Raw genomic sequence first — 243,793 nt, forward strand, 5'->3', positions numbered from 1 at the left:
CTGAGGGCATACTTTGAGCTATTCTCGTAATAACCTTATTATTATACATCTTTTCATTCTAAGGATACATCATGGGAATGCCGAAATCCAAAATGTTTAGAACAGAATCAACGAACTGGTGGCTGCTATGTTTGTTTTCATTATTAGAGGACGCGTACGCGCGTAATCATTCCATATTTGGAATTCGCATTTCCTCATATGGTAGGATGAAAATACCCCGTAAAATACCGCAAAATCACGGCACGCTGTAACTTGTGACGTTACGGTGACAGATATATGATAAGGTCAGTGCAGATCTGATCAGTGCAGATCAAATATGCTAATAACCTTAATGAGGTTACGACGTAGCATATTTCATGATTATTATTTGAACGCTCAAATATTATTCGAAAGCAATGACTATAAAACACCGCAACCACATATTTTCCGTCTCGATTTGCAGTCTGTCTACTGTGGTAGTTAGACTTACACGCCTCCTATCACACTGAAATTTAACAAATCATTTTCCTTTTTATACTACATGTAGTAGATATCTGTGTGAGCCGCCGACATGTTTGAAATTGTACAGCGCCACCAACGGTGACGGTAACTTGCTCTACGTGCCCATTACTAAGTATCCTGCTCTATATACTGGGGAGGGGCGAGGGGGCAAGGGGGAATAGCTGGCACGGGTTACAGGAAATAAAAACGGTATTTTACGTTTTTACAGGAAATAAAATGAAAGTTCTATTTACAATAAAAAATAAGTTTTTACACTATACAGATAAAGCAAATTCCTAATTCATTTTACGTTTTTATAATATTTTTGATAATTTGAGTTTAAGAATCAAAATGATTCACGCTTCTAAAAACTAATATCTTTGTACAAATTGCGGACGAATAAACTAGCTGATTACATTTTACACCTTGCCCATGTCTACGAACTTACGTTTTTATTTATTTAAATTACATTATTACGAAAATAAAAATAATTGATTACAGCTTACGAAAATACCCCTTGCCAAACCTCTTTCTAAATATCAGAGTATAGGCTTCTTTTATGTGTCGAGTATCGACCCGTACTGTATATTAGACATGGTGTAAATATTTTGTTCACCTTCTTTACTAAAACTAGTGGTTTACATCTAAAATACAATAATTACAGGAAGTAATCATTAATCGTTTGATAACGAATTGGTTGTTGTGTCTGACGGTGATCAAGAGTTCGTATTCCCCCTGCTATATGTATATGTGCCGCCAAAGGGGTCCCAAATTCACCACTTCTATCTGAAAAGGGGTATGTTTTTTTACCCTGTCTGTCTGAAAAAAGGTATCCTTTTACATTATTTCTGTCTAAATAGGGGTCCACATTTTCCAAAGACTGTCTCTAGAGCTTGAGTGATCCAACAATCAGGAGAATGAAGCTGATTTTTTCTTTCTGTAACTTCATCAAAGTCTACCGTGACCTGCCTTTCCCTTGGTACCATTTATGCCCGGCATTTATGCTTACTCTCTGGAAAGGGGTGCCATGTATACATAGTTTGTCTGAAAAAGGGGTAGGCAATTTGTCTGATAAGGGTTAGGGGGTAGGGGTTTCAAACAACCAGCTACACACCCCTTCCAGTATTTTTTGCAAGTACCCCCCGGTTCATATCCGGTTCATATCCTGGTTGATAGATAGTTTTATTAAAAAGGGTTTAACAGAAATAATTTAAAAAACTATAATCTAAAAAGGAAAAAAAAATTGTCTAAAAATATAAAACAAATAAACAGTAAAGACAATTTGCAGCCAATGGTGAATACAGAATATAGAATGAACACAAAATGTAACCTAATACACTGATAGTTGTTGCTGTTTTGTTCCATAGCTGTTTTTTAAGAAGACAGCAAAGGCTGGTGCTAGAGTTTCCCATAATCTAAATGAATTTATTCTGACTATTTTCTTTATCAAAATTTGGAACTTTATTTTGTGCAGTCAGGAATAATGTGTCCCTATGGTGACTGTAAGCTGGACATTTCATTACAAAATGTTGCTCATCCTCAACTATATTTTGGCTGCACATATCACATGTTCTTTTATCCAGTGGCACATTATTATGTCTGCCTTTCTCAATTTTAAGGTCGTGGTTGCTTGTCCTGAATTTTGCAATTAACCTTCTAAGACCATAGTTCTGCATATTAATTAGGTAATTTTACATTTTTAAATCTTGTTTAAAAAGTCTGTATGTTCTTAGTTTGTTTTAGCCAAGGTTTGTTTTCTATTATCATTATTCATGTCTAAAATCCATTGATTTAGTTCTCAAATGATTTGTTTATTTTTTTATGAATAAAGTCTAAATTTTTCTTATTTATTATTTCACTTGAGTTTACAATGGTGGCAACATCAATATCTTGCATGAGGGTTTCTACACTTGTAAAACATTTACTTTTTACATTCTTATTTACTAAGTAGGCTTCTCTTAATAATGTGTTATCAGAGTTTGTTACCCGGTTGAAATACTAAAGCTGTTGTTTCTTGGTAAAACAGTCAATGGGGTACCTTCCTAGCTCACCATAAACAGCCATTTTTGGTGTGAATTTGGAGAGACCAAGAATGAACCGACAAAATGAAAGATTTACATCCTCAATTGCAGACTTAGTTGTGCTTTCATCACCCCAAACATCACTACCATATACAATAATGGGTCTTATCAGTTTGTCAAATAAAGATAGTTGGAGGGGTAAGTTTAGCGTGTTGTCATAACCGAGTTGTGCCGCCGACTGAATGGAGAGGGTGAATGTGCTTTGGGTGAATGTACCACCGACTTAAAAGGGGGTCCAAATTCAGTGACCGAGGTTCATTTAATGACGGATTCTCTAAGTTCCCGTACTGTTGAAAGATGATCGAATGTTGGTATACCTATCTTTCACTGTGAATACTGCCACCACCGTGTAATAATGTGTCTCCATTACACTGTTTGAGGGCGTACTTTGAAAGTAAATCCTTATATATCGAATAATGTTCTGATTATGACAGCCTGCTCTCAAATAGTTCGAGAATACAATTTGTCCAGACCTCATATATCAGTATAATATTGCGTGGTGGAATGTGATATATCGTGATAGATAGTTTTGTTGTGATTTTTGGGGGGTTTTGTTCCCCGAATTGCAATTTTTGCAAAATATTTTATTTTTACAAAATACAGTTTGGTCCTCGCAACAAAATAGTAATTACTGTCCAAAAATAAACAGTTATAAGAACATTCAGTATTATCAAGCCATTTTACAAATTTTCTCAATTATTTTAAATCGGTTTCTACTAAAATTGTCTAGTTTTCACGTATAGAACATGTATTTCTAGTAACAGTTGTACATCTCATCATACACCTGATGTGAAATCAAATTATCTTTTATATTCGTAGTCATTTTTTTTATCGATCGTGAACTACGCCATTCAATAACAGACTACTATTTGATTGCTCAGAAATTATAATTGCATTGCCCCCCCCCACCCAATCATCTACGTTCCATCGCCAGTGACAGAGTTTTAGCCTGACATGTAGGCGCGAGTAGTCCTCACTAACACCGCGGAGGGCGCAACGCACGCTACCTCGTCAGGCTAACAGAGTTTGGGAATGGCGAGAAGCTGAAGTAGCTTTAAACTCGTTGGGTGAAAATACATTTTTCACCAAAAACTACAATCATTTGATATATATTATATCTACAAGTCCTAGTATCTTTCATCAATTTCTGAAGTTCGTTAGGGGGTCGACACACTATTTGAATGCTGCTAAGGGGTCTGCGTGACATTTCAGCTTTCGACCAATGGCAGCAATTGTTTCAGATGTCAGCTTCTGGCCCTGACAATATATTGTACAGGGTAGGCGGATTTGGTAATTGGGTGGTGGGGCGTGGTACGCATGTGCACGTGGAGTAACGCACGCGCGCATTACCTCTGTGATAGAAAGATCACGTGACTACATATAGTTTCAAATCATATGGTTATAAGCTGTGATTGTGACACGGCAGTCAGTCAATCAAAAATTGGTTAAGATAGAGTCGATTGTTTCCCTTCCTGTACGCATTGTTCAACATATACTAGCAACACTTATTGTGCTACATAATGTATATTTAATAATTTCAAACTACAGTATGGAAATCGATTTTGTATAATCGACCAGTCAACCTGTCGTACTAAGGCTTTTTAAATTCAAATTTGGGTATCTTCAATAAAATTACAATTGTTGCGCCTTCAAACGACACTATCACGAGTATACTTCGGAATTCTCAGTCTTGTTTTCACAATTCCGATATCGTATCTGCGTTTTATTATCAACTGAGAATCGCACTTCTAGTTGGCTGGATGTGAAACTTGTACAACACTAATAATGACAATGCATGGAACTTAACGGTATTGATGCCCTCTTTTCAACACTTTCACAAAACACGTTCACGGATGAAAAGATACTCAGCGCTACACTGAATCTAAACAGACCTGTGTGGCATTGGAATTGAACCAATTCTGCATTTTTGTTCCTTGGTAACCGCCCGACGTTAGCGCTGTATAAAAAATCCAATTACAAATTTGAGCAAGACAAATCAGTTGATCGATTTTGGATTCAGTGGAAGCATGCTTATTTGACTTTCAATTTTTATTGTTGATTACGCCTAAGTACAATACTTATTGGGCAGATAAACAGGTGAATGGATGTTTGTTTTTCCCACAGACTTGCATTAACAAACAAACAAGCTTCACGAATAGCGGGAGACACCATCCTTGTTCAAGATTCATTTGTCCTATTATTAGTCATGCACATTAAACCTGGAACGCTTTAAACATATTAGTTTCTCACTGTCATAGCGCGTTGGTTTGTGAAATGCGATTATGTGTGTAGTCTATCGCTGTCTGAATGTTGCCATAACGACTTGTTCAATTTTGGATTGCGGTTTTTTAAGTAGCTTAGGGGTCGCGTGCAGCGTCAGTTACTTTATCGGAACTTGGCGTTTTGTGTGCAGTGCCAGGCGCGGGTAATAATTATTCCACAACGTAAGTATTTTACTTCACAACTCCTACTTACAGATTGCCGAATTTGTTGACTAGAAGAACTTTGTAGAATTATCATTCCCCGGATATATTAGTGACATATTTTGGCCATTTTCATATATATTCAACTTTTAGTTAATTTCAAACAAAATAAACAATTTCACATTTTATATAAAATATACACAGCTTTGTTTTGTGATATGTAACACAACTTGATTTTTGACTGTGACGCTCAAAAAAGTGTAATCGCTGCGAGATTGGCAGAAATTATATTCCGTATGTTGTATAAGCGCACGCCGTGTTTTTCGTTGTATATGGAGTTTCATCGTTACAGAAAGATGTCGCCATGGTATGATACTAGTATTTTGTACTGCGGCCTTGCTCTTTAGAAAATAAAGTGTAAGAAATTTGTTATGACTTTCAAATATTTGAGGTGAAACTTTAACTTTACACGCAAAAGGGGTTTTGGCAAGTTTGTGCAGCACTTAATGTGATTTCGGTTGTTTTCAACTATTTTTATTACTCAAATAACATAAGTGTCAGATCAACTCATCCCACGGCCTGTTTTCAACGACGTCACCATCTCTTCCCCAACTAACAGCAGTGTGTCGTAAATGAAATTTATCATTAAATTTACATGGATTTTAACATTTCTGCGTTTATTTCCTCTCTTCCCACATTTAAATTCTATGTTTAATGTAATTGTTTGTTGATGGTACTCAGTTTTTGTCTGATTCGTGTAATTGGTGATTGCGATAAATTTGTCATGCTGAAATGATTGCATTATCTATTAAATATGTATCGATTTTTCACACATTTAATAGTTTCATGCATTATGATTGTAGCCCCCATATAATTATACAGTATTGATACCACTTAACCTTTTGCCACCAGTTTCCTCTTTTCATCACAAATTCACAAAATAGTATTGTTTATATTCTGCACCTCCTTCAGAGGATCGGGTCAAAAATATAATTTTTGTTGGAGTAAAAACTAAAAACTGACTCAATTTTTTTCTGTTGGCTTCAAAAAGTTAGGGAAAGAATAAAAGAAAAATGTGCAGACAAATTTGACCGGGAAAATTTGGTTGCCCTGCATAGTGTATGAAAATAGATTTCTCAGTCTTATTTTACAAATGAAAATACTTTTGATACTTTAAAATTTCTATATCGAATAATATACATGTTCGGTGCAAAAGTAAAGCTCGTAGCATGCCTGCCGAAAACTACATATATTTCATGATTGCAAGTATAGTATTTGTTCCAAATCGTTTTAAAATCGACAAATCGGATACATGGTAACCTACTGACAACAGAACTCGTAACCCGATTCGAGTCACCTACGTCGAATAATGTCACAGTCACGTTCACTCAACTTCGCGGTCAACAAGATGTACTTGAAGTTCATTGAAGTGAAATGTATATTACTATTCCCCCGGGTAACATCTGTCCATGTAACTGGGAAATGGTTTTTAAATATTAAATTTAATAACTTAGTTAGTTTTTTTCATTCCTTGGTAGAGTACTCAACGTCGATCGGAAATTAAACAATCACTCCCCACAGATCTCACAGCAAATCATGGTTACTAGTATCACCGTGACAATGTCAAAATGCGGAATACGTTTGTGTTGTTTTACTTCTATGTTCTATTGATACAAAAATTCGACTTGAAAAATTCTGAATGTGACCTTATTATGCAAATGCGACGCCGTCCCATGTTCACCGTTTAACACAAAAACGAGTTTTGATGATGTTGTTTAAGGTTTTTATCGGAAGAGTATCCATTTAATATATCAGTGGTTTAAGAACGTGAGTTTTTCTTTTGATATCGTGAAATCTGGGAATGTTGAGAATCCCGTTGCAAAACTTCCCCTTATCACAGTCCGCCCATCACTTGATAGAGGGACTGTGCCCTTAATTCAGTGCACAGAGATACACATGCCAGCTGACTGTGTACGAAAGGGCTCATCGAGGAAGTCATATATGCGAACGTAATCCGGGGAAAGTAGTATCGCGTGATTGCATTGATTCCGTTGCCATGCAAGCAAAAATCGCGTGAAGTATATCAATGTATTTAAAAAAACTGTTAAATTTCATGTCTGATAAATTTCAACTAACGATTTCGTCATTTTCCTCATAGAAAGTTTCCCGGCAGTGCGACCCACTCAAGGCGGTGATGCAAACGCACTCCAGATTACGTACTTGCTAAATCACGGTCACGTGGTCGTTATGGCATATCATAGAGAAGGTTATGTGTTTTAACAATCAAGCGTGTTTTGAGACATGTTTTTGATCAGAGCACAAAGTGTTGAAAGTAACCACAAATTTATTGATATTTCATTCTAGTATTATCGCTCAAATTTGCGTAAAATGTTTTCAATAACTTACCAGTGAGAAGGTACCTAATTAGTACGCATTTCGAAAAATCACCGTGTGTGTCACGGTGCAGACGCAGTTTGAAATGGAACAATTTTCAGGCGATAAAATCACTTACTTATAGCGCCTATCTGGTTGAATAATTTTGCAATAGAAACAATTGTAGGGCCTTTATATTTCTATGTAAGTTTTGTGAAGGATTATTGTGTAAGATATCGCTGAATCGGTTTTGTCTATTCGCGAAAGGAAGGTTGTTACTTCAACGACGGCTTACGACTGACTTCCAACTGAAACGTTCTATCCAGATCAGATGGCGCTTTCTCGTGCCACCATTCCCTCTGTTGCCAAGGAATTGTAGAACGCCTAGTGGCCATTTCAAGACAGTCGTTTGTACAATACACACATGATTGGTCAACTCATCGAGCAGCAAATAGAATATTTTTAGATTTCTCTTGTATTCTGTATGATTACGTCAGTACCATTCAGGCTCGTTCAACCACAACGGCATACCGCACATTTGCCCCCACAATGCACCGTATTCAATATCGCCATTTTGAAAATATAGTGAGTTCAGTTGTCTTTGTTTCTTTTTGTTCTAAGTATCATTTTAAATGCATCTTCATAATTGAAGTAAGCGTAATAAAATTAGTAAAACCACTAAACAAATTCTAAAGATTGTCCTACAATTTTTTCACGCAGCAGACCAGAATATGAATATGTTAATGGGAGTCAATGAATTACAATCTTCCGTAACATATTCATCCGTAACGTGGCGTGACCTAATTACATGGTTGCCTCAACATGGACTTTAGCAAAAGATTTGTCAAGGTCTATGCCTTAATCGAACAATTATGTTACTGTGGTTTTTACTTGTATCTGTGTCAATTTTTATCACATCTAACATCTCTTCATGTCCCATGGTACCGTCAAATGGCAATCAAACGTCATGTTCATTGTGTCTTCTTTGTCTCTAAGCCAAATAGCGCCACTATAAAAAAACAAAAACAAAACAGTGTTATCTGTGTGTTCACTGATGACTTTTATTCGGTATCTCCTGATTACCCATAATACTTTTCATGATAGAAGCGTCGGCAAAACCATTAACGCGTGAATTTTGTATCTTTTCTTTTTCGTTTTCTACAGACTCCCAACGAGCGGACAATCATCAATTTGAGTTGTAATTAAAACGAAGGCGGTTGTCGTCGCGCCGCGTCCTGTTCGATATGGACTCATAGCGACGTATACAACGCGTGTAAAATACATTGTTTATTTACATGAAATTTGAACACGCGTTGCGCGACGACCACCGCGCTTTAAGGAATAGCCAACCCAGAGCCGAGTACACAGATTTTGGACCAGTTTCACGACATATACCGTGCACACGACCGATGGTTCATATATGGAGTGGCTGATCAAAATCGAGTGGTATACTCGCTTCTGGGGTGGCTATTGCTATTATATTATACTAATTCTGAGGTACAGAAATAACTTTAAAACTCCAAAACCATCTGAAACGTTCTGTTTGTAGTATACGCGATTGTAGATACATTTAGTCCGTAGCGTTAAAATAACGTTCCGTCGTTTTCATTTGACAGAAAGATTTAACCTTTGTATGTATTATTCGCGTTTGGGGACCTTATGATGAATTTGTCTTTGCGTATCTGTTAATCGACTTAATTAGCTGATTACTAGTGAATGGCTGTGTTATGTCTGTCATCGTTTAGGCCATTTGAGGTTCTGGACGGAACTTGGCTCAGTGATTTTGAACTAATTACGAGATAACCGTCGCCATTTTGAACTACTATTTCTGACAGTTGGTATTCGTAGTTATTAATGTAGTGAACGATTAATCAAAAGATATGACGTGTCCAGTACTTAGTGTGATTGGCTTTATGATTGAAGGTTACGCCCTAGAGTCTTTTTACTGCTTTGTAATTGGTTAGAGTTTTGAAAATGAATAAAGAGTTTTTAGTTGGTCTTGGCGAGTACACCAGGAGAGAGGAATCCTGGAGAGTCTTGGGTCAGCCTTGCGATAGTCTTGGGGATTTTTCCCCAGGGCGCTGTGTCTTATAGAGTGCTCGACTGATCGACTAAGACGAAAGTTGAAACGTATTTTGTTGTGTGTGTCTTATTTGACTGTAAAGTTTAAGTGACTTTCCCGATCCCGTACCTCAAGGGGACGCGATAGAGAGACGAGACGCTATTCCCCCCTGACACGTGTGGAGAACCCCCAGAGAGAAGAATTTACCCCTGATAACCTTCTTCTGAACATAGAAAACCGTGGTATAGCATAATGTTTAGACCGGCTTACATGAACTAAATCTATTTCTCATCTCAATCGCGCAATTACAGGCGTGACACACTGGTAAAAATATAATATAATTATCAATCTTTCTCCCGTGCGAATATAAACTTGAACATTGTACATTCGACACATTGTCAATATCATACGGATACATTGCATATTGTGTCGTATTTCACGAGTCTTTGTAAATATATAAGATCAGTTATCCAAATCAGAAAGTCATGGCTATTTAATGCCCAGTGGGAATCGTGTGATGAACTTATTTGTTTCGTTGATCTTTTAATCACTCTGGTACTGTTCATCGCAGTTCAGTAATAGTCACCACGCTGCATTTTGTCCTGACATGACTCCTCATTCACTCAATCAAAGATTTATGCGACAAGGGCGATTTTTGATTTTCCGTAGCACAAACTGGGTGATAGTAGGACGAGTTACCCAACAATAAAAACTCGTGCTTTCATTTATTTTGTATTTCTTCGTCTGACAATTATGGGATGCTAAGCGCGTATTGAACTGTGCGAAGTTCGGTGGCAGATAGAGATACTATGCATAGTTCGGTGGCAGAGATACTTTCGGTGTTCTACTCGCAAGGAACTCTGGGAACGATCTAATTAACTTGAAAAAGGTAACAATGCATGTAATGTGATGGATTGAAGGCATTTTTTTTTCTTCTTCACAAGTGATAATTTGGAAGACGAATCGGCAAATAATAAGAAACGTTTTAAAGACATCGCAAAGAAAATCGCAAACATTTAATCAGACTTATCATAATTGTCTCGTTTGTTTTTAATCATGTGCTTGTGTTGTAAAGCGCATACGAGCACATCTAGCTCGTCGAGATAACACATTGCCGCATATATACAAATCTGTCATGTACGTTCAGAGAATCTCTTTTTTCAAAAAATACACATCAATCATGTGTGTTACTTCACTTCCATTTGAAATAAATACTATAAGCGTTGTTAGTAAGAATTTTTCCAAAAATAAAAAAAAAATGAGCAGACTTACAACCTCCAGAAATTTGTTTTTGTTTTTTTTAAGTTGTCAGTATTTATACTGGAGACATGCCGTAATATTCAATGTTTATAATCATGATGTCAAAGTGTCGTAAGAAGACATTGGTGAAGACAAGATTATTGTCACGCGGCCATCAGAATGTACCGGCATCTCGCCAACATCACCATACAACCACAATGAGTGGTATCTTAGCAACGTTACCAAACAAAACATATACCGAGATTTAGTTAACGAGTCACACGCCATATACGGTCAAAACAATTGTTTAACTACCCCCTATATACCTTGATTTGCATCATTGGTGTCTCTATATATTCCCGTATGAGTTTGCGGTGCACAGTGGGATTGGTCTTTTTTACAATTTTACCTGACAGAAATGACGTTACAATTAACACTATCAGTGAATACTGGAATATCTTTATACATATTTTAACAATTTAGTGACTTGTTTTAATTATCGCTTGTAAATGATTTCCCTAGTAGCTAACAATCATTCAAAACGTCGACATAACAGTATTGTATAACATAGACTTGAGAGTAACAACATGGACCGCATGTATAATATATCCAAACATATCATAGATTCTGGAAAAAAATAGTTTTGAAATACTGTCGGTATTTCAAAACTATTGTCTCAAAGTTACGTGACGTACAAGGTGTTAAAGGTAGTGTGAGACTCGCTGGCACGATAGTCAAACGCGCCGATGCGATGGAGGCGACTGTCGTTGACGCTTAGCATGAATATATAAATGGGCACAACACAATATTATTTACAATATTATTTGAGTAAATTAATAAGACAACATGTATTTTAAGAGGTTATTCAATTGTTGATAATTTTGTGTCCTAGATCTCTGACGTAGTACAGCTGTTGTGTTTCAGTTCAGTAGATTCACAAATAGATTCACAAATCAAATACTGACTTTTATATATTTTATACCGATTTTACAATCATAAGTTAAAATTTAATTTTATTTCCTTTTCGTTCATTAAAAATGTTCACTGTGACAAAATAGTCACACTTATTTTGATTATTACAATTCATTTTTTTATTAAAAAATGGCAAATCACAATAATATTTACAAAAGCGAATGATGTAATAATATAGTTTCCGCATTTTTTTCACTTTATATTTCTATTTGTCGGCATTTTCAATACTTGCAGTTACAGTAACCATTACCTCAATGCAGTAACCAAGGTACGGCATGTAGCCACGGGAATTCTAGAACGCGCATCGGTCAATTAAAAACAGCCGTGGTAAACGTGGAATTTCTACCAATACACGAGACCCCCTGCAAATCTTTCCCTTAAGAATCTCTGAATACAAACTATTGTTCGTGATTATTCGACTCAACACGCGTATGAGTGTCGCCAGTGCGTGTATACACTGTGGCACTTCCGCTGAGACATTGTGAACTTTCTGTTGATAGAAATGTGTTTAATATATGTTTAAATTTTCCACGAAGTGCAAAACGGGCGACCAGACGGTCGGTTAGACAATTTTGTTTGAACCCGGTATTGGGTATATTTGGAGTCAATTGTTAGTATATGCGTTTGATCTAGTATGTTGATATGCACACTGAATAATGAGTTGTCAAAACAAATTCGTATTTACAGATGTTAGATAATATAATTTTCGACGTTAATGCGCATGCGCTTATGTAGACACCCATGCGCTCTGTACCGACGGTACGTACTGAGAATAATGAGCATGCATGATTTCAGAATGATGAAAACAAAAATTCAAAACAAAAAATAATAATGAGATTATGACTACCGCCCTCGTTTTGCTGCTACAGATGGCTAGCGACCATTTTGTTTCTGAAATATACGTGCTTAGTTTACCTGACTGAAACTTGCTACGAAGGTACATTTTAACAGATTAGTGTTTTATAACTTATCTGGCATTAATTTTGTTTTTGTTTGGCGCATCCAGTGAAATTGCAATGATTATGATTATGATTATGCATTGTCGGTGGTTGTTCGTCTTCCATATCATGCCATTTTATGGTTTCATACTCCAATTTTGATCAAAGCTCATTGCTTTTACTGAAACATAAAAGTTTAAATTTGCACATAAATCGATGACGTCATCTGATATTTCTACGCATATTTTTCCTGTAGAATAAATAATCTTACCCGAACGCCCTCTGTTGGCGACAATGTGACACAATCATATACAAGTTATATTCAAATAACGTGATATAAACAAAGGGTACGGAATTTTCTTAAACTGCCTCCCTTGGCACCGAGAGACAACGATACGTTTCATTCAATTCCATTCAGTTTGTATTATCAGTCACAATTTAATTTGCTTAGTGTAAAAGCAGGGGAGTCGTCACCTGCGCATGCGTCAGATGACCATAGCGTGTCATTGTTTACAAACAAGCGTCTACCCATGAGCCTCTGCGTTTTTAGCGTGTGTTGTAATCGTCGCGTGCGCAGGTGACGACCCTCCCGCTTTAATAGTCTTCATTCAATAATGCTTTTGTATTTATATTCATACTGTCCAGTTTGGTATAATGTGGATTATTCTTTATATATTTTTGCCCGAATTTCACAGCCCGTTTTTTCACTCTGCTGGAAGTGTAATTCATTTGTCTGTTCGTTCGTTTGTTCGTTCTTTCGTTCGTACGTCACTTTGACATCGAGCTAGAAACAATCACCTCTGGGCCGCTATTTCAGAGAAGCCGTGGCTCTTATAAACAAATATAGTGGCCTCCACACTAACGCATCTTCAAGTTAATAAAACGATATGGAGAATGATATGCACCTTGAAGTTATTCTGGTCTGCCTACGTTTCCCTGACAACCTCGTAAATACCTTTTGGCAATCTACAACGAACTGTCTAATTGGGCTGAGAATTTCGATTATTGATAGATAGATAACTTAGTTTAGGTAATAATACAGTTTCCATCATCATCAGCCAAGTATAATTTTCGCAGTGTTCACTGCGGCCATCAACACGATCTGCCTGCGGACTACAAAATAAGCCCCAATTAGAAAGAACCGCGATTATATGATCACATTTTTCGTAGTTATAGTTGTGAGTTTTATTGGTCATTTTCAGCATCACTGAATTAATACAACTTATGACGGATGCTCATACCTTACAGATGGTAACCATTCGAATCGAGGTACATGAGCTGAGTAAGCGAGAATAACCATGTTATCGGAAACTACTAATGATTGCCAATGACAATGATGTTTTTTTCTTTAATTCCCGCTATCTCGACTCCCCGCCGGGAAATCACATTATGCACCGCATCACTCATTGTTCTGGATGTTGTGTTGCCATGGAAATATTATGTCATACAGAGGTTGAGAGTCACGTTTTAATTTGAATGTTTTTGGCTTAATGCCAAGTTATTTTAAATTAGCCATTTTTTTGCCTATACGTTTCTATGTTGCGTTTTCTTTTGTAGTTATTCCATGAGCACTGCCGTGATCTGAATTTGCATATACCGAACGCTCGACCGATATCCTGTGGCTTATATTCGTTGATACTCTGTCTATGTTCAGAGGTTGACAAGTTCAAATCTTACTAGCCGTTGCCATTCACCGGCCTGGCGTGTGTAACTTTGTAGAGCTATAATCCGAGTCCAGTAGTTGGCATGTGCTCTATAGGGCCGTCAGCATCACCGTGACATTATCTAAATATAGTAACCCTTCCTCGAGGCAACTTGAGTAAAATGGGTGACCATCGTCAAAAGCGGATTTTCTATTTCAGTCTAATAACATTAATAGCCCTTTTCTTGTATGAGAAGTGTCTCGAATTTATACTCTAAATAAGTTTTGTAGAACACCTAAGGGATTGCTGGGATTATGTTTTATAGCCAGGAAATTAATCAATCGCGTTTATCGATTTTGCCATTAAATACGATACGACGTTTTCTTTTTGTTGTGTTGTGCTGTATTGTGTCGTGCTGTGTTGCGTTGTGTTGTTTTCTGTTGCATTATGTTGTGTTGTATATAGTGCGTTACGTGAATTGTGTTTTGTTACGTACGATGCGTTATGTGAACTGTATTGCGTTGTGTTGTGTTACGTACGATACGTTATGTGAATTGCGTTGCGTTATGTTGTGTTACGTGCGATGCGTTATGTGAGTTGTGTTGCGTAATGTCGTGTTACGTACGATACGTTATGTGAATTGTGTTGCGTTATGTTGTGTTACGTACGATGCGTTATGTGAATTTTGTTGCGTTATGTTGTGTTACGTACGATGCGTTATGTGAATTGTGTTGCGTTATGTTGTGTACGTACGATACGTTATGTGAATTGAATTGCGTTATGTTGCGTTACATACGATACGTTATGTGAATTGTGTTGCGTTATGTTGTGTTACGCACGATGCGTTATGCGAATTGTGTTGATTTATGTTGTGTTACGTACGACACGTTATGTGAATTGTATTGCGTTATGTTGTGTTACGTACGATGCGTTATGTGAATTGTGTTGCGTTGTGTTGTGTTACGTACGATACGTTATGTGAATTGTGTTACGCTGTTTTTGTTACGTACGATGCGTTATGTGAATTGTGTTGCGTTGTGTTACCTACGATGCGTTATGTGAGTTGTGTCGCGTTATGTTGTGTTACGTACGATACGTTATGTGAATTGTGTTGCGTTGTGTTGTGTTACGTACGATACGTTATGTGAATTGTGTTGCGTTATGTTGTGTTACGTACGATACGTTACGTGAATTGTGTTGCGTTGTGTTACGTACGATGCGTTATGTGAATTGTGTTGCGTTATGTTGTGTACGTACGATACGTTATGTGAATTGAATTGCGTTATGTTGCGTTACATACGATACGTTATGTGAATTGTGTTGCGTTATGTTGTGTTACGCACGATGCGTTATGCGAATTGTGTTGATTTATGTTGTGTTACGTACGACACGTTATGTGAATTGTATTGCGTTATGTTGTGTTACGTACGATGCGTTATGTGAATTGTGTTGCGTTGTGTTGTGTTACGTACGATACGTTATGTGAATTGTGTTACGCTGTTTTTGTTACGTACGATGCGTTATGTGAATTGTGTTGCGTTGTGTTACGTACGATGCGTTATGTGAGTTGTGTCGCGTTATGTTGTGTTACGTACGATACGTTATGTGAATTGTGTTGCGTTGTGTTGTGTTACGTACGATACGTTATGTGAATTGTGTTGCGTTATGTTGTGTTACGTACGATACGTTACGTGAATTGTGTTGCGTTGTGTTACGTACGATGCGTTATGTGAATTGTGTTGCGTTATGTTGTGTACGTACGATACGTTATGTGAATTGAATTGCGTTATGTTGCGTTACATACGACACGTTATGTGAATTGTGTTGCGTTATGTTGTGTTACGCACGATGCGTTATGTGACTTGTGTTGATTTATGTTGTGTTACGTACGACACGTTATGTGAATTGTATTGCGTTATGTTGTGTTACGTACGATGCGTTATGTGAATTGTGTTGCGTTGTGTTGTGTTACGTACGATACGTTATGTGAATTGTGTTACGCTGTTTTTGTTACGTACGATGCGTTATGTGAATTGTGTTGCGTTGTGTTACGTGCGATGCGTTATGTGAGTTGTGTCGCGTTATGTTGTGTTACGTACGATGCGTTATGTGAATTGTGTTGCGTTGTGTTGTGTTACGTACGATACGTTATGTGAATTGTGTTGCGTTATGTTGTGTTACGTACGATACGTTACGTGAATTGTGTTGCGTTGTGTTACGTACGATGCGTTATGTGAATTGTGTTGCGTTATGTTGTGTACGTACGATACGTTATGTGAATTGAATTGCGTTATGTTGCGTTACATACGATACGTTATGTGAATTGTGTTGCGTTATGTTGTGTTACGCACGATGCGTTATGCGAATTGTGTTGATTTATGTTGTGTTACGTACGACACGTTATGTGAATTGTATTGCGTTATGTTGTGTTACGTACGATGCGTTATGTGAATTGTGTTGCGTTGTGTTGTGTTACGTACGATACGTTATGTGAATTGTGTTACGCTGTTTTTGTTACGTACGATGCGTTATGTGAATTGTGTTGCGTTGTGTTACGTACGATGCGTTATGTGAGTTGTGTCGCGTTATGTTGTGTTACGTACGATACGTTATGTGAATTGTGTTGCGTTGTGTTGTGTTACGTACGATACGTTATGTGAATTGTGTTGTGTTATGTTGTGTTACGTACGATACGTTACGTGAATTGTGTTGCGTTGTGTTACGTACGATGCGTTATGTGAATAGTGTTGCGTTGTGTTGTGTAGTGTTACGTACGATGCGTTATGTGAATTGTGTTGCGTTATGTTTTGTTACGTATGATGCGTTATGTGAATTGTGTTGCGTTGTGTTGTTTTCCGTTGTATTATGTTATGTTGTATATCGTGCGTTATGGAATAATGTTGCGTTATGTTGTGTTACATACGATGTGTTATGTGAATTGTGTTGCGTTGTGTTGTGTTACGTACGATACGTTATGTGAATTGTGTTGCGTTATGTTGTGTTACGTACGATACGTTACGTGAATTGTGTTGCGTTGTGTTACGTACGATGCGTTATGTGAATTGTGTTGCGTTATGTTGTGTACGTACGATACGTTATGTGAATTGAATTGCGTTATGTTGCGTTACATACGATACGTTATGTGAATTGTGTTGCGTTATGTTGTGTTACGCACGATGCGTTATGCGAATTGTGTTGATTTATGTTGTGTTACGTACGACACGTTATGTGAATTGTATTGCGTTATGTTGTGTTACGTACGATGCGTTATGTGAATTGTGTTGCGTTGTGTTGTGTTACGTACGATACGTTATGTGAATTGTGTTACGCTGTTTTTGTTACGTACGATGCGTTATGTGAATTGTGTTGCGTTGTGTTACGTACGATGCGTTATGTGAGTTGTGTCGCGTTATGTTGTGTTACGTACGATACGTTATGTGAATTGTGTTGCGTTGTGTTGTGTTACGTACGATACGTTATGTGAATTGTGTTGCGTTATGTTGTGTTACGTACGATACGTTACGTGAATTGTGTTGCGTTGTGTTACGTACGATGCGTTATGTGAATTGTGTTGCGTTATGTTGTGTACGTACGATACGTTATGTGAATTGAATTGCGTTATGTTGCGTTACATACGACACGTTATGTGAATTGTGTTGCGTTATGTTGTGTTACGCACGATGCGTTATGTGACTTGTGTTGATTTATGTTGTGTTACGTACGACACGTTATGTGAATTGTATTGCGTTATGTTGTGTTACGTACGATGCGTTATGTGAATTGTGTTGCGTTGTGTTGTGTTACGTACGATACGTTATGTGAATTGTGTTACGCTGTTTTTGTTACGTACGATGCGTTATGTGAATTGTGTTGCGTTGTGTTACGTGCGATGCGTTATGTGAGTTGTGTCGCGTTATGTTGTGTTACGTACGATGCGTTATGTGAATTGTGTTGCGTTGTGTTGTGTTACGTACGATACGTTATGTGAATTGTGTTGCGTTATGTTGTGTTACGTACGATACGTTACGTGAATTGTGTTGCGTTGTGTTACGTACGATGCGTTATGTGAATTGTGTTGCGTTATGTTGTGTACGTACGATACGTTATGTGAATTGAATTGCGTTATGTTGCGTTACATACGATACGTTATGTGAATTGTGTTGCGTTATGTTGTGTTACGCACGATGCGTTATGCGAATTGTGTTGATTTATGTTGTGTTACGTACGACACGTTATGTGAATTGTATTGCGTTATGTTGTGTTACGTACGATGCGTTATGTGAATTGTGTTGCGTTGTGTTGTGTTACGTACGATACGTTATGTGAATTGTGTTACGCTGTTTTTGTTACGTACGATGCGTTATGTGAATTGTGTTGCGTTGTGTTACGTACGATGCGTTATGTGAGTTGTGTCGCGTTATGTTGTGTTACGTACGATACGTTATGTGAATTGTGTTGCGTTGTGTTGTGTTACGTACGATACGTTATGTGAATTGTGTTGTGTTATGTTGTGTTACGTACGATACGTTACGTGAATTGTGTTGCGTTGTGTTACGTACGATGCGTTATGTGAATAGTGTTGCGTTGTGTTGTGTAGTGTTACGTACGATGCGTTATGTGAATTGTGTTGCGTTATGTTTTGTTACGTATGATGCGTTATGTGAATTGTGTTGCGTTGTGTTGTTTTCCGTTGTATTATGTTATGTTGTATATCGTGCGTTATGGAATAATGTTGCGTTATGTTGTGTTACATACGATGTGTTATGTGAATTGTGTTGCGTTGTGTTGTGGTACGTACGATGCGTTATGTGAATTGTGTTGCGTTGTGTTGTATTACGTACGATGCGTTATGTGAATTGTGTTGCGTTATGTTTTGTTACGTATGGTGCGTTATGTTAATTGTGTTGCGTTGTGTTGTGTTGTTTTCCGTTGCATTATGTTGTGTTGTATATAGTACCTTATGGAATTGTGTTGTGTTACGTACGATGCGTTATGTGAATTGTGTTGCGTTGTGTTGTGTTGCATACGATGCGTTATGTGAATTGTGTTGCGTTGTGTTGTGGTACGTACGATGCGTTATGTGAATTGTGTTGCGTTATGTTGTGTTACGTACAATACGTTTTGTGAATTGTGTTGCGTTGTGTTGTGTTGTGTTACGTACGATGCTTTATGTGAATTGTGCTTTGTTATGTTGTGTTCGTACGATGCATTATGTGAATTGTGTTGCGTTATGTTGTGTTACTTACGATGCGTTATGTGAATTCTGTTGCGTTGTTGTCCGTTGCATTATGTTGCATTATGTTGTGTTATATGTGAATCATTCCGCTGTGTGTAATGGGTCGTACTGCCAGTGTTGTGTTTTTTCGTAATACGCGTTGCGTTGTATTACTGTAAAATACTTCATTTTCACTGGAATTAATTTTCGCTGAAAAGACTTTTTAGGTGTTTTGTATGGAATTTTTTTTCACTGATTTTTGGCGAGTTGAATGTAAAAGATAGGAAAAAAGGTATATTCACTGGATTTTATTTTCACCGAATCATTCCTTCAGCGAAAATTAATTCCAAGCGAAAATAAAGTGTTCTACAGTATATTATGTTTTGTTGCGTTATGGCAAATTTTTCTTCTTTTCAGTGGAAATTACTTTAATTTAGATTCGTTTACTGACTACTTTTTTTAATGAGAAATTCACCAATATGGAAACACGGAGATATAGGTATTTTCTGTTAATTGCAAATTATATAACGCTAGCACATAGTTCCCAATGCTTCAGATTTTGCAGATTCATAAGCAGAGACTAAAAATGCACTGGACCCAATTATTTATATTAAGAATTCACTAATTAAAAATCATCCGATGATTAACTTCATTTTATTACTTACATCAGCCGTTTCCCTAAGCCCGATTCCTATTTATAATATGACCTCGGCAGAAGATTGAATGTTTTGTATACGACGAAGGCATTGCAATCTAAAGATTGGGTTTAACAACGCAACCCATTTTCATGCGATTATAATTATTTACGTAAAAACTATTCATTGCTGTATAAAACATACAAACGCATAGAAAACATAATACAACTTTCAAAGTTGTGAATTTTTATCGCAAAATGTGGCACAATGTTTTTTAAAAAAGGCCAAATTACAGGTTGTATTTTGATGGTATAAAATATGTATGATCTTTCTCTGCAGTAAGACATGAATTTGTATCAAAACATCGAGGTAATGCAGAGGTGACACACATATTTACTGCTTGTCATTTGAGGCATTGGCGAAAGTGCCAGTGACGTCATTGTCGAGTTTATGGCGGACCTTACAGACAGTCTTTGATTTCACGCGTTGCGAACACGCGCCTGATTTCCAAAGAGCGAGTAAAATGTACCGAGTTCTCAGGACAATATCATTCAAAGCCACTATATCTAATACATTGACGGGCAGTTATATCAGACTACAAAAGTGGCAGAATAATTTTGAAATTATGCACGTGAAGTAGTTTCCATTGATGAATATTTCTGAGACTAGTTGTTATGACAACCGCATATAAAATATTCTAATTCCCGAGCCATGCCATTTTGCCGCCGATTTGTTATTCTTGTTACGAAATCATGATTCAGAGCTTAGTTAAATTCGGGAGAAAAAACAGCACGACTTTTTCATTGTTATTTAGAATTGTATATTTTTCTTAGAAGATTATTTTGTTACACTGTTATTTTATAATATAAGAGCCCATTTCGAAGACACCACAAAGCGTGAACGGAAACAATACAGTTGGTGAATTTCGGGCGACGCGTCGATGCATGACGGCGTACTGTCTGGTAGTTTATTACTACTTTGCACATGTTCCTGATCTACTCGATGTACTATGCCGCAAATAAAACAATATCGCATGCTCTAAATTACTATGAAAATACACTGACGGAACATAGCTTGTATATCCTCATCATATGTGTAAATTTTGTGTCGGGATTTAAAACGTTTCAATGAATCGTAATACAATTTGGAAAACGTTGTGTGCCACCAGACTTTCTCGCCCAAATTGTTCTGTACTTTTTTTCTTATAGTTTTCAATATTTCTGGAAATAAACCCCAATTTTGAAGCCAACAGACAAAATTAGATTCAATTTTCAGCTTTTCCTCAAAAAAATTTGCTATTTTTTCCTAATATTCTGAAGGAAAGTGCAGACTATAAACGGGACTGTTTTGTAAATTTGTGCTGAAAAACGGGAACTGACGGTGGAAAGATTAAAGGGCAGTGGTCGTCGCACCGCGTCCTGTTCGATATGGGACCCATAGCGACGTATGCAACGCGTGTAAAATACATTGTTTATTTACATGAAATTCGAACACGCGCTGCGCGACGACAACCGCCCTTTAAAGTAAAAGTTATCGCCCAACTGACTGGAGGTACTGCAAGAAACTTGGGAATTACATACGTCCAAAAATAGGTATGTCCTATTAATTAGACATGATAAGACTTGAGAGATTGGAGTATATCATACCAATATACTTAGGGAGGATGTATATAATTAAGTAATTGTTTTTAATTAAAGCGCTGTTTGTCAGTTGCCGAACATCTAACTAGCAGAGTAGTGATCGGAAATGTTTAATACATCCGGGTATTTGACGGAACATGACACTCACGTATTCACAACGTATCTCGTGACACCGTATATAAGTTTAGTTATTGATACTTACTATTAATACTTTGCTTGAAAGTTGGTCTCTTTTATTTCTTGAAAAGTCTACTACGCACTGACGTGATTTGTAATATCTGCTACTCAATAGATCAGCAATAATGACACCTGGCAAACATCCCCTGCGGTGAGTAAATATTTTCTTAGTACTTACCATCTAACCCTTTGGCGTGATACAGTATATGGCTTATACTAAAATATCATATGCGGGTTTCATTGTCATGTGATTTTGATCGAGTACGTAGTCAAATCAGCCATCTTGGCCTTGTTCGTTTGTAGTTGAAGTGAGGGTATTTTAATCACCGAAATTGACCCATCTATTTATTTCACAATTTTGGTAGTCAATCATTCTGAAATGAATTACCGCAAATTCTCGAAAATATAGCAGCAGCTTGTTGGATTTGGATAGGCGTGTACGCGTTCGATAATTTGACGCTTACCAAATGATCTACTGGACAAATTCTTCCACATTCTAACTATATTCAGGTTCAAAATTTAAGCAGACGGTTTTCTATTACAATTGCTATTTCATCTGAATAATCGCGTTCTGTATTTTCCTTGTCTATGGAAGATATTTATTCCATTTCACTTAACAACAAAGGCGAGCGCGATAGCGTCGTTACAAATCACGCACACTTTGCATAATAACGTAATAATTTGCATAATCGGTTGGTCGCAGACATTCGTTTGTGTTATCAGCACTTTCTTAATACCATTCAAGAGTTTAATCTGTTTGAAAAAGCAGTTACCAAGGCAACATACACGTCGTGATTAAATATGGCTACGAGCACTAGATAAAACTAATGAAGGCACGTTTATTAGATCTAGATGCAGTGCGTCTTGGGAGATTATGCAATCTGTAAAATCGCGTTTATTGATTGGAGTAATAATGACCCAAAATATGAGTCAATTTTGTATTGAAGGATTTAGCCCACTGGCGTTTGTTATTATCATTTCGATTTACTAATAATATAAATGATGTCACTAGTTAATGACGTCACTAGTTTACGTGTAGGCGATACAAATTTACCCGACAACCAGCTCTTTATTGTCGTGAGTTTACCCCAGTCATTGTGACAATACCAGCAACTAAATGTAGTTTATTAGATATAATTATCAAAAATAAAAATATTTCAAATCATTTCATTATTGTTTATTTTGTCCAAATTAAATTCATATTCCCTCTTACGTAACATATTCCATTGATTGATATGCTGTTTTCCGCCAATATGATTCCTGTTATGTTATGACATCGAAACACGTGGATGTTATAACGTTGTACAAATATGAGTGATTGTACGAGTTCGGATAAACTTACAATCCTAAACCTCACGGTTACTGGTAGACGTATAGGAAACACCATGGGACAGAGGGCATAGCCCGAAACAACTCCCGGCGTTCCGTGGTATTAGCTAGCATACACTGACTGCTTAAATTCAATTTTCAGTACTAGGCAGGTCAAAACATTTTAATCATCAAAAAATCATCCTCTCGTTTCCGTCATCTGTTGACACTCTGACCACTCAGAAGCTATGACCACACTCCATGACTTCACTGCTTAAAATAACTACTCTTTTAACCACGCTATAAAGTTTGTAGTGGGGACTTATGACCACTAACACCCAGGGGCAGTTGATACATAGCTGGGTAGGGAGGTGCTCCTGAGTGCTCAAAAGTGTGACCATGTTTATACCATTTCTGTCATAACTGTTTATTCCAAATAAAACAGTTACCATATTTGTTCTATTAGAAGAGCATCTCCAATAGAAGCACATGCAACAGTTGCATTGTATATTGTTTTATTAAAATATGTATTTTGACCATAGAAACACCCCCGTCACTTAAATAAGCATATTATTAACACAATGTTCAGGTTATTTAGGTTGTTAAATGAGAAACAACAATTCGCTTTCTCTTTGATCTCCTTAGGGGTCCGCTATCAGAAACTGGGGGTTGAACAAGTATACCAAATCGGAAAAAATATCACCGATATTTATACCTATCCTGACCAGGGCACGTCCCCATTAGGCAAGTTCTATGTATTGCCCCCGGGCTAACACCATGGTTTGATCACAAGCTGCATGCAGCGCAGTCGCTGATTGGCCGGGCGTTGAAACAATGGACATAATTTACCATTCACATGTCATGATTATTTTCTTTGAAAAACTATTATGCTGGTTTATTTTGTGAAAGACAACACAATTTGACATTGACATTTGAAGGGTTAATGAAATTGAACTTTAATCGCCCACATGCTGTATATTTTTGATTTAATTTAGCTACGATCTTGTTTCATATTAACCATTTGGACGCTAAAGTCGCTTATTTGTTTATACTATTTTTTTCCTGCATCCACATTTTGGACAAGTTATGGTGTACACAGGATTAATAAATTTGATTTTTGTATTCTGATAAATATTTGGATAGACAAACAAGAAAGCGTGTCGGTTTGTTCATATCTATTTTCGTTTATGTGCCACACAAATATAATTGAGACAAATCCACCTCAAAAAACCGTTACCACACACGAGATATACCATGATGATCGCCCACAATTACACTTCCAAAATTATCCCATTAATCACATATACATAATACAACTGATGAATATCTGCAACATGTACAAATATAAAATATCATGGATTTTTTTCCAAATATAAATATTCATTCCATAAAATGATGAAATGAATGACGAAACGTTTTTGTTTTAAATACAGTATTGTCATCTTTAATGGACACGTATGTACAACAAAGGGAATTTATTTTGGCCCTTTCAAATTTTAATTGGTAATAATTACAAAATACCTGTTACCCGACAGTGTAAAATAAATTAATAATTAGTTTGTAGTTAAGACATGTTTAGTATGTAACTATAGTATTGTACACTGCGATACGGGAGAATGCGATATACTTATTATGCAATGTCTTGATTTGCTCAAGTAGGGCCTAATTGACACGTTTTTTCTACAAATATACAAATCATCACTTATAGCATTTTTTTTGCTGAATCTAACTTTTCTGAATATTATGATAGGTTTCAGATGAGTTATCAGTTTTAGAAAATAAAGTGTGACTTTATTGTTTTCCCCATCACAGCGTTGTGTCCTAATATGGGTAAGATGTGTTGCAGAAGTTGTAGTTGGAAATCAAAGCTGACTCTCACTAATTAAATAACACACCCAAGAGTTATAATTCTGAATTACCCGGGATACTTTTGTTTCCTCTGTATACATTGCCACAGCCATTTCGTGCAATGAGCATGGCTCACTTTAAACATGTGAAACAGATGTAAAGGTAACACATGGACATTTTTCTTTAAATGATCAAAACATTACATAAAAGTGAAAGTTTCTCTGCCATATTGAAACATCTGTGTAATCTCAAATGGCGTATATGGAAGTACGTTTTACATAACGATGATGACGTATATTAAATACTAGTCACGTAAAAATCATGAATTCGGTTGTATATGTTCATTATTTAATACGCATGGTTGGCGGTAACTCTTAGAATCGTTTTCAGTGTTGATAATATTGTCAATATTAAGCGCACTATACCGTCTTCGCCCACAGTCACTTGCGGCTGAAAATCCATAAATACTATTTGTTTGAAAAAAAAGTCATCCGCTATACGCATAAATTTATATGCGTATAGCGGATGACTTTTTTAAGAAAAATAGTATTAATTTTCTTTGATTTGCAGCTCTACAAGTGACCGTGTCTTCATCTTACCATAATAACGTCTTCATTTCGGCGTGAAAATTAATTTTTGATTTCTTGAAACTTCACATTTGCACACACGCTATGGTGTAATGAACAAAGTCGTATTTTAATCTGAATAAGAAGAGAAAACGGAGATGAGCTCTTGTTTTAGAGATATCGATGGACAGGAATTATGTCTGGACGGATGACCTCATTGGCAGCTCACAGTTACATTTAGAAACCGCCGTGTCACTGAAATCACCAGAAACAATTACTATATGCACGCATCCATCTTTTCAAGTTCGGGTTCAATAAACTGTGTAATTTTCACTACTCCTTACTTTTCAATAGAGTCTACTTACTATTTTTGATTGGAATAAAATACTAGTAGTCATTGCTTGGTGATCACGTGTCAGGGGTTAACAAATGTGTTCTGTTGTTGTATTGGCGCGTCAGATGTGTTCGAAATATTTAAAATCTCTCGCTCCTAATTTTGCTACTTTTTTTGCTTCCCTGAAGTCACTTGCATATTTTGTGTTCAAATCAATGGGCTATGTTTTCTAGTATTGTTTCATTCCTATATAATATTTTCGGTGGTTTGGGAGTATTTTTGTACTCGAACAGACTTATTGAGACCGGAACTTAGCAGCTGTTATTCAATACTGTCTAGCTGAGTTCACTGACAATCATTTCTTCTCACAATGGTTACATTTTTTCTTTTCTTTTCAGTACTGATAGTTTTGACGCTGAAGAGATCTGAAATTACCAGATCCAACGGCGCGCTGGGAACGGTCACGTGACTCTGACTGTCACTACAAATAAGTGCACTGAGTGGCAACGCATAGCTCTCAGTATCAAGTACCAAAGGACTTGCTACTCATTTGAATGTTAAACAATCCGTATCACAGCACGGTACACCGCCAAATCCCAGACATATTACCGACGTTACTGCCTTGTAACGCTTGGTGATAGCCAAAACGAGGCTGACATCGGCGGACGATAACTAGGCGCAGCGAGTATTCGTCACTCTGTATTCTCAGCTTGCTTGCAGACGACATTTTGCCGGATCGCGGGAAGTGGCCATGCCATGTAATTTATGGATTACTACATCAACATGGAGTTACTGTTCCACATTTTTCTCGTATAACACAAAGAATTGTTTCGTAGCTCAGATTGTGTGCGAAATGATGAGATTATAGAAGACGTAAGGTCTGACAGCTTGTATTATACCGGGAAACTACACGAGCATTGCTGACAAACAGCGTGGAAACACGCCGGTGTATAAACGAGCATCTGAGTGATGACCCTGCTTATTATTGATACCGGTAATGTATATGTGGTTTTACTGTATTTTATGAAAACTACGGTGACTACTTATGATATGATTGGAAAACCGTTATTCTGTGCCGTTCACGACTGACTGGTTCAATTAGATGGGTATTTGCGTGCCGTTCACTGGTCTAAGCATAAGCATACAACACTTCCGCGTTTTTAAACTATCTTGCTTCAGTCCACAGTTTAATCTCAGGCGAATTTCAATGTGTTGATGCTCTTGGTCGAGCAGTTCATCACATTGGCGACAAAATCAATTAAACTTCACTGATTACTATTACTCGTAGATAGTGAATCGAACTGATTTATATTATTTATACACGGGCGTATTGTGAGGCCCTTTCCCGTTGATTGTAAACACGCTTGCCGGGAAAGCCGGCGTGTTGTGTTTTATCCTGTTTCGACGTCGTTCAACGATGGGTGCCATTGTCAGTAGGAACAGGGACAAGCCCGTTAATCAAACGGGAGTACTGACAAAACATGTCAAGGAGGACTACACAAATTCGACTAGTACACGGAAGCGTGATTTACATTCAAACCAACATGCGGCAAAACCTTCCGGGTCACGGGATAAAAATAAAATAAAAATAGGGGATAACTTAATGGTTACGCAATCGCTAGTAACGAAAAAAATTGAGCCTATTCAGAGACCGGAACAAGTGGCACCAAACGCGAGCAGGAGGAGCAAAACCGACTCATTTACTGAAGATAAACACACGAAAAGAGCAAGTGACAGTGTCAGCAACACGAGTAAAGGGAGTAAAAAAAGGGGAGATTCGACTAGCGACCCAAAGCGAACGAGCACTACAAGAAATAGTAATGACAGGAAAACGTCTCAAGAAAAAGGTTAGTGCAATTCGTATTCTTGAAAACAATCAGATACAAGTGTCTAGAAATAATAGAGACACAAGTCCTTCACGCGTAGTAGGCGGAAATCAGTCACTGAATCCACCTAGGTGTCTTCTGTCATTACACTCGCCAGAAACCGATAATGCATTTTCACGTATTTCTTTATATTTGATTTGACACAAATGGCGACAATGTTTCCAAAGATTTTTATATTCCCTGATAGTGGTTAGTACCATCTGCTTTCATTGCCGAAACTGCCATATTAATAAGCATTGGCGTTTGTTGAAGCTCTGTGTTCATGGTCGATTTTGAATGAAGATTTGCCATCCTATTGCCCCTCTGAGGAAATATATTGAAGGCCTCCCATTCATATATAATATTAATAATTATCACAGCGTTAAGATTGTTAGTCTTATTAAAAAAGTGTTGTCTGTCGAACGTTGTTCAATGTTATATGTGGGCGCTGGATACAAATAACTTTGTTTCGCCTCTAGCATGCACGAGTTACGCGCGAACATAACGTGATTATACTTTGCAGTACCAAACGTTAAGTTGCTGTGTCTTTGAAGTTCATGAACCGTGTCTTGCGCGGAACTGCGTTTGAAAAGATAATATGGCCACGCTATTCATCTGACTACCTCAATTGTTACACAGGGCCAGAGGGAAAACCGAGTGCAGCTGTTGCCATGGTGACGCATTGCCAGCTCGCATCACTATACTCATTACTGTTATTACCGACAAATTGCGATTTAAAAATTAATCTCAATATTTGTAAGCTGTAGAGCGTTTGTTTGGTGGAATGTCTCTACTCAAATAACGCGTCTCTCCACATCAATCTCTGTTATATTTTGTGTTATCTGCGTCATATATCGCCTCCAAATATCTATAAAAAAAGATCGACGTGTGATGCACCAACACTGCTGAACTGGAAGCAATTTTTTCAAAATAATAACCTTTTGATACCATAATCTTTATAAAACGAACATTATGTACACATTCCATCTGGCTTACGCACGTTAACTTCGTTATAAGTATTCCGCGAGTTTAGAAGCTGGTATGAAAAATATAAATGTCATAAAATGAGACACGTCGAAACGAAGTCATGTAATCTTCTTTTTAACTAACACATTGTGTAATGTACAATAACCTCCTAAATAATGCGTATGTACATGTGTTCCTGTACTCTTTACCATGTGACTTAAAGCGGAGGAGTCGTCTCCTGCGCGTGCGTTAGGTGGTCATAGCGTGTCATTGTTTACAAACAAGCGTCCAACCACGAGCCTTTGCGTTTATATAACGTGCGTTAGTATCGTCGCTTGGGACTCAATTCCCGCGCGTGCGCAGGTGACGACCCTCCCGCTTTAATAAATATTATGAAATAAATATTTGAATTTTGTTATAAACATTCCCGTCAATTGAAATTCAATTGAAAATAATTTGAATGATAACATTGCTCGGCTGAATACCAGCAAGAGTCGACCCCTACCCTGAGTGAGTGTACACAGACTCAATGGGAAGGCCAATTCCACTGGCCAAGATTCATTCACTAACGAATGCAACTTTGGGGGAACCTTGGTTAATGCTTAAAATATATACATTTGTAAAACTACGCAATAATTGATATATACATGTGTAAAGTCGTTCTTATTTAATTATTGTATTGTTTATTATCACTCAAATGTGTGTCATGTTTCTACAACATTGAGTGTTCAGTAAGAGACTTCTTTACAATGTTCTGAGGAAATTCAAAATATGAGTACTGCGTTAAACGTTAATAAAGTATTGTCAACCGTCACATTGATCACTACATTATTTATTCTGAAGAATTGTTGACTGATTTATTAACTTCGTGGTGTCTTGATAATATTATTTCCATCTTATTATTGACATTATTACGACTGCTGTGTCAGGATGACCTAAATGTGTTATCAGTATTCATTGTAGTTCCGTAAATTATTCAAATGAATAGGAATGGCGATGGTGTGTTACGTTAGTTCACTTGACAACCTCAGACTAAAATTAAACGGACTCTGTCAGTTATCTAACCACAGACACAGCATTGGACCATTTAAACAGGTTGAATGAGTTTAATGAGTATTTTATATTATACAAGGTGCCATAGATGAATGGCACTTTTAGTACTAATCAATTCAGATTAGTGACCACCACGTGGATCCCTGTTGCCAATAACACAGTCAAGCATCAATGAATAAGCTACACTCAGTACAGATGCTTCATTATAATTGTCATGAGTTTGACAGCTGTATCCAATAATGAGGTGTCCGGAAAAAATGTATTTGTCAGTCTGATACCTTGCGTTTATTCAAAAAATATTATCTATTTATATAACAATTGCTATAACCATATATAAGACTGTATCACTCCGGGCACTAGTCTTAACAGATTACGTAGAAAACAACTCAAAATTCCCATTCTTGTAATGATAGTGTGAGTTAAAAACATGTTATATTATGCTTTTGTCAATTTAGGTTATGGATCAGTATCCCACATAACAATTGAAATCAATTTTTAGAGGTTTAGTTTGAAGTTGTTTGAAGTACCTTTGCTGGACTAAACTCATTTACATATCAATCTCCTTGTCGCTAGAACATGCTTAGTGTTGATGTTAAATCAGCTGAAAATGTCATTATTTTTTTTAAAAATGGAACTAATAATACTTTATAAATATATTGTAGATTTATTAAGTACTTATATTCATCTGTCTCTACTTTGATTCTCAAAAATTATATATCTTCCTTTTGCATTCGTGTATAGCATATACCTATTTTAAATTTATATTCAGTTGGATTATTTGGTTTGATTGAAGCAGTTAAATTTATCAGCTTAGTATTACTTTGAACTCATTGATATTATGTCTTATTCTACGATAATAACTGAAATTGAATCCTGTCTTAGAGCACTGATTAGATCCAATCTGACCCGAGAATATCGATCACTGCCGAGAGTTGAATATAATATAGTATCGTATCATCGTCGTCTGAAATTGTGGAACTATATAATCAGACTCATATGTCACAAAAGCACCATTCTCAAAATGAAAAATAAAAAGTCTACGAGTCTACTACATTCTTAATAGTTTCAAATAAATAAATTTAAACGTTTTCAAACATTAGGCTGGATTATAATCCATTGCGAATTAATTTCTCCTTCTATCACGTTTCAACCTACTAAAACAATTGTAACAACGTTGTTCAATTAGACAGTTCCTGGTAGTTAGAGTACCTGTAGCTATTGATTCCCAATGCTAAGTCATAGTTGGAATCCGACTTTGTCTAATTTTTAAATATTTGAAAAATATCTCCTAGTCAAGCTCAGAAATGCCGGACAATAAACAAAAAAAAAGTGTGCGAGTAACTAATATGCATATTCAATGCCATGGCGAATACTACTGTGCATATGAAAAAACTGTGCCTGTCAATAATATACATATAAAACATCTCCAGCGATTACTAATCTACATAGAGACAAAATACCCTATGAAGTTACAGAAATAAACGCATGGCCAGGACAATGGGTCACATGGCCAAGAGTTAAGAGTTAAGTGGACAAAATAAAAAATAAAAACCAAATGAAGGAAATAAAAAATAGGGGAAATTGAAAAATACTAAAATGCAATAAAAAAAAATAAGACAAATCGAGAAATAGATAAAATGGAAAAAAAATGTTAAAAGGGCTCACTGATATAACCACCAAACGTCCGAAACACGTTGCTCACAGGTGTTCTCCGAGACCAAGAATGACGCATCAATTAAAGGAAAAAATTATGGGATTTTGTGTTTTTGTAATTGTTGTTTCCGATTTCTGCTTTTCTACGTGTCGTTCCTTCTCATGAACTGTATAAACATGTCTGTCAATGAAGGGGTGCCGTCAAGCCAAAATGTAAATCACCCATGCCATAACCATGTGCACAGGGATGCCCAACCTCCGGGCAGCAGTACTTGCACAGTTGCATGTGACACATAATAAGACTGAGGCTGATTACATGGCGGGCATTGTACCTAACAGTGCTCCGTCCGTGTAAAGACGGAACGGGTATATTAATACTACTTAATATCCTCACCACGAGGCCTATGTATCATGTATCATCCTTTCATTTTTTTTTATTTTTTTTTTGCAAACCGGTTTTTGCTACGGTTTTTGCTACGTTTTATTACTTCCATTGTAAATATATAACTTCAAGTTTGTTATTCCCCTCTCTTGTTGTATTTTATTTATCTTTATTTTGTTTAATTATGTTATTTTGTTTATATTTCTCATTTTTCTATTTTATTTTTTCCATTTCACTTTATTTTCTGATTTGTCTCTTACAATCATTTGACTCTGTAATAACCTGCTTTCGCTTGAGTGATTATTATCACAATTTTAGCATATCAGTCTTGGGTTTTAATGTCGTATGACGTAACTGCACACTTGCAAATATTCGCACAATTTTGAGATTTAGCTGAGCAAAAAGTTATATGAAATATGATTTAATTATAGCGCTATTACCCAGCTTAGCGGCCATTTTGTGTACGGTATTGGTCATTTACTATACAGAAAGTACTTTCTTTTTTTAAGACAACAATGAATGAAAGTTATACGTTTTCCTCAAGCTAATACTAACTGATAGCTGCGACATCGACGAAAGTTCGACTAACTCATTCAAGTTCTGCATGGCGTTGAACAATAAATTCATATGAATAAATCTAAATAAGCAAGTCCTGACTGAATTGGAGAGGGATAACTGATACAACGGTCGTCTGACATTCAGGGTAGCTAGCCGCTTTCCTCTGACCGGCCGACTATTCGTCCTGGCTTATATTTGAAGACCAAATCGGGAGGCTCAAAAATAATCCTAAGAAAGTGTCTCGTGTCGATTAGCGCGTATGTCACGTGTACACTCGCTGGCTATTTCGATGTACGCCGATAGGCTTTTGAATTACGAAACAAAACGACGTGCATCGAGACACGAAAATATAATCCATAGCTTATAATAGTTTTCACTAACATTTTCATAGAAATCGTGAAAATCGATCAAATACGTATACATCGTTAACTCCACAAAGCCGCTGAATACTGGTCCATTTTTTTCTTAATTTTAATGCTGCCACCAGACACAGCACGAACCAAAACTCGAACAAAACCATTACACTGCAATCCATCAATTTGCAGTCCACCATCCTCACGCTGAATCTAATAAATTTAATTGAAATTAAATTTTCATTTCTCGCACGTATGTCGCAGTTATCCATCACTGATAGGTAATTTGATTTGACCATAAACCCAATCAATATCGGTACTCGGTCATATCAGTCTTCTATAACAACCAAGATGCCGAACACTATTTACTGGTTCAAATCACCCCAATATTTAACGGAATCTATAACACAAAAAAACGTTGCTAAGCAACCGGTACCCTTTGTACGTGTCGAGTAATAAAAATAGTTCACACGAAATAACATATATTGCTGGTGGAGCGTTCCATTCATCAATACATCAGACAATTTCCTTTATTGGTCCCCCAAAGTTAGCGTAATGTGGCCTACATTCATTGTATTAGTATCGAAAATACACGTATTCCATTGAATGGAAATTAATTAAGTAATTGTATGCCGTAAGGATTGTGATAATTTCACCCCTTCTCAAACACGTCCCATGCATAATAAGCTATCTTATAATGAAGACTAACATAGTCAAAAATTTTAATGATATGACATGACATATGGAGTATAGAAATTAATAATTTAAAAATACATAATTGGCCACATAAAAAATCACGCGTCCTTCGCCAGCATACATCATTATAACAAACATGATAATAGAGATGCTATTATGTCGCCCGGTTATGTTAATTTCCTTTCTCGGAGTGCCGAGTGTCAATCCCATTGACATATCTAATAATTTAGAGTCGTGGAACGTTATTAAAATGCATATTGCAGTACGTGTTAAATGTACCGTACGGTACGTAAGGTCACTGCAATTGGTTGACCTCCGTTCCCTTTAGGCATAATATAAATATTCGAATTCAGGATTATTAGAAGTGTATGAAACAAATGAAATGTATGATGTGTGTAGCTACAGAAAAAATAGACTCAGAATGACTGATTTATCATGGTATATAAGCTCTATATAATAACCATACGGGTGTACCTATATTGATTTTTGCGAGTTTCTTGAGTGCGTGGTATTCGATTTCGGCACTTGAGTGCAGACTCGTTCATGACGCATACGGAACATAACCATTTTTTCAAATGAATATAAAGTTACTTGGAAGACCAATTACCGTGGCGCAAATACGTTTTACTGTTTGTACATGTATAAGAACACTCACTATACGAAACACGTTATTCGGCTTTCCTCAGACCGGAACAAACTGGAACCGGAAGGTTTTCTGATGTGTTTACATGTTTTATTTGCTCTAACCGGCTTATGCGTCGACCCAAACACGCGTAGCATGCATTGAATACTTAATGGTAAGTCGGCGATCCAGGTTAGCGTAGTATAGATAAACATACGCTACATCTAAATATAATGTTCGAATAAAGATACACACAAAAAGTTTTGTTATGCAGTAAGTCTGATTATAATTTGGCACCTACTGATGTACTTGACATTCTGAAAACGGAATGCGTCATCAGTTAACTATAGATGTTGTTTCTCGGCAGTCAATCATATCATTTAATAATCACTTCAAATCTCACCCAAGTGTTAAACTTTCCTGATTGTTAAGTATTTGAGCGCCACATCCCTCCCCGTTAATGTTGGTAGTTTGTTCACATTTTCTGAAATGTTCACTGAATTCAATTTTAATTTTGGACCGAACAGAAAAAAAGTGACATTGCGTCTAGTTCTTGATCAAATATTTTGAAAATCTTGCAATATTTTATTTGGAAAAGAGCTGACTATAAATGGAAAGTGCTTGAAGAAGCGACGTTGAACTTTGACCTCACGCTTTGAACAGCAATGGTTGCGAAAACCGTAAACGGATAAAATCTTTAGTTAATTTAAAATAAGAATATAGAAAGATACACAATTACACTACTTTGCGTTATTTGGTGTTCTGATTCACGCGTACAATGAGTAATGCATACCAACGTATCATTTTTTTAGAAAGCTCATCAATACAAGTTTTAATACATCCCCATATATGTGAATATATATCGTTTATTTGCAATTCACAACACATTAAAATCATGAATGTGTAATGCAAGAATGTTTAGCAGATTTGAAGAGAATATGTGTGGTATCAACATAACATTCATTCGATTTATTGTATCTAAAGTGGGACTTACGCGACACCATGTATGTATATTTAACATTTTCCGTATATTATCGTTTAATTGTGATTCCAATGTGAAAACACTGTCTGTTATAATTATTAGTTTTTTTATTCTAGATGTTTCTTGAGTTGCTTAGTTTAATACTATGCTAATGTGTTTTAGCTCCGCTGTCGACAAAGTCGACACAGCGGAGCTGTTCATATCACTGATTATCCGTCGTCGTCCGTCGTCGTCAAATTTACAATCTCAACTTCTTCTTCGAAATCGCAAGTCAGAATGTTTTCAAATTCGATATGCAAGTACCTTGGAGGGTTCTTTCTCAGATTTGTTCATTTTATGTCAATATCTCAAATTCTCTATTTTTGGTGATTATTTTTGTAATTTTTGGTAAAAAGTTCTTGTTAAAACCGCAAGTCCGATTGCTTTGATATAACATATATAGGTACTACACGTGGACCTCTCTCAGATTTGTTCATTTTGTGATATCTTTAATGCTCTAATTTTGATAAATATTTTCGTCTTTTTTGGTAAAAAGTGATATTTCCGAATTCTTATTGAAAACAGCAAATCCGATTGCGTTGATACTATACATACTGTTCATTTTCTAATGATATCTTCAGTTCTTTAATTGAAATGTGCATTTCTAATAGCGGAGCTATCTCAGCTGACAGGCTGCTTGTTTTCACATTTGATATAGCTTCCATATCTTGAAAATTATTTGAAATTTATTAACTTTTGCGACACCTTGTATGTGTCTACATGTCGGTAATGTAAATGAAAGTTAAATATGAAATACATATTTCTATTAATGTGTGGCGGCAACACGCACAGTTATTTCATTTAAAACCAAATAAAAAATTTGCTATATATATTTGTTTTTACCTAAACATATTAAAAATAATCATTGGTGTTCTTCATCGTTTATGCGTAAAACTAGTTTCGATACGTGAACCAATATCCCAGACAGATATATTCCCACTTTGAGAACTAGTTCCAATAATAATGAGGATTTTAAACATATATTATCAGTATATTTAATATGTCAAATACTAACCTCTCGCTTTATAAATTTGAAGAGATCTATTTGATCTATACTAATTTATTGTAATACTGCTTGGATTAGTATTTGACGATTCTGTCAAATCAGTTTATTCTTTATCAACTATTGAAATACCTATACAATTTCTGAATTTTCAGTTGAAATACTATTGTTCAATTGTTTTATATTCCATTTTCACTTATAGATCAATACTAAGTCACTTCAGTTTTAAAACTACTCTGTTTCAACAGACGGAAACACATGTCTGGTACATATATCACCTAACACCGACAATCACCAGTATCACATTATTTCTAATAGCTGAAACATGCTGATTATAATAGGTACATCAACTCTCCACGGTCGAATATCGGTAAATGTGAAATTACAATGTAATGATCCAAGCTGAATACTTTTATTTGGGTTCGCTTTGCTAGTTAGACTAATGGAACAACATGATATGAAACTAATAGCGTCGTTTAAACTCATACGACAATGACAGAAAATCACATTAGCGTGAATTAATGTAATACTATTATGTTGAGAAAAAGGTTTCAGAGATAATGGTGACTAGAATCAATTTTCCTTTATCAACTTTGGTTACATACAATCCCAACCCGTTTTATCTATTATCCAACGCATTTTAGCGAAGATGAAATAATTAATATATGTATTTGTTAGTTTAAAAAAATCTATATTATCAATAATATTTCCATTTTTAAACAACATTGCCCCCAATTTAGTTATTATAATTAGACGGTAAACGAAAATATTTAGTAGCGTATACAGCAAATCTCTGGGGAAATTAAGTATATCTGTTGGGAGATAATTGTCAAATGTATTTACAGAAAAATCAAACGAACCCTCTTCAGGAATTATGAAAATTATACTACTCATGAATTAACAACATGACTGTATCAGATAATCTTTTTTCCCTAGATGTATCTCCATATTGTAACCGTAGATTACTAGGTCATACTCATGGTGATTATCATGTACGTCAAAACAGTGGTTATATCCCCAGGGGGTATGTTGAAGTCAGTATACTGAAATCGCGGTATGAGTCCAGAGTAAGACTCTCCGCGAAGTAGAGTCTTATCTTCTCATAAAGCTTTAGGCATGGATTTCGAACCGCGTGCTTCCCTGCATAATGTCTCGAGGATCGAAGTGTGACAAAATGTATCCAATGTTGCTTTGCGTATTCCGGATACACTACACGTGGTCCCTCTACTCATTTCCGTTCCACAGTTCCAAATCTTCGCGTTTTGGTAGCTACCCGTTGCGCTTCGTGGTATTATCCTATATTGTTCAGATACTTTAAACCATGAAACATCAATCAGACGAGTAACAGTTTCCCCAGTTTTGTCGTTAATGTAGACAACTACTTTAATGGTCATCTACTCTCATTTTGTCATTGGACAAATAGAAATAAACCAGTCAACGTAAAATTGCGGCAGTGCACTAGAATGGAAAAGCTTTGAGACTCAGTCATGAATAATATATGTTTCAAAAAAATAGTATTAATAAATTATGTCTCTTCTCTATAGGAAGCCTAAGATCACTTGTAAGATATTGAAAATTGTTTTACGTTAACAATACATGTTCGTGCAATTCTCAGTACTCCCATCTAGTGGCGATCATGTGACTTTCAGTCTACCGGAAACGACACAATTGGCGTTCCACAATACGATATACATTGTTTTTTTAAAGCTATTGCAAGAAATACAGGATAATAACGGCAGTCTTGTTACTTTGTATGTTGCCAATAAAACGTGGCACAAACTAGACTTTCAATTTTTTTGTTTACTTGCTGGTCTTTAACGATTATCTTTTCCCGTGCAATTTATTTATACAAGTTCGATTGTACTTTACTCTGTGGCATTATTTAGTGTCATGCATATGGTGAAATGTAAGTGTCTGAATGGTGTATATAGTTACACATTACAGAATACACACCAGTTTTATTTCATAAAAATGCATGATGTAATTCTTTGCGACTTGGGCAAAAATGTAAAGGTGTGGCTTTTCAAATTCAGGGTGGCTTTCAATTAAAATGTTAAGACAGTGTATAAGTGGTTACATAAATCCTGCTTATCAACAAATAACAGAGGGTAGTTTACCTCCTACGTTACAGTAGTTGACAAGAGTGTTCATTGTGTAATTGTTCTCAAACTTGTTTTTCTCATGGATGTTAAAACATACATTGGTGGCAATTACATTTCTCCCACTATTTTGTATTGCTCACTGCAAGTAAAGTAGTATATACATTACGATGAGTTCCAATTGTTCTTGCTCTGCTCTAGTAATAAATCTTTGTCCTATTTATTGACTTGGCACCGTAATTATTTGTGCTAGTTCACATATCAATGCACTCACAGTTGCCATTGGTCACGATTTAAATTATTAAACACGCATGGCGTCATTTAGCTATTGATGCTATTATTATTGCTTGTAACGTTTCTGTACATTGTGTCAAATATATCACGACGTGTATTTTGCAATTGGGAATCATAAAATTCGTGACAGGAGAAGACTTTTTTAAAGCGGGGGAGTCGTCACCTGCACATGCATCAGATGGCCATATCGTGTCATTGTTTACAAACAAGCGTCTACCTATGAGCCTTTGCGTTTTAGCGTGTGTTGTTATCGTCGTTTGGGACTCAATTCCCGCGCGTGCGCGGGTGACGACCCTCCCGCTTTAACAGGGCACGTCTCTCACATATCACATAGAGTTGACCGAATACAACAGATACACAGCATGACAGTTTTCGCACACAGTTGGATTTTCAAACATTGTACTTTTTGAGGGCATGTGTATGTTCTTTTCAAACTGTACAACCTACTGTTATGGCCCATACAATAAACAAAAAGAAAAATGAATCATGAACGGAAGTAGAGATTGGTGGGTGGATTGATAACACGATTGACGTATGTTATGTATATGTTAGTTTGATCGGAATCCCAAACCTACAGCAGAAACAGTAAAGCAGATTTACAATATATATAAATGTTACTGATTCTCGCGACCATGTTTACCAGGCATGTAAAAATGTAACATAGAATATTATAGCAAATCTGGTGTAAAACTCAATCGAACTGTCCAATATGGGGATGGAAAAGATACGTGTTGCATTCCATGCCACCAGTCCATGTCATGAATTAGTTTGAGGAGGAAATAAACAGGAGTAGTAATTGTCTTTAAGTGACCGACATAGATTAAGAAGAAAAGAAATTATTACATTTATTTATTATGCTATGGAAAATATCTTTTACCCGATTCTATTGATCAGAGAAAAAATGTCAAATAGAATGCATGAGTATGTTTCGTTTACGCCGCAATGAACAGAGTTAACACTGTCAATGCATAATATCCCGGATGAGTTGTTTTCTGTATGCACTTTCAAGGAATGAGGAACTTATTTTAAAAGTATCTAATATAGCCTCGCATTGACTTGCCTGTGATGAAAGTAGTGCATATAAAGTAGTGAAAACTAATTAGAAAGCAAGTTCGGGTGTGTAATATTTTTGTTTCACATAATAATTTGTTCAAAAGTTTTATTTGGCGTTCAAAATGTCCACACGTGCGTCCTTTTGTACTTTCTTCTCGAATTATAACATTCAATAGACCAGTATTTCGGGGACATTTCCATGCTTAATAATGTGCTGTCTACATTTGATGATAGGCAATTTTGATTAAGTAAGGGTATTCGGAAGCAATATTCCTCTGTCGAAGATCGGCCGGTCAATGTAAGCTACGAAATAAAGAAATTCTAGTTCAAAATCAAATCGTTCGATTTTTGCGGCAGACGTTCGACGCGCGTCTTTCATGCATCTCGCGAGATCTCGCAATTGTACGGAAAATCTAGAATATTTCCATAATTTCCACTATTCCTAATATTCGACATTTTTTCTATTTCTACAACAATCGTCGAATGAACACACTTACTATTCGGTAAACACAATGAATGCACATTGTGGCGGTCGTACTGTTGTAACCATAGAAATAAACATAGTTATCATATATCGCTAGGAAACTCATAATTTGGCTTATTATCTTATGAACTCACCCTTTGGCAAGTCATTATTTTAATGCGCGAAATTCGTTGACGTAGGCCTTCTAATTTAACCTTATTACCTATAAGCATTATGGTCAATGTTTTCCATTCATACATTAGTTGTCATCTGTCACTCAAATCTGGCTAGTTGTGTTAAGACGTGAGTGCCCTTTTTGTATGAAAACACAGTTTCAATTGATACAGTCTTAATTCAGATAACCAAAGTAGAACTTTGCAAGCAAGTTGCTACAAAATAATGAAATCACTGCTGTATTCGAATGCCAAATTTAGCTATTGGCGAACTCTTTTGACAGATACTTGGAATCACGCACATTATACATGTACAATATTTTATAACGTAAACGATATAAAAAGGACAATACGTTTTTTTTTTCATTCATAGTCTCTCTTTACCAGTCTGTCACTGACGGCAGATGTATTCTGTTTTTGTTTTTGTATTTCCAAATGCGCCATGTGTTCACGGGTGTATCACACTTATGTGTAGGTATTGTGAAATGTTGCTACATTCACCAGCACTTCATTTGTGTGATGTTTAAACAAGCACAGCTGGTAACCTATGGTCACTTAGAACTATCATTTGGGAGTAATTAGTAGCGTTCCTTAAAAGTTAACCAACGAAGTGTTCTTAATTGACATACTATGATGACTAACTCAATATAAATGCTTTTAATTTAGCTATCCTGGTATGGCACATACTTATCCCTAAGTGTTACATTTCTGATAAATAAATAAATCGATAGTAATACCCACTGCGGATAAAATTCCCATATGGTACCATTTTATTTGATTGAAATTAAATGACAAATAGTATATTGGTGTGAACATTTTCGTATGCGATTAGACATTGCTAAGTGAGATGCAACTAATATGCCTCAAACAATGTATGTGATGGATACCTTATTTACTTACATTTCCATCCTGGTTAGCCTGTTGCCATTGCCATTCGTGTTGCGATGTACGTGGTATTTACGTACGTTTCCATCTAAGCCACCCTGTACTAAGTATATTCTCATCCCGGTTTCCATGTACAAGTATATTTCCATCCAGGTTACCCTGTACATATTATTCAAGTATATTACAATTCAGGTTACTTAGCACATATTATTTGCGTACATTCTCATTTAGGGCACCTTGAACTCAATATAATTCTGCTTTCTAAAAAAAATAATGGTGCATTCAGAATTAATCTAGTGTGTCAATGCTCGTTAATGGAAACCGCTTAAAATAGCATCTAAGTAAAGCAGTAACATTTGCCATAAACTTGAACTATCAGCTCGAATCTTTAGTTTTATGTTCAATCTGCAACTAATTTGTATAAATGGGTCGCCCATAATGGTGAATTAAACAATATGTTTACACTCATGATAATTCAATATACCTGTAATTTACTTTGAAATTCGTTGAAATTCAATTTTCTATCTACCCATCATGCATAGTTATAAATACTTAACTATTGCAAGGTAACTGTTTTTTTCATGCACGCACTGTTCTACATAGACAGAGCCAAATTATTGTAAATCAGATTCAACATTGAATTAGTATTCTCATTGCTTCATGCAGTGAACTCATCTCTGTGCATTTCTGCATATCGCGATGCCATGACAGTCATGAGCAAATATACGTGTCAGACAGTCGCGATGTGTAAACACCACTTCAGTAGTTTCATTGACTTGACATGTGAATTTGGTTAAGTGACTATTAGTGAAGGCTTCAATTTACATATGACGTACGTGAATCAAATATTGTGTATCCTATTCCAATTTAATCAAGAAGTAACATGTTACAATGATATACTTACTTAACCTAGTTGCGTTTAGAAAAAAAAATCATTTCAAATTACGTTTTGACCTTTCGAAGCGACGGGAAACGCAATTCAATTTACACACAAATCACGTATAGTGCCCTGCAGCGGCATGTCATGCATTAAGTACTTGTTGTCGATCATTTGCGTTTTGCGTAAGGAATGGATTTGTTGACAACTGTAACCTACTTCGCGATGTCATTGTTTCCGTCTATGAAATGGGACTTATTATATTTATATATTTAAATTATTATAAAATTAACTTAAACAGCGTCAATGGCACGTGTTAATGTAACTTTCGTATTTATATCAGCATGTTGTTTATTTACGATATTCCTCAAAAAGTCTCTCAATATACATGATCTAGTACATATATATATATATATATATCTGACGTACATATTTCGAACTCGCCTTGTACATGAGTATGTAATATAATAATATATTAATGATTTATTTTCTCTCGAATAAAATAAAGTAGCACAAAATGTGCTAATACATCGAGGAAAAAAATCATTGGAGAAATACATTAAAATAAGTGGGAGAAAATTAAAAAAATTACACAAAATAAAAAAAAATGACAAATATAACCAGTTTAAAAAAAAATTAAAAGCAATCTGTTCAATTTTAGTTGCAAAAATAGTAAGAATATAGGCTGATTTAATATCAGCTCAAAGCACTGGGATTGTTCCAAATATAGGAGGCTTTAGTAAATGAGTAAAGCCCATTAGAATTATGTCTAACAGCTGGGATTTTCTACTCGACAGTAAGTCCTGAATATAACGCGGCGCCTAACCAGAAAAAGATTTGTGTACTAGGGTACATATATTATGTTGCTTAGAATAAAACTGAGAAGCCAACTTCCTGCAGATGTTAGAAATTTGCTGATCGATAGTTTTTCGTCTATATCCAATAGTGCAATGGAGTTTTATCTGGTTATTTCAGGTTTACACATATATTAGTATTATTTTCAATGGTTTATGATTACGCCAGTCTGAGACACTTATTAGATCAACCTCCAATGCTCTTTTAATATTACAGAAGTTGGAATTAGCACTGTAATTAAAGCTGTTTGTCGTCAGCATATGAATTCAACTTTGAATATTTGATGAAACTGAAAAGGTCATTAAGAAATGTGTAAAACAAGATTGGACTCCAATTCAAATCCTTGAAAAACGCTTTTTAGTATACTGCTGGTGAACGGCCACCCTCTTTCTTACGGGGTTTTAAACTACTGCCCTGAATGCAATACGCTGCTAAGTTTGAGAAAAGAAGAATACTTTTAATAAATCCATTACCGTAACGCTAATTGCTATTTTTTAATTAAGTTTAATTAATTAAGCTTCCAATCCTCACTAGTCTTAGCAGTATTGTCTCACAGCTATGGTGTTTGTTGAATGCATACATATATAGGGATACGTTAATTTTGTTTCCCAGCTGATTAGCTATAACTTGCTCTTGACACTTGTAGTAAAGATCTACAGAATGGCGTTAGGTCTATAAATAGATGTATCATTAAGATAGCTTTTTGCGAATAGGTCGAACTTGCCCTTTCTTCCAGCCAGCAGTGAAAGATTCAGTTTGTATTCATTCGTGAATAATGACAGAAAGTGAATAACAGATCTCACCTGCTGCATCCTTAACAACTTTAACCGGATTCATATCACAAAGCCAGCGGATTTGTAAAGATCTATCCTGCTAATGAGCTTAAAAATTGATTCCGGTGTTACTGGAATTGTTGTTATTTGACAGAATCGAGGTAGTATTGAAATGATTGTCACAATTTATGTCTACGTTTGCACTTGGCAGTCAAGTATTCATTACTGCACTTTTAAAAAAAAAAGTTATTAAACATTTGAGCAGCTTTACCTTCGGTCGAAGGTTAATAAAGTAAAAAAAAAATGATAAAGGATACTTACAAATATGAAGAAATATCGTGCCAACGTTTTGACGGCAGCAAATATGGCGTTTATAAATTAATATTTTCAAGATAGGTAATTATATAATACGAAAGACTGTGGCATAATAAAATACCATGTATTGCCCATTATAGAAACGCGGTGCTCTCATTAGTTGATTGGTAGCACGTGCACCCCTGTTATCAGACGATAGCGTCAGTGATTGGTTGCACAGATCGATTAAACAACAAACCCTAATGTTTCTTTCATGTTAAAAAATAAAAAATCCTAGTTTTTCTCATCTGGAAAATCGCCGAGTTTATTATTATATTTCATATATTATATTTGCTCGTGGACGTTCTATGCGTAACTGAAATAAACTTCTATGACTCACTTACAACACTGTCGATTTTTTTATTCTCAAGCTACAACTGTACGTAGATATTCAATCTTTAGACATTTCAGGATATTTTAATTGAAATAAAAGAATCCGTCTTGGCTATTATTGCATGATAACAGACATCGAACGGGATGTTCGCCTAAACAATGGACTCCATGGCGTCTTTTCTATTATTGCTCACATCCCATCCTTTCCCTGTTATCACACAATAATGGGAAGCGCGTCGTCCTTTATCCCGCCATTAATTGAATAGCTGTGGTCCAACTAGTGATCATCTTGTCGTTCGGAAATATTGAATATTAAGCTTTCAATACAAATTACCTCCTGTGTGTGCAATATAATGAGTTTAGTATGCCTGTCTGTGTTAACAAAATCTAAAAATTGTGAGCGAATTTTAAACACATTTGGTTATTTCCGGATAGTGGTAAGTCATGATTAGTTTTCAGGCCGTGTTTGTAAATATTTAGTAGCTAATTTGCATAATAAGTTACTCATTTCTCAGGCTAATTCACTTTATGAATTTCAAATACCAATTTATTGTATATATTCTGTAGATTTAACTTCGATTTTAGCTTTAGGTACGTCATAGTTTTTGCGTTACGTAAACGACGTGTCGCATACATCAGCTACGTATTTACTCGAGTCTGGTTAGAGACAACACGTGTTTGTCATGACGTCATTCATCTTGGCAACAACAATCTCTTATCAAACGAGCATACTGATACATATTTTGCTTTCCATCTGTCCAAATTGTTGGTTAATTTTAAATTAATAAATTAAAATTACAGTGCGCTACAGTCCTCCCGTGGAACACGTGAAGAAAGAATTGTGTATATACGAAGGATTACAAAGCGCTGTATGCATCGTCTGGGATCCATATAGTATATAGGGTTAAGCAAGCTAAATGCGCATACAGGGGAAGGGAAAGTGGAATATGTCTGTTTACGGTTTAGGGACACCGCTTTTATGGACGATCTAAGCCGTAAAAAGGGATTATTCATCTACGTAGTTCCACTACAGGGCAATTCAACCAATCTCATCGAACGTACGTGATCATTGTTAGTTTTTTTTTGGTATCGAGGAAGTATAAAGGTTTAAATCGTCTTGAAAATTTGACTCTGAAACCGTATAATATAAATACCCTATAAATGATTATTGTTATAATAATTATTGGGTCACCCGTAAGATATATAATACCTTGATATACCCGGTGCGTAAAATTCAAATTCCTCGCAGTGAGTTGCCCGTATCTCAGCGACGTCAATATTTCGATTGTCAAATAACTTTCCCACCGTTTTTATTTGACTGATTGATTGTATATACCTATATCCATGACAACACAAACACCATATGATATTCTTTATTGCTTTAACCTTTCAGATCTATTTTTAAATTAGAATCGTAGTAAACTGTGGACCGTAGTGACGTGTGGTGTATATTTGAATGAAGTCATAACAGGGATGGTGTAAATACGCACACTCATGTCATATATTTGTACTATGATACAAAAGTCATAAATTTATAATTTCGATAAGGTTTGAAGTAACTAGTCATACGCATGATCAGTTTCTTGCACAAGCTTCCTGAAACCATCCACCCTCTTCTGCGAGGGCTAATTATATAAAGAAGCTTCTGTCGTTCATTACGCGTAACTAGAGTTATTTAATTTTATACCAAGCTTTTTCTGTCGTAGTTTTTAATTTTCCGTTCTAACTTTAGCAAAGTGTTCGTGCCAGTGGCCAATTAACTCTTCGGGAGCCTTGAGACTCCATTTGTGGAAAACGGTATCCTAGCGCTGTAATTGATATCAATACTCATTTAAGTTTTATGGAATACATCACATCAATGGGCGATTATGTTAAATAACGATTGTACATTACTGGATACGATAATATAATGGGTATAGCACATTGTATGTTTGTTTTCCATTGAATGGCCGCTTTATATATGTATTTGATTGGTCTTTAAAGTTTTCGCTGGATGGATAAACAGTTCCTTTAAAAAACCGCTATATGTACATTAAATTGATAGGTTTTGCAGAAAGTGACAAAAGCCGAAGTAGCTGTGAACGGGTTGATATGAAAAATATCTAATTAATATGCGCAGACAGGAATATAACTAAGTTGTAATGATCAGTTAATATGCAACAATCTGCGGGAAATTGTCACACGCACACACTTATTTACAGTAGTTGACATGTAGTGTATTGACAACAAATTATTTCCTTAAAAATCCTTGACAATTTTTACCCCACTGTGAATACCTATTAACTTTTGGTTATCAGATTCTTCGCCCTCGTTCAATAAAGGGTCGGTCATAAAATGTTGACATGTCCTCGGGAATTCGGCTTTCAACTTCGCTAATATACTGGAAGTGCTGTCACAGCGCTAATTAAGCTTGAATCAAGTCATGCGAGCGAGTAATTATATACTACGTCGTGTAATTTCAACTTGATGATGTTGTTGTACAACGGGCTTACTCACATTCCTGTCGAGTAGTACTTTGTATTGAATCGTATTGCACTGTATTGTGCTTTTTTGTTTACGGGTAAAATAAAAGACGATCACGTAACAGTACAAAAACACCTTGAAACCTCGTAGGCAGGCCGGTGACACCAGTTTGCACATAAGTTAATACCAACATTCTGCCACGTTCCAAAAGAAAATTAAGATATTTAAAGCACAGAATAATATTACATATATGGGCTACTGCGGGTGTGGGCAAAGATAACCCGCCAAGAGAATGGAATGGAACATCGTGTTATTTATGATATCAAAGGGCCATACATTTCTAAAGACGGTAACTGTTGGATTTATACATTGTTGCACTATAACATCCATCATGGCGACATTCCAATTTGTTCATATAACATTATTAACGTTAATATATATAACTGGTAGACCCCAATCTACTTTTACAATAATTATAGCTCATTGACAAAAATATATCTTCTTTGTCTAATGTATATTAACACTGTGGTTGTTGTGCAGCGTGTGTAAACAAACAATTGAGTGTTTTACATTTCACATACATGCACGGGTCGAAATGGCGCGACGCGGCGAACACCGTCTTTTCACGTCTACATAATTACAACTTCTGCAACGATTAATTATCGAAGTGAATTTTGACAGTGAATATAAAAAACGACATTTGGATGAATTATACTTCTTGTAAAGGTAATCAATGTTCTCCACATGATCAAAAGTGTACTTCCTCTTTAATGAATGTATCCCTACACCCCCTGTTGTCACATTTGTTATGAATTAAGTGCATGTTTATAGTTGCCTATCTGTCGTGATGTGTTACTAGTAGGTCAGATTGTCAAAATTTGTCATCCTTGTTTTCGTATGTAACGCATGGCAGAGCTCGGCACGAAATATCGTCTTAGTTTGGGTACTGTTGATCCCAATTATCCCAGTAAGTCGATGCACCGATTTGATCTCATCTCTTAAACCTGACCTGCGTTCACTGCAGTTTCATTTGGGTCAAATGAATTTCGCAAACGACATGATTGTCAATGAGTACAACTCTCGGATTTTGCCTTATTACCTGACTGCAAATCACCACTCTCACTTCAGGCAGAAATTTGACAGTATAATTGTATAATCATCGTAAATTGGAGCAAAGGTAATTACTACCTTGCTATTGACGTTACATCGATTCGGGTGGCCGTACGGTATTACTACAAAGTAATGCTTCCTTCATCTTACTTATCTCTCAATTTGATTGAGTTCACAATATTTTCTTTTAACTATATAATTTAAAATTGTTCGTCATTGTTATCCTTTCAGCGTTTTCCCAAACCATCCGTCCCTACATATTATTTCCGTGTATATACTTGAGCGAAACGCGGACAATTTAACTATAATTACGGGAGAACGCTTTTGATTTATTTTCCCGGGTATGTAATTACATTGATCACGTGGACACGTTTTCAGGGTATGTAGGAAAGGTTCTCATTTAGTTTTATACTAAACGCAAATGCCCACAAAATTCTAGTTGAAAGCGAAAGAGCTATGTGAAAAGATGTTCAATTTTCTCCTGTCATCGCGTCCACTGTTCTTTCTATGTATTACTAACCATATTATTTGGAACAGTGAATGCGAAACTGTGAAAGGATGCGACTATTTGCGCCTATGGTCTATTAAAAATGTGTCAAAATCTTTACATTTGGTGTCTTTCGCCACATTACAAATGCCATTCAAGTCTGGGAACACGCCAACTATCGGTGTGATTGTACATCTAAAGGATTATACATATAGCATAATAGTATGCAAGATGTAACTACATGTAATATAATGTAAACTAATGATCTAGATTCGTCGTATACCATTATCCTCACCTATGCAAACTCTTGTGCTTTAATGCCCCGGGCGTATATCGTAATATTACGTTCTTTTTGGGAATGACGGGGGAGGGCAAAGGCTTTATTCTATATGTGGGCAACATGCCAATGGGAATAAATTAATGGGTCGTGGTATCAACACGTATACAGAATATAATTGGAACTTAACACGCATGGAGATGCGTCTTTGAAACCAACAGTGGCACCATATGGCCACATTTTGAAATGTATTCAACTATTCAGCAAGCATTTGCATACTGGTACATGAACATAATATAGAGGTCAGTGTAATGTATTGTTACGATTATATATGGCCAACCAAATACCAGGAAATGTATGTGCCAATACGCGACAAGCAAATAGGTAGCTGGCATATGTTAGGTTTGGTATACACATAGGTGTGTATGTGAAATATTGTTAGGTATGACTCACTATATTCGATTAAAATACCTGTAGCCCTTTCATTACTGTAAATTTCTCAAATTACAATCATAAATAGAAGAAAATAATATAGTCTGATATGACTTGCTTGTTGTATGTAATGAATGCCTGTTATGTTAATTATAATATACATGTACCGACATTAAATTCATTAAATATAAGGTGGTGTAATGAATTAAAAGTACCGTGATAGTAAACAAAAGATACTATGGTACGAATTGATTTGATTACACACTTTACCAAATTAAGTAAGTTTTGAAAATTAAAAATTAATTATTTATATCAAAAAAATAGATTATGTGTATATACTATGGCAACGGATCAAGTATTTATTATATACTTATTACTGAGGACAATTATGTTTGTGTGTATCCGTTTTACACAATAATGCCCGCTTTGCCTTGCCAACATTTCTAGAATAATGGCCTCGTTTGTACGTATATTCTCCAAATGATGCGCAAAGTACTGTGAATAAGTTCCACACACATATATACATATATCTTTTGAACTCTATTGTGAATTTTTGTCATTTTGCACAAAATATATAGATCTCTAGTAATGAGAAATGATGGAGCAAAATTAACAAAAACAATATTGAAAAATACATCAATGTGCAAAACATTACAATATATTGTTGGCGGCAAGGTTACAGTGTTCAAAGATGTAATACGTTAATAATTAACATAAATAAAAGATACACTACCCTGTTTAAAATCGCTACAGAGTAGGACATCTATGTTCCGCTAACAGTGTAATCTCAAGATGAAAAAGTCTAATAACTCATGCGATATTGGCCTTGACACCACACTTCGGAATATAACTCATTCATGATATACTGTTAAATCGATATGTGTTTGCGTGGTGGTGGCTTAGTATTTTCAGTACTTGGTTCAAGGACTTTACTAATCTTGTGACATAAGCTCGGTACAAGCATGCGCAAGTAGGGAGCATTGGGTCACACTAGATCACAGTCATTTTTTTCACCGACAATCCATAGCTTCTCTTGAAAGAGCACACGTTTTACTCTGTTCTACTCATTGCATTATAATAGTAAACACACTCAGCGAGAAGGCGTTTGCCTCGAGCGAAAACAGAAAGCCTCAACAAATTGTATGCGTGCTATATTGCAATAACTAAAACACAATAGGCTACATTGCGGACATAACTGTATTGTGTTGTATCCAGTCATCACCTTCTTTGCATGTTCGCCACCTCTTTCCAGCAAAACAAAGGCTGTTTTGTATGCGTTGATTCTTGAAGTCACGTGATCGTCGTCGAACCGACTGACGTACAATATTCCATATAATAAAATGAAAATTGCATTAAAAAATGTTGTAACGCAGTCATGCTCCTGAAACAGGTATATTGAGAAACCATTGAACTGCAGTGCGTGCAGGCATCTTCGTTATGGAGATGAAGTCGTGTAAAGGAGGCCATACGAGTCAATAGATTCGTGAGAGTGTGGTTCTCAACAACGTAGCAATAATACATGCGAACTCTTCTAGTTTGGCTCGTGTTCATATTAGAACTTGCGAGAATCACGATGACTCGTTCATGTGCTTTTATTGAGCACAATCTCTAACTATTTCCTACAATTATTATATAATCTACCAATCCATGGCAGACATGTAATACAAAAAATAATTTTCAGAAAGAATATTCATTTCTTATTATTGTTGTTGGTTTAACGTTTTGCACATTTTTTTTTTAAAAAAATCTATGATTTTTATTTTGTTAATATATAAACAAATAGACACAAATTCCCACTGGCAACAGACATTGGTCAACAAAATATAAAAACAAGTATGCTAATATAGGTTGTAAAAGGTTTACATGCTTTCAAAGGGTTTATCAATGTTTAACTTATTCTATGTAATTCAAACTGTTTTTTCTGTTAAGCACGCGATGATATGACATTTCCGGTCATAGGAAGAAATCTTGCTTTTTAAACTATTCAGTTCTTAGCGAAAAAATAAACCTGAACATCTTGATTGACACGAGTATTCAGTTCCTTCTGTGATGTAATATTTCCAAATAGGCAAACCGACACCACAATGCAGATCTGCCGTTTGCAACTTTGCAATACATTGTATAGTGCAAATATATTGTCCTTTGATGCGTGACATGGTACAATTCCTTTCCTTTGTACTCATTTATATAGACACGTAATCTGCGTGACTATTGTAAATAGACGCTGTTTGACATTAGATTATTCAGATAGAGAGAATACCTTGATTACCACTATCACTGTTACTGATGCTTACTTTGTGCGTATGTCCAATTATTTAGTACACATGAATATAAATTATAAATAACCAAAACTCTACACACACAAAACGACACATCACAGACACGCATATCACAATATGCTGACTAGTGGTTGCTTTCCATATTTCGATTTTTTTTTATTGTTTCTAGTTTGCGTATCGTATCTTTCGTATCTCAAAGAAGATGAGCTTTAAATCAAGTCTTCTCATCAAATTCGCGGTTGTCAAGGAAAGTTTCATCATTTCAATAGATTAATTGATTGATTGAATTATTGATTGTTGATTGATTGGTGGAAGAAATATTATCATGTACGATGTTAAAGACAGATATTTATACATATATAATTTATACATTTTTTACTATGCTAAATAAACGACATCGCATGGCTGACCTAACAATGCAATGTATAAATTCATTAAAAATTTAGAAGCCTGGAAAAAGATTATTTCTAATAATAAAGATGAATCATAAAAAACATTGTCATAAATTATTAATAAGTTCGACAAACCTTATCAATGTGTCATGTTAAAAGACTGTGATTGCGAGCAACACCCTTTTTTCACAATAGTATATGGATACGCGCATATAAAAGTGACGTCATTGCCTATAACTAAGAAATCCCTGTTTGTGTGTGAAATGTGCAGACATGTTTCTGAAACATCTTTTCATACATGAACTTTCCAAAAATGTGCAATAATTCGAATTTAATTTGAATGTTGATTCTTGGCGTTTTAAATCCAGCGTAAACAGTTACATCTGCAAATACATCGTGACCAGTACATTGTGAACTTGTATTTGGGCGACAAATTGCTCCTTTAAGTTCAACTCGTGCATTGGCGGAAAATACAGAAAAAAACTAATAATCAAATATAACTAAGTGCGTGAATTCGACACATAAAATGGCTTGTATTGTCTGTGTAACTACTGAATATTCATTCCCAAACAATTGCCATTAACAAAGTCGTGAACAAGAAAAAGGACGGCGTTATTGTTAACAATTGTCATCCACAATTGCGACGTCATTACGAAATGTAAGCAATTGAGATACATATATCATTGATATTGAACACGTACTTGTTACCTCACGTTCGTTCTTTAATTGATGACGTCAGTGCATTCAAAAGTATTGGTGTTATGCTTCACCAATTTGTTCCCACATTTCGTGCTTCGGTGCGCGCCGTGAATACTAGGCAGGAAAACACATCTCATTCCATTGCTTAGAGAGTGCAATGACCGTTTTACCATATAAAATAGCTGTAAGGCAGAAAATAATGATGTTACGTAAATTTCCTTTTTATTTGTAGCTGTAGTTTGTAACAAAGCACGAGGCCTAAATATTTCAAGGCAACAAAAATCGCGTACATAAATTTATAATTTTATTATTATTTTAACAATTTTGAGTCTTCAATCAGAATAAACACACCAAGCACTTAAAATGCAAATGCGTTCACAATAACAATTGTTTATATTTAATTTCAGTGTGTTTATCTTTAACATTTTTATTCATGTCCGCTAATTAAAAACATGTTACAGTCGCACCTTAAGTCACTTCAAATTTACTTAAAATGTGTGATAGTTAGTATTTGTCAGAGTAATTCACCGAAAAGTACAATAAATATTCAGACTATAATATATAATGTCATACCGCTTGTTTTTTTTTAGGGTTGGGTAGTATATATGTACTATTAGGGAACATATTATTTTATAAATTTAATTTTAGTGTGTTTAACATTATAACATTTTTATTAATGTTCGCTTGTTAAAAATGTTTAATATACCAAAATAATAATTTATATTGTTATTATGCATTTCAGGGACGTCAATGTAGAAATGTTGTATAATCCTCACATTAGTTTGGAGCTCATAAATAACAAACAATCAACACATTTTCCACTTTGCTGGAAACATGTTCTGGGGGTAGTTTTCAGGCTTTGATTTAGTCTCGCACAGACATATTTACAAGGATACATTCAATATCAACAATGAAATTACGAAGCATCATTTAAAAAAACAATAACTTTTAAAAACACAATGCAGTACTAATTTTCCGACAAACCTCCATGATCCTAAACGTCAGCTCCACCTCAAGTCACTTCTAATTTATTTAAAATATTGTTAATGTTTGTCAGAATAATTCACCTCAAAGCACATTATTTATTCAGACTATCGTATATAATGTCATATCGCACGCTATAAGTATATGTCATCTACAATTAGGGTAAAAAATTATTGAATCCTAAACCTTGTCTAATACAGATAATGTGTGATTGGCAAATGCTTTTATTAGTAGTAACGTTTAGATATTTTGAGAAACAGCCAGGATTATTAAATATGCTTATAGTTAATTTTAATTTGGTGTATACAAACTTGTGCATAATTGTTATGTAACGTTTGATAATATTATTACCTTATTAGGACGTGAATTCCAAATATGGAACGATCGTGTGACATTATATATTACAAGATTACAACATATTTCAAAACAAAATTTATAAGGAGTAAATTCCACTGATTGTCTCTACTTTGACAAGTACTTGGATCTGTAGTTGGGTATGGGGGATGTATATAAAAAAAGGTTATCACAGAGTATTCACCACCACTGCGACATATCGATGTTGAGTGAATTAGAAGCCGCAAATCACACACACATTTCAAGGAGAAACAAGTTTAAACCGAAGAACATGTGTATTGCATATACTTATGAAATACAATTAAAAGAGGTAAAAGTCAAGCTATGTCCACGAATCAATTATGTGGTTTATTATTAAACTTTATGTTTGAAATAGACAGTTTTTCAAGAATATTCGGTAAAAAATATCCCCTTTTCATAGAAAATGTGTATCCCCCACCGCATTTTAAAAGAAAGGGAAGTTTATGTATGATCAAATCCAACACATCGTGCATGACTTATCGGAATGGAAATGGATATAACTAATAAAACTATATAAATCGGGTTTGAAATACAATATTCATACCCGTTTTAATAATTAAGAGGGACAAACAAATAATAAAAGACAATAAAAGATTGAAAAATACAACTATCTATCCCACTACCGACTACCGAAATCTAAACCCGCGTCAAAACATCTATAATAATGTTGATCTGAAAGAATTCCAAACAATTAAGTCACAATTGGATACAACAAAATAAAATATATTTCTTAGAAACGAGATATATGTTACATTTGCAATATATGAACGAGATATATATCAGATTACTGGACAAAGTTACCCGTGGTGATGTTAAACGATCTACTGCGACGATTAACTGATAATACTCCGGGTCGACGTCGCCATCTAGCCAGGGGTCAACTAGCACAGCGTTCTGGAGACACAGTACGAAGGATTTGTCAAAGATGACGCAAGCTCTTTTGTGTTGCCATAACAACACCATCAAAACCGTGTTATCCTCGTGCCTTTAGGGAAATCTTGTGTTCTTATATATAAGGTGTCGTGTCTTGCGTATTCGTGGGGTTTCGGGGGCAAGCTGTGTTAATAATGTTAAGCGAGTTCTTTTAAAATGTTATAAATATAAATAATACTAGAAGTTGTTATAAGGATAGAGTCCAATCATTCTATTCAAATTAAGGTATTGTATCAAGATACAAAGCAGAAGAACGTGGTTGTTGTTTTTCCAATCATTATTTGGAGTGCCCCAGAAAAACACGTCATTATATTTGAATGAGAATTTGAGGTATCGGGATATTTTTTGTACCTTTTTCTTTCAACCAATGAGACGACAACGTGTTTCTATTTACTTCTGCTGCTGCGTTTTCTAAGCCAAACACGTCTACTTGCTCAACACTATTATTAAACAAAACAGTCGTGCAAAATAATTGACTTGGGTAGAATTGTGAATATTAAACGATCTCATTGTTACTTGGCAATATTTTATATATTTGTATGAGCAAATTGCAAGTGTTGATGCTGACACATAGTGCATTTTTGCCACAGAAGTCATATTCATTTGGACGACATGACAGGGCTGTGCAGCCATATCTCTATCACATGGCAATTTCAATGCGCTATCCTGGTGTCAACCATCCTCGGTCGAACACAAGCACCTGCGTATTTTAACCAAGGCTCCCCGAAATTTGCACTCGTTAGTGAATGAATATCGGTGACTGAAATTGCATTCCCATTGAGTCAGTAGCACATCCACCTAAATTAACGGTCGACCCTTTTGATGATCAGTCTAATTGTAGGATTTGATGATACAAGCACTATGCTACCAGTGACCGGTTACACGATGACATTAATATTCTGTTTCATCGTGATTGTTTTCTAATTTACCCATATGCGAACAATGAGTATTACAAATCGAGTATTGTTTTCGTGTTTTTTGTGGCTCAACTGAGTTTACAGGATTTGGTGGTGGCTTGTTTTGAAGTTTTTATCTCTTGCTAATGCTACTGGATTTTCATTAGCGGCAATCATTCCCACGTTGCTATTATTTGCTGGTCGTGATACCGTAGTGTCATTGGCTATGGCTGCTTCTAAGAAAGCGAACCGTTTAAAAATGTCGATGCAAGACGACGACGCACATCTTGGCGAGACACCCATTCTGATTAAAGTGAAGATATGAGGCAATCGTTTGTGCATTGCAGTGAAAACATTGTAATTGAAAAAAAGTCTAAAAGGCAGTGGTCGTCGCGCTGCGCATGCGCGACATTTGTGTTGATAAACATTGATTTTCCCACAATCCAATGCGCCTTTCTATCGAAATCACCAGTACGGGTTTTGACCTGGGCGCCATGTGCTCTAATTACCGCCGGCGACTTCTTCTATACCTTCCACTCACTAAAGAATTACCTAATTAAAGCTCGGTAACCTCCCAGTTTGTACTCTTTTGTTTGCGCAACAGTCAAAGTCGCCATCTTTATATGAGACTCATATCTCACGCATGCGTGGCGCGACGACCACCGCTATTTAGGTTAGAATTGTATGGCGTGTATGAATTGATGACAAATACGCTGAACAACGCAGTAGTGTCGAAAGTAGCACACCTTAAACAAATCGTTTGGTGTTAATTTCACGCGCGTTGTCTCACGAGACCTATATCGAACATGACGCATCACGGCGATACAAATGACCCATATAAATACGCATGATCTTCAAGTACGTACCCATTCAATCCACACGTGTAAATATATTTAAAATATCGCATACATAAAGTTATCATTATAGTACACGTATTCTCATATTAAATAATATTAACATTATATTAACAATAAATACTTTACTATTATACTTGGTTTATTATTTATTTGTTCACTATTTCACTTCATTCAGTTTAATGGAGACGTTTGTAAATATTGAAAATATTGCCACAAGCTCTCACATAATATATGTATATATATATATATATATATATATGTTGTATCACAGACCCTCTTTTAGAAGGTCTATAGTTGAAATGTGTGTCACATTGTATGTGACGCGTACGCCATCAACGGACTATAATTATTCATAACCTCGATCGTATTGTTTTCACCGAATAACCCGTGAAATGTTATAGCGCCACCTTTTGTTCATAACAGTGTAAGTAACCAGAATGTAATAAGGATTACTTCCTGTGATTCTGAAGTTTTTTTTTCCCTAATTATATTTTTTTCCTGTTTTCGTCTGGTCGGTCAATGCACTGATTGGGTGACAGTTGTTATTTGCCGCGGAAATAAACTGTAGTCTCGATGGCACGTTCGGGGGTCTGCGTCGGCATAGCTACCTATATGTGTGGTGTGCTGTGCGTGTTGTTGGTTGCGTGTTAATTCTAGATGAGACAAACATGTGTATTGTATTGTAGATTATATTACAATGGATGTGCCACGTACGCTACCAACGGTCCGTAACTACTCGTTTCCCAGATCCTATTGTTTTTATTAAATAACCCTTGAAATGTTACAGCGCCACCTTTTGTTCGGTTTCAGCAAAGCTGGTAATAGGAATAACTTTCCGTACATTTATTTATTTTTGTTATTAAATGGTGGCGGTGACTAGTTGACAGCAATAGTCTATATATATAGTAACGGTTAATTAAATAAATCGAGGAATGCAGTTGATGATGATTGTAGCAAGTATTTGCACATAAACATTGAGTCACGAACTGCCAATGAGAGAGTATCTGTTCTCATGCCATGTTTATGACGATGTTTCTTATTTAGTCACGTGTTTTGGTGTAACAATGCACGTACCTATATACATTCACTCACGCCCATATGCCGGCTTGTCACGTAGGGCAGCAACAAGGGTTCGCCTGTCCTGCCTGTCCCGTGTCATCTTCTATATGGTTCCCCGGGATGTTGGAAGGTCCTCGTCTCCTCAGCTGGATACAATGCACACAGTTCAATCTATTAACTCATATTCTACGAGCCCAGTGTATTTTTACATTGACTTGACCAGATAATAGTTTATGTGGTAGGTGTGGATTGCGTCACAATTTCAATAATCGATCACATTATACAGATATATGGGCATATATTTATATACTTACTGCCTCTATAACTATCAACAACATTATTTATATTTACACACATTCAATCCGATTGTACTTTTCTATACTTACATATAGTTTACGATCTTACAACTGCAACAGATGAAAAAAAGTCATTGCATTTTTCTCATCTAGTCTTCGAGCTGTTCTTTGCATAGTAAACCTTACTAAGCATGTATCCTCGGGGGCGGAGCTACGTCACGGACGTTCTACGTTGCTAAGACGCGCACCACTGTGCCACGTATTTCTATGGGCTTTGTGCGCGCTGCTGTAGAACGCCGGTGGAGCCGGTGAAAACTCGAGAAAACAACACAAATTCAACTTTGACGTAACCCTGAACAACCAAATGCATACATGTTACACACGTAGGGCTAATCTTGTTACACTGTTCATGGGACTGTCAACAACCATCGCAAAGTACCGTTTTCTGCGAGTTTTTGGTCTTTGTTTTCACCGCGAGGGTTGCCAGACGGTAGAAAATGCCCGGATGTCCGCCCCCGAGGATACCCAGCAGGCGAACGCATTCAAATGATCACAGAACAAGATATACATCCCAAAGATAACAAGGAAAACATATCAACGCCAACGTATACTTTGATATGTCTTTAATTTGAAATTATAGATACAGGGTTACTCGTCTGAGACTTTTCTATTTACAACATACCCTAGACGCAAATAGACAGCGAGATCTCGTTTAATGCGAGAGATCCACGAGGCTCCTTTTAAAGTTTTTATATCGTATATATAATTTTGTACGTTTTGACATATATCTCAAATTCGGACAATGAATGTTTTAAAATTCGATTAGAAATCTTTTAAAATGCTGGAAAACTTTAAATAACAATTCGAATACAAATTGGTGGTCTGTATGGATATTGTACTGTGAATTGTTCAACACATTACAAAACAGTATAAAACTATCCCAATAATCAATCGGCAAATGATGTGTGATCATAAAAACGTGTTGCATCATATATAGTCGGAAATATACAATCGCTTCTTTTGAAAAAGTGACACTCAAATGTAAGTATTAGTACGGCGAAGTATTTGATAGTTTTGAAGAGGAAAAACACGGTCGAAGAACAGCGCCATGACCGTTATTCCGAGCACAACCTTCCCTTTTTATTCATTGAAAAGTCCGAATATACACCATCCCAATAATTAGGTTTATGTGTGTAATTGGTATATTCATGTTCTGGGACACATTATGCATGCATTAATTGTGAATTTAACTTTGTTTTACTGTCCCATATTATATAAACATAAAGTGAACAATCGATTTTTATGAATACGTTTAATACGAACACCTCTGTAAATCTGTAAGCAATTTAATCTTTGGTTCAGTTTGGACAGTGTTTTCCTTAGAATGAAAGTCATCTATATACTGAACACCTTTGTAAACGGAAAAGATTTTCCTGTCTTTGTCATTTTGTTTTAAACACGTTTCACTGTTTATTCTGTTCTGTTCTATTCTATTCTTTTACCAATAGAAAATTTACATGTTCTGACAAATTCACCAGGGACCACAGCGTGTTGCAATTGAAATCACATTTGTCATGCGCCATACAAGAAGTATACTTGTGTGTAAAAGAAAAAACCTGAAGCGTAATATCGGAGAGTTAAATGAAGCGAAACTAATGCTTATGATATGACAATTAATGGTCGCCACCTACATCTCAACGAGTGTTCCCTTGGAAACCATTTACCCTTGTGGTGTCGCTAAATTTCCAAAGAGATATCTACATAATACTAAATTAACATGTGTGTTTGCCGCGGATCACGTGATTAGTGTATAATGCGAGGCTGCGCGAGCTCTACGACTTATTGTGCTTACTGAACAACCTGTTTGAGCAGTAGCGGCGTATTATTGAGGACCCTGTGATTGCTATTCCTCTGATAGGGGAATACTTTATAGCGAGCCATTACGTTGATTTATATTCTGGTCGCGTGGCGGAATTTATTTATTTTTTTATTTATTACTATTCTGATCACACGAACACGATCCTTTGGCAAGAAGATTGCTAGAAATATAAATACAACATTCACTACAGTACGTTTTAGAGAGACAACGAAGCCACGTTCAACGTTCACCGCCGGCCTCTTAGACAATATATAGTGATTGCGTACTGTGTCGTCCAGCGTATTACCATGACGCATCGTAGCCCGCGACTCTTCCGAATGAGAGGCAGTGGAAAAGGTAATCGCATTTGTTTATATAAATCTTTCGCATTTGACTAACAAGTGAGTATTTTAAGTGCACACACTGATTGGATTATCTGGATTTAACCAAATGCTGGATTTCGAATGACTTGATTTGAAAAAAATATGACTCTACACATTTAAGATTGTGTCGCAAGAGAATAACACTAGCGAGGCTTCTGGGTTGATTGTTATCAGATTTCTGCCATGCGGCATGAAGGCCAATGTTAAGGATTTTAAATCTCGGATCAAGTTTATCTTACCGTTATGATATCGATATTGCAATACACCTGCTGCCCTTCTTTGTTGGACGTTCTAGTTTCAGAATGACCTAAATGAAATTAATGGTACTGAGATGGGACAATGCGTGAATGATATAATGAGAAACGGCCCGAGAGGTATTTACATTATTGACATTCTCGTTGTCAATCTGTACATTAAATGTAATCAGTTATTCGGTTTGATTCTGTGCGTTCTTACCGATACGACTCGACCAATAAGTTTGATATGACAGTTGATGTGAAATGCATAAATGAATTTTGATGTAACATACAGACTGTCTCAAAGTACAATTACTATAATAGTGAATGAACCATATACACGCATAATGCCTAAAACTTGTACAGCGCAATCGGTCGATCGGAATTGCGTGCCATTATTTGAATCGTTAAAGATAATGAACTAATTTTACTGTTTTACGATATCCATGAATTATTAATTATATAAAACATTCCAATCGACATACCCGTCACCAGGTATATACATCAACTCATATGCCAAAACAGTGCAATGATACAGAGGTCATCCAGGGCTGCACATCAGTTATTATACGCGATCTCGTGAAAACAAAACAGCTCTGCAAATACTTCATCAATTTAATTGGGTACCCGGGAAACTCATACAACTATTAATTGACTGAATATATACACATATTCTTCAACAGCAGTTTAAACATTGATGTGTAGATACGAGTTGGCTAGTAAATTACAAGCACCTGAGTGCTTGCAATAGTAATGATTATATGATGTATTATTACATTACATACACGTGTGCTAACATCTGGTTGCCATCAAATATCTTCTCATGTGACTTTATCTCGAGATGAGAAACAAGTATTGCAATCTTCTAAACTGAATCTTTCAAATTATACCTTACTAACTCGGTTACATAGACTACTCGTAGCACGTCGCCAAGATGAGGACTTATTCTACCATACATATGCAACGTATTCAATTCAAAGGAATCCGATTCTATGGATTGCATCTCATCTCTTCGTATCTATATCGTTAGTCTCTACGTAATATCTGCGTCGGTGGTATAATATAAAACAAATACCAGTACGTAAAAACCCCTGGTGTTTTCATATCTGCTAATAACACATATGTTATGTCCATAATAAATTCGTGAATGTTTTATTCCTTTTATTATTTTCTATAAAAATTACTTAGATTTGGGGATTTCAATTTGAAAACGTCATAAGGATTATAAAACTGATCTGACTTAGCTCTAAGGTATGTAAGATTATCCCTATCACGACTGAAAGATTTCCTAGTCAGCTATTCCGAAAGATTACATAAATATACCTTAGGCAGTGTTGGTTGTCATGGAAACTATAATATATAACAGGAATTGCCCTGCATTCTCCCGATCCGTCGTCGTTCTGTATATTAAATATTTACTTTGAAGCATCACGCACCGGTAACGTTAAATATGGCAGTGGATCAGCGAACATGCAAGATAAATCACACAACATGTGAAAATTTATTTTGAACATCATTGTCCGTTATGTAGACTTTCATTTCACCACTGCCACGCATGTTAATTAAAGAGGCTCGAGGCCCCCAGTCCACGGGATTGCACTAAGCAACATTGCGGCGATCACCAATATCTGCGATGTTTAACGTACAATCCGTGTATTCGTGCTTATTTCATAATGTCGTTTTGATTTAGTAAATACAGTTGCTCCTGGGAAAGAAGACCCCTAAATTGTCACATAGCATTAAATGACCTTAATTAACTCACTACCATGATGTCTAACCTTATTCATATGAGTGGGTATTATTTGCAGTGACTTAGTAACCTCAAATGGATTTTTTTCTATAATTATCAGGTATCTTATTTATAGATTTACTAAAATGTTCGTCGTACCCCTCAAATTATGTATTCTCTCTGTGCAAATATAATTGGTACTTTTATGCAAGGGGCATACTCGTGAATTGAAAGATCTCTATAATGGACATTTTACTCAAAATAAGTCGTGATATGATCGGGATAACGACTTGTAGTGGTATTAACTGTAGACGTTTATTCGGGTGATGATAACGGGTATACAAAGAATAGAAAAACAATGTTTGTCTCCAGGCTTTGCTCAAAACGCCCAAGCCCTGAGACTTTCAAGTCTTTCTTGTCTGTCTAGTTTCTAATGTGTCCAAGGTTGAGTGTTTTTCTAAGCCAGATCAAAGGATTGGGAAATGTTTCAATGCAGCTGTATATGTTTCAAAAGCGATAAATTGAATTATAGTACCATAGCGTGCTGAGCACCTGTTATCTGTGGAACTGCTAATGTTGTGCATTTGCCCGTGTCACTCACGCTTGTTTCCAGCATTGACAATGGTATTGTTTCCAGGTCACCGATTGTTCGTTGCACTGAGAATACGAAACTCGTATTGTTTTAAAACATGGATCCTCCGTGCGAAATGTCGTACCCAAGTCACGAGCACTCTGACTCTTTTACACCCTGTAAACAATACATGAGCTATGCAATGTATGTCTTGTGTCCGCATTTGGTAGTGTGACAAAAGTATTAATTCTGTTGTGACATGGTAAAAGATTGCGATCTAACCTTTGTAAATACCCTATTAACTGCGAATAGTGCATTTGAACATTCATTCTATGTTAAGCGAAGCATAACTCAAAATATTTACAATTGAAATATACCATCGGTAATTGTTAAGCTTGGTATATATATACATATAAATTATACTGTAATTCTGTCAGTACCATTCGCGTTCTAGCTCGAAAACTAAAGCCAGGATATATGTATCAGATTTCGTTTTGGTGATATTATCAATAGGACATACTAGTATATACTGCCAGTCTCATCGATCATCCAGCGGGTGGTGAATATCCGTATTAAAGATATGATTATTCACACGTGATAGCATCAACGACGACTATTAAAACGGTCTCATAACTCCAATAATATACTCTGTCTCCAACAATGTAATTCAGAATATAGGAGAACAACTTTAATGAGCATTTCGATTTTATTGCAATTTTCATTTTTCATGTTCAACCATAGGGGGTTCTCGATGGGTGTCCTTGGTATGCACATATATTCATGACTGTTATTGATTTGTTTAGAACTTTAATACTGTGGCCCATCATAATCTTAGATAAATCTTCGATGCATTTGTTCATGACAGCTTTAATCCTAGATCTGAAATTATCGATTTGCGTCACTAGGCTCATTTCAATCACGAATCCCCGCTAATGTTGAGATTTTACCACAATAGGCCAGTTAATATATACTTAAATTCATCACAACTTATCACCATCAAATGTGTATAGAACATTATTAAATGAGGAAATATCCCGAAAATTGTTTCTCCTTTGTCAATGCGATGTGTTTACGCATACAAGACCCTAGGCCCATTATTCACGTTCGATTTCAGACATAACTCGCCATCTTGCATTGAACATGGCCTATTGTAATAACTTTGTATTACAAGAAGGTGTACTACTGCTTTGTTACTCAATTTCATTTAAGATGTCACTTTCACCAAGATATATCGATATCATATGTCAAATCCAATGCATACAGGACTAACAGTGACGAAGTAGTAATACGGTTAGGCGTTTATAATTACGCTTCCCAGTCTATCATCATTGTTCACTTTCCACTCAAACTGGCGAATGGACATTTGTCAGGATTGCAGATAGAAGACATGTGTATCCTCTGCAAAGTATTAGACAATTTTGTTATTGGAAAGGTTTTCTCTTTCTAAGCTGCTTTCAAACAAACTTGTTTTAATAACAGAGTAGAGATCAGGTGGGATAATCAGAATGAAGCGACATATATAACAGAAATATTAAACGAACGCAATCAAATATATGGTCAAACCAGGGGGAAACATGGGACATTGCATTTTTTATTTATTTATACTTGACACTTCTTTAGAAAGCTAGTATTTCCGACGGGACCGAGGTGATAGACAATTTTAGCCATCCCAAAGTGACCGGCTAGTTGTTAGAGCAAGGATACAGTGAATGTTTGTGTGCACATGGGATTTCCAGCTGTGAATGCTGCAAGCCAGGCAAATGTGTTTTTTTCCGCTGAATTGACAGTTAACCACGGGAATGGAAACATCATTCTCCCTGATGACGGGCTGACACATCACATCCAAATCACTTGCCAAATGCCCTAATCGCGACGTACTCTTCAAATAGGAAGTAGTCTTTATTATTAACAAGACATCCACCATATTCTGTGACATAATTAGAAAGTAGTCTTTATTAGGAGTTCGCCCGCCAAATGTCAATATGTGAGACAATTAAGAATTTGTCTTTATTAGGAATTCACTTGTCATGAAGTCGAAGCTGACACTACACAATATACGTTGCAGAATTTAGTGGATGGCCTCAACAAGGCAGTTAGTTAATTGAGTGGCGCTCTAGATTCAGAGTTCGTGCACCTTCATTTAACGTACCGATAATTATAAGAATAATTGTGACTTAAACATTCTCAAATAATTGTGAAAATTGACACATTGCTAATGTGTACACGTTACTATATCATTTAAGTTAATGGATTTTATCTTCATGTAATTACCTGGTTGCCAAGTAAGGGGAGGTTTCAAATGAGCTTACATTAGATTGTTACGTGCAATATGGTAAAGTTCAAAGTTCTTTGACGCTTCATAATACTGTGCTGATTATCAGATAGATAATAACAATGATGTTGGTTGACATTCACCTGAAACAGGTCATATTGGGAGTCTACCGTTATCTAAGTCATATAACACAAAAATCATTACTCGCTGTTTAAGCGAAATACCGAAGTAATATTATGGTAGATCATAGTTTTACTGATTCATTAAAAATGCCAACGCATAATGTATAAAAACGATGGTCCTGAAAATTCTATCAAAATATAAACTCTGAAAACAAACATCAGGAACACATTGCACATACATTATAGAAAATCCCTGATCTTTTTGCGCACCAACAAAACTTCAGATTATATCAAAGAAATCACCATGATTTAACTTGTTATTGCCTATGCTGCTTTGTTAATGTAACCTTGTCATTTACTATGTATATGGTCCTGACAGTAGATTTAGTCTAAGCTCTTCAGTGAAGTATCCACCCACGTGGAGTCAAAAACACTCTTGCATATTGAAGACAGTTGGATACTTTTCACTTCGAGAAACATATTCGAATTGATGTATAGAAGATTGGAAATGCGAGATGAATTCAATTCATTCGTGATCCTCGTCTGTACTATTTAACCTGTTAAAATACCGTTACTGTAATGCATTCCTTTCAAATATATTGGTTGTCAAGTATTCTTATATTCACTGGTATGCGGTGGGTGCTTTGATGTATTTGGTTAAGTGTTTGGATTTTTTTCCTACTTAAATCCTATAATAGAAACGTACATTAGTTTTTTTCGTTAGATTGCAGTCTATTGAATCACTGGGACTTTGGTATGGTGCGAGTGCGTGAGATTTATTAAGAGGAACAACCACAATATTCTGAAAGATTCATGACTCGATACAGTTCAGCAGGAAACACTAAGTGAATATAATATACCCCGTCTGCAAAAGACAGGTTATAAACTGGACTGATAATGTGAAGTCATTAAAACCGTTAACAACCATTAAATGCGCATTTTTCCTCAAATAGTAATCATCCATGCGAGTATCAAGTCATTATAATTTCCCTAGCAGCAATACTATCTTATCCATTAATTAATGTTTACACTTAAGTTATGGTCAAAATAAAAACTTGTCACTTATTGTTTAAAATTTTCTACACGCGTATCAAAAAATACGATATCAGCATAAATTTAGACACTGTGAATGTAACATTGAACATATTTATCAGTGAATTACCCAAATTGTTTATGTATATGTGCTGCCAACATGCATTTACACTTTCTTGTTTCAGTGACTACGTTTTACGACTCGTCAATTTGACTTATTCAGTCATTATTGTTTCCATGGTTTCGATCTAATCTGCTCGTCTAGTTAGATACGACTGAATAATCTAACTGGTATATGAGATGTTGTGTAACTTTGAATACATTGTAAATGGTCTCATCGTCTTGTAAATCAGTCATAGACGCACATTCTTTCACTGATTTGATCATGTTTTGTAATGTATATTGTGGTTGTAGTTGTTTGTGTTTATGAACGTGTTCTGTGTGCGATTTTTGTTTAATGATCGACTGTCGGGTTATTTGCATTCCGCTTTTCCTATTTCTTATACATACAATTTTCATGAACTTGATATAGGATTAAGTGGAATAATTATTTACAAAATTACTTGCCAAGACAGTCGAACATATTAACCAATGCATATTACTCAACATGTTTATTCATTTTTATATTTTTTATAGACATTTTAAATGACTGACATTTTAAAATATGAATATAATGGAACAATACAAACTGTGCGGCTCATTAAGACATCCTACAAAAAGCACTGAATGTAGTTCAACTCTAATACCGGTCGTCTCATTAAAATATCAATTGGAATTTGTGATTTGATAATGCGAGAATAAAATTCAGTCAAGCAAAAATGTATATATAATATGATGGAAACACCAGTAATAAACGAACCGTGTTAATATTCTTGATATATTTCTCAAAATTATTGAAACATTTGAAAATTTGAACAACAGATAAAATAGTAAATGCAATAACTGTTCACGAAATATATTTATTATTAATAAATGCGACCCTTAGAAGTGTTCTTTGTATGCGCAAACTGATAAACATTATACTCCATGGAAATCAAAAGGAATGTACCTGGGAGTTGATGTGTGCACATTCCGGCCTCACTGTATATAGGCCATCCTGACTTTCTGTATATTGCAAATAATATTAAAAAGAGAATATGCTTTGATTGTATTTCATACTGATCAGACCATGTTCAGTCGCGTGGATATACCTTATTACCTGCATTCATTAAATCAAATTGATCACAGGCTCGCTCATACCATGCATGGTCACTGTGTCAGGCACATATTAAACACATATCTTTTCAGGGCTAATTTTGGAGTGCACACATTTACCTCTATGCTAGTCGATATTAAACTACTAACGTGATCGAATGAAATGAAGAATTATGTGATGCACAGCAAATGTAAAATTTCCAATAAGCCTAAACTTGTGCATAGTTGACATTTTGTATATTTAGCTCATTTGGGTTCGAAACATTTCAGCCTGTATTTGCAGATGCATTTGTCAACGACGAGGATCATTACATTCTCGCCCGTGATAGAGAATATGAGAAAACATATGTGCTTACCACTTGTAGAAGCCGTTTACAATAGACCACTTTTTCGGAAGTCGAAACAACGGCGTTTCGCAATCGCGCGCAAACCGTTTTGGGATGTAATTTTGCTCGCATGATATTGTGATTCTGTTTATACCAATCGCCGTCACAAAATTAAAATCCCTTCAATCGACTATCACAAAACTGAAATGTTTGGATATTTCCGCCAATACAAAGCAGGAGTATTTTTGCACCTCAGTTTCGCTACTTCCGAGAAAGTGGTCTATAGGAAATGTGTGATTTGCTTGTCAAATACACCGAGTGATAATTTTTTACTCCTATTGTCGAATTAACAATTAGTGAAGATCAATTAGTAAGCTATCAACAATATTTGATCTGGTCTACGATTGTATTAAACACTGTGATAAAGGTTTGTTTTACGAAATAAACTTGAGCTATTTAATGTTCTAGAAATAATTTTACCGGAAGACGCTTGGAATACTGGGCAGTGGGTTACAATAGCATATTAAGGATTACTTGGTATGTAACGCAATTGCAACAGCGACAACGAAACAGACAAGCATTAGCTAAGTTACTTGAAACCAATTCACTATACCTACAACTCTTAGTGAATTACCAAGACATATACATTAATGTATACTGCACAATCATTTACTAGTCTCGTGCCAAGAGTGTTCATACTATATTATTCTCGCCTCGATGCTAGAATTGGGTTGTGCGAGACATCAAAGATAACAAGCTATCGTGCATTTCCTCGGGCAAAATTTTGAATAATTAATTCGATACGCAGTATGAATATTAAACATGTTGGTCTAATTGGTCACAGACATACAGACAGTAGTTATACTGACTTCAATGCATGCAAATAAATAACAGTACTTAATTATATTTGTTTTAATAATATTTTTCAAAGCTGAAACGATTGAAATATAAAACCCACATATAGCACATTAACAAAGGCTTACTAATATGTTTGTGCCCACGATATGCATTTATAATTCATGCTCATCTGTCGAGTGATCGTATTAATTTTCTTCCATGGAAAAGATAATATTAATATTTCTTTAACATTTTATTTTGTATCATATTGTTTATAGGTAAACGATCTATAACAACGTTTTTTCATTCTCTATACACTGGGAAGTGTTTCTTGGAAACATCAACATATAAGAATGAATTGCGTTTAGTGTTTATCAAAATAGGGACTACTGCCATATAACAGACTTTATAACTACTTTATTTATTTACTCATAACAATAATTATTAACTTTACATTTCACTTGTGATGAGGAAAAAGGAATAAAAAAAATCACTCCGACCTCCTGCTATGGAACTTCACGACAATCTATCATTTCTCTATTTCTATTCAGCTCTGTGAGTCACGTGTATATCATAAACATACTAAACCTACTAAATAATAAATTGTAGTCGTAACAAATACGTCAATCTCTGTACGATCTCTTCACTATTCGCTGTATACAATGAAACATTGCAACATCAAAGCATTGTGATCTAATCCATTCTCATATATCATTTCAAAATTGTAAAACCTGGAATTTTTAGAGACCATTAAAATGTTACCTTTCATTTCTTCATATCTTAGACGGTATGATTTATTGAAGACTATGATGTAGGTATGAATGCGCTATTCGATGATGATGATAAGCGCCTAGAATCGAATATTCATTCAGAGATTACAATGATAAGAAATATGATATTGAGGGTGTAAGGATATTACTCTAGCTGCGTTCTAAGTTCATGTGTTTGGCGTACAACTCACGTCAACTTCACTTCTTTGACACTGACTTATATACAATGACATGCAAATAGAACAAATATTATTATATATATTTTATTTTCATAAAACTGCTATTTAATTAAACATATTTTTTTTATTTGAGGAAAATATTTGGGTCATCAATGAGTTATATTGAAATAAGTGAAATAAAATGTCACTATGCCTTTCCCATATTTGTGGGGAATGTATGAATAATATGAATATGAATAATATGAATATGAATAGATCATCTAAACAAATCAATTATGCTGTGTGTGTTTCAGTTGTGTTCAGCGTTGCAAATATTATCACATATATTCTTATGGCAACTAAAAATAGATTATAATATATGCAACAAAAACATTGCTGTAAATATCGACGTACATTATTTACATTTTATCCATGGCAACTGCTTAATGCATATTGTTGTAACGCTCTATGAATGGCGAATAAGGACCTATACTGAAATAATGGCTCCCTCGCTGTGATAGTATTTTTACTACACATCGTCCACTCTGTCTAAAAGGTTTTTACGACAAAAATGTTTGTTGTCATTAATATTTACGAGATAATAATGCATTTAAGCGTGACATCATTATTAATAAATGTATGAAGACACACTTAACAAAATGCCTTCCTCATTCCTGCAGCATTCTCCCTGAAGATTTAGAGTTAAGTATGAAACACGCCTATCCGCATAATGATATGGTGCTACTAAATCGGAACTCATAATTTCTCGCTCAATTTAATGTAATTCGCTGGGAAAATAATATAATAGGATGGTTAAGGCAAATCGGTGGACGATATTTCCGGATAGATCGGTATGACGTCATACTCTCACATTGTTTCGCTTAATACAAAAAGGTAAAGTTCAAGCAAGGTTAGCCACATTGGTGTTTAAATAAGTAAGCCTTTAATTCTGATGTATGCAGTTTGTCATGTGTGGCATTTAAAGAAAGTGACAGAAATGACAGCTACAGACATTGTTGATTTATTGGGGTGTGTATACCTCTGATATATGGGCTTCCTAATTGTCTTTGATTTTATTCGCGTTCGTATGTGCAGAGTAGTCATGGGATGCCAAAAAGGTTATATTACATTTATATTCTGTCGCTTTTGTTCCGAAATATGAGTACTAACTCACGATCATGTAATCAGTCGAAGACGATATTTTTACTGAAATATGATCTGAATCGAATGAGCTGCAACAACATAATATTTACTATAAATAAATTAATTCCAACATGCCGGATATATTTAACTTAAAGCGATTTTCACAATAAACTACTACCGTGTGATTGGACTTAAATGAAATTGAGATCATTCCCTATTGTGTAACATGTATGATCAGTCGTTGTCGCATTGAAACACACTACATACTGCTGTATTCGGGGATTCCAGTACACGTCTGCACTGGATTGCGTTAACCACGTGTGCCCATGTTAAGAACAAACCAAAATAAGTGTTTGCTGTTTTTAGTATTATCAGATGGTGTCCAAGACGAGTTTTGTGACCAATACAATTAAAATGAATATCCATAGCACACGCACTGTGACAGATTTCTAAATGTTATTTCAATTACAAACAGTGTTGCATTAATCGTATTTGACAATACATGTCACGTGTCCATTACATCAATATTATCCTCACTTAGTAACTGCTCAAAGTGCAAAATCAGCTGTCTCTCTCTCTCTCTCTTCGTCTCAGTTGAGACTCAAATAATAAATAATAAATGTAACGCAGCATGTCATTACTCGTTTCGAAATTCCGCATTTGGCTGCGTTAAATAATGGCTGAAGTTTACGTTGGGTGTAAATATAAACCAATTATAGTTGCCCTGTAGAGTTTTATCATGTGTTTGATTTTATAAAGAATATTTGATTTTCTATATACAAAGAATCACACTGAAACTATGTATACGTAATTAGGTTGTATTACTCTTGTCATGATATGAATATTTTAAAAATCATTTAATACTGGTGATGTGGTGTGCATTGTTGACAAAACAATGTTATATACTAACGAAACGCAATGACACTGTCACAGTGTAAGCAGGCCTTACACTGTGACATTTTGTATAAAAATTGCAATTGAGAGGGCCACCGACAGATCCCCCTGTCCAGGGTGAGTTCTGCAGGCCTTACACTGTGACACACATACGCTTAAATGTCGTTAGCATATTTTATCGCTCGCACGTACGCACGTCAACATTTTCCCAGATTCAATGAGAAAACCAACAAAATTTATATAAATAAAATTGTCATTAATTCTTTTATATTAAATGTTAGAAACAAAGCCCGTCATTTTGTAGGTAATATAACTATGTCTATTCATATTCTTCGATATATGAATTTACGGGTTACCAGCGCAACTGCTTTAATATGGGATGAAATTGCGTGAATTGTCAAACAAACGTACAAGTATATTAATACTAGGGGGGCTGCGTTGTGTTTGTCTCAAGTTGTTTAACTCTGTCCCTTTGAACGATTGTTCGTTTGTGTTTGCACATTCGAATAGTTTCAGTCGTCCATGTTATGCTGTGACGTTATTGATCAGGAATAGGTTAAATTCAATATATATATCTTAAAGCGCGGTGGTCGTCGTGCATCGCGTGTTCGAATTTCATGTAAATAAACAATGTATTTTACACGCGTTGTTTACGTCGCTATGAGTCCCATATCGAACAGGACGCGGCACGACGACTACCGCCCTTTAATTTATCTACATGTTACATATATTTAAGCTAGTGGTTAGGTTATGTCTAGCTCTTATTCACTATGCAAGTGTGTTTAGTGGATGACATCTCGACTCAAAAACGATATATGTATATAAATCAATAAACAAAGCAAGCGCTGTCTGCCTGTCTCACTGACATCCGATAAGGCGTGATTGGGCGTAATGAGCTGACATTACAAAACATAAACCATGTGTAACTGTATTAACGAGAGTGCAGAGCCGATATTGCTCCAATCTGCTCTTGATAGCAGTGTTGAACCAAGTATATGATGTAAATCACTATGTCAGTCCTATTGAGTACTGTATTGCTATGGCAACCAACTGACAACAGCAGAAAATAGAATCGTTTTGTATTACTTGAAATTCTGCTAAGGTGGGCAATTACGGACACGCATTAGATTTAATGTATGTTGTGGTTAATGACAGGGAAACTGTATAACTAGTGGATCATCTACTCATCTTACTTTCCTCTGAGATTTCTACTCTATAATCAACGTTTTTCAGACGAACGCTTGTTATCTTCGTAAAAGATATTTGTGTATTCTGACGGGACCTTCGAATGATCGAATGTGAATTTCTGCCCTCTAGACGATCCGTAGTTTATACATACATGCCTATATCGTGTGTCACTTCCCTGATATATCCGCTCGGCTCTCATGTAACATGCGGCAGTCCTGTGTTTCCGGGCTACTAGTATGACATAAAATAATGAAGACGCTGGGGACACTAGTGTATGTTCAATTAAAGATTGTGTAGCCTTACTACTGCATTTTAAATGCAAAGATAGGGAGTCAAATATATATAAAATAGAATAGGGAGATCAAGTTTATGTGCGATAAAACGTTGGTAATCCCATTTGTTTTACAATAAAACGTTGGTAAATCTAATGTAAAATATAATGTTGGCCAGCCTAGTGTTATTTATAATATAACGTTGTTATATTGTATAAAACTTTCGGTGTTAATTCCGATGTTAGAGATTCGAAATAACATGCTAGGGAGTCTAATTTGTTTACATTAATATGACAACACGTCTTGTGTATTGCTAGTATAGTGTATATTTGTGTATGTTTCAATACACCAACAACGACATTAACTATACATTAATAATATCTCATTTACATTACTAGCAGTTACAAAACATCGTGTAGTATATGCTTGTCACAACGCCGTTTATGTAGCACCCAGTACATGCGCCAATGATGTTCAAATCTGCCTGTATAGTTTATGTTTGTATGTGTCATTGGATCTTAGATGAACGACGAACCATTAAGCTAGGGAGATTTGCAAGTCATACACCCTAACAGTGTTTCAATTAACCAATACATGAAATTCGATGCAGTTCTGCTTCTTCGCTTACGAAAAGAGGTTCACTGTTTGTTCTATCTGAGGCGGAGAACATATTTATCGGGTAATTTACTAGTAACCACTTTTCAGTCAAGTGTTGAGTCAATAAACTTTAACTTTTCAATTAGTTTATACTGAAATTAAAGGTTAATGGTGGCAGTTTATAATTAAATTAAACCTGGGCAGCGATTGAATCGTTCTGAAGTCTTTAAAAGCAGTAATGAATTATTGTAATGCTATAAATATGGTTATATTGAGTTAAAGAGAAATAAAGTGTATATAACTAGAACCTTCGAAGACAGACTGATTAAGTTTGTTCATGTTACATAACTCATACCGTGATTTTTAATATAGATGGTACGCTTGCATTGGCTGTGAAAATGAAAACCTTTATTCGATAGAGTGGTTTGTCACTAGGTGTCATAAAAACTTGTTTCAATATAATGTTAAAGTAATATTAAATACAGAAATGACGTAAATAATTGAGCGTTCTTTTCGTCATTGATCAGCTAAAAGGTAAATGTATACAATACACCCTGAGAATTGCAAAGATGATGCAACATTATATGCATTGTGTTCAGTAATGACTTGAAATGTCTCAGCTGTTTAATTGCCCGATCTAATCTATATATTTAAGTCGTGTACATGTCATGTGCCAGTCACCCCAGTCACGTGCCTCCTATGTGCTAGTCATCCCAGTCATGTGGACGTCATGTGCCAGCCATGTGCTTGTCACCCCAGTCATGTATCCGTTATGTGCTAGCCATTCTAGTCATGTGCCAGTCATGTATCCGTCATGTGCTCGTCATTCCAGTCTTGTGCCCGTCATTCGTCAGTCATTCTCTTTGTGTTTTTGGTATAATTGACAGGTGATCTGTGAGTAAGTGGAACTGAATGAATAATACTCTAAATGTGTAAATCATATATTGCCACGAACTGTAATAGAATTGTTCAACTTGACAAGCACATCCCAGAGATCTTCAATCGGTGATAACGCCCGGGAACAATCAATTAACTTGACCTGAGTTGACCTATATGAGAATTGATGAACACTCATTATAAGCTTAAACTCGCCGAAACATTGAATGTCAAAGTAGTCTGCTACATTTTAGGGGATATTAGGGCATAGTAGATGTATAACTATGTAACCCAGCTATCTCACTAGTATGCTATTGGTAGACAGATTTCCTACGAACAACCTCGTTGTATTCATGATTATGTGTTTACGTAACAAATCTTTCAAATAATCGAAAAGATTCTATGACGTCACATTGCCGAACAAACAGACGGACATGTTTGATTGTGTAATTGTTCAAATTTTGAATATAGCTAATATAACAAAATACGTCATCATTACGTCATAGACGTGCTACATCGCTAGAAGATGCGATTCATAGCAATGACGCAATCTTCTCAACATGGTGATTAAGCCGAAAAATCTCGATATGTCACCTGAGATGCACGAGCAACGCGATTATCTGCACTGTGACCGGATATTGTTAAAGGGGGGAGCCATCACCTGCGCATGCGTCAGATGGTCAGCGTGTCATTGTTTACAAACAAGCGTCTACCCATGAGCCTTTGCGTTTTAGCGTGTGTTGTTGTCGTCGCTTGAGACTCAATTCCCGCGCGTGCGCAGTCGAAGACTCTCCCGCTTCAATTGTACAATCCATACGTGACCATACACGACTGGTTTCATCAAACTAGTTATAACTAAGAACATGGTTGCTGACTACAAATTATATAAAATATATATTGCGTTAACCACATGTAATATTTATATATATATATATATTATTATACATCTGTCAATCAATCTACCAAATACCTGAACCTCCGTGAACATACTATTATGGACTTCCGACACCGGAACAAAATACATGTAGATGACGAACAAAAACACGTAACTAGGACATGTAAATGACGCAGGAAGACATATGAAGGACGTACCTCTGGCACATATAGGCGTGCGTGAAGACGTAAGTAGCATAACTAGGACAATGAACATTTATACGCGCTTTTTTGTTTATGTAAATGTCTAATGATTATTAATTTAATAGTTTTTTTGCGTACTATTTAACTTTTCTGCCTGTTCAATTGTAGTTTGTTCAAATGATTTGAAGTGTACATTGTAGGTGTATTTAAATATCAACGAGAAATAATTAACTATTTTCAACTTGGTTAATTTTGTATCGTAATACTTTTGTCAAATGGAGTAAATAACTGGGTGAATCATTCTATAAAGCAGCATGACCAATGCTACGACAGAAATAACTGTGTGTTAGTTTTCAGTAAACATCAAAAGATATTGAATTGAATTCCCTTCACATGGGAGCACTTTCTATCATGTCGATAAACTGAAAGCATTTCTTAACTATTAAAACATGAAATGCCTGTAGTGATTAGGTAATGTGACGTGCGGCTCCATGCTTGTTATGTTTAAGTACGTGTACCTTGTTTTCGTATTTCGTTATTACAGGCTACATTGGCATGCACTAGCACCCCTGAATTACGTTTATCGGATCGATAGCAATTTGGTTTACGAAACCTACTATTTGGAGATATTCATATGAGTCCCTATTATATAGGAATGTATAAATTATTGTGTTTATTGTATCGTATTCACTGTAGCCATTTGCGAATATTGTCACCAAAACAGCCATTTTGTTGTAATTCTAGCTTGTAAATAGCGCTATAAACAACAAATTAATGCTCCAAATATACCACGACTCGGCAGGTAAACCTCGACATTCTGGAAAATTGGCGTGGGTATGTACGAGACTGTCGTAAACCACCTTCGTACAAGCCTACACGTGCACGTTAGGAGATGAGGTAATGGAACGTTACAATATGCGCACCGGAAAAACGCAAATGGATTATTCAAAACTTGCCATAGAGTGGGGTATGCAGTTATCCGGAAGCAATTACGAAATTGTCTTCAAGAAAGGATGTATCCAGCTTACTTTTCATCACGAGTTTCATTGTAACCAATGTATTGCACAGCACAGTATTTAAGGGTGACGTCACGAATCCAATGTATCTGTTGTCCTTGTCAACTGTCATGTGCGCAGAAAAAATATTCCAAAATCTATTTCCTATCTAGTTACGTTTTTGCAAGGAACGTTCAAATTGCAGTAGTGCGGAATATTGATTTGTCGTCGATTGATGTGAATGTGTATTTACAAGTCTGTGACAGTTCCTTGGTGACGTATTCAGAAAATCACGCGCATCAAAATGATATATTCATACAAAGGTCGGTCTCTTCTTGATCGTACCTGTCTGATACTGTTGTCATAAATTGATTGATAAAGAAAACATCCATTAATTGTTTAATGGCATCGTTGTTCGGACGTATGTATAGATTCATATCATCAGATACAGTGCAATGGGTTGCCTTGAGATTTAACGTCGTCAGATCAATTTTCTTTTTTCTGACGGTAATGGGTTCTGGTGCAGCGCTGATAGTTTTATTTTTTTTATCGTTAACGTCATTCAAACCGATTTTTCAAAAAATAATACAATATATTAGATGCTGCGATTTTGTGGTTTCACTTTCACTTTTCACGGATGTCCAGTTACAAGAGATCTATCCGGTAATGAACACGTGATGTAATTTGCACTTTGCACACTGGCAAATGATACTAAAAATAAATGTTTTCGTCAGAATTATATGTTCAACAACTGTTCATCCGTTAAATGCTCAATGATGAAGCTAATTAGAAAGGGGGGAAATCTATTCAGAGAAGTGCAACGGAGTTTGTCCTGCCATGGGGGAATTAGATGCAGTCTGGTGCACACTCCACACCGAAAACCAACTCCATCCGACAGTGAATGTACTAGTATATTGTTCGCGTACTTCGTTAGTCTACTCGGACCTGCTTGTTCTCGCCGCTGACATGTGAGAGATCTTTCCCAACAATGTTAATAGAGCGCCCCCTATTAATATGGAGAACACACACATACAATTAAGATGTAACGTAATTCTAATTACTAAAACCAAATAACAAATAGTTAAATAATTAAACACAATTGATTTACTTAACAATACAGCTACAAACTTCGAAGTCATAGATCTTGAGGTTTGTGGGTCTATGACTTAACAGACACATAGTGGTTTCTATAAACGCACAGTGTAGTTGAAAGAGACCTTTGTTGACGTGGGGAAACCCTGATTTCCGTCCAGACCTTTTTTGTCCTTCCTGGCCCTTCCCTGGCATCAACATTCAGTGAAATAGATATCTTTTACTCTCAGAATACAGTTCAAGTTGAAACGCACATTGATTGATACAGTCCATAATTCTTAAAAATGTCCAACTGTCATTGCAGTCAATCGTACAGACTGCACACATTTAGTCTCAGACTGGGTTAAACCGGAAGGGCTAAATGAATTACAACCTCCTACAGAGCAGAAAAATATACATGTCTGATTACACATCACGGTGTTCATTACAGAGGTGATGTCACTCAATTGTGTGTGTGTGTGTGTGTGTGTAACCGTTACTCATTGCAAATAACCTCTGTACAATGTGAGATATGGCTTTAAATGCTTATTAAGTATCCAGCTGGCAATGGTTTTAAGAGAGTGGAATAGACTTCTCTTGATTGGGTCTTGCTGACGAGTTCAAAATCTGTTCATTCAAGTCTGAAATATAACAGTTTATGTTCTTGATAATCGATTCTTGGGTAACTGTTTTACGGAGCATAACGCATATTGGTAGCTCTTCATCTATTTATACATCTAAAACGAGTGATTTTTTAAGAGAAGAAACAATTATAAAATGTATAATACGACATGATTTGAGTTCACATGCCTCCTATTTTGGCGTATAATACCCCATTTACACAGCATTGTCTGCAATCGAATACCTCGACCTCAATTATGAGACAACCTTGTAAACGGAATCCCATCAGCACTCTTCATTTATGGAGAGACTAAGCAAACATCACCTGCAATGTAATCGAGATATTTTTGAAACGTGAATCGCCAGGGGTGATTTGCACTCGTTGAATCTCGAAATTTACAAGTTAGTTAATTCACCCACAAGTCATGTTTTCCACGATAAAAAGGAATGCACTTCCTGCCTAGAAGGTATTCGCGAAAAATGCAATCAACGCGTGAATTATCCAATTGCCTAGTTTGTGTGCGATGTATATTTGGGTATAACAAAGAGGTGATTAGGACGCTGTTCGTTGTTTGACTCCGATCATCTTATGATGTATGTAACGCGTTGACGGCAGTCGTATCGTGTTTCCCGCTAAGTGAGAAATTATGCTATTTCTGCCCGGGGGAGTACACATGAATTGTGCGTAGCTTGAGTTAATACCTCATGATTGTCAGTAAGAATTGTTATGAACAGCACGCTATTTCCGTAACTTGTGTAATGTTTTGCGGTGTTGTAGTACGAGTGTTCTTTTAAATGTGCGTCCATTTTAGCGTATGTGAAAATAAGGATATTTAAAGGGAAATGGTCGTCGCGCTGCGTCCTGTTCGATATGAGACTGATAGCGACATATACAACGTGTGTAAAATACATTGTTTATTTACATGAAATTCGAACACGTGCTGCGCGACGACTACCGCCCTTTAATGTCATAATAACTATAATTAGTCCCCGTTCGGACGTAGTCCGAAAACGAGGACTTATATGTTTTGCCCTGTGTGCGTCCATCCGTCCGTCCGTCCGTCCGTCCGTGATCACCTGTATCTCGAACATGCATGGACCGATTAAGTTCAAACTTCACTCATACATCACACATTATATGGGACATATGCACATGCATTTTTTTCATGATCCGATTAACGATAGCCGAATAGCGGCCATTTTAAGGCCGAAAATGCATCAAAATCGCACATTTTCACCATTCCGGACCCGGATCTCAGTTATGCATGGACGGATTTTCTTCAAATTTGGTACATACATTAAACATAATAGGACCTTGATGCACGTCATTTCTTTTCCCGGATCAAGTTCGAAATGGTTGACTGGTGGCCATTTTGTTTTAAAAAAATCAGTTCTTGATCCGTACTGTCCGAGACATGCCTGGATTGATCGAGTTCAAACTTCACACACACAAGGTACATCATGTCACAAATATGTATGTGCATTTGTTTCATGATCCGATTAACGATAGCCGAATAGCAGCCATTTTAAGGCCGAAAATGCATCAAAATCGCACATTTTCACCATTCCGGACCCGGATCTCAGTTATGCATGGACGGATTTTGTTCAAATTTGGTACATACATTAAACATAATAGGACCTTGATGCACGTCATTTTTTCCGGATCAAGTTCGAAATGGTTGACTGGCGGCCATTTTGTTTTAAAAAATTCAGTTCTTGATCCGTATCCGAGACATGCCTGGATTGATCGAGTTCAAACTTCACACACACAATAGGATCATCGTACATCATGTCACAAATATGTAGGTGCATTTGTTTTATGATCTCATTAACGATAACCAAATGGCGGCCGCTTTAAGGCCGAAAATGCATCAAAATCGCACATTTTCACCATTCCGGACCCGGATCTCAGTTATGCATGGACGGATTTTCTTCAAATTTGGTACATACATTAAACATAATAGGACCTTGATGCACGTCATTTTTTTTTTCCGGATCAAGTTCGAAATGGTTGACTGGCGGCCATTTTGTTTTAAAAAAATCAGTTCTTGATCCGTATCCGAGACATGCCTGGATTGATCGAGTTCAAACTTCACACACACAAGGTACATCATGTCACAAATATGTATGTGCATTTGTTTCATGATCTAATTAACGATAGCCAAACGGCGGCCGCTTTAAGGCCGAAAATGTATTGAAATCGCACATTTTCACCATTCCGGAACGAGTCTCAGTTATGCATGGACGGATTTTGTTCAAATTTGGTACATACATTAAACATAATAGGACCTTGATGCACCTCATTTTTTTTTCGGGTCAAGTTCAAAATGGCCGACTGGTGGCCATTTTGTTTTTAAAAAATCAGTTCTTGATCCGTATCTGAGACATGCCTGGATTGATCGAGTTCAAACTTCACACACACATGGTACATCATGTCACAAATAGATATGTGCATTTGTTTCATGATCCGATTAACGATAGCCGAATAGCGGCCATTTTAAGGCCGAAAATGCATCAAAATCGCACATTTTCACCATTCCGGACCCGGATCTCAGTTATGCATGGACGGATTTTGTTCAAATTTGGTACATACATTAAACATAATAGGACCTTGATGCACGTCATTTTTTTGGGGGGATCAGGTTTGAAATGGCCGACTGGCGGCCATTTTGTTTTAAAGAATTCAGTTCTGGATATGTATCTGAGACATGCCTGGATTGATCGAGTTCAAACTTCACACACACAAGGTAGATCATGTCACAAATATGTATGTGCATTTGTTTCATGATCTCATTAACGATAACCAAATGGCGGCCATTTTAAGGCCGAAAATGCATCAAAATCACATATTTTCACAATTCCGGAACCGGATCTCAGTCATGGATGGATGGATTTTGTTCAGATTTAGTACAATGTGTTGTACATATGCAGGTGCATTTCGGTCATGATCTGCTTTGAATGTATATTTCACTCAAATATGAACGGAACGGGGACGTGTCATTGACAATGACTTGTTTAATAATTCCTTCTGTCTTCACAATAAAAACTAAAGAGAATTTTTCAACACTGGTAAAATTATCTCAATGGATTGATTTATAACAAAGATTTACAAGAAAATGTAAGCGTCAACCCTACCCAACTGTTTCTTGCTAATATTCTAGATATTTTCATTTATGTGGCTTCCACACTAAGGCGATGTACACAGTCTGGTTGCTGATTCATCGTAGATGGAATAGGGATTTAGGCAATACTATAATGTTTCATCATTGATTGGTTCACGTCGGTGGCATTGGAATTCCATGATGTAGAATACTGATAACCTAAAACACTATTTGAATGATAAGTAATGTTTTTTTACGTTTAATTCCCGATTTAGTGATTATTTATCGAAAACCTAGGTTACGCAACCTGGAATGAATTCCTTTGCTGTATGACAATAGACAATGTGCGGGTTTCAGTAATATTTTTGTCCAATTCCGCCCTAAAATCCGCCATTGCATTGTCGAATTATGTTGCATCGATCACAGTAGCTATAACTTGGTGTTGGATACAGAAACATGTTTAGAACAGTTTAGAATAAATCTGACAACGTTCGGGTTCTAGTTCGAAAGAAATGTGATAGTGGTGACCGAATGCTACAACGCTTACGCGTACTATCGATCCACACTGTACGCATATGAATAAATAAGATTAAAATCTGAAATACGTTAAAACAAATGTAGCTAGAATCAATTGCATTTATTTTTAATGCAACCTGTAAGATGTGTTATAAAACATTTATGGACATAATACGGCTTATGCGGTCCTGGGTCGCACGGGTAACACATCCTCATAATCTCGAGCGCTTCCGTCGTACGAGCTCGGGTTACAAAGATCATACCAATTATTAAAAATCAATATAACACTACACCAAGTAAATGTTTGATTTGAAATTCTTCCTGGATGGTGTAGGATAGTCGCTTGGTGTGAATGTATGTATTGTAGCTTGTAGAGTAAAATTAATTGATTAATTAATAACTGATCGAACCAAGAAAAGCGTCTAAGACGCTTGAAAATGTGTTTCTCCTATTGTTCAATTATAAATATTATTATTATTGTGACAGCCATTAAACACGTGATATAACTCAACCAAAGAACTGCGAGGTGTCATCATTGCCAACCATTGTATAATTAATGTGTCATATGCTTTTTCCCTCTCATTAATATGCTGTGATATTTTCATATACCCCAAACCTGTGTGTAATTTGGTTCAAAATATTGAAGAAAAAAAACTCTCAAATTGTAATTATCTTAACTAAACACCATAAAATATTTGAAATTGTCTGTTATTGTTGAATGTCTTATGTATTGCAGTCATACTGCAACACGTTATTAAAGTACTACATATATAATAACATCTTTGCAATAATTTACAAATTTGGTTCGAATTTTGTGTAAACAACGAAACAACAAATGTATTTCGCACGCCTTGTCTACGTCGCATTCCTATATCGAACACGACGCGGAGTGATTATTATGAAGTACATTTACAGGAACAGCCCCTAATTTTGTGTTGCACCATTGTATGAACTGACTGGAAATATGTTGATATGTGGTTCTGAATCTTCTGGAGGTGTAGCATATGTTAATAATGGTGACAGAAGTTTTACATAGGTAGGCAAGATATTTTAAACTTTTCTTTCGACGGAACTGCAATGACAACAATCAAGACATCTTGTATCTCGATTCCTAATTTATATTCAAAAAATATCTCCTGGTATCTTGTCAATCTTATCTATAATATCTTTTGACGGATTCCACGAGTGTTACTGTCAGATAAAATAGCGTTATTATCATCACTATTTGTCCTTTGTGGCATTTACGAAGTAGACTTGGGGCCTGAGTTTGCAATCTGCAGGGCAAACACGGGTTTGATTACTCTGGCTTCGTCAAAAAAAAGCAATTTAACAAACATCACGGAAGCACAGATATAATTTTCTAAAAGTCATTTTAATTCTATCGTTGTAACGGTATTTCTCATATGATTGATTTAAATGAATTTCCTGAAATTATCATTGTAATGTTTTTTGCATGGATTTCTAATGATTTCCAAATTACCTACTCAATCCTTCATGTTTTTGTCATGTGGACGTTTTGTTTTTGCGTGATGCACGTGTTATATATTTGATGCATTCTGGGAAAAAACATTATGCCTCGCAGGTTCTCATTATTTGCCATAGCTAAAATATCGTCCAATCGATCATACTACCAAGGTCTGAGTAATCGGTAAAATATTAATTATTTCACAGCATAATAAATCATATACCGAGGGGGTCGAAAGTTTGCTTGTGTTAATGATTATATCAGCAAAAAATGCAGCAAAGTTGGATCACGGCACTCATGGTTTATAGTACATGCACACATTCGCACCATTCCATATAAATAACTCTTTCAAAATTTAGCTGTCTGTAACACAATCACACATTAACCTACTATATATACCGATATTGGAGAAATAGCCAGTAATATTATTTATATACGGGTGTTATTCATGACTCGGGAAACCAAATTCATCAAAAGCCTATTCCTTGAAATAGATTTTGAAGAAAACCATGGAATCATGGTAAAAAGATCCTATCTATACCATACTACATGCATTTACATGTATATCAACGACTGTATACTGTATATAAAATGACGGAATAACGTACCCAGACAAAAATCCGACGTGATACCGAAACCCACAAATAGTCCAGCATTTGGAAATCGTAGTACATTATGGACAAGTTTCCTTAAAATATTTATAGCACAAAAACAATGAATGGCGAAAAGTCACTCATTATTGGTTATTAAGGTTGTGATGACCATATCTGGAAATTGTTTACAGTAACATGTAGTGACATAGAGTAACATACGATGAAAACAACTTATGTCTATCTAAATGAATAATTACTTGACAGTTGAGTATGAGAAACTAATGCCTTCCTACACAGGGTAAATGTACGCGGTCGACCTTAACACAGAATAAAGATCGTCGACATTATATATTCAGATGATGATGCATTGTTCTACTAGATAGATTCACATGGGAATGTGGTTTTCGAATCATTTTGGCAAATTTACCCGAATTTTCTCTGAAGTTTATGATTTTGTTTAAATAAAATGAATGATTGGTCAACACCTATGCTATAGGTCAGTTCCATGGAAAATATCTGCCTGATCAAGTCATTGGTCCCCCCAAGCTTTTCCTCTTTTGAGAGCTTCCTGATAATCATCTGTGGCAGACGGTCCACATGACCCAAGGCACGTATCCTTTCTTTACATAATGCTTCGGTTGGTTCCCTATACAAATATATTATTGAAACTCCTGACAATACAGAATGACCTGAGGCACCTGGTTACATTGATTACAACGTAATGTTAAAGGTAAATGTTGGGGTAGATTTTACGTTTTACATGTATTTGCTGATGCCGTAATGTGTCCCGGGGCAATTGTAGGTTGGTGTATTTGATGTGCTGTCCGGGGTGAAGTCTTATCAAGTACTAGTTGTTTGATGTACACGGTATATTTCTCAGAGTATACTATGAACATACTAGAAACAAAGACTTTTGATGTAATCGGTACGTTACCCAGGGTAAAGTGTTAACAAATTTGGTTGATATCATAGGAACATTACCGAAGGTCGAGTACAAAAAAATAGGTTGATATCATTGGTACATTACCCAGGGTCGAGTCCAAAAAAATAGGTTGATATCATCGATATCGGTACATTACCCAAGGTCGAGTACAAAAAAATAGGTTGATATCATTGGTAGATTACCCAAGGTCGAAGACAAAAAATAGGTTGATATCATCGGTACATTACCCAGGGTCGAGTACAAAAAAATAGGTTTATATCATCGATACACTACCCATGGGAGATTGTTAACAAAGTACGTCGATGTAATCTGCACATTACCCAGGGGAGGGTATTTACAAAATAGGTTGATATCATCGGGACATTACCCAGATTGGAAGTTAACAATGAACTATAATGTCATCCGTATATAACTCAGAGTTGAGTGTTAGCAAAGTATGTGTGTGTGTGTGTGTGTGTGTGATCGACACATTACCCAGGGTAGGGTTTCAACAAAGTAGGGTGTTGTAATCAGCACGTTTTATACAATTGTAATAAGTAAATTGTTTATTGACACAATTATGAAGACGCATAAAGTTTACACGTGTCCTGAAATCAAACTGTATTATTCCTTTGGTTTGGGCCGAAAACTGAATTCCAAATGACAATATTGGTTTCACAACCAATGAGTAATTTCTACGTGTAACTAGGCTATGTATTTCACTACTTACGGGCTGGAAAGTTGCAGATTACATTATTACATTATGTGAGTAATTAGAATAAAATAATACCGAAATGTTTGGATTACTGAAATTCAATCTTTAATTTAATTCAATAGACAACACAAATCTAGTCCATGGTAATGCGGCAGTTATATTCAGTTCTGTACTAATATTCTGTTGTATACTACATTGATAAAATCAGGTTACCATATTCATCGATCAATATTATAGTGTATCAGCTTGATTTCCGGTGAGTTCTGCTAGTTTTAGACAGAAACTTGTCGTTTCAGCATATGTAACTGACACATACGAAATGTAACATTTGCGAATGTCTGTAGCGCGTGATAATTTGATCGATTAAGCCGTCAGCGTGGAGGCTCGTTCGCTGTTGGTTCGTGGCGCGCATAAACTGCATCAAGCTAGTGCAATTTATTTTTAGCATTTTGAGGTGTTTTCGCTGCGAACGTAATTGAATATAATTGCATGACGTACTAGAACAAAAAAGCTATGTAACGTATATTGAATTGCCTAATGCCGTTACCTATATCTGACCAGTCATGGTGTAATTATTCACTAATTGGTCCCTTTGGACTCATCACCCTGTTTGACCTTTTCACGACATCCATAATGTGAATCAATCGTGCTTCTTAAGTAGTATGTGATATGTTAGTGTACAGTGTATTGATGTATCAATTTCGTCTTTGATTAAACTCGACTTGTCCGTAAATATCCTTCAAAGCGGTGTGATTACTCAAAGGCAATACAAAATGAAATCTGAATTGAAACATTAGATTACAATAACGTAACTATTTGAAGTTAAGGTATTTTATTTCGTAACGTTTTTTTTTTCATTTTAACTGATAGTTAAAGTATGGCTACGAGGATTCTAACGGTAAATGGGGATCAAGGTTACAGGAAACGTGCGAGTCCCGCGGGTTATCTACAAAAGAATTACCTAACACACGTACGCTGTGACAACACACAACCATAAAACTCACCAGATTCGCAGTATAATTCGGTTCTATAGGCCTTGGGCGTTTACTTGAATCTCGACCTCGGCGGAACAGGTCGTTACCTACCGTAAGCGCTCTCGTAGCCGTCCTTTAACTATGATGAATATCATCTTTTTTTTAAATGACGAAAAAATGTTAAGCAACCTTTTTTTCATAATTTGAATGTATATATTTACCTTTCTTGTGACATGGTGATATGTCATGTAGCACGCCAGACATTTGTGTTACATACAAACAGCTGGAAAATTAATTAAACGATGTCACCTCATGTGTGTTTATTTATTACCACACATGACACCCGAATCAGTATTACGTAGATTAAACATTTGAAAAACAAATGTAAATAAAACGCTCAAAAAAATATTAGGAATTTGTCAGCTTTGTACATAATTGACCAGTAGTTCAAGTTGGAGCATAAAGGTATTAGAGAGCGGCAGTTATCGCGTCGTGTCTAGATAGATATGGATCCCATGTGACGAATATCAAGAATACATTAAGTCTCGACACAATTCACCTAACACGCTGTGAGTGAATGTGCTCATTCTAAGATCATTTCTTAAACGATAATCTTCAGGTTAATATTGAATGCTCCTAATCTGGACTTATAATTATAATACAACTTTTTTTAATTGATTTGAATTGCCGAGATGTAACCCGTGCAAATACTTCGCATATAACTTTATTTCACTACTAAATTTATTGATAGGTGATTCACTTACTTTTATACTTTTACTGGTTTGACATTTAACAAGAAGATGATGACCGGCGATAAAACAATTCGGTTTGATTTTCATTGACCGTAAGTGACTTTAAGGGGCAGTATACGACGTAGAAGCAGACTTAAAAATGTTTGGGGAATTCTATACATAATCACATAACAATCTTTATTTTAAAGTTTGTGATCTCGTGAGACATTGCCAATAGAACATACCTAATTGTGGTTATAATAGGGTAAGACTCATTTCCTTTTGAATTTGACAATGCTAATTTTCTTCTTCCCACGCTTCCCCAAAACGGAAGTAATAGCAACCAGTTCGCGACATCGTGACGTAATTGGTGAAAATATTTCAGAACTTCAGGAAACCATTTCGCACATTTTTCTAAATAAAAAAGTACTCTATCTTATAAAATACCGTCTTAATTAAAAATGGATTTACGGTTAATTCATTTCATCATCTAAGGTCCTGTTTATGAACAACTTTCGACTCAATTGAAGCAATCCGCATTCGAGGTCTTGTACAATTTTCAAAAACCAAATTATAACCGTGACCGCAGATTGAGTACTTCCAACGTCCACAAAATACATTTTTTGAGTTTCAGGAGCGCTTGATATTCTGTACGATTACGTCAGCAAATCGTGACCTCGTTCCCAGTTAGTTCACCGCGCACGTGGTCACCGGCTCAAGAATACCAAATTTGTAACAAGCGAATTTACATTTTTTCTGAATATGCAATATTTTTAAATTTGAAATTTACAGGGTGGATAGATATTTGAATATTGTGATTATAAGACGGCTAGATGCTAACAAAATGGCGAATTTGATAACATACTCGGACACACATAGGATTTAGTTTGCAGACCAGAGTTACCAGCTCGACAAACTCGGGATCTTATGTAGTCATATCCCTGTTCTTCAGTACTTCATCTCTGTACTTTAATTACGTTCATATATATATTAACCCCATCGGGTATGTCATCCATGATTTAAACCGTCACTATTATAGCTGCTTCTGTTGGGTAATTACAACCTAGATTGGTATTCATTCAATTCTGTCTACAACTTGTTTTGGAACATATTATTGTATTCCCGTAGAATCACGGTATTTCCTGAGTAATTAGGGTTATACCAATATTTTCATCGGGGTAGCTTGAATCGGGAAACAGGTTTGCAGATTAAAATGTACAAGAAGTGATATACAAGAAGTTATATGGTTAGTTCACACCTCAACTAATGTCACATCACCATCGAAACAAACCAATAGTACTCTCGCACTCGCTCACTGTTAAATGAAATATGTGGAAAAGGAAATATTATGGGATTTTTTACCATGACGGCACAAATTCGCGATTGCCTGGCGTTTCAACTTTTCAGTATATGTTACTAAGGTATTTGATCTGATTATAAAACATATACGCCCAGTATAATAAGTGTAATTTGTAGGAGAAGTTCCTTGAGCACCCCAACTCTCAATTCGTTATGTAATGAATGTTTATAGCGTGATATTCGTTAACGATGTTAACGCTACAATCAAGGAATCCGTGCGCTTCATCAACTCAGGCGGCAAAATGGATCCCCAAACGAGCCAATCTCACCATATATATGCAGTACTTAATATAGGTCCTTGACTAACATCTGCGACTTGATGGTCAAGCACTAGTGCATGAAAAAGCGTGATGTGCGTGTGAGACTTCAAACGAGATGCGAAAACTTTGCAAGGACTGTACGTGGAATAAGACATAGTTCTTGCTCTTGACAACCATTATAAAGAGCAATTACTGTGGTTCGGTGCTGCAGCATTTGAAGTTATGCTATAAAAATCATACATACTCTCGTTGGAACTTCATAAACTGATTACGATACGGCAATTGTGCAATAATATTTACATCCTTGTGATATTTTATGTGCTTTCGCTGTACCACTCGAACCGACAATTCTCATCGATCATGTCAAACGTTGGAGCATGACTGTGTTTACAATGCTGCCCCCTGCAGTTTTAAAGCAGTTGGTACAGAGTTCAATTTGGATCATTTTCCACCAAATGTACCGCAATCACACGAGTCGGAACACAGCTTCCGGCTCGAAAAATCACAGCAAATACAAATTTAATTTCTAACAAAAACTGAAAAGTGCATTCTCCTTCCCACTGTCCCATGGGCGCCAGTATATCATTGTGGTCAGATTCGTCAACATGTCTATAGTGTTGTGGGAGTTTTTTAAAAGCGCCATACGCTGGATGTTCGTGTGAATTACGTATTGGTCGCACGATTTGGGCGACAAATTAATATTACGTCAATAAATATGCATATATTATCGACTCAATCCATCAACAGCGTGCGTGGTTTAGAATTCCTTAATGTGAAATTCGTGGGCGCATAAACGATAATTATGTGACGAAAAACGTCGTCGTTAGAAAGGGATACAGGCACAGCAAGCTGGTGTACAATTGATGACAACATAAATGCGACTAATTTACTAATATTTACTATATGGAGGTAGCCATCTTGAGCATTTAACTAAGTCATTTTATTTAGTTTCAAGCTGTATTCAAGATGGCTGTCCCCTATAATAAATATCGGTGAATTAATCGCATTTATTGTATTATAACTTGTATGCAAGCTGTCTGTGGATACAGGCCAGTAAATTTATAAACAACGTCATGTCCGAATAAAATTATTACCCAAGTGGGACACGTACTAACGGTCACGTCTTACTGAAGGGTATTATACATAGTCCGTTATCGCTCAATTTATCATGCTACTGAGATTTATTTCCTGTTATAGTACTGCAATGAAATTTGACACTCGATTACAGAACTGATATATGTGTATCGTTACTGTAAACTTAACAATATGAATAACAGTTCAAACATTTTTATTGGAATTATTAAAATAGTTAAACAAATAAAAGTCCCGGCAACTTTGATTCTTAGTGCTCTCAACGACCAATAACTATAAACAACACTATTTTGTGTCCAATTATAGTGTTCCAACAAGATAACAAGGACTATGTCATTCATTATCATGCGCCTCCACAGTGAGTGATTATGAAGTAGTGGTGTGATGAATCGATATTTATTGATTATAGCATGACAGCTTGCGAACGAGGCTGAAAACAAGACGGCGAAATGTGAAAACGTATTCGGACACACAAATATCACATTATTCTTAAACCTGCAAATAGTATATTCCAGTCACGTGATTGTCAGCGGTCTGTACCCCATGATAAATCAGCCGAGGTAAGCGACACAATCATTGTAAGTTAATAAATTCGCCCGTCAAGTCATAAATGTTGTACGATGAGCTCGCTCTCCATGAATTCCCAGTAGTCTAAGAGATTACAATGTCACACCACACTCAAATCCGGCGTTTCCCATCGGTATTAATGGTCATGACCTGGGTTTGACATCGTCGAGTCAAATTATTTATAACAAGCACTCAATCAAATATACATTATTAAAGCAAACAACTGTCAAATTTTCGGCGTTGCGTAGGGAACGCAACTTTAAAGGGTGTTAGTCGTCGCGCCACGCATGTGCGAGGTATATAAACAAAGATGGCGACTTTGGCTGTTGTGCAGATCAACGAGTACAAACTGAGACGTTACCAGGCTTTAATTGGGTATTTTTTGGGTGATTGGAGTCGCCGACTGTAATTAGAACAAGTCGCGCCCATGCCCATGTCAAACCTCAAATTTGCGATTTCCATTAGAAGAGCGCATTAGATTGAAAATCAATACATGTATTTATCAACACAAATGTTGCACGTGCGCGGCGCGATGACTACCGCCCTTTAAAAAATAAATAATAAAGGTAAGGGAAAATATTTTCAACATTCTGACGATAAATATCTCTAGTAATTCTAGTTCAACCATAGGGTCTTCTAAGTATTACGGATTCTACAACATGACCGCATGCGCAAGATTGAATCGGACTCGAAGTTCGATCACCATGGTAACAACGTGATCGGCGAACTCGTGGTTAATTTCAATAATATAGATCAATCATATAGTCACAAAGCGACAAATTTTTGTCCAATCAAGGCAATAGTTGGACTCACACCTGGTCACCACTCAAAGTGAAAGTATGTATCCCTTTATTGAGATGATTTGCCTCTGAATGACTGAAGGCTAAGTCGCAGTATCATACTCAGATCCCAAACTAACGATACGGTTATTACTATGTTTTCTGAATATATATGTCTACTTAGTATGTTCTAGGTTCTACGCAGGCAGCAGAATACGTTTACCGGCTAAGTTACTTTTTATATTACTAATATTGAAATAGTTTATATTCATTTTATACCTTAAATAAATCATTTTCACCGTGACGTTTCAATGTAACAAAAGTCTTATCATTTTTGAGCTGTTTATTAATTAGTTATCGGATATAATACCCTATAATGTCACAATACCATGATGGCGACAAAGAAGCCGAATTTTTATCATGGCGGCACATATACCGCGCACGTGAGTAATTCGACAGTTTATCGACTATAGGGAATGCAGTGCATCTTTTATGATGTACACGAAACTCGGTTGGTCGTCACGCTTGGCGTGGTTCTGTCAAGGAACGATATTTCCTAAAATAACGCTTGATTTACCATTGCAGGGACGTTTTAATGATGTAAATGATGGGACAGACATTGTTACCACATAAGGAGCTGACTGTGGTTTGGCGCGTAATTTCCGTAATTTAATTAATTTTATAATAAGTTGTCTATATATATTCTATTAATTTAAATAAATACACGCACGAGTGATTCAATGCAAATTGGATAAAAAATGATGTAAAACAATTTGAAGCAAAATTTTCTTCAAATATGCTGAAAACAAATGTGAATTTTGTCAAACATAACCCAAAGCAACAACAAAATTACATTTTTAAATATTTGTTATTAACAAAAGGTGTATTCGCACTTCCGCTGGCAGTACTTCATTTTTTTGAAAAAAGAATGTAAGAATGTGCAATTATTTGTTTAGTAAACAGTTTGTTTATCAACATGATCGATCGAAAATACAATTTAATACATATCAATATTGCTATTTTAATGCATCTGAAAACTAGTTCCTTATTTTGGTGGCGAACTCCCGCGTCCGGCATTAATAGTGTTCACGTTCTCGTCACGCGATTTATAATACTACAGGGTTAGACCTTCCTTGGTGGGTCCATGCTTTCTTTAGACCTTCCATGGTGGGTCCATGCTTTCTTTAGACCTTCCATGGTGGGTCCATGCTTTCTTTAGACCTTCCATGGTGGGTCCATGCTTTCTTTAGACCTTCCATGGTGGGTCCATGCTTTCTTGGGTATAAAGGCATAGTATTGTAAATGCATTAATTATTCACTGAATTTTAATTCAGCTATATTACGCTATTACTGAAAACCAATAAATTAAATTCATGCGAGCATGTAAAATAACAATACAACTAATTGTTTACTTGCCAAATACGTGAACTTAAAACCCAATAAATAAAAACATAAAAAATGAAACAAGTGTTTTGTCGGATTCGGCAAACAACAAATGTTTTGTTTTATAACACGGAATTATTCTTTCTCGTGAAAATCATTGTGTTAACTAAGAAGCGGCGCATTTACTGCTTTGTATCTGGCACCAGGCTGTTATCAGGGGGAAATTCTTCTCCTCTATGGGGTTCCCCACACGTGCCAGGGCGATCGGGAAAGTCACTTAAACTTTACAGTCAAATAGACGCACACAACAAAATACGTTTCAACTCTTGTCTTAGTCGGTCAGTCGAGCACTCTATAAGACACATCGCCCTGGGGGAAAATCCCCAAGACTATCACAAGGCTGACCCAAGACTAGCCCAAGACTGGACTGCCTCAAGACTCGCCCCAAGACTCTCCAGGACTGGACTTGTCGTGCTGTACTCGCCAAGACCAACTAAAAACTCTTTATTCATTTTTAAAACCTTAACCAATTACAAAACAGTATTAAGACTCTAAGGCGTAACCTTCAATCATACAGCCAATCACACTAAGTACTGAACACGTCATATCTTTTGATTAATCGTTCACTACGAATACTAACTGTCAGAAATAGTAGTCCGAATAGCGACAGTTATCTCGTAATTAGTTCCAAATCAATGAGTCGAGTTCCGTCCAGAACCTCAAATGGCCTAAACGGTGACAGACAAAACACAGCCATTCGCTAATAATCAGCTAATTAAGTCGATTAACAGATACAATGTACGCAAAAACAATTTCATCATACTGTCTCTACGTGTTACCCATACAGTCTATGTCATGTCTTTACTGTAGGTCAGTGTATATAATATATAGCAGCACTATATCTGTTCTATTGTTCCAGTTATATAGTAATCCCGTGACATTGATTATTTTTAATTAAAAATACATCATACCTAGATTTCTAACGTGGTCCGTAAATATATGCAATTTAATGATGTATGTTGACTTTTAATGTAAACAAAAGTAATGTTATTAAAACTTACGGAAAATAGAGATGACACTTTTTCGGCTATGTCGGCCATTAGAGTTATTATATAACTGTCAATTGGTGAGGTGACGCTCGCCGAACGAACAGTGCCCGTACGCCGGCAAAGCTGCCGTATATGAGATTACAACTGGTTGTACAATTCAGTCAGCTACAATTAGTGATGTGTTTTCTTGACTACATATGTAATGTGTTCGTCGACTACAGTTTACAGTAATGGGAGTGCGTTTCCGGCCACCCTTAGATGTTGTCGCAAAATTAAAACAACTGACACGATACAAACTAAGCTAGATGACTTTCTGGTACGCGGTGTATCAATTGGTGTATAAACATTATATAATGCTGGGCATTGTCTAAATAATGCCCCACCAACCCACAATCTAGACACAAAGTCAACATCATTTTCGTGTCCATTTTAGAGCACGACCGTCTGCGACTTCTATATATTTATTGAAATCACCATTTCTAATACTATACTAAAAAACGCAACGCCCTGCTTGGGGTCGAATTTGCAACTCCAAGCAATACCTTGTCACGCTCAGCATGTAGTCATAACTATTTATAACTGCGAAGTCCTATGTTATAAGCGTATGTAAATTGACAAAGAAAAACAAAGCCTGGAACACTCGATTAAATGTGATTAGCCAGCCTGACCGTAGCAAGTCAGATATTGCATTCGTGTAGTACATTCATTTACATATTTGACGTGTGCATTGTCTCTTACTGAATACATCACAAGATTTCATCAGTTCATTTCATATACGATTTTGTACAGTAATGGTAATTCTTGGGAGGTATCCTTGTTTGTATTAAGTTAATGCATAATAGATCCATTCATATGCCGAAATTCGCCTTCACAATTCTGGACTTTGTTCACACGCGTACGCACTTAAAGCGGGGGAGTCGTCACCTGCGCATGCGTCAGATGGCCATAGCGTGTCATTGCTGACAAACAAGCGTCTACCCATGAGCCTTTGAGTTTTTAGCGTGTGTTGTTATCGTCGCTTGGGAGTCAATTCCCGCGTCCCGCTTTAAGGTGGAATCAACGTTCAAGGCTAAATGCTAACATAGAGTAAAGAACACTGAAAATAGAACATTGTTTCAGAATGGGAATGTGAGGATGAAATTTGGAAAAAGTTGACCAAGCATATTCAAAATTTGTTTTATTTTTAATGATTAAATATTGCTGATATTTATTGCACCAAAACAATGAAATTATTATTATAGTCATACATTATAAAATTGTTACCATCAGAATATGGAAAATTACCGTAATTTGAGACAATCAGTGTACCAATACATAATACCAGAATGTATAGTATATTTTGTGTAAAGGTGAGAATAGAAAGGAGAACAAGTCGTAATAAAATCCGTAACGACTGTCATATATCAATAGAAACCAACGACTAATGTATGACTACCCGACGTATTCTATATATCAATGTATATTTTATTAGTATTGCAGCTTACAATTCAATATTACATGTGTAGAAATGCTGTTTATATCTGTGAATTTTGGAGTTAACAAATATCAAATAATCGTGATAAACACATTTGGCTGAATAGCTGTGTGGGCCATCTTAAGATCTGTTAAGGCATTACTTTACTTTCACGGGGATGAATTTACATAGACGCATTAAATACTATTTATTGAAGTATTAAACATCTCATGAAATGTGAATAACAATTTTTAAAACCACACTTTTTTCCGACAAGCCACCCTCAGGTGTCCAAATGTAAATCTCATTTAATCCTTATGCGTAATTGTGAGTTGCAAAAAAAAATTCCAATAAGAATCATCAAAACGTGGAATACCGAAGCCTTTTGGCAAATAACACGTGACTTAACAGCACGTTAATCCACAATTCACGCCTCACACCCAAAATTGCACAGCGACAGTGGATAAGCGCCGTGCCCGAAAGCGTTCAACTCGGGCAGCAATTACAATTTCTTTGTGGACGGATTTTGACTTTATCCATGCATTGCCTTCCATGATTTACGGTACTGGTCGGTCTCTCAGGATTACGTTGATAATTAGTTCCGACAAAGCTGAAACTCTTGAAACAGTTGCCTTTGACTATTCCCACTTTCTTTAGTTTCTAGGTTGCATTCTTTCCTTCATGTATCTGTCTGTTTTTAAATCACCTTCCACACGATGTTGTATTCTCTGGGTCGGACATCCGGGCATTTTCATCGCATGGCAATCATCACGGTGAAAACAAAGACCGAAAACTCTCAGAAAACGGTACTTTGGGATGGTTGTTGAGCCTCTTCTGAATAGTGTAACAAGATTACCCCTGCGTGTGTAACGCAAATCAATTTTATTGTTCAGGATTGTTCAAAGTTGAGTTCCTGTTGTTTACTCGAATTTTCACCGGCTCTTCGCTCGGCGTTCCTCAGCAGCGCGCGCAGAGCCCATAGAAATACGTGGCACTAGTTTTTATTTTTACATGGCGATAAAAAAGTGTGTATTAGGGTTAATTCTGCAATTTATGTGCATTCATATAAAAAATAATGTCTTACTGTTTTAATTATATTATTTACCCAGTGTTCCCCGCAAGGTTTTCAACTGGGCGATCAAATTTTACGGTTGTCCGTGTGATTGTTGACACCCGCCCACCAACGTACTTCGGCCAGCTGAGCGGGTATTCACGAAATTGTTTGCAAACAGATTGTGCTCTTCGCAGGCCCTGGCAAAAAAGTAGTCGCCCAACATTTTGTTCGCTATTGTTTCAATCTTTGTAACATCAAAAATGACCCACAGTTATCACGTTTATTTCTGGCAATCACGAAAAAGTAAAAATTAAGACAGTTGTACATGCGTCAATTGTCTACATTTTAGTAATAATAATAATAATAATAATAATAGCAGAACGAACGAAAAATATTAGCCGTATTTGCAACGTGCAATGAATTTTCACCGTGACTTCTTGGTCTACCGTACTGGGCGTATTCGGAGGCCGGCGTCCAGCCACCGATGTTGGCGCTGTAACAATTTAGCATTGGAAAGTTTGGAATTGGAAAGGGAATATTCATTACGGGTGTTTATTTCCGAATGCAGTGCCAAGTGTTACAAATGTTTGTATTTTTACTCAAACGCGTGCCTGTATTTGAAATACCTCTGCGAGACATTTGTTCGTGTACTTCTTCACTTTAATTCTTTTCAAGTAAATTAAATGCTACTAATATATTCTCGTATTTTGCCACTCACTAGTATTTTCTTTCTCGAATTACCACAGCGTTGTTCTCATGCACTGGTACAAACCACAGTCAACTGGCGCACACGTGATAATAAAATAAATGCGATATTTACTATATGGGGCCGCCATCCTGAATGCGGCATAAAACTAAATATAATAACAAATCTTATTTAGTTTTATGCCGCATTCAAGATGGCGGTCCCCATATAGTAAATATCGCATTTATTTTTTATTACGTGTGCGCCAGCTGACTGTGGTACACAACGCATTACATCGGAATGTCGGCACGGTTGACATTTTTATCGTTTATTTACTATTTTGGGCTTTATGCATAATACAATATACTAGTATTATTTTCCATGGGTAAATCACTGACTTCGAACTGAATCTTGCGTTGAATGTTGATATTGACAATGAATAGAATAGAATAGAATAGAATAGAATAGAATAGAATAGAATAGAATAGAATAGAATAGAATAGAATAGAATAGAATAGAATAGAATAGAATAGAATAGAATATTTGTGATTGCATAATAGTCACATGTAAACACGTTTGAATTAAAAGAAACAACTAGGGGACAGTTTCTATGGTGGTACACAGTTTGTAACATAAAACGTTCTTGCAAATAAATTTAGAGAATTTCTCAATCAAAGATCAATATTAACTCGTTGTTCACACCTGCTACCTGAATAAGTTTCAGTTTCAGCAATAAATCAGTGCTTTTTATGCTCCAGGCTTGCAAATGCATTCTCGTGCCAGTATTCAGCACTTGAGGATCGCCAGCTCTGTCTTCCGTTGACTGTTGACGTTTCCAATATAAATTCAACATAACATTAAACATGACAAGCCGGTAGGCTGGTTGGCGATCCGCTCCGCTCAAAAACGAGCAACATGTTTTTGGCTGTTTCCATGGTGTGACATAAACGTGAAGCTAACGTCGGTTTATAACTAAATGAGCCCTATACGAAGTTTGCAAAAGCCATTCAGTCTTTAGAAGTCACTTAGTTTATTACTAGGACCATGGAGGTAATGCTAGGACGTATTCTGCTGTTACATTCATTATTTCCAACCGTTTTGCGATAGTATTTTCTAGAATGAAGGCAGCATTTACAGTTCCTTCAAAGTTGCGTTGGGATTACGTTGATACAATGTAACAATGTCGGCGTCGGTGATCTCTTACCAGTGTGCAACGTAGCCAAAATAAAAAGCATGATCATTTGAACACTGCTATTACAAAACTGGTAGGAAGTAATACATTTGGGGCGAAAGTTTTTGGATGTTGCAATGGCAGTCGTGGTGGGCCAGAATTTTTTTTCCAATTAGTGACGGTACGACCTACCGTTGCTGGTGAAAAGTTACCCCAACTTTGGGGTCAAATTTCTCGGTAATGAAAAAAGATATCAAAAATTAACTTTGTAGTAATAGTAGTAACAGTAATAATAGTAACTTTGTGCCCACACTCGAGCTGAGTAGAATGAGCTATGTCTGAAGTGTTTCATCCTAAATTTGTAGGAGGAGGAACATTTGGCGCGAAGCTATCCAAAAATCAGTTTTTGGCTGTTGCTATGACAACGGTGGGCCAAACAAATTTTCGGATTTTTCCTTATAACTAGGGTGAAGGTGTGACCAGCCTGCCAAGTTTGAGCGAAATCGGCCAAGAAATAATACGTGAAAACGCTGGAAATCACACACACACACAAAACGACAAAAGTGATTATGAGGGCAATCCTAGCGGAGCGGATCGCCAATAAGTTAAGTTTCTTTAAACTGGAGTGAAAAGAAGACGACAGAAAAGCGTTACGTATCCAAGAACATCGTTTCTATCATTCGACATACCGTCAATAGAGGGCGATATTCGGATTGCCTGGCAACTGTTTCAGTCTAACTCAGTGTAAATCCTCTTTCATCTCGTCCAGAAGAATTTGCCACTGTCACGTATTCAAATAATTTCTTATAACTAGTAAATACTCATTTTTTCTTTACGCGAGTTTCTTTTCTTTCTTTTTTTTCGCTGATTTGTAAACGGGCGGTGGGCACGCTGCGTTCTGTTCAATATGGGACTCGTAGCGACGTACACAGCGCGTGTTTCCACGTGTATATAAACCTACCCATGTCATGTTTATGCATCCATAATATTTCCAATCGCAAACTGTATGATAGTTGTATTAAGTTTAGTGCGTTCGTTAACTGAATAAGAAAAAGAAATATACATGTATTCAACGTTGGTGGTGCTAAAGTAAACACAACATAAACGTTTCCCTTCATTTTGTTTTCATTTTGATAATTCTGGCTGTGTGTCGTCTACTCAACATAGAAAATTAGTCACTGGTTCAGTTTGACCGTACGGGTGTATGCAATTTTCTAATTGTAGTCATAAAACTAAAGCTCTGCTTTCGATCATAATCCTGCCCCGGTCCCAAAAATCGATGAACTTGGATTTGTCCAATTACACTTTCTTCTCAAGAGATTATCACATCATAACGATTGAGATATACAGAAGTGAGATAATCCTAAAAATTGTACTTACTAATAACCTCAGCATTAATTTTATTTTGAATTACGGTATCTTGATCCCGAAAAGTTATTCGTTAATATGACCGTGACGTCATTTGCAGCTGACTCAATGAGTTTAGCTGCGAAAGCGGAGCCATCATTGTAAGCCACGAACAAAATGCTAAACCTCAGGATTGTGGGCTTTTTATACGTAAAAAATGAAATCACAGCATATATCGAGAATGACACATAATTATAGGCTGCTATTGATTCTAGAATAATATTTATGAAATTCACTCACAAGATATGCATTAACACCACTTCTAGGAACGGTGGTTTGAGGGCCCGTTACTTGGGTGTGTGTGCGGGGGGAGGGGGGTTATGTCACCAAAAGGACACACAATATCAGTTCCGGCCAATGACCTAAGTAAGGAACATGCTATGTACGTTCTTACATGTGTTCTTCATATCTTTATCGTATAAAAGTGAATATTAGTTTCAGCAGTGTATACAATGGGGATACAGTGCCGCTAGTATCCTGATATAATTCTCTTCGGAATAATACAGTTCACGGTCTCGTTTTACTTACGCGCATATTGAATCTTGCTTCTCGTTATTTATGACGCAATGTTTCCTTACGACGATTGCAATGATTCGCGACAACCCACTCAGGTAATCGATCATAGGCGCAGTGTGCAAACGACATACTACTAGAGCGTGACAATTATTGACCTTAATATTCAGGAGTTGTTTTCTCACTACGTTGCCCGGGGAAAAATCTCATAAAAGTGCTAACGAGTTCGACGTCCCATGCGAGTAGTTCAGCGTCCCCTTTTGAATTAGAGTGCCACGTAATTACGTTCCCCGGGCGAAAATGTCAGATTTTACGATGCTGAAGTAACTTCAAATCGAAAGTGGTACTCTAGCCGAGTTCATTCCGTAGCTTATTTTTCTGTGTATGCTCTTGTGAACTTTTTATCACGCGGAAAGTTCACTTTTGCGCAATGCTTTTGGGGTAACCGGAAGCGAATATGCATTATGGGTGATTGTAATGGCGGCCGTTTCGGTAAGGTTGTTTTGTTTTTCCATTCATTTTCGTTGCAGACGACCACCCACTTCAAATGTGTTTCCGAACATTAAATTTCGGGTGATTTCGTCGGGTAATGAATTTTTGATGGCCAAAGTATTTTGTGTTGTGTTTTCAAAACGTTTTTCGCAAACTCGAAGTTGAACTTGAGCTTTAACTTAGAGAAATGTCACCAAAACTGTGTACTTTTTAGTGAATTGGTGGGGGGGGGGGGTCATTTACTGTGAAACACGTTGAAATAGCTACATGCCATTTTGGCGAATTTGGTTCAATGCGTAAATTAACAGAATCTTAATTTAGCTGAAGTGTCAACAATTACATTGTGACAATATGCTTTAAATTAAATATTAAATTAGGCCAGACTTTTATTATCCTTTTTTTCGCGAACCCGCCGAATGAACAGGCGCCAAAAATGAAATAAAAATAAAATGATATTTCAGCATAATTTCCCGCGCCCGCCGACTTGTAAGTGCAAAAAATTGCTAAAAAAACTTATTTTTATCTTCATAACAAACCCAAGTTGCATTTACGTGGGAGTATCATGATCAAAGTGCCGAAGTCTTGCGCAGATGAGAAACAAGGTTATACATGGAATAAAATTTTATTTCATTTCTTCTCTCCAATCAATGATCTCACTTACAATTCTTTGAGAATCACACAAATCTAATGGAAAAAAAGAATTAATTTTATTTATTTTTTTTGCCTTCCTCAAAAAAATTGCCTTATAAAAACTCGAGAAACAAGGAATAAAAAAAGTCTGGCTTTAGCGACAGCTTGTATTAGCAAACTTACAATTAAATCAGCTAAAATAAAATGTTATTTGTTAGCTAAAAGACATGTTTTACATGATTATAATTTCGTTAAATTGAATTTATGAAATATTTGAAATGTGTGTGAGCTAGCTGGTTTTAACATTTTTACAGTACTTTTAATGGTTATGTCTCTTGCCGTGAAGTCTTGTTTTTGTGAAATTTACTCTGAAATTAGGCAATTTGAGAAACATTTCTTTTGAAATGTGTTTCATAAATTTTGTATTCAAATACACCTGATTCAGTTCCCAGCACCAAATTTGCTTTAACCTTTTCACCCCTAGACTATCACCCACATTTTTCTGCATTTTTTTTTTCCTATATTTTTGTGTCACAATCTTCGGAAGGAAAGTGCAGACTATAAACAGAACTATTTTGTAAATTTGTGCTGAAAAAGAAGAACTGGTGGTGAGATGGTTAAGGAACACTGGTAACTTACAAATGTGTCACATGTGGATTATTTTATGTTACAGTTTAAATATATCAGGTTTGAATTTTGTTAAAAGTGACAAATGTTGATTTGGGCGCTAAAAAGCTTAAAGAGGGAGGGTCTTCGCCTGCGAACATATGGGAATTAATATCCAAGTGATGATAACAACACACACTAAAAACACAAAAGCTCATGAGTAGATGCTTGTTTGTAAACAATGACACGCTATGGCCATCTGACGCATGCGCAGGCGACGACTCCCCCTGCTTTAACTACATCTATATACTGGGTTTTGTTTTTGTTTGTTTCACTGATGTGCTAAATTAAAATGCAAAATTTAACCAAAGTAGGCAATGAATTAAAATCAAGTAAATATCAAGTGAGTATCAAATTTGGTAAAATTAAATCAGTGAATATTTTTGTTTTTTGACACTGAAGTGTCAACAATCACATTGGTAAAATTAAATCACATTGGTAAAATTAAATCACATTGGTAAAATTAAATCACATTGGTAAAATTGTGAATATTTCTTTTTTGACAGTATTTTTTTTTTCAAGAATAAACATCAACTTGTATTCCTATAGTGAGCCCTCTAGAGTTCAAAACTGCAGATTTTCATATAAATAAATGATAACCAAAACAAAAAAATTGAACAAATGTACCAATTGATAGCAATGACTTAAAAACATAAAATGTTTTTTCCAAAGTTTTTAATTTTTTAGCAACTAGATTCAAAATGTGTGTGAACAGATTAACACGATCTCAACTCAAGTTAGCGTAACTCAGAGTCAGAGACTGGTTTCAACTACAACTTCTGTGTTTAACCTCAACGTGAGACCTGTATGTAGAAGATACCAGGGTTAAAACAGTGCCTTCTAATGGTGATCCAGTGGTAGATGAATAATGTGTGAACACATGTGAATGCAGAGTTTAAGCTATGACGTATGAACAAAATGCAGGTTAGCCCACTGAAGAATTTACAAAACCATTTAACCCTCAGCGTGTGTGAATAACTCGTGCTTAAATGGAAAAGTTTTTTTTTGTGTTTTGGAATAATATTTTTAAAAAAATACAAGAAAAGTTTTATTGAGCTATCTGTAAAAATAGGGCAGTTTAAGTAAAACATGTCTTTTTAGCGAGCATATTATTTTAGCTATTTTAGCTAATCTGTAATTTCGCTAATTCAAGATGCAGCTAATTTAACAGAAAGTATATTAACACAGGAAGATAGTCGACACTTTAGCTAGATTAAGATTCTGTTAATTCATGCCAAAAGTCAAATCCGCTAAAATTACATGCAGCTATTTCAACATGTTCTACAGTAGTTTGCTTTATGCTAATACACAGGCAATAAAACAAGCTGTCATGTAAAACTTGTGTGCGTCATCACAAAACCCAAGTCAACTTAACAATGAAGACCTTTATAGAACAAACATCCCTGTAAAATAGTTCTCTGTAATTTAACCTTGACACTGTTTTAGTGTTCAGTTTAGACAGGTTTCAATGTTTTAGGTACTCTATAAACTGAACATCTCTGTTAACCAAACAATTTTCTTTGTCCATCCCTTTGTGTTCAGGTCAGACAAAATTCAACATATAAGAGACTATAACCTCTTTGTAAACCAAAAAACAGAGAAACACAGAAGGAAAGTACAGACTATACATATGACTATTTTGTGATGAGAGAGAAGTGGTGGTGGAAAATGTTAATACTGAGCCAAAATGCTACCAGTAACCAGACCAATCAATACACATAGGCCAGGGTCATTTTGGGAACAGCTGGCTCTTCATGTTTGACTTGATCTATTGATCAATGTATCCTCCCAGCATCAAGCAGATTGACTCCTGTGATAAGCTGCCCACTCACTATTTCTGCTCACTTGCCAAGCTTCTGGCATTTATTTTCTTGGAAAATGATGTCCAGTGGGATGGAATATAGGGCTGTCGTCCCTTGTGCTGTTTCTGTCCTCAGTGCAATATCACAGAGCTAGTATCCATGTTGGAGTGATTAGTGGATTATCGGTACTCTTGAATATCTAGGACTTTCCTTATCTCCATAACAACTCATTTTGGGGTATAGGTCATGTGTCCTGACTAAAATCAACAAACTTGTATTATCCTTTTTATTACCAACTATAAGATAATTTTGTCAGGAAAACAAGATTATGGTTTCTGTAATGTGCATAATCCATTCAGTGACATTCAATGAAAATGTTAATTATTCAGTATTGCAGCAGGTTCTGTCTGGTTTCTATGATTTGCCCATATGTCCACAAACAAGGCTATTTTTTTTTGTGAATAGCATCACAGAAATACAGACATGGTTAGATCTTCTGATAACGATACAATATGCAACCTGTATACCATTTATTTCCAGAAACGACTCCACTAAATATAGCAGTAATAAAGTGTCCGACTGCTACAGGAACGCGGTAAAAACCGAAATTGAACTGAACTGTAATTTATGCATTACACTTAGGTATTGGCGGTATCACTGTAACATCGAACATAACAATAACAACTCCAAAATTAATAATAATATTAATGTTCGCAACATTCTTCACTAAGCTAATGCAGCTCTGTAACTAATATGAATTCAAAAAATTATGGACAAAAATATGTGATCCCCACTAAATGCTAATCTATAAGCATCTGATGGAATTAACTATTAAAAATGTTCATTATTTAGGCCATTGTTGTTTAATTTTTATCAGTGTTTGAAATTACGGCTAGTAGGCTGGTGAAAACTAAGACATACAAATGTACATGCTGAGTTGTCTGGTAAAATTTGTTTATGTTCTGTCTCATACAAATTTTGCAAATGCAATTTTTTACTAAAAATATTATTCCCTGAACTTTATTCTCCTCTCCTATGACAATTGATATAAAGATTGTGAAACAAAGAACATAACAATTGATTTAAAGATTGTGAAACAAAGAACATAACAATTGATATAAAGATTGTGAAACAAAGAACATAACAATTGATATAAAGATTGTGAAACAAAGAACATAACAATTGATATAAAGATTGTGAAACAAAGAACATAACAATTGATATAAAGATTGTGAAACAAAGAACATAACAATTGATATAAAGATTGTGAAACAAAGAACATAACAATTGATATAAAGATTGTGAAACAAAGAACATAACAATTGATATAAAGATTGTGAAACAAAGAACATAACAATTGATATAAAGATTGTGAAACAAAGAACATAACAATTGATATAAAGATTGTGAAACAAAGAACATAACAATTGATATAAAGATTGTGAAACAAAGAACATAACAATTGATATAAAGATTGTGAAACAAAGAACATAACAATTGATATAAAGATTGTGAAACAAAGAACATAACAATTGATATAAAGATTGTGAAACAAAGAACATAACAATTGATATAAAGATTGTGAAACAAAGAACATAACAATTGATATAAAGATTGTGAAACAAAGAACATAACAATTGATATAAAGATTGTGAAACAAAGAACATAACAATTGATATAAAGATTGTGAAACAAAGAACATAACAATTGATATAAAGATTGTGAAACAAAGAACATAACAATTGATATAAAGATTGTGAAACAAAGAACATAACAATTGATATAAAGATTGTGAAACAAAGAACATAACAATTGATATAAAGATTGTGAAACAAAGAACATAACAATTGATATAAAGATTGTGAAACAAAGAACATAACAATTGATATAAAGATTGTGAAACAAAGAACATAACAATTGATATAAAGATTGTGAAACAAAGAACATAACAATTGATATAAAGATTGTGAAACAAAGAACATAACAATTGATATAAAGATTGTGAAACAAAGAACATAACAATTGATATAAAGATTGTGAAACAAAGAACATAACAATTGATATAAAGATTGTGAAACAAAGAACATAACAATTGATATAAAGATTGTGAAACAAAGAACATAACAATTGATATAAAGATTGTGAAACAAAGAACATAACAATTGATATAAAGATTGTGAAACAAAGAACATAACAATTGATATAAAGATTGTGAAACAAAGAACATAACAATTGATATAAAGATTGTGAAACAAAGAACATAACAATTGATATAAAGATTGTGAAACAAAGAACATAACAATTGATATAAAGATTGTGAAACAAAGAACATAACAATTGATATAAAGATTGTGAAACAAAGAACATAACAATTGATATAAAGATTGTGAAACAAAGAACATAACAATTGATATAAAGATTGTGAAACAAAGAACATAACAATTGATATAAAGATTGTGAAACAAAGAACATAACAATTGATATAAAGATTGTGAAACAAAGAACATAACAATTGATATAAAGATTGTGAAACAAAGAACATAACAATTGATATAAAGATTGTGAAACAATGAACATAACAATTGATATAAAGATTGTGAAACAAAGAACATAACAATTGATATAAAGATTGTGAAACAATGAACATAACAATTGATTTAAAGATTGTGAAACAATGAACATAACAATTGATATAAAGATTGTGAAACAAAGAACATAACAATTGATATAAAGATTGTGAAACAAAGAACATAACAATTGATATAAAGATTGTGAAACAAAGAACATAACAATTGATATAAAGATTGTGAAACAAAGAACATAACAATTGATATAAAGATTGTGAAACAAAGAACATAACAATTGATATAAAGATTGTGAAACAAAGAACATAACAATTGATATAAAGATTGTGAAACAAAGAACAGAACAATTGATATAAAGATTGTGAAACAAAGAACATAACAATTGATATAAAGATTGTGAAACAAAGAACATAACAATTGATAAATGGGAAATTCAGATTATCTTCTGTGTGTGTTGATAAAATGTTGAATTTAGGTCGGAATGAAAGTACTGTACTGTGTTATCACTAGGTTTTAATTTCGCTGATAAGTAAAATACGCTAAATTAAATCTATGTGAATATGTAAAATAAAAATAGAACTCATTGTTTCCTTGACAAACTCGTTAAAGTAAAACACAGTAAATATGCTCAAAATAGTGAAAATAAATGGTTTTACAGTATTTGAAAATAATCTTTAATGCATGGCTTGTAAAATTAGAAAGTTATCTGCCCTGGTGTCTGGTACATAATTTTGAGAATTTTCTAACAATGTTTTTACAACTGTGAAAACAATCAAACACATTCAGGGGTTCAGTTTTTATGAAATTAGCTTTATAGGACATTTCATCATAATGGCAACTAGTTTATTGGGACATTTCTAATTATTTGCCATATTTTGGGTGCAAAACAGTAAATTTAACTGATTAAACAAAATTAGAACGTTTTGAAAAATACCAGGCTGTATTTTTTTTATAAAACAAAGCAGAAAAAAAAGGAAATGGAATGTGCCTGCTTGATAGCTTGTTCACGAATTCGCTGATAAACTTTCTTGATTTTTCATAAAAAAAAGATGGCTCAACTCAAATTTGGGCCAGAAATAGATCCTTTTCTTTTGGCCTGAGAAGAAACAATGTTCAATGTCTGAGTATCAGTGCCCTCTATTGAAATTTGAAGTCCCTCTAGTGGTCAAAGATAGTTTCACTGTAAGGTAGCCTTTCTGTATTCCATAGAATTGTGTGAAAAAAGTGATTGTGTTGTACCCTGGGTGAGCATGCTACAGACTCTAAACTAGAGACTGGAATGCCACTGATAAAGATTTTTCGCAGATTGATGCTACTCTACAAGATCCAAGTTTTTTGTTACTTGATCATATTAAACTCTGCCTAAGATAAGTGTGTTAGCCATATCCAATCCTAGAATTCTTTATAACGCTCACGTTTACATCAGCAGTATTTTTAGAGTGTGTTACACTATTGCACATAAGCATTCGTCATTGTCTCCATTATCATCTGTCGACAGCTTTATTTGAATGGCAGTTCAATTCTATATTTAGATTACTACATGTAATATCATGAAACCTGTCTAAAATGAATGCCATGGGGACTGGGATAATTGTTTGATTTACGAACATGGTCAGTTTAACTTACAGAGGATTTGATTTAAAGTTGAGATAGGTTTTCATTTACATACATTGTGAAGTTTAGATACGTTTTCTGTACTTTAGTGATGGAGGTAAGAAAAATATTATAGTTGTGCCTAAAATAAAGACACATTGTTTTTAAAATTTACATATCATTCTGTCATATGTCACAAAACTTAAATCATTGCTTAAACTTAATTCAGGTTTTTAATTTATCTTTCTGTGGGTAGCCTGAGAAAAATTTGAGGTTTGTATCAATTTTATCGTAGCCATTTCTCATGAAAGTGATATATTTAGTTGTGCGGGCAAATCAAAAAATATCTCACCACCGGTATCTGGCAAAGGGTTTTTTGTTGACTTCAGCCTTAGATTGCCCAGCTAGCCAGTTTATTCACCGACGCCTTTGGAAAAAGGCATATGGAAATGCTACATGTGCATATGAAATCTGTAAATCAGACATCCCTTGTGGTAGGGTTTGTGCAAACCCACTTTTATAAAGATCTTCCTCTGCATGTTCATATGCTCTCAAGATAGGTGCCTAGTTTCTGTTACTTCACCTCTACGCATTTGACTTTTTTCTCAAACTTTTAAATCAGTCATTTCAATATCTTAAAATTTAGAGTATAGAACATCAAGTTTTCGTATTTCATAGAGAGAAATTTTGAGTTTGGTATGACGAACTCGCACTTTTCTACACAAGTTAATCTGTGTGGATCAGCTGGACAAGCTGCTGTATTACTCCATGAATTGGAAAAAAACACTTTTGCAATTTGTAGACTGTCACAAAAGTTTACTTACCTTTCTAGTTGTGCATCTGCCTTGCATTGTGTTACCTTTCCCAAGTGCATTTGTGATATTTCAAGACAGACAATGAGCTGCTAAGCTCCGAAAACCATTTCAAATAAAATCTCTGTATATTTAGTTGAATCCCATACTGATGAGGTGAATGCATCTTTGCACTGCAGTAGTCTGAAATCTGGTCATGGTTCAACTGTCAGGTCCACTAGTGGCTGATCTCTGATCTGACATTTGACATTATATTTTATAATATTACTTTCTGTATACATTTTACTCTACCAGTAGCTCACTAGTCTTCTTATTAAATCATGTGTTAGGATCTTTCTCTTAATTGCGTGTCAAAGTTGTCAATCACTCTTTATTTACGTCATTGTTGATTGTTTATTTCACATTAAAACAGAATAGAAATCACCTTGTTGAGGTAACTGTAGAGTGCCGTGCTCCAAATTCAGAAAGCTTGCAAGCTCTGATGTTCCTCCTGACTGCCTATCTTCACCTGTGCCATTCAAAAATGTCACAGATTTCCTAAATTAACATTTTCAATACACCAGTAACACCGTGTAGTGGCAGAGCAGTTCAATGACATCAAAAACATAGTCTTCATTAATGGATGACTACAGATTAAAACAATATCAGCATTTTAAGTGATTTATAGAAAAGTTGTGTAAAGGTAGTCTTGGAAGTTTTTGTGTGGAAATTGGATGCATTTTAACATCTGAAAACTCAAGCCCTAACATACTGACAATTGTTTTTGTATGTTGACATGGAAATCTTTCTAATCTGTTTTTGCTCATGGTTCTTCAAGCTGTATACTTATTTTTGGGAGAGAATGAGGGAAGCCAGTACTAAAATATACGATTCCACATATCCTGCGTTGACAATTTTTGCAAAATTGTTTGTTTTTTGTTCCAAACACCTTTTATTGAATTAAAAGTTTTTCATCTCATAATTGTATTTTATCATTGGTCCACCAGAGGCCTGATTACACACACCAGGCTTTTCATAATTGAATTTTTTATTATATCTTCATCCATCTTACTTTGACTTTCTTTTCTCTTTTAGGTAAGTTGGATATTTTAATATTGATGTTATGGAAGCTGACTGAATATAATATGTGGTATGTACTATGATATGAGTTTTTATGCATGGATGCATGTATGTTTGAGTGTGTGGTTTGAATGCCAGAATATTTCTCTTCTAAATTTGGGTATAAACGTGCATCTTTAGGTGAAATTTCGTTTTTCTATTAGGCCAATTGAACGTAGTTTTTATTCTAAGGAGTATATCCACTGACTTCAAAGTACGAAATAAAATGTTCAAAAACAGCTACTGGGGGTTTGTGCACTTCATAATCTATTTTCTGTGAAGATGATTGCCAAAAATTCTTTGGGTGTGTGACATCAGGTGAACAGATTTATACATAAATCAAGTTTCTTGAGTACTTTCCTGTATACAAGAATTTCACCTGTGTCTTGAGAACTGTACGTGTTAGTATTTTAAAAGTCGTCTTTGTTGTTCCATAAGATTTTCAGATTTGAAATTATTGTACAGGTTGGCTGGGCTGATCTGTTATGTTATGTGAGGTGTGTCATTGAATTACTGCTATCTGGAACCCAATACAGTACATATAAAAATTTGAAGCTTGCCGCGCAAGAGATTTCATATTATGAGATAACATGTCTGTAAATGTAAAAACACCTAGGTTGAAGCATGGCTGCTTTTACAACTGCGGACAAAATAGCATGTATCCTGTGAGTGTGAAAATGTATACCGTTTTTCAATCCTTTGTGTTTTGTTATTTCCATGTTTTGTTTCATTATGTCTAATTTTGGTGACAACACTTTCTAATTTCAAGTGCTTCAGAATTGTGTTTGCGCTTTAGCTAAATCAAGAATTACAGTAATAATGCATCAACCACAGTTGATGCTGACACAAGAGAAATACATCACTCTTGGTACATGTACATGAGAGGGGTTCTTACAGTCAGCGTGTACAAAACTATATTGAAAAGTTTGTAAGTTTGGAATAGATGCTTGTGATAGAAAAATAAAATAAAAACCTATCTAACAGGCTGAAAACACAGAAATTTATGACTTGAAAAAGTTGGATATATAAATTTTCAATGAGCTCTTAATCTTTTCACCATCAGACGTTCTCACTTAAATTTGTCTACATTTTTTTCTAATATTCTTCAATATTTCTGGAATTGAACCCTAATTTTGAAGCCAACAGACAGAATTTGAGTAAATTTTTACACAAAAAATGTGGCTATTTCTGTCCCAATCTTCTGAAGGGAAATGCAGACTATGAACGGGACTATTTTGTGGTGAAAAGAAGGAACTGGTGGTGAAAAGGTTAATTTAGTCAATTTGTCAAAAATTAATTAATTTTTTCACAAATTCCCACATGGCTACATGACAGGAATTGATCAACACTATATGAGTGGGTAGAGAACAAAGTAGCTAAATTTAAATGTGGCATTTGCAGTGCAGAGTGCATGCTGGGAAATGTTAATATCCCATTGAGTTACTTCTCATCCATCTCAACTATAGATGTTGTTTATCTCCACTTTGCATGTTAATTCCTACTTGCCAAACTGTATTCCTCGTTAATGATTGTCACCAGTGAGATGAAAAAAAAAACCTAACCACTACTGTCTTTAATGACTTCTATTGCCCAGATCGCTCAATCTGTCATTCTTTTCACTCGTAATACCCTAATTTAGCATCATTCTGTATAATTTAACCCCCGACAAAATCAGCAGATTCCAGCAGCTCTCTTCATCACCTCATATCCCCGGAGCCCACTCTCATTTGCCGTTGGAATGTGATTTAGATTGATAATGTCACTTGGGACTCAAGTAAATGTGTCATGTACGTCTAACAACAAATCTTGGACAACCAGAACTGGACTGATAAATATATTGAAAACTGTTTCATTTTATTAAATTAATTAATTTATTAAATTCTCTCTAGTAGAAATGCAGTGGCTTACTTAAATACTGTGATAAAGGTACATACATTTTGTAATGGATGATAATTTGGCTAAAAAAATATGAAAAGTCGCAACAATTATTTGGTCAGCTGGGTTATAACAGGCATGTCTATATTTGATAATGTTTCATACATTCTGGCTTCCAATAAAAATGATTGGGAAATTTGTATCACTTTATTTGTTGGGTGGGGAAACCAAATTTATTTGTTGGTATTAACAGCGTAAGCTGTGGTATATGTGTATAAACCAGTTTTATTTTCTAAATTTCAATCGACATCATTTTTATTACCACAATCAAAAAATATTGTGATTTCTTTGAATATTTAGTAATAACAGGGGAATTTAAGACATGAACAGATTCACGTGTACATAAGACGAACATTGCCTTGGGTTTGACGGGTTTACAAACGTAACTCATCACTCTTTTCTAGCCTTGTTCATCAAGCCCCCCCAGCATTGAATAAAACATGCTGCTTCACAATCTGGATCATTCTCAGCTTTATTTCAAGTAGTGCAAGATTTGGAAGATTTAGACACATGATACTATTTACCAGGTGTGTTTGAAGGTTTAATACTGCCATACTTAACTACTCTTATCCAATATTAACCCTAGTGCGTGTGTATATTTGTTTTTACTTGTTTAATCCTTAAACTGAATTCCTGTGGTTTGAGGGAGATGGGCTTAAAATGTCACAATATGATGATTCAACAACATTTGAAAAGATGAAACATTCACAAAAGTCGATGAATTTCAGAGTTAAAAATAGACATGTGAAAAAAAAGTCGAAATTTTAAAAAGCACTGCATATTCCGGATAAAAAGTCCTATCAAGTAAATTACAAACAGCAAATAAAAATCAAGGGTACTATCCGAAATGGTTTTCATGGAAACACTGACTGACATTTCCCTGTACTTTATTTTTTGTTGTACCTACTTAGGGAGTCATTTGGGATTGGAAATGCACACATTATTGCACACAATTGTCATAGTATGGGTCATCAATTTACTGGGATTTAAAACCACCATTGCAAACAATAATTTATCAAAGTTTCAGAAAATTCTCATCTCCAAGTTGGTCATGATCGTCCTTGAACATCCTAGAATAACAGAATAACTAATGTTCTCATATCAGCAAATTTTGCAATTTTTTTCAACTTTCCACAACAAGTTTATGCTGTTTTTGAATGCTGTAGATGTAGAAACATGGAAAGTATGCATGAAGTCAGTATGCTGGGAGAATCACTGATACAAACCGGATATCGATACAACCTGTGCTTCTCCTACTTGTCAATCTGTCCCTTAGGTCTCTCCATACAGCATATAATAATCAAGTATATATCCTACTGGTACCCTCTCTCACATTGAAAGTCATTATGTCTTACTTCGTTGAAGTTAAGTATGTATTGGGTGATGAGGGAATTCTGTCTTTACACCTTTTTATTCCTGCTAGTGCTAAAAAAACATGAATAGTATCGTTTTAATATGTAGTCCTTGTTTCGATGGTGGTATCAGGTGCCTTTATTTGTCCTACCAAATGCAATTCCCGTCCTAAGCCTTGAAATATCACGTTTTCATTTTCGCCATCATGCCACCAGAGACCAAGTAATCTCAGAGGGTCAAAACCCATTCCACTGCATCCGTACCGAAATAGATTCCACCATGCTTTGTTTGTTTCTGCTACATTATGTGTTGTAATTTTACTTTCAATGAATAAATTAAACAACACCTAGAATTGTCCTCATACATATAAATATATATAGAAGACAAATGGTTCCTGTTCTATGAGTCCACAAAATCGTATTTATTTCAACAACACAATATCACTGTAATGATATCTTCAAATTGTTATTTGAACCGTTCAATCTTCTGTATCTTAATTTTCTGTTTTGACCACAAGCAAGACTTCTGATATGATGAACAACAATATTAAAAATTTCAAAGACAATACCCTTCTTATATTTTAATTTTTGTTTTCAATCTTTAATTTATGTTGATAACAAATGAAACTATCACCTCAATAAAATTATTACACAATTTGTTTTGTGGCATCATTTAAAATATTTAAATTTAGCCTTGCTTTGTGTGAAATTTATTTGTGTTACTAGGATAATTCACTATTCGGTTACTTTATTATCATGACGACTTTTGCTTCTCATTTAACACAGCCTGAAGAAAGAAGTCAATGCTATTCAAATACCAGTCCTGTTATGTTTTTTTGAGGCCATAGCAACTACAATTTTTGTTTTCCAGTTTGTAACAATAAAGAATTAAATTCTTTATTCACTATCGGTATATACATTTATTTACCCGGATGTTGGATTAAGACTGGCGATACTACCATACCATACCAGCACAAAATTTAAACTCCTCTTTTTTTGTTAAAATGTATAATTAGCGGGAATTTATATCAAAAAAGCTCCCTCAGTTTGTCTCAACCAAAAATATTATTTTTAAGTCAACATGCTGTATTTGTACATGTTTTCTATATTTGTTTTCTTGAAATGCCCATGGGCTAGACTGACTGTTTTCATATGTGATTCAAATGTCATCTCAACCTTTCTTGCTTTGATTTGTCAACATCTAATAACATTGGTCACATTTGAGTTGATTTAACGAATAGAACTAACAAAAGTAAGTCGCATGATCTTTTATTTACACTGTACATGTAATTTTTTAATTCCATAATTTTCTCTTCTTTTTTTTTAACGATAAAAAGTAAAGCTTTTTTTTCAACATTTATTTTAAAGCGGGGTGGTGCCTTTTAAACACGTGTAGTTATCGTCGGCTGGAACTTAATTTCTGCACGCGCGCAGGTGACAATCCTCCTGCTTTAAATTCAAAACATCCATGATTGTATTCATGGGAGCGGCCTAATAAACTATGAATATCTTGAATAACCAAAATTAAAAGTCAACTAATAAACATTTTAAACTACTGAATATACAAGTTAGCTAAATTAGCTACATCTTTGGAGGTTTCAGTTACCTAATGTTTTACTGTATTGTGTTGCAATTCAATATTTTCAGTTTTTCACTAGAATATTTATCCAGTTTCTCCAGCTGTAAATACCTAGAAAGCTACATGTGTATGTTAATTTTAATTTTACCTTATATTTTACTCAAATAGTGCAAGCTAAAGACAATTTTACAGTTAGTGTTCTGTATAACAAATGATTAAATTGTGTAAATACCTCCAAATTCAACTTAACGAACTTATTGCCAAAAATATTTGTGTCTCCATACTTTAATATTTCCATTGTATAAAAAAAAAGTTTCTCGTCTTAAAAAACAAGTTGAAGTAAAAGTTCATTCATCAATTTAGAAGTACATGATATATTTCATTAAGTACTCTTGTATCTTGCATTAGAATCAAAGTTACCCCACTGCGATGAGTACAATCTATCTTGAAAAGACAAATCCATGGCATAAAGCACTTTCATATAACATGAGGCAGTTTCCATGACTGTTTTGTCAATTGCTATTTTCTTTTGTGTTCAGATGGCTGTGTTTGTAATAAATTTGTTTTTTCTAATAACCACCTATTCATATTGGGGGGATTGAAAAGTTTTTGGAAATTTTGTTTGAATTAACTTAGTTTTATATCTTTATTTCATTTCATTGGCCAATTCCAAAAGTTTTTAGAGTGTCTATTAATTTTGGCTTTATAGTTTATTACTTCAAAACTTTAAAATTGTTGGATGGGAGAGAAACAAAGTTCTTCGTTTAAAAATACGCAGAGCGCCCTCTACTGACAGTAATGAGAAAATGGTTGATAAAAATGAATAAAAACCAACAGAACAAAGTTGTTTTGCTGTAAGCTCCAGTTCCTTCTCACTAATGTGTATGTGCCTATGTTTTATTAGGTATTTTTTCAAATCAAGTTTTTATTAATTAGACATATCCTTTCACTGTTTCAGAGCAATGTTCTGTTTTCAATAACAAAATTACAATTATTACTAATATTATGAAATAAGATTTATTAGGTATTTTCAAATCAAGTTTTTATTAATTTTTTCAAATCAAGTTTTTATTAATTAGACATATCCTTTCACTGTTTCAGAGCAATGTTCTGTTTTCAATAACAAAATTACAATTATTACTAATATTATGAAATAAGATTTATTATCTTCATTTATTTGTTATGATGTTAGCTTCTATTTTAACAGCAGTGATTTTTATCTATTGTAAAACTGAATTAATGTTTGCTACATTATATTAATTAATCCATACTGCACGACAGAAAATAACAACACATGCTGCTATTTCATCATGATGTATTTAAAAAAGCTCCCTTTAAAAACATCCTTCTCTAATTGCAAACATAGATTTTTATTTATAGTATCTTCATAAAAATATTAATAATTCTATTATTGAAGTCAGAATATTCTCCATTTATGGTGGTGTTAGATGCAAACTTGCAGTGGGGGTATATTTTTTTTTTTTAAAGTAGCAGTCGTTCATGCATATTGGTGTTGTCATGGCAACCTTACAATGATGCAAGTGATACCCTGTTGCTATAACAACAGGTGGTTTTCTGACTGGTTGAGTCTCCCTGCCAACAGATCTCTTATCACCCCTTAATAGAAGTGGTATGACCCAAGTGCTTTTACTATAGTGAGGCGAATGGCAATTGAAGAGAAAAAATAGTCCCTATGATAACAATCCTCTGGGATGGTGGAGGATTACACTGACTTCATGGTTTGTGAAGTGGCTGAGGTATATCCACACAACAATATTGATGTATTATTGCACCCTAGCCACAGCTAAGCATACGATACTTGTTCACTGTATGAAGTTTTCACATGATGAAACCATTCTAACCTAACGGAGCTTACTACGGCTATCGTGGATGTTGACAAAACCGTGCACGGAGTAACCTTTTGTTTTGATATGTTGGGGAACATACCATGGCTACCCGGAAAGACTTCCCCAGATTTAAAAAATGCAAGAGTGCCACTTTCAACATTGATGGTTACAGTTACATGATAGGTAGGATGAATGTGTTTTCTTTTATTTATATATCAGTGTATAGTGCCCTTCCTCATTAACCTACCCATATTTTACCTGACAAAATTACTTGAAAACAAATGATTTTGTTCTTCATGAGGTATTTATCATTAGCTTTTGAAAAAAATAATTATTATATATTAATTTGAAAAATTATTACTCAGATAAAAAAAATATTAAGCTGTCGTAAGGTCCGGATATACAAACAGGAATAGACAGTTGTATGAAATAATTGAAGCGGTATGGGGCATTTTTAGTCATTAATAAGTCCTCATCGGCTATATCAAAGCATAACCAGTCGGTGACTGACTTAATGATGTAGCAGACACAAACAGTTATGTCATGATCCCACTGACATATTAGTTTGTTCTATTCTAACCTTTTGGCCAAGGTTTGTTAGATTCGGAAACAGAGCTGGCCAATAGATATCCTGTAGTGGAAAGAGCATTAACTGCCAAATTAAAGTACAAATAAATTTTAAATGTATTTTGTCATACTGGGACTTCAGCACCCTGTGAGTGATAGAGCATAGACTTCTTGCTGTATCTATACCATTTCTAGTTTTAATAAGATTTTTTATGGATGTGGCTGTTAGGCAACTGCTTATTAACCTTATGTATCTCATTTTTAATTAATTTTAATTGAAAATGTAAATACATATTCCTAATGCTGACTATAAATCGATTGACTCCATGAATTTACTGTTAAATGTTTTGATAGTAAATGTGTTTTTTTATATTAAATTTAATGATTATTCTCGCATTTTGTATTTGTCTTTTTGTTACTCCAAGCTGTGTACATGAACATGTATATTAACCTTGGAATTACTATTGTTATTCAAATCAAAAGGATTTTAAATTTATATTTCTATTGTTTTTTTTCCTCCATGAGAAATAATCAGTTTATGCAAAAATAGAATATATTTAAAACCAAATATTCTTATGCAGATGATCTCTATTTATTGAAAAGGTTAAATTTTGCATGATGCTAAATGTACTTGTTGAAGCCTTAAATTAGGTGGTACTGTTCACTGTAATGAAGTTATTTATATCACACAACATTACAAACAAGACACCCACCTTTTACTGTATAAGCTATAACCATATTCCACAATTTGAAGATATTCTGATATCAGGGAATATTGTATTTTTCTCCTAAAAGGTTTACTCTCACTGTCCTCAGAAGCATATAACATCGCAAAAATATAATTATATAATTCCCTGTATCAGAGACACACCTCCCCATCAGAAACACGCATTACGTACAATGCGTTTTTATCACTATTATAAGTAACTCTTTTATCGCAGGACGGCTGCTTCATGTCTGTTCATGGACTAATTGTTATATAAATAATCTAGCTGATTATATACTCCTTTAATAGTACTGGTCTATATTTCTCTTTTTATTCAGCTCTACTATGCCTAATACTTGAGTGTCAGCTTACGTAGCGTAGTCTTGTATTATTAGCGTCATCTTTTCCATCGCATTTATCAGCTTTCAAATACAAAATAAGTGTGTTGCATGGCAACTATTATCTATAAAAAACAGACAATATGGATTAATTTTCATATTTTGTTAATATTTCTGTTCCATATTTGTTGATTGATGATGATTTTTTATAATCAAAACATTGTTTTCTGACAGCACACAAAAACATTTTGTAATGTGCCTACTCTTGGATTTTCTGGTACGTACCATTAATTCAAGGTATTTAGTCCAATGTAATATTTCTTACTAGTATACAAATTCTGTAAATTGTTGATGATGTTAATATTATAACAATCTGAGAGCTTGTAAAAACATTTTTGTTGTGTGGAAAATGCTGCAAGAGAACAGCTTGAAAACTACTTGCATTTTGTTCTCAGATGAAAAACTCTTCTTACTATATACTACTGCTTGTCATAGGATTCTAACATCCTGACAGGGAGTTTTTTTTTTTGTTGGTTCACAACCCTAGTCTACTCATCATGGTTATTTGTCTATGTTGGTACAATTTGTCCTCATTCTTTATTTGGAATTTTATGTAGACACCCTGTTCGATGACTAAAAGTTTATTTTGAAAAAAAATATCGCTATTAAGAAGGTAATATTTCTGCCGATTTTGAAAACCATGGCACTTGAAGTTGGTTGATATCACTTATTCATAGTGGTTGACACTTGCATGTAGTATCATTGGCTAGTATTACCGTATCTAAGTATGTGTACATGTGTAAAAGTAATAATGGTAATAGTGAGAATCTGGAAACTGCAAATTGAGATATCGTAGTATGACAGTTTTTGTAATAAGACCAATTCCAGGGGGAGTTAACACTATGATAAACTGCGAGAATCATTCTACATATGGGTCTACAGATGATTGCGTCAGTGCACTTGAGAATAAAGAGAAAGAAAATTTGAATGGTGTATGCATCTCTTGTGAACTGGAAAATTAGAACTGATCGCAATTTGTGAAAAATCTCTCACTTGGGAAAATACAAATGCGACTCATTTACTATCAGCCATTCCACTGACATGTTCTATATATTTTCTCTACTTTTGTTACTGTATTCCTGTTATATCTTGTACCAAAGTTTGATATATTGGTTTATTGATCGTGATCGTGATACCTGTGAACTAACAAGCATATAATCAATGCATGTGTGTTTCATGAGAGGAACAGTTATGGGATAATGGACGAGGGATGCAGGGAGGATATCTGTTCAAATGAGAACTAAATAAAGAAATATCAGCATGAACAGTGACTTAACCATTTTCACCACAAGTTCCCTCTTTTCAGCAAAAATTCAACATACAATCCTGTTTATAGTCTGCACTTTCCTTCAAAAGACTGGGACAAAAACAACCAATTTTTTTTTTTTTTTTTTGTAAAAATTTAAAATTGACTCAAATTTTGTCTGTAGGCTTCAAAATTAGGTTTCCTTTCCAGAAATATTAAAGAATATAAGAAAAAAGTGCGGAAAAAATACGCCAAAACTTCATAGCCCACCCCCTAGTTATGTGTAAAACATCATTGGCTGTTTTTTTCACTCTTTGCGAAGTGTGTTGTTACACCTTGGCGTAAAACTATTATAATATTCCCTAGATTGGGTGATTTTTAAATGAATTCAAGCTGACTCGCATATGTTGTATCTCTAATTGTTTTCAATACTGATTTTTTCAAAGATGTATCAGGTTGTTTATAGATGATTACGTCATAGTTGTTTTGTAATGTACTATCTGATCTTTACACTCTCAACTAGAGCCCTTTCACCACCTTTAATAGTCATCTCTTGTCTCCTAACAGTATCGATAAAGTAGTCCTTATTTTTTTTTTTTTTTTACAGTTATATTTAGAACACCAATGCACTTACAACGCCATATGCGAATGGTGTTTTTTTTTTTTTTTTTTTCATTTAAACAATATTTTTATTTTATAAAAATAAAAAGTAGTCCTTATTACTGTCTGCTTGTTTCAAACTGAAATACTGACAAGCTCACGAACATCTGGTTTCTGCTAAAATAATAAAAAATAAAATAAATGAAAAATGTCAAAAAAAATACTGTCACAGAATCAAAACCCTTCTTTAATTAACCTAATATCAAGCTTTTAGTTTGGTCAAAAATAAACATTTATATTAAAAAAATGAAAAACAAACAGAACGGTGATGAAAGTACTTGTGTGTGTATAGAACTGAAACATTGCCTCAATTTTGATAGAAAATACAATCCTAATTCTGGATTAAGTTCACTAAAATGACCATAAAATATACTTGTCATAAGTATATTTAAATAACCATTTTCGTTTGCCAGACAATGATTGGGAAATTATGCTATGATATTGTTCTAACATTGAAAAGGTGACGCAGACAAATCCCATAAAAGTCGTGTACATTTAGAATGCAATGAAGAATGATTGATGATGATGAAATGGACTGGTAATATCTGACAGAGACAGAGTAATTTGAACAAGCTGTTATTTTCTAAATTTGGGGGGAAAGGTGGGGGTTTTTGCCAGAAATACAATGTTTATTGAATGCAAGATTATCTTCTCAGTTTATGAATTGCAGATTTGTTATAGACAATAAAAAATAAACATTTTCCAACTACAATTATGATTTGCCAGCTTTGAGGGGCAGTTATTGGCATAACAACTTCACTGCATTGAAAGTACATGCAAGTATTAACCTTTTCAACACCAGACCACCTTGCCCAAATTTTTCTGCACTTTTTTCTTATAATCTTTAATATTTCTGGAAATGAACCCTTATTTTGGAGCCAACAGACAGAATTTGAGTCAAATTTCAGTTTTTACTCAAACTTTTGCTATTTTTGTCCCAGTCTTTTGAATTAAAGTACATAGTATAAACGGGCACTATTTTGTGAATTTGTGATGAAAAGGTTAAAGATGGATTAGATTTTTTCATGCTAAAATTTTGGTATAATATTTGCCACATTTTTATGTAATTCTTTGTTAATTCTAGATCAAATTGTCATATTTCCCTATTGCAGGGCTTGATAAACATTTTTTAATAGATACTGAAAAATTGATTCTGGGAAAAGTAATAGAAGTTGACTTTGGCACTTAGAGGGTAATTGAAACTAGAATCATCTTGTCATTGCATGTATAAATTGGATTGTGACCATAAAGATTTATGTTGAATAGTGAATGTTGGTAAAATGACTACTATTGCAAAAAAACTTCATTTCACAAACGGCTACAATCTTCATGAAATTGACAAATGGGAACTGTTTTTTAGATAAGAGAACATTTAGTGAACATTTCTGATAGTGCTAATAGAAAAAAATAACGAATTATTTAAATTAAATTTATTGGTCATGGAATCGTGTTGTATATGTAGTGTACCATAATTCAATTACATCTAACGCAACACAGAAAATTGCTTTTGTCAGTGAATATCCACTGTAGAGGAAGGATTTTGTTATGTGGTCAGCTGTTTGTACAGCATTGACAGCATATACGTACATGTAAGTAAAACATGTGACATAATATCAGAGTACAAGTTTTGTTCTATTGTCAGCTGTTTGTACAGCATGGACCATATCGCAATTCAAAATCATAATGAATTGTGGGATACTTTTGTCCTAATCAAATAAAACTCCGTCAAACACAATGCTTATGCAACCTGACAAAATATCCCGCAATTCACTCACATTTGGAATTGCGATAAGGTCCATGGTCTGCATACTAACTGAAACAAGGCATTATATCAGCAGCTCTGTTCTGTACAGTACAACATGTATTTGTATGGAATGATACTTTAAAACACATTGAAATAGCTACATGCCATTTTAGCGAATTTGACTCAATACATGAATTAATTAAATCTTATTTTAGCTAAAATACCAATTATCACATTGTGAGAATATACTTTATTCTAAATCAGCGACATCTTGAGTTAGCGAAATTACAGGTTAGCGAGCTAAATTAGCTAAAATGACATGCTAGCTAAAAAGACGTGTTTTACAGTATGCGATAGAATGTGACTGAAATGTAGCATTATACTAGTGTTTATGTTATCTTCTCTGTAGTCAGCTGTTTGTACAGTATGATCTACTTAGATGCATTTGATATTAGGCGTGGCATAAATGCATTCCTAATAATAGTAATATTTACACAGAGCACAAATTGAAATGCAATAAAACCTACAGAAAAATGTATGCACAGTGCCTTCTTAGTAAGAACCTAAAAAACATGATACGTAATCTTATCCACATTCGTGCTTATGCTATACACTGATAGGAACATATTTCTGACTAGTTATTTTTATGATTTGTTGTATAAATTGTAATTAAAAATTAATGGATGGCAATACTTTGAAAACAACTGTAAAATACTTAGCATTACTGGTTAATTTAAAAGTGCCAAAGAAATGATTAAATTAATGAAAATCCAGGGTAGTTGAGTGATTGGAATAGGTCTGTAGACTTTAATATTTAAACGGTGGATGTAGAGTCAACGTATATGAACATCTTTGTAGCACTGTATTTTTAAAAGCTTTGAGAATACATTCGGTAACACCCATGGGAGAATCTAGTAAAATATTGCCAAAAGGTATTTCTACACTCAGTGAAGGTACTGAGGAATTCTGTCTCTTCACAATTACATGCTTTTCAGAGATATATAGATACAAGACAATTCAATGATCTTATAAGTTGATAAGAATATTATCCTTAACCAAAACTCATCAACTTTGAACTTTAAAAGGGAAATAAAAAGAATCATGACTGCCATTTATAATGGAATAAATTTAATGTATTTCAGGAGAATATTAACCTTAAATGCTGTCTGTATTGTTTCTGCGCATTTAGTACTCAGTTTTAACAGGTTTCACTACATACAAGACATCTATAAATATGAACTGAACAATATTTTTTAGTTCTTTTGGTGTTCAGTTTAGCTGGCTTTCATGACTAAAGCAACAACCAAGCCACTTTTTTCTTGCATCCTTTAACGAGATGCGTTAAAAGCCGATATCATATTTGCTTTGTACATCGTGCAGTGCCAACATGATAACCTGTTGATATTACTAGATACAGCCTAAGGCACTGATCCCAGTATGATTCAATGACGTTACAGTTTCCTGTTTATTTTGATGAGCTTTATCTCCTGCAGGGTTCTAACTAATTTAAATGTTAATCCTGTATAAAAGAGATAGTGAACCCTGTGTTCCTTAGTGTGCAGAAGTTGCTTGTAATTACAAACATGTCCTTGCAAATAATAGTTGGGATGTGTCAAATATTAATTACACTGTATTGTTACTTCAAAATAAAGGATGTGATGTTTTGGAATTATTGTTTTTTTTAAACGTCTTTTAAAACAAACAAATTAATTATATTGTAAAAATGAGGTGTGTGTAAATAGGTTTACAGTCGAAAAATATGAAACTTGCTGTTTCTTGGACAAAAAAAACTATTTTTTAAATTAAATTATCAGTCCTTGTGTTTGATCTCTGGGGGGTTCTGTATCTTGGTACTTTATTAATAACGAGAATTTCTAAATTATTTTGCCTAAATAATGTGTCATTGAAGTTCAAAAACATGGCAAAAATTTGAGGTAAAACATTAAAATTTTATATGGAATGTTACACAACAATACCCCCAGAAGTACTAGGATGTGTGACCTTTAGTAGCATAAGATAAATCTGATGCATTCAGAACAGACAATGTCATATCCCACAATGCAAAGTTGTAAACCTTTTTACCACAATTATCAACACATGTACTGTATCCTTCCACAAAATAGTCCTTATCAAATGTGATGTATACAATACAGAGTTAGAAATCTCTGCATTGTATCTTATCATCAGTTATTTTTGTTTAAATAAACAAAGTTCCAACAGCGCATAGTTCAAACAAATCTAGAAACCTGGGAATGGTAAAACCAGATATGAAATTTTATTTGCTGGTCATCTGTAAACAAATAAATTTTAATGAGATTGTAGTTATGGTGTTTCCAAGACAACAGAACAAATTAATTGGCCAACAGACTCTAAGCTTAGCCTGAGCACTAGATAATGATTTTAATCCTTCTGCCTCCATTTTCATCTCATCTCTGTATGTATCAGAATGGCAGAATAAAACTGTTACGTCATTTTTTTATTTAATAATGAACACTATTACTGAATTAATTTTTACATTTAATTTTTTACTACACCATATTGAAATACTAAAATCAATTTAGGCTGAAACATGACCAATGTGAAAATAAGGACAAGGAGGTATAACAAGATTAAAAACACTGAAAAAATAGTGACATTGACATAAATGGATACAAGAGCTTGGGTACCAACCAACTTTTTAATTAGTAAATGTGCAGGATTGCATGATTTTATTTTGAAAAATCAAATTGATGAAATGGATGAAGGATATGAAATGACTAACTTTGAGATATAGTTGAATCCTGTTTTTGTCATCATATGTTATAGCAATTTTTGAGGTGTCAATGACTTGGAAACTTGATCTGATTCAAACTTTAATCAGTTATGGATCATAATCAAATCTCAATCTTGATTTTGTTAGATTTTGTAATCAACATTTTTCACATGTCGCTTGATGCACATATTTTGTCATGTTGACTGACTCAAAAGTGAAATGTATTAATTTTTTAGAAAGTGCCAGAGTGCATGGTCACATCCTACTTTCTTGATGTCATTTTCAAGTATGTAAATACACTTTATGTATACTAAATTTTGATGCGTGATGCACAATAAGGATGCTTTCAATTTAAAAAGATGTTCTGAGATGACTCTCTACTGGGGCAAGGCATGCAGAGTTTTGCTATGTCTGGATGTTTTGGCAAATATGATTGTTTGTAATGAACTGACGAAGGACAAGTGATATATCATTTTCATATAAGTTTAATTCTTATCCATTGTAAAAACAGGAACTGGGGCTGACCGGTACTTGGCACCTCACTGTTTTGTCTATACTATAGTATATACTCTCTCCAATTGTGGCTTTCGCTATTAATGGTGGTCAGTGCAGCTTTCAATAGAAACTGTTTTGTATGGGCATGTTCAACAGATGTGATTTGGTTTTGTTAACGTGTGAATTCATGTCACTCTTGTTGAATGTAGTGTCATCCGTTTTTTTTTTTTGTTATCTGTGATATATAATCAGTCATATTTCATTTTCATGATGGATGATTGGACTCAATCATCCATTTTCACATCATGGTGCTTTCCATACCAGTGATTTAATAATATATCCCACTAAATAATTGTTCTATGAAACATTTTAGTGTAATTTTCACAATGTAAGTTCAAACCCCTCCAGAATACATGTCAATATAAAACAATAAAAATATTTTAAAGCTTTTTGAACCAACGGTTGTATGGAACTTCATACGTGGAGCACTGAAAACAATAAAATATACCTTTTCCTATGTGGTATGTTAAATTGGTGACATAACATTCAAACTCTGTCCTTTGTTTTACAGTGTACACATAATTACTATAGCGTAAGACGAAAATAGAATACCGTCAGTCAAACAAAATTTCGCACAGAGCAATATGTTGCTATTTCTGGCTGTTATCTTTTATCTCTCATAAAATTATTACTACAGGCATGAAAAAGATGTATAATAATAAATTTAAAGTTATCACAAGAATACGGCAATGTTTATACTCTGTATGGAATTATCTTCATTATGTATTTGTCGATACGATCTCTGTATTCTCCTGACAATCTCATAATATCAACATTTCTTCAGTACATGGGAGATAAAAATAACTGTAATTACTGCTTTTTTCCTTACTTATTTTATTTTGACTGGAATTTATGGATTTGACACATGTATTTTTTTTTACTGATTTGTCACAAAGTATACTCAAACCGTAGGATTACCTTTCTTTTGACTTGTTACCTCTGAAAATTAAATTATATTAGATTATTACGAAAATATCGTAAGTGTGCATGAACCATAATACACTGTTCGTATCGACCAGGGCATAGTGAAATCCGATGCAATCACGTAATTTGTCTAAGTGAACTTTGTGGTATTCACAGAGTAATCTTATTATTTGATAACCTTATTGTTACATATATTTTCCTGCTTTTCGTCATAATTCAGACATAACAGCCGAAAAAGCCAGACATTTGTGCCCATGTGATCACTTGTGTTAAATCGCATGTTTTTATTTCAAAAAACGCTACATTTTTGCTGGGTTTAACATAAGTAAAGAAAATATAATAAACATTTTCCAAATAAAAATGACGGACGTAATATATTTAAGTGCGTCTGTACAGTGTCGGGTTATATGCATAAGAAAACCAATTTGTTAGTTACCGCTGCTAGATACATATTTAGAGCTTATGAACAATGGTGTTTGTTAGACAATACAAGACCTCTCTTGGTAAAATTAGCATATTTTTCGGAAGATAATAACGAAGCAAAAGCAGTTGAATCATACACACACAATCACTTCTAGTGCTAGATATAAGACCTTGCTTCAGCCAATCAGATTGCTAGATTCAGACTAAACATAATATAATAATGTTTTACTATTTAACTGACAAAAAAGAAATACCTATTTTGAGTTATCTTGACTTGTTATAAATCTTGCTTTCATCTTTCAATATTAATACAGAATGTATTGAAATTTACAGAAACTTTACATTTGAAAGGTTTTGTGTCCGTAAAATACTAGATTTTAATTGTCATACCCTGTAAATTGTTGTTCCATCTCAGCTCAGCAAACATGAATTTTGAATTACTTTATTTTCAAATTTCTATGAGAATGTATTAAAAAATTAAATTTAAATTAATAATTATACTATAAAGCAGAATATCATTGATATAATAATATTTTGTTAACACTATTGATATGACGCGAAAAATAATATATTTGCTGTTTCGAAAAAAAATCGGATCAAGAAATACACTATAGATTGTGTAAATTTGATGGTAGAAATTCACAAATAAAAAGTTGTGAAAACAGTATAAATTATGTTTCTGTATATATTGATTATATTTGTAATGAAGAATAGTATATGTTTACAAAAACTTACAATGAGCAGATTAATCCTGTGGAAAACATCCTGTTTTTATTGAGTCCAGCTGTTTCATTTGTGTGAGAATTACAAGGTACGTGCATTCAGATATGAATGAACAGCATATAATGTATCTGATTTGTTTATATATAAACAGATAGTACTTTTTATCTTATATTTATTAGTTTTTTGTAGTCAAAGCGATATTGAATTAAGAATTTGACTTGAGATAATACCAGTACAATATTTTCAGCAGTCTGTGCATATTAATTAGCTAATTTACATATACCTACTTATACTACCATGTTTTACTATCAAAGCAGTAGTGAATTAAGGAATTTAACTTGACATAATATCGGTACAGTATTTTCTGCTGTCTGTGCATATTAATTTAATAGCTAATTTGCATACATCCCTACAGTACTACCATGTTTTACTATTAGAATAGCATTAAATTAAACAACTTGAGTTGGGATTAAACCCAAAACAAATATTCTTTCCTGCAGTCTGCATATTTGTGCATATAAAATAGCTAATTTACCTAAACTTTCATGTTTTACCACCAAACATTCTACTATAATTTAGATGAAATATTTATTATTTTCAACTGTTTGGATATTTATGAATATTAAATAAGTTAATTTGCATATACTACTAAGAACCTTGCATTTACAATCAGTAACAGCAGGTCATGCAGTATAGTAATGATGTTCAGCAGTGCTATGGACACTGACTACATGTATAATTCAATTGGGTCAATCAAAGTATCTTTTGTAAAAATGCATTGCTCTGGGACATGGACAACATTGTACGTTAAATAAAGTAGGTTCAAATTCACCTTAGCTTCCAACTCATTCACTTTAAACATCTCAAATAAAAAGATGCATGATTTACTAGTAGGTTCATCTTTACATGTGGGTTTATAAAGTGACGTTGGAATTTTTGATGATCTCCATGACATGGTATGCATAATAGAAAATATTTGGTTGACAATATATATGTGTACTGATGGTTCAATTCTGCTCATTTCCATATATTATTTCTTGTGTCACCACATAAAGTCTGTTTTAATTATATCACACGTTCAGTGTACTTTTTATAAATTTATGGTCCAATAATCAGATTTGATTAATAAATGTAGCTGCATGTATTTTCATTTTTCCAGTCCTAATATATTTTTCATGTTTTGATTGTTTTTAAAGTGTATCAATCTAACATGAGCGTATACTAATATGGATTTACAGCCACAAACCAAAATCTCTATCTATGTATGTGGACAGCATGTATGAATATGGTAATCAATGCATTTTAATACAATGATACATCAGCATGTTAATAACTGCAAGCCAACATCTCTGTCTGTGGACAGCATTGTGCTAATAATCTCATTAAAATATTGAGATTTCTGCAAATGATGATGAATCAGACATAAAGTAACTGCAAACTGTTAAATTTCCTCATTAAGTATGTTCATAATTAGATGATATTTGTACAGTTCAGTGTCATTTTCACAGAAACAGAATTCTATATTTTACTGTTTCACAAAATTAAGTAAAAATTTGTCATAATTGTTTCTTGATATGAACCAAGATTATGTTCTATTCTATCATCAAATGATTTTTTTGTCAGCACATATAAATATTCAATACAATAAAACTACGCAAATATGTATTCACTTTGGATTTATAATGCTATGTATCAATATTAAAATTGCTAGTTTATTCTCAATTTCAGTGATTTCAGAAATTAAATTAAATGTTCTATCATTTATGTAATCAAAGTACTCAAAATTTGTTCTTTTTATGTATCGCCTCTAAAACCACTAATATCTGTCAGCATGTATCATGTAAAACATATGATTCATTTTTTACTGCCATCGGATGTAAATATCCAAGGGAAACATGTGCGACAAGATGCTACAGGTACATGTATTGTACAGATGTATGAATGAAAGCTAACTAACTATCAGTCAGTTTCAATCAGTTGACATTCTCCCACGCAGATCCCCTAGGGGTGTACAAAATTAATTTAGCGCTATTGGTTAGTTTTATTATCTTGAAGTTCAAGTACAGAGCCTGTCATACTCAGTGCCCAGGAGTTTTATTAAAAGATATTTAAGTGGACTGTAGGGTCACCAAGATTTTAAGTATGCAAGCCTATATTATTACTGCTTTGTATGTGATTTCCATTAGTTTTATGGTCCTGTCCAGATACTGTTCTGGATTGATTATGCACGTTTGATTACTCCTGTGTTGTATGTGATTTCCATTTATTTCATAGTCCTGTCCAGATTGTCTTTCCGATTCAATATACGTTCGGTATAATACTGATGTTTTATAGCCGAACGCTTTAATCTTTCCCCATGAAATGTTGGTGCAACATTTTGTGCAAGTCTTGTTCAAAATTTATAGAATAATATAGAGAAATTTATGTACTTTATTTTTCAAAAAATGGAATATTTTATGTTTATCACTTAAATGTTATGTGAGATGAATTGCGTACCTTGAGTATATAATAATCAGTAAATGTTGTGCAACAGTTCTTCAGTTTTCTTTTAATATTGTCCTTGAATTATCAAATTCCAATTAAATGTATGAAAAAAATACCATGTGATTTAGGATTTGATATTATTATTAGCGTTAGAGAACAAAATTAAATTAATTGTATTTATAGATGCACCCACTTAACAAAAGATTTTGTTGCTTTTCATTATTGATCAATTGTCTCCTACATTATACAAATTTTGAAAGCAAAAGCATGTGTAAATAATAATAATAATAATTTTATTAGCCTTTGAAACGGCGTAAAAAGTAACATACAAGTGTATTACATGTTCATGTAAATTTTTTTGATCCATATAACATATTTGGAGTGGAATATTCTGTGTAATGTAGGTAATCTGAGCAGGAACGATTCGTAGCTGCAATTATCTGGCATTAAATGATTAATAAATATCGTGACGTTGTTATAAGATTGTTAGGCATGAAGCAAGCATAATGTTTTCATTTGGGGCAATTAAAGTAATTGGTCCAGAGATGTGCATGGCGCCATGACGTTGAGTTTTATTGTATTTCAATGTTGTTTGTCTATCTTTATTGTGCCATATATTATATTTGCAACATCTACATGCATCGTGGGAATCACATGTTGTGATAACATTTAATGTCTTGAGGTATCTGTTACAGGATCCCATCATGTTAATTCCCCTTGGCAGAATAGTCAATCAAATTACAACTATATGGAGATGTGACTGTGATGTGCAGTCTTTATTCTGACGATGGATATCAAGAAATTTAATCAACTGCCCCCCCTGAATCAATGACTATACCGAGTCAGCATGCTATAAGTGCAACATTGTGATCACTGGAGATGGTAGTGTTGATGCGATCTACAAAACTGTATTCCATCTTACTTTTAAGGGGGTGGATATCAAGAATTACTAATCAACACTTCTGTAAGTGACAACAGCCATGCTATCTTTGGATTGCGACAATAATGTGTGTTCAAAGACGATGATGTGACTGTGTGCTTAAGACTTATATGAAATATCTCTAATGGCTAATGGTATTTTCAAAGAACATCCTGTCTTGAATCAATCACTGCAATGTCAGTGCTATGCTGTGTCCATATGACATGATTTGTATATCAAGGGCGTAATCAGTCAATTTTGAGACAAATGCTTCCAACCATGTAACTATCGATAACTGATTATTTGTAGCAGTGATGTGACTACTAACATGAGATAGTGGAACTTTCCAGTCAGTGGTTGGACAGAATGAAGCTTCTAGCTATTCCCCATATTATGTGTTGACTGCAAGGGTTGTAATTAAAACATGAAATAATGATGCTAGTCTGTCACTAATAATGGATATCAATAAATGTACATTAACACATGAGGATAATTGCTATGCGTCCCATGAAACTGTCTTAATTCAACCAGACAATCGGTCTGTACAACTATCAGCCATGATATGTCAGCTCTGTTGTCAATTGTCAATTCATTCTATCCCTTCCTCTTAATGTAGCTGTTTGATCAATGCGAGATTGCATCACGGACATAATTACAAAATAGATGCATTTGCAATTAAGATGTGTTGATCTTATCATCTCAATGTGAGATAACTTACACATGCTGTCATTCATCTTAATACACCATTCGAATGTCATTTTTCCCCAGCCGGAATAGTGATGACCCCACCTTTGTCGGACCCAAAAAAATTGTCAATGGGCCATCAGATTTTACAGGTACTATAGATACATGTTGTATTTAACAAATTGATTTTTCCCCAAAACTTCCCCAAAAAAACAATTCTACAATGGCTTCTGCATTAATGCTGAGTTTAAAATGATGTCAAGTTTTATTGAGAAGCATCAAACTGTTAAAACACATTGAGCCTGGAATCTTGAAGTGGTCATTGTGTGATACAGCAAGACTGTCTCATCTTCCATATCATGCAGTGGATATCAAAAGATGCTTGCGAGGCTCACTACCAAACCACATGATCATGCATCATGATGGATGATCCCAAAATTGTGTTAAATTGCTATCATCACCCACTATGAACATTGATATGGTGCAATTAGTAGTACAACGCTGATTTACCCGATGATCAAATTACATACGTTCTATCAGAGATAATAATGGAAAAAGTTGACTGATTGAATTTCATAATGCTAATATAATGAATAATTGATTGTAATCATATTATTCCTGGCAGTAAATCATTTTTCACTAGTCCTGGACTAGTGGTCCAGGCTGTTAGTTTTAACCCCTGTCAAAAAAGCCTTGGTCGTCAGTGGATGCTGCATGATATAATGCAGTGGGACAACACACAATCTTTGTTGCCATGGAAACTAATACAAGAGCCCCCTCCTCTCTATTTCCTTTTAGTTCAGTAGCATAGTACCGTAAATGTAAAAGTTCAACGATTTGAAGATGTACTTCTATTATGTATTTCTGTTACAATGATGTACAACCCTGGATCAGGAAACCCTGTATCTAACTGATGCTGATTGGGGCACTGCATTATAACAAATAAGTCATGTGACTAATTTCAGGGAAAATCGTACTAAATACCACTAGAAGGTTTGTTTTCCCTGCCTATGTTGGTATATTTTCCTGACTTGCTCAATTCTTTGCAAGGCTAAATAATAAGTTTCACTTGTATAGTTCAAAACCTGCAACTCACAAGTCAACTGTGTCACCGAATTTTTTGATTTACCTTAGTACGTGAAGCAAATATATTTTTGTGGCCTAAATACTCGTAGGTGGAATTATTTATCACTGAAAAAAAATGTTGGTGAATTTATTTTCACTGATTTTAATGTAAAATACAGGAGAAAGGGTATATTCGCTGGATTTAATTTTTACTGAATAACAGCAAAAATTAATTCCAAGTGAAAATTAAAAGTATTTTACAGTATAAAGGTATTAAAGGGTGTGAAACAAGTAAATGTAAGTCAAATGTTACCGGAGTTGTTCAAACGTGTTATACCTACGTTTCTCGCATGCATTTGTTTCATATATTGTCCAACCTGCAATGAATGTTTGCTCTAATTTTCCAGTTTTAGCGAAAACATTCATTGTACATTTCTTTGAATATATATTCATTCATAATTTTGAATCAAATAAAAACAGTTTATTAAACAGCATACACATTTTAATGAAATATTGCGCTGTCATAAAACTTTTTGATAAAAATATTCATAAAACACATGTGTCACTTGATTTGTTAGTACCTGCGTGTTAGTAGTAGTGTATTCAATACATGTGTTGTAAAACAATAAAGAAAAGAAACCATTCAAACCTAGCTGTGTGACACACTATTCAGATAGACATCCTGGACAACTGTTAAGCAAAATAGTGTCTGTAGTCATTAAATAACATGAACGCATAATGTAAAGCCTTACGAGTTGTTCGCGGGATATATGACACGTTATAAATGCTTAAAGCATTATTATTACTGTACAAGCACAGGTTTTATTCATGTTGGAATCCATTTTATAGTCTTAGAAATGATTAGAATCTGTTGCATGTTTGTCGTGCGGAATCCAGTATAGTGTAAAGAGCTGTAATGCTTGTCTATCCTGATAATTACACGCTTGATATAGCTTGCTATCATGCACTTGATTCGTGTGCAATCTGGTATCAGCTCGAATTTTAAACACAACCTTGAAATTAGACAACTGAGGCTCATACACGCAATTAACAAAAAACTAGTTTACCTCAGTCTTTTAAAAAGCCAGTGACGTAGCAGCATTTCAGGAAATTACTGTGTTGAAAGGTGTTTGCAACCCTTTTCCTGCCCAGAAATATTATAGCGGTAGTTTAAAAGGGTGGACGAGGAATACAAGGTAAATATGGTGAGAAACTAGAAATATAAATACTAAAAATGAAATTAAAATCTAAGACTGTGTTTTGCTTTCTGAGTGGGAAATAAATTAATTCTTTAAATCATAACTGTCTTTAATTATAGATCAAATATATTATCGGATTATCATTACTGTATATTTATCAAAAAGTTATTTAAGGGTTTGGAAAAAACTCAACTGGTTACGGTATTATTATTGCTATATGGTGTACAAACCAATCATTGTAGATGTATGAACACAATTTGTGTGGGTTACTGATACCTTTTCTATAATCTAGAATAATAAAATGGTTGACTCATCTTCGGATGTTGCCGTTTAGACCAGTGACCTAATATCGCCAATGAAAAACATGCTCTTAGTCCATCACTAATTTGGCATAATATGATTCATATACCTTCAGTATGTTCTTTATTTCTTGTACACGTAACTTCATCTCAAATATCAATATCATATATTTTTTAAGCTTGTTTGTAAACGACACGCTATGGCCATCTGACGCATGCGCAGGTGACGACACTCCCGCTTTAAAGTAACTTGATGACACATTTGTTATCATGGTTTACTTGTACTTGAAATTGAGTCCCAAGCGACGATAACAACACACGCTAAAAACTCATGGCTCATGGGTAGAAGCTTGTTTGTAAACAACGACACGCTATGACCATCTGACGCATGCATAGGTGACGACTCCCCTGCTTTAATACATATCAATATTGCTATTTTAATGCGTCTGAGAATTAGTTCTTTACTTTGGTGGCGAGCTCCCGTGATCAGCATTGTTCACGCTCTCGTCACGCGATTTATGATACACATTTATTGTCATGGTTTTCTTGTTCTGTGTGTCGTGTGCAAACGTAATACATACATGTATAGTCATGCAGTCGTATGCCATCTTCAATTCCTGTCCTGCCTCTCCCTTACCTTAAGACTAGTGCATGATTTATACTCTGATTTAGGTACGAGTTTGTGAACAGAATGTAAAACTAACTGGCCTTGCCAAACTCAATCAGAAACTTCCAGGGTTCTGTTGAAATGTATAGGATGTGACTACATGTAGATCAGATTGATATTAAATTGTACTTTTGTGTGGATTCTTTTATCGCTGACAATAATGTCGAAGACTTACTTCAGAGTACATGATTGCTGAGAAAAATCAAATCTACGTGAATCCAATGAGTTGCTAGGGAGGCTATACTTGTAATAGACAATAAAATAAAATAATTTATTCCTTAACAAGTAAGGCCTTACCTGATTGGCTTAAATTAAGCTCCAATATTCGCTGTGCATCATCAAGTCTTTTGTTAACAGTTCAACTATCTTGTGAAACAACTTGTTGTTCACTGACATCAGTTTTGCCTGCGAGTTTCAACCTTATTTCTTGAATAGTATTAAAATTTTATTATGAGAAAAATGAGCATTCAGGTATTGAAAGTTAAAGATGGATATCAATTTACTCTATAGACTAAACCCCATTTAATATTTACCATTTTAATTTCCAAATACCCCTTCTGACGTTTCATTTTTAATCTCTTATCACGCTTAGAATGTGAAAATTGTCGAATCTTTTCTTTTTAATGACAGGTTACTAATAGTGATTTGGCCGTAACCTAAAATAAATTTACCAACATTGAATTCAATTCTCTTCTGAGAATTCTGAAAGGGCAGCGATAAATGCACATCACTAAATTCCCAAATTTAGTTTTCTTGATAAGCAAGCCTCAGTGTACTTGTAGTACAATATAATCTTTGACTACGAGTTCCAATCTGTATGGAAGCCTTAATGCTTTTTAGAGAAAATTAATTCTATTTTAAGACGGAAAAAAGAACTGACCTGGTTATTGTAACTTTGTTTGAACCATATTCATCAACTGCTTTTATCAGTTTTGTCCTGAATATAAAGAGTAGTTCTTGCAATATATGCTTGTTTCCATCAATAATGTTGATCACAATATTTCATCTATAAATTGTATTTTGTTGTCTCCAAGATAGCATATTAATTCTGTGAGTTACGAAGTCAACTCTTTTTATCGCCTGTCACAAAATGGTCCAGCATAATTGTTTCCGTATTGTTTCAAAAGAAATATGTGTATCACTAATTTAGAAATTATGTTCAACAAAAAGATTTGCATGAAAATGTTGACGTGAAAAATATGATAGAAAGATGCATATTTTCAAACATGAAATAATGGTTTCTGTGTCAAAATGCACTATATGTACTGTTTGTGGTTCAGTTTGCACAACAGTCACCTAGACATGAAATAATTTAAAAAAAGGGACATTTAATTTTTGGAGAATAACTATCTGCAAATACTTTAGGCAACAGTTTGGAAAAATACTTTAAACTGCTTTAATTATATAGTGTGTTGGTCATGATTATGAAATTGAAAAGATAGAAAGAGCACTTGTTTGTTCAAATCGAACCATCTCACAAATATAATAATCACATGGTATAATGCTTAGTGAAATCATCTGAAATGCAAAAATCAAAACAGTCTTGGTACATTTCACTAGGATGCATCTAATCATGCATTTTCAGAAAATGTAGATGTTAAATCATTAACTTGTTAAAATTCGTAGCGGCTTACAGTAATCAAGACATTAAAAAGAGCTAGTGACGTGGTTGAATCAGAAAGTTTGGCTTTGATTGCAATTTATTATGACACAATGTGACTGCATTTTAACCATTTGTTTCACCATTGTAAACAATCTGTAGTATTGTTTTTTTGTCTCAAATGGGATTTAATTCTGTCAAGATTGACAAATTTTGTTTGCTTAACCCATAATTAGTTTGTCCTTAATTGGAGTCTTTGAATCGGTCCTTGGAGTTATATATCAGAACAAGATATCTCATTCAAATTAAAGGAACAGACCACGTGACCAGAATTTATGCTGCATTCATTAGGCAAAAAAAAAAATTTGTTTTGTTGCCCTTAGAGACCGGCGAAAAAATATGAAATATCGTGTCGCGGTTTTTCTTTTTTTTTAGTAGGCCCAAATATTAAAAACTCATCATTTTAAGCAGTAAAAAAGTGTTTCCTCTAAAAATTAACGATCCTGGACCGTTGTTTGATCCCCAAGGTTCCTGGAGGGATAAGTGTCGACTTTGAACCTCGGCTTGATCCGTATTTCTCTGGGAAAAAAAAAAAATCTGGCCGATCGACCCAATTTTTCAATTTTCCGACTTGAGGGCAACATAAGTTTGTTTTTTTAGGCCTTTTACTATGGCAGTTAACAGTGTGAATATAGACCCAAGTATAGTTGAGGCCAAAATTATGTATTATACTATATAAAAGCATTTTTGGGATCACCTTATTATTACGTCTTCCCAGTTAAACTGCTTTTATTTTATTTATTTATTTATTTATTTGTTGCTACCCTTTTACATCAGGGGCTCACTAATAAGTAATTTAAAATGTGTGAAATTGTGTGAATTATCAATATTTTATAGGAAACATCACATCATCATTCTTTATGTCATTTGCATTTCCTAAGGTGTATGGTATCTGACTGAACATGTCAGACTTAACATTTTCTTCACCAGACTTCTCGCCAAAATTTGTCTGCTCTCTTTAGCTCCGCTGTCGACTTTGTCAAGCGGAGCTTGTCATATGAGTGATCGTTCGTCGTCGTCGTCCATGTCAATGTTTTACTTTTTTGACTTCTTCTTGAAAACTACAAGCCTGAATGCTTTGATACTTGGTGTATATGTACCTTGGGTAGACCTCTCTCAGATTTGTTCATTTTGTAATGATATCTTTAATTCTATAATTTTGGTGAATATTTTTGTAATTTTTGGTAAAAAGTGATATTTTCAACTTCTTGTTAAAAACCACAAGTCTGATTGCTTTGATATTACATATATAGGTACTACATGTGGACCTCTTTCAGATTTGTTCATTTTGTAATGATATTTTCAATTCTCTAATTTTTGTGAATATTTTTGTCATTTTTGGTGAAAAGTGATATTTTTGAATTCTTGTTGAAAACCGCTAGTCCAATTGCTTTGATATTGTACTACATGTGGACCTCTCTCAGATTTGTTGTTCATTTCGTGATGATATCTTCAATTTTCGATTTTTGATGAATATTTTTGTCATTTTTGGTGAAAAGTGATATTTTTGAATTCTTGTTGAAAACAGAAAGTCCCATTGCATTGATACTATACATATTGTTCATTTTCTAATGATACCTTCTGTTCTTTAATTGAAATGTGCATTGCTAACAGCGAAGCTATCTCAGCCAAAAGGCTGCTTGTTCCTTATATTTTTCAATATTTCTGGAAATGAACACTAATGTTAGAGCCAACAGACAAAATTTTAGTCAATTTTCACTTTGAACACATATCTGTTGGAATCTTTGATAAATTCAATAGGAAATTATGTCCATTTGGTTAAAAATTCTCAAAGATAAAAATATATAAACAAAACAAAATATATAAAAACGTACAAAATGTATATAATACATGCATTATGTTGGTACTGCAATATGGACGTATTCTCAAATTGATTACTTTGAGTAAATTGACATTGCCGAGATAAAGCTAGACGTTATGGCTGGGATAAAGTCAATATTCAAATAAAATAACGACAAAAATTTTATCAAAATAATCAATAAATCAAATAAGAACTTAATGCAGTTTTGATTGATTTCTGAGTATGTCTCATTTAAGATGTATCAATAGAGTGGTATAAATCAATGCCATCCACTCGATCAACAAATGTTGCATGTATTTAAATAAAGAGCTGTTTTTAATAAATTACTAAAAGTATTGCCTAATTGATTTTTAAAGTACCGTTATACTGGCTTAAAAACATAACAAATTAACAAATATGTGCATATCTAATTAACTATGTACATATCTAATTCTCCAAGTCTTGAGAATCATGATGTATCTTGCCAGACGAGGTTGTGTGAGTTGCACTCTCCTGGTGCTCTAAACCCAACACGCGCCTGACAGAATGATATGTTACAGTTAGTTTTTCACTTCCCCAGTCGATTTTTTGTCGGTACCAATCAAATTGCAGTAACGTCAGATAGTGACAGCCATCAAAGAGTGACCATTCACGGCAAAGTTATTTGTTTGTTGACATAATGTGTTATATGTTGCTGCAAACATGGCTTTGATTGACGATGTTACCATGACCACCAAAATGAATATTCATTGAACTCATTGCAAGAAGGCATGAACTTCGCGAATACGCAGCATTGATCTTGCCGACGAGACGTACACTATTCTATCAGGCGTTAATGAGGTCTGATGTATTTGGCCGGCGAGGGCGCCACTCACACCTACTTGTCAGGCTATGATGTATCATGTGTGTAATGGAGAGACGATCACATTTTGTGTTCTACAAAAAAGCATAGAAGTTAATAATCAGCCATATTTAATATAGGTAGTTATGTCTGCCATTTCAGTGAATGAAGTATGAAATACATATAACTGTTTGTTTGCTTGTTTGTTTGTTGGGTTTTGTTCAGTACAATTGTCATCTCTGGGCTCTTTTCCCATGTAATGTGCAAAATAGAGTGAAAAAGTCGCACATTTTCAGTTTTTAGATATACTGGCTGTTTTTGTTATACCACAAATGATAAGTTGCATATACACATCTCATAATGTTCATAATTCAAATATGCTAACCACTAACTTTAAATATCCCATTGATTATGAAAATGAAATAGATGTACATTATGGATACTTATGCTATGGTGAATATAATCAATGAATGAATATAAAAACACATTTCAAATCAGGTTAACCTCTCAATTATATTTTTTTACATCCTTTTTCTTTATTCAACATTAAATAACTCTTCATTTTCACTGCCTTGAATGAGACAGGAAATCAAAGTTATAAATCATCAATTTATCCTCATGACAACTCGCATTAATCACTGGAAAAATTGACAGTTTGAATGGGCTTTCTATAGTCATAAATTCAAAATTAAGTTTACTTAATAGTCTGAAAACGTGGACTTATAATTTCACCTCAGTCTGTCCGTTCGTCTGTCTGTCTGACCACACTTGAATCTCAGACATGCCGGAGCACGCACATCATACCATACATATGCACATGTTTCATGATCCAATGCAAAATGACCGAGCGGCAGCCATTTTAGAATCTGATTCAAGATGGCTGTTCATCATTTTCCCGCCAGAAAATACATTATAAATGACAGCATAATAAAGGAAGGAAACGCACAAATAAACTGGCTCTACTTTGTATCATGTCTGTCACAATAATTATTTGACAATAATGTTGACAGTCACTAAAAAATGGGCGAAACTTTTCATTGACAATGATCGATGTTTAAAAACACTTTTGGTAATGTGTGCTCAACTCATAATTTTTTGTGTTTTCAACTTGACCATAATATTGTAGAGCATAATTGCTTCCAATACAGAGTTTGTCTGAAAGCATGGTGGCAGGATTATCAACTCATTTATTATCTATTTCTCATCAAAATTTGAATAAAACATTTTTATGCAATTTTCTGTTATTTTAAAAAACGAACATAATTATCCATAATCAAACATTTTGGAACAGAAAAAATGTTGCAGGTGTACTTACAGTATCTATGCTTTTGGTACAGTTTGGCTTGTGTATTGGAAAATCTGTATTGGAAGCCGCATCCCTTATAGAAGCCGCACCCATTCTTTTTGAACAATTGAGACCCAAAAATTCACCATTTCTCATATGTGTAGATGCTCTACTAGAAGCCGCATCCCCTCTGTTGCATTTTACCATTTTAATAGAAGCCGCAGCTTTTAATACAGATTTTACAGTAATGGGTGTAAGTTAAAACAAATGCAGAAAAGCATGTTTAGTGAGTGGGTATTGAGCCATTAAATTCAATAATGTGTTAGCTAAACTCACCAGTTAAATGCACTATATGTGCTCTGTTATGTGCAACGATTGTTTTAACAACTTGCATCGTCTATGCTGTTGAAAGTACACCTCACAATATGCTGTACAGTAGTACTTATTTATCTGTGAAAGTATGGCACACCAATAAGTCGTCTTTGCTGTTGAAAGTACACCAAATATGCTGTGGTACTTGTGTTTTCTGTCAACGTATGGCATGCCAACATGTCGTCTTTGCTGTTGAAAGTACACCAAATATGCTGTGGTACTTGTGTTTTCTGTCAACGTATGGCATGCCAACATGTCGTCTTTGCTGTTGAAAGTACACAGCATATGCTGTAGTACTTATTTACCTGTGAAAGTATGGCACACCAACTTGGAGGCATACAAAGTAGCGGTCGGATGCTAACGGTGTCGCTCGTACCAGTGGTTGGACACAATTTTGAGCTTCAAAGTATGGCATGATAACATGTCTACTGTGCTCATCAAAGTAAATCACACACGCTGTAGTACTTATGTACATGTCAAATGGCTTGGAATTATGCTCTTGATCAAATATTTTGAAAACAAAAAGAAATTGTACATGTTTAATATACAAGACTTATTACTGTCACAGTAATTTAGCCTTGGCTAATGGTATTCTAATGTCGCTATATGATCTACACTGATTGCAAAACTCTCTACTGCAAGAATTAATAATTACAGTAAACCGATTAGTGTTTTATATTTCTTTATGCTGGTCAGCTGCGCACCAGATGCCATTTACTTGTAATGCTAGAACTATTTTGTTACAAATAAATGTCCTATAAATTATTACATTGACATGTACATGACAAACAGCATAACAATGTATCATGATAAATTTGCTAAGCATGAATTTCTGACTGTTGAAGACCTCTGGAATTTCCACAAAAATATTTTTGATTAAAGTATACACAGGATGATAAATGTGTTAATATTTGAAAAATTCAAACTACATTAATTTTCACAAAAATGTTTTTTTTTTTTTAATAATTTCTTTTAGTTTTGTACCAAATTGAATTTTTCCATTTGCTACATATCTTGATTATTTGTGAAAGATGAGTAAAGTTTACTCAATTTTTAATTTACTTCTGCCTCTGACTTGTTTTTGTTTTTGTTGCAAATTGCAAGTTCATGTGCAAACTAGTCTTCATACCATTACATGTATGTCTAGAAGTAAACTGATCCAAGAATCAACCCAGAACCTCGCTGATGCGAACATGATTTTTACTCACATGAACGAACACAACACGCCACAAAAATATATACCTATAACGTGGTGTGTCGTACATAAATACATGTTGAAAAAAATGAATATGTTCTGTATCTTTCTACCATATAATAAAACCAAAAAAAAAATTCATTCGACTATTATTAAGATCGTACATGTAAGTTTTAATCATTCTAGACCAAGTAACTGGGGATTTAAGCGTGAATATGAAAATACAGCTCATCTATTGATATGAATGAGAGTATTAACGATACTTCTATAAGCCTTTTAAACATTCTTGAGATATTAAACAATTTTTTTGATTGCTTTAATGAGTCTTCAGTGTTTGCTAAAGTGCATTTATGAAAAAACGGAATAAATTGATACCGTCTTAAAGGGAGAAATCAAGCGTCTTTGTAGAAGCATGAAAATCCCAAGTTTTTGAGTTTTAATTCTCTTTATATTCTTTGTTGCGCCGTATTAAACCCTGCAGAGAGATGATCAATTCATCTAAGCGTAGATAATTATAAACGTGCGTCTATGCAGATGCCAATATTTTTAGCGAACTATTGATAAGAGAGTCTCATAACAGCATAATAAACCCTGAAATGAAGTGAATTTATATTAAATGAAAAACTAGAAAGCTACATATGCTGCCATAATCCAGTAATTCTGATAGTATAGCAGTCCAATCAGATTAAAATGAGTTTAACCATTTAATATATTTGGTGCAAGTATTTGTTTGTTTTTTCTCAATATTCTACACATTCTGCAATAATTCAACCAAGCTAGTTGTAGGTGATGCTGCTTTAATGAAGATTTTGATAACAAATATTGGTTTTGACTGACAAATTTGGTGAAAATAAGCAGAATTTAAAAGAACTTTTTTTGTGTGGAATGAGACAAAACTTGACAATGGTGATGATTGGGTTAACCTTTTCACCACCAGTTCTTTTTCGTCTGAAAATAGTTCCATTTATAGTCTGACTCAAATTAGCTGCAAAATTAGGGTTCATTTCCAGAAATATTGAAGAATATAAGCTAAAAGTGCAGAAAAATTTGGGCTTGAAAGTCTGGTGATAAAAAAATTAATACCTGATTTTCTGATATGCTCTGTTTTTACAATTCAATACATGAAGCAATATATTTGTAATGTACAAGTGTTTGTTGTTATTGGTAACGGAATCCAAATGAATTGCAGTAGAGTAGATTCTGTCTTTTTCGATTAACTTGATGAAAATATCTTGTGCATATTCTGAAACTATGTAAAGGCAGAGTGGGAGATTGTGGAAAACAGGGGTTTCTCATTCTGGAAGTGTAGGGGCATGCAGATTGACTGGAATACTGAAACATGATTTAGGTCCCAGACAGTGGCACTAGGCAGATCATATTTAGCTACCTGTATGATTCAAACTTACATTGTCACGTATAGAAGCATATTTACAATGTGGCTTAAAAACCTGAAGAGAAAGGTGTTGCAAATTTTGAAACTTAATTAACATTCATGTTTGTATGCAGATCTCAAAGATTTACCTGCCTGCAGGTTAATTGATACACAAATTCAAAACCTATACGAGCATAACTATGGGAGTTTCATATTTTAGACTTTTTCACCACAAGACTTCTCTCGCCCAAATTATTAGCAGTTTTTCCTCAATATTTCCGGAAATGAACCTTATTTTTGGAGCCAACAGATAAAATTTGAGTCAAATTTCAGTTTTTACTCAGAAAATTTAGCTGTTTTTGCCCGAATCTTCTGTAAGAAAGTGCAGACAATAAACGGAACTTTTTTTTGATGCTGTGATGAAAAGAGGACACTGGGGGTGAAAAGGTTAAACTGAAATGGCAGATAGGAGATAATCTGACATGATGTACATACTGAAACTGAAAGGGTGTTGGTTGATTGGTAGATTCTGGCGATTTGGCTGCCACTTGGTCACATTGATGTTGTTCAATTGCAGGATCAGATTTACAATTGGCAGACATATATGTAAATGTTGAGGGAAAAAAATGTGTTCTGATGTCTAAATATTAACAAATAGATGACTTAATATCAGATTGGATAGGTTTTAATTAATATGCACATGAACCCACAATTAGATTCAATTTGTATGACCATTGTACAGCCAATTATGATCTTCAATATTCAACCTCCAAAGTAAATATTTAGACATTCTGGTCTGTAAAACCAAAGGCGGTATTTAAAGCGGGAGGGTCGTCACCTGCACACACGCGGGAATTGAGTCCCAAGCAACTAGAACAACACACACTAACGACTCGTAGGATGCTTGTTTGTAAACAATGACACGCTATGGCCATCTGACGCATGTGTAGGTGATGACTCCCCTGCTTTAAGTGAGCTTTTTTACGATAAAAACACTTGCAACTTGCAATAAAACCAAACGAAAACATTCATTCCACTTGGTATTGTTTACTTATGTATCATTTTATTTCTAATGTACTAGTATGTGAATGATTAACATTCAACTCTTTGATAATTCAACCAATCAGTTAGCTATGTTTATTTTATGAATCCATGTCTGCCCTATAGCATGTACAAGCTGGAGCTACAAACTGTAAAGTAGTAGCATGTCACAGAATTTCTAAAGGAAATATTTATATTTTTTATAATAATAATAATTTTATTACACAACCAAAACCATCAGGGGGTTTAGTATGGTAAAAATAACAAATAACAAAAGACTAAAATGATGAAACTAACTAAATAAAAGTTAAAAATTAATAGGACAAAATAGAAAAAAGAAAAGTATAAAATACTAAAACTGACTTTGCGTAGAAAAGACATAGGTTCTCTCATGGATGTATATTTACATAATTAAGTATTTCCATTGAATATTGTATTTTTCAAAAATTTGGAGAGGGCAAGGTCATGCTTCATTATTTTAAGAAAAATATCTCCATTTTGCTTGCCTGCGATTTTAATCACCTAATATAACCTGTACCTGGACTGAATTAATGTGGAATTAAAGGTAGATAAGTTAGACATGATCTACAATGATTGTAGAAGTCGTACAACTCGCAATTGGAAAGATAGTCGTGTTTCCAGAAACTGCATCAAAAGTGACTTAAGCTGATTGAAGTTTATATAATATATGTTAGGAACCACTTGAATCCACTTTATGCTTTCTTGTTTTAGATTTGGCAATTAAGTTACGAGTCTTCAATTGATTTAACTGAGCATTTTCTATCTTGTGGGTCATCCAAAATACAATGTAGAGCAGTTACTATAGAGTGAATCAAATTGTTGTGCAATCTCTTACGAAACATCTATGTGGGCTAACTGTTCAGGTATTGCTTTAAAGTACGACATGTGTGCCTATGTCTATCTCGATGTCGGTCCCATATGTGTATGTAGTGTATACAACACATGTAAAATACATTGTTGACACAGAATTTCCCCTTTGAGTGACAAATTAGTTTCCTGCTTAAACTTGGGTAAATTTGTATACATTTTCTGAAATTTTCACTGAATTCAATCGTCATTTTGGACCAAACAGAAAAAATTTGTCATCGCTTCTAGTTTTTGATCAAAAAAATTTGAAATGTTTGCAACATTTTATGTCTGAAGGAGCAGACTATAAATGAAACTGTTTTGTGGATGGTGTCTGAAGTTGACTTTGGCGCTCAAAGGTTTAAACAATTTTAATATCTAAAATTTTTTTTATTTTTTTCACTCTAATTATAGAATACCTACGTGTATAAACAAGTGCATAAAAATAAATTTATAATAATATTTGAAATAAAAAATTATATGCCATCTTAAAAAAAGAAAGATATATATATATATACTGTTCACCAAAATAATTTAACACAATGCATGTTAATGCCTTCATATGTGCATGTTGTGTGTGGAGTAACATTTGTGTAATCAGCAGTGTACTAAAAAGAGATTTTGACATGATGTATTGCCATAGTGACAAGTGTTAAAATGTATGCACATGTAAAAAATGTACTTGTTTGTTAATTCTACTTCACTGAAGTACAGGAGTGTTAGTTGTAGCTGTAAATGCTTTTGGAATGATCAAATAACCTTTAACCCTTTCACCACTAGACTATCCTCAACATTTTTCTGCACATTTTTCTTGTATTCTTCAATATTTCTGGAAATGAACCCTAATTTTGATGACAAATGACACAATTTGAGTAAATTTTCCGTTTTTACTCAAAAAATGTGGCTATTTTTGCCCAAATCTTCTGAAGGAAAGTGCAGACTATAAACATTAATCAGCTCATTTTGCATCATGTCATGAATATTCATGAGCTCATTTTCATGACTTCATAAATATTCATGAATCGCGTTTAATTAATTCTGCTTGCAGAGGGAAAAACACAGGTAGAATTGTAAAGATCTTGTTATGGCCATGTTGTCTTTATTTGATCACTTCATGTTCACGTTTGAGCTCATTTTGCATCATGTCATGAATATTCATGAGCTCATTTTCATTACTTCATAAATATTCATGAATCGCGTTTAATTAATTCTGCTTGCAGAGGGAAAAACACAGGTAGGATTGTAAAGATCTTGTTATGGCCATGTTGTCTTAATTTGATCAGTTAATGTTCACGTTTGAGCTCATTTTGCATCATGTCATGAATATTCATGAGCTCATTTTCATGACTTCATAAATATTCATGAATCATGTTGAATTAATTCTTCTTGCAGAAGGTAACACAGTTGTAAAGATCTTGTTATGTCCATGTTGTCTTCATTTGATCAGTTTCAGGTTCACATCTGTTTTAGTTTTAATAAGATCTTGTGTGTATTTATGAACAACACTGTTTAGTGGTTGCTATGTGAACAAGAATAAAAGAAATGTGCTATAGATAACTGAGTTTTACTTAATTTGATACTAAAGCCTACTTTAGCTGCTCTGTACCTCAGTTTATTTGAATTAAGTCAGATCAAACTGAATTAAATCTCAGGTAAGCACAGGTGAATCAACTTCTAAATTATTCTGAAATTGGCTTTATTGTCTCATCAATAATGCATCTCTTATACTAGTAGTTGTCACATTAGTTCGTCTGTCTTTGAAAAGGCTTTTATACAATCAGTGCTCTACTATGGGGGGAGGGGGGGCAAAACAATTTAAAATCTGTAAGGGCAATGTTTTATGTGTGCGAGAGAAATTATATTTATTAATATGCAAAATGTAGAATGTAACGAAAATAAAGTAAAACTGTTTTTGTGTATTTCCAATAGATGTGCACCTTGATAAAATGCAACTTACTTTGAACATAGCCACAACTTAGTGATTTAGTTTAGCATAAGCACTATTTAACAAAGCGGGGGAGTCGTCACCTGTGCATGCGTCGGATGGCCGCAGTGTGTCATTGTTTACAAACAAGCGTCTACCCATGAGCCTTTAGCATGTGTTTATCAACGCTTGGGACTCAATTCCCGCATTTGCGCAGACGACGACCCTCCCACTTTAAGGTAATGCTGAAATTATACAAATATTTTTTTCCCCATTTGTTTTACAAAATACAACTTGAAAATTTGCAATAAATTATCATTAGAATTCTGTAAAATACTTTATTTACACTTGGATTTTTTTTCGATATTTTTGCTGAAGGGCTGATTCAGTGAAAATAAAATCCTGCAAATAGACCTTTCCCTATATTTTGCGTTTACATTTAACTTGTCAAAAATTAGTGAAAATAAATTACATACAAAATACCCAAAAAGTTAATTCCAGCCAAAACAAAGTATTTTACAGTAATATCATTCAATGTGTACTGCAATAGATATTCTGCTTGACCCCAAAAATTCTACATCCTGGCACGTATTATGAATATTTTACAGATGTGCTTCTAAACGAACAAATATGGCTAAATCTTTCAAATCACTACAAGCTGCAAGTGCCATTAATTTACTGTAATCCTAACAAATCTTAAGCCCTGTAACCTTGTATGCTCCCCTGGCTCTTTAGAAGTGCAATTACCTCATCAGGTTGTGCCATTCAACATCTCTAGTGGTGTTACTACTGGTATCAGCTGATAATGAGTCTATGGGGACACAGAGATATACACAGACTTGTGTGTATAGCATCTGTTTCGATTTTATTCACTGAATATAATTATATTGTTATACATCTGTCACCGTAATGCCATAAGTTACAGCGTGCCGTAATTTTGCAGTATTTTACGGGGGTATTTTCATCCTACCATATAAGGAAATGCGAATTCCAAATATGGAATGATTACTCGCCCTCTAATAAAAACAAACATGGCTGCCACCAGGGTTTGACTGGACTCCACAAAAAGAAGTTTGCTGATTCTGTTCTAAACTTTTTGGATTTCAGCATTCTCGTAATGTATCCTTGGAAAGAAAAGATGTATACGGTAATAATAAGGTTTTCACTTCAAAGTATGTACTGTCTTCATGCATACTTTGAGGTATTCTCGTAACAACCTTATATTATACAACTCAAAGAAAAGATTTGGATGCTTCTTTGTACGCAGATTACATTGGCAGTAACATGTCCACTCAAGAGTTTTTTGTGAAACATCAAATAGTTGCCTGTCATGCCAAATTTAGTGATAAAACCTTACTGCCGGTAGTAATCTGTGATTTTCTTTGTATGGGTCCCATACAACATGTATAAAATAAACACACATTGCACATGGCCAGTCATGACTGATGTTTGCAATCGAACAGCTAAATCATCCATTTTATGAAGATATTTCTGTTTCTGTATTGCTATGACTTTTTCATTGCCCTCATAGTTAGGAAACATAAAGCACTGTTCTATATCGAATGACAGAGTTAATATACTTGTAATCATTGTTTTTGCAGCATAAACTCAAATTTTGTATAAACCAAAACATATTTATACAAGTATATAGAATGGACCCATATAGAACATGACGCGATGTCGTGTAATCTGAGTCAATGCAAAGCTACAAGACTGTACCTGATTGGCTACCCAACTCTAACCCCAAACGATCAGACCAATCAGAGAGCAGCTTGTTTGTTCATAGGTTTTTTGACGTATCAAATTCTACCTTGTATATATACTTTGACTCTGATGGAATTTGATTACATAATGTGTGCCTTTTGAAAAACGTCACTCAAATACTGTTGTTTTCTCTTGATAGAAACTACTAGACTGAAAAATATAAATATGCACAATACTACAGCTGAATTTTGTTTCTAATGAGCCTTGACTAATTGTAAATGACTAATGTGTCAGTCTATTAAATAGACATATTTAATAAACAGTTATAAATCATTATATGACAAGTAAATTATTGATGCATGTGTTTTTTTTAACTCTAATGGCTTGTTAAATTGAAATATTTGAAGTGTGATTGACAGTTATTTTAAAATGACGCATTTTATTTATTTTTAAGCTTCACAGTCCCTGCAGTGCATTTTTAAATTTTGTGAAAATAAAGTTGGGATAATTTACTGTGTAGATTAATACATAAAAATTGTTCAAAGTGCATCTTGAAATAATAAAATATATTTTTCGCAAGTGAAAATGTCAGAAAATACCTCAAAGACACCCAAATCAATCACAGATATTACTGCACTTCTTTTTGTTATCTATGCACTATATAATTTCAAAACTGTTTTCAATTTGTGTGATTTACTACATAGTCATTAAAAAATACTAATAACAATAAATCATTGCGCATAGTTTTAATAACTATTAGATTTGTCTTTATTAATATCCCCATAAATTTATTAATTAGTGAATCTCCCATCTTATTCCCTATTAAACACTGATACTTCTTTGAAAGGTAATGTTCAATCCCATTTCATTGTGTACATTTAGTCCATTAGTGTTTGTTCCGTACTCATTCAAGCCATCAAGCGTGGATGTCCTGACATTTGCACAATACATAAAAGAGTTGAAAATAAATTTACTTATTACTCTATAGGGTGAATCCTTTTTACATCACATTCACATGATAATTGCTTTTTAAAAGTAAGACAGGTATCTATTGTGTTTATATTTTCATATTACTTTTAACTTGGTAATTGCTTTAAATTGAAACCAAGACAACTATTGTCTTTGTATACTGTTTATTTTTATTTCATTATTTTAATATCAAGGGAAACTTTTTTCAGTGATGATTAGTGACCACTAATCCAAAAGAGTGATCCAAAATCTTTTTTTTTTAATTGTCATGAATATTTTTGCGCCAGGCAAAATTTCGAACATTGAAGTCATTGCCAACGCATGTGTAAATCAGTCTCTCAAATCTAATACTGCAGGTTTATAAGGCAGGGCAGACTGTAATCGGATTTATAAAGCTGAGTGAACAGTTGGCTCTGGAAATCAATCCCAGAACCTCCCTGGTGCAAGGGAAACGCTAACCATTGTACCATTGCCCAAGTCTCGTTAAGATTCAAAATTTTAAGTCTCATTAAGATTCAAAATTTTAATTCTCGTTAAGATTCAAAATCTTAATGATGATTAAAACTCCTGAGGATCCTCCCAGAATTGAATAGATGAAAAAATTGCTGATTCGTGACAAACTTATTACAAGTCGTTAAAAATTAAAATAATCTGACAAGCAATCATTCAAATTTGAGCGTTGAGAGGAAACATGCCAAATGAATAATTTAAATGTGCTATTTTGTTTTCATTCAATGGGAAGTGAGGTTAAATTGTAAGGATATATTTGCTTATTCAATTGATTTGAACATTGAAGTCAATTCTTGTAATCAATATCATCCTTTTCTCTGAAGTTGAATGCTACAAGTTTTGCCACACCAATTTTATTGCAACATTTTTTAGATCACCAATTTTTTTTTGTTAGTTTTGACCCAAATAGCCATAGTTTTCCATTGGCTACTGATTTTAATTGATTCTTCAAAAAAAAAAAAAAACATAAAAAATAGGTTTATTTTTTGAAAGGTTACAAAAGTGAAATAGCCTTTATTTGAAAGTTGTCTTTAATAGTAAAGTGCTGCTAAAACTGAATTCAAAATATTTATTTCTAAAAAAAATATTTGTCGAAATTCATTTATCAATATACTTCCATATCAATCATATTACAAGTATACTTGTAAAAAATAATAAATTAAAAAGCGTATTTTTTGAAGTCTGATTTTTAGCTGTACTCTCAAGCATTCAGTTGTATGTCCATTTTGTTCAATAAATTATTGTGATATGGTTGCAAGGTTTGCATTTCAATTCACTTTCATTGAACCTTGACAAATAGTTATACAGTATCCTACGTCATACCTCTCTTAAAAAAAACAAAAAAACATTACGTGTTTTTGTTCCAAACGTAGAAACATTTGTCTGCTAATATCTGTTTTTTAAGTAATTTGGACTGGTAGAGATGCAAACATTTTGAAAAACCTCAAATCACAGAATGATTATGTAACACAGTGTTGTCATGGCAACAATACTAAAATCTGTATAGTTTATTCAAAATGCATACAGTAATATTTGCAAATGCTCATTCTCACCAACAAATTTTCCTTGGAGATAAACTATATTTTTAATCACATAAAAATTGAATTGAGCCCTATTGATGTTTTTTACTGTCAGTAATGTCCAAAATACACACAAATTTCACACCGTTAGAATCATGTTTCAATTTTTAATGCATGCATCATTCAACAGTCTCAATAGAGACTGCCAGATTGAATCACAATAATAATGTCTTGCTGATTTATCTTTAAGAAAACTACATTATCAAAAGCTTTCTTTTCAAAGTCTTTTTATAAATGAAAACAATCATGTGATATTTTAAGAAATGGAAGATTCAGCTTTTGGGTATTAAGACTTTCTTCCTTAGGTTCTTCTTCTATTACAATATTTTTTTCTCTTTTTGCTTATAATGAAGCAGTCAACGAATGCGAAATGTGTTAGTGTGAATGAGCCATCTTTGATAGCTGTTGTATTTTGAGTAATTTCTTCTCAATTTTCTATACAAAAACTTGCATGTGGCTGTTATGTTTTGATTTTTTTTTTATTAATATCTAATGATTATGTAATTATAAGGAAGTTGAAAAGAGAAAAAGAAAGAATTTGATGATGTGGTAAACTCTTTAGACCAAACAGAAAATATGACTTGCTTCTTGTCATTGCACCAATCAGTTGGAAACCTGCACCTTTTTTTTTCTGTAATTTTGAGCAAAATATGCCACATATAGAAGAATGGAGAAATAATTGTTTTCTGCTTGTGCACTGAATGCAATAATGGTCGGCCATCAACTACATGTACATGTACATTGTGTGTATGGCCTAGAATCTGTGCACTATCCTAGATTTCTAAGACCTCTACAACCAGTGCATAGCATTGACAGTTAATTATTGCAAAGTCTGCTATTGGCTCTATGTATGGCCTAGAATCTGTGCACTATCCTAGATTTCTAAGACCTCTACAACCAGTGCATAGCATTGACAGTTAATTATTGCAAAGTCTGCTATTGGCTCTATGTATGGCCTAGAATCTGTGCACTATCCTAGATTTCTAAGACCTCTACAACTAGTGCATAGCATTGACAGTTAATTATTGCAAAGTCTGCTATTGGCTCTATGTATGGCCTAGAATCTGTGCACTATCCTAGATTTCTAAGACCTCTACAACCAGTGCATAGCATTGACAGTTAATTATTGCAAAGTCTGCTATTGGCTCTATGTATGGCCTAGAATCTATGCACTGTCCTTGTAGGTTTCTAAGACCTCTACAACCAGTGCATAGCATTGACAGTTAATTATTGCAAAGTCTGCTATTGGCTCTATGTATGGCCTAGAATCTATGCACTGTCCTTGTAGGTTTCTAAGACCTCTACAACCAGTGCATAGCATTGACAGTTAATTATTGCAAAGTCTGCTATTGGCTCTATGTATGGCCTAGAATCTATGCACTATCCTAGGTTTCTAAGACCTCTATAACCAGTGCATAGCATTGACAGTTAATTATTGCAAAGTCTGCTATTGGTTCTATGTATGGCCTAGAATATGTGCACTATCCTAGATTTCTAAGACCTCTACAACTAGTGCATAGCATTGACAGTTAATTATTGTAAAGTCTGCTATTGGCTCTATGTATGGCCTAGAATCTGTGCACTATCCTAGATTTCTAAGACCTCTACAACCAGTGCATAGCATTGACAGTTAATTATTGCAAAGTCTGCTATTGGCTCTATGTATGGCCTAGAATCTGTGCACTATCCTAGATTTCTAAGACCTCTACAACCAGTGCATAGCATTGACAGTTAATTATTGCAAAGTCTGCTATTGGCTCTATGTATGGCCTAGAATCTATGCACTATCCTAGATTTCTAAGACCTCTACAACCAGTGCATAGCATTGACAGTTAATTATTGCAAAGTCTGCTATTGGCTCTATGTATGGTCTAGAATCTGTGCACTATCCTAGGTTTCCAAGACCTCTACAACTAGTGCCTAGCATTGACAGTTAATTATTGCAAAGTCTGCTATTGGCTCTATGTATGGCCTAGAATCTGTGCACTATCCTAGATTTCTAAGACCTCTACAACCAGTGCATAGCATTGACAGTTAATTATTGCAAAGTCTGCTATTGGCTCTATGTATGGCCTAGAATCTGTGCACTATCCTAGGTTTCCAAGACCTCTACAACCAGTGCATAGCATTGACAGTTAATTATTGCAAAGTCTGCTATTGGCTCTATGTATGGCCTAGAATCTGTGCACTATCCTAGGTTTCCAAGACCTCTACAACTAGTGCATAGCATTGACAGTTAATTATTGCAAAGTCTGCTATTGGCTCTATGTATGGCCTAGAATCTGTGCACTATCCTAGATTTCTAAGACCTCTACAACCAGTGCATAGCATTGACAGTTTAATAATTATTGCAAAGTCTGCTATTGGCTCTATGTATGGCCTAGAATCTGTGCACTATCCTAGGTTTCCAAGACCTCTACAACCAGTGCATAGCATTGACAGTTTAATAATTATTGCAAAGTCTGATATTGGCTCTATGTATGGCCTAGAATCTGTGCACTATCCTAGGTTTCTAAGACCTCTACAACTAGTGCATAGCATTGACAGTTAATTATTGCAAAGTCTGCTATTGGCTCTATGTATGGCCTAGAATCTGTGCACTATCCTAGGTTTCTAAGACCTCTACAACCAGTGCATAGCATTGACAGTTAATTATTGCAAAGTCTGCTATTGGCTCTATGTATGGCCTAGAATCTGTGCACTATCCTAGGTTTCTAAGACCTCTACAACTAGTGCATAGCATTGACAGTTAATTATTGCAAAGTCTGCTATTGGCTCTATGTATGGCCTAGAATCTGTGCACTATCCTAGGTTTCTAAGACCTCTACAACCAGTGCATAGCATTGACAGTTAATTATTGCAAAGTCTGCTATTGGCTCTATGTATGGCCTAGAATCTGTGCACTATCCTAGGTTTCCAAGACCTCTACAACTAGTGCATAGCATTGACAGTTAATTATTGCAAAGTCTGCTATTGGCTCTATGTATGGCCTAGAATCTGTGCACTATCCTAGGTTTCCAAGACCTCTACAACCAGTGCATAGCATCAAAGTTAATGAATGCAATCATGGTCAGCTATTGGCGCCATGTATGGCCTAGAATCGATGCACTGTCCTTAGTAGGTTTCTAAGACCTCTACAACCAGTGCATAGCATTGACGGCTAATGAATGCAATCATGGTCTGCTACATGTATTGACTAAATGTATAGCCTCTAGATTGGTCAATTAAAATGCCATAAATTGTCAATCAACTGGTAATATAGTGTTCTGCAGCTTCTGATCAATAATTTAAAAGTATGAATGTATACTTAATGTTGCTTCAAAAATTGCTCATACGGTAAACTGACAATCCTAGGCCGTTTCATCTATGAGACCTCTGAAAGCGGGTTTATTCTAGAATGTACAATGTACGTTCTAGGCAACACGTCTTCAACTTCTCCCAGTACGCATTGATATCATAGTACAAGGTTAATGAGTGAATGTCTGCTTAATTACAGAAATCAATCATCATTATGGTGAATAATGAATATAATTTGCATATTGCATACATACAATGTATACTATAATTAAGCACAATACCAATTAATGTATACAATTATATATACATATATTATGTATCATTCTATTATATAGAACATATAATAAATTTTGTCAGCACAGAACTATCACTGCCATATCTTTAACTTCATTGAGCAATTACCCAAAATTCTTCAAACTTTTGAACATAACCAGTAGCAACATTGAAATTTGGCCCAAAAATGAACCTTTAAATTTTGGTTGTAAAAAAAAAAAAATGGGATTCAAATTTACTACATGATTGTGGCAGTCGGTCTTGTAATGGATAAAGGGTATCGTAATTCATGTGAAATGTAGCGTACAGTGTATTGGTCATTAACCCTCTAATGGGACTTACATCAGCAATGAGTTATTGCTGTGAATGGTCATTTGAATTAAGATAATTAAGCAACGGTCCACAGGATTGATGAATAAATTTACATATGATTTTTCCCATGGGATTATCACAGAGGCCTTTCAGGGTCTACAGAAATTGTGATACTGATCACAAACGTAAGGAAATCTTGAACACTTCTCTGCATGAACAAGGCGTATCAAAGTATTATGCAAATTGATTTAATATGCTAATGAGCTAGGAATGTCAACCATTTTAACCAATTCTTTGCTGCGACAAAGTAGTGCCAATAATTTTAATCAAAACAACAATTTTGGAAGAGTTTTTACATTAATTTGTTTGGTTCAGTATTATAATAAATATTAAAATATTCACATCAAGTGCAAATATTTGCTCTACCTATCAATGGCAAATAACTTGTCTACAAAGAGATTAATTGCAAAATTATTGCATCTTCACTTAATAATGCACACTTTTGATTTTGCTGATATTTTGAATTTAATGAAATGTAAAAATACTACTTTGCATCTGGGTTTTAGTGTAAATAAGTGAATCTAAATCTGACTGAATAAGGTCACTCCACTTTGTCAAAATTGTGAATTTAAATTGCAGCAACTTAACCTTAAGTTTTCTTAGTAAGTGCTGTATTTCTGTTTCAGTTCTGAATCACAAGGGTGCATTAAAATACTCTAAACATTGACTTGCCACTCCATCATTGACTCCATTGCATCTTAGTGATTCACCCCAAAACACAGATCTTTCGTACAAAATTTAGCTAACATTTAGCCACCTTTCTTGGTAAAAAAAAAAAAATCCCTTTAAAATCTTAACAAAAAATGTCTTGTCTGCACACCTTCACTATGAACGTAAATTTAATAAGGTTTGAATGGAATTGAAGAGTACACGTATGTCATGTTCATACTGCTTTCTTTGTTATGGGTTCACACCATGAGGATACCGTAAATATCCCAAAAAAAATTGGGTCACCAAACAATATTTTGGTATACAGGAGTCTTAAATATCCTGAATCAAGTCAAAATAGGAATTTTTTGTTCACGTTAATATGATGAACTCATTGTTTGCACCTAAATTTTAGCTAGTATTTTTTGCTCAACATTTTTTTTTTTAGATATATATTATATAATTTTCTAAACTTTTTTCTGAGTTTTGCGCTGCAATGAAAAGTTCATACCAGGCAAACATGTTAGTTTGTATCCTTTCTAAATTCTTATTTCTTAACAGGCAAGCCTATGATAGCTACGCTATGTTATATTTTGTGAAATCGTTCCATTTGAAAATTATTTATTAAAATTTCACTTGAATGTTTTGTGGCATTGTAATACTGTTCTATTGAACCATAACTGCCATGTTTTTCATATTGTTTAATTCATAAGAACGCTTTTTGAAGTTGATTACCATGGTAACTCCATGGTAAAATAATTCTGTTTTTCATATTGTGAAGTTTTGAAAATGAGGCAATCTTTTTTTCTCCATAAGTTGTAATTTAAATTTAACAATTGTTAAACAGTGTTTATGACCATACACTATAGACACACATAATGTATAATTGCGTATGCTACTAATAATAGAACAAATATGGTATTTATCATTATTTAGAAAAGCAGGCAGAAACGAGAAACACAATTTTGTTCAAAGCAACACCTTTCATGGTGACTGTTCCAATTTTGTTCTCGTCTCTCAAAGCAACAGCTGGAATGATATTTTTTTCATGCACAGATGATTATTAATCAAGGTAAATTCGGCCAACCTGGGTGCGATCAAAAGTGACTACGTGATGTTGTGAAGTCAACTTAAACTATCATGCTGTTGTAAAATCTGTGACGACTTTCACCCACCTTTCACACAAAACAGCCACCACTAGACGACCCCCCCTTCTGTTCCAGTCATGTAGGTGGTTATAGTATTTTGAAGTACCTTATTTTTAAAAACCTGTTAAAATTTGTCCGAATGATTTTAAAAAATAGTTCACACCAAAATTTTAATTAATTTTCGACCACATTGTCATACATGTAGTGGCTATTGGACTTGATAAAAATTTCTGAAAAAATATGTTGGTTTTTTATTTGGTGAAAGATGACAATCTTAAAATTGGCATTCAAGGGTTTGAGTATACTTAAAACTTACTTAACATTTTTAATGAAATAAAACTTTTTTATATTTTATAAAAGTTAGTTTTAGTTTGATTCTTTCTGCATTTTGTACATGTGCTCAACTCTTGTGATTAGTTAGTTAGTTACTCCTCTTCGCTCCTGGTGGAGCATAAGGTGCCGACAAATCTCCTCCAGCTGTCACGGTCCTGCACAAGCCATCCTATTTCATTCCAGGTCTTCCCTGCTGCCTTCAACTCCTCTTCCACAGTCCTTCTCTAGGTGCCCAGAGGCCTGCCCCTCTTTCTTTTTACAGGTGGTGCCCATCTCAATGCAGCGTGAGGATGTCTGGTTCTGCCCATTTTTAGCATAGGCCCCAGCCATCTCCAGCTTTTGTAATACATAACGCAAATTAATTGGCAAATCAAATATTATTGCATAATTGATATGGTGAATAATATGATTAATTTAATTTAATTTAAAGTATTCCACTTTAAATTAAATTAAATTAACTTAACTATTGCTATATAGCCAGATGATTCGTACAGATATGTAACTCAATGAAATGACACATAGAATCCAATCTAAACTTAAACAAAAAATGTTCTTCATAGTTCCTAACACTGGCTTTTTAAAAAACTTTCACAATGGGTTCATTTGGAAGAGCATTCGTATATATTAATTGCTCGTGAGTGCTGTTGGCTGGATTACAGCTACCATGGTTACAAAAAATACAATGTATTTTAATGCGTGCTGTAACTCTACAAGAATGTCCCAGTTGGTTAATTTCATATTATCGCCCAGTGCGTGATTGTATTAACTAATTACATGTAGCGAAATGCTCTCGTAGTGAAATTGACTGAACAGGAAAAAAATTACTGACTTCTTAGTCTTTTCTATGGAAACACACTCTAATACTTGCATACTTCTAATACCCTGGGCTTAATTTCCCCAGGACAGTTCGTAAGATTTGTACCGTACTTGATTAATTCAAACTCTAGTTAAGAAACAACCATACTGGCCTCCAGTTTGTGTTGGATAATAATAAAAAGTGTCAAAGTTTGAATACATTCTATTAATTTATTGGGGAGGACCATCTGTTCTGCGGCGTGTATTAATGTGCACCTGGATGGTTAATCCAGGCTTCACACTGGATGAGTTCGTGGACAATACCCCAGTAGACATCACTCAAGTGTAGCTTTACATGCAAAAGAATCCACCATGGTTTATTTATCTATAACAAAATTGTTATAAAATAATAATGATCAGAAATAAAATCTTCAGTTTTATAACTGGAACTGAAACTGGTCTCTAATATGGTCTCTAATATGGCTTCTTTTGGCTGAGCATCTGACAGCTAATCTTTCACATGTCACCAGTCAAAAATTAATTTGAGATTTGATGGCTACAACTTTGTAACTTTTACCACCACTGTCTACGCCGAATTGCAAACCATAAATTGTTCATCATTTAACGTAATATCCATGGGAAAATCTATTTTGTGAAAAAGTAGATATGCAAATCACCTTATTATTATGCATATTTTAAACTACTTTGTGAAGAAGTTGATATGCAAATCACCTTATTATTATGCATATTTTAAACTACTTTGTGAAGAAGTTGATATGCAAATCACCTTATTATCAGATTATATACCATAAACTACTTTGTGAAGTATGGATGAAGCAAGTTACATATGTAAATGACAGGTGAGTCTATCACCAAAATAAATAAATCATAATAATCATTTTAATGATTCAGTGAGCATTAAATGCAATTTGGGTTTTATATACACTTCTAATAAACCATCACACTGTAACGTAACATCATCATTGTAATTTGTTTACAATGTTGCCAACCTGCATGTGAATGTTTGATAATTTTGCTTTTTAATCGACACAAGCTCATGATCTGCTGTGACAATGTTGCCATTAAGATATTTTCATAACAGGGACATATACATGTATATTTATTACCATTGACAGTTATTTTAGTTTAAAGTGCAAACGATCGGTTCTTGTCAACCAGCGCGCATATATATGCGCAAAACAAATGTGACAGCTTATTGTACAAATGCGATATATTGTAAGATTTCCATTCGCTGCTGAAACCTATCGATGATCGTTGTGTTAAAATTAATTGTAACATTACCTACAAATAAATCAAAAGATCATGATAGTAATACTTGTCCTACAACTAGAAATCAAAACATTGTCACAGTACCAATTTATATGCTGCCACTCAAGCATCCACTAATTTGACCTCCATTTGTTTTTTAGACATAGCTTGTCTCAAGAGAGGTTGTTGAAAACTGCAAATACTGCAGATAAATATCATTGCTCTTGCTACCGAGAAAAGTAATTTCGGAACTATTTCATTAACTTGATGACAACCTTATTTCACCTATACTGCCCCCAGGAGCTTTGTAGAAAGTTAAAAAATTGATAGGTTTTGTTTTATTCACGAGTCAAGTCATACATTTTAAAGGCACAAGTCTTGAAATGACATCGCATGAACAGGTTGCCAACCCTCTGGGGAGCAGTGACGTTAATATGCTATGGAAACTAAGATAGCAATTTGAACTTAGTTTTTTTGATGTCTACAATAGTCTCTCTTGTTGATGGCATCTGACATTATAAAATTGACTTTTATCATTTATTTTGTATTTGGGATATCTTTGATGTAACACCTATGGGTACCTTAAATGATTACTGTGTACTCTGTGTAACAACTAATTCTCTTCATGGTTGTTTCTTGGTCACGTCCTGATTAGACAGGACTTCTGTATGCGAAGCATGCAATGGGAATTATTGTGGTTATACTGTCCGTGTGTGTATATCTGTCCCATGGATATCTCAAGAACTGTTGGTCATATTTCAATTAAACACGGACATGACTAGTTTTGGCTGAAAATCTCTGCATTTTAATTACCTAATTTGCATACTAATTAGTCAATTTGCGGCTTTTCCATGAATACATGTATCTCTAGTACTAATTATCGCATTTCAATTAAACGTAGTACATATATGCGCTATGACAATGCACATACATGATTAGTTTTTTTTATTAAAATACATGTATGTTAATACATAATTATGCACAAAGGCAGTACAGTGAGAATATCAACAGACGCGAAGGCGTACTGTCTGAATGCATACTTTGCGATATCCTCGTAATAACATTATTATTATACATCTTTTCCTCCCAATAATACATCATGGGAATGCCGAAATTCAAAAAGTTTAGAACAGATTAGGCGAAATTCTTTGTGTGGGGTCATGTTTTTTTTTTATTATTATTATTAGAGGACGTTTACGCATGTAATCGTTCCATATTTGGAACTTTCATTTCCTAATATGGTAGGATGAAAATACCCAATGCAATACCACAAAATTATGGCACGCTGTAACTTATGGCATTACTATGACAGATGTATTATAATAGAAAATAATAACTTGATTATGTTTAACAACTTTCCCCAACTTAAATTTTGGCATAACAAGAAACAAATTTCAAATAAAACATTTAAAATTAAATTAATTACCTCTTCAAATTTTAGTGTACGTACATGTACTACTTATGTGTTACAATGTACTTGTGTGGAGTATCATTCCAGAATCTAGTGAAAATTGAATATTTCACCAATCAAATTTTACAAGTGTACATACAAACTATATTGGAAAACAATTAATTGATTAACCCTTTTACAAAAATAGCAAATGTTTTTGTTCTGTACTATTATGTTTCAATGAATTCTTCATTTGATATTTGATGTGTACGTCATTGTTTGTACTTATCATGTTAAGTTATGAAATTACCGACCTAAAAACGATTCTTTGAATGTAGATACTATCATCATTTTGAAAGTAAGATAACTTGATGATGAATAGAAAAAAAATTGACCCTTGCATGACCCCATAAATGGGTTTGTAACCTAAATGACATCCATTATATCCAACAAATTGATCTCTTCTGAGTGAAAAAGCATTAGCTTATGGAATTATACTCCTCAATTATCGATAAGGAGCTGAATTCAAGCTGACATATCTACATGACGGTTGTTCCAAAATGTATTGTCAAGTTTATGAAATTCCTTCTTTAAAGCATATGTACAATAATTTAATGGTTTCTTTTTTACACACAATTGAAACACATGCTACATGGCGATGTTTTTATTTCAGATCAATGTACTGCAAGAATTGAACATGGTTATCTTGTGCATTGACTGAACTCGTAGAAAATCTGTATCAAGTAACGATCAAGTTTGCTCTGTGTTGTGAGAAAGTAAAGTTTAGTGAAAATATTCGTGTTAGCAGCGACATATTGCGCTGCTGTGAGTACCGGTATACAATTCCTCAGGGCAGCTACATGTTGTTTACACTATATATTTCTCCACATGTCCTTTTTGGTTTGTCAGTCTCGGATATAAAATCAGATCTGTAACCAGGTAAATAAAATTGAGCAATTTGTGAGTTGAAATCAGTAGAAAAATGTTGAAATATTATTGCAATTGACATGAACAGTAGGCCTGACTACAAAAAATCTTGCTAGTTTAGTGAATTAGCTTCAACACTCACGATTCAGTATGTAGAGCGGGTGTATATCATTGTACTGTAATGACGTCATTATAATGACAAGTCAAGTCCCCAGGAACTCGTACAAAATGTTCCATATTTGATCACAATCTTGCGTAAATAACATTCTCATTGTATTTATGCTCATACGTAAGTCGTATTTTAATGATCCACTTTCGATAAATGCAATTTTTGGTATGTAGACTTCACTTTGAGAGGTCCTTCTAATAGAGTAAATGCAGTATCCGGATATTTGTTATTAATTTTAACAAAAATTTTCTATGGGTTTAATGGTCCATAATTGAAAGTAACATGTTGTGGTAAACAAATACAATTAGCGGGTGCAAATACGTCTGTAAAACGACCCTACAAGTTCCTCTGCCTCTCGAAACAAATGTATGATTTGGAACTCTAAACACTTATTTGCAGAAATAAGAAAATTAAATTAAACCATATTTGCTCTGTCTGAAATAAGAAAATTAAATTAAACCATATTTGCTCTGTCAGACGTTTATGATAGCGATGTGTTTATGGTCAAAATTATATTCGAGATATAGGGCAAATACAGTATTGCTGCTACAAATTGAGACCCTGAATTACAAATTAAAGCGCAGTAGTCGCCTCGCTGCGCATGTGTGAGATATATGGGGGTTCATATAAACAAAGATGGCGACTTTGACTGTTGCGCAGATCAAGGAGTGCGTACTGAGACGTTTCCAAGCTTTAAATAGGCAATTTTCATGTGATTGGAAGGTATCGAAGGAGTCACCGTCGGTAATCAGTGCAAGTCACGCCTAGGTCAAACCTCATACTTGTGATTTCCATTTGAAGAACGCATTGGATTGTGGGAAAATCAATGTTTATCAACACAAATGTCCACATGCGACGACTACCGCGCTTTAATCTGCCCCCCCCCCCAGTTCAAGAACACTGTTTCTGTTATCATTATGGATCATGCATCAAAGATATCTTACTAGCTGCTTTTAAACCTGTCGCTGTCATTGTCTATCTCATTAGTCCGCAAAAGACGAACCCTTGAAAATCTGTGTATTAGTCCGAATAATGCTGACTAGAATTTGTAATTTTGTACCCTGATCCCTCAAGAGCATTGTAGATGTCTATTTGATTCTAAATTTAGAGGTTCTTGGTGGGAAACAAGTCTAGCATAGAAGGGGACTTCAAACAAATGTTTACTTTTATACTGGTTAACAACACATTTGCATACTTGGAACTTGCCTCATCTGTTACCATGGCAATCAGTTATCTAATCACACAATATTCATATGTATGTAGTTACTACAGTAAACCTAATAAGGACAATTTCCTTAGGTAGTAATTAACATGCAGTTCAGGAGTTTTTGGATGTAAGTTGTTTTTTCAGGTGAAACCTTGAAAACCCACTTGCCAAATAACTTTTCAATCTCAATTATTCAACAATTGTGATTATTAACCTGGTATTGTAGAGCAGGATGTAACACTGTTAGTTCATGATGCTTGTTTTCTCTTACCTAGATGCCATTAATTGGAGAAGCATTCAACAAGCTTGTTTGATAACAATTTTCTCTGCAAGGAAATGTTCACATTTTGACGATTTGAAGGGAGTAAAAACTCCTTGTCTTAAAAACTTCAGTGAAAATGTTTAAAGTTTGAAAGCTACTCAGACTTTTGCTAACACTTGCAAATTATCTAATCACAAAACAATTAACATTTTTGCGCAATTAACTCATATCACCAAGGGATTGTGATAAGAAACATCCCAAGTCAGCCATAATATTAATTAATTAAGAGTTTCAGAAACTTGTTTTATTTTTCATAACCACTGGAGGTATGGCTGTTTAATTACTTAATTAATTATATACCGCTACTGTAAAATACTTTTAAATTACTTTTGCTTGGAATTAATTTTCGCTGAAGGAGTGATTCAGTGAAAATAAAATCCAGCGAATATACCTTTTTTCTATGTTTTACATTCCATACAAAACACCCAAAAATTCTTTTCAGTGAAAATTAATTCCAGCTGAATTTTATAGTATCTGTAGTACTCATTTTTCCTAGCTACAGGCCTATTCTACTCTTACTCCCCATCAAACTAATGAAGTTTTCATATGTTGATTGACAGACTATATTATTGTATAAGCTCCATTCAGTCACATATTAAAATGTATTGGTTACCATTTAATAAGAAAATGTAAATGCTAATTATTTACAAGCAGAATAAAAAATATAGGAACCTTCCCACTTCTGCCAACTACAATTTACTTAAAGGGGAAATCAAGGCAAACAACATAATGTTCCCTAAAGAAAGACCTCCACAAAAGTAGGAGAATGCAATTGACACTTTTTTTATATCACTTTTCATTCTCTAGATTTTCAACTTTTCATCAGTATTATATGTAGTCCGCCATCTTGTTTCTCCAGCAAAGGATTGTGGGTAAAGTGTGACATCATATCCACTGTAAATTGCATGTTCTTACATTTGCTGAGCTCTTTCATCCAGGAGTATTATGGTGTTAGACTTGAATTTTCCGTTAATATTAATTAGCTAATTTGTATAGATATAAACAGCTTTCAGTTAAAATAATACAGGAAATAAACAATTTGCTTAACATTTGACCAGTTATAACAATGTTTTAAATTTGTACTTAATTTGTGCAGTGTTTAGCTACATGTACATGTATGTATGTATAGTTGGCAGTGTCTGAAACCACACAGGAGCCCTTGGTAGAATCTGTTTTAATAGGTTTAAAACTACCAAACACTGAATGTGTCTTGCTGTTAAGCAGTTATCTTGGTGCGAAAATTGGCCAGTTTCAGATTACTATGAAAAGAAATAATTTGTTGATATGTAGAACTCCTGCTGTTACACGTATTCTGCAATTCTTGAAATAGATATACAGAATGTTCCAAATAGCTGTGTTTATCCAAAATATAATAATCTACACATCATGTAATGATAGGATTATATTAACTATCTCGTTATCGAAAGAGCGAACTGATCCCAATTTTCAGTTCAAATTAGAATGACCATATATCAACTCTTGATTCATCTATCTCAGTAGTCGGAGCACATACATACAAGGATGGCAATCGTTATCTTGATGTCCTTTCTTCAACTTGTTTAACCTTTTGAATGCCTTAATTTTTGCAACATATATTTTATATATTTTAATAAATTTTTTGGACAAATTAGGCATAATCTAACATTGCCTACAGAAAAGAAAAAAAGATGAATTTTATTAATGGTAACACTAGTTGATTTGTAGAATGACATGTTTTTTGCTTCCTCCTAAATAATTATTCCTATTAAATTTAATAATTTTTGAGCAACTGGACATAAATTCTCATCTTGATCAAGTCTTAGAATATGGGAAAATTATGATGTTTAACCTTTTCACCACCAGTTCCCTTTTTTCATCACAAATTCACAAAATAGTCCTGTTTATAGTCTGCAATTTCGTTCAGAAGACTAGGACTAAAATAGTCACATTTTTTGAGTAAAAACTAAAAATTGACTTAAATTTTGTCTGATGGCTCCAAAATCAGGGTTCATTTCCTTAAAATGTTGAAGAATATAAGAAAATGTGCAAAAAAATGTGGGCGAGAAAGTATGGTAGTGAAAAGGTTAAAATATTGACACTGACATTGTATGTCATCACTGCTAGAAAGAATGAATTCACTTTGAGTATTTCTGATCAAGTGATTAAATGTTCCCTTTTAAAACAATCAATAATGCCACAACAGATAGCATCTGATGAATAACACTCAAACTATGTTCCAATGATCAACTTATTTTACAATTCTCATCATGTCTGTTTGATTCTATGACAATCAATTGAATTTGTGCCTCTAACAATCATACATTTTGCAGTTGTGTAAAAACAATTTAATCATTGTTTTTCATCATTGTTTTCAATTTCTTCACAATTTTGAGTTGCTATGGAGCAATTATTAGTCCCCGTTCGGACGCAGTCCGAAAACGGGGACTTATGTTTTGCCCTGTGTGCGTCCGTTCGTCCGTCCGTCCGTCCGTCCGTCCGTGCGTCCGTGATCACCTGTATCTCGAACATGCATGGACCGATTAAGTTCAAACTTCACTCATACATCACACATTATATGGGACATATGCACATGCATTTTTTTCATGATCCGATTAACGATAGCCGAATAGCGGCCATTTTAAGGCCGAAAATGCATCAAAATCGCACATTTTCACCATTCCGGACCCGGATCTCAGTTATGCATGGACGGATTTTGTTCAAATTTGGTACATACATTAAACATAATAGGACCTTGATGCACGTCATTTTTTTTTTGGATCGGGTTCGAAATGGCCGACTGGCGGCCATTTTGTTTTAAAGAATTCAGTTCTGGATCCGTATCTGAGACATGCTTGGATTGATCGAGTTCAAACTTCACACACACAATTTACATCATGTCACAAATATGTATGTGCATTTGTTTCATGATCTCATTAACAATAGCCAAATGGCGGCCGCTTTAAGGCCGAAAATGCATTGAAATCGCACATTTTCACCATTCCGGACCCGGATCTCAGTTATGCATGGACGGATTTCATTCAAATTTGGTACATACATTAAACATAATAGGACCTTGATGCACGTCATTTTTTTTTTCGGATCAAGTTCGAAATAGCCGACTGGCGGCCATTTTGTTTTAAAGAATTCAGTTCTGGATCCGTATCCGAGACATGTCTGGATTGATCAAGTTCAAACTTCACACACACAAGGTACATCATGTCACAAATACGTATGTGCATTTGTTTCATGATCTCATTAACGATAGCCAAATGGGGGCCGCTTTAAGGCCAAAAATGCATTGAAATCGCACATTTTCACCATTCCGGACCCGTATCTCAGTTATGCATGGATGGATTTTGTTCAAATTTGGTACATACATTAAACATAATAGGACCTTGATGCACGTCTTTTTTTTTTTCGGATCAAGTCCGAAATGGCCGACTGGTGGCCATTTTGTTAAAGAATTCAGTTCTGGATCCGTATCCAAGACATGTCTGGATTGATCAAGTTCAAACTTCACACACACATGGTACATCATGTCACAAATAGATATGTGCATTTGTTTCATGATCTGCTTAACAATAGCGGAATGATGGTCATTTTAAGGCCGAAAATGCATCAAAATCACGTATTTTCACAATTCCAGAACCGGATCTCAGTCATGCATGGATGGATTTTGTTCAGATTTAGCACAATGTGTTGTACATATGCAGGTGCATTTCGGTCATGATCTGCTTTGAATGTATATGTCACTCAAATATGAACGGAACGGGGACGTGTCATTGACAATGACTTGTTGTTAAAATGGCAAAGTCCATATTTGTGATCTTTCACAAAATAAAGTTGAACTATATTTTCATATTTTTCCAAAAAATAATATCAAAACCTGTAACCAATAAGAAAATTTGATAAATGTGGTTCAAAACTAATGAAAAAATTATAGACAAAAGTTGCCTTAACAATTTGGAGTGAAATAGGTCTGTATTGTTAAAAGAAATAAAGTGGTGGATCTAAAGCTCACATTTCCGCCTTATCCAGTGTGAATAAAATAATAATTATGCATTATCAGACTTCTGATAGCTAATCTCAATGTTGATAATGAAATGGTGCATTAAACTCACTATAAATTGATTTAAATGTTTGTTGTCATGCTTTGTTAATTCCATAAGTCTTTTCCATAATTGGATAGAATCACATCAGTATGTGGTGTAGTTTGCACCATTTAAATATTAGAAACTCCTTTTCAATTAGTCTGTAAACACACATGGGGTTTCTAGTTTCAGTCCACCATAAATAAGGAGCTCAGTTTACAACTCCTGGAGTGGTGACTTTAGTTCAGTTCAGTTCAGTGAAATATGTGTTTGTTATTGTCGTATTCTCTTTGCGGCACTTGCATGATGGTGAACGCAAAAAAGCTATTTGTGAAATCAGTTTTTATTGCTGTTCTTCAAGGTCTTGCAAATACACCAATCAGCACATTTCCTGTTTAGGGAACCAATCAAGCAGCTTGTATCATAAGTTACTGATCAGCACATTTCATGTTAAGGAAACCAATCAAGCAGCTTGTATCATAAGTTACTGAATGATATAAGAAATGTGAATTTTTCAGCATTGATTCATTTCAAAAGCTTCGAAAAACATAATTAAATTAAATTTTGACAAGAATAATTAAGCAACAATACACTACAGATAGTTTAGTTAATACCTTATTATATCTTTGACCCTCTCCATACTAATAATCTTGAAACATTGCCTTGAATTTGCTCATTAACTATGTAAATTTATTCTAACACACACTTTCATCTCTGTGGCAACTATCAGTTGGACAGCATATTCAGAAAACATGTAACTGTCACTTTTATTGTTAAATTACATTAGCATATTCATCAACATCACCCTTACCCAATAACCATGCAAGCAAAAGTGCTCAAGACAGCATTTTTAGCCTAGTATGGAGAGGGCCAAAGAACTCACAAAATAATAGGAAGGTATAACCAGGCTTCATGTGCCCTTTCTACCACAATTGCTGATAATCAGACCTTATGTTTGACATGATACTTTTGTTTGAATATGTTTGGAGAATATAGTATGACAGAAATAGTAAGATGACCACGACACTAGCATTTACTGTTAAGTACTGGTATTCCCATTTTTCTGGAGACTCAGTTAACTCCCATGAAAAAGTGAAAATAACATGCCCAACCGTACATATGGAAATTACTGTGTTTTTTGTGTGTGCAGTGTACCTAATGATACATTCCTCTGTCACTATAGAAATGAATGACACAAAGAATGACAAAAATGGTGCTGCTGTTTGTAGTCTGTGTCAATAAATTTTACCTGAAGTAACAGTCACCTCTCCTGGCATTGAAACTAATACTAGTACATGTAAGCCCTGCAAAATCAGAACAGAATGTATTTTTTGGTATATCAACTCTGTTTCTTCTTAGCTCTAGGAATTTTAGCTGACAGTACAGTGTAGTGGTCATGCACCCCTCTTGGCATTAATGTATCACCTTATATTTGAAATTTACTCATGATTACAACAGAAAGGTCTTGTAATTGCTAGTCTATATCAAGTCTATTTCCTTTCATCGGGTCAAGGAATATTAGCTGAAAGTAGCAGTCTCCTCTCCTGGCATTGAAGCTAAGCTCATCCAATTGGAAGCTCAACACAACAGACTAATGCTCATTGTAATTTTGCAGGGTTTAGTTTCAATTGCCTGGAGATTGGAGTCACTGTTAACAGGTGAAATTCCATGACCTATAGTTAGGTTGATAATACCGGTAGTTCCAGTTTCTACCGAGTGACTGTTTTTTGTTTTTTTTTCGAACGACTGAAATTCATTGACCTAAATACATACTACGTACATTGTATCTTTGAACACATCCTTACAGTTCACGGAGTGTAGCAGAATTCTTTTTAATATGTAGGTATAGTACTAGTTTTCCCTGATGCCCACCAGGTTACATGCATATACTGTTTAAGTAAGATACAAATTCTTGAGCTCTTATCATACAGATTTAGCCTCTAATACTACTAAAATTGCTTTCTGGTTTAGTGATCTGTATCTTAAGAAAAGAACAGGAAAGTATGAATGGGGTTATCGCCCTCAGAAACAGATTTTATAGTGACTATATAATCAAATCACAATGAGCTAACTCGTGTACTATTAATAGTCATAATATTTTTAAATTTACATATTATTCATATTCAGTGTTGATTATGTTTCTGACTATCGCTTTAAACAAAAATCACTTAAAATTGAACTTTTTTGTTATTAATAAAGTCAAAACAAAGTCCCTACAATGAATTATAATTACTTACTTTAATACTCATTTTAATAGCCTATAGTGAAAAAATTCAAAGTTATGGCTACAAAAATACCGGTAACATGAGTGCACTTTAATTTGCTTCAAGGAAAAGGTTGCATTAGATAAGTTCACACATCCCCTCTAGTAATTGCTCTTATTTCAATGGACTTTGTGAATTAATTCAGTGTTTAACCTTTTTGGCAGTGATTGGTCAAAATAGCAGCATAGTAGGTCAACATTATAGTGATATTAGTCAATATAACAAAATAGCAGGTCAACATTATAGTGATGTTAGTCAATATAACAAAATAGCAGGTCAACACTTTAGTGATATGGTCAATATAGCAACATAGCAGATCAATTATTCAATATTATAGTGATGTGGTCAATATAGCGACATAAGTCAATATTACAATGATATGGTCAATATAGCAACATAGCAGGTCAACATTATATTGATATGGTCAATATAGCAGCATAGCAGGTCAACATTATATTGATGTTGGTCAATATAGCAACATAGCAGGTCAACATAGTGATCTGGTCAATATAGCAATTTAGCAGGTCAACATTATAGTGATCTGCTCAATATAGCAACATAGCAGGTCAATATTATAGTGATGTGGTCAATATAGCAACATAGGTCAACATTATAGTGATATGGTTAATATAGCAGCATAGCAGGACAACATGTTGATGTTGGTCAATATAGCAACATAGCAGGTCAACATTATAGTGATCTGGTCAATATAACAATATAGCAACATAGCAGGTCAATATTATAGTGATGTGGTCAATATAGCAACATAACAGGTCAACATTATAGTGATGTGGTCAATATAGCAGCATAGCAGGTCAACATTATAGTGATGTGGTCAATATAGCAACATAGCAGGTCAACATTATAGTGATGTTAGTCAATATAAAAACCAATACAATAACATAGCAACTCAACATTATTGTGTAGCAGGTCAACATTGGAGTTATGTTGGTCAATTTAACAACATAATCAATATAGCAGGTCAATGTTATAGTGATGTGGTCAATATAATGACGTAGCAATTGAAAATTATATAGCGATTTAGGTCAATATAATTACATAGTAGGTCAATATTATAGTGATGTGGTCAATATAGTGACATAACAGTTGAAAATGGTATAGCGATGTAGGTCAATATAATGACATAGCAGGTCAATATTATTGTGATGTGGTTAATATAATGACATAGCAGTTGAAAATTATATTGCGATGTAGGTCAATATAATTACATAGTAGGTCAATATTATAGTGATGTGGTCAATATAGTGACATAGCAGTTGAAAATGGTATAGCGATGTAGGTCAATATAATGACATAGCAGGTCAATATTATAGTGATGTGGTCAATATAATGACATAGCAGGTCAATATTATAGTGATGTGGTTAATATAATGACATAGCAGTTGAAAATTATATAGCGAAGTAGGTCAATATAATTACATAGTAGGTCAATATTATAGTGATGTGGTCAATATAGTGACATAGCAGTTGAAAATGGTATAGCGATGTAGGTCAATATAATGACATAGCAGGTCAATATTATAGTGATATGGTCAATATAATGACATACCGGTAACAGTTGAAAATTATATAGCGATGTAGGTCACTATAATTACATAGTAGGTCAATATTATAGTGATGTGGTCAATATAGTGACATAGCAGTGAAAATTGTGTAGCGATGTAGGTCAATATAACAACACAAGAAAAACTGTCATGCATGGATGATAAACAATATACAAAAAAATCAAGTAAACAGTCAAATTGACACGATAATTTCATTCAACATATGTGTCACATTTTCATTTATTTGTTTATTTTATTACTTATACATGTATTCAATAGCAAGTAATGTTTGGATGAAAAACGATGTGATTTATAATCCCTGTGGGGTTTGTAAAAAAATAACATGTCTGTACCATTTATTTATTTTTTTATATTGTATCTAGTAGTAATTTGTTTGTATTGGTGGTTGTATAGAGCTTCCATGATTATGATGAGAGCTGGCGGTTCTGTGGAAATACAAATATTTTGTCAGATACAGTACATGTATGTGTCATCTGTTTGGATAACTCAAATTATTAGATTGTGTATTAGTATTTTTTCCAAAAACCTCTATCAAGACTTCAGCAAATTGTGTTTCTTTGAAGTAAAATTGAATGGGAATCTAGGAAGTAAAAAGATTTGATACATACAAATTGTAGCTGCGTGTGGTCTAAATGCTATAAATACATGTGTTAGCTGCAGATGAAATAAATGTATACATCTACATCTTTCTTTTCAATCATCCATAACTTCCTTTGACGTGGTCAATTATAGAAAACCTTCAAATATAGTTGGAATGAGCGCCAAACACCATTAGGCTTATGACTTCCTTATATCTACACTACAATCACAATATCTGTAATTTGCTAGGTTTCAATGTAGTTTTCTTTCTGTTCTCGCATATTACGCTAACATTCATTACTAAATGGTAAGTTTCCATGACAACATCACTTGATGATCTAGCTACAAATTTCAATCACTCATGGTTGTTGGTTGTCTTGGAAACGAGCTAAGATTGTTTTCAACCCTACTCGCCATTAGTCCTCTTATTTTATTCATGGATATCAGGTTCATTTTTTAGATTTTACGTCATACGAGTAACTTAAAATTTAATGGTTTAAAGCCATTGGCAAGGATTTGGTTGCCATAGTGATGAAACAATATGGAGGAAATTATAATCCTATTTACAGGCGTAATACAGTTGAAGATGTCAAAATGAAAACTGTAACTGGCAATTAAATGACAACTGAAACTTATAAATTTGGAAACATTGAATGGACTCTGTCATCAGAAGACCACATGTTTGATTCTTTGTTTTTACCTTCATTAAAAACACCACAATTCAAATGCAATATGGTGGAAATTGACTTACATAAATACATCTTGAAGTATGTACCTTAAGATAACAAAATATCTTGAATATAATCAAGCATGACACGTATTTTTTTTTTTTATGTTGGGTATTTATCAGCTTACTGTGCATTTAATTTTTCGGTTAGTTTCACTACGTGCACATATTCAGTTATAACTACGGAGCACTTTACAGATGAACTCTGAGAACATTCATAGAGCTTACTGGTGTCTTGGGACTATTATGTGCCATATTTGATGGTCTGAATTTGTGTGAAGTGTGGAAATTATATAATAATTCTTTTCATCTGTCAGATTCCTGCCAATCTTTCTGCTCAAATTTTTGCTAATGATTTTGAATAGTGTTCCAACATGTGCATGGATTTATGAAGATTTGCTTCTGTCGCGAAACGCAGTAAAGCAAAACAAGGAAGAATTCTGGGAAATTCTTGTTTTTTTTTTTCGTGCACTGTTGTCAAAATCAGACATCAAATATTTAACATAATATCAAGTCCCAAGATCCCAATAAAGCTGTATGTGTGCAGAAAACAGTGTAGTATGGCACACCAGAAGACATTCCTGTAATTTAAAAATCCCCCACAGCATTTCAGTTGGATTTTTAGAGAAGGTGAAATACAAATTGATGTATCATGGTTCAATATATTCTACTTATTCAATGAACGAAATTTACGATAGTCCATTTGCATCGGACAATCATTTGGGGGGGGGCACAATATTTATATGCAATATTTATACTTCAGTACAGTATTATAATTTCACTGAACAGATTATCCGTTTTGAACTTTGCTACTTACCTCCAGATACATGTAGATATTCTAGTAGATCAGCAATTTGTAATATTTGTTTAGATTAAAAATCAATAAAAATTAATGGACAACTACATTTCCAGTTTTTCAGAGTGGTTTTCCAACTCAACAACCATTTATTTGTATCTCAAACATGCCTAAGCCAATTTCATTCAAACTTGACACGTATATAATATACATACGCACATGCATTTGTTTTGTGATTCAATTCAATTAGTACTAAAAATTCATCAAAATTAAGCATTTCTCTCATACCGAAACCAGATTTCAGTCATGCATGGACATATTTCATTCAAACATGGTATGTCCATTGAACAGAATGGTTCCTTGATGCACATAATTTTTTCAAATCAGATTTAAAATGGCCAACTAGCAGCCATTTTGTTTTAACAAATGCAGTTCCAGTGTCTTATCTCTGACATTCAAACTTTACACATCTTTGCCGTTTTTATGATGGTGCATGTACCTTCTGCTAGGCTAATTATTGTTACTTTCCACGTTTATTTTGTAATAGTTCATCGTTAAATTACATTCTTAACTATATAATATCTAATATGATATTTGACTGTAAGTAGTGTGCCAATCTCGAATTCATGGATCTGAGCTGTGAAGTTTTTACTTGAGTAGTTACAGAGATGTTCTCGTATGTCAATATAATGTATTGTTGTTAAAAGCTGTCCCCAACAGTGCTAATAGAACGTCAGCTATATGTGCGTCATTTACACCTATCAATTATAGCAACGCTGACAAACCAAGGTAAAACTATTTACACTCTCTGTCATTAGTAAATGTATTAAATTTACTAAATATCAAAAGATGAATTAGTAAAAATTATGATGTATATGGTCATTCTGGTGATTTTTCCGAAAAAATCATTCCATCACCTAAAATTAACATTTCGGGCAATGAAAATTGTTCGATGAATTTAACCATAAAATAAGAAAAAAATTGCACCGTATCAACAATAAAAGATGGTCATCTATACTATAATCTGAGAATTCCAAAGTTTTTAGCATCTAGAGAGTCCTACTGCAGTTGAAATATGAAATACAAAACAGAAAATCATATTTGCAATTAATTGTTGGTTTATTTTATTATAATTTTATCTTATCCCATGCTGTATCACCAGAAGATTATTTATTATAATTAAAATACAGTAGGTAATGCTTTATTGTAAAATGAGCGATATTTATTGACAATAAACATGGCATTATTTTTTCAACAAATTAATAAAAACATTTGTACTTACCTGTACATATTCGGGCACATTATTCCCTTAATGAATACTGTTGCCATAACAACAATTTTATTTAATGAATAATCATGCTCTACTGTATTGTTAAGATTTATTATCGGACAAAAATATTTGAAGAATCTAAAAAATACTCAAAAGTATATGTTTAAATAAATTAAATTAATTAAGAAATAAAATTAATTAAGAGAAACATCTCTAATGCTCTTTGTTATCTGATAAATATTAACAATTAATTCAATTGGAAATCAATATTTGCAGTAAACTTTATTTTCTTGTACTTACATAAGCTCTTTGATTCCTGAATTTGTATGAAAGATAAACCTGCACTACTTATGAAATCAAAAGCGGGCTGATGAAAGAATTGATGCACTCTATTTAGTTAAAAGTTATCTAAAGGAGAGATAGTAGGAACAAATCTTTAAGTATTTCTACAAAGGTTTCACACTTAATTCCAATCCAGCTTTCAGCATGCACTTAAAATATGGCACACGATGAGGTGTGATGCTTAGAGAAACAAGAAATTTTATTTTTGATCTGTCATTTTTACTTGCTTCGTATTACTCTGAATATTAATGAAGTTGTCACATCACTAAAGTGTTGTGGTCTTACCAATATTTAAGTGTATTGATAACATAGCAGATGTCAATTTAAATTTCAGGGTTCTTAAAGATAGTGCAGAAAATTCAGCTATAAAATCACTTCATATATCTCAAACTTCCAAGCTAGAAATAAAAATCATAATTTTTAAACAGAGATTAGGTGACTAAAACCTATATATAAAATGTGTTTTGCACTTCAGCAATAAGAATACAAATGTACCATACGCTGTTCACTCTAACTTCTATGAACCATGAGTTGTTTCAGTGAATATTTCTAATGTAGCTATCAATTTAATTGTAGTGAATTCCACTCACGGAGTCAATAAAATTCTACTAAAATGTTCAATAAGTTCAAGTGCTTGCACGAGTGATATAGTGAAATAATCATTGAAGTTGATGTTTTGGTGATGCCCTCTAGTGTTCAGTCTCAGAAATGTTCTAGTGTAAAGAATATTATTGATCAGAATACAGTAATGGCTTCAACTACCACAGTAACATAGCAATGGCCGTAGTCTATGTATGTAATTCACTTTTCAACCATGTTATCTCAGTGGAAAATTCAGGTCATTAAATTTAATTTGTGGTTGCAAATAAAAAAATATAATCTGTAAAAAAAAAAAAAAAAAAATCATGTTCTTTTTTATTGAATTTTCAGCATCACTAAATTTTAATTCATCTTTGTGCAACTCAGATAAAATTTTGTGTATTGCATCTTTGAATTTTAAAATGTTGTAAACCATAAAAGCAAAATTTCTATTTTGTGTTTAACTATGACCTACATTCATCATCATACCATAATGTTTATCACTAATTTATCAAATATGTTTTCATTTTTCCCCCAGGTCTTTTTCAAATATTTTTGTGTCGGGCAACGGCTTCTGATGTTGAATGTCACTGTTGTCTCTCCTGACTTTTTTATGTGTAATTTGCAAATATACTGACAGTATAAATGCATTTTGCCACACAAACTTTGTTTTTCATTTATCTCAGAGTTATATTTCTTTTTAAATCATTTTGATGAGCGGCTTTCAAAATGTTTAAGAAGCTTTACAAGTACTGCAAACTCCTTCTCTGCTGTAAATATTTGCAATTTATGATTAAACCTTTTCACCATCCGTTCCCTCATTTCACCACAAAATCAAAAATTTGTCTTTCAGAAGATTGGGACAAAAATAGCCAAATTTTTTGAGTAAAAACTGAAAATTTACTTAAAATTTTTGTCTGTTAGCTCCAAAAATATGGTTCATTTATAGAAATATTAAAGAATGAAAGGGAAAAAAAGACAAAAAATTTGGGTAAAAATTCTGGTGGTGAAAAGGCTATGTTTCTTAAGTGGATATTTTGTGAAAGTCACTGTGACTGTCTTAAAACTCTTTTTAATCTTTTCACAAAATTATACCTGCAGAATTTCCCTTTTTTTTTTTTTTTAGTAAAATTTTAGCGAAAAAAAATAATGAAAATACATAAACATGTTCAAAATTTTGCAGAAAAGAATGATGGCATTCAAAGAATGAACAACCCTAAGTGAATATTTCACTGAGCTCAAATGTCATGATTTTTCTAAGTAGTGAAATTCAGAATATTCAATCTGTCAAGAAATTTTAAAATTGGTTTAGTATGTGAACTGTTTTTAAACGAAGATGACAAATGTTGATTTGGGTTATAACGCAAACATTCTTTTTAGTGGCTGCCTACGTAGATTGTGATCTTACTCTTAATTATGTTGGATAAACATCTCTCAAGAGATATAGGTCTACATCTATAACTTACAAAATAATCATGCGTACGCAACCACGATATTAATACGACTATTTATGTCACATTTAATGTGTTCTTCTGAATACTTTACATTCACGGACTTGAAGCCAGAGGCGTTGTTTTCTAGGAGCCGAGAGATCACATATACTGAGTATGTCTTGTTTCCATTTCATGGTACGTTGTCTCATGAACCTTGTAAGTAATAGTAGTGCAATGGTTGTTCAGGGGTTATTCTAGAAAAAACTGCAAAAGGGAGCACTGCAATTTAGCGCCGCCACCAAGTGGGGGAGATAAGGTTCTCCCTACCAGTGTGTGGAGTTTCTTTATAATTCTAAGTTGAAATGGAGCATTCTATGGCTTCTTTGTGGCTAAAATTACTATCAGACAGGTCACAGTTGCAGACTGTGGCCACATGTGACCCTCGTCAATCAGAATTTTATGGTTGCCAGAGGATCTGCTCCCCAGGGTAAGGGGGCGCATGGCCATGGCATTAGAGCACTGCGCCCCTGTTCCCTTGTTTAAAAAAATCTCTGGTTGTCGCATCACATGCATGGTCAATAGACTTGAATTGGGTTAGCTGGGGTGAGTGTGCCACAGATTCAGTAAAAGGTGAAAACAAGTAGACAAAACTCATTCACTATCAATTGTTCACAATATTAATCTAATATGTCATTCCAACTGAGTTTCAGCCTTTCACAGAGGTCAAATAAATATTACACAACACTTTCCCATGTGTGTTCATGTCACCATTATGCAGAAGTCAAATAAACATTTCGCAACACAATCACATTTCTGTTCCCATCAGCATTTCGCAGAGATCAAGTAAACATTTCGCAATACTATCACATGCATGATCCTTTCAGCATTTCGCAAAGGTCAAATAAACATATCACAACACTAGCACATAGGTGTTCAAGTTGTCATTTCACTGAGGTCAAAAAAAACATCACACAATACAATCACATGCGTGTTCCTGTCAGTACTTTGCAGAGGTCAATTGAATAAAAAATTTGCAACACAATCACATACGTGTACAAGTCACATTGTTACTGAAAAAAAGGAAATAAGGAGGCTGTGCAAAACTACAAATTGGATGACAAGTCAGGAAAAAAAATAAAACTTTGTGCCTAATGGGGTCATTACCATCAACATTATTATGATTACCTCGTTATTAAGTGTGACATTAAGACAGACTAATACCGAGGTGTACATTTTGTGCCTTGAATATACATGAAAAAAATACATACTGCTGCAGTACAAAAACAAATAAATTTATTATTCTCAAAACATTTTCATTTAAAAAATCCATATAAAGGTAAATCAACATTTCATCAAGAATGGTGAATTACTCGTAGTGTGTACATAATAGAATAGAATAGAATAGAATAATGCTTTATTAATACGGTATTATACCGTAAAGAAAGAGTTAACATTTCTTTTTAGGTTTTCAGATTAATAAAGTAAATATTAGAAGTACATGAAATGTAAAAATTGATTTAAAAAAGAACTCTATAAATACTACAGACTATTATTAATAATATAAGAAATAATAAAATACTGTGATATGTAAGTATATCTGTATACAGCACTGAATATGTATAAAATATAAAAGAACATGACAAAATAAAAGAATGTCTATTAAACCCTGTGAGAACCATATTTTTTTTCCTCCAAAATTTCAGTGTAACATTTTGCACATTTATTTATATTTTTATATAATTTTTTTGTTAATTTTGGACCAAATTGACATAATTTCGCATTGGAAACAGATTTTAACCAAAATCTTTAAAAAAATATGGAAAAAATTAAGCAAATTTATTTTCTGAAAGGTAAAAAAGAAGACTTGGCACTAAAGGGTTATTAAATAAGTGTTTATTAGAGTATCTACATGAATCTGGCAAATCTTTTATAATATTTCTCCCTTTTTGCCAATTAGTGGTAGCATAGTGGTTGTCGCATCAGACTCATGATTGGTAGATCCAAGTTCAAATTCTACCTTAGGCTGAACATCAAAGGGTCGACCCATACCCTGGGTGAGTGTGCCAAAGACTCAATGGGAAGGCCACTTTGGTTAAGCCTTGGGGAGCCTTGGTTAAGGTCCGCAGGTGCTTCTGTTCAATCAAGTCTGGTTGACGCCAGGATAGCGCATTAAATTGCCCTTTGATAGGAAGATGGCCGCACAGCCTTGCCATGTAGTTCGAAATATGAATATGACTTCTGTGGCAAAAATGCTCCATGTGTCAGCACTTGCACTTGCAATTTGCACATACAAAAAATAAAAAATTAGTAGCTACAAAGTTTATATACGGCCAAGATTAATGATGTAGTATTACCCACATAGCATGTGGCTAAAATTATTTACCGTTAGCAGAAGTCCAGGCTATGTATCATAATTGAGAAATATTATTTATGAAATATTAAATAGTGAAAGAAAACCATTAGTCATGTCAATAACAGTTACTTAATATACATTGTAACAGGGTATTTGTAACTACCCTGAGGCTAGACCTAATTTGATATTGTGATTTGTTGTACTGTTGCTGTTGCCATTTTAAGTTGGGCTTTATTCTAAGTGTTTTTAAAATAAAGTTATTTGGAAGTGTTAAAAACTTTGCATTTTGTAAAAAAAAAAATGATTTGCTTTATTAATTTGACCAAAAAACTTTGATTTTGTTTGATAGGCTAGTAGTGTAAGTGTGTTTGGGGGTCTTTTTTGGGTCTTTATCTATAATTATACTATTTAACTTTAATTCTATTCTATCTACTCTTCTGGGAATATGATATACAGCTCATAATTAGAAAATTATTCATCTATGAAATGGGTACAGAAGATTGTTCCCTGGAATTAAGTTGTTGATGTATGGTTCATTTTGCTCCAATCTGATTAAAATAAGATCCTAGTTGGGCTTTTTTTTTGCCAGTCATCTTTATTCTATGCGACAAATGTAATTGAAATACATGCACTTTTTGTTAAAATAATATCAATTATATTTTTTTTATTTGCTGGTATTTTTTAAGTTTTGGTAATTGTGGGCTTTCGCGAAAATACCAGCAAATAAATTTTTAAAAAAATAATAGAATATATGAGAAAAATATGTATGATATTATTTTAACAAAAAAAAAAAAACTAGGATCTTATTTTAATCAGATTGATTTTGCCCGTGCTGCTACAACTTTAGAATGCTCACTGTCACATTTATCTTTCTGTACTAAATTTCCCTGCCCATCAGTGGGGGGAGGGGGTGTATATTACAAATACATGTGACTGAGAATACAAATTAAAAATGATGTTGCCATCCTTCTAATGTATAATGAACATTCTTGCAAATCATTGACTTTAAACAAGTGAATTAACAAATCTCAACACTGAGGGCGACATGCATATGATATTCTGCATCTCCAACTAAATAAATAGTATATTATAAATTTTTTCAAGATTACTTTCAACATTACAGCTCTTAAAATTTTATGATAGTTGTTTTCGTATTTAAATTTCTTCTATTTATATGTAAATGTCTGTTTTAACTGCCAGTTCATTTGTAAAGCTAGCTCGTACCTGGAGATTGGTATGAGATATGGAGACCATAAAAGATACAAGAGATACTGAGCTCATCTCATGGGAGTCACATTTCTTCACCCTTCTAGTTTTATATCATGCTCACTGCATGTCACTAGTAGCAAATAATGCTATGATGGAATTATAGAAACTAGCATTATTATGTTTTCTCAAATATTATATGCAGAGCATTGTATTGGCTTCACCGTGACTGGCCCAGAGGTTAATTGGTAACAGGATAGATGTCTACTAGCTATCCTAAGCAATCTGCTTCAATCACTTAATGCATCCAATAAATTAAATAAAAGGGTTTTTTTTCAGAGGTTTTTAAAATCTTGTCATCTGTGCACAAAAAACTGTATTGACTTAGTTTAATTTGGGCTAATACAATTTTGTTTGTAATTCATCATTGAAAACTCACTTGCATTAGCTTACAATGTAGCACATCAGTCATAAACAAGCATGATAATATGCATGGTGGTTTAACAATTCAGCGGCGCCACCAAGTGGGGAAGATACATGTAGGGTTCTCCCTATCAGGGTGTGGAGTTTTTGATAATTCTAAGTTGAAATGGAGCATTCTATGGCTTCCTTGGAGCCAAAATTACTATCAGACAGGTCACAGAATTTTATGGTTGCCAGAGGATCTGCTCCCCCAGGGTAAGAGGGCCATGGCATGAGGGCGCTGTTCCCTTGTTTAAACAAATCCCTGGTGATTTACTTTAAACTTGGTGGGTGTTCCCCCAATGTGTAACTAATACAGTTTTTAAGGTGCCTTTTAACATTATAATAGACGATTTGTTTGGTTACACCAGTATATCGTGGATGCGATTCAATTATATTTGTTGTTGTTTAATTATAGTTATTATTTTTCATTCGTATTTAGTTTGTATCGATAGACAATCATTTTCTGTATTTGTTTGTTTTCGTTTCATTTTATTCCAAGCATTATTCTCTGAGTTATGTCTGTTAGAAGCCTTTTCATGCTTCATTTCACCTCACAATACCTATGACAAAGAAGCACAAATCAATTTATTGTAAGCCATTTACGTTCACAAACATGCCTTTATCACAGCGAACGCAAGAGAAGTCGAAACTTTGTAGCGGATTAAGCCGAAATGTTTATTCTATAGTGACCTTCTCACATGGCACACCAATCATAGCGTTTTTCCTCCAATTTTAAAATCCGCGGTGTAATCCTATTAACCCTATATAAAAGGTGTTTTAGTGCATGTTTAGGGTGGATTGTTCTAATTGCACTTTGATGCCAGTCTTTCCTTCCGAAATAAACCAAGTATTACAGTCTACCATAGTCTCTTACTTGTGTTACCATCACACAATCACAGTGCTCACAGTTTTTTTGGACCTGATCGAATGTGTGCGATAGATAGCCACAAGTAACACGTTCAGTGTTCAATGGTTCACAATTACATAATTTTTTCGAAGAGTTCATCTCTAGCTTGTTGTTTATTATCAAAAGAATACAACAAAACACAACAAAATAAAATAGAATCCAACAAGTCTTGGAGGTTTACTTTCAATAGTTCGTAGCAAAGCGGTGTCATAACAAGGACAACAAAATGGCGGATAATTATGACGTATTGGCACAAAATTACCACACGACTGGGTGTTGATAATGACCTGTTTCAAATTGATGGCAGTAACCAAGCAACCAGACACCCAAAACAAAGAAGGATTTTCATTTTTGGAAGTTTAATTGACCACCTTACCATACAACTGAATGATAACACTTTTAGTTTGATATCTTCAAGTATAGCAGTGGCAGTTCACATTTTGTTCTCATTTTATTCATTATCTCTGTATGTCTATTTAATTACAATGAATTTGGAGACTAATTGAACTTCTACTTTACTTGCAAGGCTACTATTGAACAGTCAATTATTTCAGAGGGGTTATAGCTATCTGTGTGTCCAGCTATCCGTCTTTGTTTGCCCTCGACGAGCATAGTCAGAAACAGGAACTTCTGTTGGAAATCCTTTCTCGGTCATGCTGGGGCTATTTTTGTTCAGAGTTCAATTTTGTTTGAACGTAGATGAGTTATCATGTATGGTAATTATGATTGATTTGTTTTTTGTTTTGTGACATTTGACTGACTGGTGTGCCAGGATGATTTTAGCGAAAATTGGTCAACACATGTGATGTTGTGAATTGAATAAAAATATCAGCCAAATGTATACCGTGTCTGTGTTGGAGTGCATGTTTGGTATCAACGTTGTGACAACTTTCATTTAACTTTACACCTTACACCAAGTGATGACATACCTATCAAGGGACAACCATCACTATGCTTCATAATTAATATTAATATTTATTATTATACATCTGTCATCGTAACGCCATAAGTTACAGCGTGCCGTCATTTTGTGGTATTTTACGGGGTATTTTCATCCTACTATATTAGGAAATGTGAATTCCAAATATAGAATGATTACTCGCATAAGCGTTCTCTAATAATAAAAACAAACATGGCTGCCACTAGGGTTTGACCGGACTCCACACAAAGAAGTTCTCTATAAACATTTTGGATTTTGGCATTCCCATGATGTGTCCTTGGAAGGAAAAGATGCGCGTCGGTCGATACTTTGAGGTATTCTCATAATAACCTTATATTAATATTTAATCAAATGTGTGTGTGTTATTGTCTGTATTATACAATTATGACATCTAAGTTTATATCTTGGTTCAGTGCTATAGGTGGCAGTAGTTGACATTGCCGTGTAAAGGCTAATTTGATATATGTTCGATAATATATCTGGTACATCTTATTTTGAAATCTGACTTTTTCCTTGTCTGCATCAGGTTGAGCAAACCTTGCCAGGTTATTCCAATTTTAAGCATAAGTAAACCTAGTTAATTTACAAACTTGCTGCTGAAACACATTTTTATATTTCTTGCAAAACTACAAAATATTTCTGTGCATAGCAATTTTCATTGCTCAACTGGATATGTTTACCAGTATTTCAATAAATATTATATTTGGATGGTGATTACGGTTTTATAAAGCATAGTAGAATTAAACTCAACTATTGAGTACATCTTTAGCTTCCCTACCTATGATTAATGGAACAGTCCATTTGACTGAGCCACATGCAATTACTATCAAGGATACTAAGTAAGAGACGACACTAAGTGAAGATAGTATCTTGACTTTCAAGTGCATGTTTTATATTGCTTGGTATTTTTAACATGGCTGCTTCTTCCTATGCAGGTGAGACCCACTTCTTTCCTATATATTTTCAGAGAAACGTTCTTTTTCTACTGTTTTCAGAAATTGTAAAACTGTTGGTCATAAACTTTTGTTTATTTACTTTGCACAGGTGTTCCTCTATCATTAGGATATTACAGCCAGATTTTTTACACCAAATTTTAGCCACGAATTTGACACATTTTTATAAAATCCATATTTATTTTGTAATTAGGGCTTTGAAATTTCATGTATATTTTGAACCTAAAATTCAAATTTTAATAACAAACTTTCAACAAAAGAATCAGTTATTGATCCAAACTATTTTATTAAAGTTATTGCAAGTCAACGCGAGGACAGGATTAAAAGCTTACTGTAAATCAGACTGTTAAACTTTGGGTTCTCTTAATAATGTTAATTGTATTACATTCTTTTGATCCCAAGAATATTAGCTGTTGTTATGGACCCATAAATTTTTATGTGCTTGTATGTTCTTTGTGTCAGCTAGCCTTGTTATAAAATAGTTTCTGTCATTCTTTGTAGATCAAACATAAAATGTACCAGTGATCTATTATTGCTGTTCAAAAAACAAATCACCAATAAAAATAATCTATATTTTTATCAAAGCGTCTACATTCTTTCATTTTGAATACTATTGCTATTCCAGTAACCTGCACTGGTCGTTATGCTATTTTTGTTTAAAATGCGTTTCACAATTTTTTGATTTGCCAAAAAAGATATTACCGGTAGTATTGAAAATTCATTTTTTGTCTGAATATTCACTAGTGGCTGGCAACAGCTATGTGCAGCTTGACAGAGGTTTGTAGGGATGTTGACGTGTTAAATATGAGTCCCATGCTGTATTTACTACAGTCATGTGAAATACGTTGATTGTTTACTTGAAATTTTATTACTGTCGTCATTTCAAGATTTTGAATATTATCATTTTTATTGCTAAATTATTAGTGCACATTCAAATATAACTTTTAACTAATTGGATGTCAAAATCATTTTTTTTTTTAAATATGGGAAAAGTTTTATCTCGTGAAAAGTGACTACTAAATTTCACTTTATTGTTGAAAGAGTTACAAATGTATCAGGATTCATGTGACAAATGACTATTAAATTTCACTTTATTGTTGAAAGAGTTATCAGAAAACAGAACAAATTTGTGTATGTCTAGTGGGACATTTTATTAGAAGTGCCCAAATTTTGTGACCAAGCGTTTGTCGATATTTGCAGTTTCTATTTCTATATTTTGATTCTATTATGTAAGTCTAGATTAATTTTCATCTATTTTGTTGTTTTGTCAGTTTCATTGATTTTGAAGAAATTAAAGGACCGATACATTACTTCGGGTTTAATTTGCAACGTGCATATTTCTATATGGTGACATAATGTCAAGATCCCATTCAATTTAATTCAAATCTCATCTCGTAGATAGCGAGACTGATGCTATGATCTTCTGACATGACGTATATCAATGCTCAAGGTTTCTAATAAAACAATAAAACATGTCTTGCCATTATCATAGTGAAAAAATGTAATACATCGGAAATGTACAGAAAATATAGTTCTTGTAATCCGTCATATCGTGAGCAGCTATTTTGGTCCACCTGGACCACCCAGTATCCTAGTTACCCTGGACATGCGCACTCGCATTGTTCGGAGTTGGGAACGCTTATGTGAGAGTGAGATTGAAATGGGATCTTTGTATCATGCCATTGGTAATATAAATGAGTGACATATCATTTATAATGTAATTATTGTTTTTTTATAATGATATTTTTAAATATTTTAGAGCTTTCTAAATATACCAAATTTACATAATGTCCAGTTGTCCGTAGTTCTAGGTCAAAATTATTGGGAAAAATATTAAATAATTTTGTTAAAAAAAAGTTGCCTTCAGAGGGTTAACCACAAAAAACCTAACTACAAAACTGTGAAAACTGAGTTCTTTGGTTGCTATGATACTGAATACACATAAGAATACATTCCACAATGAGAGGGGCAGCTAACTTTATGACCAATTGTTCGTAAGATCGTTTATCACTGTTCAGTTAATGGATTTTCATGACTATTCCTCCCCGGAGATGTCCTTGACATGTTCGCTACAGATCTGAAGTTATGGTAGAAATATGACATACTTGTACAATTAGATATTCACGATGGTCATCAGAATAGTAACCCTACTTCGCTTACAAAATCACTGCTATTGTGCATATGGTTGGTTAGCTATTAGATAACCCAGAATTTAACCTTTCAGCACCAGTTCCCTCTTGTCAACGCAAAATAGTCTTGTTTATAGTCTACATTTCCCTTCAGAAGATTGAGACAAAAATAGGCAAATTCTTTGAGGAAAAACTGAAAATTTACTCAAGTTTTGTCTGTTGACTCCAAAATTAGGAATTAATTTCCAGAAATATTGAAGATTATAAGAAAAAAGAGCAGAAACATTTGGCCGAGAAAGTCTGGTGAAAAGATTATTAAACACTGAAAGAAGCGAACTTTCTGAATTATTGCATTGAAAACTTACAACGAATGTATTCAGCATAGTACTGGCAAATGTTCTGTAAACCGTTTAATTTTTACTGATATCAATTTTTGGAACATGATAATTTTCACACAAGTCACTGACCCACAAACGGGTATCGTCAAAGCAAAATTGTCATGTGACTTAATTGTTATCAACAAAGAATCTGCAAACAGCAGCCATATGTGTGAATGTGCTGTTTGTCTTCTTAAGGTAAAATAAAAACCTTAACTGAATGATTTTTTGGGGGGTTTCATGAATTATTAAAAGATTTCTGGTGTTTACAATTACTGTTTATTACGGTATATTTATTTATACTGCGTACTTTCATACTGCAGAAGATACATTTCCTATCAGAACATTGTATACCTATGAATTATTGGTTTATGTTCATTAATTTTTAATTTTAATTTCCTGGGAACACCACATTGTGTAATATTATTTGATTTCGTTATGCATCGTAGGTGTGTCCTTGCAAATGAGATTAATAAAGTTTATGTTTTAATAAGATTGGTGGAGGAAGACTCTGATTATTATACTCATTTCTCAGCCAGATTTCTCTCCTGTAAAATGCTGTAAATATATTTTTTGTGTAATTTTATCAGAAATGCACCCTTACATTGAACAACACTTGCAGAAAGAGGTATGCTTAGAGATTCCGGTATAACATTTATAGAAAAAACATTTTAATCGTTCAATAATACCGGTAATGGAAAATGACTCAATGTATTACACAGAATGACTGATAGTGCAATGTCTTCAGTTGTTAAATTTTTTGCTTCTTCTCTGAAACCATCAGCAATTCCTTCATCCATTCTCGGCATAGGCGGTCCTCTCAGATTGTGTAATTTACAGGTTTCTATTTTTAGTCTTCATGTGGTGTTGAAAGGTTGGCACTGACACTTTCATGATATTTGAGTTTATCATGCTGTTCTTACATGGGAAATAGTGCAAGTATTGTTTTTGTTACCATAAGCATGATGTGAGTGCCCTTTATGTGTTTGATTAGTGTGTGGTGAGGTTTGTGACGTCAACGATTTGATTTTAGATTGCAAAGATGGAAAAGACGTGTGAATGATAAATGTCACATCATGTATTTGGATAATGCAATGTTTCTTCATCTTCATTGGACTCTTGAATACTGTAAAACATGTCTTTTTCATGAGCATGTCTTTTTAACAAATTTAGCAAAGAACTAATTCGCTAATTTAAGATGTCGCTAATGAATTCATTATAAATTCAAAATGGCCGCCAAACAACGTCTTTTTCTCCTCACACACACTTTGTAAACAACACAGAAAACGTAATAATCTGGAGCGCTTCCTTATTACACTTGACAGTTTTTCTTAGTTTTCATGGAGGTGCTAACTGCGCACTTTACCGCAATTCGCTAAAATAGTATGTCTCTTTTTCAACATGTTTTGCAGTATGTGGTTGATAAGGGGTTTCCCACATGAAAGATGGTGTGATTTGGTTTTTTTGCAAAAATGTTATTCACATTTTTCTCAATCCTACATTATGCAAGTAATGAATTTTTTTGTCTTCAACCACATTGTTGTCGCCGTAAAATCTTATACTTATATCATGTACTTATCCTATGTAAATCTTTTTACACTGAGGCAATAAAGTTATTATTTTTATTATTATTATATTCAAACACCCCACATAACACTCCCAACACCCCTAATTTTCAGACCCCTAAATTGAAAGAAAAAAGAAAAAAGACTTTTGTATTTTTTTGGTGTTGAAACAAAATTGGCATGCAACTGTTTTCAGTTTTGATGTTAACTGTGTTGATGCATAGTCCTTATCCTGTGTACAGTGGAGAAATTCAAAAATGTGTTTTTACAAGAGTTACTCATTCTATCATGGCTTGTGCTTGATTAAAATCTTTGCTAGGTTTATTGAGTTTCCCCCAGAGTAATTTACATCTTTCCCTGTGGCAGGAAGATGCTATACAGACCTGTAGCTTAATAGAATGTAATCCCTATAGTATATTTCCTATGATTCAAGTCGCAATGCTCTCAGATTTAAATTACTCAGCTCGTAGATTCCCTGTGGAGCTGATATTCCAGCATACTGTGAATTTTACCAGAGACAATTTATAGGAATTTTTTTGATCCGGAAGGTATCACCATAAAATTTACTTGGTGAAAAAAAATTGGGAATTTTTTGATCGATTGTTCGTACTTCTTTACAAATGGCGGTAGTATCTTCATTAAATTCTGAAATCGCCTGGCAGGTAGACTGCGTGAGCTGACTTCATGAAAAATCAATACACTTTTCCGATAAGTGCACCCTCTAACAATGAATAATTTCTCTTTTCAAAATTGCGCTGTCTAGCAACAAATCAGTATGCGTCTTAGATGGGTGTAAGAAAGGCTTGTTTTTATCCTGTTTATTAAGTTTTGGAAATATTTACCATATTTTAAATGACTACACAACAGTTGTCGCTTTGAACAACATTGTGTTCATTCATCTATGTCGTTTCTACATCATAGCAGTGCTTCCTTGCTTGAGGGCGCAATTTACAGGAATGGGGATTCCTAAAAAAAATTTCCAGAAGTTTAATTTAAATGCATTTATACAAAACTTCCATATTCAACTTCATTACAAATGGCACATATTGTAGTACAAAACAAAGGTGTAATGCATGTGATGTAAAAACTTGCCAATGTACATTCATTATTGATGTACCCATACCATATCTTCTTTTATGTTAGCCACAAGCCCTATTAAATAAAATGCATCATTTTACAAAGAACTCGTTTGTAGGATTAAAAATGCTGGAAATCTTCAGACAGTGAGTCTCTATTAAGAAATACCATATTTGTTTAAGATTATTAGTAATGCATAAACTCATGAAAATGACAGGTGTGTGCGATATAATCAAAATAATTCATAATTTAATGACCTGGGGCACAAAACATGTAACAGTTGTATTACATGTGCTGCTATTGGAGATGTGTTTCTAATAGAGCAAATATGGTATAAAATCACACAGTATAATACTGTTTAAAATGCAAATAGGAAATGATTCGAGTATATTGAAAAAAATTGGGTGGTTAGAGGTGACAGCTGATGTTTAATATAAGGCAGTGGTTTCTTTGAAACTTGGGATGAAAATAGATATACCGATATACTAATGAAATTGTAAGTAAACAGGGTGGAAGCAAGTGCATGGAAAAAGATTCCCTCACAATTTTAAATGATCAATCCTTAATCTGTTGAAAGACAAAATTTGGCTTATCAGTTTACAGCAAGGTATCTTTATCTGACTGGGTGCTCACAACTTGTCTGTCTTTAGACAGAGGTCGCAGTGACCTTCCTGAAATGCTGTCCTAACAACGATAGCAAATGATTAGAACATAACCATTTCTGGTGGTGAAAATTCCACATTTCAGAGATGACAAGTACTGTAAAATCTGTATTAGAAGCCGCGGCTTCTATTAAAATGGTACAATGCAACAGAGGGGATGCGGCTTCTATTAGAGCATGTACACATATGAGAAATGATGAATTTTTTATTCTAAATTATTCAAAAAGAATGGGTGCGACTTCTATCAGGGATGCGGCTTCTAATACAGATTTTATGGTAGAATGATCGGAAATTAGTAAATAAGTGTTTTTGGCTTACATATGAGAATGTGATAAAGAGAGCCTGATTGTTGCATTAATGCATATTTTTGTGGCAGTTTAAAACAATTTCTTGTGTTTGTTGTATTTTTCAGTGGCTAACCAACGTGGTACTAAAGATGACAGCGCCGTTAATGCCCGAAATGGACACCTGTCAAGTACGTATCTTAAGACAACACTTTTCATCCTTGTCTTGTCAATACTTTAAAAATAAATGGTTTAGTAATCCTCTATTTTTCTGAAACTGACAGCAGATGGAATCAAAGTCTCAAAATTTGGCTCTGTCATTTCATGTTCGGATTTTTAAAATTTAATTTTAATCCCTTTTTTAAGTCCTTTAAATGCATTGATAATTCACTGGTTTTCATTTTTGCCATTTTCGCCAACGAGTAAATTCTGCTAAGTTCAATCATTGTTTCCCTGCAAGTTTGTGAACTTGAAACCCAGTAAAAATTGCTTAAAACATCAAAATAGGGAAATGTTTTTTCTGTACCTAGTTGTATTTGGTCACCTTGACAAAATTCAGATGTATTAAACTTTTTTTTTTATAATTTTTCAAAACATTGGTAGACCAGTAGTATATTTTGTCATATTTCCTTTCATGGAAACTACATGTAATTGTTTTGATTTTTGCTGACCAATAAAATTGGTGAGATTCATTTACGCAAGTTAAACTTGAATGCAGCACCCAACCACAGTCAACAATAAGATTTATCGCTAATCTCGTTCACCGCTGTGTGTTTCATACGAACAAATTGTACTAGATTGTACAGATAAATTTAATCTGAAGAATAATTTGTTTGAAGTTTCCATTTCACTGCGGCTGCCTTTTTGTTTATAAGGCTTTTAATTTCTGTGTATGTAACACAAACATGAAACTTAAAAGCTCTACAAGATGTACATATGGGGGGTATAACCTCTCAAAAACACGGTGTCATCAAGAGTCATGTCATTGGATCACATTTTGACCTCAATATAACTGAAATCCGACCTTACAGTAGATCTACTGGAGGGTCTATGCTGAAATGTTTAAAAAAAACATTCAGTTTAGGCTCTCAGATGGCATTGATGTGTATTTATTAAATCATGCCTGGTGGGAAAAAACAAGGTTTGAAGCACGTGTTACATACAAAGTATATATGCCCGGACACATTACTTCCCAACAATTTTAGATGAGCCTACATATTGCATTTTGTTATACTGTGAAATACTTTATTTCCACTTGCAACTAATTCACGCTATTTTCGCTGAAGGAATGATTTAGTGAAAATAAAATCCAGCGAATATACCTTTTTTCATGTATTTTCCATTCAACTCGTCAAAAATCTGTGCAAATAAATCCCATTCAAAACACCTAAAAAGTCTTTTCAGTGAAAATTATTTTCAGCTAAAATAAAGTATTTTACAGTATTACCTTAGGGTAATCACCTTTATAATTTCTGTTAGGTATGTGGTTTGGGATGAAAAAACAGTATGATTCATACTACAAAGTAATGTCTGGCCATATCTTGTTACATATCTTTTGATCATTGTAATTATCATATTAGGTGAACCAAGGAAGAGCTCTTAACACACAGCAGCTGTTTATAAAGACAGGTCCTTCACTTTTCACACTATCTCTAGTCATCCAATTTCTGGGAAATCTATTGATTGAGTGTGATGTTCTAATTTATTTCTATTACGCAAACAAAATGTAATAAAACACTTCCTATTTAATTTTAATTGACACTGTAAATATGATGCATGCTCTATATTTTACGTAATCTGCACTATTACATGATATCTCGCAATGGTCTTTTCTGTCTAATTACATATATATCAAGTGGTATAAAGATTAATGTATATTGAGCAACTATTTATTTACTCCCCTAGTGTTTTGTGACGTCATGCACCGCTCAATGGGAACATCTATGGTGATGTTACAACCATGTTTTTTTATTTTGCGTCAACAGATGACGTCTTTACGAGTTATTTGTCACTAACCACTACAGTCTGACGAAATTGTGTAGAAGTTTACGTAATCAGTCAATCAATTTTTGGAAATGCATATTTTTTAATGTAGTTTTCAGTAATTTTTGTTCAACATTGCATGTATATTGTGAACTATTTATGGTCGATCAAAACCCAAAATAATATCTACAGAAAATTTGAAAAGTTACCTTCATATTGCTTCTCATGTTGTGGTGATATTTTGTAAAATATCCTACCACAGTAACTTAATACATACGGTAATGTCACTGCCAGTAATCTTCAAAATGTATTAATCTGAAAAATAGATTAGTCTGTTTTAAAGATGTTGATTGATACATGTCTGATGTATTAGATTATTTTGAGTGTACAGCAACGAAAGTACGGCAAGAGTATTGACCTGTAGGTTAATGTGACTGCACTGTATATGCAAAAAAGGAGTATGGACAAAATCTCAATGGTGGAACTCACAAGGATAAAATCCTGATGAAACACAATCCTGGCAGACAAAATACCAAAGCTAAAATTTAACATTAAAATTACATTTAAATTTTTTTTTTTTGTTTGGCATCAAATTATATTTCACACCGCCATTTATACTGCAATCTTTATTAACCAATCACCTGCTCATACCATTGCGTACTGTTCATATCAGCTATCCATGACGGCTTCCAGTAGCCAATGCGTTGTCATTGAATTTCAGAAGGTTGTGTATGTAGAATTAAAGACAGACATACTTAAAGATATAGTTTTGTTGACATCTCAAGTGTTGGCACCAGAATTTTTCCTTGAAGATATTGTCTGTCAAATTTTTCCACAAGGATCAGTTTGTGGGATTTTGCCATACTATCTGTGTATACTTGGCAGTACTCTTTCCCAGAAAGACAGAGATTTCATAGTAGGCCATATTAGTAGTAGTATTTTACATTCTATTCATTCTTGCGAACAAAACTGTCTTGATTAAAGTTCAAATCACACAACTACATCACAAACATGATTCATTCATAGAGGGCGCTGTTTATAGATTTGTCGCATAGAATAAAGATGAATGGCAATTAGAAAACAAAAAATTATTAGAATGAAAAACATTGATTTGGGAGTTTAATTGCTTTGTTCTTGTCTCTAGTATCAAACTTTAGGTCAATGCGTATTATGGGATGGCTGAATGTAGATTGAGTTGGTGGTTGACGTCACATTTGCAGTCAAATTATAGAGCGTCTTTTTTTTTACGTTCTTTTATGATAGCACAAAGAATATTAATGAACATGTGTAAACTATTGATTGTGTGAAAGACCCAAGGGTGTTGTTATTTTGTTCCAAACCGATTTATCCAAGTCATGCATTGATACACTGAATCAGTTTAAGCTGCTTCTCACATAACCTAGAGGTCACACATCCTGGTACTTACTGGGAGTGTAAATTCACTGTCAATTAGAATTTCTCAATTAATATCCCAAAAATGCAAGTAGTTGTCATTGAGGTTTTAAAGAATGGTAAAAAAGGACTTATAGTATTTGTTGTTTTGACATAATAATACCTCCAGAAAGTACCAGGATGTGTGTCATGTAAAAAAATTATATGGGATTATTATTTTTCTAGACATACATAATGTGTATAAAAATTAATATATATTCCATGTATTTCAAGAAGGTGTACTGGGTTAGGGACAACGTCAAAAGATCAATGTCGGATAAAAAACTTAATTCCTTTAGTTTTTTTCCAAACCCCCCTACCCCCCACTGAAACTTAATTGATAAATCTTGGTCATGGCGTCAGACTACATTCACCATTAAATACAAATTGATAATCGGACAGTAGTATTGCATAGCAGTTGGTTGTCGGGTGGGTGTAAAAAAATTTTACAAATGCACCTCATTTGACGCACAGATGTACACTCGAACCAAACCATTTTTCTGTGTTTTTTTTCCCTTTCCGGTTATTTCTGTCTATGATTGGATAGAAAAAAAAAACGAACTACATGTACAAATATTTGTTGGACTTCATTAAAAAATAAAATCCTTTTTGTCGGATGGAAACTTTTTTAGGTCAAAACCCCCCATCCCCAAACTAAAGGAAATAAGTTTTTTATCCAACATCGATCTTTTGACGTCGTCCCTTAGTTGATCAACTATTGGCCCAATTCCCCAAAATAAATTCACTGTCTAACAATATTAATATTGTCAGATTTATGGCTAATGTGAAACAATATATTTTTGGCATCATTGTATACCTTGAAAAGGGTGGATGTAATGACAGTTGAACAAAGTGGTTTGGGAAAAAGTCTCAACAGCCTGACAAAATTATAATTCAGTATTTATTTCTATTTTTATATTAATATTGCACTTTTTGTGAAATTTTTTGTAAGTCAATGTCAACTTTTATCACATCCCAAAATAAACCCTTGCAACAAGACTATCAGCCAATGGAAAATTGGCTATTTGGTTTAAGGTTAACCAAAGTATTATATATAAATACATACAAATTTGAAAACTTTTGCATCCAAATTTTAATATCTTTAATTGCTGTCATTGATATAGTTCAATCCAGTGATGCACATCTAGAGCAATAATGTTCTCACCGAACTACCACATATTTTGTTTAAACCTTTGAATGACATACTTTCACTAGATAGCCGCTCTTTTTGACATAAAATTTCAAAATTTTGTTATATCAAAAACTAGAAGTAATGTCACATTTTGTCTGTTTGGTCCAAAATAAAAATTGAATTTAGTGAAAAGTACAGAAAATGTTTAGAAAATGTGATTAAAAATTTAAACTTTTTTTATAAAAAAATATAAGTAATGTCACATTTTGTCGGTTTGGTTCAAAATTAAGATTGAATTTAGTGAAAATTACAAAAAATATGAAAAAAATCTCATTTGAGCAGAATACAAATTTGACGCTCAAAAAGTTAACTTAATATTATGTGTAGTTCTAGTATTTTCAAGTAATGTAATATATTCCCCACTATTCCAGTAGAATTTCAAAGAGCAGTTTCAATGGGGGGGCAGGTAAATCAATTTATTGAATTATAGCAAACCCCCCCCCCTCCCCCCCTCCCAAAGTACTCAACTAATAAATTAAGTGGACGCACATTGTATTTGATATGTCCATTGCCATGTGAAATTTGTTTTATGCTATTCAAACCTTGGCTCTTTAAAATGAAAAACTGTTCTCTGGATTTCTACAGGTATAGTGTATAATTGCAACAGAACTGTAAGATTCAGGATCCATTTTGAGACTATCTTTCTTTGCTTTTAACAGGGGTACTCTATCATTTGCCATAATTAATTGCAGAATGCTTTTGATCTTTTCACACTCCAGCTTTGCATGAAATATTTTTTTTGCACTTTCCTACTTCCCAGCATGCAATATGATTGACCTATCAATTGGATGACTCTCTACAGTAGTCGGACATAATCGTTTCACTCTTGGCTTAAATCTTTTGTCTTCCTGTCTTGTACATAAATGAGTCCAATACTAAAATATCTTAGTGGTCATAAAGATTGAATGACTAGCTTTGATTGTGCATGTCAGGAATGTATAAAGTTTGATGCTTTTTGAATGCTACGTTGCTTATGAATGACTTACCGGTATTAATTTACTGATATACTGGTGGAATGCGCCCTCTAGAGTTTGTCATTTTGCAGCCTTTGTTTTTATACTTAGCTCTGCTTAAGGGTGTTGGTGCTTTTTTTTCCTCCCCAGTTTGTTATTTCTTTTCATGCTTTCATTTTCAAAGGGACCGATGAATCTTTCACAGTTCTCAAGCGATCCAATAGTAGCTCTAAGAAGCTCTTTGGTTCTACAGGCCCGCGTACTCGACATCGTAGCCACCAAGATATTGATGAAAATGCACTGGACTTGAGAACTGATTACCTGCCTCAGACAGACACTGCAGAGGCTCTGGACAAAGCAGCAACCAGGCTACGTTACCTTATAAAACATTCAGAAAAAGGAGATGTATCAGTCGCTGATTTGAAGAAAAATTTAGAGTATGCTGCTTCTGTGCTTGAATCAGTTTACTTGGATGAAACAAGGTAGGAACGCATGACTTAAAATTATTTTTCATATTTGTTTTCATTACGTTTAGGAACATATAGTTGCAGCTGTAACATATACTTATTCAAAAGACAACATTTTTTCTTACAGCAGTGGAACTTCCCTAAATATTTTAACTATGTCTTATAAATAAATACACGTACCGGTGCTTTTATTAAATGTAGTTGTGACATAATTCAACATTGGAAATTTGGGGAGGGGGAGGGGTCCTGGACCCAAGTGATAGTTTCAACTTTTATGCAACTATGGAGGAATTCTAAAATTTGATTTAAATTAGTGAATGTGCTTCACAAATTTTGTAATAATAAAGTGTTTTTAAAAACTTATGTTTGTAACTAACTGTGGATTTTTCTGTGTAATCTGCCATAAATTATGAGAAAAAATACTAATTAGCATAATTTAATTACCCCTCCTCCCACCACCACCTATGCTTCATTCTTTACCTCTGATTATACTAATTTATAAACTTCCAATTTCCAGATGTAGACTGCCCTCTTGTGGCACAAACAATCTTGTTTCTCTCTAAACTAGTTTTTCAAGTCAAAACTTATTTTTCAGTAGTATCAAACTTGGCAAGTGTGAATATGTCATGTGATATTTGATGTTTTTTTATTCTTTTATACAAATTTACAACTACATGCAAATGGCTGCCAAGATATTATTGAGAGTGACAGAATTTGCTTTTTTCGTCAAATAGTTTCATTTTTCCCCAATATCACTCCCACTGTTCCAAATACTATACATAGGAAGAGAGTGGGCATGGTAAATGGGAGAAAATAAATTTTCCATGGCTTGATGAGATTTCAGCGGCCATTTATGGCTAAGATCTATTGGTTCATTTGTTGACAACAAATTCTGCAACTTACAACAGCAAAAACAACACTTCATCTACCTATATATGAATTTATTGAAAATAGTCAAAAATTACATGTCCCGGACAATTTTATGTAGCTTGGCAAATTCAGTTGCTTTAAAATGAGTATGACCTCTAGCACATATAATTTTGTGAGAACGTGTAGTACCTATATAAAATTGATCATCGATCGTTGATGCAGTTAGTACAAGATAGGAAGATGGTTACACAGCCCTATCACACAGTCCCAAATATGGAATATGGTGCCTGCGCAAAATAAACTTATGAACCTTCAACAATTTGCACATACAAAAAATGTCAGGTAACACAACAGATCTAACAGGGCACAGAGTATCTGCCTTATTGCACAACTACTCATGATTACGCCCTCTCAGTTAAGATTAGGAGAGGAATTTAAGGCATACTTGTATGGTGCATACGCTCGTCACTGAATGATGAACATTTTTAAATTATTTATATTTTTCTGAGCTAAAGAATCAATCAAAAATATTAGTTTGATTTAGATTAAATGATAATTTTTGATCGGCATTTTTAAAAAAATGTTGATGTGGATAAGCCAATGATTTATGATATTTGAATGAATGAGTTAAATCTAGTGTAAATGAATTGTTCTGATATACCAGTACATCCAAGTTCAAGAATGTTTATTTGTATCATTCATGCCAAACTTTGTTTCAACTTATCAACGATTAATCGTTTAGCGTTACTCAAACCGCTACAATCATTTGTATAATTTCCTCCTTCTATGGCAATTTTGTTTTGACCCATCAACGGTTAATCATTTAGCGTCATTCACCGCTGCAATAACATTGCTCAAATTACCGTATTGAAAGGCTTAAGTATAATATTTATTGTGGGTCAGTTCTGGAGTGTAGTAGCACCAAGTACCCATTCTGATCGTTACTGTGCTATTATCCTTGAAGGTTGCTAGTGAACACTGTTAAAAAAAAAAAATGTAAATAGCGATTGTCCTCTGTAAAAGTTCCCTTGAAAGAGTTCTTGGCGTCATTTACCTATAGTCCAGGAGGATTAAAGCTAAAACCGTCAGCAAATAATCCCAAAAGTCGGATTCTTTTACAATGAACAATGGGTCCAGCATTTGTGCGGAGTTGAATTACTCTCAAGGCTATTGTATAAACAATTTTGGTGATCAACGTCACTCGGATTTTGACGTCTACACCATCAACGATCAGTGGTCAGGTGATTTATTGAGAGTTTGGCATGAGTGCTTGACTGCCTCGTAATCATTGCCTTTTATCTGAAGGGGAGAACGTTAAGAGCTCTAGTCGCCAACAACTAAGCAATAAACACCGTCCATGTGGTAATGCTTTAAATCAACGCATCATGCCAGGAAAAGGGTAAATATCACTAATTTGTGTTTTTATTTAAAGTATTAGAATCAGTTGTTTGTTTAATGCTTAAAAATATAGATCTCAATAATTTTTTTGTTCTGAATTTACCATCTGCTATTGCCGCAGCCACTGAAATCTGTGTTGCCGCATTCTGAAGTACTTGGCAAGCAATACGTTAATCCACATATTTGTGATGGCGACACATTGCCTCTTTCAGTGTCCCGACCCAAAAGCCTTGGGCTAAATATGATCATCAAATATGTCCATGGTGCAACAATGATAAAACTATCTATTTGTTTATCTGGTTGTCCCGATACCTAGATATGCTAGGCACAACAATGATATCGTCAGTCCAGCAACTAGAAATACCGTTGGATAATGTGCATGTATGTGTGTTTAAGGGTTACCATAAAATAAGAATTATTTGTTTTATACCTATAAACATTGGTAACATGTGTTTACCACCTAAAATAGAGAGAGAGAGTCAACATTTTGTATTTTATTTTATTTTTGCCTTCTAAAATCACTAATTCTACATCTCTTTTTTGGAATGTTTGGCTAAATAGGAGTCTGTTATCACTGATGTGCAGTCATGTGTTCAGTATTGTACTCAAAAGCTAGTCATTTTAGTTTGGGAGTGCCTAACATGGTTAATATGTGACTATTCTATTTTTAATAGTCGTGTTACCCTGCTCTGTACAATAACATTATTGTTGATGTTAAAATGGTGTCAAACTATAATCCAGAGGAGCAATTTAAAACACTTTGGTACCTAGATGTGTCTGTATTAATTTGACCATGCAAGATTCCATAACTCGCTGCTAAACAACTTAGCAAAGATTTGGCCAAACTTTTAGCATAAAGTTTGTTTTTCTTTCCTACCAGACTAATGCATATAGTTTCGTGTACATTTAATAAATACTATCAGTCCATGTAAGTAACATATTAATATTAATCTTTTCGAAACATTGTCTGGGGTCAATCTTCTTCTTGTATCATGAAGATGACTTTTGATGAAAAGTCTTGAGCGTTAACAATACACTTGGTATTCAGGATACTAACATAATAATGTTTACTAATGGTTCTGCCTGAATAACCACACCAGATCCTTTCCCATAATAAAAACATTTACATGCTTGGTCAATGTGCTCACCGAGGGACAAAATATTTAATGTATAGGGGAGGGAACTAAGCTATGGAATATTATATTTTTATAACCATCATCATTGCCCAACCACCTGTTGCTTGAAACTCATTGTCACCTATATTTTTGCCAGATAATAATATTGTTATTAATTAGCTAAACAAATTAAAAAGTGGTGGATTGCATGGGGGGTTGTGATTTGAGAATGTGGTGCTATTTCTGCCAAGACAAAATATGTGATTATCAAGCTTCTTTTTAATTTTTTTAATAATATTTATTCACCTTTTAGTATTATTTGGTACAGTTTTATAGAAACTTTTATTTACAAATGTTTTTTTTTTTCCTATTAAATTTCTTGTATCTTAAATTATGAACTTTCGAAACATGGTTGGTCATGATCACAAAAATTAAAGTCTGATTTCAATTGGATTGAAACATAATTCGATTCATTTTTCATTTAGGAAATGAATAACTTTTAATTCTGAATCAATGAAATAATTATGACTTAGGTACGGTAATAAAGATGCTGACTTTATACTTCTAGTGCTGTGCCCTTGCCCTTAGAATGGATAAAACTGGATACAATATCTGGGTTCATTGACTTGTTGATGGCTTTCATTACAGATCTTGAGTTTCTAATGTTTATATTGTTGTTACTCGGCAAAATCATTCAGTTAGGTCGCTAAGCAGGGTTGTTAGTACGGCAAACACATTGTTTGTTGTTTTATAATGTAATCATGGCCTTGGCGCCTTTGATTTCTAGAGAAAAATGCTCCATCATGTTGCGGGTTTAATATGTCAGATCACAAGTCTAGACGCAGGAAACTTTATTTTTATTGACAATAAAACTTCGCCTCCAGAATTTTATAATCTTATTGTCTGTATTTGCGTCATTGCAGATTATTTAATACCAATAATACTTCCACTGCTATTTGTGATGATTCTGATTCCCCAATACTAAAATACTACCAAGATTAATATGGTCTTTCTGAGTAGAATACTTCCACTGCTATTTGTGATGATTCTGATTCCCCAATACTAAAATACTACCAAGATTAATATGGTCTTTCTGAGTAGAATTATATATGAAATGCTTGTACTCAAATCTGATTTGTTTTGAAATACAACAAAAACCTCTCATAAAATTGGAGTATTTGTTTATAACTGTCTGAACTCCTGGTATTGAGGTGAGATTATTCATCTATAAAAGTGTTTATTATTACAACACTATGGTGGATCGAGTTCAATTCAGTTCGTGACAAATTTTTGTTCAAGGTTCTTTCTTTTTGAGTGTCAACATATTTAATAATAAGATTTTCATAATTGAATTCCAAATTCCCTGTTCAATTTGGTGAATTCTTAGCGCTACATAACTTATATTTTAAAAACATGTTTATTCACCAATTGTTGTGAATGACATCTTATATAAAACTGAGTTCATTGTTAATACCGAATTTGTGTTTTTAATTAAAAATTCCTGTTAATTTATTTTTAAAAGCCAATGCATATTTTCCTATTTATATTTATTTTAATATTGTCTTGAAAATGTGCTTTTATTACGATTTTTCATGAAAATAAAATTTTTCTTTTTTTCTCCTAAAATTATGAGACAAAACCTATAACAAATAACGTATGCACACATTTTCCAATATTTTATTCTGGGTCTAATGACTTTCATTTAATATCAGGGCAGTTATTGAAAATAAGAATATTAAGAATTAGTTTGTATTATTTTATGCTACATAAAATAATACTAATATACTAAAATAGACACATACAAAATCAGCATGAAAATGAATCAGTTTTAATTTTTAAAATAGTTGTAAAGAAGCTAAATATTTGTTGTATCATTCATTCATTGTTATTCAGACTACTTGACCTTTGAACTGAATGACAATCGTTAACAAATTACATGTTTAATACAAATGTAGCTATATGTGTCATGTTGGAGAAATTATCGCGTTATAATCACGGTGATTTGAAATGACGTTAATACAGGTTGTTGAACAGCACACAACACCAGATCGTTATCAAATGAAAACAGCATGTTGACAATTTATTTCGGTATAGCTCTAATAAAGTCCATTTGACATTTAAGTTCGTCAGCTGACCTTTCACCTATGATTAATTACTGTAGAATACTTTATTTTCGCTTGGAATACTTTTTTTTGCTATATTTCACATTAAACTGATCAAAAATCAGTGAAAATAAATTCCATACTAAACGCCCAAAAAGCCTTTTCAGCGAAAATTAATTCCAGCAAAAATAAAGTATTCCACAGTACTTCATTTCAGTTGAAACAAATTATGTCACTTTCGGTGCAAATTTTGAAAGAGTAGCCATCGCGCAGCACAAGTTTGAATTGCATGTAAATGTTGCATTTTCTGTGCATTGTGACACGACAACCACTGCGCTTTAAGACCACAAATTTTCTGCGAAAATAGTCATTATTTAAAAGTATGTCATCATCCACAGAAAGGTAAATTAGACACAACAGTCTCATATTTCAGTTACTGTAGAATACTTTATTTTAGCTGGAATTAATTTTCTATGAAAACACTTCTTAAGTGTTTTGTATGGAATTTATTTCCACTGACTTTTGACAAATTGAATGTAAAACACGTCGGAAAAAAACGTATATTCACTGGATTTTATTTTCACTGAACCATCCCTTCATCGAAAATTAATTCCAAGCGAAAATAAAGTATTCTACAGTAGATTATCCGTTTGCCAGTGAATAAACCGGTCGGTAATAGGGAACAAAATAATCTACCAATTGTATTAACCACCATGGCTGTTTTTAAAACATTTTTCATTATTTACAACTATTAGTAATTATGATTTAATTTATCTACCCAGAGCTTTTACAAATTCAAGAATTCATATAGGATAATAAAGCTGTTTTGAACAACTGTTGTTGAAATGTGCACACTGAAAGCATAGTGTATATGGTATGTACCAACAAAAAAAGATGGCCACACGGTTGCATCCAGGTCTTCAGAGGGCGCCATCTATTGAAATTCAACTTTGTCTAGCTAACCTCGGGGATTATCGTACAAGATGATATCTTACTGGGGGCCCTAGGTGAAATGTCAAATACGTTGCCAGCTTTAGCAAATAAATCTCTCTGTCAGCCTCTCACTGATGATTTTAAATCGTAATAATGTTGTACGTCTAATTTTCTATGATTCCTATCATGTGGTTAATTTCAATAAAAATGGCGCCTACTCAATCCTTAGTTTTCACATCGCATTTTATGTGATATTAGCCTTGTGTAGGGTCAATTTGTCCATGCAATTGTGTCTAAAATATTATTTCCGTAAGATTTGTTTTTTTTTGTATAGTTATATTTAAACAAACGTTCAAAACCATAGCTATTGTCGCTTCAAACTTATCCCTGTCCATGTACTCAATTGTAAAGTAATTAGAAGCAGCGAAAATAAAAGGATTTACAGTACAAAACTGAATCATTGGTAGCAGTATCTACTGTCATATGCAGGCTCTGCTGTATGAAGAGGCCAATACAGTAAGCATTCACATGTGAATTGAGTAAGCATTCACATGTTAGTGCTTAATAATATCAACAATTGCACTCTTACGTCACATTTACCGTGTGTCTGTTCAGTATCGCCATGGTGATAAGTATAGTTTTATGCTGTCTTTACTATACCTTGGGAACATAGATCTGGTAGTATCTTTTCAAAGGAAGTTTTAATATCCTTCATGTTTTAAAGGATGATTTGTTTCTCAGTCAACCGTGAAATCCACACAAAAGTATACTCAAATGTGCATAGTGAGCATTCATGTTTACAAAGCAACAATCGCTGCTTCACTGATGCTGTGATATCACACAGGAAATTACAAAATCTGCAATTTCGTAGTAAAACAAGTCAATAGTAATCGAATTGCAAAAAAAGCAAACATGTCAGTTACTTCTTTATTTGGGATTAGCATTTTTTAATTCTGATCAGCTGATTCTGCATAAATATGACTTGCTGTAACATACGGTAATATATGATAGCTAGACACGTAGTGGATGATGGTCGTCAAGGTCACGCGTGTTCAAATTCATTCAATGTTTGTGTATTTACTCAACACATTTAACTTTCTCAGCCAAATTTTTCTGCACTTTTTTCTTATATTCTTCAACATTTCTGAAAATTAATCTTAATTTTGGAATCAACAGACAAATGTGAGTCAATTTTCAGTTTTTACTCAAAAAAATTGGCTATTTTTTTTCCAAATCTTCTGAAGGAAAGTGCAGACTATAAACGGGACTATTTTGTGAATTTGTGATGAAAAAAGGGAGCTGGTGGTGAAAAGGTTAACCAATATGTGTATATTGCTGTGCATAGTATGGGTTCCATATCGAACATACTCAGTCATGATAAATATGTTTTCATTAATCCATATTTAATAGCTAGAGAATTTTAGAATCTGTGTTAGCACTGGGTCTTGGCAATCATTATCCATTGTGGTGACAACCATGTGATGGTATTAGCCACACAAAGCTAACATTAGCCACATATAAGTTGTAATACTTAGATTTATTACCGTAAAATATGTATTAGAAGCCGCATCCCTAATAGAAGTCGCACCCATTCTTTTTAAACAATTGGGAACCAAAAAATCATCATTTCTCATATGTGTAGATGCTCTAATAGAAGCCGCACCCCCTCTATTGGATTGTACCATTTTAATAGAAGCCGCGGTTTCTAATACAGATTTTACAGTATGTATGTTAAAAATCCCTCATATAGGTATCCTGCGTTATAGTGGATATTATTTCCTTACATTATGCATTATGCTATATGGTTGCATGATAAGTATTGTGGCTAATACCAATCAGGCATTAGTTTTCAGTTAGCATTGCCTAAGATGGCTAATGAGCAACACTAATATAGAAGGCCCACCAGTTCCTCCTCAAAGAATACCATAACTCCTCTGGGAGTAACTGAACTCCTTAAGGAGAATGTGGGCTATGTAATGTTAAGATGTTGGTATATTTTCACATTCCTGTTACAGAGCAAATACGATTATTTGTCAGCTCCCTGGTGCCACAACTGTAGTACCAATTGTAATGTTTATTGAGTTTCATCAAATGTGTTCTACATGGTTGGGCATGTAGAATGCTACAACCTGTGACCACATGGACATTGTTCAGTGAAACTTAGATAGGAAATAAGACAGCCTTGCAAACGTCAATATAGGATTATATACAGCTGCCAATAAAGAAGGGAGACTCTGCACGAAAAAGTCTCCCCTGCCCAAGTTAATAATCCACTGTGTTTGCTGTGTCCACCATTTGGCCACAATAGCCATACACTGTATGCAGTGAACCATTCTATAGGGATGAATTCAGAAGTCGTGTAAGGTCAGATTGGTCGTTCATCTTAAATTGCCCTTTTCGTGTTTATCTATAGAAACTTTCTTGCTGTTGTTTTCAACTGTCCAGATGAATGATTATTTCTACACTCTCCAACAACTTAAACGATGATTTGTCGATAGTGGAATCTGCACAACTAAACGTGCTCTGCATACTTTTCATGCAAGTCGTCATGGAGATATAATTGTTGCAAAGCTACCTGCAATGTTTATAGTGAGCTTTTCTTTTTAAAGTGTCTTGATTTGTGCGGCAGAGTAGGGTTAGGAACTGATCCGTTTTTCTCATGGAGAGGCATTTAATAATTCTTATGAAGGGGACATTCACACCATGCTACTAGGACCAACTACAAAGGTTGAGCATATTGACTTGATTTTAAGTACGTCATAGTAATAACAAAGGTGTAGCAATTTGTTTTTTCAGGGGAGGACTTTACCATGAAAATATTGACTTCAGTAAGCTGTAACAATACCTCAGCTTATACAATAATGACCTTTTAAAGGCCAACCAGTAATAATAACACCCTAAAGTAAATATTTGCTATTTTCTTCAAACAACCCTGAAAAATAAAAAAAAATTGAAAAAAAAAACTTTGGGAACAATTTTTTAATTGATTATTGTTATTTAAATTTCAAAAATGGATTTTTATTGATGAAACTGAAAAGTTGTATTAAAACCTCAGTGCAGCCTGCCTGAAATTCAAATTATTCTGTGGTTTAACAAGTAACTATATCATTTTATTGTGGGAAAGGCCAAGATTATTCTGCGAGTGTAAGAACCATTTGTCCCTGGATGCCTGCCATTAGGGTCACATGCACTGTTTCTTCTTAAATTAAATGTAGATACTTATAGACTTGGCCATGAACTGCATTGTGTTCAGAGCAAGCTAACTAGTACCTACTTAGTATAACGACATAATGGGACTTTAATAATTGAAAAGTATCTATGCCTGGTTACCCATTTTAACCCAAGGCTTTAACTGCCTCAAGTCAACTAGTTTTTTCATTCAACACAAGACGCCTACATTTTGGCTTATTGCCCATCTTCTTTGAAGATTTTAATTGTAGTATTGTTGGTTTCTGCAGCTTTTAACTGAAATTTATTTTCATTGATTTACACAAATCGGTTCTGAACTTTATTTTGACTGATTTGTCAAAATACATGCTAAATATAAGAAAACAAGTATTTATTTCATTAGATTATATTTTTACTGATCTACCACATTAAATAATGTAGTCTACAATATTTCATATTAACTATATGATTTTGTTCTTAAATTTTAAACCACAAAACAAAATTTTACATTTTGGTCCACTCTGATCAAATTGTCAATATTTCCGATAAACATAACAGTGTGGTTAAAATGTGGATAAGGTTTGAAGTATACTAACTCAAGAAGCTTTGATTTTCTGTTTTCAGAGTGTGTGTGTCCATTTCATTTGTATTTGTACTAACTTGAAGTGAATTTATTTTTATTTTTTAGCTGTAATTTTGAGAATTTTAAATGCTTGTATTAACATTTACTGTTGGCACACAAAATCAAATATTTTCACACAGAGAATGCTGTGGTGGAGTTAGGGGTACATTACTTGTATTTAATTATTTAGAACATCAATGTCTCAACTTTCACAAATTTCACAAACTTATTTTGTATTTTCTCAAAAATGTTGATTAAACCCTGCAGACATGTCCATTTTGTCCAAAATTGAAGAAGAAGAAATTCAAGGCAAATATGAAAAATACACCGAAATATTTGCAGGGAAAAAGATGACGTTCAAATGAAAACCTTAATCAAGTCTACTCTTCCTTAATTAAACTGTACTTATTTATTACTCACTCTTAAATTGCTGTGCGTAATAAATCTCTTTTGTATACGTACTCGCTTTGTGGGGTGACATGAGGACAGCTGTATATGGTGTTCACACATGCAGCAAACACTAGGGTTCACCCAGAGTTAATTTCACCCAACTGTTAAAAAATGCATGAGAACAGATGCATCAATCGCAGCAAGTTTAGCTTGAACTCAAAGTTTTGAGTTTAACCCCGATGAGACACGTGTGAACAAGGTCTTGTTTAAAAAGGTGCCATCTTGATATAGATGTTGTCACCATTGTAAACTCAAGTGAAAAAATAATTAAGAAAAATTTAGACTTTATTCATAAAAAAATAAACAAATCATTTGAGAACCAATGGATCTTAGACATGCATAATGATAATAGAAAACAAACCTTGGCTAAAAACAAACTAAGAACATACAGACTTTTCAAACAAGATTTAAAAATTGAAAATTACCTAATTAATATGCAGAACCATGGTCTTAGAAGGTTAATTGCAAAATTCAGGACAAGCAACCATGACCTTAAAATTGAGAAAGGCAGACATAATAATGTGCCGCTGGATAAAAGAACATGTGATATGTGCAGCCAAAATATAGTTGAGGATGAGCAACATTTTGTAATGAAATGTCCAGCTTACAGTCACCATAGGGACAAATTATTCCTGACTGCACAAAATAAAGTTCCAAATTTTGATAAAGAAAATAGTCAGAATAAATTCATTTTGATTATGGCAAACCATACTCTAGCACCAGCCTTAGCTGTCTTCTTAAAAAACAGCTATGGAACAAAACAGCAACAACTATCAGTGTATTAGGCCACATTTTGTGTTCATTCCATATTCTGTATTCACCTTTGGCTGCAAATTGTCTTTATTGTTTTTGATTTGTTTTATTTTTTTTAGAAAAGTTTTTATTTTTTGTTTTCTTTTTTAGATTGTAGTTTTTTTTTTTAATTTCTTTCTGTAAGACCCTTTTTATCCTTTCCTAGGGATTTTATGCGTCTAATAAAAATATAATATAATATAATATTGTAACGACCCAGTAGTATAAAGTGAATTGGATATGAATAAATGTGAATGTCAAGTTTAATAAATTTAAACACTGTGATGTACAAACAAATCAGAGATTTAGCCGACTTTTGAGGACAATTTACAAAGCAATCCAACCCTCCATTTGTCAGCACGTGTGAACAAGGCTTTATGCATACCTCTACGATCCCCTGATGAATGCATCCCCCTGGAGGAACGTAAAGATTTATACATTCTAATATGTCACTTTGAAAGCAAGACACAAGTGGCGACAAGCCACATAACATGCATATTCACAATAACAATTTTACTACTATTGTATCTTTACACAAATTAGTCAGCATATTTTCATAAAAAATATTAGAAGATAGACCATATTGACTAATTACTGTGATACTTTTGTCTGTCATAACGTTTGTCATATTGCTATCCTACAACATATTTGCCCCACAAACCTGATTATCATAGTCATGACTCTGTAAGATAAATATTGTATTGTATGCACATGTACATGTATGGTGTTTGCTCATAATGAATTGACTGTCTTTGAGCCAACTTCAACTACATAATTGAACAGAACACATATACTTGCAAATGGTTTATTTGTACTAATATGCTAGCTGGAAAAGATGTGGTGGTGAAAGTTGTCACGACTACGAAAGTGCATGCAAGAATTGAGGGTGACCTGTGTCAGAGGTCAGAGATTGATAATGTCACTAGTGTGGTGATTGCATTTCACGCTAGTGAAGATGAATGCTGGGCAATACCAGTACCAGGTAGAGGCACAATGGCTGCTGAGTAAATCTTAAATACATGGTGAACTTGGCACTGGATCAAAATACAAGGACAGTATATGTATTGAGCAGTTATCGCTCCAATCAATGACTGAAAACATTTTGCACAATTTATCTTACTTGCCATTCTCTTTCCATGTTTTTCTTCTTTCTCTTGTTCCGCCAGCCGATCTGAGGATATCGCCACGCAGTCAGTGGCTCTTAGAGTACCCCCTCTGAATATACAGAAACAGGACAGGTTGGAGTGATTCTTAGTCTATATAGGTCATAATATACTAATACAATCACTGTTAATTGTGTGTCTTACACTGACATCACAGTTTAGCTATAAAAAATGTTCCTGCCAACAAATTTGTAAAACTATTCTGTGTATGAATCTCTTAAAAAAAGTTCATTCATGGAAACTTTATTTTGAGATGAAAACTAAGCATAAACTGATTAAATTGTAATAAAAGTAAGAGGCAGGAAATGATTTTGTAGTTAAGGATTTGAACAAATTTACTAACTCCTATTATTTCTTAATATTTTAATTAACAAAACTAGTAAAATGTGGCACTAGTCAGATTCTGCATGTTTCCAAATATTTTCCCACTTTTTGCATGCTTTCCATTTTCACTTTTTTCAACTTTCATCACCTTTTTCTCGCAAAAATTTTACCAAAATAAAAATATAAATAATTTAGAATATTTTTGTTTTTTAAAACTTTTTGCTGGATCAAAATTAAGTTTAATTTAAAATAACAGAAATACATGTTTGCACTTTATTCAGAAAAAATCAACAATACTTTTATATATTACAAATTTATAGAATTCCTTTAAGATGATATTGACGGAATATTGATTGATGGTCCAAACCCGATCCACTGTGTCATCCTTCCTTCCATCCATCCATCCATCATCATTCTGGACAGTTCTAAAACAAGCGCCATCTTTGAGAATGACAGTGTATTCTTTTGTTTTTTCAAATTTTAATTAAATTGTGGGAAAATATTTGGAAATGTGCTGTTAATGTGAATCAGATTTGCTAGGAAAATTTAAAAAAAGTAGATATGTTAGACGTAAAATATGTTGCTTACAAAAAAAAATTATTTTTGGGAAAGTGATTGTAATGCTCAATGAGCACCGACTTGTAGCAAAAATAAATACTGTTTACTTGTAATTTAATACTCTTTAAAAATTTATAAACAAATTTAATATAATTAACCTTGAATTTATTAATGAAAAATACACAATAAAACTAAATTTTTCTTTGTTAGGAATTTTGTATAATATTGTTAAATAAAATAAACTCTCTGTAAAAAATAAAATTAATGTATAATTCTTGCTTCAGTTTGCTTTGCCAGGTTGCCTTTTCACCTGCCTGCCGTCTTTGCACTGTCTTTTTGACACAAGCAAATTTGCTGGTGAGAAAAGTTACATTTTGCATATTATTTTTAGTTGTCAGTGTCATTATTCTTTTCTGCTCTCTACCCTTTAGTTCAGTCCAAGTGCGCCACCAAGAGCTTGACAGGTAAATGTATTTGCCAATAAGTAGAAGAGCGCCCTCTTTTAGCATTTGGTTTTCCTTTTGTTTTTCTGCCAATCTTCTCTAACCTAAAGTAGATGCATCTCCTGTAGTTGCTTGTGCTCTGTGTATGTTAAATGTCGATTTTGCTGCAGTGTTTATTTATTCTGATTCTTTTGTTTTTATGCAAATTGAATTGGAATTCTAATGAGTAATAATAATTTTTGTATTTTTAAGTAAACACAGACAGTTAATTCAGTAGGCAATAATCCATCCACCAGGGGTATTCTGAAGCCAGAATGTATGAATAATTTTTAAAATAACAAATAAACAGAATGTTAGTACAGCTAGTAATGTAACATAATTATATTAGTGTTAGTAACGGCAAAACCACTTGCACCAAAAATATTATCACGTTATTAACTGTAGTTTTGCTTTTAAAGATCACTTTAAAACGAATTAATTTAACAAGTCTCTGAACTGGCTAGTTATCGCTGTTACTGGGTGGCGTGTAACCTGTATTTGCTCTCCCAGTTTCTCTGATAAACTGCTTTTTTATGTATGCAGTGCTATATTATCCAAGTAAATCGCTGTAGTTGCATGTTTAATGTAATATTGACTAGAATCCTTTTGTTCTGCTGACAGAAGGCTGTCTAATCATTCCTTTACAGGTTATTGTACTCCATTTGACTTTGTTTATTTTATTTATTACCAAGTTTATTTACGTTTTGTTTTGTTTTCATTCAATTTAATTTGATTAAGGAAGTTGAAAAAAACTATTTATTGTTGCGTACTTGGCAATATCAGGTGGCATTCTATTTGGAAATTTCCTCTTGAAAATTCGGCTCTAATATTTCAACTAAGCAGTGGTGACGTCAGCCAAACTTTGATACAAAAAAAGATCAAATGTAACCTAAGTACTTGACTATTCCACTGGTTACATGCTCTAAGGCTTGAATGGCTGCTCATATGCCACAAACCGTGCTCACTCGGTGACCGTGGCATTTATTGGCAGATTGTTTTTCCATCTTTTCCATTCAAAAAATTGCAATGATTTTTTTTTATAATTAACCAAGTTCCATGAATTGATTAATTTCATAATTTGTATGAGGTATTATTACATTTATCCAAAAACATTTGGTACATGACCAACATTTTCTTTTCTTATAATAACAAAAAAATTATAAAAATAATAATAATATGACCTTGTAAAGCAGAAAGCAATATGTTTACAAAATATTTTTTAAAAAATCAAAAGACCTTTTTGAAACTGTATTGAGCAGCCTTAAGAATCTGTTGATGATTTGCTTTGAAAAAATGTGTTCAAGAATGCCCACCTTAAAATGTTTTTAAGGAACGAGATGATTAGAAATTTTCAGCTTCCTAAGGTAAAATGTTGTGAAAAGAAAATCCCTCAGTTTTGATATTTGTTTTATGTTGCATGTTGCTCTTATTTTAATTGTCCTTTGATTTCTTTCCCTTTTTTCCCAAAAAATTGTACATTATATACATGATGTTGTGATGTGACTTTACCCTTGTGATATGGTTTCCATGGTGACAAACCCAAGACCCCCAGGCGAGCAAAACAGTAACACTGATGACAACAGTTCCCCTGACAACAACAATGTGTCAGACACCGAAGATAAAAAATCTGTCTCCAGCACCTCCAGTAAGCAGTCAGGGTCAAGCAGGTAACCGTGGTAACAAAATAGTTCTTATACTCCGCTGAACTTGAAGAGGAAGCTTGCTGTTGCGTTTATATTTCACTGGTGGAATGAAGCAGTCTCTAAATTCTTTGCCACATTTGCTATCAAATAATACATTTTACCTCTAAAAATAATTCGTAAACAAATATAAAATTGTTGTAAAATTTTTGTTGACATTTCTAACAAAAATTAGGTAGTATTTTAATGACACAAGAAAATACTAACGAAGGTAAAGTGTAAAGAGATAATCATATTCTATGAAAACTAATGTAGGCACATATAAAAAGTTTAACATACACGTACATGCAGGTAGCTTAACTCGTAGAATATGTTGATCAAATCAGACTGAACACTGTGTTACGTCCTGGTATTGTGTATATAAACCGAGTTGAGTATCACTCGACTTTGGTGAGTCTTGTTCTTATAGTATAACTCGCATAATCTGTCCATGAGCTGTATTGTCCTAGTATCCATGTCATAATAAATGGACTAACATTAATTTGTCATGCCATCATTTTTAGTCATATTTCATTTTTCATATTTCATATAACTACATGTGTTAGATTGGTATGTTAGTGATGGTAGCTTGTCTCAGTAGGGTGTGTATATAATATAATATTAAGGTGGTTACCATGACAACTATATTAATGTTGCCTAGTGAGTTCTTATAGCATTAACTGTTTTGGGTATCAACTAATGCCTGAGTTATCTTGCTTCCCATGCAGTTCATTTGCATAAGCTCATCTGCCTGCTTTAGGTGACTTTAGACCGGGACTTTTTAATCCCAACTTTTATTGCTGATTGCTACACTCATTAATATTTTCATCCTGTTGCTAGGTAACCAGTGTTTTGTTCTCATACGTCATCGTCTTCATGTATTCTCCATCACTGTCCCTCATTTGCATGATCTCCTCCTGTTGGTAGGCGGCTTTTTGACGAAGACGATGAGTTGTCGGAAGTGCATCCTGATGCGGTGCCAAACGAGGTTCGAGACTGGTTAGCGTCAACATTTACACGACAGTTTAGTAAAGCAGGAAGATCAAGCGATGAGAAACCCAAATTCCGCAGTATTGTTCAGGCTGTTAGAGCAGGCATATTTGTGGATAGGTAAGTTTGTTTTCTTCATTTTTTTTTTTCAATTGTTACCTTAGACATGATGGTTATCTTACTTATTCTGTGTGCAGTATACCTTTAAGCCAATTTGTTGCGTCATTGACAAAGAGATTTTTTATGACACAACGAATCAATGCAGGCATACTGTCTGTCTGGTGAGTTATGAATTATTTGTTTCACTATCAGGATAGTATGATGCAATCAAATTACCCACAAACCTATCTTTACTCTTAACCTTTTCAGCACCAAAGTCAACTTCAGGCACCATCCACAAAATAGTTCCATTTAGAGTCAGTTTTTTTCCCACATAAAATTTTGCGAAAATTTCCAAATTTTGAAACAAAAACTAGAACCAATATCATATTTTGTCTATGTGGTCCAAAATTAAGATTGAATTTAGTGCAAATTACAAAAAATGGGAACAAATTTATCCAAGAAAAAATTTTGGTGCTCAAAGGATTAATGTTATAAACAAAATTAATATTTAATATTCTTGGAGAATTTACGCAAGTTGCTCAGTGCTAATTTTGATTGGATGGAACAGTGGATCAGATGCAGTATGAAACTGATGCTTCTTTTTTATTAGCACACATAAAAAGTCAAATAAATTGTACAAGATGATAAAAGCGGTTGGAGTAAACATTTTACAACAAATTTCTTGATTTCTTGTTAGGATACCAATACAACATGATCAATATTGTACTCAATATTTTATTTTTCACAGTATTCTAGTGACAATAAAATCTGTGATTATATGATATATATTTGCATGTGACCCTAAAAATTACAGTGGGATTGTAAAAAAAAAAATTCTCAATGAACCCTTCATGTCAGCTATTTTTACATAATAATATGTGCTTGCAATAGAACATATATGGTAGTAGTGTTTTCATTATTTCTTTTTGTCACAGGATATATAGGAGACTTAGTGGTATGTCAGGGATCACCTATCCACCATCTGTTATCAATCTGTTCAAGGTATGTCATAGCGCCCTCTGTGGTCAAACATGTGCAATGCTGTGCTTTTGTTTTACCACTGTCTGTACAGAACCTACATTTATACAAGATTTGGTTATATTCAGCCAAATCCAGTTTATGCTGCCTTTTTTTGCATTTTTAAAGTGAAGACATGTAATAATATTTTTTTTTTGCCCTATTTGTTCATTTGTTCATCCAGTTTTGTTGAATGTTTTTTCTATAGGGACCAGCAAGAAGTCCACGAACTGCAAGTATTCGGAAATAATTTATTGAAAGGAGTTAATATAATGTATTATAATACTAAAACAATAACCTCAAATAAATTAAAATTAGTTTGTGTGTGCTTGCATCCCAAATATTTTGTGTGGTTTTGTGCATGAACCAGGCTCCACTCATCTAAGATACAATAAAACTTAGTCTGTCATTTGACCTGCCTCTGGTTATAAATTTTTTTCCCGGGGAATTTCATTGAAATCCTATCATAGTCTTATTAATCTGGAATGTCTATGTTGTATAGGCCTAGTAAAATAATTAGTGATTTGGTTCTGTGAGGTGTACAAAATTGAATGATGGTGTTCTACTATTCTCTTCAACCATTGATTTCTATTGCATTGTTTCAGTTTCAGTCCACAACAGCACAAACAATGCATGGTGTACTCACTAGTTGCCATTGTGTGACCAACATTGACATCATTCTATCAGCCAATATTTCTGTATTCCCTCACTCACTCAAAATTTATTCTTTCATCCACTTTTTGTAATGCTGTGTGTTCTCACCGAAATTCTGATAAGTTCTTTCCCCAAATTGAGTCACTTTGGCATACCATTTGTCATGTTATTCATGGTTCAGGGCTACTTGCATAAGTTAATCTCATCTAATCCAACGTAGATTTAAATAATTAATAATAATGATCATAAAATAAAGTGGCTGCTTTTCAAGGTTCATTATTAACACGTACTAATGGGTGAACATTTCTTGCAGCTTGGTTTTACTTTTTGTTTTTAGCCCTTTCATCATATTGTTGAACTTTGTAACTTTTCATGAAACGAAGCTCAGTCTACATCTGTGGACGAAACCTATAACTAATAAATCAAATGTACTCAATATAGAAATCTTTCATCTAGCTTTTATGGTAGAAATATAGTTTGACTGAAAGGGTTGATTTATATTTGATGGCGACTTAATAGATCCACTACACTGTGATAGCTAGTTTTAATAATGAAATACCAAATTTGTTGTATTTGAACTACCGTAAACACATTTAAAGAAATTGCCTTTCATGTACGGTACATTGACATGTAATAATAAACTAAAATTTACTGTAAAACATGTTGAAAAAGCGACATGCAATTTTAGCGAAATGTTGATTTAGCGAATCTTCCTTGTTATTGTTGATTTTCTGTTTTCACAATACTTGTCTGTTGCATGCTAAAACAAATGCGCAGTTATCACCTCGATAAAAACAAAGAAAAACTGTCAGCGCCCCAGATATTTAAGTTCCGGATTACTGTATACAAATCCCCCAAGCCTTGGCCATTTTGAATTTATAATAAAGTCATTAGCGACATCTTGAATTAGCGAATCAGTTCTCTCGCTAAATTCACTAAATTTGCGAAAAAGACATGTTTTACAGAATATATCTCTGAAGTGAAACTGGGCTTCTAATTTATGCATGTGTTTAGTATCTATTCACAAGTGATATTAAAATTGGGTCGTTTCTGGTAAGGTTGATCTGTTAAGTCATAGCTTATGAATAAAAAATTACTAACTTTAAATAATTGTCTTAAAGCGATGCCACAGTCGTCAAACAGTATGTGCTCAAATTTCATGTAAACGATAAATATTTTTATGTTTACATGTATATCGAACACAACATGGTGTGAGGACTGGTGCTTAAATGTGTGACTGGTGATGGTTTAAGGTGATATAAAAGTGTTCCTGATTGGTTAATAAGACCCTTCATAGATCACATGATCAGTGAATTATCCAATACCATAACAGCTTCTACAATTTCCTTATTTCTGTAGAATGTTGATGATTGGTCATTTAATGTGTTTGCTCTTAATGATGCGAGTGACAATCATGCTATGAAGTACATGGCGTATGAACTTTTTACGAGATATGACCTTATATCTAAATTCAAGGTAAGTATGATGCAGCAAATTTTAAAAATATAATTTTTGCCTTATTTTCATTGGTTATGCATATAATTCCAGAGTAACATCAATTATCACCTGTGGCTCAGATTGATACAAAACTATGGTGGTAAAGTACTTATGTTTGCTGACGTCAATCTAAAAGGACTTACTTACTTACTTACTTACTTACTTACTGTTTTTATTACATTTGTTTATTTATGTCTTGTCATTCTCTTTACCTTACTAAACTCTCTGATGATTTAGTTGTGTAATAAAGTAATTATTAATAAAGATTATAACATTTTGCATGCACAGTAAGCTAATTTTGTTTCCTTCCCTTTTATTTGTCTATTCAAGATACATTTTGTATTGTAGTCATTTAATTGCCGTCAGTTAAACCTTGAACGCAAATGGCAACTGACTTCTCAAATAGAGTTCCATTCTCTCCCATCACCATATCCACTGTTCCAACTACTATGGTTCATAAATCAGTTGACACAATGACATAAAAGAATGGTACATTATAAGCTGTCCGTTTTGCACACATACACATATACATGTACGTGTACGCAGTGACTGATTCAGTCGTTTGCACCCAAAAATGAAATCATGGTGTTGTTTACTGCTGTTGTATTTAATGTACGTGTTCCTAAAACAACTTATGGGCAATGTTGCCATAGTATATAATGGTGATCAGTGAGCGTTACTTGTTTAATACCAGGCATTCGCATGCTGGTTGGCATAAATGTAAACATACAACGTCACAGTGTAACGGCCTAGTTGTTCTCAACAAAATTTGGATAAGCTCTTTCCTACAATTGAGTCACAGTGGCATACCATTTGTCATGTTATTCATGGTTCAGGGATACTTGCATATAAAGTTAATCTCATCTAATCCAACATAAATTTAAATAACGGTCTATTTGTTGGGGCGAAAATAAGTTGTTGTTCTTTCACTGTCAATACAATTTCAGCAGTCATTTGCATTTAAAATCATTTGACAGATGCACTTCCTTTTAAAGCGAGGGAGTCGTCACCTGCCATGCGTCAGATGGCCTGAACGTGTCATTGTTTACAAACAAGCGTCTACCCATGAGCCTTTGTGTTTTTAGCGTGTGTTATCGTCGCTTGGGACTCAATTCCCGCGTGTACGCAGGTGATGACCCTCCTGCTTTAAGATGCTGTCTGTGAAAAGTATTTGTGGTGCGAAAGTCACAAACTGAGTGTATAACTGACATGATATCATTTTATATTTTCAGATTCCTGTTACTAATTTGAATGCTTTCCTAGATGCATTAGAGGCTGGCTATAGTAAATACAAGAATCCATATCATAATTTAGTACACGCAGCAGATGTTACACAAACAGTTCATCATGTTATGGTACATACAGGTCTTATGGTGAGTATCATCAACATCACACTTCATATTTATAGCTTATCCTGTTACTTAAGCAGTGGATCCGTGTGTGATTTAGCTCTGATACTGTAAAAACTCTTGGAAGTTATTTTTGCTATTTTTCGCTCAAGGGGTGATTTCAACTTGACAGAAAAAAAGTGAGAATAAACTCCATACTAAACATCTGAAAAGTTTTTTGGGAGAAAATTTATTCAAGCTAAAATTTTGTATTTTGATGTGTACTACCCATATATAGCAACATTATTTCAATATATCTTCTCACTAGCCCTACAAACTTGTACCATGTGTAATTAGTATATCAAAATATATATTATACACATAATTTCGTTTATCACTCTTTAAAATTCAGATGACCACACCTCTCATTGTTTATGTGCATATCTAATTAGGAAGTGATCATAATTTGTTTGTGATTGGATTATTTAAATTGCCTCAAAATTCAGATGACCACACCTCTCATTATTTGTGTGCATATCTAATTAGGCAGTGATCATAACTTGTTTGTGATTGGATTATTTAAATTGCCTCAAAATTCAGATGACCACACCTCTCATTATTATTTATGTGCATACCTAATTAGGCAGTGATCATAACTTGTTTGTGATTGGATTATTTAAATTGCCTCAACATTCAGATGACCACACCTCTCATTATTTGTGTGCATATCTAATTAGGCAGTGATCATAACTTGTTTGTGATCGGATTATTTAAATTGCCTCAAAATTCAGATGACCACACCTCTCATTATTTGTGTGCATATCTAATTAGGCAGTGATCATAACTTGTCTGTGATTGGATTATTTAAATTGCCTCAAAATTCAGATGACCACACCTCTCATTATTTGTGTGCATATCTAATTAGGCAGTGATCATAACTTGTTTGTGATTGGATTATTTAAATTGCCTCAAAATTCAGATGACCACACCTCATTATTTGTGTGCATATCTAATTAGGCAGTGATCATAACTTGTTTGTGATTGGATTATTTAAATTGCCTCAAAATTCACCACTCATTATTTATGTGCATATCTAATTAGGCAGTGATCATAACTTGTTTGTGATTGGATTATTTAAATTGCCTCAAAATTCAGATGACCACACCTCTCATTATTTGTGTGCATATCTAACTAGGCAGTGATCATAACTTGTTTGTGATTGGATTGTTTAAATTGCTTCAAAATTCAGATGACCACACCTCTCATTATCTGTGTGCATGTCTAATTAGGCAGTGATCATAACTTGTTTGTGATTGGATTATTTAAATTGCCTCAAAATTCACCACTCATTATTTATGTGCATATCTAATTAGTCAGTGATCATAACCTGTTTGTATTTTTCAGCACTGGTTAACAGATTTAGAGATATATGCATCATTATTAGCAGCCCTAATTCATGATTATGAACACACAGGTACCACAAACACCTTTCATATTAATTCAAGGTAAGTTCCCATAATTTCTTACATTCAGAGTACATGTATAGATGTTAGGAATAAGCAGTGATTCACAGCTACCCACAATGCAACATGATCACATTGTGTATACTACTTCCTGTTTACAAAGACATATTTCATCAAAGTTCAAAATTCTGATTCTTTGTGTTTCTGCATACTGCTTTAATTTAGAGCAAGAGGATTAGAGGATTTTCATGAATGAATTATAATATTATTGCCAGATGGGAGAAAATGTAAAACTGTTTATTTTTTGTGCTATTCTCGATCTTGTGCATGACATTGTTGCAGTATCTTGCAATAAGTGCAGGATTATAGCCAGATAACTCTCAAAATTTATGAATGAAGTTCATTGCTTAGTCAATAGTAGCTGTGAACGCATATAATTATCATATTTTGAACATTTCTGGCATTTCTTCCATTTTTATATTTACAGGTCTGAAACAGCACTTTTGTATAATGACAGGGCTGTGTTAGAAAACCACCATATTAGTGGATCATTTCGGGTAATGTTGGAAGATGATAAAAACATTCTCAGTAATCTATCTCGAGATGAGTACAGGTGAGTGCATAATACATTGCGCTACTATAGTCATATTATTATACATATACTACCAAAAACAATAGAATTTGCTGTTCTGTATGAAAAAAAGCAGTATCAGTACGCGTTCGAGTTGTTCCTTATGTGAGGTAATCTACATCACCAACACTGACATGTTAAAGGTTGAACATTCAACTCTTTCTTTTGTTGACATTGGGTGCAAGAAGCGATATAATGCAAATTGAGTCCTGTCAATCAATGCAAACGTTTTTTATTGCTATTTTGAGTTATAATCTCATTAAATTATTACCATGAGCAGAGAAAAGAAGTACAATAATAAGGTTATCACGATAATACCGCCAAGAATTTACCCAAGCAGTACAAGGTTACATTGACATCCACTATGCGTTGGTACACATGTAAATACAAATATATGATCGCTGTACCGATTCATGCGTATTTTATCCTTTTCACCATCAGTTTGTGCTTTTTATTACAAATTCACAAAATAGGTCCCGTTTATAGTCTGCACTTTCCTTTAAAAGATTGGGACAAAAATAGCAAAAATCTTTTAGTAAAAACTGAAAAATGACTCAAAATTTGTCTGTTGGCTCTAAAATTCGGGTTTATTTCCAGGAATATTGAAAAATATAAAAAAGTGCAGAAATATTTAGGCAAAAAAGTATGGTGGTAAAAATGGTTGAAGTATTCTTGTGATAACCTTAAAATGATCAAGTATGCAATGAATGCACAATTGTTGGTTTATTTGTACTTCTATAAGTATTGGTGCATTTTGCTTTTGCATTTTGTTTTCTACATACCGGTATATGAAAATGGTTTAGATATTTTTCATTCTTCACTTTGTTGGCAATATACATTGACATTATTTCAAGAAGTACATCATGTGTGCGCGGTTTTAATACTTTTTTTTTTTTTTTTTTTGTTGACAGGGATTTAAGAACTCTAGTAATTGATATGGTGCTTGCAACCGATATGTCCTATCACTTCCAACAAATCAAGCAAATGAAAAACCTTCTTAGTATACCTGAAAAGTAAGTCAACGTTTGTAAAAACACTGCACACAGAAATCTGATGAAAGGCTGAGACACATTTATTGAAAAAACAACTACTACAAAACTAATCAAATTACAGATTCAATAAAATACATTTCAATAAACTACAAAATTGGGCAGGGGCCGACTTCTACCTACCGAGACAACAAGTGGCCCCCTGAGCAATGGATTTCGGGATCAAAATTGAAGGAGGGGGAAAACATTTATGCGGCCACTCGACCTCGACATGGGGGGGGGGTGAAATCCAATGCCCAAAAGAGGGAACACGGGCTGCTAGTGGAGCGAAGTGATCCCCATGAAATAAAGAAACGTGAAAGAAAAATGAAGGGTTAGTAGGGGTGACTCAAACTTGGACAGACCAGGGAGTGGTGCAGAAGGAACGGATGTTCACTGTCTGTGTGGTAGCACCATAACCATATACAGTAAAACCTGCGTTAGTGATCATGTTTATATAAAGAACACCTGTTCATTGTGACCATATTTAGGCAATCCAGATGCAACGTACAGGTGATATAAAGATCCATGATCACCTGTCTTATTTGGCCAGTGAACGATATTTTTGACACCAGTTTGCTCGAATAAAACTGTTTATCACATGACCACGGTGAAGATCATTCAGAGCAGTGACACTTTTTTTTTTACTCCTCTTCGCTTCGGATGGAGCATAAGGCGCCGACAAATCTCCTCCAGCCGTCACGGTCTTGTGCAAGCCATCCTATTTCATTCCAGGTCTTCCCTGCTGCCTTCAACTTCTCTTCCACAGTCCTTCTCCAAGTGCCCAGAGGCCTGCCCCTCTTTCTCTTCCCAGGTGGTGCCCATCTCAATGCAGCATGAGGGTGTCTGGTTCTGCCCATTCTTAGCACATGCCCCAGCCATCTCCAGCGTCTCTGCTTCACCTCAGCTGTGATGCTATTGATGCAGGTGCGCCTGACACTTAGTGTGACATATAACTAAATAACAACGATGACTTAATTTTTATTTTGAAAAAACACATTGCCATGAACAATATTTCTACAAGTGTAACTGTAAATGATTTTAGAAACTACAATGAATACAGTTGTACACCATTGAAGTTTATTGCTGATGACATATATTGTTTGTTTTATAGTATTGACAAGCCAAAGGCCTTATCTCTTGTTTTACACTGTGCTGATATTAGTCATCCAGCCAAAGACTGGCCAATACACTACAAATGGACTGAACTCCTAATGGAGGAATTCTTCAGACAGGTCAGTATTTATTTTTTCATTTTATGCATCTTCAACTCAGATTTCTTTTCTCAAGGGGATGCAGAAACTAAAAGTAGAAATAATTACACACATACTTTTTTAGCATAGTATAAATAATGGTTCAGTTTGCCCTCTAATTAGTCAGATTTTGTATGCATTAAAATGAAATCTGAAATTAAAATGAGTCTTGTTGTTGATAGCAATAAAAGAAATTAAGATTGTATGTGACTGTTATTAAAGTTAGTTTCTGAAGATACAAACTAAATCCCTGATTTGCACATTTTAAAACTATAGTTAAATATTTTTCAAGATAAGTGTAACTAGTTGCGTCTCGAAAAATCTCTGTGCCTTAGTGACTGTTGGCTTGGAGGAGACACTGATGGCGATGTATCTTTAATACAATCAGCTCCTTATTCATCACCCAAGATTTGCAGCAGTGGTCAAATGTTTACTTTACATTTGGGCTGTAATATTTTTATCGTCTGCCTCTCAGCTGACATAAATAAATTGTACCTAAAAACTATCACATGGTTAACGAAATTTAGCTCACTTTTGGTGAATGTCGCCATCTTGGATTACCAGGTAGCAACATTTGAACAAGTGGCCTGTAGCTATAATCCTAAAAACTATCACATAACAATGGTTAACAAAATTTAGCTCACTTTTGGTGAATGTCGCCATCTTGGATAACTTCCTAACAACGATTTGTACAAGTAACAATACACAGCTTTATATTGTCAATTTACATATTTTTATTTAAGGTTTATTCATGACTGTTAACTCTATAGTATTGAGATAGGGATTATTTACTTGGCCATGTCAGTTATCTCTCCCTACTCACAGCTAGTTGTACCGGTTTATGTGATGTCATGTCATTTATTCTTTAATTTTTCAGGGAGACAAAGAGCAGGATCTGGGAATTCCATTCTCTCCTCTCTGTGATCGAAAAACAACAATGATTGCAGAATCTCAAATAGGTACGCTCTGTTGTAATGATTCAGTGTGTTCACTTATAAAATAGTTATCTTCAACTGCCAGATTCTTTGTATTTTGGGTACAGTTTTAAACATTTTGTAATATTTGATAAATATTTGAGCCTCCTTTTAAAAATTAGTTCTTTTCACAAAAAAGAACTTTTCTGTCCCAATAATGGTATGCTTATGGAGTTGTATTCCCTCTGTCCCAATAATGGTTTGTCCCAATGACTGAGTATTTCCCTGTGCCAATAATGGTGTGTCCCAATGAGTGTTTTGTGAGAATTTCACTCTCTGACCCAGTAAATAATTTCCTTATTTATTCATTCTCAAAAAGCAATTAACAAATAACGACAGTGAATTTTGATGGGCACCTGTATACTTAAATCACGATCCCTTTAAAAACTGTTAATGATTCTTGGCCAATGAGTTTAGTCTTGCGTAGTATAGGTTGTTGTACTTGTTCATGTTGACAAGAATCAACCGTCTATACTGTTGTTTTTAATTATACATCTACGTGTTGCTGCTAATAAAACAATGTTGTACTCACCAAGGGTTAGATTTTTAAAGTACAACTCTAGGTAGAATTCAAACTTTATGACCTGCAGGTACTTACTGTACTCATCATAATCATAATGTTGTACTCACCAAGGGTTAGGGGTTGGGATTTTTAAGGTATAACTCTAGGTAGAATTCAAACTTTCTGACCTGCAGGTACTTACTGTACTCATCATAATCATAATGTTGTACTCACCAAGGGTTAGGGGTTGGGTTTTTTAAGGTACAATTCTAGGTAGAATTCAAACTTTCTGACCTGCAGGTACTTACTGTACTCATCATAATCATAATGTTGTACTCACCAAGGGTTAGGGGTTAGGGTTTTTTAGGTACAACTCTAGGTAGAATTCAAACTTTCTGACCTGCAGGTACTTACTGTACTCATCATAATCATAATGTTGTACTCACCAAGGGTTAGGGGTTGGGGTTTTTTAAGGTACAACTCTAGGTAGAATTCAAACTTTCTGACCTGCAGGTACTTACTGTACTCATCATAATCATAATGTTGTACTCACCAAGGGTTAGCGGTTGGGGTTTTTTAGGTACAACTCTAGGTAGAATTCAAACTTTCTGACCTACAGGTACTTACTGTACTGATCATGCAGGTTTAATGGTGTAAAAACTTCTCGTGACTTTTTTCTTGACGTGTTTACTTTTTAGGATTTATCGACTTCATTGTGGATCCTAGTTTCCAAGTCCTAGGTGACATGCTCGAAAAGATCATTCCACCGGGCATGACAGGTAACAGAGCAATTGAAGAAACTAGCATTTCAGATGAATCTGAGGGGGTTGAAGACAGTGGACGGAAAAGCAGTGGAAGTTGTGCGGCAGCTGCTGCAAGAAGAATTAGCAGTACAAGTAGTGCCGACAGTCCAGTGGCCGTCAGGAGATCATGGGTTGATCCTCTTCAACTTAATCGACATTTGTGGAAGGAGAGAGCCATGAAAGGTAATGTGCTTAATTAATTAATAATAATTTCATTGTGTTTGCATTTTATTGCAATGATAGTACAGCAAAAATGACAAGCAGAAAGAAAAGTTATCAATATTAACAGAGGCATATTACTTGGGGTTTGCAACTACGGTGACATGATACCAAGATCTCGTTTCAATCACGCTCTCGCATAAGCATTCCAACTCAGAAAAATGCGAATGCGCATGCCCGAGGTAACTAGGATACTGGCATGTCCAGGTGGATCAAAATAGCTGCTCACGATATGACTGATTACGATAACTATACTTTCTGTACATTTTCGATGTATTACCGTACATTTTTTCACTATGAATGTGGTAATACATGTTTTATTGTTTTATTAAAAACCACCTATGTCATGTCAGAAGGTCCGTAGCATCAGTCACGATACATGTATCTACGAGATGAGACATGTTTTGTCTATTTGTTTGACTCATCCTATCTCATAAATGCATTGATTGACTTGATTTTAACAGACAACACATGTTGTGGCACATTTTGTATATTAATTAAAAAAAATTACAAGATTTTGATAATTTTCTCTTGCAGACGCACAAGCAAGAGAAGAAAATAAAGGGAGGGTTGATAATAATGAGCAGTCGCTTGCAGAGGAACGAAAGTCAGATGCCAGTAATGACTCAGGTGTTGACAGTACATGTAAAGAAGATACTGTTCCCACGACAACAGAAATGGGAGCTGCATCAGCAGGTAATATTATCAATTACTTCAAAAGTTTAAAATCTACTCAATGTAATGTGCACTCATTTGTCCGCTTTTTTTTATTTTTACTTACATTTAATTTTTCTGTTTTCAGAAAAGGAAAGATAGGTCTACAGAAATAAACTTGCACTGAAGTCGCTGAAACAAATATTTTTTAAATTGTTTTCAACGGTCAATCAATTGCACAGTATGCTATGCATTTTGGTTCATTTTTGATAGTGTCATATTTGTTTAATGGTGCAAAACAACATGAAAATTCTTCATTGAGTTTAACAAGCGTTTAATTGACTTCCATAGGAACGGACAGTAGTTATTCCAGTGACCTCAATATGTGACCTGTTTTTATCCACCAAAGTGGGTGGTATTTAAAATTTAAAATTTGAATATTGATGTGTACCATTACCAGAAACTGTTTTTTGTTTTTTTTTATTTGTCTAATTAATAGAGATTTGAATTAATGGTTTTGTGATTATTATCAAAACAACATGGCAGTAAAAATTGTGTCCAAATTTCCAGTACAAGACTGAATGATTATGCAGTGGCAATCAGATGTTTTTTGCTCTTTTCTCAATTCTCTTGCAAATATTGGTAAAGTTATGGATTCATTTACTGATCAGGGTTGAAGCTCACAAAATTCTATGTTTCATAGCGAAATAGACTGTTTTAAGATGGTTTTGGCAAAGAAGGGGAGGGGAGTTGTAGAATGAGAATTTTTTTTGTGATAACCAGTGGCAGTTAAACAGCTTGTGATTGATTATTTGAATAATCCTCTGACTGTTTCCTGCAACCCCAATCCAGTGATTGATCAACTGGCTGTTTCAAGAGACCCACTGAAATCGAATTACTTGTCACCATTTTTCTCTCTATCTTCTTTTTTCTCAGTTCTTTAAGTTATTACTACCATTTTGTTATTTTTTTTTTTTTATTGTTAGAAATAAATTTTTAAATTGTGGTCCTGTGATTTTTGTATAATATTTCTGAATTTCCTTTTGTATTTTGCTTTTTGCAGATGAAAAACCATGAAGGTAACTTCCTGATTCCTTTTTTTCATTCCATGTTTTTCTCCTTCCTCCTTTTCTTATACATCATCAAAAAACTAACATCATCTTTAAATTTAAATGAAATTTTCCCAAGAATTCACTTATTCACACTCACAGAAAAAGACTGAAATTGATTTGGCAACATTTTGTAAATAAAGGCATGATTTTAAACCACTATTTTGTTATCATAATTGGCATAGAATTGTTAGGATAACATTAATAATGTTTTCTACCCATTTGTCAAATTATAATTGGAGTAAGAAACTATTATAGAATTGTTAAAAAGGATACAGGGATAAATATTCTTATTTTTAACAAGGCAATAATGTGTGTAAAGTTTTGTTTTATATAAACAAAGGATGTGAGAAAAGTTACTTTTGCCCTTTGAAGTAGACTCAAAAATGAAATTGAATTTTTCCTTAAATCCTTGAATTTTTTTTGGTCATAACGAAGGAATTGTAGGAAAATATAGAAAAAAAATGTTGTACCCAAAATTTGAAGGAAATTGAAAAGATTAATTAAATAAAATTGTAGATAAACTGAGATTCTGGATCTTTAACTTTTTCACCACCAGTTTCATCTTTTCATCACAAATTCACAAAATAGTCATTCAGTCAAAGAGTTCTTCAGATTGGGACAAAAATAGCCAAATTTTTTGAGTAAAAACTGAGAATTTACTCAAATTTTGTCAGTTGGCTCCAAAATTAGGGTTCAATTCCAGAAATATTGGAGAATACAAGAAAAAAGTGCAGAATAATTTGAGCGAAACAGTCTGGGGGTGATAAGGTTAAAACTAGTACACTATTTTGGCTTTCAAATAGAAACTGATCAATCCACAGTAAATTGAAATTCATTTGTGGTGATGAACTAAGAATGCCTGGAAGGTCAGTTGCCAAACATTTTGGCTCATCAGTGACCATACTAAAATCACAGCCTTTAATTAATTAATTTGTTTGCTATTACCGCCACACTGGTTGTTTTACACAGAAGTTATGTTCAGATATTTAGAATTTTTTTTATAATATAAACCACAGTCACTCTACTAGGAGAGTGCCTGTGATATAAACCATGCCTTTACATTTTGTATGTAGTGGTGACATATGCCTATGTTTCCTATATAAATGGATTTTGTGTAAATCCAAATAAACATGCATTACAGTAAAATGCAAATTTGACAAAACAATTATTTAATAATAATAATACGTAATTTATAAAGTGCCAGTATCCAAAACAAAGTAATGTTCAATGGTGCTGTACATAGAGATGACGAGTTGTTGAGGGCTTTCCTAAAAAGACGAGTCTTAAGTTGAGTCTTGAAACTGTTCAATAATCATAATAAGTGTAAGGTAATATTTTTAGTTGACCGTAGATGCAAATAGCAGCTGTTGAGATCTAGTTGAGAGTGAGAGACGATGTTTTTGCTCATCAAATAATCTTCTATTCTTACCCGTAATCACATCCATTTCATCGCTGCTGTATTTGGAACTGCGTATGCAATGACCACTATTTGAAGGGGTAAAACAATTTTTGCAGCTCCTTTTCTCTTAACAAGACATCAGTGGCTATTTGTGTCTATAGTCTATTTAATTAAACAACAACGTAAACAAATTATTTTTATTTTTTTTAATTCTCACAGTGCTTCATGGGAAAATTTCATTCTATTTTAAATAATTAATATCAGCCACAATTCATTTCTAACAAGTTGTACTTTGCATGGTAACTACCATATCACTTTTTCTAATATATTTTTTTTTCTAATTACCATTTTTCACTATTCATTTTCAGATTTGCATGCAGCTCATCTGTCTCTGTCTCTGTCTATGATTTCTCGCGCATTGTAATAACAATTGTATTTAAAATATCATCTTGCAGCTAAATAGTTAAAAATTATTTTTCATACAAAATCATTTGAATGTAAATGTTGGCATTTGTGAACAAAAATGTTGCTCTTTCATTGCATTGCATGCTAGCACAAAACATTATTTTTGAAGAAGCAAAAACGTTTCTGATCTCAAACCAAATTTTTTATTTGCTTTTACTTACAATCAATCAAATGTGAAGACAATAATGGTGTAACCTTGAAGTTAATATTGTTACCATTTGAATGCCCGCCAACAATTTTATTCATCTATTTTCAAATTTTTATAAAGTTTTCTATAATTTCTTTTTTAATTTCAGATCAAATTGGTGTAATTTTGTATCGGCTTCATGTTTTGAGCGCAATTTTTTTTATATATGGAAACAAATTATGCAGATTTAATGACAAAATTCAGCATTCAGTTGGTAAATGTTACACTCTGAGGTCATTCCTATACTATTTTGGAGGTCATAAAACTATTATGTGAAGTATTGAATGATTGTTGATATACACAATTTGTGGGGAAATATATTCATCAGTATACGCCCTTGTTCCAAATTACTGTTGAACCACAGTATAGCAAAGTGATGCAAGTCTTTACAAATCAACTAGTGTCAAAACATTACTCAATCAAAACTGTTGAAATTTAGAGGTTTAGTAAATATTTTGCCTAAATTATTTTACATAATAGTCACCAGACCCTGATAAAATGATCTGAAAGTGCAAATTTTTATGAGCCTAAATGTTTCTTTCCATATTAGGTGTTCCAATTTTACAATTGTCCGATATTTCTTTTTTTTGTTACCGGGCTCAAGTTGAACATGAAAATAGACTTGCATGCGGAACACTGGGAGATTTATCAATTTCATTCCTTTTATGGAGACATGAATGCTTATTAATTTTTTTGTGGAGTCTTTCAGAGATGTATGCAAATTAATTCCATATATGGGCTGTTTTGTTAATGACTTGCAGTGCATCATATTAAATTTATGCAAATTTTTTTTTTATAAGACATTTATGCAAATTAATGCTTTATATGGACTTATTCGTAAATTAACTTGCAGTGTCATATAGAATATTTATGCAAATTAATTCCTTATATGAGCATATGTTTCAAGAAACTTGCAATGCATTGTTGAAGATTTACTTAAAATATTTTGTTTGATATATAGTAAATACTTCATGCATTGCACTGTAAGAGCTTGACACATCAGAATCATATTATCGTCTATGTTTCAAAGGCAATTTCAATTAGTTAAGTTCTTACTCTGGTAAAAAGTAACACTATTTTTATTGTTCAATTTTTAACCTTCAACTAACCCTTTATTTTTCTGCTTACTGGTATCCATGGCTGCAGAAGATTCTCTTTAATGCAACCTGTTTTTATATATTTGTTTTTACCAGGAAGAAAACCGCAGTTGATCAAAGGCTCTACAGTATTTACCCGCTCTTCATCAGGCATGTCTGTTACATCTGCATTAAAAGTTAACCTTTCTCCTACAGCTAGCCCAACATCCAACTCCTCTAGTTGTTCTTCTCCCTCCATTCCATCAGTTGGCATGGCAACACCATCATCTTCATCTTCATCATCTGTCATTACAGTGAAGAAAAAGAACACAAGTACTTCAGCATTGAAGAATACATCATCGACGAATAGGATGAAGACTCGAAATCTGCAGAATATTTCACTTCGTAGTGTCAAAACTCAAACCAAACACACACATTTACGCAAAATTCCTTAGGAGTTTATTATTTTCTCAATTACAGTTAATCGTATTTATAATTACCTTTGTATTTCAATGAATTTATTTCCAGATATAATTTAATTTCTTAAATAATAAACATGATAGATACGTATATTGGTAAACCCCTATTTTTTATAATTTGTTCATTCCTAACTGCACATAAAATTGCTGTTTAAATTTCATGATGCTTTATGGTTCACGAAAACAAAACTTTTAACAACACTCTCATTGTATATTCACATCGAAAACTTGTACAAAATACACTTTATTGTTTTGTTTTTTTAATATAAATGACTTTTCAGGAAATTGGTTTTGTATAACCTGGCATGAATGAAGAAAAATGTTTCTTTGTAATATATTTCTGTGACTGTTTCAAAGTTCTAGGAGATATGCAGGTGCCCCTCACAACATTATTTATAATCATAATGGATATGATATTACCCATGGTGCATTGCTTTGTATTACAAGGAACATTTTGAGCTGATACTCATCCCCTCTTGTTTATTCTGCTCATTTCAAGTTATATTTATATAAAACTACATTTCATATAGTTGTCACTACAGTTGGAATTCACTTGAAAATTTCCCCGAATACATAAATTCTGTTTTTTTTTTATTTTAATTAAAAAATAAATCCAATTTGAACATTTGGGGTCATGGGGTCTAACTGGGTATCTAATTTTTCCATTAAAGTTCATAGTCAAATTATCTCTATTAGAAAATATGCACAATACATAAATGTTACTATAGTTTTTATAGAAACATTTGGAAGTATTTCAAATGCACCTGATGTACTTCTAAATAAAGGACAGTATTAAGATTTCTTTGACATTTGTACTGTTTTTTCTGGAAGCTAATCTCCCGTAGAAGCTCACATAAACCCAGAATTATATTTATTGTATTCTGGATAATTAGAATATGACTTGTTTTCACAATAGACAGTCTTTGTCATTTACATGAATGCACGTACCAATAAGAAAGGAAGGCACAAGAATGGATTTACATTTCTTCATTATTGATCTATTTAACCTTGACCCTGCTCCTAGGAACGTGGTTAAAACAAATCATTTTAGTCTGCGTAGCTCTCTTTATTTTAAAGATGCAATGTGGACAATACTCTCGTATATATTTTTAATAGTGTTGTTGTGACTTCATAAACTTAAAGCGGGGGAGTCGTCACATGCGCATGCGTCAGATGGCCATAGCGTGTAATTGTTTTCAAACAAGTGTCTACTCATGAGCCTTTGCGTTTTCAGCGTGTTGTTATTGTCATTTGGGACTCAATTCCTGCGTGTGTGCAGGTGACGACCCTCTCGCTGTAAAATGTTGCGATTGCAGGACACACAATCGTATTTGTTAGATAAAATATCAGAACCACTATTATGCATGCCCTGTGATTGTTATATGTCCGAAAACAACCAGGGCACATACTTATTAAAGAATTACATTGTGAATATCAGACGAATATCCAGAGTTGTGCTAACAAGAACTGCATTTGCGTTTCATAATAAATCAGTCCATATATTCATCACCACAAATTATCAAACAAAATTATTACAAATTCCTGCGTCCATATTGCATCTTTGAAGTATATACATGAAGCCACATTGCTAAATAAATACATGATATATAGAAATGTGACAGGAAACTTAATGTTAATCACGCCCTGCTAAAAGTATTGTGCAACATTTTGTACATTTTTGTTTATTTTTCCATAATTTGTTGTTGTTGTAGACCTTGTTTCTCATTGTTTACAAGTATCATGGCTTTCTATATTCTTTTTGCCCTTCCCTATTCATCACTACATATATATATATATATATATATACAAAGAACTGCTTTTATTTAAATTGAAAGATATAATATGTAAACTATTTGAAGTTTACAAAACATTTGATACCTCTTGAAACCCAATTCCTTTCAGCTTAACATCTCTCTAAACTCAACACCTCTAAACTGAACATCTCTTTAAACCCAATGCCCCTAAGCTGAACATCTTTCTGAACCCAACACCTCTAAGCTGAACACCATCTAAACCCAAATCCTCTAATCTAAACACCTCTCTCTAAATCCAACACCTTTCTAAGCTGTACACCCAATGTCTCTCTAAACTCAATTCCTCTCGACTGAACACCTCATAAGCCCAATAGCCTTTCTAAACCCATCATCTTTCTAAACCCTACACCATTTTCAACCCAATACCTCTCTAAGCTGAACACCTCTCTTAACCCCATGCCTCTAAGCCCAATGCCATTCTAAACCCATCACCTCTCCAAACCCTACACCTTTTTCAACCCAATACCTCTCTAAGCTGAACACCTCTCTTAACTCTAAGCCCAATGCCATTCTAAACCCATCACCTCTCCAAACCCTACACCTTTTTCAACCCAATACCTCTCTAAGCTGAACACCTCTCTTAACCCTATGCCTCTAAGCCCAATGCCATTCTAAACCCATCACCTCTCCAAACCCTACACCTTTTTCAACCCAGTACCTGCTTCTAAGCCCAATGCTTTTCTGAAACCATTGTGTCTCTAAATTCTACATTGTTTTCAACCCAATACCTCTCCAAACCCAATATCTTGCAGTGTTCAACACTTTCGTAAACTGAACACCTGATTAGTATTCATTATTTCATATAGTTCAGCTTAGCCCTGAAGTTTAGTTGCACAGTTTTCTAACATAAAAGTTTTCTAATATAAAATGTGCAATTCCCAAATATCTCAGATTATAAAATATTCAGGTTTTTATGGTCTCCCTACCTCCATCTCAACAATAGCAATGTTTATCGATATTTATATATGCACAAAAACACGCACATATGGCCATTTAACACGTCTGCTATGTGTTTTTATTGGTATATATTGTCCCTGGCTAACTTGTAGCTCTCGTAGATAAAACTTAATTTTCTCAAGATAAACGGTCCTCCAAATGCTAAAAAAATTATCTTGTGGACTTTACCTGTGGGCAGGAAAACAAAATCCTGACTTTTAGCATTCAAATTAATTTGCATGAATAAAACTACTATTCAACAATAAAAGCACTTCGCTCACATAAAGAAAAAAAAACAGGATTTTTGTAGTTCTCTTTTGAATATAAACATTGAATTTTTTGTTTCTATTATGTAATATACGTTTGGTTCATTCTTTCTAGAGTATCATCACCAGTTGGGATTCAACTTTTGTACAATAGTTTGAGCTTTCAAAAGAAGAGAAAAAAAAAATCATATTGTAAATTGTGTCAATAAAAGTTTACGAATCATGAATTGTATCTGTGCAGGAAAAGATTCTACAGTTGATGAGGGGCCCCTCCATGTAATGCCACCACCCCCTCCAGGCAATGGTGCCTTCTGAAAACTGTTTTGCTGATCTACATACCCAAGTGATATTTTTGTTTGTCGGTAGTGTAATTGAAACTGTTAGAATGTAAGGTGCGGACTGGCTTCACGACACATGTGATTCTAGTCTTATCCAACCACTTGGGTTTTAAGAGGTTCAGAAACAATGATTGAGAACTTTTACAATTGTATCTACAGAAATATTTATTTTGAAAATTTTAGAAGGGGCTCTTGTAGCATAAACCAGTACATATTTGGGAGAGAATCTTGTGAGATAAACGTCTCAAGTTGTTTATGTAAATAGTTAACTTAATCTAGTAAGATTTCTTTCATTTTCATGTATTTGCTTCTGATATTGTTTATTTGTGTCTGGGATAGTGCAAAATTTGGGGTACCAGATACTTACAGTAGCTCTGCCCCCACATTGAATGTTGAAGACCCCTCAGTCATGAATCTTTTTTGCAGTTCCCCTAGTTATAAATGAAAAAAAAATGTCTAGATACTGTGGAATGCTTTTCCTGCTGAAACAGTTTTGTACCTTTTTCTGATTCATTGACTAATGGAATTAATATTAGTAGTATCAAAGTGTTAGTAATACAGAGATTATTTTAGAGTTCTTGGTTTCTGTAAAATATTTGTAACTGGTACCTACAGATTATGTTATTTTATTTCATTATGAATAAATAAAAATGAACACCCTAAACTTCAGTGGTTGTATTTATAACATGCAGTTCTTTCCAGACTTGATGGAGGTTTAAACCAAATTGAAAATCAAATTTCTTTTCATACTCCCCAATTTTGACTGTGTGACCCCAGATGTTTTTAAATCAGTTGTAATTTACCTGTTTTCAAAGCTGTATTTTTATTCAGATCAATTTAGCATTTTCCATACACTTCAAAATCAAACGTAAAATGGCGTCAAAACATTGCTATAAAAAAAAAGAAGTTCAATATCGAATAGTTTGATTTTTGCTGAAAATCTCTTAATTATGTCGAAGAAAAGCCAGAGACTTCACAAAAGATTTTATAATTTTGGAATTGTAAATAAAAACAATATATTTGCATGCTGCCATAGCTGGGTCAATCTATATCTACTTGGCATATTGAGTACATTGCATTGTGGGAAAAGCATTTCCATTTTGAAGGAAAGGTAACATTTGTACAATGCATTTTGGGAAATAAATTCCCACTAAATACAAAGTAAAATATCAATCTGATCCTGATCCAGTGCCTCTGGAAACCATTTCAAATTCCAAAACAAAATAATGTTTATTTAGAAAAAAAAGTAATTATCATGGTTCCAAAGAATAATTCTACTTCAACATGTGTTCGAGTCTGAATTGTTTAAAAAACAATGTGTATAACTGTGAGTGTATTTCAGCTTGTTTAAATGAATGTTTGAGATTAAAATGAACAGCAGAAACCTGAGGGCATTGTAAATGTTTTATAAATATACATTTTTATAAATCAAAATGACTGTTAGAATTCCAAATGACCAATCAATTTAAATAAATTAAGTTAATTCAATATTATTTTAAATTAAGTAAATTCAATATCCAATCAGCAATGGGCTGTTGCAGATGTTGTGTCACATCCATGTATGACTGAAGACGTGTACATGTGTTGTCAATCACAATTACATATTTGAATGTAAAAAGATGCAGTTTACCTGACAGGTATTTTAATTAGTTAATTAGGAAACCAAGATGACCTCCCTTGTCCACAAAACTATATGTTTTCGGAAAGCTTATTGTATAAATTTTAAAATGTTGTTAGTATTTTTTTTATGGACACTGTAGTTCGAAATATGCACAAAAATGTGCTTTTTTGGTCAAAAGTGATTTTAAAAAAATTAGCTTCTAAACCATGCTTCTGTTTCCTGTCAAAATTGGTTTGTGGGTACATCTGTTTACTATGAAGAAAGTGTCGTCTTGAAAACTGTCTACCAATTGTCAATTTTGCAGGGCAGCAGCCCAAATTTCACTACTTCAAGTTTATGCATAAATTAACACTCAGGCTAGTTGTCTGTACGATTGTTGTAACACTGTTCAACCAAAAACAATGCCCCGACGGCGTTTTGAAGCCAAATACATTGTCAATCATTTGTGAAAATTTCAAAACAAAAGGTCAAAGCATCTAGGAGCTATTTTTTAAAGTTCTGGGATGTGCACTAAAAAGAAGCTGAGATAATTGCTAATTTGCATAACAATTCATTCAGTAAGAAGTTTGCTAATGCTCATAATTAAAATGGCTGTGACAGTTCCAAATTTAAATGTATTATCGTTTTGTTAAAAGTTAAATATAGTGCGTAATATGGAGATCCCGTCATTTCTTTTTTCACCATGTTTCTTTTTTATTATTTATGTACAGCCTTGCTAAATCTTGCTAAGCATTTAAAGGAGAGAATGTTTGCACCTGTTATCTATATTTTAAAATCGTTTTTGAGTATGTTCCACTATTCACAATTCTACAACATTTTAACAGTCTATAGCCAAGACTGTTTGGATAATAAAAAGCAAAAAAAAAAAATTTCACTCCCAAGTGCCCACAAACCTGCATCTCTACCTTAAATATTTTTTCATGTATTCGTTTTCTGTCATTCACTGTATACAAAACAATAACAGTAGGACATGGTTTATCATCAGTAAAAATGTTATGCCGATAAATTGCAAATTACATGGACGTATCCTTGGGTATACGCACTTAGCATTTACTTTATTTCTACTTTCTATTTCTATTAATAATAATGCTATAAGTGCAATGAGGACGAAAACATGTAATTTTAAAATTCAATTTTGATACTGTATATCGATAGATACATTGGACTGATTTATCGTGAATTAAAAACCAAGTATCAGACATCAGAGTTTTTGTTCTATGAAACAATGGACTTCTCTATTAAGGGGGGTAGCTAGTACAGGTTACAGGAAATAAAAAAGGCAATTTATGTTTTTACAGGAAAAATAAAAGTTCCATGTACAGTAAAAAATAGGTTTTTACACTTTACAGATAAAGCAACTTCCTAATTACATTTTTATAATATATTTGATAATTTGTGTTAAAGAATCAAAATTGGAGATTGCGTAACGATTACGACATTTACGGTAATGTTGAAAATGCTTAATACGCTTACACAAAATAAGATGTTTGTACAAATTACGGACGAATAATATAGCTGATTACATTTTACTCCTTGCTAATGTCTACGAATTTACGTTTTTTATTTATTGAAATTACATTATTACGAGAATAAAAACAATTGATTACAGCTTACGAAAATACCCCTTGCCGACCCCCCTATTAAAGCGCGGTGGTCGTCGCGCAGCGCGTGTTCGAATTTCATGTAAATAAACAATGTATTTTACACACGTTGTTTACGTCGCTATGAGTCCCATATCGAACAGGACGCGGCGCGACGACTGCCGCCCTTTAAGTATTGTACTGGTGGTCTTGGTACGTTTTGGTTCACTGCACATGCGTATTAGTAGATTTGATTTGACACAAGTTTCCGTCCAGCAATTTGTTATGATGCATAGTTCACACTTGCAATTTGTTACGGTGCAGTTTCACACTTGCAATTTGTTAAGGTGCAGTTTCACACTTGCAATTTGTTATGGTGCAGTTTCACACTTGCAATTTGTTACGGCGCAGTTTCACACTTGCAATTTGTTAGGGTGCAGTTTCACAATTACAATTTGTTACGGTGCAGTTTCACAATTACAATTTGTTACGGTGCAGTTTCACACTTGCAATTTGTTACGGTGCAGTTTCACAATTGCAATTTGTTACGGTGCAGTTTCACAATTACAATTTGTTACGATGCAGTTTCACAATTACAATTTATTACGGTGCAGTTTCACAATTACAATGTGTTACAATGCAAATGAAAAACCAGGAAAGAAAGGCACCGACATGTTAGTACAGTGGATAATAGCATAAAACTATGTTTACACGAGTAGCCTAAAGTCATACACTTATTTTATCGAAATTGACATAAATATCAACGAAACTTCTAGGTGTATTTTCTTGCCAGACATTGGTCAGTTAAAGCGCGGTGGTCGTCGCGCAGCGCGTGTTTGAATTTTATGTAAACAAACAATGCATTTTATACGCGTTGTATAATAATAGTAATCTTTATTGAAACCGTATTCCAGAGTGGGATCTTAGATGAAAATACAATAAAGTAACAAAAAATAACAAACAAACAAACAAACAAAACACATGAGTCCCATATCGAACATGACGCGGTGCGACGACCGCCGCCCTTAAACGTGATCATTACCAGCTGTTGAACGTACATTTCATTGGTTCGCCTGTAGATCAAGCAGTTCGCGGTGCAGCATTTGAACTGGGCAGTAGGCACCTAATTGTTGTGTATGGATTTGATAAGTCAGATCTTTTTCAATTATCTTTATGTTGCCGACCTGACTTGCAAATAAAAACAGGGTTATGAATAATATATATGACATGTTCTCAATACTGGTGTAACTACTGATACAAGTTGATGATCACAGTGAATTAAATTCCACTATGATTACGGGCATCATTAAAAATGGTGGCATTGATGATATACTCGGAAACAGTAAATACAAAATAATTATTTTAATTAATTTATTTTCAAAATTCCTACGGCTTTTTATCTGCGTTTCATAGCTAAATCACAGTCTCTCTGTGATAGAGGGACTGTGGTTGAACGCTATATATAACAATCATTTTGATTTTTTAAAGATTCAAGAATTTGTTAGCAGTCGGCGGGGTAGGGTGGGATATACCAGTACAATTGAATTGATATTGTAAAACTTGCACGCACGTCGTTTTCTTCCAAGTTTACGCAAATACGCAAACAACGATCACCAAAAAGCTAATAATTGCATGTGAGCAGAAATCACATATCTTTCTAGTTCCATGATAATGTTGAATTGACAGTAAATATCCAACTTGTCCAAAATAACATGTGTCAGCTCTTTTTTATAACATCCTAATATTAGCGTAGACAATCCAAATTACTTGTTTAGCAACATTTTTGCAACTTACATTGATCTTTTGTAAGCAGTGTATTCTGTATCAAACCATGTGCAATCAACACGTTTGACGAATGATCTAGAACAGCTGGTATATATTTCACTGAGATAAAAAACACGGTGTTTTGTTGGCAATATACAACAATGTGTATCAGCGTACTGAGTGTGCGCTAAATTTATAATGATTATCTGCGTACGTATCGAGACTTCAATGTTATGCCCTCACGCGGCTTACAATAAAATTCTATTGTTTTTATTTTTTCTTTGTATAAAACATACAGCATGTGCAACGAAATCCTTATTTTCGGAAGATCGATGATATAATTTTCAAATTAATAATTTATGCTTGTTCATCAGAATTTACAAATTGAAATGGTTAGAAGAAGAAAAAAAAATCATTCAGTTAAGTAATAGTCTGAATACATCCATAAATATAATAGTGGCTTGAGTTCTTTAATAGTAAAAGTAGACAGTATGTGCTCAGTAATTGTGTATAGTGGAATTGTGTGACAAGGGAGAAGTGTTTTCAAAAACCAAAGTCCCCCCAAGTCAAAATGTTTTGCTCGCCCTCTATCGGCAGCCTTTCGTTTCTGTCATTATGCTAATTTATCATATGCAAATAACTTCTTGACAGACCGGCATGGTGATGGCGGCGTGAACGGAAAAAAGTAAAGTACGCATCAATTTTAACCGAAGGACTTGAACACGTTCTCCAAATTGTACATTCACTAGAGGTTCATTGTATCGAAGGTCAGTTTAAGTGAGAATGGAGCGATCTGTGAGCGTAGTTTTGGACGAAGGGGCTTGTATTTCTGTGTACATCACGTCAGTGAAATGCTCGTTGGGGGTATGTCGTTTTTGGGCCCAGTGCGATACTTCGTCCGCTACTCAATTCCAAACATTGATGGATAACTGCCAACAATTCATTGAAAATGCCTCGTGTGTGGTAAATGAGAGATCTCTTGATATCGGTGATTTGTGTTTCGCAAAATATTCAGATGATTCGAAGTGGTATCGTGGCCGAATTTGTGGGTGTTGCACAACGAAGGGTTACTTCAACGTAAATTTTATCGACTACGGAAATTCAGAGCGTATTCCATTTTCGGACATCCGATTTGTGGAAGACGTTATGGTTGCTGGCCCCTCGTCCACACAGCCTGCCCAGGAGATTTTATTCGGAACACCGGCCCTGGTAACCGAGTGTATATTAGCTAATATCGAGCCCGTTGGTGAGTGGGATTGGGACGAAGCTGCCGTCAGTTACTTGACTGAGTGCTTGGAATACGAGGAATTTACTGGCACGGTTTTGAAAGCAAGCGGGAACGCAGTCCTCGTTCAGTTGAATTTTTCCAATGGTGGGTCGGTGGCAGATCAGATGGTTCAGTTAGGGTTTGGAAAGTCATGTGACAACAGTCATATTTTGCTGGACACTTTCAAGAGATTGGAACTACCGGTTGGTTATGAAGATGATGTCTGTATGGCATGTTGCATCTCCCCTGAACTGTTCTGGGTGTATTTAAAATCTGCCCCAATTGATGAAATGACTGCAAAAGTTAGTACCTACTATAGTGGCCTACGTGAAAAAGATCATGAGCTGCAGCCAATCAGGAAAGGTACTCCGTGTATTGTCAAGTACTCAGGAGATGAGGGATTCTACAGAGCAGAAGTTGTTGAAGTATTGGACTACGAAAAATGCAGAGTCCAATTTGTAGATTTTGGTGACTCTGAAATCACTTCTTTCTCCAATATCAGAGAAGTTCATTATAGTTTTTTGCAAACTCCGGTTGGTGCCCTGGAATGTGCATTAGATGGTGTTTCTAGTTTAACTAAAGAAGCAGCTGTGTCTTTGGCCAGGTTAACTGTCGATAAAAACGTGAAAGCAGTTGTAGACTCAAAAAATCAGAATAAATTATTTGTCCACTTGTACCATGTCCATGATAATACCGCAGTTGATATTGCTGATATAATGGTCCGAGAGAAACTGGTTGAATACTCTCCTGCTGAGCCACGATGCAAACAAATTAAGCTGGAGACTTTGCAGTTAAAACTTTGGTCCTACCATTCTGTGTATGTCACCCATGTTGATGATCCATTCAATATCACTTGCCAGCTGGCTTCTAGCACTGGTGATATCGACGCTATCATGAGTGAACTAGCAACAGCTTGTGGACAAGGAAACACAACAAGTTTACAGTCTTATGAGATCATGACCCGGTTTGTTTGCTGTGCAAAATATGCAGTGGATGGTGAATGGTATCGAGCAGAAATAACTAAAATTGTTGATGTCGATAAAGTAGAAGTGAAGTACATAGATTTTGGGAATAAAGAAATTGTTTCAATATCGCAACTCCAGCCTCTACCTGACAACTGTTGCCAGCCAGTCCAGGGAATCAGCTGCAATCTTGCCTATGTGAAACCGTCTGCCGGTGGGTGGTCTAAGGCCGAGAAAGATTGGTTATTGGATGCAAGTGATGGTTTTCTACTGATTGCATACATTATCGGGATTGACAAGAATGGGCGATACTTGGTGGAATTATCAGAATCCCAAAATGTGATCAATATGAAAATGCGTGAGAGATGGCCACTAAAAAACCAAATATCAGACATCACTGCAGAGGCACAGAAGGTAATCGAGAAAGTAGAGTCACCTGTGGTCCAGAAAGAAGAAACAAAACATGCTGATCATGTGCAAAAGACAGTAAATCATGCTCCTGAGATTGTAAGTGTGGAATTAAAACAACCAGATATTCAACCAGGAACAAGATTGTCGGTATTAGTCACAACTGTTATCACTGTTTCCAGCTTCTACTGCCAGCTGACTAATCATATTGATTTACTACAAGATAAATTGCAGAAGTTTTACACTGCCCTCACGCCATCTGATTTGCGATTTACTGGCAAGTCGGTTTACTGCTGCGCACGTTTCACTGAAGATGATAGCTGGTACCGAGCACAAATTGTGAAAACTGACAAAACTGAAGTTGAAGTTCTATACGTTGACTATGGAAATAGTGAGAAGTTGCCCATTTCTCGACTGAAACAACTGACGGCGGAGTTTGCTGTGGATCCTGTCCAGTCTGTGTTGTGTTCGTTAACAGAATGTGTTTATCGAAGTCTTGCAAGTATCCCACCTGAGAATATTGCTACAGAGTTTCAGAAATTGGTTTCACATCGTGAAATGTGTGCAGTAGTGCTGAGTAAAGTACTCGATGGTCGGCTTGTGGTAGAGCTTATTGACAGTGAATTAGGCCTAGATATTGGTTCCAAATTGGTGGAGAGTTTTGGATTGCAAAGGGCTGGTACACCACCATCACTTCAAATGAAGAAATCACCAACGATAGTAAGATTTTCTGAGTCAGATGAGAGACAACTATCTCCAGTGCCAATAGATCTTGATTTCCAGAAAATGAAAATGAAGGTTGGATGTCGAGAAGAAGTTCTTGTTACTCACTGCAGTGATCCGGAACACATCTGGTTTCAAGTTTTGGAATATGATGCTGATCTTGGCCAGCTGATGGTTGATATTGATAAGTATTGCACAGGTACATCGCGGGGAAATAATTCTGTAGCATGCGGGCTGGGCGTTATTTGCCTTGCACAATACACAGAAGATGACCAGTGGTATAGAGCAGTGATTACTGGCGTTCGTAAGAAGGGAGATGTCGAAGTACAGTTTGTTGACTATGGAAACACGGAGATGTTGTTACAAGCTAGATTGAAACCGATAACCAAACAGTTTTTAGATCTCCCTGCCCAGGCAGTTCGTTGTTCGATTATGAGGGATGTACAGACTACAAATATAAATTGGTCTCCAGAGCAGATTAAGCAGCTGCAAGACATGATCCTGAATAAAGTATTTACAGTCAGTATTACTCAACATGATGAGGTAGAAGATGCATACTACGTTGAATTGTATGATGAAGCGCAAATGTGTATCAATCGTAAGTTCAAAGATTCGTGTATGACCCATAACAAGATGTTAGACAAACCACAATCTGCAGTAACCAAGTTAGTTGCTAACGGTTACCATGATACACAAACAAAACCACCTACTATTGACCAGCCTTCGAAGAAAACCATGTCATCGGTGATGAGATGTGAGATGGAAACTCCTTATATTCAACAAATACTGGAAGAAGGGTCCTACTATGATGTGTTGGTATCGTATATAAATAGCCCAAGTCAGTTTTGGTGTCAGATGTGGAAACACGTTCCGGAGCTAGATATACTGATGGATCAGATTGCTGAGGTTTACTCTAACAGAGACATTGGCGACTTGGCAATTACAACCCCCCATGTTGGTCAAAAATGCTGTGGTCAGTTTACAGAGGATGATGGATGGTACCGTGCTCAGATCGTCGCCATTGACGGGGAGAATCTGACTCTTATGTATGTTGACTATGGCAACTCAGAAACGTTACATATACAGAGAGTCAAAAAGCTCAAACCGGATTTTGTCAAATTCCCAGCACAGGCATTTGTTTGCCGTTTAGATGGGCTAAAACCCGCTCATGCCACGTGGTCACTGGAAAGCGTACAGAATTTTGAATCACTGACTGGGGAGAAGAGACTTGTTGCTAATGTGGTCAAAGTGGAAAAATGCGGCCGTGTAATGGTGGATCTTATTGATACAAACGGTACAGATGACTTATCAATCAAAGATGTCCTGGTAGCAAACCAGCATGGTGTGTCTACTTCTCCTGACATCCCCAAATCATCAAAGTCAAGTGGTATACTGTCTCCTATCAAAGCTGCACAAGGTAAGATTAATTTTCCATCACACCTTGAGGGCGCTTTATATTCTTGCACCAGAGTGAGGCTATAATGTATATACTGTGAAACCATTTATTTAATTAATTTCACTATTTTGATGTTTTGAGAATATTCATTGTTTTAATTTCACGAATTTGTTCATTAGCAAAAATTGTGAAATTAAAATCCTGTGAATAATTAATGCATTTACAGTACTCAATTTGCAAACCAACATAATTCAGTGCAATGTATTATGGTTGTTTGTACGTACAATTTATTGTTACAGTTACATTAATAATTGATACATTTGATCTGATTCCCAATATTGAATCATTCTCTGCTTCCATATTTCTGATTGGTTGAATATAATTATTTACTGAACCAATCAGAAGTCTGGTTTTTGATAGCTACTAAATCTCCAATTTGATCATTTGAATAAAACATATTTTGATCATGATATTGATAAAATTATTGAGTAATGTATAAATTTATGTACTAAAAAAAAAAATATATATATTTTATTTTCCCTCTTGGTACATCAAAATGGTATCTACTTGTATTGAAACTGCATCATGGCTGAAATACTGCTTTCTTAAAAAAACATTAAAAATATTTTTGTACCATGTGGGTGTAAATTTTTCACATAATTTGAAAAATACATGTATGCTACAAATGTGTAAGCAGGTGCTGGCTGGTTAATACAGTTACTTTATTCATTATTTGTAGGACGTATGTGTGAATTTATAATGTCCTTATAGTGGTTATTAGCTAAACGATTTTGCTTATAGTTGAATTTAAAAATTAGGCAGGTTCTGGCTAATGTAGTTAGTTTATTGATTATTAATCATGTAATGTGTTTGGATGAAAGTCAAGATTTTACCAATAGTCACAATCACAAACCAAATTATTTTTAGATAAACATGATATTATTTTAGGGAGGTTATCATAGTCAAACCAGCAGTTCCTGGCTGGGTATTCTCAGAGCTCAATGAATGCATTTGACAAAATTAGGGGCCTTAAAAATTTGTTGTGTTACGTTGGTTTGTTGGAGTAAAATATTAGATGACTTGAGCGATAATGTATATCATTATACATCTGTCACAGTAACACCATTGGTTACAGCATGTCATTATTTTACGGTATTGCACTGGGTATTTTCATCCTACCATATTAGGAAAAGCAAATTCTAAATATGAAGTACGCACGTTAGCGTTCTCTAATAATAATAAAAACAAACATGGCTTCCCCCAGGGTTTGACTGGTCCTACTAAACTATTTGGATTTTGGCATTTCCATGATGTATTCCTGGGGGGGGGGTTGTATAACAATAAGGTTATTACGAGGATATTGCAAAGTATGCACAAAGACAGGACGCAGTTGCACAACCTCTGCTGCACGTCGCTTGATAATCGGCCGTACTGTCTTCGTGCATACTTTCCAGTATCCTCGTAATAACCTCGTAATATTTTGCACGCTGTGCTGAGGTACTGGGCCGGAAACTGCTAGTTTGATTTTGATCACCTTTCCTTATGTGTGAAAGGTAAGGATTTTTTCTAAACTTGAGGTAATAAAACAGTGTGGTTGAACTTTATATATGTATAGAAAATTAAAAAGGATGATATAGACCTATTTGTA

General features: G+C 34.2%; 1 protein-coding gene across 5 annotated transcripts; it reads left to right on the top strand.

Annotated features, from left to right (window-relative positions):
- The first annotated feature begins 26,942 nt into the window (after window positions 1-26,942).
- On the top strand, window positions 26,943-233,088 carry LOC100376069 (dual specificity calcium/calmodulin-dependent 3',5'-cyclic nucleotide phosphodiesterase 1A-like). 5 transcript variants are annotated; one of them, XM_085495896.1, is made up of 18 exons: window positions 26,943-27,781; window positions 189,684-189,746; window positions 195,299-195,596; window positions 209,508-209,540; window positions 211,103-211,225; window positions 212,165-212,347; window positions 213,265-213,331; window positions 213,555-213,578; window positions 215,360-215,476; window positions 216,730-216,870; window positions 218,230-218,330; window positions 218,776-218,901; window positions 219,831-219,932; window positions 221,062-221,182; window positions 222,078-222,159; window positions 223,375-223,662; window positions 224,236-224,394; window positions 228,709-233,088. In XM_085495896.1, exons 1-18 carry the CDS (start codon window positions 27,352-27,354, stop codon window positions 229,044-229,046), a joined length of 2,796 nt encoding a protein of 931 aa, XP_085352022.1. In that variant the 5' UTR covers window positions 26,943-27,351; the 3' UTR covers window positions 229,047-233,088. The 5 variants fall into 5 exon arrangements, with proteins under 5 accessions (XP_085352022.1, XP_085352023.1, XP_085352024.1 ...); XM_085495897.1 differs by lacking the exon at window positions 26,943-27,781 and adding an exon at window positions 116,123-116,389; XM_085495898.1 differs by lacking the exon at window positions 26,943-27,781 and adding an exon at window positions 116,123-116,389 and having other exon boundaries at window positions 195,368-195,596.
- Window positions 233,089-243,793: the final 10,705 nt, after the last annotated feature.

This window comes from Saccoglossus kowalevskii, chromosome 22 (genome assembly GCF_978046115.1).
Source record: "Saccoglossus kowalevskii chromosome 22, keSacKowa6.1, whole genome shotgun sequence".
Classification (NCBI taxonomy): Eukaryota; Metazoa; Hemichordata; class Enteropneusta; family Harrimaniidae; genus Saccoglossus; species Saccoglossus kowalevskii.

Bases quoted from the DNA above. Each gene is read 5' to 3' on its own strand.
- LOC100376069 (XM_085495896.1), top strand. From the start codon at position 27,352: ATGGGTGCCATTGTCAGTAGGAACAGGGACAAGCCCGTTAATCAAACG. The intron at 195,597-209,507 runs GTAGGAACGCAT...TCTACCCTTTAG, and splicing joins GTTTACTTGGATGAAACAAG to TTCAGTCCAAGTGCGCCACC. The intron at 218,331-218,775 runs GTAAGTTCCCAT...TTATATTTACAG, and splicing joins ACCTTTCATATTAATTCAAG to GTCTGAAACAGCACTTTTGT.